General features: G+C 40.8%; 2 protein-coding genes across 5 annotated transcripts; one reads left to right on the forward strand and one right to left on the reverse strand.

The window, feature by feature from the left end:
• Positions 1-109,045: 109,045 nt before the first annotated feature.
• Positions 109,046-129,517, forward strand: B3GAT2 (beta-1,3-glucuronyltransferase 2; the record flags this gene model as incomplete). The annotated part of the gene is made up of 4 exons (XM_082047413.1): positions 109,046-109,603; positions 121,633-121,777; positions 128,418-128,566; positions 128,645-129,517. The coding sequence occupies 4 exons, from the start codon at positions 109,046-109,048 to the stop codon at positions 128,729-128,731; spliced, it is 939 nt and encodes a 312-aa protein (XP_081903539.1). The 3' UTR covers positions 128,732-129,517.
• SMAP1 (small ArfGAP 1) lies at positions 129,247-222,078 on the reverse strand. 4 transcript variants are annotated; one of them, XM_082047410.1, is made up of 11 exons: positions 221,822-222,078; positions 195,686-195,819; positions 194,926-195,011; positions 191,288-191,363; positions 175,482-175,559; positions 171,843-171,923; positions 149,011-149,089; positions 138,220-138,347; positions 133,787-133,955; positions 132,616-132,944; positions 129,247-130,218 (listed from the first exon to the last, which is right to left on the reverse strand). In XM_082047410.1, the coding sequence occupies exons 1-11, from the start codon at positions 221,937-221,939 to the stop codon at positions 130,084-130,086; spliced, it is 1,413 nt and encodes a 470-aa protein (XP_081903536.1). In that variant the 5' UTR covers positions 221,940-222,078; the 3' UTR covers positions 129,247-130,083. The 4 variants fall into 4 exon arrangements, with proteins under 4 accessions (XP_081903536.1, XP_081903535.1, XP_081903538.1 ...); XM_082047409.1 differs by having other exon boundaries at positions 149,011-149,095; XM_082047412.1 differs by lacking the exon at positions 175,482-175,559.
• Between the last annotated feature and the right edge of the window lie 7,873 nt (positions 222,079-229,951).

Here is a 229,951-nt window from a genome sequence, read left to right on the forward strand (position 1 = left end):
TGATCATTGACTGTAGTACTGAAACAACAGAGAAATACATGCTATAAAACATGAAATAAAAATTAGCATTTGATTCTAGTAGATTATTTAGATTGCTATATTTCCTGAATCTTTTCTTCATCTTTGAAAGACAAGTTTGTTTTTTGTTAATGGAAAAATACTGGTTCTGTGTTCTGGGATTCACTCCAGAGCTGAAAAAACTAGTATTTGTAGTACATCAATTTACAAAACCTGCTAGTTAAGATGAAGAAAAATGTAGCAAGACATTGAATACCAGAGAACATGAAGTCCCTGGCTGAAAAGCCCACAAAAATGTACCTTATGTCTGGCTTTCACTGAGTGCAATGCCTCAAAAGGGAAAGGGCAGTCACAGGGAGCAGCGCTGGCTCTTCTGTCCTCAGCTAGAAGAAAAGGGTAATAAAAGCAACAGCAGAGAGGAATCCAAAGATCCAGAACTGGCATTAACAAGATATTCCTCTAGAAAAGCCTGCACTGGTGTCAGAAATGTCTTCAGCACTGAGGGCTACTCTGTAACTACAATCTTAAGAGGACACTGAGAAGGAGACCAACTCATGTATCTGTCTCATGTATTGTGGTGAAGATAAATCAAGAAGCAAAGGAGGAAACTCTGCTGTTTCTGCCAGCAGTGAGGTGTGAGCTGACCATGCATCTATTGAAAAGGAAGAGTTCACCTAGAGAAACAACAGAGGGACAGAAGACACAGCCTTTGTGAAACACGCTAATTTCTCCAAATAGCCCCAGGGCAAAGCAGATGTGTGCCTGGGACAGTCCCACTCCGGAGTGCCCTGTCCTGCTCCCCAGGAACGGGGTTTGCCTCTGAAAAGTGTCTGTGCGGCTGTGAAGGCAAGAGGAGAATAGTGGATCCCGAGCAAGGTTCAGACAGGTTGAGCCACCCAAAAGCAACTGCCTGCATCTTAGAAGACTTGAAAACCATAGTGGGAGAGAAATGAAGTGTGTTCCTCACATTGGTACGTATTCTGCATCCCTTTCTCAAGGTGGTGGAAGAGCTCTGACAGAGCAGGAGTGCTGGCGGGGGGGGAAACATTGTAGAGGCAATGTGTTTTCAAACCTCTCTTCTTCCTTTATCAAGTGATAGTGCTCTTCTACTTCAAGAGAAAGGACTGGGATTTTTTCAGCCTGTCATTGACTTAATCCATTTTACCATGTTTTGTGTCCCTGGTGAAGTGTCATTGTAGCTGAAAAAAATAGAAGACCTGGAAGCATTACCTCAAGATGCAAATCCCAGCTGTGCTTGCTGGGCATGGACACCTCCTGCTCTGAACGCCTCGTGTGTGCACCAGGATCTGCCCCTCCCAAGGGCTTTACCTGAATAAGGCTGTGTAATACTAAAGAAGTTCCCCTATGATGAGTTTTCCTGAGGGCATTTTGTACAAATCTGTAAATTCATTCACTGTGTGTTGCATTCGGTGCCATTAAGATTTGAAGTATTCAGGGGAAAAAAACATCCTGTTTTGGAAATACCAGCACATACAGACAAGATGAACATAAAGGGAATGGCAGCATCTTCCGTTTTTTTTCCCTAGTCAGACATGCTCACCCATAGCAGCAACTGCCACAGCAGCTCAGATATCCCCAGGCCCAAGTCCTAACTGGTGACAGGCTTCAGAGGATGAACTGGGCAGACTGGTGGTGGCAGCCAGCTGTGCTGGGCTTCCCAAAGGTGTCTCAGTCCTCAGCCTCGGTACTCTGGCCTCACTGTATGTGTGTCATGATGCCACAGGAGACTCAGCATTTAAATGGAGGGTTTTTATGGGTCCTCAGCAGGTCTTGATACAAAATTTTTCAATTCAAAATTGTGGTTAGAAATCATTAATTCAGGTCCCTGACACCGAAATTCATATAAAAATCTATATTTCACAGCAGAAAGTACATTCTTTGTTCCTGAAATAATATAAGAGTTGTAATAAGAGTTGTATTTTTTTTTAATGTAACTGTTGAGCAGACAAATGGAAATATGACCATTATATAGAACAAAGTATGTCATAAAGAGATCAAATTCTTCATCTTCTTGGCAGCAAAATTGTATTTAATCATTTAGCTCTTTTCTCCTTGTCCCGGCATGTCCAGAAGAAATCAATCTTGTGATCAACATGCCACAGGAATCTCATTTTTTAATTTATCTCTCTAAGGGATTCTCTTTTGATCCTTCTGATCAGACAAGAACAATTACTGTGCCTCGAAGCTCTCCCCTGCCTCCGGTCTCCAATTAGTCACATCTGATAACATTTTTTCAATGTAAAAATAAGGTCATCTCTTCAACTGCTTATGTCTAAATCAGGAGACACTATGATAACTCATTCACAAAACATGACTTCACTCTTCCCAGCCAGCCTGCAGCCTCCTGCATTTGGGTTTTCAATCTTATCACCTTTCAAAAATCTTTGTCTGGGCCACCACTGATTAGATTTTTGTTTGCTTGAGATACCTCCTGGTGTTTTGAGAAGTACACAGGCTAAGCCAAACACTTGTTTCAGTTCACTAAATAACCCTCTGATCAGTGGGATACTGACACATCCAAAATTGAGCCTGTACTTAAGTGCTGTGAATCCAGAACTTTCTCCTCCACACTTTTCCAGTTTGTTTTCTTCTTTTTAAACTTTGAACTGTGTCGTGGGATTTTTCTTCAACTGTCATTTCAATTCTGTCATGGAGAGAGGTCACAGTCTTCACAGTTCGTTGGCTTTCTTGTCTGATTTCAGTGAGGCCTCGAAGGCAGCAGCTTCTCCTCTACATTTGTTCAAGACGAAAAGCCACGTTGCGCATGGTGGCACTCGAGCTTACTGTTGAAGCACTCCCCTCCCCACTGGTGTGTCTTCTTCCTTTAGGCAAGCACCAGCAAAGCTTGCCAACCGTTCAAACCGAAAGTGTGTGTGCTGGATGTGACAAAAATACAGTGTTTTAAATCTCCACAGACTCCTAAAGCACTGGCCTGTTATCTACAGCCATGTGGATGGCCTGTCACATGGAAAACCCCTAATGAAAAAGAGATTTTTGTTTTAAAGAAAAGATATTTTTGTTAAGTGTTTTGACAAATTGTAGAAAAATGGATGAAAGTGCCATAACCTACTACATTTACCTTAGCTCCAGGCCTGGAAAATTGCCTTTGCTTTTGGCAATGAAGTGTTCCCCTGGTTTGCCTGTTTCCACAAATACCTGGAAAGCTCTCTTTTGCCTCAGGTTCCCCATCACTTCACCACAGTACTCCCTGGCTGGAGCAGACGGTTGAGGCTCAGAGCATTGCCAGACTCTGGGTGTCCATCAACAAAACAGTAGGAATTAGAGAGTTATAGAATCATACAATATCTCAAATTGGAAGGGATCCATAAGGATCATAGAGTCCAACTCTGATGTACATATAAGCAATTTGCCATAATAAATACAGTATCTAAAATAGAAAACTTCAAAATAATGAAATGCGTAAGTTCCTGTTTCCTTTCTTTTTACTAGTAAAGACATGAAATCCTGTAGAGATTAGAAAGGAGGATTATTTTTGTGACCTATATCTGTATTTCTCATTTGTCTTCTGTAATTTCCTTTTAATAGACTGGGCAGTTTCATTCATCATTATGCAAAAGCACACAGTGATCAACAAATGAAGAACTAGTTAATTGATACATTGCACAGACTAATTGGGGATGGGATTCCTGGTAGTACCTGGCATCTTCCCTGACTGCGTGCTATGTGACATTTAGGTAAATATCGATGATTTCTGCATTCTTAGTTCAAATGCTCCCTTGACTTTACAGATAGTGTGTAAAAGTTCTGTTGTCAAGGTTCTCCACAGGATTAAATATTTGAAATAATAAAATTTTCTGTGGTGGGAAAAGAAGTCTCCAGACACTAGTCCTGGATTTCCAGAGTTCCAGCAGTCAGTTAAGGACAGGAGCCTCTCCAACCCTCCCCAGATTCCTAATAAATGTCCATTATGCATATACAGCTTAGCTCTTTGCTGGACACCCTCGAATGATGAGTTTGATGCGTTGGACAGATGGTCAGTGCTTCCTCAGCAAGCCCACCACATGAAGGAGACCTCAGGCTTACTCTGCAAATATTATGCTTGTTATTTGAGCGGTAGGTACGTGGCAGGTCAGGTACACCCTCGCAACTGCACACTCCATGGGCATGTTCATAAACTTTTGTCTAGGAAATCTAGGACAGAAATATGGCAGGTGTGTAATATAGCTATATGTAATATAAGTAGCATTTTAAAAAGCAACTAAGTAAACAGCATAAGGTCCATATTCAAGAATCAGTTATGCATTCAAGAGTCTGTTTCATCAAATATAAGATTTAGTGTACTTTTCCCCACAGTGGTTAATTGTTTTTTGTTTCGAGTTTTACAGTATTTATGGCTGTGAGGTCCCTGAGTTTGCTACTGGTTTGACAGTCACAGAAATATTACTTAATGGCTTCACCAAGCATGTACAAGGTCACATCAAGGCATCATTTTTTAAGCAGGAGCCCTATAGAAAACAGCTGAACAATAGTGGTGCTAATGGCTCTAAATGTGATTGTATCAATATGTTATTTCACTGGATCTAGAAATCAACGTTATTTTAAAAAAATCATAGCAACCATAAGGACATAGCCAGTCTGAGAGTGCTATCTACTGAATAGTTGGTGACCAATTTTCCAGTCCTCCTGCTTAAATTAATGAATATTTAAAGGGGAGACTAATTTGATTTTCCTAAAACCTGCCCAGTTTCATTAACACAGCAGGGAAAAACACAAAATATGTCTTTGAATACTTTGTTCTTCAGGAAAAGCTATTCTACCTCTGATGTGTGGAAGATTAAAAGAAACTAGTGATTAAAATAATATTAACACAGTTTGTCTCAGTCCTGTTATTTCCCAGTCATCAGCCCTGGCAAGTGAAAGATGGTTAAATTCCTGTTTTTTAATGAGGCTTTTCAGAGAATAACATACATGCTTTGTTGGAAGGCTGCTTTTCACAAAGCAGCGACAACCACTTGGAGGGGAGGGTGACTCCAACATGACAAAAGTGTGGTGTGGGCTAGGATGTCTCCCAGGTATAGCGACACTGTATTAAAGCCATTCTGAATGTCAACAAGTTTTGCTGTGCACCAAGATTGTAAATGATACAAAAGAAGTCACTTATCTGAGTAGAACAAAGACTATCAGAAAATTTTTTCTATTTTTTTTTTTCCTAGATGAATTCGTTTACCTTTTCAACAGATTTTAAATCTTTCGTAAAATACTTCAAGGGGGCATAGCACAGTGTGTGACTTGTAATCAGCCTGAAAAGAGTGACAGAAAGCTGGCTCATTTGGTCTCTCTCAATGCTTTCCTTTATCCTAGTCTGTCTGTTCACAGCTTAAATCACTGGAAATTTGAGCATTTAACTCTTAAAGCAGCTAGCAGAAAAAAGCACAAAGGAAGCTGAGCAAAATATTTGAAGCAAATTCTAGATTCAGAAGCAAATTAAGAACATGACTCTCTTGCCTAAACCAATTATTGTACATGTAGAACCTTTTCTGTTGTTGAACCAGCTGACAAGTGCATGTATAGCTTTAACATGAAAAAAATACCATCCTTAGTTTACCATGCAGGAAGCAACTAATAGAGTAAAAGCAAAATTGGAAGAAAAAAAAAAAAAAAGAGAGTATCTATTAGCTGCCTAACAGCAGAAACAAAGAAGGATCTTGGTGTGGAGCTCTAGCAATAAGTGCCAGAGTGTCTACAGCTGGTACCTATCAACCAGTTTGTAACTGCATGTGGTGGTCAGACATGTCCCTCACCCAGCTTTGGGTCCCTAAGGGGGTATCTGCACAAGAAAGTAGCCTTCTGTGATTTGTCTTCTTACATTCTGCCTAAATAAATAGATGTGTATATTTTAAATCTTACTCTCAAGCTCTTGAGATGGGCATCATCTTTTTGTTACGTGTTGGTGCAATACCTGCCTGCGCTTTCTGGGAGAAATGAATGGCATAGAGGAACAGAGAATACCTGAAAAATGTGAAGTCTGGAAATATTTGGAAAGATGAGAATATCTCTCCATATCAGAGCCCTTTTTCTGACCCTGGGACGCCTGCATTTTGCATCTCTCTGTTCCATCTGGAATTTCAAGCAGACACTTCCCTAGGGATATTTTCCTTGTCACTGCTGTTTCTCTGTTATTTCTTTAAAATAGAAACATAATTTCATTTTTAAGAAACATATGCTGAAGCCACTAATAGTCTTTCTAATACCACTTTGTCAATATTAAATATAACTCTCATGCTCCACAGCCAGAGTACAGAACAAGGGGGATAGGATATTGGCTGATAATATTATTCAACATCTCCAAATCTCCACTTACATAACCTGAAAATCTCTGTACTGTAACTATAAAGTTTCAATATATAACTTGCACTGTACATTGCTGTTGGTTGAAACAGTCTAAGACAGTACTTCCAAAAACTAAGAACTTCAAAATCACTAACATTAATAAATGGCTTAATGAAAGGCTTGTCCTCTGGAAATCTGAACGGATGCCAGTGGAAGTAGAATTAGAACCCACATTTGCACAGGGAGCAGGTGTCAAGCTGTATTACAAACACAGGTTATAGGTCTTTCATCCTGTTTTGCTCAGCAAGGAAAAATTTTGCTTCTTAGGTCGTGCGGGTGACACTGCCAAACACAACTGGACACAAGGGACTTGTACACCCTTCATGGGACTGTCTCTGTTCTTGAGTCATTAGCAGGCCCGTGGAACAGCTTGAGCCTCTGTCAAACACCACATTCTCAGGCAGATTCCCAATGGGCACCCTAGGCAAGGTCATCCTGCTTTGTGAGGAAAGAGCATTTTTTAGAGAACAGCCCATATTGTTTACTAGCACTGACATAGTCATGAAACCCAAGGTCAAAGTAGAGCAATTGCTGTCCCACACAGACATGAGTGCAGAATAGCTGGGTAGGTTAAATGATGGGCAGTAGGGCTGTTTCCACTTACAGGACTCAACGATCTGGCTGATAGTAGTGATTTTTCCTATATATCACAACAGAAGCTGCGATGGCTCTCTTTGGCCATTATACTCTTCCCAGGGCATATGGAGCCACTTAGAATCCACAAGAAATTATGTCATGCCGACAAAGAGACTGCTCTTTCCCAGCATAATTTTAAAATAAAATCAGGTAGTTTGTCCCAAACCAGATTGATCTGCCATGTAACTGAAAAGGGAGAATTCTCCCAGGAATGGGTCAGGACTGCTCAGCGCATCTTTCAGCCACCTCTTACATGGGGGTGGAAGCAGGGGACTGAGGCAGCAGAAACAGTGGTGCTTGTGGTATGAAGACCTGAAATAGCGTCAGCTATTTCCAGCGTGACTTTGTGTCTATCCTGTCAGACATTTCCAAGAAGTGCAGTGTCTGTTATATTTCCAAGTCCTAAAAAAAATTGAAGCCAATATTAAACTGTGGATTAAACCTCTGTAGCTCAGACATCTAGGTATTAATTCAATTGGCAGTTTATGTAAACAATAGTATTTCTGACTCTGTTAAAAAAGACACAGTGAAATTCAGTTTCAGTTAATTTCTACAGCAGTAGCTTTCCAATGAACAGCGAAACACTCCCTCAGTGGCAAATCTGATTTCAAAACACAAGCTGTTTTCTTAAAAATTATTCAGTAAGATGCTGAAAGGAGCTATTGTCAAAAGGTTATACTACAAAACTGTCCTCTGTCTGGCAAATAAAAATCAGATACATATCAACCTTTCTATTGCTCCAGCAGAGATGGTTTATCTGAGTAGTATTAATCCTTCCAGTGAGGAGAAAACTGTTTTTGAAAATAATGTAAAATGCTCCAGCAATGTTCTTTCAAGCTTTTACAATGTCACCGCTGAGTGTGATGATGTCCAACAAAGATATCTGAGAATGCTGATTTAAGAAGTGGCATTTCTGCACTTTTTTGTTACATTTCTTCCGTCAAAATGAGCTTCAGTTTGGTGTGGTAATGCAGGAGCTTTTTCAGCATCACACATAATTTAAAAGGAGCCACAGTTCTGCAAACCAACTTATTTGTGCACAAAGCATATTTCAATAGCAGCAGCTTCTAGTATTTTCTGCTTAAACTGCTGGGATTATGTGAAAGAAGCTGGAGTTATGTCAGCAGCTGCTTTGTCTGGACAAGACTGTAACAGCTGCAATCTTGCTGTATGAAACTTTGGATTAAGAAAAGCCATCCTACCATAGTCATAATTCAAAGTGATCTGAGATTACTGCATCCCCTTCTCCATCCAACCTCTCTTACAAGTTTGTGATAGTTGTCCCTTTTGAAGTACTGTTCTTGTGTAAAACAAGCTTCAAATTCACTTGCTGAAGTGTGTTTCTTTCCTTCTTTCTCCTTGGAAGTACAGCAATATGGGATGTTAAACCACTTGCAAAGAGTGTAGAACAGCCATGCTGTTTTACTTTGTAATCTCCCCAAAAGTGGGACATCACTGATAATTTTATTGACAGCACCCTAGGTCCTGGTATTTAATGCACTTCTAGGGCCCACACCAGCATGAAGTGTTGCTAAATGTAAACGACAATGAGAAGGACACAGCAGTAAGGGAATCTTGATGGAGTTGTCTGATAAACTGATCTTCTTCACACAGTGTGCCATTTTAGGAACAACTGAATAAAAAATAAAATATACATTGAGAAGCTGGGAGTGCAGGGGCCTATTTATGGAACGTGTGAATGTATGCTGTAAATGTGCCTCTAAAAATGGATTTAGTGCTCATAGCAGAGGAGCAATTGAATATAAATTCCAAGTGGAAAAAGCTACTTCTGTTGACAGATGTATTACTAGTAGTAGTAAGGAATGAGTGGGAGGTGATACATTCTTCTCTGATTGGTATGTGAATTTGTACAGTTCTGTGGTGCTACACATCTCACCTAGCATTCATCATTTAAAATACATGCATATAGTTTAAACTAGACGTTCAGACATCCTGTGCATTCAGTTAGACACCTTCATGGGGCACCCAGCTCTTCCTAGGTGCCTGAATGGGTATGAGATAAATTGCCTCTTGGAACTGTCTGTATCTCTTTGTTGACTGGAGAGCCACAATTATTAATTTAGGCTAGGCATCTAGACAACTAAACATAGATGATTCGAATTCTGCTTTTAATATCCATGATTTTTCAAGGATGACAAAATAAAAAACGTGATAGAAAAAATATTTTGAAGCTACAGGAAGAGCCTTTCAGTGATACTCATAGGGAGCTCAATTAATTTAGTTGATCCAACAGACACTCAAGAGAAGACTTGATTATAGTGTAATTACCCGAGAGAAAAGATGAGGTACTATAAGATTCTTTACTGATGAGAAGGAGAAGACAGAAGGAATTGGTAGCTGGAACCTAGAGCCAGTCACATTCAGTTTGAAAGCAATCTGGGTGAATGATTTGGGAACAACGTCTGTGGAAAGGGTGGCTTGTCCATTTCTTGGCGCTTTCACGCTGGAACTTAACGATTTCCTGCAGTACATACTACAGTGAAATTCAAGGTACTGGGCTCAAACCAAGGTGAAGTGGATAGGACCCAGCCTGCCAGTCTGAGAACAGAACTAGTAGCATAAAAGTATGAACATGATCACGGGGAACAGTCCCTTTCCCTGGACTGGGTTATTGTCTTCTGCTGGCATTTAAAAGGATGATGGATCTAGCTGGTCTTCTTTTCAGCATCTGCTTATCTATTCTACTGCCTGATTAAATGTTCACAAGGTGGGAAAATCTCACCACTTTTTTTTGATGCTGAACACAAAACAATTATTATTAATAATAATAATAATAATAATAATAAAACAACTATTTGGGGACAGTTTAAGATTCTGAAAACAAGGCACTCTATCTGTAAAATATATTCCTTTTTGCTTTTTATTATTATTATTATTATCCATTATTGTGACAACCTTGAAGCACTCACCCCGTTCTTAGAAGAACAAAGGACCTTGTTATGCTTTAAATATCTGGGGTTTGTTACTTTGGGAGGAAGATATAGATGACACCTCATCTTATCTTTCCCAAAGTTTTATGGCCATGGAGGCAGACACCTTGGAAGATAAGGACAATTAACAGTGTTGCTGTACAGGTCTCATGGCCTAATTGGGATGACAGAGACGAATCATCTGTTGGACAACCAACTACCAGAAGAAACCACGAACCAACAGCTACCCCTGATGGGCAAGACAACTCACTTCTGGTCAATACCATGAACTTTCCCCTAGTTTGAAGACCCCAGACCCATTTCCAGAAGAGTCTTCCTAATGAGCATGAAGAGGGAGCAGAGGGAGGAGACGAACCGCCTTCTCCTATCTCGCATGTAAATGAACTGGGTTATAAAACAACCTCACGTATGATACGGGTGGGCGGTGTGTAAATCTTCAACACGTCCCCCCTCCTCTAGAGGTTGCCGTGGGACCGATGTACCTGTGGAGTGGTGATATCTTACTCTCCCTCTCTGTCTCTCTCTCTCTTTCTGATATCTTAGTTGTCCTCTTCTCTCTCTCTCTTCCTTTTTCTTAAACATTCTTTATAAGTAATACCATTGTAAGTTCTGCTGCTAAAGTCTTGTTAAGTTTTGCATTACAGTTTACTAATTGTTGCCAATCCACCATTTTTAGAAGGGTTTTTGCTGTCAATGTGTTGATAAGTTTTGTGGTACTATAACATACCTTTGCCAAGTCACTGATTGCTGTAATTTGTATACTACCACGTACTTTTAGTAAATTCATAATTGGACCCCCGGAGTGATTGTCTGTCATTTACTTCGTATTGCCGTGCAGAATTACCCGGAGTTAACTCACACCTGACCTCATCTGTTGAGTCAGGGCACGTGTTGCGTTCAGAGTTAACTCATCCCTCATCCCATCTGTTGGGATGGGACAATTATGAAGTGGCAGTTTAGTACTTCATATGGACTACCAGCATCTTTCAAAATCACAGTTGAATCACAGCATATTTTTTTCTTTCCTTTGAAATCATAACTTTGAATTTGACCTAGACCAGCAAAACAAAAATATTTTCTGCCCATCTGAATGTCATTTGGGGTGGGATCCATCAATCCAAATTCAGGTGCTTGCAATATAGGTATCTGCATATAAATAAGGCATGTAAGATCCAGTTTACCTGAGATGGGTTCTGTTTCTTCTGCTGAACCATCCAGGACTTCTGGACAGGCAGCTTATCTGTGCTGAAGCTATTTAAACTTAGTTGAGATTAATGCTGTGCTGGTGTTCCCTCCTTCAGCATTTTTATGCTCTAACTCCAGTCTCAAAGCAACTTGCTGCTTACTTTAGAATACCAATTAACAACCTTTACAAAGCAATTACAAATTGAATGAGTGTTGCGATGAGTGAACTTTTCTCTGGTGAGGCAGCTCCTTCCTGGTAAGTTCTTTCTTGGATAGTGTGGAGGATGGCTAGAGTGCTGCTATCTGCAATATACTTGTTATGTGAATAAGAGCCACAGCCTATAAAGCTGTCAATCTGGTGGTTTTTCTGCCAACAGAAAACTCATCTTGAGGAAAGAGAGGAGGAAAGGGCATCACAAAGAAGTAAATAGTATCCTTCTGTATTAGTAGCTTATGTTTATCTAGGGAGTGTTTGTGATCCCAAGATACTTCAAACAGTGTATCTGAAATGTTAAGTGAATAAGATGTTGCAAGGAACAAACTATTGCTTTATGTCAGTGAGGACCGAAAGCTGCAGAAGCTTACAAGTTGGCTCCTTTCACTGAAAATGTCAACAGCAGCAGAGTTTCAGGCTAATTCCAGCAACAGAGCTGACACAGGACCTGACGGGTGTCACAATTGCCCTTGGTCTTTCTGTTGCTCTGCTTCTGAAGGAACTTTCAATTTGTCAGTGTCTAAGGTATGCGTATTGAGGACTCCAACTTTTAGAGATTAGAGAGAGAGAAATTTCCTATGTTAAGTGTATTAAATTACTCTGCTTCATTGAAGGATGAAGCATACTGTAGAAAGGAGTGGTTATCACACAGGCCCTGTGGGTTTAGGGCATTGGGAGAATAAATGGAACAATTTATTGCAGTGTACTTTAGAACACTTTCAAAGAATCATTTTCATAATTTGAAATTACTTTGGTTCTGGCAGAGCTTATCCAACGATTGACAGAAATTAAAAACAAGTAATTTTTAAAATCTGAAAGTGTTTGGGCACTGATAGAAGAGATGAACGAACATCAAACTGCTGCATTTCACACAGAGGCATTATGGAGAAGTAAAGACTAGATTTTGGACCAAGATATTGATTCTGTGACTCCTCTTTCATTCTTGCAGCTTCCTTGAACATACTACTGAGGTTTTTGGCCTAATGGCCAAAATGGGTAATGGAGACACCAAAACATAGTTTGGTAGGGCAACAAAGTATCTCAGAAGGTGGGGCACATTTCTGTTTTTGAATATTGAACGCACAGTAACTCACCACTGCCTTGAGATCTGTGTCATCGCTTAGACCTGCGTAGTAAATATGAAATGTAGCTTCACTGGGAGGGTAATGTTAAGCATCCTTTTTACAAGTAAATGAAGCCCTGTATTTGGCCTTGGCTCCATTAATTAAACTCTCCTCACTGTTTTGCTGCCAAGCCTTTAAGCATTTCTTAGTTGCTTTAACAGCATAGCTACATCCCCTGCTGTCAGCATGCCATCCTTTCCTTTGCTCCTGTCTTCAGCAAGGGTCCTTCTTCCATACTCACTGCATAGATAAGACTTCTTTTACAAGGTCTGTGCTTTACTACTGCCAGAATAAATCCTGATCCAGATTCACCAAAGGTCTGTGATTATACCTGGGGGTTGACAAACAGCACTGAGAATCTTGGCTGAAGGTACCCTGCCTTGCTGGGTCACTACCTGAAGGAAATCCCACACCCTCGACTGTCTCAAAACCAGTTTTCAAGAATTGCTTTTCAAAATTAATTCCTTAACATGGAAGGAGCTTCGTCCCAGGACCCAGAGCCACAGCTCTTCAGTCCTCAGTGCAGATTTCCTGTGGGCTCCCCCTTAGTCCTACCCCAGATCCAGAGTGAGATCCATCCATCTGTATGAAATTTCTGATTGGAAGTCACTCACAAAAAAAATTCACAGAACTTCTGGGAAATTTCCGTCTTCAGTTCTTTAAAAATCATGCCTCAATAGATGAATATGATTCACCTGCTTTATTTTCCAAGCTATTGGGTAGGTCCTACACACCTCAAATGAACATGTAAGGACAGAGATCCTGCCAAGAAGAGCTCAAATCCTTACTTGGCATGATACAGTGAGTGATGACAATTATGAGATAAAAGGGTGGAGGAGATGGGAAGGGCAAGAGCAGCTGCTAAGACAGTTGTTTGGCAGCATGTGGAAAGGGCTTTTCCACAGCAATTTGGAAGACCTGAAAGCACTGACAAAACAGTTTTGGGCAGCACGACAGACGGCGCTAGGTGCGTAGGAGAGGGGGATAATAGGAGACAGCAAGGCTGACTGATGATAGTGGGAAGATGAAAAGAGCTGAGGAAACAGAGTTAAACTCAAATTGTTTAGAAAAACAGTACTGACATCCAGGTCTGCTATGTGAATTGAGCCCTACAACCAGGACCAATATGAGGCAGTAGCAGAAACCACAACATTTTTGCACAGCTGGATGTACAGCTTCATACTACTCTCCTGTGCTCCCTTTTCTAGCACTTGTATAGATTATTGCCTTCTTTGTTTCTGTTTTTACTAACCACATTTCAAAAGTTTGAGTAGGAATTGAAACAAAAATACTGGAATTTATAAAACTTTACTCCTTGATTATAAATTACAAATCCTAGCCTAAAATAAAATACATAAGAAGAATGATGAGCAGCCTTCTGCTTTACTTTTACTATTTAACATCTGCCATTTTTTCCTCTTACTATGTGAGAAAAACTCTCTCTGTCTCCTTATGGTGTGTGTTACAAGTAAGATATCTGTAGGGACAGCTAAAAGGAGAGAGAGCCCCATACAAAGAGAGGTGCTGTATAAACACAGGGTCAGAAACATTCCCAGTAGCAAAGAGGTCATAAAAAAGAAATTGGGAGACACATGGCTAAGAAATTAACCCTCTGTTGGGCTTGGGATACAGGAAGAATAGGACGACATGTCTGCTGCATCCACCATGGCCTGGTCATCTGCCATGGGTTTGGGCAAGGTGTGTACAGCAACTCTGGCAACTTCAACGGGCTTGTTCTCTACACTTTTTCTTCCCATTAAATGTGGATCATGTGAAAAGATCCAAACTCACATGTGTCTGCTTGTCAGCTTCTGCAACTTTCTCCAAGGGTTATGTGTGGGGTAAGCAAAAAGTCTCAATTAAAACAGGCACCCTGTTTATTCCTCTCAGAGTAGCTCCATGCATTTTGCAGGGTTAATCTGCACCATTCAGCTACAAGAAAATGTAGCACAGGCAAATGCTGGGCAGGCTAATTTGGTATTGTCCATCAGGGATAGAGAAGAGAAAGCATCGTCTTTCTTCCTTGTTCAGCAGGGACTCGGCTGAGGCAACAGCAGCAAGATTGACAGCGTGCAGCTAAATAATCAATGTTGGAACAAAGGTATCTCCGGAGACAAAACTTCTTATCTGAATTATATCTATACCTGTACAGGAGTAAAAAACCATGGGATTTCCTTTAGTACATCCCTCTGGAAATGTGAAGGAGGCCTGTGGGCAGCTCCTGTGCTCCCCTCGAGGTTGGCCACCAGCAAGCAGCAATAAACTGCTTCCCTGATAGTTGTGTGTTGAGAACTGTAGGAACTTTTCATGGAAAAAAGGGCATGGGAATGGCCCTCAACAGAGGAGGGTGTGAAATGTTGGACAAGGCTGGTGCATGGGAACAGGTGTTTCCATCCATGTTGGTGTGGAGGGAGGAGGTGGCCGAGATGGGCAGCTCCACCTCAGCCAGGGCCCAACTCACTCACTGGGCTCCATGTTTCTCTTATTTCACTTCATCCAAAGGTTTGCAACTGCTGCATCCCAGCTGAGGTACCACAGTTGCCAGCATTTAAAAGTGAATACTAGCCCACACTTCTGTATTAAAGAAGGTACTGGCATCACTACTACTTTTGATGATGATGTCAAAAAAAGCTGCATCTTAACATGACCATCAATGATTGATTTTCTTCTTTAAATTTTGCTTTTATTACAAATACATGCAAAATATTTATGGGAGATAATGCAATGTCAGCAAATGTTGAGTAAGGGCAACTTTAAAGGTAGTGCGATAAAACAGTTGTTCCTTACCTCCCATTACTATTGAGCAATATATTTCAGTATGCACAGCCTTTTAAAAAATTACTGTTCCTGGGAAGTTATGATAGGCTAATAATTTTGCATCTCTTTACAGTTATTACTTCTTTTAAATATGTCACTTGATAACAAGTGATTGGACATAGTTGAACAAATTATGCATTCCTGAACAGAAACCAACAAGACAATTTTTTTTCATAAAGAAGACACCACTAAGACTATACTCTGGACTACCTTCAAGGTATAATTTTAGTTGTCCTAAATAATTGTGTTTTATTGACATTTGGTTAGTTAGGATGTTATTTTCTGGTGTATGCTGTAGCACTAAATTAAATTTGCCTAGGATTTTAAAATTATATTGGCTACAGCTTTCATCTGCAAGAAAAGGTCAAACCTTACTATGTTGAGCAACTACTAGAAGAAATTGTCACTGGGGCTATAGTTGTAATAGAAAGCTCACAAAACAGTATCTACACACTAGAGAGATTAGAGAGGTTTAGGAGCTCATTGTGTGGCTGAGAAGAACAAACATCAGCTCCTTTCCATAACCCCTTCAGTCTTCTCCTCTCATTAAACCCTCTCCAAATCTGTTTGCTAGGCAAATTCTCCATTCAGGGCTCCCTGAATCCTCTAATCCCTAATCACCAGAGAAAGGACTTACAAGCACAACAGCTTGTCCAGCTAACTTTTTTCAACTCTATCAGTTTCTCTAATGATGTAGACCTTTCCTTATAAATTGTGCTTCACTTAATCATAGTGGTTGGAAATCCCTGCTTGCATTACCATTTACATGCAAAATCACTGGAAGAAAAAGCACAGGGATTAGTCTCAAGAATAAGGCATAATGTGCCTTGGAAATTGTTCACAACTGTTTATCCAGTGACCAGAGCAGCTCTGTAAAAAGGCAAAATTAAAGAAATTAAAGTAATTTAAAATAAATCAGCTGTACATGAGCTTTGCCAAAGTTCTTGTGGTTTATATTTATTGATGTGTTTGATAATGCATGGTTGTGTTTTGATATGACTTGATTAGTTCTAAGCCTTCAACAACGTTAGGAGATCAATCTGTCATTTGGCCCTAGTGGTAAAAAATCCTCTTGAGATCTGACAGTGATTCTCTCACATGGAATAGAGCTTCACTTTCCTGGGGAATGGCGTGCAAGATGACAGGAAACCTTGTGGAACTAAAGTAGCGCTAAAAACATACCATCTGTTACGAAGATGTGTCAGATCTGCTGTATTGCGCACCTGGGAGCAGCGATGTGATGCTGCAGCCTCCCAGCATCTCCCCTTTGCTGCCTTTTCAGGGTTAGTTTTGACTCCTGCACCTCAACATTTCAGAGCACATTTCTCCTGCCTGCAGCCTTTGGCATGTGTAGCAGGCCCATCCCAGCTGGCCACTGGTCTCTAAATCCTAATCTTGGTGCCCATTTAAAGAGAATCACACTTGCCAAAAGTCCACCTGAAACCTTTTCCTTTTACAACATCTTGGAAAGCATGATTTAAACAGGATTATTTGGTGTAACTCCAATACTTCCACATAAGGACAGACCAGCTCTCAGTTCAAGATATCACATGCAAAGACACATATGACTTCTGCCCCAGCTCCTAGCAGCAACCAATGTACTTGAGTCTTCAGAAGCTAAAACCATCAGGCATCACTACCTCTCCTGACAGAAAATCAGACTGGTATCTTAAATTCAGTGACACATTTGATTATCTGCAGCTCTTTATGGTATTCACTGGCATTTGACTGTCATGGCAGCATGAGCTTTCCTGCATCACTAAGTGTCTGTGTGTTTGGTTGTGGTGGTATGACTCCAGGCTACCTTTCCAGCCTTCTAAACGACAGCTTTAGATCCCACTTGTGCTACTTGGAGACTATTTTACTCCCTGAAATATCCAGCTGCATTAGATGCTCTTTGCTTAAGGCCATGCTCCACCAGAGCATGCCGCAGGACAGCCTGCTGGCTCACAGCACGTCCCCTCTCAGGGGACACCAAGCTCCACACCAGGCTGTGTGTTTCTCTCCTCTATGAAAGTTGTCTACTCTTGTGAACAGCTCTACACAGAACCTAGTCGGTGCAATTTTGTTTTTAAAAACACATCCAAATGCCAACCCTTTAAACATAATATAGCATAGCTTCAGTATCGCTTGGTCTCCTAAAGGTCAGCTGTCTGACATTATTTAAAGTACCTTGACAAGTATGAAAGGATGATCATACTTGGAACAATTCACTTGGAAATGAACTACCAAAATATGCTTGGCCTTAGGACCACTGTACAGTCATGTATCTGTCTGTTTGCCCCAGGTACTGCTTTGCTCACTGTTAAGATTGTGGTTGTGGGATGTCACATCCTGGAAACTTTTTATTAAGGAATAATAGGAAAACTGCAATCAACTTTATTTCTTTTTGTCTGGAAACAGTCCTGTTTGCTACTGTTAATTTTGCCTTCTTTCCTTATTCTGCAACATAATCAATGTTACTGCTGTTCTTCTTTAGTATTGTTTTAGATGTGATGGCAACTAACACCTCAGCTGGGAACAAGGTTCCCTTGAAATTGGAAAGACAGCCGATATATGGGGAGACATAATCTGTTCCCCAAAGAGTTTAAAAGAGAATTCAAAACAAGTTGTAATAATGAAAGACCAGATGCAAACGCACGCAGTGATTATGAGATGAATAATTATGATGCTGTGGTCACATAAAACACAGGTCTGTGGTTCCAAAGAATTGTTAAGTCTGATTCTCTAAGCATAAGAAAACCTCAAGAATATCAGCTTCAACATGTCTTGCCTGTTAATGGATGACTGATTTCTTGGAGGCTACAGATGTAGGCTGCCGAGGCAGTGATGTCTCGAGGAGGGTATTAAACAGGATCATGGTCTCACCACAGAGTGTGTGCAGGATGTATGAATAGCAATGTACAAAGAAGATTACAGTCTTTTGTGAGTGAGGCAGAGAAGGGAAACTTCAAAGCTGGTAACATGACAATGAAAGGCAGAAGGGCAACATGTTCTGAAACGAAGTCAGAAAAGTAGGACAAGGTGAAAATATGATTAACCTTGGTCGTGAGATGTAACATCCCAGCTTCAGCAGCAGCAAGGATGAACTTGTGAAGAGAGAGCTGGGCTGCTGACTTGAGAGCACATTGTTTTTTCTATCATATTTCGATAGTTTGAAAGGAGTAATACAGACAAAAGGAATCAAAAGGCTTGGCTGCTGTGGGAAGATGAGTTTTGTTTTTCCTCAGTTAATCCCATGATTAGATATCCGAGGGGACATGCCAAAGACTGGCCAAATTTCTGAGCTCAGTGAAAGTGGGAAAGTGAAGAGACAGTTTTAAATTGCAGTGAGCTGCAGAGAGAAAAGACTAAACCAGTTTCAACTGGAAAGCCAAAGTTCTAGTTAATCATGGAAAGATTAAAGGAGGACAATATTTCAGAAAGAAAATTTAGTTAATTTGCATAGAAAGCATCTAATATCACAATGATCAAAGTGGAGCACAAAGACAGAAAATTTTTGCGAGGATACCAACCTTCCAGGTAGACTAATGTTTTAATAGGTCTTACTAATGCTTAATTACAGCTAGGTCCTTATTAAGGAACTCAAGAAAAGTGTTCTGTGATTCTTTACAAAGGAACAATATAATTATTGTGAATCAACTCAGCATCTTCATCTTTCTCTCGTGCTACAAAGGGACTCAAAAGTTACACAATTGAAAGGAGAAGGTATTGTTCCAGAAACCAAAGCTAGATAAAATGCAGGACAAGTTTAATGTAAGGCTACAATTAAATGAATAAAAACCTTGTAATATAAAAAGCTTTGATGATGGGAATGAAGGAATCAGAGATTTGCAGGATTGTAACATGTAATTATTGCTAATAACCTAGTTTTAATGTAGCACTTTTCAATTTAAAGGCTCCCAAAATGTCTTGGAGACTATTGTGAAGAGGTGCTTTTAAGAGTTTAATTTTGAGCTTTTTACAGTCGGACAAAGTAGTAACAGTACTTGCAAAATTGCCATGGTGAGTAGAAGGGAAATCAATGGCCATTCAGAGAACACAGTGCAATTTTGCTCAGCCTTAACTGCAACCCCCTTATCTCACATCTCCCGATTGCTTCAGCTTCACTACTTTTCCTTACCCTCTCCCACTCTTGAGTCACCAGTCAGTGCCTTTGCCTTCAGTGTTACTCTTTCATTGTTTCTCATGTCATTTTTCATGGCCCATTCCTGTCAAAACCCAAGCCTAACACAGCTCTAATATGACTTTTGCTTCCTCATAGAGCCTGTCGTCTTAGTTCATTCCTACATTTTGCATCACCTTTGCCCAGCAAGCGTGTAAATGCAAGGGGACAAGGCAGCCCTCTGCTCCATGCTGAGCAAAACCCTGGGACGGGGCTGGTTCATCGCCGGTTGATCCAGAGCACACCACAGCGCTTCTGATTAACACAGCCTGGCTGCCATTGCACTGACAAACTCAATGGCAAGTGGAAAATGCATTAAATTAAGGGTATCTTTATACGAGGAACCTGCTGTTAAGTAATCTCGTCTGGGAGGAACACAATCCAGCTCCATGCCAACAATATGTAGAAGTGATTAATTATTTTAGGACAAAAAGTGAAGAACAGCAGCTTTATTTCCTGAACGTGTTACTCAATGCAGAAAAATTGCCCAAGATGAAACTTGTCTTGTTTTTTCTGGCTAATACCTCTCCCTCAAACTTCTCTGAAGTGCCCTGTATACAGCTGATCAAGACTCACATCTCTCTCTGAAAGACCACATTTACAAAAGCACTGTGTCCCAGTCACAGAGCACTGCTAAGTGCCAGGCTTACGGAGAAAGACCAGGAAAGTTCTGTTTTTCTAGTTTTTCCTTACAGTCACTTTTCTCTCCTTATGACAAACACTGCTCAGGAGCCATTTCTGATGTATTTCATACACTAAAAGTGTTCAGGATACTATTGAATTTCTGTTATTGAGGCTAACAGAAACATATTTTTAAAATAGTTACATTTTCCTGTGCTGCTATGCTACAGGACAGACATATTCTAGTGGATTTTGAGACATACAGCTTTAATGAACATGTCCTTAATTGTCAGTGGTGCAATGAATCCAAAGCCCAAAGATCAAATTTGTTTTCTCCAAAGTGGGAAATGATGTGCCAAGGAAAATCAGCTCAGCATAACACTGCCACCTGAGATTGGTTCTGGACGTGAAAATGCTACCACATTTCACAACATGTGGTCCTGATAAAGCACTGTATATTTTTTTAGTCTGGTTGTCGATTCCAACTCTGTAACTTCTATTATCAAATCCCTTAAATATCCTCTGCAGTTCATATTTCTGCACCACCTTAATAAGATAAGATTCAAACAAAATGCAATTGAAAACCAAATAAAACAGATAGATTGTGTATTAACAAAAATATAGTGGAAATGCCTCCTTATAGCGTTTTTTTACAAACCTCTATTTATGTCGGAAAGTTGGAAACTTTTTATCTTTACATTTCTCCATTATTTAGTAAACTGAAGTGTGGCTTCAATGCTGCATGAAATACAAATTCTGAGCTAAGCTGTCATTCATTGCCGCCCCAAAATTAAATTGACATTTTGGATAATATTCTGTGGCATGTAGTGTTAAAACATAGGACCCGCTCTGCTGAGAATCACTGATTTCAATGGAAATTGAGGGCATTCCAACTCACTATGAACCTCCACTTCTTGCTATCATATCCTTGTTTATACCAGCCCATCAAACCCTGTGTCAACTCAGACTGGAGTCAAAATCAAACATGAAAAGAAAACAACAAAAATGAATAGAACACGCTGATGCTGAAGTTAATTTAAATTTCAAAATAAAACTTCTTGCCAGCTGAGCTCTGTGCAATGTTTGAGTGGGAAAGTAAGGATAGAAAAGAAGTGTGTGGTAGACTGAGGTAGACTGATGGTTTTGGGAATCAGAAGTTTAGGGTTACTTGACTGAACCGGGCGTGGACATCTTGTCTGACCACAAGTAAGTCTTTTTAATTTTCCTTACTGTAAAATTCTACAAAATGTCAGGTGGATGGGAAGGTTACGTGATGCTGCAGTGCATTCCCACATCCTTCTGTAAGTGGGAGAAAGTGCAGAAATTTTATATAAAAATATGAAGACAGCTATTTGAAGAAAGTCCTCCACAAGTTCAATGTCTTTTGACCTTATGCAACCCATGAAGTCGTACTCTTGAATAAAGGGACAGAAGACATGAACACCTTGATGGCAAAGACCCTGCAGAGCTGAGAAAGAAAGTTCCCTTTAACCAGTCACAGATTTCTAGAGGTGCAGATGGAGAGGAAGACTGAGGTAAGGGTTGTAATGTCTCTATTAGCACTTTCTGGTTTGTTGTGAAATCTGTGTTGTTTGATGTGCTTGTATTTGCAGAGCTCCTCCACTTGATTTTGGGGCTGCATCTGCCTCTTCTTTTAATGACACAGACAAGTGAAGACAGAAGATCAGAACTCTGCGGATGGTGTGAATGGCTATGTCTGGGGAGGCGTGGAAGAATAAGTGTTTGCATAACTGGAAGATAATGTTCTGCTCCACATCATTTATCAGAGAAATCGGAGACCAAAGTCATGGGCAGGAAGAATAAATATGGAGCTCTTGTGCTAGGTATGATTTCAACAATATCACTTCAATTATAAAAGCCATATAAACAGCAGGAGAATCACAAGGGCAGCAGTAAAAGCAGATGCCTTCACATGAGTCCTGATTTAGCAGTTCTGGCATTTTTATAGAGGATGCTTCATCTTTGTCATTGCTATGGGAATAAAGGAAAGGGGAAATAATAAAAGCCTCATGAATTTCCTCTGATTAATCCCCTATATCTTCTCTTGTCTATTAACAAAAATTCAAAAATAACTGCTAGACATAACAGTCTGACAACACAAGGGAATGATCAGGGGAATTTTATATCCTCATTAGCCAATTGCAGAAAACACAATTTCTCTGATACTGCCTCCAGATCAGTCCTTTTACAAACAGCTTAAACCAGCAGCAATACTGTGCAGAACTTGAGGCTAGAGAGCACTACATTGTTAGAACGGCCTCCTGTATAACCAGGCTGAACGCTTTCTCCCCACTGCCCTTTACAATGAGCCCAATAGCTCATTTGGAAGACAGTGACTTTCCTAAATGCCCTCAGACCTGATGTGAATACGAGAGAGAGAAAAATGGCCACTGCGGATTTTTAGCAATGGCCAAGCACACTCATCATTAAGAATCTGTGTCTTGTTTCCCATTTAAATTTGTCTGCTTGGTTCCTGGAATCACTTTCCCAGAATGGTTGAAGACATAGTCCCCAGTATTTTTCTCCTATTAAGGAATGTAAACTTTGCAGTTAATTTGCCTCTCAAGCTCCCTTTTGATACACTACACAGAGTGACCTTTTGAAGAATTAGGTCAAGCAATGGGAATAGTGACACAAAGCTCAGCGTAGTAACTAGAGTGTAAAAATACTGAAAATCTCCTCACCTAGGAGCATTTACTCCCAATCTCAGATCATTTCTGTGAAACTTTTATGCACATTCAAAGTTGTTCCAAAATATGTTACTATTAAAAATACATGGAATAGTTCTGTACCAGGCTCACCTGTCCCTGGGTAGAAGCATCAGTTTCCCCATAATTGGTGTCCTCTCTTACTACTGTAAAAATCTGCATTTTTCTTCACGGTGGCCTCCATTCACTTTTTCACTCTTTATAATCCCAAATGGTTTTAAGGAGACAGTGATCTGCCAATAAATACCCATTCTCTTGGTTTCTGTTGCTGTATATTAGGATATATTGGCTGTGTGAAAATATTTTCTGTATGAATGGGCTAGCATATTGAATTATTCAGATGTCTCAAAAGACTGTCTAGCTTCCATCAATACTTACCACTCTACCAGTATCCTCCAAGGTTTCTGCCAAGAATGAGCTCAGGATTGTTTCCAGATCTTGCAGAATGTTTGCAGGTGATTCCCCTCTGAAAATTAGTATTTAAAATTTGACTGCTAAGCAACACCTAATCCATTCTAAGATGTATTTTACTGATACAACACTCTGTATATCTTTTATCATCATGGTGTCTGTTACTAAGGACTCTATTTGTATACAGTTAGGTGGTTATCTTTAAATATGTAAACTCATCAAAAAAGGAAATTATCTGTGTTTGACTGGATCTGTTTTCCATGTTTTACCTGTATTAATTATGCTGTCAGCTTTTAATTCATTAACAAATGAATCCTGTACAGCTTTCAGATTTATGTCAGACACAGCCCACATATAATAGCCTGGATCATTCTGCTCACAATATCAATATTAGCACAATATTAGTGTTCTTCCAGTCTGCAGGAATTTTCACAGCATATCAAGGCAAACACACAACAATGTGCCAAAAATCACCAGATTTTGCTCAACCCTGCAGCTGATTCCAAGTATGCGGAGTTTTTGTGGATGTCATTGCAACTCTCTAAGTTGCTGAAAATGTTATGACTAAACTGTTATAAAATCTTCTCTTTCCAGGAAAAGTGCACAGTGTTTCTGTGTATTCAAGAGTGCAATTATCCTATGTCTGAGCTGTCATTCTAAAGCCATATTACTTTCCAGCAGTGTAACACAGAGAACTACGAAGTCTTGCACTGCTATCTACATTTTTTCCCCTCTGTGCAATGTCTAATTCCCAGAACCAGTTTTGTGGTTTCATTAAATCCTTTAGTGCTTTCAGGAGAATTCCAGGTCAAGGCTCATCAGGTGAGCAATTGGTAGACATACTTGATAATGACTTACATTCAAAATGAAAAAAACAAAAAACAAAAGCCATCACCGATAAAATATGTTCCAATTTAATTAGAGCCTTTTTTTTTAGGCAACAATTTGTGGTGCCAGTACTAACTCACCTCCCTTCTTCTCCCTGAAACAACCTACTGGATATAAGAATAAGAAGGGAAGAAGAAATGGAAAAAATAAGGGAGTAATCATCAAGATTCTGTTTGGAGGTTTTTTTGTTTGTTTGTGTTTTGTTGTTGGGCTATTTTTTTAGGAAGAATCAGTAACTGAGAAATTTGGGGGATTCTGATGGAAATACTGCAAAAATAAAATGCTCCCTTTTGAGAATTTGTTACCAGAATCTAAAAATGTAGCATTTTCACCAACAATGTGCAAAAAAATATATATTTCATGAATTCAAAAATCTTTTATTGATTTTCAAAAGCCATCAGAGATTATTGCAACCCTCTAGTCTGACTTTCTACAATATAGAGAGGACTTCCTAGAATATCATAGAATCACAGAATGGTTTGGGTTGGAAGGGACTTTAAAGATCATCTAGTTCCAACCCTCCTGACCTGGGCAGGGACACCTTCCACTAGACCAGGTTGCTCAAAGCCCCATCCAGCTGGGCCTTGAACACTGCCAGGGGTGGGCCACCCACAGCTTCCCTGGGCAACCTGTTCCAGTGCCTCACCACCCTCATTGCAAAAAACTTCTTCCTTATGTCTAATCTAAATCTACCCTCTTTTGGTTTCAAACCATTGCCCCTTGTCCTGTCACTATATGGTGTTGTAGAAAGTCGCTCTATGGCTTTCTTGTAGGTCCCTTTAGGTACTGGAAGGCTGCTATAAGGTCACTCCAGAGCCTTCTCTTAACCACAACTGTCTCAGCCTGTCCTCATAGGAGAGGTGTTCCAGCCCTCTGATCATCTTTGGGGCCCTTCTCTGGACCCTTTCCAATAGGTCCATGTCCCTCACCTCCAGGTGAGGTCTCACAAGAGCAGAGTAGAGGGGGAGAATCACTTCCCTCAGCCTGCTGGTCATGCTTCTTTTGATGCAGCCCAGGACATGTTTGGCTTTCTGGGCTGCAAGTGCACATTGCTGGGTCATGTTGAGTTTCTTATCAACAAACACCCCAAGTCCTTCTCCTCGGGGCTACTCTCAATCCATTCTCTGCCCAGCCTGTATTTGTGCTTGGGATTGCCCTGACCCATGTGCTGGACCTTGCACTTGGATTTGTTGAACTTCATGAGGTTTGTATGGGCCCACTTCTTGAACCTGTCAAGGTCCCTCTGGATGATGTCCCTTCCCTCCAGTATGTCAACCACACCACATAGCTTGATGTCATCTTGGTGTGCACTCATTCCCACTGTCCATGTCACCAACAAAGATGTTAAACAGCATCAGTCCCAGTACTGACCCTTGAGGAATGCCACTCATCATTGGTCTCTACTTGGACACTGAGCTGTTGACTACAACTCTTTGAGTGTGACCATCCCGTCAATTCCTTATCCATTGAGTGGTCCATCTGTTGAATTCATGTCTCTTCAGTTTAGAGACAAGGATGTCATGCAAGACACTGTCAAATGCTTTGCACAAGTCCAGGTGGACGGATGTTACTGTTCCTTGCTTCTCTCCACCTGGTTGGTAAAGATCAAATTTTTAGAACTAAACATCTAGTGAGGTTCTAACTTCCCTGTGTGATATTTCAGGTTTAATTATCTTCCCTTCTAAAGCTTCCAGTTTATTTCTTGTGTGAATTTCTTCTACCCTAACTTTCAGCTGTGTTTTTGTATGATTCTAAAGATGCCCCATTAGAAAGGCTTTCTTCCCTTTGTAGGTATTTCAGAACTGAAAACAGACTTTCTCTTAACCTTCTCTTTGATAATCTAAATGTATTGATATTTTGAGTGTCTAGCTACAAGGCATATCTTTCAATCCTTTTATCATTCTCAGGGCTTTCTCCCTGAGTTACATCCAATTTCTCAGTGTTTCTCTTGACATATAGGTACCTAAGAGAAATTGCACCCCTCGTAAATGTATTTTTTCTACTTTTGCTTGGTATTCCTTTTTTTCTGTACCCAAAATGTATATTGGTACCACACTTCTGGACATGGCCTACAGTCAACTTACTATCAACTAAAACCCATTTTTCAGAACCTGTGTGGCTTCCTCATATAAATCTCACAGTGTTACATTCCTTTTATGCTGAAATATAGCTTCTACTTGCACACAGCAATACACATATAGGTTATTTTTGCTCTTCTCTGTAAGCAATCCAGATCTCTAACTATTGTCCTTTTTGATTTTTGTTTATGTATCAAGACTATATATTTGTGTCAGCTGAGTACTTTATCAGCAATAAGGGCATATTTTCTTCTAGATCATTGATAAAAAGTTAAGCTGAACAGGGCCAAGACCTGAGTCCTACTAGGTCCTCACTAAAGAGATACTTATTCATGCTAGTTTAATAATGTTAATAATGTATCAAGATCATTGTTTCTTTTGTTCCTGCTGTGTTTTAAAAATATCTGTCTTGTGCCCTTACTTCAACTGGTTACTGATTGATCTCTGTTTGATTTTCCTTTTCTTGCCAATTTTTGGGAATTCTTATTTCTTATTCATATCACTTCCTATCCAGTTGCCCTATTCTCTGACCATGTGCACATGTGTGTGCACAATAATTGCTTGCACATATTTCTAGGCTAATTTCTAATACCATATCCTTCTGGTTTTCAGTGTAGCTTTTTCTGGGACTAGTAAACAATCACAAATATCTCCCCGTTACCTTGCACATTCCGCTCACAGTTTCTGTTCTGGATAATGTGCCTCACAATCACATTGTGCAGTCCAACTACAACACCATTAATAAGCCCAAAAGAAAAGAAACAATATCATAGTGGAGGTGAAAGACAGGTTTGAAAAGGGAAAGGAACAGATCTTCTAGAGTGAGTAAGAAAGCCTTTCAGTTACAATAAAGTGAGCAGCTTGCCACTGTAAAGAGGAAGAGCAAGAGGGAGAGCAAGAGTTGACAAGAGTTGTCGCAAGGCACATGACTTGTTAAGGAAAGCTCCAATCATACCTGGAAATAAATAATAATTTAAATAAAATTTTAATTAATTAATTGATTGATTGATTGTTTGATTAATGCCCCCCCAATGATGAACATACCATCCCTTGAAAAGTGGGAAAGGGCTTAGTACCTGAAATCGGACCTAATCAGTTAAAAGCATGTTCGAGACCCCTAAAGCATAGCTGTATGCTTTTCGGACTCTGAGTAACATCAAAATACCATGGATGTCAACTCATTCTAAGAGAGGCTCAGTTAATTAACAAAAATGGTCTGAAGTAGTTTTAGACCAGCTTATATCAGCCTGAAGTACCATAGAAAATTATGTGTACAAATTAGCCAAGCTGTTTTTTCTTCAGAGCTGAGCCCACATCACGAGCATTTTGCTGCCATGCATGGTAGCACACCTGCAGCAGAAAGGTGCTTTGAGCACAGGGATGGTCAAAATGTCAGGTGGTAGAAGACTTTTGCCTGATGTATGGATTTAGGTCAGATGTCTGACATACAGGTCTATGTACCCAGCTTGAGACTGTGCTGGCTGTAAAACCTGAGATGGTCACTTCGCAATCAGAACACATATATTAATATACACCAGTAAATGCTTGAGACAAATTATGAAGGGGTGTAACAAGGATAATAATGAGCGTTGCAAATAGCCAAGAGCCTTGACACGGCTGTGCTTTATTATACTGAGAGAGCTTTCTAACGAGGATGAAGTGGGCATCATTTAATCAGCTCAATTTTTCTTATCAAGCAGATTATCCCATTGGGACAAACCTACTTGCATGGTTTAATAAAGCACATTATAGAGGAGAATTATATTCAATGATGTTGCAACCTATAAATTAAGATGAAAAATGAGGTTAAACTTTGGAGAGAATACTTGGTAAAACTTCATAATTTACTCCATCTACCATTAAAACCTTAGATTTACTGGTTTTGATTAAGCATTCTAGCTGTTCCCCAGTCCCATCCTTTGTCTGTCTTAAGGCCATGACAGCAAGATCTGCAGTCTACAAAGAGACATCGTCAGTGCACAGGGTAAGATATAAAAAGAATGTATTATCTTGTCTCTTGCTTATTACAGGGTTAATGAAATTCCATTAAGAAGAAAACGAACATGTTCCCATATACCTGCAAAAAATCCCACAGTGTAAAAAGGAAATGGGAAGGGAACAAATCTGTTCCTGTGGCATAAAGAAAAGCTACTTAGAGTTGTAGGACTTGAAGAGGAATGGAAGACACTTTGCATTTTGAAGTCCTCAGCATCTCACAGGGTTGCACTGAAGCAAAGATGTTACTATAAAATATGAATTGCTTTGAAGATAGATGAGCCAGGTCTCACTATACATATAAACAAAAGAAAGACGGTTGTGTTCTAGTTCAACCCCAGAGGAAATAGATACATAATTTTCTTTTAATACTGTGCACAGTTTTAAGTTGCTTGATCTCTAAAATGATACTCTGGGATTGGGAGGGGTTCAGGGAAGAGTATTACAAAGGATCAAATCTGGGGAAGGCTCCCACAGTTTTGGCTGAAGGAACAAGCAGACCAAGATCATCCCTCTGAGAAGATACAAATAAAAAGATGGGGAAACAATCTGGATGTAACAAATCAGGATGGCACAAAGGGGGTGAAGAAGAAGCAACTATTTCTTCCAATGCAAGAAATACAGCTAACTGGAACTTGGTGTAAAACAGAACTAGATGTTCATGTAGTGATGGTGGGATAATTGCTGCCAGTGGGAGGTGTAACTTCAAAATCTTTTCATGTTTAAGGAGGGGCTGGGCAAACACCTGTGGAGGAGAAAGGTCCATTTGGATCACCCAATACAGGAAACACATCAGGCTCAGAAAATTCTCTAAGTTGAAAATAGTTGGGAACCAGGAGATTACTCAAGATATCAAATCCTCCTCTGCTGTCCCCTGGCATTCTGGCATTCACTCATAGCTGGAGACAGGTTAATGGGCAAGTTGAGCCCTGGATCTCTACCATGAACAGTCCTTCTGATTTTTTGTTCAAGTAGATAAACTCACTGATTTAAAATTGAAAGACGACTCCTGATTAAAAAAAAAAAAAAAGAAAAAAAGAAAAAAAGCAAACCCCCAACCCAAAACCCAAAAAACTCTAAGGCAGCCATTCATTTCCCCTCATTAACTATATTATTAGGGACCCTGATACTTGTCTTCCTTTTCCAAGACATGCAGCCTTTCTTTGATCACCTGTATCATAATGAACCTTTGCACTTGAAGGAGAAAAAAAAAAGCTCTCCACTGGAAGGAAAAGAAATTTAAGAAATCTTTTTGAAAGATATAGTGCACCTGGACCCTGATCTTTAACAGCGTTTTCAGCGTTTTCACATGGATCATCATAATCAGCAGGAAGAAAATGAAGAAGCCTTGTTTCCTAATCTATTGTGGGTTGCTGAATTTTAGAGAAAAGTAAAGGATCCCAGCACAAGTTGTCACCTGAAACAGCCTTAATACAGGAATATCCTTTAATGCACTAGCCAAAGAGATATTTAGGAAAAGGCAGCAGTTCCAAAAAGGGATATTCAGTAGTAACAAGTCCTTTTTTATTCTTTCTTGTCATCTTCAGCAATATTCCACATTTTCCCAATCTCCTTTCATTGCTTTAGAGGACAGTAACTTGGGATTTCAGGAGTGCTCTTCAGTTTTCTCTGCCAATGACCAGAGTATGCTACATAGAAGGTGACCATCTACTAGTTTCACTCAGTGCTTAAGAGTAATGGACAGATTATCACTATTTTTTCCTACTTTAGTTATGAAAAACTGGATTCCAATTACTGCAACATCTTTGAATTAAACAAAATGTGCATACTTTAAAAATGTTATGTCCCTATAGCTGTGAGACTCAGCTAGGCTTTTCTGAGACCAGAGGTATGAGGAAAAGCACCAAATACGCTTCATAAGCTGTTATGTGGAGGTTCGGTGAGACTCAAGTTGTCCCTGCTGCACAATTCATGTCCCCAGGCCTACCAGGGAGCATCAGGAGCTGCTGTCGGTGGGATCCAGCTCACAGCAGCCCCAGGGAGACATGAGGCACTGGACAGGAGGAGCAGGAACCACCGGGGAGCTCAGGGTGCTGCTACCTCGCTTGCCTTCAGCCTCCCTTGTGTGCCATCCTCCCTCAGCTGCCCCCCTGCCCTGCAGACAGGGGCAGCCAGAGGAGAGCAGCAGACTCCCAGATGTACACCTGATGCAAACAGAGAGAGGAAGGAAAGATGTTATCTTCTTCTTTCCTGGAATGAAACAACACCTGATACCTCATTGTGGAAACCTTTGCTTAAACTTCTTACAACGCATTTACATGGTTTCAGGCAAAAAGTCTGCAGTGCAGTGAATCTGGGGATGGCATGAAGTAAAAGGAATTTAGTATCAAAGGGCTGCATGGCCCCCTGCATGGCACAAAGGAAGGAGAGGGCTTTTGCCAGGCTTTCTCACAGACAGGGAAGGTGTCCTGGCATTGCTGTAGGGCTGGGGGGAGCAGGGAGGAAACGCAGCCATTGCTGCACCTATACACGCACGCATATTTTCTTGCAGAGTACAGCTCTCACCACCTTCCGCTGGAAAGGGATTAACATTTTGTTGCTTGAAATGTTTATAAATAAAATACAATAGTCTTGATGGAAACTGCAGGTTCACTTTGTTGTAGAGTAGTTAGAGTTTTGCTTTAAGCAGGTGAGAAAAGGCGGCGTGTCCTTGCATGACCTCATTAAAATGAAGATGCCAGAAACTGGAAGAGCATTTGGTGAAGAGCAGGTCCGAGTTACCATTTTAAGTCTCCACTCTGTGCTTGGGAGGGCAACAAGGGAAATCGAGTTCCAGATAGGGCTTGAATAGGGGATGTGGTGAATAATCCTGCAATATCCCAGGTATAACTGGGAAAAGAGAAGACTGAAAGGGGACAACAAAACTCACAGCAAGAGTACCCTTCAGTTCCAGCATCTGCACAAAACCACACAGCATCAATAAGGATGAGCAAATGGATAATAGGATCGAAGGATTATTTTGAGTCTTACAAAAAATGAGTAAGAAAAGAATGGAAGCCTGGACAATATTAAAGAACACATTTGAGTCTCCCAGAGTATCAGAACTGTACAGTCAATATTAATCTATTGAACTGGCCATAGGAGTAACATTAGTTGATAGAAACCCTGTCACAGTCTCCTCAGTTTCTAAAGAAAATCTATACTAAAGCATGTAGTAAATGGATTTAGTGATATAAGATAGCCTCTGATAAAGCTGCTATATCTTGGCTCTCCAGTATGTGTTATGCTGCTGTAACTATACTTGCTGCAGCAGTATTCTCCTTAGGGCAAACCCTCCTGGGGAAGCTGTGAGGAGGTTCTGTGTCAATAGCAGAAATGATGTTATTTTTGCTTCACTGTAGGATCGTCTAGGTGTTTGCACCTGTTAAATAGAAATTAATTCTCCTAGGGAGAAAAGTAAGACTTGAATAGAACAGGGAAACTTTTCTGAAGCTGTCTACCCTGTAGTTGTTGAGATCATAGACATGGATCATAACCTAAACATTTTGAAAATCTGATGATGTCTTTTCTGTGTTCATGATAAACAAAAACTTTAGACCTGAAGTTCACCAGCAACAACCAATACTTACTACAGAGTGGTAAATCACTGCACAATCATTACAAATTACCTAAATGATGCCATTTAGGCACTAGTTTGAGAAGAAATCAGTGCATAGCTACATGTGCAAAGTGAGGCAACATCAAGATGGTTGTGCTTAAGAGGTGACAGCTTTGCAATATATAATGAAAGACTGTAGCCTATTTCTCTCGGTGAAATACCTCTGTTTTGCAGTTCTGTGCTAAGATATCTCACCCCTAGGGAGCTGAGCATGACTGGGTTCATGCATCCTCCAGCACCACTACCTCGCTTCTTCATCAGTAACAAGAAGGCACAGCTGGGACAGGTGAGTTTACAGCTCAGCCATACTGACCTGTGGGTGCTGTCTGAGCCTTTGAGGACTGTTAACACACGCCACAGGTTTGTACATCTCCGGGATCCTTAGTTTCTGAGTGAGACAGTGTCTATTCTAGACTGATAGAGAAGAGAATTGAGTTCTGTGCCCAGCCTATGCTGTGTATGTAGGTGTAGTTGAAGAATCAGGTTGGCAGTTCACAGTAGGTAGAAGGATAGAGAAAGAGCAGAATGTAGGTTGTCTGCAGTTTTCTGAGTGTATGGTTTGATATTTAGAGCTAAAAATGTATAAGGGATGTGACAGAGAGCGAAAATTATACCTAGACGTAAAAGACACTCTTTTTCTCTATCCCTGAGTAATTACATTCCCTACATGAGTAGCAGCAATAATAGCACTTCCTTAATAAACATGGGACCTGTGAATGTGAATTCATTAAAAAGTCTGAGGTAGACATGTATTGGTGAAATGACCTGCTCTTGAGGTACTTTAGACAGGAGTATTTGGAGGGAGAACTTGTTGAAAATGTGCACAACCACATAAAAGAAATGTCAGAGGACAGAGAATGACAGATGTGGTTTCTATCTTCAGAAAGGGAGTAAAGGAAGCCCTTGAGAATTTTGGAGAAGTCAGCATCATTTCAGTACTTGAGAAGGTCCTGGAACAAATTATTATGTGTTCGGTTTACAAGCACCTTGAGAATAATAAGGAGATAAGAAACCGCCACCATGGATTTGTGAACAAATCACGACAAACCTCTCTGATTTTCCCTCTAGATAGGCCTGCTGGATAAGAGAAGAACAGTCACTGTGACTTCTTCAGTAGGGCTTTTGACACAGTCCTGTGTAATATTCTCCAACATTTCATAGCACAGTGGGAGATGGCCTGGTTGAAATTGCTTGAAAAAATATAGCCAGAATGATTCACATTCTTATCAATGCTCTCTATCAAACCAGACAAGCATTTTATATGGGCTCCCGCAGGGGACTATCTTGGGCCAGTCCTATTCAATAATTTCATTAGCAGTTCAAATGATGGAATAGCATGTATACTAATTTGCTGATGACACCAAGCTGGGAGGGGTTGCAAGCTCTGTGGAGGATAAGTTTAGAATTTAAAACGATCTTGACAAATTGGAGAAATGGCCTGAAATCAATAACATGAAATGAAATAAAGACAAGTACAAAGTACTGCACTTAGGAAGGAAAAAATCAAATGCACAAATATAAGCTTGGGGATGTCGAGAGAGATAGATCTGGGATTGCTCTGCAGAAAAGGATATGGGATTACAATAAACCACCATTTTAACATAAATCAAAAGCAGCTCAAAAAGAAAAATGTCATGAGATGTATTGGCAGGAATGTCAGATAAGATATGGGGGTTAATAATTTAGCTATTCAGTGCTGCTGGAATATTGTGTCCAGCTTTAGTTCCCTCCTTTCAGAACACAGGGTCCACAGAAAAAAAACAAGAATGTAACAATTCAGACACACTGACACTGAAGGAGAGGTTCAAACATACGGTTTATTTTCTTTAGACAAGTGAAAGATAGAGGGGATATAACAATGATCTTAAAATAAAAAACAAATTAACAAAAAGATGACTTTTAATTGGACAGTGGTTAACTATGTTTCTTGTCTGTTAAAAAGTTGGCGATATAGTTAAATTTGCAGTGATCCAAAATTATATGTCAGTAAGCATTCTCCAGTTCTCAGGATGTAAGACACTGGAAAAAACTTTAAGGAAAATCTGTACAACACCTTCGCTGTGGGTGTAAGAAGAAGTTTGGCATGTCTCAGGGGTGGTGTAAAAATACTTGATTCTGCTGTAAAGCAGGGGTTTGGCTTAAAGGTTGTCTTCAAGTTTTTTCAGTCTTGCAATTGTATGATTTTTTATAAGTTTTTTCTGATAGTCTGACTACATTTTTAAAGTGTTACTGCATATTCTTTCATCCTGAATAATTCTTTTCCAAACAGATACATCGCTACCATGTTTCCAACAAAAGATGCTTTGATTTAGAGTTCTCACAGAAGACAGTGTCGGACATCCTGTTGACTCTAACTGTTGTCCCAGAATGGGGTTTTCAGGAGACAGGTTCAAAATGTCTTTGCTTTAGTACCTGTGAAAGGCTGGGATTTAAGCTCTCTTCAGAAAATATGCTATGTGATCCCTGCTACCTGTCTCCTGCTGGAGACCAGATACTCGTATTTGTATCAAACAAAGCTGGGTTGAGCTAACGCCTGTTAGAACTGCTAATGGTACATTATATTATTTTAAAAGAGCTACAGACTGTTTATCTGGTGCTGTTAACTGGTTGTATTTCATTTGCTAACCTCATCAAGTAAAAAAAAAAAGTCATATTTAAGTCATATTTTTTCATTACACCAACTCCCCAGGTTATTTGCTTGCTCCAGGCTAATCCTGTTAGACCTGCACCTTGGCAGAGGCACTTTTGGCAAGGCAAAGCCCAGAGACAGGACAAAACTCTGTTTGTCCTGCCAAGCACGGTCTTGGCTGAGATTACAAGGTTATTAAAAAATGTATAAGCAGCCAGCAAAGTGCAAATGTTCATTGCACAGTTTTGCAGATAATTGGCTTGCTAATAATGTTGTCCCTGACATAGAGGGGACTCGGATCACATACAATATCCAGAACAATAGTAGGAGACCCCACAGGACTCCCATGCTGTAACAGGGCATCAAATCTTATCTGCGGCAATATCTAAAATTCAAAAGATAATGTGGGTGATTCCAGCAAAAAAATCCAGGCAAACCAAGTAATTCGGTGAGTACCAACAAACCATCTTGTAACACATCAAGTAAAACTTATCTGCAAAGAGTGCAGATTTTTCATCTATGTGCATTCAGAAGAATAAAACTTGTCCTCTCACAAATGCATTTTCTCCACCAGAAAGTGGCTTGCAGTAACTACCTCTCCTGACACTTTCCTGCCCTCCGGAGATGAGTGCAGCCTTGTGCCTGCCTCATCACTGAGCGCACCTCTGCATCTGGCAACCAAGGGTAGCAATGCTCAGGAATTTCCCAGGAGTCAGCAGACTTCTACCTGGAATCTGCCATAACTGTGCTAATATACATGGACTTGAAAGGCTTGCAAACCTTTTTTCAGCACTTTTTCTAAGCCACATTTCCCTGGGAGATATCTGCACAAGCAACCACCGCTTTGCTACATTTCAGACAGGCCTTTGGGCAACCTGAAATCCCATTTCAGTCAAGGGGCTTTTGGCTGTAGAACATGCCCTCTCCCTCTCTGCATTGCCAGAAAAAAAATATGTGATAATCCTCTGGGTATGCAGCCTGGTCTGTCTTCTTGTGGCTGAAGCTGATAGCTGAAGGTTTGGGTTTAATCTTTACCAGCTCACTGTATGTACATATGTATATCACTGTGTGCACCTTTGTACCTTGCTCAGAAGATCTTACGCCTTCTCCCATTTATTTAGCTTATGAAATTAGTAACTCTGAAAGTTTTGTAAGAGAACAATGTAGATCCATTGTAGTGCTTTGGACAGTGAGACTGCAGCCAGTTTGAAAGGAGATGGCAGGGCTGTGTTCCCCTGGGGTGCCCTGCAGCTCTCCAGGCCCAGGGATGCTCTGGAAACCTGCTCGTATGACCAGCACAAGCGTGTTACTGGTTGGGTGTGCTGAAGTCGGTGTTTCAGAAAATCCAATCTGCCCGTGTTTGTCATTCAGCAGAAATACAAACCTGTACAGCCCTTTTTCTTTATATTTCTATGTCAGCATTCAGGAAAGCCCACAGCAATTTGTTTGGCTTGTTGGTTTGTGGACAGCCCCATGAGGTTTATCGGTGACATGGCTACACGGGCAGCATGAGGCACTGACTGTGAAGAGGTGAGTTTGTGTGTCCAGCTGTTTCCCAAAACATCAAAGGCCTTCTGTAAAATGTAAAAATGCTCAGAGGATGGATGGATGGATGGATGGATGGATGGATGGATGGATGGATGGATGAATGGATGGTACGACAGCAGCCTAACCGTGTGTACAGACCTAGCTACATCCTTGCTAAGAACCCCTTGAGGATTTATCAACCTTATCAAGTTCTTGTAAATGAATGACTTGCTTTATTTTTTTAACCAGATGGCTGAGACTATTAGTGAACCAGTTTATGGTGTGTGTTTGACAGGCAGGATTCAGTTCTCTCCGGGGGCTGAGGCTGCTAAGAAAAATCCTTTTTTTTTTTTTCTTAATCTAATACTTCTCCTGATGCACAGTTCCTTATTAATCACTCTAATTATATATTTTAGAGTAGCCAAAGACTGCTTTGTTAGCCTCCTAGATATGGTGCATTGTAGGTATTGCCTGGCAAAGAAGCCATCCCTGTGTTACTCTGAGCTCTGCGAGTAGAAAGAATAATGATTCTTATAAATGACTTAATTATTTTGATTACTTCTGGTTATCGTGTGGCAGTATAACAGCTTTACAGATTTCAATATTTCTTTCAGAACATTAAATGTCACCTTATCCAATTCCATGTTTATTTTTCCTCTTCCTTTAAAATACAATAGAAGTATCATAACAGCATTTCTTCATCCAGATTTTCTGAATATTTCTCCAGTCACTCATGGAGTCAAAACCAGATGTGGGAGAACTATCCTGTTCTGGTTTTAACCTGAAAAGTTATAAACAGAGAGACAGAGACCATATAGCCAATCTTCTATTTAGAAAAAGGCTTTAAGCAGAAAAAACTCCACGGATAGGAGTTATATTACCCAGAAAATAGTTTGAATGAATGAAGTGATATCCTTTCAGGATGACACAAGATCATAAAAGAAAAACAAAAGATTATGTAGAATTCCCAAAGAATCTAACATCATTGCCAAAAAGGCCCCATATTGAAAGATGAAACTCTGTGTAAGAAAGATAGTTGCTGTTAAATTAACTGATAGAAATGCAAGACAGAAGGCCACATCTACCTCAGTACTCTGGTACTCTAAATCAAATAAATCATAAGACAGAACACGGACATCACCACGGGTATCTCATTGAAAAAGTTTCAACAGGAAATAAGAAAGCAGATCAAATTAGTGTTAAGCTGTATTAAGAAGATGACAAAGAACGGTACCAAATCAAAAGACCAAATACTTCTGCTGCAGGTCACTGAAGCCTCATTAACTAAGCTAGAAGGAAGTCTCTAGGATGCATAATTTCAAATATTACAGCTAAAAAGTTACAGTTGAAACTGGAGAAAAGGATAATAAAAAAAAAAGGCATAGGATACATTCTCCCACGTGAGGAGATTTTGTAAAAGTTAGGACAGACAAATGAGCAAGCACATAACACAGAGAATAGGATAACAACTGAAGTCTACTACAGATACTTCAAACTTAAGAAAACCAGCCACCCTTGTAGAAATCAGAAAATCCTCAAAGACAGTTCGTTTCCACGAATTATACAATTATCATGTGGAATTCACTGCCACGAGCCGCTCTTGAAAGCTCAGCAAGGGTTGGATACTGCTGTGAGGAGCACAGCAAGTGGCGTTCACTGCTCTCCGATGCACTGCCACACGATGGGGAGAGGCTCTGCTGTGGTACCACAGTCTCTCACACATCACAGCCGCCAGCAGCCTTAATGAGATTAACTGCTGCTGCATTAGCCGGGATGAAACATGCACGAGACACAGATGCCTTCCTGATTTCCACGGCTTGCCTTGCAGTGAAGGACAGAATTCCTCTACGCACAGCGTAATGCCTAGCATCCTTGTTAGAGATACAAAGCTTGAAATCAAACATGCTTTGCCAAAACAGTTTGCTGCTCACCATCACTGGAGGCAGAAACTGTATACAATTGGTCTGATTTGGTATAGTTAAACTCCTCGGGTTTCTGCCAGCATAGTTGTCATTTACTCCTCTGGGAGGAGATGGGAATATGTAACCACTTAGTCATTGCATATTCTCTTTGAAATTTTTTTTTCTTCTAATATTCAGATTGCTGAAGCCTGGTGTGAATTTTAAATTAAGGAACTAGTGGGGAGAATGCATTTCTTTTTGTTAATGGCTTTTTCTTTTAAGCCACATTATTATTCAGTTGCCATGGTTTATCTGATTTTGTAAAGTACCCAGGGAGATATGAAAATGATTGGGCACTTAGAAGTATACTGATAGACAGACATAGCATATTTCTGAAGGGTAGAATATTAACATTTTCCATATTAGTGACCACCCACTGCCTTGGTCAGCTAAAATCAGGATCCTTTTTCCCTTATGTATTGAGTATATTAGAAAATTGACTGCCAAGATAAGTTATTTTCTACAATAAAGCTATTTACCGTTAAAATTCCTCCTTAATCAGAAGAGGACAGATACCCTGCAGAACTACTCCTTCTCTAGAAACAAATAAATATTTTTAAAGTAAAGAGCAAATTTTAGTTTCAAACGTAAGCTTCCTAGTGCTTACTCATTTGTGTTGCTCTTGCTTTAAAAGCTGCTGTGTGGTAACTCTCCTGTACTCTTTAGTAAAGCATATGTGTGGTAAAGCTCTGTGCACTTCATTTCCCACAGCCATCTCCAGAGCCCATTGGTCCACTGCAATCTCAACATCTTATTTACAAGTCCTCTGCTGTGGGGGAAAAAAAACTTAAAAGAAGATGTTTGTATTTCAATGTGTCGATGTCTGTAGCACCCCAAATTGAGCATGCTGTACCCCGAACAGCTTGCTCTGGCAAGAGTGCCATCTCCAAACACAGATCTTCCTGCACCATGTTGTAGGAGAAACGTTCTCAGCAGCCTTTTCTGCTACCATTTCGCATTGGTCTTAGAGGCACTGAGATTTTCTGGACTATCATCAAATGTTGTTAAATGCACTACAATAACACAAACTAGCGCAAATTAGGACACGTGCCTGGAAGATGTTGTACCAGGCTCTGGCTAGATGTGCAAGCTGAAAGGCAGCTCGTTTAACAAGCTCAATTCTCCATCTGGCCTTTTGCCTACATATTTTGAAGAATTTTTACCTTCCCAAAATGTTCCTTATGTCAAGCTCTTGACACACACATTTGTGTCCCATGCATCCAACCGGCTCCTTTGCTGGGCAGATTCTTATCATGATGGATAACATGATCATTTCTGAAGCAAAAATGGGATCCAGCCCTGCACACATTTATTGCCAGGTGTGGGAGTGCCACTGCAGAGTGAGCTTGCTCCGGTCAGCGTATGAGCACCACACTTCTGGTCTCACCATTTACTTGGCCTAGCTTTAAGCACTTAAATTTTGCTTCAGTCTCAGAGGAATAACCTGCATGGTTAAGTCAAAAGCTTGTATTTTAGAGCATTATTGCTCATGGCAGTTGGCTCAAAGTCTTGCAGGATCGGGCTGTGCAGGTGAGCAGAAATGGGTGTAGCAGGGAGGCTGCGCTGCATCCCAGGATTCTGAATGAGAGCATTGCTTCAGCCTGCACACAAAGTCGAAACAGTTTTGTTTTGTAAGTGATAAAAATCACATAATTCCAAAATACTTATATTTAGTACAAAAACTGCATACTCAGGTAACCACTAACTGGCAGGCTACCTAATACTGATCTCTGTGTTTTTATAGGAGGGGGTGTATGCTTATAGGAGTATGCATGTATGCATATAGGAGTTTTATAATTATTTTCACCTATCTAACCCCATTTGAATAGAAGACTTACAGGAACCGACTGTGGGGGTGTCTTTCATGTTATTCTGTAAAAGTATTAGGATGATCTGGTACTTTTTACTATGATTTACTTCCTAGAAACTGAAACCACATAATGCACTTCTTATGCCTTTCAGCTTTAGTCACTAAGATTAACCTAAAAGCAAAGGCAAGTGATTATAAATGTAGTAATATGATGCATTGTAATCCATAAGAGAAAAATAGTTTACAAAAATCTCTGATAATATATTTTCTACTTCAAGTCTAATATATTAAAATTTGTTCGCTCTTTTGTTTGTAATTTGTGGCTTCCTAGATTCTAATTACTTTTGGCTCAGTGAGGTATCCAGTTCAGACAAAAACTCTTTCTCTGAATCCATCTTGTAGCAGGAGCAATATGGTCTATAATATTGTACAGGCACAGAACTCTTAGGCATCCGTGGCCTTGTGGAAGCCCATGTTCACCGTTGCAGGAGGAATTTCAGAGCTCATGACCTCCTCACCTTCCAAATGGTTCAAGAGAGACTGCAAAGACACAGGTGGTGCTTTTGGTTAGACTTGGAAGATGATCCAAGCTTTTGCCAATAGACCAAAAATCTACATTGTTCTTGTTCATGCAGAATTTAAAATAATAGCATTCTTGGAATCTGTGGTGCATTTCAGGCTCACATCCTTTCTCAGCCAAGTCAATTAAAATAGGTACTGCTGCACTGGAAAGAACTTAAAGAAAGGCAACAAAGAATTATAATTACAAAGTAGATCCATAGCCTCCAGAGTAAAATAAAATAAACTTAATACGTGACATGCAGAACGAGCACAGGAAAGCAGATGCAGAGAGGCACCATAAGGTATGCAGAAGGTAACATCAAAAAAAGGAGCAGGAATTGATTTGGGTAGCCAGAGTCAAGCCTTTTAAAAATAACTTGTTTTGTTAAATCCTGGGATTGTTAGGGATGGAATTATTTAAGCAGCTAACCAAGGGAATGCTTTTCCAAGGAACCTTGGTGAGGCACTGCAACCAGGTGTTCCAAGCACGATCAGGTAAAACACAAAAGCTAAATACAATGTTATAGTGACAGAGACACACAACATTCTGAAGTACTGGAAGAAGGTTGATTACATGAATGAAGTTAACAGAGGATCAGAGAGTTTACCTTAGAAATGGAAGCTTAAAAAGCCAAATAATGGATACTGTAAGGAAGCAAAAAAATATAATCTCAGCTGTTTACTGGTTTCTAGGGACATAACCTACTGTACAGAGTTTAATTAGGGATTTAGGATAAAGTGACATTCTGAGGCATCAACTTGAGTGCTTTGCTTCTGCTGGCACCTACGACATAACCTCATTAGAAGCCGTATCAACCTACATCCTTTAAGCACCTAGTTCTCAGGCTGACCGCCCCGCTCAACTCTTTAGTGTAATCCAAAAGAACTGTGCTCAAAGGTAAATGCTTGAAGATGAGGATGGGCACATTTGGGCCATGTGTAAGATCAGCAGCACCACAAGGCTGAAGAGGAGCCCCATGAGATGTATCTCCACCCATGCACAGATCTTCAAGCAACACCTATGGAGCTTCCCCCAGGCATGACGTGAGCTTCTGGGCATCTTATCCAGGGCAGCCAATCTGCAAAAGCCCAAAAGCCAAGCAGATAGTTGGCCAAAAGGGAAGTGCCTGAAGAGAGGAGTGTGCGTGTACTTAAGAGTAGTCTCCAACCTGGATTCACAGCCCAGACTCCTGTGCTGGTTGCCTGAAACAGGCCTTCAATTCAAGAGCAGCTGAAAGAGGGAGGGGAAATGGTTGTGTCAAAGGAGTACCAGCGTGTGAAGAGACTGAGAGAATGGGAAAGAGGAAACAGGAGAGAGCGAGAAGAAAAATGAATCAACATCAATCTGTAGGTTAAGGGGTAGGAAAACTACCTGGAAACACAACATTTCTGTCCTCACTTAAATGAATACCTAGCATAAAATACATTACAGCAGGAGCTGGCGTTCGGGTGAGTGTCCTAGCCACTGCATTACAGAGTTATTCCTGCTCTTTGCCTCAAGGAGTATCTCCTTTTCCCACAAGCATTTCTGTGAACATCCAGGAGCAGACAACAATAATCTCCAGGGACTTTGCAGAAGAACATTCACTGCTCACTTCAGTTGCTTAAGCATAAACATCTAGTGCCTTAAGCTTTTCCTCACCTGCTCCTTTGGAGTACAGATCTCCCATAAGTCTTGTGGTACATCTGCTGCCTGCGTGCTGATGTCCTGAAGATACCTGAGAGGGGTCAGGCCACCAAAATTTGCATCTCATCTCCAGCAGCTGCTGGGAGCTGACACCAGTCCTCCTGTAGACACTTGCCTCAGTGTAAGTGTATGTAGGTGTCTCTAAAGCCAAATCCCACCCTTCACCAGCAAAAGGTATTGGTCCCTGCCAGGTTTTGGTAGCAGCCAAATGGACTATTTTAGGACATACTTTTGGCTGGCTACACAGATGGTTTGGTCTGGCACATTTCTACCTCTATGTTGACATACATCTAGAGCACTAGACTGTACACAACCCAGGAGAGTGGGCCATATAGCCCTGGATAGGAGGTGACAGACAACATTGTCCTAGGGGATGCAGCAGAGGAGTGTATCCTGGTACCACTCTGAAGGTTTACCCATATCTGACTGTGAGGTTCTGGGCTCAAGAGAGCCCAAGGGCAAATTAATGGGTTGCTCAAACAAGGAGGGCACTTTTTTTCTGTAAGCTTTCCCCAAGGAAGTGGAAAGAAATGCATCTTTTTGTTCCTGTGTCAACCAAAGCTATCCAGAAGAATGACTCTACTATCAAAACCATCACATTTAATTGAACAGCACTTGTTTTTTCCAGTGATGTTCTTGTCTCTTGATTGTAGCCTAGGGAAGATTCCTGCTACTGTTTGCTCTCCAGTCCCGAGACTGATCTTAGCAACCACGTAACCCTCCCATTACCTGCATGTCAACACTACAACAAACATATCTTATTAAAATACTATTATGGACTCTTAGTGACTTTCAAAAATTAGGTCATTTCCAGATCAATGCAGCTATGTTTACTTCATTTCAGAGATTGATTTTGGTGCTTTAGGAGAATAAGCAAATGACTGATAGTAGTTGACTCTCTTTGGCATTGCAGCATTGAGCAGTCTGACTGTAGGATAAACAAGTAAATCTCAGCATCTTTTAAATTTAATTTCTAATCAGTCTTAGGGCAAAATTTTTACTCCCAAGCTGCAAATGACATTTTACTTCTGGTACCATTCTTATATATGCTGAGAACTCCCACTGATATACAGAAGAGACAATATTAGAATTAAGAGCTACACTACAGATCTGAGAAATAGTATTACTCTTATGATGCCCCTACAAGCTGTGAAATGGCTCTGTAAGAAAGTGACATACAGAATTCAGGTTTACTGTTGTTCAGCAACTTCCATAAGATATGTGCTCCGGTTACAAGGAAAAAATGTTCCAGTTACCAATCCCGTGGGCTCAGACTGTGTTCTATGGTTCAAGTTGCCATCTTTCCTTCTCATGTGCCATCACTAGTGATAAAGCACCAAGAGTCATTTCAGTCCTCAGAGTCACTTGTGTAACATTTGTTATCCTGCAGCCCAGATGCAAAAATGTTAAGATTCAGTATATGATTCAGTTGATGATGCTTTACAATGAAAAGCATCCATCTAATATTCCATCATAGTGCTGGCTTTTCTGGGAAAACAGGACCAAAATTATTTTTAAAAAATGCAGTTTTGCTGCTACAGGAAGCACTGATGACCCTAATATACAGCCTGTGTATAGGGGAAAGCATGGTATTGTATACAGTTGCTTTTCAGAGCAGTATAAGGCTAGTAGCTGTCAAGTTGTTTACAGAATCACAGAACCACAGGATGTTTGGGGTTGGAAGGGACCTCTGGGAATCATCTGGAGTAGGTTCACCCAGAGCAGATCACACAGGAATGCGTCTAGGCGGGTCTTGAATGTCTCCAGAGAAGGAGACTCCATGCTTCTGGGCAGCCTGTTCCAGTGCTCTGGCACCCTCAAAGTAACGAAGTTTTCCCTCATATTCAGATGGAACCTCCTGTGCTTCAGTCTGTGCCCATTGCCTCTCATCTTATCATTGGGCACCACTGAAAGGAGTCTGGTCCCATCCCCTTGACAGCCACCCTTGAAATATTACAAACATTGATGAGATCCCCTCTCAGCCTTCTCTTCTCCAGGCTGAACAGACCCAGCTCTCTCTGTCTTTCAGAAGAAGAAAGGTGCTCCAGATCCCTAATCATCTTAGTAGTTCTCCACTGGACTTTCTTCAGTAATTCCTTGTCCTTAAACTGGGAAGCCCAGAATGGGACACTTGTTTTATCATTCTCCTTGGCTATGGCATGTGCCCATTATAGATAGTTGCCCTCATCCTGTGGGTCAGCTGTAGGGAGAGCCCCTGGCTTTTGCATAGGGAGCCCCAGCTGCCCACGGGGAGCCAGGCAGGCCCTGCTGGCATTGGGCATGTGGCCACATCTTGGTGAGGAGCATCCCCACATGCAGAGGCATCCTGTTGCCTTTCTGATCTACCATGCAGTGCTAAGAGGCGTCTCCTGCAGACATTTATCCAACGGAAATGAGGCTTTTCACCTGACCTGTCCTCATTATTATTATTGTTGTTTATTTTGGCATACGATACCTGAAGGTACAAAACATTTTTAGTCAGAAAAAATAGGGTTTTATGGCATTCTGAATAGCTTCCCATAAAAAAAATTAATTTCCCAGAAGACATAAAAGTCCTGAACTCCTCGTAAATCACCCCAAGACACTTTTGTTACGAAGTAATTGAAAATCCAGAGCCTCTTAACCTTCTCTTAGCCTTATTTTTCATCACTTCTCCTACAGATGAAAAAAGTCTTACTTGTGCTAGAATATCATATTTAATACATTATCCTATATGCCCTTGCTGGACCTCAATGCTCACTTTCCAGTACTTTCCAAGGCAATACAATTTATGCTTTCTTTAAATCTCTTCCAGCACTAGTTTTTTTTTTTTAATAAACCACAGTCAGCTTTAGGAAGTCCAAGTTTACCAGAAGTGATTCAATAGCTATTCGATTGCCTTGGGCTTCTTCAAACAGCACTTGAAAGGGAGGATGTGGTGAGACTGATAATGGGATATGGTGTCTTTTACTTCCAAGCTGCCACCTTGCAACGAATGCTCTTGAGGTCACTGTGATTGGAAAAACTATATGAGATGTGCTTGTAGCCACCTTCATTTTCTTATGGCCCATTGCTTACTGCAAAACTGCCTGCCACTGTAAATGGGCAAAGTTATGCTGCAGCCTGAGCAAGGGGCAGCAGGTGAAGATGAGAAGGGCAACACGTGCAGCCTGTTGTAGGACTTGTGACAGTGTATATGAAAATACCCTTTGTTTTGATTGTCTCTTTATTATCACCCAAAGAGTTGAAAAGTAAACTGAAACATATTCCTACAAAGGTAGGAATAGTAAAGAGATTCTCAAATTTATTGTGTTTTCAAAATGTTAATGGTTTGCAAGGCAATCTCACTACTTTAGGAGACTGTCATTGTTTCCAAACATTTAAACTTAATATGGGAGGAGAAATGTCTTAAGACCCTTTTGTTTTAAGAATGGTACCTCTAGCCCAGGTGACTATTGACATTGGAAAAGCATTAGCAAAGCAGTGCAGAGGAGTTGTGCTGAACAGCTTGAGCCATAGGAGCTCTGTGAGACATTCACGCTGCTCCCAAAGCCCCAAACCAATCTGATGAAATATCTGATGCTTTGAGGGTCCTGGGATATGAAAGACAACTCTCACTGTGCCTGCCCATGAAAGGACAAACTACTTCTGTGTCACAAAGAGGATGCAGAGACTTCTTGGACCATCTATAGGTCTACAGGTCCCACCTTTGTGACAAGGCAGAGCTTATTTTCCAGCTCTGCCAATGTAACACCTTCAATAAACCAATCCAGCGTGGCAGACATGAACCTTCCGAAAGCTGATGTGGAATTTAAGGGAGGCAAGGGGCAAACTGCAACTTGAAAGTGCCTACAGGTTAGAAATTTGCCTCATTTGATGCTTTCATTAGAAGCATCGCATTTCAACCCAATCTCTTCACCTGGTAATGTTCTTCCTATCCAGTAGCACCACCGATTATTTCCAGGATGGCGGGAATACATGGCAGGAGAACTCAGCCCAGCCAAGGAAGCTGTGTTATGTTAGTCCCAAGGGCTTAGCATCAAGTGAACTGACCTTAATAGCAATATTCTGCTGCCCCCCAGGGGAAGGAAGGAACATGTATGGATGGGCCCCTAGTGACCTGTGCCACTTCACCCCCAGCTCTGGAGCTGAAGTTCTGCTCCAGGGCTTGTTTTCTTCAGCCTCTGTGCCTCTGGGAAGTGATGTTTAAAACGGCACTGTTTAAAGGACAGAGCCAGAGGTTGTGAAAGCAATGGGTGCTGCAAGACTCTTTGTTGCCATTTCACACAATGAAATACTGAGTGATGATTGCTTACCTGGTTGTGCGGCAAGAAAGGCAAGGTAATGCATATGTATGAGAAATCCAACTGTTTGCAGAAACAGCAGTACTAATGTCAATAGGCACAAGAATAACCTTCCGTTGCCAAATAACATACATTATTTAGCAACAATACATATGCATAAATAATAATGCGCACTGAGTATATGTGTGCCTTCTTTCGCTTCTGAAAAATATTTGTTAGTGGTACAAAAAAAATGTTGTTCATGAAAATACACAAGGCTAATATGCTATGCAATTGTCTTAACATTTACATAAAAATATGATCTTCAAAATGATAGATCTACCCCACTTAGGATCACACTAAATTAATGGCTTCTGAAGGCCACCATAGATGTCATGGAAACTGGGGCTTCCGTGGCTCTCCAAAAGAAAACTATTGCCCCACAAATTCCTCCTGTCAGCCCATCCAGGCTTTTCCTCTGTATTTAGGCACATCACATGTTGTCCAGTCCAGTGTTGAATGATTCTGAAAAATTACTTATCTCAGTTTGATTTATTCCTCAATAATCTGCTTCTTTACCATAAGTAGAGATCACCATTTGGATCTACCATTTGCATTTGCCCATGCTGATTTATATTGGATCGTGTTCTTATTCTGCTGCCAAAAGACTGAGAGCTCACTTATGGGAACACATGAAGAGTGAGAAGGTGATATCAAGCCCCTCATGTTCTTCAGTCCCTCCAAGTTAAGAGCTGAAGCAAATGGTAATGCAAGTCAGAAAAAAAAGGTACCACATGACCCTCAGAAGCAATCACAAGAACAAGCACTCATGTTTCAAGAGATTACTCTCCCTCTACAGAGAAATAACTACATTAACCCATGTTAGGTAGGCTATTTTGCTATTTCTCCAGGTTTCCTACCTGAAAACTAGAAGTATCCATAAAAAGTAACAGAAATATGAAACAAACCTGACCAAATCAGTGCTCACTGAACAATTCCTGTGGAAATGGAAGATGTGGAAACTGCATTGTTTTTATTGCAGGTAAGAAATGACACTCAATGTTAAGACTTCAAACCCAGGCCTTCAAGGTTAGGGTGTATGTATGCATCAGAGGGGGAATTAAGAGCTGGACAATTTTCATCTGAGCATTTCTTGGTGTTTCTGCCATCCCTGTTTATCTCAGACATGAGTACCCCCAGGGAGTGTTCTGGTGGGTACCACAGCCGGTGTGAGTGTCCTTCACCCCTTGGGCAGCTCGGCAGCACCCCCGGCAGGCAGGGCATGGAGGCATGGGGGCAGCACCCCCTGCCCACTACAGCAGGATCTCCAGAGGGTTTAGTTGCTGGGGTCTGGTGAGTTTTCCCTGAGAATTTGTGTACAGAGCTTTCCATCGTGTCTGACACTTGGTCCAAATTCAAGGAAGCCTTCACAGGGACAAAAAATTGTATATCCCCAGCATCAGTGAAATCAGTTGCCGGAACACAAGTTTCTGCTTGAAAGCATAAAATAATTTGTCAAGGAACTAGTTAGGAACATTTGTTTACTTTTCCTAGCTTTTATATGAGCTTACTCTTGGAAAGAGCTGAATTCTATCAACTCTTTTAGAAAAAAAAAAAAAAAGTAGAGTGGGGTAGATGGCTGGCATGGAAAATGTCAAATCCAGCTGATTGGAGGAAGGTAAGAGCAGGTCCTTTAGTGATCAGAGGTGGCCTGGGGTTCCCTTTGTTGCAGGATTTGCCTTCACTCATTGCCCATGTGTGTTGACACACAACCCTTTTCTCTGCTTGGATCTGTTTCCAGGGTTGAAGTGAGGTGACCCCAAGCTATGGACCTGCCGTACAAGAGGCTCCCCACCTTGACACAGCCCATACAGGTTCCTGCTGGTAACAGAAACCCCCCAGGAACCTCCTCCTGGTACATGGGTTTGTTGAACCTATCGAGCCAATCTTGTCTTTAAATCTTTTGTGAACATGTTATTCAAAAGACACCATCTGCATAGAAGTGTAGCTGTCTGTCCTACCTGGGCTTGGGAAATATTGTCTTTCTGGTGTATCAAAATCATTCTTGTCACTCCCATTAAGACAATCTCTGTCTAGCCTGTCTTCTCCAATGTAGTGTTCTTCAGATCAGAAGGATATATATTATGTATGCATTGAATTAGAGGTTAAAGCCACATCGACGATGGTGATTATTTGTCCTTATCCTGTATTTCTAGGAGATGTGCAGGACTGCACAGTTTCAACACACTTGGATAAGGTCTATTAAAAGTTTTCCTTTATGCTAAGAGGATTTGAAAACTCTGCAGCCTAAGCAAGAAGGCTTCCTAACAAGCTTATTTCATATTATGTACACTTGGTTGTATCCTAAACTGACTGTAATTTGTTAAGATATGGTACACAAAGAAATTAAACTATAAACTTTAAAGCATTCATCAATTTCAATTTGATTTGTTTAAAAAAGCTAAATTATGGGTTAACTCAGAAGGTAATAGAATTCAGAAAGAGAGTACTTATGATACAAGGAGTCCCTTCATACATTAATTTTCATTTTTGGTGAGATGAAGTTTGAAATTAGATTCAGATTGCAAATTATAGCTTTGTATGGGCTCCCTATTGCTAGCTCGTGAAATACTTAGATTCCTGAGGATGAAGCAATTTTCCTTCCCATAATAGACTGCAAAAGCCTTATTTCCCACTGGCAGAATAATAGGTCTGCAGCTTGAACTGAGAGCAAGCCATGCTTTTGCTCCTTGACTTGGTCACCAACAGGGATACATTAAACTAAAATACATAACTGAAGAAGAAATCGTGTCATAAGGTGGGTTTCATTTTAATTCAAAGCTTATATCTGTCCTGTTCTTTTCACTTCCCCGTTGCAACTGACACTGTAGCCTGAATTCTGTGCAGGAGGCTGCCCATCACTTAATGCCATACATGTACCTTATTTACCTTTCCCCATACACTGCTGACTTCTTGTTTTGTACCAGTTTTCAGGCTACACGAGGCACACAGATGGGTGGAGGAGAATAAAGGTATTTGTCTCTTTGCATAAACTGATGGACTCATTTAGCAGAAAAGATCCATTACATTTAGGGAAGGCAGAAGGAGTAATGTTTATGGCAAGCAAGCAGATGTGTGATGCCCTGTAAGCCTGGAGGTAACACACTAAGTTTGTTAATTGTCTTCCTGCTGTGTCCTAAGCATCCATGGTGGTATTCATGCGTTATCATTGCCTTTCTTGCAGCGGCAGGGAGGGAGGCTTAGTGGACCTGCACCTCAGCAGGTGCTGGCAAGTGTTGGTCAGAACTGGGTCTTTCATTGGGCAGAGGTTCACGAGCTGAAATCATGACCAGCCAAAGCTTAAATACCAAACAAAACTGCTCTGTCGTCTCCTGCAGCTCAAAGCAAAATGAGTGCTGTGTGGGTACATAAATAAAAATGAACTAAGAAAAGTTCCCAGAAGAAGAAGAATGGAGCAGATTTTGAAATAATATGTGGTGAAATTCTACAGAAATGTAGAAAACTGCTGGAGAAGGTTTGAGTTCGGTGTCTAGTGCAGTAAAAGGCTACAGTTCTGACTTTTGCAGGTTCTGAGGCATTTTCTGGTTTTAATAGCATGCAATTAACTCTGACTGATAATGAAATTGTGTTACTGCATAAAAATGAGGAATAGTGGCAAAATGAAGCAAGTGTCAGGTGTGCTTCCAGAGTACAAAACAGACTTTGCAACTGATCACATCTTCCAGTTTTAGAGGTTTCTATTTCTAAGCAGAGACCAGATTGAGACTGGGAAAAGGAACAACAGATTTAGAGAGAAGTTCCAGCAAGACCCGGGATTAATCCTCATCAAAACAAACTTAGAATTATCTAAGCAAACTGGTATGAAGCCTATGGAATATGACTAGCTCTTTGACAGTCAAGAGTCAGACATGTTAACAAAAGCTATGCAAAAACCTGAAGCTGGAGCCTTCAAAAAACAGTGTCAGAAGCTACACGTGCTTCAGCAAACATCACAAGCTATGACAAGGTCTGACCTTTGGAAAATAATGCAAGGATTATGGTGGAGGATATTGCTCAGTGAGTATTTACAGAGAGCCTCTATAAGGGTACACACACTGCATGAACAAAAACACACCAGCAATTTCACTGGAAATCTTTGTATAATAGACACCATGCAGGGAGATGAAGCCTGAAAGTAAACAGTTTTTATTCGTTTTTAAAAGAGCAGAGGTGAATAAACCAACATGGTGCTAAGAGCAGTGATAGTAATGCTAAAAGAAGAAATACAGGGAATAGAAAGCAAATGGCTAAAGTTTTAGGATGGAAGGTGAGAAATCTAGCATCTCTGAAGTGGGATGGGAACTTCGGGAAAAAACAAACAAACAAGCAAACAAATGAAAAAACAAACCAAACAAACAAACAAAACCAAAACCCAACAAACAGTTGGAAATAGGCTTAAATGAAGAGGAAACGTCTGCATTCTTAAGCTGGAAAATTGTCCATCATTTAGTCTCATTAAGAGCATGCACTCATTTGCGAAACTGGGAACTGGAGACATAATTAGACAGTGTAGAGATATATGCCGGGGAGAAAAGAGCTGCTAGCAGAGTACAGGATGGCGCTGGAAGGAATGTCTGCCCTGTGATTCCTGTCTTTAAAAACATTCTTCTCATGTAAGGCAAAAGTAAGAAAAGAGAATGTTTTTGTTATTCTGGAGATCTTAGAGAAAAAGAATCAGAAATGCAATACTGAATATATGTAAAAAGACATAATTCTTCATTGAGGTATGGTTTCAGAAGGATATAAATCAATATGTAAACAAAACTCCTCCTCCAGCTGTAAAGCTTGCACACCTGAAAGAAATGGCTGATATTTGTCTATGCTTCATGAATCAGGAAGGTGGCATTTTCTCACTGGGCTTCCTAACTGGACTGGCAGTGAAAGCAGATGTGTCTCCAGCACCTCTTGCTGCCTGTCTGTGGACAAACTGAACCAAACCACTAGTAAAAGCAGTGAGTGGAGCCCAGAAGCAATTTTGCTGACCAAGGGCTAGAGATAGTTGCTTACATACAAACACTGGGAGAAATTTGAGATGCCTTAGGGCATCTGAGCTGTCTGCATGAGGCTGGGCCAGAGTAACACAGGCTTTATGGTGACAGTGAACTGACTATGCAAGTAGATCCCAAATGGTATTTAACAATTGTGCAGGCAACTATACCAAGCCCTTAAATGTCCCACTGTGTACTTAGACCATTACCGCGCCTGTGAACACATTCATGCAAACGTCTGCACTCAGATGTCGTAGCCTTGAATTATATTCTGCCCTTGGAGTCCTATCTACAACATATGTTGGAGAAAAGGAGACACAGTAAGGTGTATGTGTAGCTCATAGGAAGTTCAAGACCATATCTATTAGGATGCCTTTATAGGCCAGAGAAAGTACCATGGTTTCTCAGAGTGGTGACGCAGGTGTGGGCACCCAGCCTAACTCAGATCCTGGTGGCTGCCAGTGTGCAGACATGGGATGACTCTGATCTGCAGCTTCTCATGGAAAGTTCAAGAAGCTGATGGAAGTGTTCTGAATTGGAAAGCAAAAAAACCATTGTACACAGATGCCTCCATGCAGAATATTTGTACAGATCTCTTGCAGTTGTGAGGTTAAAAAGGAAGACTGGTGATTAATGTGCTGTGGGTTTTAGCAAAAATAGGCTGTTTGCAGACTCAAGAAGAGAAGGAGGCCTTGGCTTTGTTCAGTGACTGTAAATTTTCATGTCTTTATTTATGGGAGCTGTGTGCTCACTGAAACTCATCATAAACAGTTAGTGTCAGTGCCAAAACGAGACCAACAGCAGCGCAAGCTCTGAGGAAACAGAGATTCATTTTTTCAGGGCTAAGATACTGGTGGCTGCATGTCTCCCCATCTCAAAAAGGTGAACTAGAAATTGCATGAAGGTGGACAGCAAGGTACTGAGTGACTCCTGCAAGAGCAGCAGTTAAATAGGCAAGAACTCAGAATCATGGACAAGATGAGGACTTCAGTGGAAGATGATCATTCATAGAACCAGAATAATTTCAGTTGGAAGGGATCACTGAAGGTCACCAAATCCAACCCCTTGCTCAAAGCAGGTCCAAACAGACAAAGTTGCTCAGGGACTTTCCCAGCTACTGGGTTTCCCCAAAAATAAGACCTACCCCAAAAATAAGCCCTAGCATGATTTTTCAGTATTTTTGAGGTTGCTCAAAATAGAAGCCCTACTCCAAAAATAAGCCGTAGTTAACAGTTAATTTAAAAAGTCAATTTACATAATGTCTAGGCAGCTATACATGTAAAAAAGCAAGTATCTTTTGGAGCAAAAAAATGTATAAATGTATGTCTTGTTTTTGGGGAAACAGGGTAGGTTTTGAAATCTCCAAGGATGGAGATTCTGGCACTTCACTAGGCAATATGCTCCTGTGTTTGACCACCCTCATAATGAACATTCCATGTTTCAGCCTGTGTCCATTGCCTCCTGACTTACTATCATGAACTCTCAAGAAGACTCTGTTTCTGTCTTTTCTACCCTTCCACCAGGTTTGAAGAGATCCCTCATGAGCCTTCTCTTCTCCAGGCTGAATAGCCCCAGGTCTCACAGCCTTTCTTCATGTCACAGAAGCTCCAGCCCCTTAATCATCTTAGTGGCCCTTTGCTGGACTCTATCTGGTACGTCTATGTCTCTCTTCTACTGGGCAGCCCAGAACTGGACTCAGCACTCCAAATATGGCCTCACCAGTGCTGAGTAGAGGGGAAGGATCGCCTCCATTGACCTGGTGGCTAACTATTGGTTAAAGCATTCAAGGTTGCTGCATCCATTATTGCACTTGATGCAAGACCTAGAGGGCAACACTGCAATGGTCATGCAGCTGCATTAAAGCAAGTGGAAGGAAGTTCTTCTTCACAAAGTACAAAACTTAACTATGGGGCTAAGTCTATTTTAGAAGCCAAAACTATACATTCATTTAAAAAAGGATTAGATGGATTTGTTAACACAGGCCTGTTGTGGCCTATTAAACATGCTAATTCAGACACAATCTCCAGTTCAGAATGCCGCTAGGCTGCCAGCTGCTGGAATCTGGGAGAGCATGCCAAGGGCAAGGAGCACATCTCCCTTCTACCTTTTTTCTTTGTAATTGCTATATTTCATTGTCCTTGCTGACTTGCTGTGGAAGGATGAGCTAACGTCTAGCCTGAAAACAGTAAGATCTCATTGAATTGGAGAATAATAAACCTCAAGTGTATCAGCAAGGGTCAGAGGTTCAGTGGGAAGTGACAGGAGGGGAGCACTGAATGAAGAATGTTTGACAGCACCACCACCCCTTGGAGGTGTTCAGTGATGCTTTCCTAAAGGCATGAAAATACAGGGCCACAAAAATAGCTCTAGGGTTGACAGGTACAGATTGTATCTTTTTGCTTCTCTTTGTCACAGAGGTACCCAAAACCAGAGCAGTCAGACAAAAAGCTCAAAGCAAACTTTATTTTAATTAGAACAGCTTAGCAGAAAAACCAAACTAGAAACAAGGTCTATCAAAATCACTCAGCACTCCGACAACATTATAACTACAGATTCAGGATAGCATTTCGGAACTAATTACTACACAGAGAACACACACAGGACACCAGGAATCCCTAAAGCTCCAGATGATGATTGAAGGCATGCATTCACCCGCTCACAAAGGAGGACTCTCAAGGATACCCAGAATACCTAATCTCTCACCAATAAGGCCAGGGTGTTCAAGGACAGTCCAGAAAACACAATTGCTCACCAAATGGTGGGGCACTTAACCTCAAAGGGTTTCCTTAGGCCAAGTTCCTATCCTAAGGGGAGAGACCCCGATGGAAGACCTACTGCTCCGAGGGCACCATCTCAAAATGGGGTCTCCAGTGGCCTCTGTTTATAACCTTATGTCAAAATCTGATCTGTGGTCATGTACGGTCAGTGGTCCAGAAGCTTCTCTCAGCTGAGGTGTTTCATTGGCCAAGGGCTCTGTTGGCTGAGCAGGGGGTCTTGCCTTGCCTGTCCCCCAATCAGAGGGGTGTACGTGACTACAGCCAGTGTGTGGGGTTCGGTCACAGTGGTGGGGAGTGTCGTGTCCCTGCCACACTCCCTATGGCTGACTCCATAGGGCTTTAAAAACGGTGTGACGGGAAGGGTGCAGCCAGGTTCTGGAGAAACTGCAGCTCAGTGCATTTATCTATGCTAAGATATTCTTCATGTCACTGAAGGATGTATAGTGAGGGGCCCTCTAAACCACACTGTGAAAAAATATCCCTGCACACCTTCGCAAAGTGTGCTGATGGAGGCAGAAGGGTGGGCTGGCTGGTGGCTGCTCTACCTGCCCAGGGTAGGCAAATTCTTACACAATTGGAATAAAAATTAGCAAGGATTTGGGGAAGGCAGGCACACTTAACAGGAATGCAGTGGAGCAAAGACTCAAGCAAAATGATGTTCACATCCATCAGATTAAAAAAAAAACAACAAACAAACACCCCCACAAAACAAAACAAACAAACAAACCAAAGGACACAAGCAAACAAAACCACAACAATAAAAACAACAAAAACACACAACTGTCTGGTCCCAGCCAAAACGTGGATTGCTGATCGCCAGAGCTGTTGCAGGATGGGACCGCAGAGGGTGATTAAGGCTCTTAGCAGGTGGCTGGGATGGCATATTCCCAGGCTGTTTATCAATGTAAAGAGAAGCCTCCAAAAGGAGACAGAATTTTGTTTGAAGGGAAATGTAAAGGTATTATTAAATAATTTTTAAGGAAAATATGAAAGTCATTGTTGCTGTGTTTTATATTGGACTCAAATGAACATCAATATGGATGGAGTTGCTTAAGTTTATTGCATGTGCCAAAGAAAGGAGGTCAAGACAGGTATAAAATCTGGACAGGTCACACAGGAAAAAAATCAACTCCTTTGTGAAAAGTGCATTTACTTGTGCTTCTGGAAAAATACAGCCTGATTGTCCGAGAACTGCTTGCCCCTCTTTCTGCTAGGGCTGAGATACCTGACAAAGTACTAGCTGTATGGCCCACAGGTCAGGGGCAAGAAGCCTGGATTTATGGCAATTTTTAGAACTATCAAGAAAACCATTTTATTCCCATTCATCTCTCCACCAAAACGATGTGCTGCAGAGCTGCTGTGTGAACTGGGCATCACAGTCAGCAGCAGCCTCACTGTGGCGTATGACGCTGCTGATCAAGCTGATGCATATTGTGGAAAAATAGTTGATATGCCTTATTCAGCCCCCAGGGGGAAAAAAATAAGAGGTATGAAATGAGACAGTTTGTTACAAGTAGCTCACAAATCCTCTTCAGGCTGGTGCAGACAACAAATGTTTAACTCAATCCGCAAAAATAACAATACCAATTGCTGCCCTGCTACCACACAGAGGGGAAGGACAATTTCTAAGCAGGACTTCAGGAAAATTTATAACATAATTTTTTAGTCCCTCAAAAGCATGGGAGAAAGAATAACATTGTGTGTTTAAAAATGGAAAAGATAGAGCCTTATTGAAAGGTACTTGAAGTACTTTTGCATGTTCTTCCTCCTGCAGAAAGGAAACCACAAATATGCAAGCCTTCTTGCTTATTATAATCTGCTTCACATGGCTTTTCTTTTTTGATTGCTCATAAATTACTTCTCTCTGTGTTAGTCAGTTTGTCCCGTTTTATTTACATCTACTTCACCGCCTCTCGTTTTAATGTGCCAGTGATTCTCAGCCTGAAAGGGAGAAGGCACAATTCACAGAACTGAACCCAAATATGCAGCCATTCCTCCCTGAATGTCAGGCTTGTGCTGAGGTATCGTGTCTTGGATCCCAAGCAGGAGCACAGTGCCGGTCACCTCACAGGAGAGGGGATGCCAGGGCTGCAGAGTCAGGGTTTTCTTCAAGGATAAGCACCAAGATGCTACCCAGAGTCCTGGAAGCTTTCTCTCTTGCCCCAGCTTAATCTGCATTTCAGCTCCAGGCCAGCTCTCTTTATACCCACAGCAGACCTCTACAGAACTGAAAACCAGATTAAACTGCTGCAAACAGCCTTCAGGAGCCAAGCTAGTTTTTTTAAAGGCTTTCTGAAGTATCTCTACATTACAATGCACACTGTACTGTAGATATAATTTAAGTATAACTCTCTTTATTTACATATATCCCTGATCTTGAGAAGAAAAAGCCAGAAGGCATGCAAGGCAATTCTTCTTGCAGGAGTTTTACCAAAAAGCAAATCCCTATTTCCCAGGGGTCAACTTTGCCTCAGGGACTGATGCAAATCAACACCTCAGGCAGAGAGGAAACTATTTTGCTGCTCATGCAATTCCCCCTCTCTCTAAGCTGATTCTGCATAAAACCATCACATAACTTGAAACGCATGAGCTTAAGAACAATAACTTGAAGACTGTGTTTAACATAGCAAGCGTATGATGCCTACCATAATAATATATTTATTCATGAGCTATCTAATAACTGAGGAAGCCTATTTTACCATAATGCTCAGATACAGAAAAACAAACACTCTTTGTAGTTTTGCACTGTTTTTCTTGCTTTGGTATATTGATAATGCTAATGACCACAGTTAATGCCTTCTTTTGCTAATCACAGAAAATCCCTTCTTTGATAATATTGTGCTGTGACAGAATGATAAGAATTAGAGCTGTGCGCCAGAGAACCATCTTCTTCCACAGAGCGACTTTGAACTGCCAAGCCAGAACATCAGAGAAATGCGATGTCACTGCTGCCAGCTGCAGCCCCAGGCAGTGGGTACTCAGGCTCTGCGAGGGAAACCAGGAGCAGCTAAAACTGTGGAGAAAGGAACAACAGAGGGTCATAACCAGACCCACCGGCAACATGGGTTTGGAGTACCTATGTGTGTGCATGCTGCTCAGGGCAAGGGGAAAATGTAATATGATTGCAGCAATTATGCTAAAAAAACCCACACTATTTCTCTTTCCGTCCATGTGATAATTTGTCCCTTTTTGAATAAGATGCTTAAATGCAGTAATACCTGTCTGGACAGTTTTTGGGAGGACAGTGGAATGTTTTTGTTCATCTGAAACCCACGTAAGAATGGGCCAGACACAGTATGTTATCACCCCATAAAATTATCACTGAGGGAAATTCTACAGTTTATTATGCATTTAATTTTTACATTGTCAGCTTCTTTCCCAGAAATTTTTGGCTTTACCTTAACTCCCCAGGGATAAAAGCCATTTTGCCCCTACTCTCAATGGGAGCAAGTCCAAAACCTTTTAAAATATCCTCACCTGCTGGAGCAAGCATTCCTCTCATATCAATGTGCATCGTGCACTGAGATTTGCTTTCAGAGATGTAGGAGGAAAAATCTGTGTGATCTATGGGTATAAGCTGCACTGTAGGAGCAGAGAGACAAGAACAGATTAGACTGGTGTACTCGAACACCTTCCCAAAGTATAACTTTTCTTCTGTGCCGGCAGTGAATGAGCAGAATTATCCATTTGCTTTCCCAACAGACAGGAGCACCTCAGGTAGAGGTATAGTACAAATATGCCCCTCGGGAGACTGATGCTGTGTTTTCTGATGCCCCGTCAGCTTGCTGCTTTCCCTTGATTTATTTGAGCACTGGTGTGTGTCTATCTACAGGGTGCATATTTAGAGAAAGTGAGAGTGTCTACTCAATTACTACAGATAGACACCCAGGAGTGAGATTTGGCTGCTTGGAGATATGCTTTCTGCTTACTCCTGAGCATCAGTTTGGATGACAATCTCTTGAAGTCATGGTCCAAAAGAAGTCACAGATGATTCATATGATTTGAATCTTATCCTTGATTTCGAGTGCCTGTATGTCTTATTCCATATCTAATTAGCCTTGCAAAATCCCAGTTTGTAAACACTAATTAGAAGCACGCAAGGTTAAGCGTTCATGTAAATCCTCCTCTGCATCTTTGGGTGTGTCAAGTGCTACAGAGAAACAAATCTGACACTGGAAAAATGCTGGGAAGTTTTGCCCATGCAACTTGAAAATTTGAGCCTGTACGTGAGAAGAAAAAAGGTGCTGTGTTAAAGCTGGTTTAGAATAGGAGTCAGGAAGAGTTACAAATAGGCTGAAAACTGCAGATAGAAAAGGCAGTAAATTGATAGTAAACCCACAATTTTTACACCTTATTATTAGCAGTGGTAGTATAATGCAGAGATAAATGAAATAAAAATTGTTAGTGAAGTGGCCAGCTCAGGGGACTGATAATAAGACTGTATTTTGAGCTTAGTGTCTCTTGCCAGCAAGTCACTGATTCTGAAAATGCCAGACTGAGAAACAGCAAAGATCACCACTGTCTGATGCAGAATTGGTTTACTGATTCAGTCTGGTGTTTCACATCCAGCATGGGCCCTGTTGTTTGTTGGCTCCATTAAAAGGCCAAAGGCTCAATGGATGGAAAATGGAAACTGCACCTCCCCGGAGAAACACTTGCCTGAACAGCTATGAAATAGACTGCTGAGGCTTAAGGGGCAAATTTTCCTGTTTTCTACATGTACTAAATGTAATTCTAAATATACAGTTGGCATTTATAGTGCTGTAAGTAACTAAGGACACAGCAGGAACTAATCATTGTGAACTGGAAGACATTAAATTTAAACTCATAATACTTTTAAACATCAGGTTGATGAATTCTAGCTCAAAATACAAGGAAAATAAATGGTTGATTCTCCAGTTCTTGATATCGAGGCATAAGGGAAAATACCTTCTGAAAAGGATGTTCATCCAAGTTATTTGCTTTATGTTATCAGCTTTCTTCAGTGGTATCTAAGTAATACTGAGCTGCATTATAAAGGACATCTGCCTACTGGCATAGGCAGACTGCCTCTTAATGGTGAAAAATGCATGATAGTAAGGAAACTTCAGTTCCTAAAGTATCATCTAAGCAGAGAAAGGGAACATCCTTCAATTACTACTGCATTATGCAGAAATTATTATGCAGAAAATAACTGAAGAACTACCTGTGGCAGTGACTTGTTAAAAGCTTGGGGAGGTGCAATAATTTCACTTAAGTTTCTATTAAGACAGAATCAAAACTCAATTTAACGTAGCCCTCCTTCTTATCAGGACTTCAGTCAGGTTCTTCTGTGGCAGATAAAGCCCTAATATTCTTTCATCAAACATAAAATTATTCTTTGGTGTTAATTCCATGCTGCCTTCCACATCACCTTGTCTATCCTTTCTGTAAGTTCTGCTTTTCAGTGTTTCTAAGTCTGTCATTTTCTTGGCTGTGTTATGCTTTTGCAATACCAATGACACAGTACTCCTCCTGCAAGAGATATGCCTCCAATTCATCAGTCTTATTATAGATGCTTTCAGCAACATTTTTTTTGTGACAGATATTTCGCGTTTCTTTTCTTTCTCCTACTGTTCTCCTTTCTCTACCATTGCCCCTTGCAACCTATGCTTACAGTTCAGATCTTTATGGGCCTAGCTCTGATACCACTTTACACTGGACAATTTTTCACTAGAAAATAGACTCTTGATTTACAGTGGGGTAAATAAAACATGACCTCAGGCCTTTTGTCTTGAGAATTTTACCTTTCGCATCGTTAGCACTTAAAAATGTTACTGGGTGATTTCTGTTGATACATTCAGCTGAGATGCAACACTCCCTCCTCCCCGCAGGCCTCCCACATTAAAAATAGAAAAATAAAAAAGATACATTGCCTTATCTTTCTATGATAATAGAAGAAGTAGAAGAAGGGGTTTTAAATGCCTTCAGAGCATTAAAAAAGGTGTTTGTCATCTCAAGTGATAGAAAGGACTTAGTCACCATAAAATCTACTAACCATAAACCACACAAACTTCACACACATTTTGTGTTATTAGTATTACAAAGCATTTCTATAGTGCCATACATCTCCACAGCCACTTCTTCCAAGCAGATAAAGCACATTCCCTTCCTCAGAGAGCCTGCAATTTAAATAAGTCAAGACAAATATTGTATGTGATAATAATAGAGGACAAAAGTTCAGGGGGAATTGATGTGTGGAGACAGCTGATAAGGAGAAGAGTGGAAAGGGAAATGATTGAAGATTGCTGTTTGGGATCCTTTCAAAACTAGGGAAAAAGAATCTTGGCACACTACAAAGTCCATGGCAATAAATGCAGTAGTGGTAAGACCTCAGTTGCATTTATACTTTGGAAGAAAAGTGCTGCCCAGCCAAAATGTCTCTTTCTGGTCTGTCCAGATGAATTACACATAAAGCAAGTCTGGATTAATTATACATAAAGTGGGCATTGGCTAAGCTTCCTTCCATGACTTGCTTCAGATGGCATAAGACAAAGCACAGCTATTTGGGTATGCATCCTCAGGGCATTTACCTAAAGTCATATGGGTTTTTCAGAGACTCAGAATAACTACTTAAGTGTCTCAGATGAAGCAAAACTAATGAACATATCTAAAGTTTGTAGGTATAGACCCATCTATAAATGTGTGATCCTTATATCAGCACATGCTTTAAAAAGAGGTTTTGTGGGGCACATAATTGGCAACATGGATTGGGAAACAAAAACAAGGTAAGCACAAGAGAAAGAGGAAACATGCAGTTAAGTTGAATATTCAGAAACAAACAGGAAAGGATAATTTAAGAAACATCAATACATACATAATTTGAGAAACATTGTCTGAAAGTGCACATTTCACTTTAAAAAAAGACTTCTAATGATGAAAACCAGAGGGACAGAGGAGGAAACAGAAGATGTCAAATACTAGCATTTAATTAGGCCTGCTTAAGAGAAGTGAGGGCTAATATTTAGGTCCAGATCCTTTAAGTTTATGATTTTTTGCATAATCTTATTATGCACATAGTAAGAACTATGCATAAAATACACAAGAAGAACTAGCCAGATACTCCAAAATATATTACCTGTCTCCCTCCACAAGCACAGAGCATTGCGATGTCCACCTTCTTGATGAGCCGAGCCAGTTGTTTGAAGTGCTGATCTTTTTCTAGAAAATTCTGTTTAATCTCAGCATGCCACTAGAGAAAAGGTGTCAGCAGAAACTCCAGCTAAAGAAACGAAATGGTTTCCCCTTAGATTGGACACAGAGCTTTCAAAACTGCTGGGAAACAGTATTCCTCAAAACAGCAGGCATGACAAATGGGAACTAAGATCTGAGTTTAATTCATTCACCTCCTTTTAAATAACATGTCCGTGAACAGAAGTTGAAAAAAAGAATGAGTTCAGAATGGATTTGTTTCAAAACTGGAGACACAAATAAATCTCACATTCATTAAATATGTTGTTCCTGTTGGAGATGAAGTGGCAGCTAAATGTTGAAATGTAATAATTGCATTTGACAGAGATGCAGTTCATCACCGTTTTCTACTTTAAAGAAAGACTTCCCTCCAACTCAGATTGCAACCCAGCAGTAGTTATTTGGGGTCTTCCCAATTTCTAAAGCTTTTTGAAATTGTTTTCAACATCACAATGCATTCAATTCTTAATGTGACCCTCCAGTTCATGCTTGCTTCTTTACATGTCTAACCATACCTGAGAGAAAAAAACCTGCACGTGATGACTGAATCCATGGCAAACATGGACATGAACTTCTGGTTTCAATTCCTATATTAAGGGGTTCTTAGACATTTTATTTATACCAGCCTCTTCTGCAAGGCAGAAGCTTTTTCTCCTAACAGAGACTGTCTCTGCACTATCCCCTGCTTTCAGCTGAGTGTTGCAATCAGTAGGTTGCAGAGTTCTGATTTCTTTCTCTGGCCCAGAGCCTGAACTGAGTTTTGGGAAAATGCACTAACTTAAACAGAGATTTTTGGAGCTCACATGATCTTTTAAAACTCTAATTTCAAGTGTCCCCCTGACTATGCACTTGATTTTAAGTATGTGAGTAGTCTCGTGTAGCTGACCCTAGATGAAATGTAATTTGATCACCTGTAAATAACTTTTCCTTTATTTGTACTTCCTGTTTGCTTACTCTGGAATTACTTTGGGAGGAAAACAAGAGATGCCCCCACTCCAGGAATGTGGAAAAGATCTATAGTGTTGTGTATAAAATTCAAGAAGGCATAACATCTAGGGCAATAATGCACACAAGAGGGGATATCAATATAGAATCATAGAATCATAGAATAGTTTGGGTTGGAAGGGACCTTCAAAGGTCATCTAGTCCAACCCCGCTAGTCCAAAGGTCATCTAGTCCAACCCAACTAGGTCAGGTTGCTCAGAGCCCTGTCCAGCCTGGCCTGGAATGTCTCCAGAAAGGGACATCTACCACCTCTCTGGGCAACCTGGGCCAGTGTTTCACCACCCTCATTGTAAAACTTGTATTCCTTATGCCTGTCCTGAATCTCCTCTCTTTTAGTTTGAGCTTCTGGTACTGGCAATGACTCCTGGGGTTCAGTCTCACCAGTCTGCAGACAGAGACAGCTTCCACCTACAAATTTCCCAGTGGTGCAATAGTCACTGTTTCATTTTCTACCTTGGCAGGAGATGAGTTTTTAACAAGAAGTTCATGTTCCCTTCCTAGGAGGAGCCAGTGAGGAGGCCTCCCATCTGATTTCTCTGTATCAAATCACTCAGGTTGTTTCCATGCCAAAATGCTGTCCTTGTACTCCTTAACAGGAGATAGCTGAAGTAGCACTTTTGCCACTGGAGTTGTCACTAGCAAAATATTTCTACAGCAGAATTCTGTATTTTCTCAACAATTATTTAAAACTTCTTTTGAGCTTTATCACATACGAACCCTATAATGTTAAAAATCTAGTCAGGCAATTTCTCTCTGCTTCCAGTGCAATCTGGTAACCCAAATGCGTTGTTTACAGTTATTTCTAGTGAACATACAGTATCTTGTCAGCCTTCTGTCGATGTTGCTGCTGTGGTTCATTGTTAATTAACCCCTTATATAGCACGAGGTTTTAGCACTCTTCTTGCTAATATTCTCAGCCGTTTCAGCCTGACTCCTGCTCACACTGGCTGGATTTAAGTGTGCTGCAGCAGAGATTGAGCAGTGTAAAAGTGCTGCCGGCAGGCTGGAGGGGGCCTTTGGGATGAGGGGAGCTTTCACAGAATCACAGAATGTTAGTGATTGGAAGGGATCTTGAAAGATCCAGTCCAATCCCCCAGCCAGAGCAGGAACACCTAGATGAGGTTACACAGGGTGGTGTCCAGGTGGGCTTTGAATGTCTCCAGAGAAGGAGACTCCACAACCCCCCTGGGCAGCCTGGTCCAGTCTTCTGTTACCCTCACTGAGAAGAAGTTTCCTCTCATATTTAAAGGGAACCTCCTGTGTTCCAGTTTGGAACCACTGTCCCTTGTCCTATCATTGGTTGTCACTGAGAAGAGCCTGGCTCCATCCTCGTGACACTCACCCTTTATATATTTATAAACATTAATGAGGTCACCCCTCAGTCTCCTCCAAGCTAAAGAGACCCAGCTCCCTCAGCCTTTCCTCATAAGGGAGATGCTCCACTACCTTAATCATCTTTGTTGCCCTGCGCTGGACTCTCTCCAGCAGTTCCCTGTCCTTCTTGAACTGAGGGTCCCAGAACTGGACACAATATTCCAGATGTGGTCTCACCAGGGCAGAGTAGAGGGGAAGGAGAACCTCTCTCGACCTACTAACCACCCCCCTTCTAAATACACCCCAGGATGCCATTGGCCTTCTTGGCCAGAAGGACACAGTACTGGCTCATGGTCATCCTGCTGTCCACCAGGACCCCCAGGTCCCTTTCCCCTACGCTGCTCTCTAATGGATCATTCCCCAATTTATACTGGAACCTGGGGTTGCTCCTGCCCAGGTGCAAGACTCTACACTTGCTCTTGTTATACTTCATTAAATTTTTCCCCGTCCAACTCTCCAGCCTGTCCAGGTCTCGGTGGATGGCAGCACAGCCTTCTGGCGTATCAGCCACTCCTCCCAGCTCTCAGTGTCATCAGCAAACTTGCTGACAGTGCACTCTAGTCCCTCAGCCAAGTCATTGATTAATATATTGAAATACTGGTCCCAGTACTGACCCCTGAGGCACTCCACTAGATACAGGCCTCCAACTGGACTCTGCCACATTGACCATGACTCTCTGGCTTCTTTCCTTCAGCCAGTTCACAGTCCACATCACTACCTGATCGTTCAGACCACACTTCCTCAGTTTAGCAGCAAGGATGCTGTGGGAGACTTGTCAAATGCTTTACTTTAAAGCCAGTTCCACACTATTGGCAGACCCTTGGTGCCCGCCATGGTCCAGAGCAGCAACTGCTGCTCACACGAAATCACAGAATCACAGAATGTTAGGGATTTTGGTGCCCACCGTGGTCCAGAGCAGCTCCCGCTGCTTCCAGCTTCTCTTCTGAAGGAGTTAGCTTGGGTTTTCCTGGAGTAAATGCTGTAGAGAACAAAACAGGCTACCCACCTATGGCTGAACATCAATTGCCCCCCTAATGTTACGCCTTGGCTCATTTTGTGTCTGTACCCTCGCTATCTGCCTTCTTTTTCACACCTCTCCCTTGTATTAACACTCCTTTTAGCTAATGCTAGATTTTTTAATAGATGTTCTCACCTATGTCCACGTATTTTGTTGCCCTTAAGGAGAAAAAGGGAGTCAATGCAGAGCTGAAGGAAGTCATGGGCCCTTCCAAACAACAACATGACTCTGGAGGCAACTGAAACAAATAGCACATCCTTTACTTATGGCAGAAGATTCAAATTGCCTTCCTGTCGATTTATACAAAGCAAATTTGATGGATTAATTTCAGAAGTCAGAAGCAGAAAACATTTATGGATGTATAGAAATGATTGATGATGCTGCAAGCACTCTCTCCTGGCTTTGCTCCATTGTTTGGCTTAGAAAATGCTTTTGACAAAGCAGAACTACTGTCTGCGAGCAACTTTCATCATGGGTGATCAACTTCAACAGGAAATATAAGGGCCAGATTAAAAATATGGGAAAATAAAGTATAGTCATACACTTATGAAATACATGGTCATTGTGAAGCTGCCCCCTTCATTTTGGCAATCAAGTTCTATTCAGACCATTAATGGATTACAAGCTGGCTGTGCTATGTACAAGCTGTAAAGTCCTTGTCTATACTGCACAGTGCTCTCAAGAAAAAAAACCCCACAAATGTCTAATGTGCACTTCCCTTTCCTGTAAGCCTAACCAGATCAGACCAAACACTTTGATGAAGTATTAAGGGAGGAAAAGCCATTCTGCTGTGTCTGCTGTTTGCCATTCTGCAGACCGCTGTTGGAAGGTGGTAGAAGCTCTGTCTGGGAACAGACAGTGACAAATGAAAGCCACCAATGTCTGGTCACAGAAGCTAGTGCAATTACGATACAGCCATTACTAGACAGATGGGTCCCTTCTTGCAGTTCTTCCATTTGCAGGCTACTCTCTGCATCTCTACATGTCCACAAAATGGACTTCACAGAAACACAATCTTGGTTTTTGAGTCATTTGAAAGAGTCACTTCTACACATGGTAAAGACTCTCAGCATACACATGCATTCAATTTTACATTATGGACCTTGACTTCCACATAAATTTGAGAAGAAACTTCTCAGTGAGGGTAACAGAACACTGCAACAGGCTGCCCAGGGGGGCTGTAGAGTCTCCTTCTCTGCAGACATTCAAAACCCACCTGGACACCTTCCTGTGTAACCTCATCTAGGTGTTCCTGCTCCAGCGGGGGGATTGGACCAGAGGATCTTTCGAGGTCCCTTCCAATCCCTTACATTCTGTGATTCTGTGATTCTGTGATACTCATTCCTTACGACACAACTTCTAAATATCATAAGCAAAATTTTATTATAATAAGCATATGCTCTTTCATTATCCATATGTTGTTACATATGCTAGTACTTCCCCTTTCCTCTATCAGCTTTAGTGTGTCCCAATCCAATTAGTCCATGCCATTTGTCTGTGTTTTGGAGTATCATGAAGATCAATATTACGGCATCATATGTTAAAATGTTATTTCTTGTTGCTTAAAAAGTCCAAATCAAAATAGACTTCACAATCCACCTAGGAGTCTGGCTGTATAATGTAAGTGATAAATTATTCACCTTTATTTTATGGAATTTCTTGCAATGTAATTACATGAAAATCTCAAATTGTATTTGTAAGTGATAGAGTGATTAAGATTTTAAATATCTCATTTACTTGCTGGTGGTAATCTTTTCATGAATATATGAGAAAAGGTTATTGGTTTGTGAATTCTGTCTGAATGAACAATATTCACAGAATTTAAAAAATAGCTATATAGCTACTTTTTCTCCCCAGAATTTTTATCTCCAGATGCACAGAAATAGAGTTTTGATTCCAGAACATGCTCTGCATTTAGATAATAATGAAGCATAAGATAATAATAGCACACAAGCTCTGGCTGAAGTGTAATTCCAGCTCTTCTCCAGTTCTGGTAGGCACATGATTTCCATACACGAAATTAATGACTGCAGGAGCCATAAAGGAAATTCTTACCGGTACACCCTGTTACAGTGCTACGACCTACAACTCTTGAACTTTAATTCATTTTTCAGGCATGTTACATTTAGGCCCCTATCTAGCAGTGTCGTCCATGGCAGCCTGTCTACACGTTAGCCTGTTCTGCAGTGTTCTCTGAATGCAGTACATGACCATCACTATCACTGCCTTAGCATTTCAGCACTGCCTTTGCCAGCTTTAGGACAAAGTCAGCTTTGCAGAAAAGGACTAGGGGTGCCTGGTGGACACCAAGCTGAATAGCAATGTGCCCTTGCTGCAAAGAAGGCTAACGGTATCCTGGACTGCTTTAGCAGGAGTGCTGCCTGCAGGTCGAGGGAGGTGATCCTTCCCCTCTGTTCTGCACTGGTGAGGCCACACCTGGAGTGGCGTGTACAGTTCTGGTCTGCCCAGTAGAAGAGAGACATGGACATACTGGAGAGAGTCCAATAAAGGGCCACTAACGTGATTAAGGGACTGGAGCATCTCTCCTATGAGGAAGGGATGAGAGAGCTGGGGCTGTTCAGCCTGGAGAAGGCTCATAGCAGGATCTCATAAATGTACACAAATAGCTGGAGAAAGGGTGTAAAGAGGTTGGAGGCAGGCTCTTTTTCAGTAATGTCCAGTGAGGGACTAACTGAAATACATGAGATGTCATCTGAACATCAGGAGGACTTTTTCACTGTGGTCGTGACTGATCATTAACACAGGTTCCCCAGGGAAGTTGTGGAGTCTCCATCCTTGAAGATACTCAAAAGTCATCTGGACACACTCCTGGGCAACGGCACTAGATGGCCCTGCTTGAGCAGGGGGCTGGACCCTCAACTATTCTGTGTTTCTGTGAATCCAGCAGTGCTTTTAGGCATCCATGAACTGTGATATTCTGGACGCTGTTAATGGTGTGAATCCAGGAGATCTGATTCTCATTACTTGTTTGCTTTTGCACTGTTTATCCTTACATCTTTAGAGCTCTTACCACTTTCTCAACCAGCTTGTTGACCACACTCTCTAAAGCAGTTTATCAAAGAGAATATATTGTGATAGTGTCAGATGGCACTAATGCAACATTATTTCCTCACAAAGAATACGATAAATTCTGTTTCTCTGAGCTCTAAAGTAATGCATGGAATGCTCTGTCAATTAGTGCTCACCCCCTGACATTTTATCTCTTGTTTTCCCTAGATTTTTGCGTAGAACTTTCCTTGCCACGCTGATACTGCTGCTTTCTCCCTGAGTGCCTCTGCTCTTCCTACAGCTTCTTGCAAAGACACAAAGACCTTTAAAAAATGTACCCAGATAAACACCTTCTCCACCATTTTGCTCTGCATACACCTTTGGTTTGGATGGTAGCACAGACCTGTCTCTAAAGTAGAGACTGCTGTTATTTTAGCTACCTTCTCCACATTGGCATGTCAAAGTTCTGTGAAGTGTGTCAGAGTGGATATGTGCCTCCAACTTGATCCAGAGATGTATAAGAGATCTAATCCATCGTGTAGCAAAGTCTGACAAACTGCACAGACTAGATCAGTTTGTGTTCTACAGTGCTGAATTTTTCTATTACCGGGGAAATGTGATATTGAATTGAAGTTCTTCCTCATCTCTTATTTTCTGCTTTGCTTGATTTATGGATTAGAAAAAAAAAAAAAAAAGCACAGATATGTTTTGATAGATACCCCTTCTCATAGGGGTTTTATACTTCAGAGTGCTATCATGCAAGCAAGGAGTTTCCTAGAAGAAGACTTTCTGATGAAATATGGAGACCATTCTGTTAGAAATGAGGGGTGTGTTTCTGCTCTAGTGACAGTGATGCCAATCAGGACTTTGAAGCTGACAGAATAATAATGGCTAAAACCAATGAAAGACTGAAAACCCATGAATTATCTCAGATTAATTTTAGGATGAAAATTTCAACTTGCTGCAGTGAATCTTGCAATCAATACAGGAAACCCCAGTACTTTCTTACCATTCCAGATCTCCAAACAAGAGATAAGAGACAATAGATGAACAATAGCTAAGGTTTTCTGAGGTGATAGGGTTGCAGTAGTCTTCGGGATGAGACCCATGGTGCAGTTTTATTCCTTCCCAAGCTCAGATACTGTTGAGCAGCAATGGGCTGAACTGCCCCACACCTGGGCTTCACCCAGGCATGGAGCTGGCTGTCCCCATAGCTTGGTCCTAACCCAGCCTCAGCTCCCTGCAGCACCATCCACCCCACCCGAAACACATCAGCATCCTACCAGATTCTCTGATTTAGGATCTTTAACCCCACCTCTGTTAAGAACTGGATAACAAAAATAGTTGGTTTTACAACCAGCACTTATCTTATTTCCCAAGACTCTGAAAGATTGCTGCTTTTCATGCACTGAGAAACATTTACTGGGATGATTACAGCAGAGTCAATTATTTGATTTAGGATAGGTGTTGCCATCAAATAAATAATAACATGCTCATCCTCTTTTCTCTTTAACCATCCCTTCTTTTTGGAAAATCACAATAGTTCTGCTGAGGCATTTCAGGAAGACCAGGTCTCCTTGACAAATGTTGCAGTAGTTATGCGGTGCCTCCAAGATATCAGGTTTCCAGGGAGGGATAAGTTCAGTGAGCCTGCCTGCAGTATTGCCCAGGACCTGTGCCAGAAGAAGATTGTGTTTCCACACAGACCTTCCTCTTACTTCCCAAGCCTTACATTTCTATCACAAATGGAGCTGAATTCACCCCAAAAAATGAATTTACCATTTGTCATACAAGAAGATTACAAGGATTAAGTAAATCAGTATCAGCCACAAAGTGACCTGGACAGCTGTTTGTAGGAGAAGAAAATCCAATATTATTGTTAACGGCAAAAGGTTCTTTATCTCACTATTTTAAATAAAATTCAAAGTAAGCAAAGTTGATAACGCAATATGGTCTTTCACTCGAATAGTGTTTCTGAGCAAGCATTTGCTACTGCTTTTTTACCCAAGGCATTTAGTCTGTTTTCTGCTTGCAAATTATTCATCAACAAGCTTTGCTCTTAAAATATGGTGGTTTTGTTGTTCCAGAACAGTTTTACGAACAGTTTTCAGTTTCTTGAGTTCTCAGTTTAGGATGTTTGCTATTCAGTTTTCATCCAGAGCCCACCATAATTTTGATTCCCTGACCAGAGTAGAAATACAGCCTGACAGCCAACTTCCTATAAAATAAACATATGTGCTACTTATTTTTTCATCTTCTTCTGCTTCCCTTTCATATTTTCTTATCTCATTTCATTTTCAGCAGCTTTTCCCCCTAATTTTCTTTTTAAGTTCATCTTTTTCTTTCTGCTTGCCCCTTTTTCATTCCATCTTCCACCAGTCTCCCATCCACCATTTTATTGAGTCTCATACAAGTTTAGAAAAATGTGTCTTCTACAAATTTTCAAACAAGTTTTCCAAACCTGTATGAGATTGTTTTCAGAGCAGAGAAGGTTTCCCTAGTCAAACACCTTTTCTCTGGAGACTGCCACAAGATCAGAGTTACTAAGAAAATTGAGAAAGCACCAAATTATAGTTTCAGACCCAGGAGTGCTGCATACAAATGTGCCTTATTTTAGAGAATGTAATAAACTTTTATCAGCAGCTGAAATCTGAGGATATATATTTATTTGTTGCCTATGGCCGAGTAAATGTGTTTAGTACATGAAAATTCTCCTAGCAGGAAGAGCTCACGTGAACATATTACTAAGAAAAATACTTAGGCAGTTTTCTGAAAACCATTGAGAGGAGGTTGTCAGAGAGCAGAGGTCCTGCTGAGGACCTCAAAACCCCCCAGTATGATATTAATGGTTCTGATGAACAGTCCTTTCCACCCATCTGGCTAATGTATCTGAAGTCAATAATGAGTAACACTGCATGAGTTGCAAACAATAATTTATTAAGGCATATATGTTATGGGAAAAGCAAGCAATGATCAGCTTTACTTTCTGATCAATTAACAGCACTCAGAAAAGCAGAACTCAAATTATTCTGCAACCCCAAATGAACTGATCTAGTCATTAGGAAGTCTGTGGTGCTGCTTCATGCAAGCAGCTGTTCATTTTATCATATTTACTTTTACAAATTACTGTTATCATCCTGCAACCTTAGCTTTATGACTCTTTGGAAACTACCCAAGGTTTTATTTTTAAGGACTCTATATGCAATTTAGTCTACTTCAAGAGAGAATATTGGAAATTTTGAATGAATTGGAATTGCAGTAGGAAATGTTTTAACAGCTATTTGCAAGTAATAAAAATACATTGTAAGCTCCCACAGACGGCATTTTCTAATCAGGGACTTTGGTCCCACATGGCAGGCAAACCTCTGTGATTAGGAGATGCTGACATCTGCTCCCTTTCAAGCAGCCTGAGATCCACACCTCAAAATGGCCCACAGAAAGCAGTTCCCAAGACAAAACAACCTTTCACTGCACACATTGCCATTGCCTTCATGCTATCATCATTTGTTTAACCCACAGAGCTGCTGCTCCCCTGCTTGCCTTTCCAGGAGCCTGAGTAACCCATTGTCAGATGACAATCATCATGGGTCACAGGAGACAACGTGGCATTCTGCTTCCCAGAAGAACAGGAGTAGAGCCTTTGGGATGGAATGTGCTAGAAGTAGGAAGAAGATAATGTATTAAAAATAACTTCTTTACTTACTACAGTAGTGCCTAAAAGCCTGGAAAATGGGATCATGCTGTGTAGTTGACCAGTGCCACCAATGTCCTGCCCCAGCTGGAGAAGTCCAGACCAGCACTGGAAAATGAGCTACAGCACAAGACAAATCCTGCTTTCCTTCTAGGACTGCTTCTCTTCCTCTTATTCTCACTTTTATCATTACTATCATTGTTATTTTAAGAAAGCAAACTGGAAGGGAAGAAGGAAAATGAAAGGGCAGGTGGAAAGGGATATAAAAGGTGATTCAAGTGAAAAGGGAAAGAAGAGAACCAGGGCCGAGGGAAGAGCCTGCTGGAACTCTGCATGTCTCCCTCCCCTTCGGTGAAATTTAACTTTCAGGCACTCCAGGATCCTTTCTTTCCTTTCCTATGTGCAGGTGGCTTTTCAAGATGGATTGCTTGGCATTCACCAGTTTTCCTCCCCAGACTCTTCATTTGGCAGCATATGCTGCAGCTACTAATATGTGTAGCCCAGGAAAAAAAAATTCAGCTGCAGAAAAGTAGCTTGTAATTCAATTATATTGTAGAAACACACAAACTTTGGGGAAAGAAACCGCAGTGCCCTGTGTGTGTCTGTCATCCTCTGGTGACAAGGGATCTTGACTTAAGTTACAGGCAGCAGCAAAAGCAGGAGGGACTTCACCTGGGCTGCCATGTAACTAATAGCAAGGCACAAGGCAGTGCACTTGTTTTACTAGATACATTTTCATCCTGAAAAAAAAGTCATTGTTTTTCTCTGGTTGGGCAGCAAAAGTGTGCCTGCTAACACATGCTCTACTACAGATGAGGTTAGTTCAATATTATCTTCATTTTGTATGTGTGAAGCATTGGCTGCTGAAAAGACAAAAAACTCTGTGGGTCTGGTGTTACCTTTGGCTGAAATGCTGGACCAACATGCACTTTATCAAAACAGACCAAGGGAAGAAGTCCATCTGTCTGAGCCTGGGAGAGAAATTTAGTCTTTAATATGGGTCTTTTCTAAATTATTTATTCCCATTTAGATAATATAAGGTTTCCATAGTCACTGGCTGGCTGTGATTTCTAAAGCACCGCTTGCTGCAGGGATCCTCATTCACTACCTTATTTCCAGTTTTCTTGATTTCCCTTTGTATAAAGGGATTTAATGGCAGAGAGTTGTTGACCAAATTTGCATTTCCATCCTCCTCATGCCTGGCTACAGGGCACTGCATCTCTTCCAAATGGCTCTGCTGTCACGTCCTTGGCCTCCGCCTGCACAGGACTGCCTTGCACTCCTAGGGGTGATCTTTTGTTTCATTTCCCTTAATGGTTTTTATACAATATGGAGTTATGCCAAGATCAAAACACACATAGCAGCTTGTCCCTGTTGCTTATATGCCTCACAGCCATACACGTGTCTAGCAGTGACCCAAGCTGCAAGCTACTTACAAAAACTGGGCATCACATGTCCAAGACGTGTATGTAAAAATTTCTTTTAATCTTCCTCTTCTCTGGTTATGCAATTAAGAGCAGCAGTTGTGTTTTAAAGACTGAGAGGTGCTTGTATTGCTCTGAATGTGGCCTCCATACACTGTAGCATGACTGCCCTAAAGTCTTTATTTACTTCCTCAGCCATTTAGAGTCAATGGTGGTTTTACAGACCGCTAGTAATTATCTCTTCGGTTGTTGAATGCCAGAAATATGTTTAGTGCTTTGCTGGACACCTGAACCACAGCCCTTCAAGAAGAAAACCTCCTCCAAGGAGCACAGCACCCACCACTCAAGGCTCGGCACTGCAGAGCTCAGCCAGGACTGCACTCACCCTGAACACAAATCATCATGCCCAGCAGCTTCTCATTCCCCCTACAAGCGTCTCAGGCTGAAGTTCAAGTGACATTCATTATGAAGTTCTACCTAAATGAAGTATCTCGGGGAGGGGCAGGTTGCTCGAGTAGGCAGCAGGAAGAGCAGGACAGGAGAGGACCTGCACTGCTCTCCCCTCTACCCAGGCGAGGGACCCTGGGATACTCCAGGTCCAGGCTGCCCACAGCCTGGGCCAAACCTTAGCAGAAACCTCAGTTTCAAATGGAGATAAGTAAAAGAAGATAACGAAGTGGTGACTCCAAGATGGTTTGTTTTATCTGTGTACAACACTGAGGCAGCTTTGGCAAGCCTGCTCACAGGGACAAGCCAGAAAAGTGCCTGGGTTAAAAACCTGGCTCCTAGTGCAATGGCTGGCGGAAGACTTTCTGACCTAAGCAGCAAAATGACAGCACAGACACAACTATATTGATAAGTGCTGTGACAGAGCCACAGCTTGGCCTCAATTTTGATACCTATACCTTGTTCTTATCAAGCCAAAGCCACCCCCCCCCCCCCCCCCCCCCATCATTCATTAGAACAGAATTTAAAAGACTTCATATTTTTAACAGAGAAAACTTGAAGGGTTGTATCTAAACTTTCAAAGGAAAAATGCTGAGGCAGGACAGTGTGAGAAATAAAATTCTGTTTGGATAAAACATCCTTGCAATTGTGTGTTACATGCTGGTCATGCAGGAAGAACCAGTTTCACAGAGCCCACACCTTACTACCTTCTTCACCTCTACATAGGTTAAAGACCATTTTAAAGGTTGTATCACCCTGCATTTTTAATAAAAGGGAATTATCCTCCCAGGTTGCGGGTTCTCCAGGCAAGCAATAATACATCTTCCTTGGAAACAAGGGCCATCACACCACAGTGTTGCTGACATGGCATTTTCCAACTACACAAAAAGACCCGTGTGGGAGAGACTTGGCCCTCAAAGCTATAATCTAGAAAATGTATTGTCCTTCCAGGGTTTGATAAAAGAGGTGCAAGGACAGATTTGCCTGGACCAATGCTAAGCAATGGGCTTGAAGGGGGGGAAGTTCACACATACATGTACCTACATTTTTTGAGAACCACCAGAACTGCCCATTTCCACTTTCAGCTCGTGTATCATTCACTCAGCACTCACTTTGCCACATTCACTGTAATATCACACAGTTGGAAAATTTTCAAGCCTTGCCAGGAGAAAGTAATAAAAAAAGGTATTTTTCAGCTGCTTAGTTGGGTTACTTGATCATTTTTGCTCACAAATCCTGATGGGTCTGGACCTCCTATGTGATCACGTATAACCATGGCTAGAGAGCTGGCTGAAGAAAGAATAAGTCCTAGAAATTAGCTCCTTCCCTGATCAGTCTCTGATTTGTATCAAAGGAGATATTTGCTTTTCCCAGTAATACATTAATTCTCAATTGTTTCACAGTGCATACAGCAAAATCTTTGTAAAATGTTTTACTATTAAATCCTTTGCTGCTATTTGTGGCTCTGCTGTTATTCAAAGGGTTTTTCAAGGCTCTGGCTCACATCTCTATATACCGCTTCTTATAATGGCCAGCACCGTGGGAATCAAAGACTCTATTATACCAATAGATGGTACCTGTCACTTTGTAACATGCTTTTTATGGCAGGATATTTATTTTTCAAAGATGTGTTCCTCCCGCTGTAATCCTACATGTTCCTCCTTTACACTTGCAATGTGCCAAGCTTTAAAGCAGAGGACAAAGCAGATGAAAATAGGAGCCTTTCCACCCACCCAGCCCATTTCTTTTCAGATAGTGAGAAATTAAAACACAGGGCTTTGTGGATGAATTGCTGTCAGAGTCATTTGATAACTAGGATCCCAGTAGAAGCTTTTATAACAACATTAATAAAGATGCGCTAGCACTAAGATCCCTGCGTGCCGCATACCAATAACACCAGTTAGAATTATTGCCTTCAGATAATGAATCACAATTTTTTTAGGAGACAAAAAATTATTAAATCTGTCTCCCCTTCCCACCTCCCCAGGATTCAATAACAGGAGGGTTTTTTTTTAAAAAAAAAAGCTGCTCAGAAGCACAATCCTGCTGCATCTCTGCCTGCCTGATGGTTGCATCTTCCACGTTCTGTGGTGCAGTTATTCACTTAGAAGGGGCAAACGGCTACCTCTCCATACTTTGACATCTGTTTTCTGCTTCATTAAATACTGGGACAGGTTTTGTTAGCCACCAGCAGCGGTGTGGGCCAGGGCTGGAGAGAGGAGCCAGAGCCAGAAAAATGCAGCATCTTTTCAACCTAAAGGACAGGCAGAAGAAGGGGTGTCTGGAGCACAGTGCAACACATCCACCACTGCACCCCCAAGACATGAGAAGCCAAATAAGAACTGTGGCAGTCCTGAGGTGACTCTGCCCTGCAGAGCAAGGCCAGACATGCACAGCACGTGGGGGTCTCTGATCACCGCCTCCCTCCTCCTCCACGGCTCCAAGCCACTGCAGTTGGTATTGGGCTAACCAACCTTTAGGGCTGCCAAAGGAGCTGACTCTGTGCTGGGGAGGTCCAGCAGTGAGGAGGAGGGATTTCCAGGTCGGGATCTTATACCCAGCTCCAGGATATTTTTGTTGGCCTTGTTCTGGGATGCCTGATACACCGGGATGTGCCCCACAGAAAGCACAAGTGCTACCTGCAGCATGGGGACACAGCAGAGGACATTGGTGCCAGACTAACGTAGCACAGGAGGAGGGATGCTGGGCGCTTGTCTCAGAGGGATAAACAGCAGCTGGGTTGTGAATAAACAAGATGAAACCAATTTTGCTGCTCCTTCAATTCCCACAGCAAGCAGAACTCCAATGAAAGAGGAGCAGGATGGCTGAGTTTTAAGCAATTATAACAGCCTGGATCTGGTGTTACAGACAAGCAGCATTGACTCTTCTGGGACATGAGACTCTCTATCTGTTCCTAGCTTTAAGCAGTCCCAGTCAGAGGAATATAAGACTGGAAAGGAACTCCAGAGCCTTTAATACCAGTCACTTGCCAAATATTTCATGAGCTGACCAAATTGTTTTAATGATCACTAGGTTTTGTACCACCACTATGCTATTCTGGATTCTCAGTACACTGATAATGAAAAACCCTTTATGGCCAAATATATTCCCAGTTGTTTTTATATGAATTATATTCTTTGACTTAAATAACTTTTCTTCTCCTCTTTCCCCACCATTTAGTGTCATGATGTGTTTGCAGCGGACAATTACATCTCTTTTGAGCTTTGGAAAGACTGAGGGAGCCAATCTTCTCTGTTTTCCCCTCCCACATCCATCCCACAGGCTGGGAGGTCTGCAGCTCCTCCATCTTTCATGCATGGGGGTGCCACCACCACACACAGTACTCCAGACGAGGTCTCAGCACTGTCTTCTGCAAACCCGCCTGAACACTACTTTTCGCTCCGCTGGAAACATGTCATCAGGGATATCCTCAGCCTGGATTTGCCTTTCACGGTTGGATCACACTGATGACAATATTCATCCTGACTAGCTCAGTGACCCAGTGCTTTCTACCCACTTACAGCTGATGAATTCCCAGTTTTTAGTGCAAATTCTTCACATTAGTCTTTAAATTATCTTCCCCTTAATTCTGCTGAAGTTTACCGCATTTTCTGCCTCTTTGAGATAGTCGCTTTTTGTGCCTGATATCTTCATCTTCTGCCATATTGACGATGTCTCCTACCTTCATGTCACTAGGAAATTTCAAAAGGACCCTCTTACTATTAACTTCAAGGATTGTTTACCAAAGTCTATCCCAACTTAATATTTCTATATTACACATTTTCCCATGTCAGTTGATAATTTACTTAAATAGGTTTCTATTTTTTTTAAGGAGACTGTCAATATTTTATTCTGTTCCTTAAACAGTGAAGATTGCTTTATATCTGAGACTAACTTATATTTAGGTCAATATGTCAGTTGTTTAGGCTCCTTGTTCTCAGTATTAGCACTTTCCTTCTCTGCACTGTCCATCCCCCCATCTTCGGTACTTCCTTTACAGATTGTCATATTGTTGTTTATTTGATTTTTCTCTTTTTTTATATTAGATCTCCAGGCATGGAAGTTAAAGAAATCTCTCTCATCCTTCTCCCTTCTTTTCCAAGTTGGAATTCTAATCATTGTTTATGTCAGTTTCAAGCCAAGAGGCATAGTGCCCCAGCAGACAAACAGCCTTCTGGTTTTGCAGTGATGCACAAAATCAACGACTCAGAACATTTGTGTGAGTGAAAGACATGAAAATGCACCCAAGTGGTGTATTTTTTAGAAAAATCAGGGTACATATCGTAGGAAAATTCTGAAATCTGTACCATTTCCCTGTGTACCACTGTGAACACAACCACAACACAATATTTCATTTGCCTATGGATTCAAGTGACTCTTGATCCTGGAGAGGCTTTTATGCAATATCATACAAGGGAGTTTGGGGTGATGCAACAAGAAAGAAGCAGTATTTATGATGTTTATGCAATCCCAAAAAAGCCTTTGTATTGTCAAGGTAGAGGAGCAAGACCCCTGTGAAAGTCTGGGATTGCCCATCTGTCAGTTGTGGGGCTGGCACAGGCTGCCAGCACCAGCTGAAATGGGGGCGAAGGTGGGTGGCAAAGAGGGGGAGCTGGTCTGGGGTGACAGCACCAAGTTCTGCACACCTGCACATGCCCAGCACCAAGAGGTCCTGGCCAAACCTAGTGGGTGGAGGCAAAGTAGTGCCTCTTACTCCATTATTTTGCATGAGTAACTCATGTTATCCCACCACTGTGCCTGTTAAGAGAAGAAAAATAATATGGGAAAGACCCAACAGCTACAGACACAACTGCTGTTTGTTTGCATATACAGCCACTGTTATTCTTCAGCTGACAAATTTGATTTGCGGCCTTTAATATGTTCGAAGTAATGCTCTTGCTAATTGTAGTCATGCTATTGATTTTCATAAAGGCATTTTACTCCATATGAATCCATTGCTTTTAAGCCAATTAATCATGCATCACTAACTTAACTGCAATGGTGGGTTTAATGTGAATATTCAAGTAGTACTTCACTTCAGGGTTTGTCAACAGCTACCATCTGAAGACAATTTCAAAGCCTTAAGAAACTGCTTAATCCAGTTACCGGATGCTCACCAGTTCGTAAGACCCTGCCCCAGCTGCCTCATATATTTTATGCAGAACAAAATCTTCTAATTAAGTAGATGAAAGAAACAAATTAACATACCACCTAGGGGACTGAACATACATGATTATTAAGCATTACAAAAAAATTCAAAAGGCAAGCCCAGCTCAAAAAGCAGATTAAAACTGAGCTAAGTGGGGGAGCAAACCTTCATTACACTGCAACAGGGAAATGAGAGTTCAGGCAGACCTATTGCAGTGACTGACACTGCCGGGATGTGCTGGAAGTAAGGTATAAGATTCTTGAAGCAGCTGTGTGTGCTCTTTAAGTTTCTCGGTCCATTTTTGTTTCCCTTTTCAGGATGCTATTGGGGGAATTTCTCAAAGAGGCCCTGCACAATTTGCTGTGGATGCAGTGATCCTCTCCACCCAGCAGGCACCAAGACTCCACATCCCACCCCCACTTCTGTTTGCCGTTGTCCTTGTTAGAAACTAAAACCTTGTTTTTCAGTCTGAGTCCACTAGGGACACAGGGCAAAGCTGTGTTTCCTTGACCTTCCACAAAGTCTCAGCAGCCCTCCTGTCCTGCTCTATGTCTAAGGACTTCTACTGCTTCAGCAACATTTGCTATTGCACCAATGGTAGTCAAGTCAACTGCACTATCACACCAACACACATCCTCCCCCAGGCCATATGCATAGGCTATATGTCTGGGGAACAGAGACAGGATGGACAGAGCCAGAGCACTGATTGCATCCAACCACCTCAACCATAGGCATAGTTATAGAAGTGCTAGTTAGCAACTGCTTCAGGATAAGGACCATAGGAAAGAGGTATTTTAATACCAGGTTTAACATGACAAACTTAATGACAGAAGTGACAGAGCTACTGTGGTTGGTCCATAGCACATTCCCTTACCTCCAGCTTTCCTTGCCTGCCTGCAGAAACAGTTATCTTCATGAAGAATTTTTCCAGCTTCTTCCAAAGCAAATGCAAGTCTTTCTCTGACATCAAAAGAGGTGTTTGGTTTTCAATAGGCAACAGTCACATTAGATATATGCTCTTGCATACAGCAACTTAAACACGGAGAGGCAAGTCACATCAATATCAGCAGCATAGCCAGAACCAGATAGTTAGTCCACGCAAGACTGGGCTCATCTGATCACAAGTCTGAGAGCAGAGATCTTAAACAAACTTAGCAAAAGAGAAGACTAGGGTGTGCAGTTCAGATCATATTAGACTGAGTTGATTTGTTTGTGCAGCCTTGGAGTAATTTTTGAAGAAAAACTAATTAAATATGTGAAGGCAGATGGAAGATTAATGTAACATACCTGTCAGATGAGCCTAGTGTATTTCTCGCAAACTGTAATTGATATTTTAACCATTCTTATTATGCATTACTAAGACTAAAATCTAATTTATCTAGACATCCATGAAACATCTGCTATACAGCCATACAGGAAATTATTTTGTTTGGAGAAGAATGAGTACAAGCCATGTAGAGTGAGTAAGGACACTTGAAGGGAAAATGTCAACAGGACGGGCTGGAAGAGATGGTACAAAGCTGAAACAGGGTCATGAGCAAATTTTCTCAAGACTGGATGTGGTTTAGTATTAGCAATATTAATAGTGCAAAATGTGGATGAGCAGTAATGAAATTTGCCAAGAATACCATCCTCAGTATGGGGAAGACTGGCTCTCATGCAAGGAGAGATGGTCCTGAGGACAGGAGCAATCCCAACAGAGTACTGTAACACATAAGGCCATGCACTTCAGCAATAATAATAAAAAAATGCACTGTAATCCAGGAGTTCCTCAACTGGCAACAAACACTAAAAATAATGTGTGGATATATGTGTGTGTGCACATGTGTACTTTTGTAAATGTTTGTGTTTCTACACATACACAAGCACTTGTGTGTGTTTGCAGATGTCTTCAAGCCTTCCAGCCATGACAAAGGCAAGTAAAATGTTGTGGTGACTCTGACAAAACCAGGGGTGTCATTGGCATCTCATACAGTTCTAGTCACTTATGTACAAGAAAGTCGAATTTTGAACTGACTAGACATAGGAAAGAACTTTTAGGATGAGCAGAGCTATTTTCTGTGTTTAGTGGAGAGGACTAGGACAGCTTGATTTGTTGAGCTGAGCAAGATTCTCAGGAAAGACAAGGCTCCTTTACATCAGGGTGAAAAATCCAGGAAAGCAAAAGCTGTTCAGATAAAATACAATAACGACACAACAAAAAAAACCCAAAAAATCGCACAAACCAGACAGGAAAAAAAAGTGAGGTTGAAAATCAGGAGGTGGTTTCTGGCCACCGGAGCCAGCAAAAGCCACAAAGTTAGGTCAAGGCAGTCTTAGGCGGGATTTGTGACCCAGTGTGCTGGGGGAACAGAAGATGCAAAAATCCTTTGTGGACTTGTACACAAAGGAAAGTCAGAGGTTCAGCAGCCCAGTGCAGATGATTCAGTAGTGAGCTATAGCTTGTAATGTTTGGGTGAAGGGTGCCTCATTCTGTTGTGACATCAAGACCAACTTCAAGTGAGCCCAATCCCATTGCAAGCATCTCATGCAGCTTACCCATAACTCAGCATATTAAAATACATCACAGAAAGAAATATTTTGCCTAAGGCCTTTAATAAAGCTTTTAAATATGCTGTCTTGAGTTTTGTTGCTTCCTATTTGAAATAGACAAATAAATAATCAGTACATCAATTATTTTTATCTATATTATGGCCGAAATGTAAAATGTATCTGGCAAGTACCCGTGTTTATTAATTTCTGTTTGATGTCTAAAAGATAATTAGGTAATTAATAACAATTATGGTTATTATTTAACAATTATATTGAAGGAAAATCTTGAGGCCTCCACAGCAAACATTACACAAAAACCATGCAGATATAAAGGAAGCATTCTGCTGCAAAGGACACTACAGTCTTCCTCAACATAAAAGGTGAAAAATAGTGAGGGTAACTACAATTAGGGTAACTTACCCAATTTTTTATGTGTGTGGATAACAATACGACATCCCTATTGTATTTGAGGCACACTGAGTCCATGAACCTGTGGCTATGAGACATAAATGCTTATGTCCATTTTTTTTGGTAGCGTTTGTCCTAGAACTGTAAACTCTTCTTTCAGACCACCCTTCTTGGACAGAAAGAGGTAAGACACATTTGTACAGAAATAACTAAGAATCATTCATTAACATTGATTGTGTCTAACATTTCTGTAGTGAACATGGCTGACCTAATTCTGTTAGCAATTATTATTTATTATAAACCTAGAACTATTTCTGCATGATTGGTGAAGATACTCCAGGTTTACATCCAAGAATGAGAACAGAACCAGAACAACTATTTACAACAGAAAATAATTAAATGAAGCCTATTTCCTTCATATTGGTTATCCATGAATGGATTTAAACGTCACCGTTTTACCTTTGTTCAAAATGCCCCAGTGATTTCAGTAGACCTGTTTCAGCACAAGGAATTCTGACAGACAACAGGTGGTGATTCACCTCCTTCATGAGGTGACTAGACACCAAACAAAGACAATATTCTCCTGCAAGCACAAAAGAAAATGGCACCTTTTAAATGCAGCAGGAGGGTCTATGAAGTCTTTATACCAATACAAGTGTGAGCACAGTCTCACACAGCTATTTTACTGTTTCTTCTTAAATTACCAACATTTTTTAAAGCAGATATTCACAGAAAGGCAGTTAAAAGCTTTTTACATTAGGAAACTTTTTTCACTTGAATGAGTAAACACACTTTGATGTATATATTTATATAGAGAGATTTATATATAAATGTGTGTGTGTGTGTATTCGATATTTTCTCAGTGTGAGTAGAGATGCTGACTCAATGGAGTCAATTAAGTCCATTTTTCCTGAGAGGTAGCTTGTGGCTCCTCTACAGCCAGTAACAATGTTATGCTCTGAAGTGCTGTTACAATTACAGCACCGAAGATATGTCATGACAACAAAAGTTAAGATTTTGTATATATTTATGAAATTCTGCTTAGCTCTGTGGGTAGTAACATCCTCAGGTACAGAAGAAAATGTCTTCAATGCATTAATATTGATAATATTCTTTGTGTCTTAGAATTATAAATGCAGGGTGTTAAAAAGATTCTGAAGTACTAGGAAGTGATATGTTGCTTCAAAGATAAACCTCCCGGGATAAATCCCAAATGTCAGCTTTAAAAAGCTTCACATAGTGCATAAACATAAGAGCAGGAGGACGGCATGGAGTGAGGTAGATAAGTTGCAGTGTAGCTTTGCAAATACAACTCTCATCTAAACTTTTATTGATTTATTTGGACTTTACATTTTGCATCTTTCAAAGGGTAGAAGAAGCTGACATGAGCCTCAGTTCTGCCTGGTTTCATCTATGAAACTGGAGATGTCAGTGCACAGGAATTATAAGAAGGGATTCAAAAGAGATTGCTTTAGATTCTTACTTTGTCTTTTGTTGGTTTTGGTTGTCTTTGGGGTTGGTTTGTTGTTGTTGTTGGGGGGGGGGGAAAGGGATTGTTTGTTAGTTTGTTCTCCTAAAGGGCAATTCAGTACTCTGTGAGCTATAGAACACTAAACACCTACAGCCATGCCGACCTTCTCACATTTGAAAACACCACCATTGATACTTATTTTATCTATGCTTCCCTGTTTTACTGATGTTCAAGCTTTGCCACAGAGCCACCAGAGAGAAGCACCGCAGCTGGCTAAATTCACACCACTTAAAATTATTCAGAGGAAAAAAAAAAAAAAAAAAAAGGAGAGAAATGTGCCCCCAAATTGCTGATTCTTTTTCCATGTCCTGGTCAAACACAAACAGCTGCAAACTGAGAGTCACAACATTATCGGTCACTATTATACAATAGCAGGAGGTGTTGAGTTTAGTTCCAGTGCAGCCCCAAGGATGCTCGCTTGACAGCACCTGAAGGGTGATGGCAAAAGGTCCTCTGTCACCCCGCTGCCATCGGGAACACTCTCAGTTGCTTTTGGACACTGACTGAGACCAAAGGGCTGAAACTTCTAAGAAAGAAGAAAAAAAAAAAAAGAAAAAACAAAAAGTCAAGCTGGAGGGGGACCAACAGAGATGGGAAAGTAGCAGAGGAAAAAAAGCATTTCAGGGAAATGTCACAGATAGAGAAGGAGTCACACAAAAGGAGAATGCTGTCTTGAAAACATGGTTGAGAAAAAATATATAAAAAGAGAAAGGAGTGCAGAAATATTAGGTCAAAACCAAATAAGCATATCTAGAAATACAAAATACTACAGTCTAGACAGATAGAACACCAGTACTAGGGACAGAGAAAAAGCAATGGAACCCCCAGTTTTCCAGGAAGCCGTATTAAGAGAGGATCTTAAACTTATATAGCCTTGCAGGCCCAGGGCTATGGAATCAGCCACCAGTAAATTCTGACCTTTGTAGCTGTTTTGTAAACTCTTCCAAAGGTTTTATTCTGAGGAAGTCACCTGGGCACGGGCAGCAATAGAAGGAACCACAGGAACACATCCCCAGCTGAGATGCCCCACAGCCCCTCAGCTCAGTGGCTTTATGGGACATCCAAAACTGCCTGAAAGGGTGATTCCCCAAAGCTGGTAGCACTAATGAGGAACATGACTAGCCTGATTAAACAATAACTGGGGAATGATGAAGAGACTGGTGGGAGATGACTTGGAGCAGCAGAAGGAGAAGCAGTGACCCTGCTTGGGCAGCACCAGGCACCCCCTGCAGCACCCCCAGCAGCGCCCCCGTGGGGCATGGCAGCAGCTGGCACCCAGACAGGGACACACAGCATAGGAGTGGCTTCGGGGGACACCCCTCCTCAGGGTGTCTTAGCAGGGTGCCAGCAGCAGCAGGGGTGCACACACTGCAGGAGCACCCACATCTCTACAGGAGGGTCTGCACGCAAGGCACCTGCACCCACACCCAGGGCATGGACTGTGTAATCCATGCTGCTGGGGTGGGGGTCTTAAATGTTTGGACTATCAAAGCATGCTTAGAAATCTGCAGGCATTTACTAACATTTTGTACATGTCTAGTACTGTGGTTTGTCTGATGTGTTGCTGATTTCAGTCCTGAGCATGCAATTCACTGATTGCAGGTTAAATATGTGCTGCTAATAAATCAATAAATTCCTTTAATCCCAGTTTGATTTAAATCATGTGAGCTGACCAGCTTTTCCTTGCAGTAGGGCTGCACATGCCAGTGATGCTCTATGAAGCCAGGACTGTGTTCTCCATAGTGGCAGCAGTAATAGTGACACTGGGGACACTGTCTTCCACAAGCAGCTTTAGCACCTAACCTACCTTCCAATGTTCTCCTGATGGTGATCACCAGGGTAAAGCCACACACTGTGCTCTTCGTGTTGGGGTCCAGAGGAATTCTTTCATAGCTCCAGCTTCAAAGAAATGTTTTATTCCCCTTTTCAGTTGCCTGTAATGGTTATGCAGTACTGGATTATTTCAGATAAAAGTTTCAATGGTGAGTAAATGAACTTGTCATTCTTAATGACAGCTGTGAGAGCTCGTGTCTTTGCTACTGTCATTGTGTTGCTGGACCGTGACAGAAGAAACAACCACAATCTGACCAGTTAGAGAAATGCAGTGAAATGCAGAATAACACTGACTATGTGCATATTGAAAAGGTACCTAAAATAGACCCAAGCCAACCTTCACTCTCTGCTGACTGCTGGGCAGTTAAAATTCAGATCCAAATCACAGCATCTTCTAATTTGATACTAAAAAGTATGAAAGAACATTGGCCTGTTCCTACTACGCAGCATTATACACTGCTGATGCTGATGTGCTCCTGGGTAAATGTCAGCATAAGCTCTGCGTTATGGATATATTTCAATGATGTGCTTGAGTATATTACTCTGGGATTTTAGGACAAAGGCTACAAAATAATTTCAGGTCTCAGAATGTTCCATTTCTGGGCAAGCATCACAAAAAGGACCCAAATCCCAGCAGCTGGTGATAAAAATCTCCATTATAGACCTAGATAAAATAAATAAGAAAACATCTATGGTCTAGATCAGCACACATCTGCCTGGGGGAACCATCACAAATGATCTATATGTAGAAGAAAAATGATCAGAGACCTATATTACACTGACTACCTTCTGAATATTTCCACCGCTTAAAAAAAAAAAGAAGGTTGCTTTGCTGACTGAATTCTGACTGAGGAAAATGATGTATTTCTCAGGTCCATGAATTGACTGGAAACCAACCTACATTAGCTGAAAATATGTCTTTATGTGGAACTGAATAGTATGCCACATCTTTGATTCTGCTTCCTAATGCAACAGTGAATTTGCCCTAATTTTTTCATTATAAACACAAAATGTACCCTCACATGTTCTGCAAATTGGGAGCTGCTCTATTTGACCAGTGACCCCAGAATACCCCATATCTCCCGCTGCAGATCGACTTGCTCCTTTGGGCCAGAGGTGCTCCTGCTGGCACTTTACAGCTTGTCGCTTGCCGACTGCAATGTCTGACTTATTCTGTGGACACAGTAGCTGGAAAATCAATAGTTGTTTGCTGATTAATAACTGATTTTCCACTGACCAAAACGCCGCATTGGCCCAGCTGTAGCAGACAGCGCAGGTCACACACAGCTACAGCTCCACTTTTAATGTGCCAGATCTGAAAACTCCCACTATTATTTTATTTATTTTAGATTTTCTTTTTATTTTAATTTATTGTATTTTATTTCATATTATTATTTTATTTTATTATATTTTATTTTATTATATTTTATTTTATTATATTTTATTTTATTTTATTTTATTTTATTTTATTTTATTTTATTTTATTTTATTTTATTAGTTTATTTTATTAGTTTAGTTTAGTTTAGTTCAGTTTAGTTTAGTTTCCTTTGTTTTACTTTGTTTTGTTTTAATTATCCTCCCGTTCCGCAGAGCCCCTCCCGCGGCAGCAGGAGGCGGGGGGCGCAGGACGCGGGCAGCCCCCTGGACGCCCGGCCCCTCCATTGGCCGCCAGGTGGCGCTGCAGCCCGCCCCTTGCGCCGCCCGCGGGGCCCCGCGCAGCGCAACCTCCGCCCGCCCCGTCCCGCAGCGGGGCCGTGGGCGCCCACGGGGGGCAGGAATGCCCCCACTCTTCTCCCCATCCTTTTCACCCCCAGGCCTGGTGCAGACGCGGGAAGGGACCGTCGGGCTGCCACAGGACCCCGTAGTGACGCTTGGCTGAGGCTGGTTAAGCACTCAAGCAGCAGGGGCAGCTGTGTCGTCAGTTAGTGCCAGTTAGTGTCCTGCTCTAAGAAAATTGTTTAAATACATGTTGTTCACATCTTCATAATGGGCTCCACAGTTTGCTTGCAGGTAGGTTTTTCTCTTGGACCATTTTATTTATGTTCCCATCTGCTTCATCTCACTGTAGGGGTGAGGAAGGGGGTTTTGATAACAAGCAGCAGGACTGTTATCATAGAATCACAGAACAGTTTGGGTTGGAAGGGACCTTCAAAGCTCATCTAGTTCAACCCCCCTGCAATGAGCAGGGACATCTTCAACTAGATCAGGTTGCTCAGAGCGCCGTCCAGCCTGGCCTTGAATGTTTCCAGGGATGGGGCATGGACCACCTCTCTGGGCAACCTGGGCCAGTGTTTCACCACCCTCATTCTACAAAATTTCTTCCTCATGTCTACTCTGACTCTCCCCTCCTTTAATTCAAAGCTATTACCCCTTGTCCTATCTGAATATGTCAGGCATCCTGGAGAAGTTAAGGACAGTGGATGGAGTGGTGGATAACGCTGAAGACCTCAAACCAGGCAATATGGGCTCTGGTGTCTCATTGCACCATCTGTGAAGTGGGAACTGATACTTATTTTTCATCATGGGAGCACCACAAGTTCTGCAAGGATGATCCAGCTCTGCAAAAACACAGCAGGCTGCTCCTGCACCGAAAGTAACCCAAAAACTGCCACGTTTTGCAAATCTCTGTGGCAGAATTTTGTTAGTATTGCTTTTGGAAAAGCCTGCCCCTGCTAGCAGAGCCAGGCACACGTATGTTGAAGGCTGCATGCATGACTGCTCGTCTCCCGGTCAGCCTCTGCCCATGTCTTCATTCAAATGTCGGCCCCGCTCCAGGGCATCTGGCCAAGAGCGCTGCCATGATGGACAGCCAGAGCAAACGGTTCACAAGGGTTAAAGCCAAGATTGTTAGACTATCTAATCAAATCTTTATGTCTTACAAGCCCTTAAATTGACTCACGGTCTCTTCTCCTGAACCTTCTATATGTGCCTTGCTAAAGCGTGTCTTCTTGCAGGGTATCCAGCATGGAAGACCAGAAATGGAGAGTTCACCACCCACTTCTGCTGTATCAACAGACTATTTGGATTCGCTGTTTCAGACATGCTTCATTTCCCATTTGATTTTGTTCCATTTTATCTACTAGTCTGTGGTTCTTATCGTACCTTTCTCCAGTAGTTTAAAGAGCTCTTTAGCACCTAGATTTTTCACCTCAAGCAAATATTTGTAACTGTAACCAAGGCAGCTCAGGGTCTTTCTCATAACCCCACCAGCAAGAAGGCTTGTCCTTTGCTGCAAGGCAATCCCTCTGAGCTTTGCTTCAACTTCATGAAGCTTTCTGCACTGCTTACAATTTTTCAGCAAATGAATGTGACCGCCCTTACTTCTTACAGATGAACAGCGTTTGTGTGTAGCACATCAAATGAAAATGTGCAGCGTGATGTAAAATCAAAGGTCCTGATTCTCATTCACATTAGCGACCTTTAACTAACTCCAGCAAATTACATTTTGTTTATATCTTATGTACGGCTCCCCTAAAATGCCAGTGTTGGAAAGGGGCCAGACTGTAAATAAGGAGTTGATTCTCAATTATTTTTATTGACTTAATACTCACCCCCTGACCAGTCCATTAGGGTTACTGCACTTTTGCTTCTTTTGGACTGTTAGAAGTACACACTGACGAGTGCTCATCACTCAAGTGCATGCATCCTGGTATTGTATAGTGGATTACAAAGATTTATTTCCATCTTAATTTATTTAGTGAGGGCAGAGGTGCAGTTCCCGAGGAGGCTACTGCTCTATGTTAGGCCTGAGATGGGAGATCTGACTGACTTCTCTCCAGCTCTACCTTGGCATAACTTCATTCACTCCTTCAGTGGATACACATGCCTGATTTATGTCAGCATTAATAAAATAAGAATCAGGTCTGCTGCTTGTGCCCTAAATTTCCATTACCCCAGACCAGCTCCCTGAGACATCCCTACTTCTGCATTCAGAAATTTCTTTTGTTCTGTTTCAATACACCATTAGTAACAGCTAAATAGGGGGGCTGAAAAGGCGATAAATACATCTGCATTTCTAAGCATGGCTGATGCTTTCCTTCCTTAAAATTACTTACATAGGGCATCTACTTGCATGAGTCATTAATTCCCCTTTTACAGAGGCTGCCCCCATTATTTTTATGCTTTGTCCTTGATGTTTGCTTACATTGTCCCTGTTTTCCATGTCAGAGAGCACAAGGTGCTGTACCCCATTAAGGATGACTAATATGTGGACAGAGAGAAAAAAAGAGGGAGATTAAACCAGAAAGAAATGCATACTAAAAACATTGCAGCGTGCTTAACAGAAAAACCCTGCTGCTCACATGAAAGCAATCTGGGAAAGGAGACTATTAGAAAGCAAATGCACACGACTGAGGTGGAAATACAATTAAACCACCAGAGTAAAATAACAGAAAATGTAGTAGAGAGGTTAATAATAAACTCCAGTCATGAAAGCACGAAGTGTAGAAGGGAAATTACACTGCCAGTCATCATCTCTTTGTTAGGGAACTCATTAAAACCAGAGCAGTACCACTTCTTACACTGGAAAATTTGGATGGGCAAGAGCAGGTTCCTGCCAGAAAGAGAGCTCCCTGTGGGCACAGAAGAGGGACGATCCCACTGCAGATGCTAATGCAATATTTTCATTAATTGGTTTATGCGCTTACTGTGCGTGTGCATCACAAACGCAGCTTATTGCTCACTACTGCTCCCTTGGCTTCCTTTTATCTCATTCTGCCGCACCTACCTGGCAATCTAAAGCCCATATTTCAATTTCATGACAGGACAATCTGTAGCAAAATCTTCGCTCCTCTCTGCTTCAGTCATCCTGGCTTTTCTTATCCTTGCTTCACCAGTACTCGGCTCTCTTCACGCTGTCTGTCCTTCCAGCTCCATGCTTTACACTCCCAAATTCCCTCCTTAAGTTCCTCTTTCACTTTCTCCTGCCTCTGCCTTTACTTAGAAGCAAACCCGCTGCCCTTGGCTCTCAGTGCAGCTGGCTCATGGTGTGTCAGGGGATGGGGATGTAAAAAGACTGGAGAAATCAAGGAACCTTGTGGTGAGAAGGAGACAAGGGATGGGGGGTGTGCATAAGTGTGGCTGCCTGTATAATTTTAACCCAGTAAAAAGGGCTATAACAGTGAAAGAAAAATCGTGATGAAAACAACACACTTACAAACACATTTCAGGTTTGTTTTTTATTGAAAGTGAAAGCTCTGTCAATACAATTTGCTGAGACTCAGAGACCTTTAAATAATTAGAATAACTTTTCTGCATCTAATCAGAAAAGTGCAAGGGTTGCCAAAATAGATGTCGTTTCCTTATGTTCCTCTGTGGGTATATTATAAGCACACACTCAAACATGCATTTGTATTGGGAGCTTGTAATTCTTAGCTGTAATTTTCAGCTGTAATTCTCCAACTAGAGAAACTAAAGGATACCAGTGCAAAATTTCACAAGAATTTTTTTTGTTAATTCTTTTCTGTTATGAAGGTTGTGGGTTTTTTGTTTGTTTGGTTGTTTTTTTTAATTAATTATATAGTTACAGTACGAAGTTAAAAGTCACCTTGACATTGCTTTAAACACAAATGTTAAGCACTGAGGGAGGTTTGCAAAGACGCAGTTAGGGCTGGGTGCACCATTCCCAAGGACCTTCAAAGTCCTTTAAAATCTTCTTCAAATCTGCCAAGAGTGCCTCTGTTTTAATAAAAGAGTAGGAGGCCCTAACTTTCTACGAATTTTCTAGATATAGAAGCCTACTTCCTCTATATTTATTTACTGTACTATTCTGTACTTTTAGAAGGTGAATACTTTGAAAGAGGGTTTCTATTTGTCTAAAATACATACATGTTTCTGTATGAATGGAACACTCCACTCAGCGTGAAAATGGTAACTTCAACACATTGATGGTGGGATTGAGTGCCCTCTCAGCAAGTTTGCAGATGACACCAAGTTGAGTGATGCAGTTGATTTGCTGCAGGGAAGGGAAGCCATCCGGAGGGACCTTGACAGGCTTGAGGAGTGGGCCCATGTGAACCTCATGAGGTTCAATAAGGCCAAGTGCAAGGTCCCAGCACCTGGATCAGAGCAATCCCCAGAGTGAGAGCAGTCCAGCAGAGAAGGACTTGAAGGTGCTCAGCAGTGAAGAGCTGGACATGAGTCAGCAATGTGCACTTGCAGCCCAGAAGGTCAATCATTATCCTGGGCTGCATCAGAAGGAGAGTGGCCAGCAGGTGGAGGGAGGTGATTCTGTCCCTCTACTCTGCTCTGGCAAGACCCCACCTAGAGTCCTGTGTCCAGCTCTGAAGCCCTCAGCACAGGAAAGACCTGGACACGTTGGAGAGGGTCCAGAGGAGGCCACCAGGATGATTAGAGGGCTGAAACAGCTCTGCCGTGAGGACAGGCTGAGAGAGTTGGGGTTGTTCAGCCTGGAGAAGAGAAGGCTCTAGGGAGACCTTATTAAGGCCTTTCAATACACAAAGGGAGCTTGTAAGAGAGAGAGACTATTACCAAGGCTTGTAGTGACAGGACAAGGGGCAATGGTTTGAAAGCAAAAGAGGGTAGATTTAGATTGGACATAAGGAAGAAGTTTTTTACAACAAGGGTAATGAGACACTGGAACAGGTTGCCCAGAGAGGCTGTGGAAGTGGAAGTGTTCAAGGTCAGGTTTGGCGGGGCTTTGAGCAACCTGGTCTAGCAAAAGATGTCTTTGCCCATGGTAGGGTAGTTAAACTAGAAGATCTTTGAGCGTCTCTTGAAGCCAAACCTTTATGTGAACACCAGATGTGTAACATTCTCTCCCTGCTTGCCTCTCCTATCCCAAGAAAGGAAAGACAAGCTGAGTATAAGGAAGGCAGCTGAAGCTGTCTCCTCTCAGTGCTCACAGCCCCATCCCTGACCAGGCTGCCTGGGGAGACCAGCCCTGCACACCCCACCAGCACCCCAGCCCCAGCAGAGCAGGCCTGGAGAGGCCTCCAAGGGGAAGAGAAACAAGCAGAGTCAAGGGAAAAGTCAGGAAGAAATATTTATGAGAGCAAAACTGGCTAGTGTTTCATGGTGTCTTGTTTTCCTTGTGGGGGATACTTCAGAAGGAGGGCCAAGGGTGAGCAGCGGTTTAATTTCCAAGAACTGCCTTTTGCTCCAGCTGTTTGTTTGACTTGCCACTGGCAGGATTTGGGCTTGCTTGCTGTTTTCTCATTTGATTTTTGCTAGCTCACCATGCCCTGGGGGAGCCTCAGAGAGCTGCTTCCCTCTCCCCTGCCCTTATTGCTGCTGCTCTCTGTTTTTCTGCAAATCATTTTCTCTGCTGCTGCTGCTGCTGCTATGGGTTTTCACATTTCAAGTTTCTTTCTAAGGTGTGCAAGGCTGTGGTGGCCCCCAATACAAGGTCCTGGCAGCAAAATTTGTATTAGCCAAAGGTGGACAAGACAAATTGTAATTAATACTTAAAGTCATCACCACCTGGCTTATAGCAGTGTGGTGGTAAAGCCAGACTTTTAATCCTCAGAGTATCATAGGGCTCTGATGTGGAGCTGATCTCACTGAGCCCGCTCATAGCGTATGTGGGTGCCATCAGGCTCTGTGGACCACAGGGGTACTGATGCTGGCAGTGGGCCCTGTGGCCAGTAGGGTTGTCACCTCCATCCTCCACTGTGCTCCTGGCTAGCCTGGCCCCTCAAAAGGCTGTTCAGAGAGGGGTGGGCAGGGATGTGAAGGGGCACAGTGCAAGAGGATACCTCTTCCTGACAGGCTGTGGGCATGTGGGATGGAACCCAGAAGTACTGGAACCCTTGGTTCATAAACTGACAGAAAAAAAAAAAAAAAAAAGAAGGCTGGAGAAAGCAGGCTCCATATTTTATTTAATATCCTTGCAATTACTGAATGCCTCACTTAGAAAGAGAGAAATGCAGGATCAGCACTTCCACAGCCTGGGGTGGCTTCAAGATGAGAGCACCAGGTGACATTAAATCCCTTTTTTCTCTCTCTCTGGTCCTGTCATTCCTGCCCTTGCTGCCGTCCATCCGCTGGCATCGCTTCAGTCAGTGTATAGAAATCACAATCTTGTTCTTTATCTCTGGTGTGACTGGCACATATCCTCACAGAGAGGACATGTTTCTGGAAGGTGACAAATGCGGGCTTAAGCCACCTCAGCTGGGTTTGGGCTGAAGGTAATTGCTGAGCTACACAGTCAAGCAGAGCTCAAGGCAAAATGATCTGGTGAACGCTGGAGCAGACACAAAGGGACGTGTCCCCAGTTTAGGTGTCTGAGGAGGGTGCTGCAGCTGAATAGAAAGGTTTGGGAGTGGTGCTGGGTCATAAAATTGGGCTGAAGATAATCCAGCCTTTCATAAGCTCTAGTCTTAACAGTGGATGGTAAAATGGGAAGAATCTCCGGTGTGCTTGCTGACTGGTGGTACAGTGGTATAGCCTCTGCATTTAATTCTCCTCCAGTTAAGCTTAAGCTTGAGGATAAACACTTGAAAACACGTAAACAAGAAGTGACAGAATCCAGACCTTAAACACCTACCCCCAATAGCCTAAAAGGAAGCTTTTAATAAAGGAGGAAATAATCCTCTGACAGGAAATAAACCTTAGGGGAAAGAAAAAAAAAAAAAAAAGGTGAAAGCTGAATATATGCTGAGATTCAGGGGAGGCAGAAGAGGGTATTCCTTTGGGATTGGAATGGGATCCAGAAATCATACTTAAAAAAAAAGGCAAAAAGCCAAAAAAACACAACCACCTTCAAACCTCCTCCCCAAACTGTGGAAGTATTTTGCAGTCCCTGAACACCTTCAGCTTCCCTCTCTTGCAGTGGGTGAGGTTCTTACTATATGGCCTTCTTTGCTATGAAATTTAAATTACTTATAAATTGCTTTCCTAACAGTGGCTGGCACCTTGGATTTCAGTCAAAGTCACTGGTGATGTGTCCAGGTTTCCTGGAAATGCATTCAGAAAGACTTCTATTGATTTAGACCTTCACGCAGATCTATTATTCCCAGGAAAATTCTCCAGGGGATGAAGTTTGTTTTTTCAGACCGTGTTGGTGCCAAACCATCTTGTAGCACCAATCAGACAGGGCACTTGACAAAAGGAGTTTGGGGAAGACAGAGATATTTCATTTGATAGAGAAAATAACGTAAGAAAATTCTATTACTCTGGATTTTTAACTTGTTTTTATTCATCCTGGTTTCACCTCACCCCTAGACCTTGTTCTGGTGTGAGGCTGCGATGAGTAACTGAGCCTGACTATGACACACGGTAGAGCTGTGAATTATTTTGGCTCCAGCCTTGCAATGAACTGTGCAGGTGTAGAAGTCTCCATTGCTGAGTTAATGAATCCATGGAAGGTGACCCTTGTGCAAGCTGATGCAGGGAGCCTGGAAGTTACCTCTGAGGGTCCCTGGTGTTGGAGGAAAGAGCAGAGCTATGAGGAGCTACAGGGGACTGAAGTCCTGCAGAGGAGGGAGCTCTTTGCCAGCTTCTCCTGGGGTTTGGGGAGAAGAAATCAGGCTTGCCTGGGACCCATTTACCCTTTATTTGTAAGACTGGTAGACCTGCTCCTGGTAATGACGCAGATACATTCTAAATTTGGCATTAATAAAATTCTATTGTCCCTTTACGCTCTGCCTTAAACAAGAGCACTGAACACAACCCTGTTTTGAACAGGTTTGATAACGAGACTTCAGGCAAACAAAGATGAGAAATTGCAAAGGAAAAAGCTTCTCCTTGGGAAGGTGTCCCTCGGGCAGGGCTGTGTGTTTTTCTGAGTGCTCTGCACCTGGGCATCACCAGTGATGAAGCAAGAGGTGGCACAGCTGGACTCAGCACTGCAGCTGTGCCTGAAGAGCCCATCTTTGTCCAGAGCTCACCGGAGGCAAGAGGCGAGACATGCAAAGCCCTGCAAAACCTTGGGGGTTGTCTTTGATTTTGTGTTGTTGGTTTTTTTGTTATTGTTGTTGTTTATTTTTTTTTCCTGTGACGGGGGAAGAGTTGCTCATCGAGGGAATGCACATAAAGCAATGGGGTCTCCCAGGTTTCTGGGCTGGACCCTGAGTGCTGGTTTGATTATTCAGGGGGCACCACTTAGGTAATGTAACTCCATGAAAATTTTGCAAAGAGTTCCTGTAAAAAGGAACATCACTCTGCCCTATATTTACTCTACCTAATCTTTGTTTTTTGAAATAGGAGACTGGACAAACTTTACTTGTTTTTTGTTCTCATTTATTATTTTACTCATTCTTTATATCACTTTAGTGTCTGCTTCTTTGTTGTTGTTGTTTTCTCCCAGTTGAAATATTAAGAAAACAGGCAAGCAAGTTTTATTTCCAGAAAGCTATAAGCAATTGAAGAAAAGGTTTTAATAATGAAAATGCCTGTTTTATTGCATAGCTGTCCAGAGCAGCAATATCTAGAAGGTATATAAAAGCATGTACCTCCCTATTGAGAAGAAAAGGTCTGCTTATCACACACACACACAAGCCTGTTTAGCATTGAAGGAATTTTCTTAGTTTTTTTTTAAGAGCTTAGAAACCTCTCATGCTTCCTTTGGTTTTCTACCTCCGTGCTATAGTCACTTATTGTCTCTGAAATCAGATTATGAATTGTTCATGACTGGAGCTTCTTTAGGTGCAAGCAGTGCTGCAAAACATTCATCCTGGTGCATTCTGTGTGATTAGCTGTTCCCTGCAAAGAGGTAGTGCACAAACAAGGATGAATGCCTTTATTTATCCTGTAGTTGTATGAATTACACAATAGGAATGTTCTACCGAAAGGTTTGGACAAGCAGTGGCTGATGCTCTGACCCTGTTAGAGTTGGTGGCAAAGCTACCACCAAGCTACCAAACAGTGAAAATTTCATTTAGAAATTGTAACAACCCTTTAACACCTGGCCTGATATTGTGAACGTGTGAATTTGCATCAGCCTGTATGTGAGTAAAAGGAGCACACCCAGGATATCAGGTGATGTTTTGCATCTATCACAGAAAAACACTCTGGCATAAGAAGGAGTAGCTGTGTTAAAAAAATATTCCTGCATTAAAAAAAGGTAGAAACGTAAATTTGACATCAGTCACAGGAAGCTGGAAGAACAAGAGGAATTTGAAAAAATAAGGATGATCATTGCTACGTGATGCATCCAAGTACAGATATGAACTAGCTTTCAAAAGTATCTTTGTCTTATGTTCTGCCTGGGCAAACTTCATTCATGCACACTATAAATATTGGTAGAGGTGAAGGCACTGAGTTATGAGAAGAGAAAGGACTAGCAAACCTAGCTCTTAAGGCAATAGATAATTTAACACTTAATCCTTTAAAGGATTCTGAGAAAGAGAAATGATTCAGACTTCACAATAAATAATGATCTATAAAGGACTGAGCTTCTCATGGAATGACTTTGGTGCCTGTGCCTCTGTCTCTACATTTTAATCTAGACAGCAACTGCTATAATAGTGAAGTGAATATATTTGCTGTATGGAGCTCAGCATGGAATTTGAAATGACCATGCTATGCTTGGTCCACAGGGGTTTATTTATTGCGTTGTCGGTGAGGTTTTCTGAAAAGTCTACCCCAAATATGCATAACATTCTAAAAGCAATATGCATGACCTTCCACGAACTTCCCATGTTTCCTTTATTAATCACCAAAAAGTTATTTTTGACCAGATATTTCATGCAATTAATTTCAAAAAGAGCACAGGAACAGAGGATGGACTATCTAGACAAGCTGGATGTATTCATGTCAGCTGGCTTTGAGGAAATTTCTCCAAGAGTATTTTAGAACTTACTCTGAGCAATCTCTGAACTGTTAATTTAACATTTCTGAAGACTGCAGGTGGACAGGGAGTCCTAGTGGCTGGAAAAATGCAAACAAAATCCATCTTAAGGGAAAGACTAGGAAGAAATCTATGCGACATACCATGATGGATGAGTTAATAGTCTCACTGAACAGTCACTTAATAACAAACAAAGCAGACAATATACAGCATTGTTAAGGGCAAATCACATTATTCCAGTCTAACAGAATTCCTTAACATGGTTAGAAACCTAGGAAAACCATGAGGAAACACAGACAGTGTTGGTCTCTTCTCCCAAGTAGCAAGTGATAGGACAAGAGGAAATGGCCTCAAGTTGCACCAGGGGAGGTTTAGATTGGACATTAGGAAAAATTTCCTCATGGAAAGGGTTGTCAGGCATTGGAACAGGCTGCCCAGGGAAGCGGTGGAGTGACCATCCCTTGAGCTGTTTAAGAGACTCATAGATGTAGTTCTTAGGGACATGGTTTAGTGCCAGAGTTATGCAGTGCCAGGTTATGGTTGGACTCGATGATCTTGAGGGTCTTTTTCAAACAAAATTATTCTATCATTCTATATTGACCGTACCACAACTTTTGACAGTCTCACACAATGTTCTCACAATGGGGTTGAATGAAAAGACCTAGAAAATAATTGAGGTGGATGTACAACTGGTTGTGAACTGCTATTTGAGTTTATCATTCAGTGGCTTACTTAAATGCAATGATACAAGATATGAGGCCCTGAAGAAGTTTGCCCTGATCTGTTTTATTCTGCTGCAGAAAAGGATACAGAAGATGACAATGTATTGCAATTGCAAGCACAAAATATAGCACTGTTGCAAGACATTCAAATGCCCTTCTGGGATGCATTAACAGGTATAAAATATGGGAAGTGGTTCTTTTACTCGGCTTGACACTAGTGACCTCAACTGGAAAACTGTGTCCATTTTTGGGCTGGGTATTTTTAGAAGAATGTAGGTCTATTAATCATGCAGCTCAGAGGTGAGCAATAGGAATAGTAAGAAATATGACTTCTTGAGAATGGCTGAAAGAATTGAGTCTGTCTTTTCTAGAAAGAAAACAAAGATGATGTGAGTTTTCACATGCACAGAATATGTACTCTTCCTCCAAAATCAGTAGGAAAACATGTAATCTCAGCTGCTGAGAGCAAAGGTAATTTAGATTAGACTGTCCTTTTAATCAAAAGGACAACTGAGCATTGGTTACTGTAGGCACTGTTGGCATCCTCTACACTGAAAGATTTTGAGAGCAGCTGAGGATGGTGTAAATCTATTCAATTTTGCCTCAAGGATGGCAATAGACTAAATCAGGGCTGCTTGTCCTGCCAGCCATCCATAGATTGCTCAGCCTGCTGACAGAAAGAAGCTTGACCTGGGTGAGATGTTTGGGGGTGGCAGCCTCTGTCTGGCTCCCAGCTTTACAGGAAGATCTCTTATATGGCGGGTGCATGTCAGCTTCTCCAACCAGAGAAGGACCAGAGCAATTCAGAGAGGACAGTGGTTGGGAACCAACAGTTGCCAGGGCAGTTTTTCTGCTCAGAGCTCATTCTCTGCTCTGAGGATTACCTTGAAAATGGGAGAGCCAGGTATAGGTTGTGTGAAATACAAGCGTGGCAGCAGTATACACCCAAATATGCAACAGAAGGAGATGACAGAGCAGCTGTTCCTGGACTCAAGATGTCCATACTGAGGTCCTGGGACACCTGGTGGTCCGTGAGTCTGGGGCTCAGTGATCCATAACTGGAGTACAGAATCATGATGCAGTTATTTCCCATGAAAAGTGTGCCAATAAAGTTGGATGGTAGCCTGGGAAATATTGTGAACTTGGGCACACATCCACTGGTTGAAAATGTGTGGAGATCATTAGATGAAATGACCTCTTGAGGTCATTTTCAACCTCACACTGCAGAGATTTCTGTGAAATAGTGGAATAATTTCATTCCTCTTTGGAATAACAACAGGACTAAAAACGGAAGAACAAATAACAGATAAAAAATGGTATAGTCCCTGTATCTGCCACTAACAGAGCAAGTTCATGAGGCTTTTCTCTTTATGCTAGCCATAATAGAACATCAATGCAGATTTGGAAGAGCTGGTGTGTTAAACTATGCCATTTGAGAATTATACAATATCTCATCTTCAGTGAAAACTTCTGGAAAATAGCTAAACTGTGTTAAGCTAGATTACCTGAGAATTACAAATAGAGTAATTTGAGAGGAAGGTTGTGACAGGTAAAACTACTTGCCTTTTCTTTCCACAAAGAATGAGATGCCTTATTCTTCACAAATGCTAAATTGGTCAAGGATTTCTGAAAGAATAATATTCCTTAAAACAAAATGATAAACCAAAATCCTTCAAGTTCCACCTGCTAGGGAAGAAAAGAAATGAAAGTTTCTGCATATCACTGATATGTATTGAATTTCCAGCTGTAGGGCAAGAAATCTCCTGTGGAAAGACCTAATTTTCATCCTTCACATCTGTGAAAGACGTGGTATCATTACACTGGCACGTTGTGTTGGAAAGGGGCATATTTTCACTTTGGATCTGCTACTTGTGCTTATCAGAGAAGACCCCCAGCATACAAATGCCTGGCACAGCCCCTTTCTCTGAAGCAGGGGACTGGGAGCTGGACTAGATAATCTTTCAGGTCACTTCCAATCCAAACAATTCAATGATTCTACAATTCTACGATATGACAATATGCCCCAAGAGCCATCTGAAGTTGCAGTCCTCCGTGCAAGCCCCTGCAGAGCACAGCAGGGCTGGCTGATCCCTAATGCAAGATGGCACGTTCATCCAGCCCTAATTATTAAATTGTGGTACGTGCTACCATGTTTCGGTATCCAGCCCTCACCCTTAAAAAGAAATCTGAGTGTTTGAACATGGTGAATAGGAGTATAAGCTGTTTACATAATCACTGTTTACATTCTGTTAGAGGTGACAAAATCATCACAAAAAAATTGTCAGTGTTGATAAAGAGCATATCAGTAAATAGCAGATTAAGCAGGACACTGAGAGCCTTACAGCCCAATTATACATAATTTGCCATGGACATGGTTTGAGAAAGAAATTCACACAATGACTTAGAGAAAATTGCTTAGCTTGGCTACATCCTTATTAACCAAACAACAGTGCCTGAGGGCAAATTGTCCTTGAAAAATAACTCCTCGGAATAATAGTGTGTCCTCATCCTTTGCCTTGTGATGAAGAAGAGCCCTTTCCTCCCATTGCCCATCCTGTCTAAGGTATGAGACATGCCCTCTCTTCCTTGGAGAACCAGGGTCTACACTTCTACTCTGTTGCAGGTCTTCACCAGCTCATTTTTTCAGATCTATGCAGCTGCTTCTTCCTACCTTACAGCCAGGGTGCTGTGGATTTGGGAGGCTGTGATACCTCTCCCATCCCTGGTCTGCTGTTTTATCCGATGAGCACTTCTGCATCCTGCCCAAAGTCTTATTCCCATCTTTTCCTACACTCATGTGTCGACTGAAAGCACAAAGGCAAACCAAATCGCCAGAGAACTGAATGTATGAGCCTTCAAGCAGTCTAAGCAAAGTGTCTCTGCTGCTGTATTTTATGCCAGCTGTTTATGAAAAATGTGCTTTTTGTTCCACCACACCTTTAGCAATGATCCCGTGGGGCATTTTGTTGGTCATATTTCAGAGTGACAGTCAGCTTACCACAAGTTTTCAAAATTAGAATGCATCAAGAATGGTGACTTGTCCATTGTTTTCAGGTAATGAAAAAGGGATTTCAGAAACTTTTATAATTCCGTCAAAATAACATGAATAGTAAGGACAGGCTGTCAAAAATAACAGCCTAAGAAATACTGAGGTGCAATGTCTTGTCTCATGGCTCAATCTTTCCTAAGAAGATGATCTATGATCTATTGCCTGTTGGAGTTTAAAATTAATCATGAGAGAACAGGCTAGAATAGGAAAACAATGATTAAAGGAATATTGGGATGAGCAGGAATTACTGAAATTCCCATGTCTGTGACAAAACCTCAGAAATCTCTGTATTTTGTGAGTTCATGAGGAATGGGAAAAATGCTCAAGAACAAGAACAGTCATATTGCCACCTTTAGAAAGTAGGGAGTAGTATTATGTACAGAAAACCTGGCTAGGGAACAGTACCATAGAAAAGGACCTATAAGAGATAAAATGAATGGAACAGTTCCATGTATCATAGGCAAATCATTGGTGGTAAATACTGTTATTCACATGGCACTGTTAAGATCTCGATCAGAACAATATTTCTTGGAGTCTATGCTTTAAGAAATATAGACATAAGGATAAGAACCTTAATTATGAATTAAAAAAAAAAATTCTAGAAAAAAAATGCTTTTTGTAGAAAAGCAGAGATGAGTGGGTGGTGTTGCTGTCAGCTGTGTAGAAGGTTGCTATCAACAGGAAAGTGTTCAGTTATTCTCCACTTGCACCAAGACAGTAACCTGTGAACATATAGTAATAGTAAGGCTTATGTTAAACATCAGGAGAACTTTCTTACCATTGGGACAGGGGGGAAGATGGCTGGATTATGATCACAGGAAGATCAGAAAAATGTCTCCTGGCTTGAGGTCAGCAGTTGGACTACGTGAACTTTTGTGCCTGGCATTTCTACAATTTGTTTCTTCCTTGCACATACCTTAATTTTTAAAGCAAGTTTGTGCCACATTCAAATTCCAGCTGCAAGCTCTCTGTTTTGTTGGCCATACGCTTTCGAGCACAGAGAAGTGTGCTGTGCTTGACAAGCTGGAAAGCTCCAGGGACATCCTGCTGGAACAATGCAGAGAAGAAATACAGAGAAAGGGAGTGAAGAGAGAAGGAGGAATATATTAGCTCTGCAGCTCGGTGGCAGTGTTACAAACACCACCAACATAGATTCAGTTCCTCAGTGCCATTGAGCCAGCTAATCACGGGCTGAGTTTGCAAGCTTAGCACAAGGGTACTGTGTAACATGTATATTTATGATATCATGACCACTGCTAAGGTTTAATGAGAATTTCAGTGTGGGAGGAAACACCATGAGCAGATGGAAAGGCAGCAGTAACCCACAGACATATTGACGAGCATGCGGGCCAACTGGGTGCTGACCAAGCCCAGCTGTCCCTCTCTCTGGTCTAGTCTATTTCAGAGACAAAAAAAGAGGCAGTTTCGAGTAACACTCCTAGTGCATGAGTTTTTGGTTGGTGTTGATACAGCATGACCCTTTTTCCACTGCCTGTCTTATCCATAACGAAAATGTAATCTTCATTGCCTTTGAAGTACCACATTTGCAGACTGCACTGGGATGCAGCAAATTCTGCTTTCTTTGTGGTAATGGATCTGTACAGGCAAGCCTGTCTCAATGAGAAAAATGTTAGCCTAGGTAGGATACAGTTTGAAAAGGTGCCTGCTCTCTCCTAGCCATGATAAATCCTCAGCTGTTCTAGGACTGTAATGTTACTGGACAGAGACCACACCTTCATACTTGCCTTTTCACATTGCCTGCCTTAAGTCTCCCAAAATCATATACAATTATTGGATACAACACATATAATAGTATATCCCAAATATCCCAAATTTGGCCAGCTAGTCCCCCAGTCTCCCTGGAGGTTTGGGGAGGCAGGTATATACTCAAGGTCTTCAAAGTGATCTGCCAGTCCCTGTCTGCTCAGACCCTAACGTTCCATAAACCACTCGTCATCTCAGAGATGCACTCTGAACACCAATTTTCAAAATACATCTTCATAAAAAATAGAGCCAGTGTCAGACAGTTATTTCCATACAGCAAAGGCCAAGCCAGAAGTAAAATATTGTATCCTGAAATCAAGACCCCAGCCAAGACCAAGACTCTTTCCTGTCTCCTGGTTCACAAGGTGTCAGCCAGCTGCCTTGCAAGGCAGTTTGCAAGCCCTGTCATACAATACCCGTTTACCATGGTGATTGCCAGCTGTCTCAGTGTCCCTGCTGTCAGCCCAGGTGGGGTTTTAGCCAGTGAGACAGAGGATAATAGATTCACACAGGGCTGATTTAGTTTTCAGGTAGGGCGAAGCGTGCTTGCAGAGACGTTTGCTTGCATTCAGTAATGCTGGTTTAAGTCCACATCTGGTCAGAATAACACAATTTATTCTGTCAACAAGGCCTCATGTAGGTCTGAAGGATAAAGGCGTGGAAGGTTTCTTTGTGATTTCAGAGGAAACTGAAGCAGAACCTTTGACTTCTCAAGGACAAACAAAATTCATCAACTTGAGGCTCTTACAAAAAAATAGCAACATGATAAAAGAAAACATTTTCTTTATGTGGAATAACTCTGGAGAATAACCTGGAATTGTTCCTCTTCTGGGGAGATTTCAGTAAGTTGCTGTTTCAGACCTGAAGAAAAGCTTGTATGTCTGAAAATTTATCTGCTTGGATTTTTTTTTACTGTATCATGTAGTCTACTAGATGATACTAAGTCTCCTTACAAGCTCACATGACATATGCTAGGACACTGGTGCTGTAACAACATTACCTCATTAATATAACATTGCATTACAAACAAAACATGGAATAAAACATTCAGCCCTCCTTGTCTCAGGACCAAGGGTCAAGTAGCCTTTTCAGCTATTTAGCTTTTAACTTTCATTTCTTCATACCCTGGGCCTGCTAAAATATAAGGAAACTGACCAAGTACCAGGACTCAGGGAGACCTCAGGGCCTTCTGAAACCAGTTATATGAATACAGGGGAGTGGCAGCCAAACAGCCTTAGGATGATCTTCTTCATAGTATCTGAACAGGTAGACTTAAAAGAAGACAGAAGGTGCAAAGGCTGAATCACAAGATGAGTGCTCAAAGAGACAACTTCAAGGTTCAACAGACTACAACAAGGTTCAACAATCTTAATTGTAGTGCTTCTGATCCTTGAATGCCCAAGTTTGTGTTTCTGCTAATATTCTTGTAACATGGGGGGATTCTGTGTGTGCACGGCTTGCTAGACTGCAAAGCAAATAAGCACTTTTCTGTCTGTGTAGTTAAGTTACCTCTGAAGTTTATATCCAGAGATGACATCTGCTCTGCCCCACCAACCTTTGCCACTTGAGCAAATGCTGTAGCTGTGAGATGTCTCCTGAAAGGTGGCTCAGCACCAGCAAGGTACTCACTGGCACTGGTTTCGGAGGTGTTTGCAGGCAGCAGATGTTTGGCGAGAGCATTGATTTCCATGCATACCCACACCTGGAGAACCTCCCCTAAGCAGGTTCTTCGCACGTCCATTTCCCACCTCTTCCAGTCTTCATCACCAAAGCCCATCACACAGAGGGATAATTGAATCTTTTCTGCATTCAGGATTCAGCTCTGCATTTCAAACTTTTTTTGCCTTATATATGACACATTTATTTTCAATTAAAACCATGGGGGTTTTTTGTGATGGTTTCCATCAAGCTATGCATAGCCCTGTTCACCCTGCATGTCCCACTCGCACTGTCACACCATGTCACACCTGCCTCACCCTGCTCTGTCCCTGTATGGTGTTTCAGAGCTCTGGGAAGCAGGTGTGACACTTTGCTCGTACCATCTCCCTGTGACTGACCACAGAGGTTCAAATGGGCATTTGCAGCTCTTCTTTCCAGGAATCTGTCACTGGTTGCTATAGTGATAAACAAGTTGGCTTATTAGGAAAAGGAACAAAGCGGTAGAGAAAATTATTTCAAAATGGCCTATGTGCATACATAAACATGCAATCTTGGTCTTCATTGTCAGTTCAGGCAGCTGGTTTCTTGTTTCTGGAACAGAACAGACCCTGTATACATTATTTTAGCAAGCCCAGCCTGGTCTTCACTGCCTGTCTTTTCTGACACACAGCGTCCTGCGGCAAGTACGGGGCCTTCACTTCTGAGTTGGATTATTGCATTTCCTGGGGGCTTCCACAGCTGGATAGTGTAGGAAAATGTGCTCTCTTAGAGAAAGTGCTAGGTGATCTAATGAGGCTGAAATAAGTCTAAAGAAGCAGAAGAGGACAGAAAGAATTATGCTTTTGATGCGTCCTGTGCTGCTGCTTCCTTTTCCTCTCTTTGCCACTCACTGATGCCAAGATACTTTTGTTGCAGACACTTAGGGTGGCAGTCTGTGCCTGTCAGATGGCAGAACATTACTTTCTCTGTGGGACGCCTGGCTTAGGCATTGGTCTTTTAGGCCTTTGCTAATGTGCAATAAACCTGTTCTCATTTAAATCCCTAGATACACAGTGGTTCCACTGAGATGAGGTTCATGCCCTTGAATGTGCAGTAGACACGGATGTTCTCTGACACTCCTGTGAGATGCTCTTTTTCTGGCTGATCACACATTTTGATTGACTGAGGGATACCAAAATGTTTACATTCAGACACTAGAAATTACATTGCATATATTTAATTTAGACAGGCAGGCTAGTAGTTTGCCTGCTATGGTTTGAGTCACCTGGTATTTGGTTTTAACTATCACAGAAACGAGGCTGATGAGCTACCTTTGCATGCCAGAGCTGATCACCCACCTTCAGTGATCACCATGAAGAGGTCCAAAGAAATGAACCATCCTTGGGTTTAATCTATTCAATTACAGCCATGTGAAATAGGAACTATTTCTCTGCAGTGTTTTATCCACTAATTAAAAATAATTGCACATTTGTATATGTTTATCCAACTGGTTTTGCTTCTGCTTCCCACAGGACTGTAATGGTTCTATCGGTCACAGAACCTACAAAACAATCCATTTTAAACAGCTTTATTTCCAATGCCATCTATAACTCCAAGCATTATCTGAAAAAGAACAGTCTGTAATGTCTTACCTAGCTTGAGCAAATCCTGGTGTTCAGAAATGGAGGGAAAATTCAAAAGGACCAAGCAAAAGGCTTGGCCAGCTTGTCCCTCAGCAGCATGCCCAGCAGAGAGGCTGGGTGACAGCACAAGCCCTTAGACGGAGGATGGGTGACCCCGAGTAGTGAGTGGGAGAAAAGTAAAAAGAACTGAGTTATTTTAGAGAAAGTGGAACAGTACATCCGTGGCACAGCTATAGGAACTCTTATGCCATGCCTATCCTTTTCTACAGATGTTGGAAAGAGTGAAACCAGTGAAAAAGGAAGAAACTGGGGCATGCAATTGCTGGCTAGCATTACAGTTTCTTACAAACTGCATCCAGTCGGTGCAAGGCCAAGAGTCTGCAGTGTGCTCCAATGTGAGAGCCTGTAGAGAATGTTTGCAGGGATGAGATTTCTTTTGTATGCACGTGTACATGCACACTTGCACACACACACTGCTTTCTAGCACTGTGTCAAGCATGCAACTGAAATGGAGGTAGGTTTCTTAAAAAAACAAATGAAAAATCAGGTGCCAAGTCCTGACACATCTCTGACAAAAATCTTCGGAGAATGGGGGCAGCAATCAGCCATACCATAATAGATGAGCCAAGCAATAAACTACTGCAAACAAACAATTCTGGACCAGATCCCGAAGTGAAATGCCTGCCCACACAGCCTGATACAACCCAGAATATTCACTGTGCTGCATATTGTGTATGAAACCATAGGCACAGCCTGAGTCACACAATGATTGGTGTCATCCATCACAAGTTAGAAATTCGTCCTTTGTTTTAGAGTTGCACCTGAGGCCTCAAATCAAATGTGACAATTTCTATAATAACCAGTGCTAAGGTGTTTAGCAGAAAAAAACTGTCTCTGTAGACAGTTTGTCCCTACAAATTGAGTGGTTATTTGATGGGGTTCCTCCAATTTCCAAAGGAAGAATGTTTTGCTTTGCTTATCAAGAAACAACAGTTTAATAAATAACATTTGACTTGTATGTCGTGCCTTCATTATCTTTTACTTTTTCCATCTAAGATAACCTGTACCTAAAGCTAGCAGAAAGTGACGCTGCATTATTTGATATTGCACCAGATGTACTCGACTCACGACCTCCGAGTCTGTTCTGTGGCACGTGAAAATGGTTCTGGGGTAAAAATATAGCCACTGCAATTTGTTATCAAACAGCCAAGTGTCTCATATCGTTACATCACAGATCTTGTGTATAGTTAGGAGCAGTAAATACGACACTAGCAAGTGTACAGAAACACACAGTTACCAGCTTTCAGGAACGCAATTAAAGAGATGGAAGAACACCAAAGAGTTCATGGGGATGCCTCCTGGTGCTAAGTCAGCATTTGTGCTGCTTCCTAAACTCCTGCCATTACATTTAGCTATTCTTATTGCTGCCTTTATTAAGGTCTTATAGCCATAAACTATTAAGTATTCTCTCTAGGATACAACACACGAGTCTACTACAGAAAATGTTTTTGTATGAAAAATGAAGATAAAAATGTTATTTTTATTGTAATATTTTTAACTGTGAAGAATGTCAGTTAAACATATCCATTTGTAACCCTTAGTTTCTAGATTCTGTCCCAATAGGTTTTTAGGGTCCTGATGTGTTATCATGTGATATCTAGAAGTGACTGACTCTGAATTAACTTTTCTGAATGACTCTTGACTTTCAAAGGAGAACAAGCAATACCTTATTTGTATGTTGCTTTCATACATATGTTTGCATTATTTGAATGAATTATCTCTGTAAATAGGATTGTACTGTAAATGAGAAAACAATGGTATGTTCAGTCATTGGAGGGAGACGGTGTTTAGATGATTGTCCTCTAGATAAACTGCATCAGCACAACATGGGAAACTGCAATTTCATGTCCGAGATGTCTTTGATCTTGATATATCGAACTACTTATGCTCACTGCATTCCTCCATATTATTTCATTAATCACATAACAACCTTTCCACTCCTCCACTAAACATGCTAACTCTAATTGTTTCTCTGCTACACAGATGTTTCCTCATTTAGATGTTCAGTGCCTGGTCATGTGTCACCCTCACTTTCACATGGATTTCAGCTCCTATTACATCACTCCAACATTCTTTCTGTGTGTGAGCCCTCTGGGTTAATATGTCCTGCTGAATAACAAATTGATTGCTGGATAGATATGAATGATAGATATACATGCTGTCCGCATTATCTGCATCTGTTATACACATGCAAATGTGAAGGATGCATAGGAAACAGAAAGGAAAGCAGCTGTTTCAGCCAAGGAGGCTGGTATGAAGACATGACTGATTTCTTCAACCCACACTATTGCCTCCGATAAGTCAACGTATCAATGATGAATCACTCAATTTCTGATCTCAAATAGTCCACAAGTCAGGGAGGCCACCATTTAATCTATACAAGGTTAAATGTTTTAATCAGAAAATTAAGGAGAATTCAGTAATTTGCACGCACTAATGCTGTGGCACCGTGTTTTTCTGCCACATGAAGTTTTAAAAGCATATTTCAAGCTGTGTTTAGTTATGACAGCACTGAGTGCTGAAAAATGCATTGGAAACTTGCCTGGTAGGGAAGGATTCATAAGGTTTCAGATTGTGCACTTCGTGCGCGTTGCTGCACCTGATGAATGCCTTTTCCTCAAAGTAAAGATAGGTGGGTTATTATGAAATTCTCATATACAAATACTTTTTTAAAAGGAGCTCTCAAGTCCGCCCGATGCACAGGGGAGCAGCACGGCAGACCACGGGGGGAAGCGGCCCAGGCCAGCGCGGGCAGACCGGGCACCGCGCTGTGCTGCCTCCCTCGGGGGCAGGGGACGGGAGGGCGACAGAGGTGCAAACCGAGGGGACCCGCGCGAAACGGCCGCCTCATTTACAACTTCTTACTTCTGCAGAGCTCAAAAATATTCCTCCGTTAACAAAAAAAAAAAAAAAAAAACCACAACAGAAATGAAGCGAGCGGTCGCGCGCCGCTACCAGAGGTGAGTACTCGGGCATGATCCCCTTCGTCTCCCCCAGCACAGCACAGCACAGCCCGGCCCGGCCCGGCCCGTCGGCGCTGCCCCGGGGAAGGCGTCCCGACCGCCGGCCGAAGTTGGCCCCGCCGCGGTGCCGGCCGCACCGCGGAGGGAAAGGAGCCCACGCCGCCGCCAGCCGGGCCCTTCGCCGCCCCCCGAGGGCGCCGAGCGCGGAGCTCCGCGGGCCGCCCCCTTCCCGCGGCACCCGGGGGCGGCAGCCGGAGCGGGGCGGGGCGCGAGCCCCCTCGGCCCCCGCCCGCGGGGACCCTCCCTCCTGCCTCCCCGCCCGCCCTCCCCTCCCCGCCCCCGCGCACCGCCAGAGCCGCCCGGGGAAGCGGAGGAGCAGGAGCGTTTCCCCAGAGCCCCCCGCCGAGCCCCGGCCGCGACGGCGCGGCGCCCCCGGCCCAGCGCGGCGATGCTGAGGGAGAAGGAAGAGGAGGACGAGGGGAGGCGGCCGCTTGCGGAGTAGAGGCGGGAGCGGGGCCGGGCACGTGCCCTGCTGGGCTGCCGCGGGGCGCCCCGACCCGACCCGACCCGACCCTTGGGCGGTCCCCGTGCCCGCAGGACGGAACGCCAGCCGCCCCGCGGAGGAGCGCGGGCGGGGGAAGGGGCAGCCCCGCCGCTGCCCGAGGCCATGCGCTGAGCGCCGCCGCGCCCGTCCATGGGGCGGCGCTGAGGGGCGGCGCGGCGGGAGGGCGCCGGGGGCAGGATGAAGTCCCTGCTCTTCAGCCGCTTCCTCCTGCTGCTGCCCTGGGTGCTCATCGTCATCATCGTGCTGGACATCGACAGCAGCCGGGCGCCCCTGCCCGCCCTGGCTCCCCGCGGCGGGGGCGGCAGCGGGGGCGGTAGCGGGGGGGCCCGGCCGGCGGCGGCGCGGGCGCCCCCCCAGCGGCGGCCCGAGGCGGCGCTGCCCACCATCTATGCCATCACGCCCACCTACAGCCGCCCGGTGCAGAAGGCCGAGCTCACCCGCCTGGCCAACACGTTCCGGCAGGTGTCGCGGCTGCACTGGATCCTGGTGGAGGACGCGGCGGCGCGCAGCGAGCTGGTGAGCCGCTTCGTGGCGGGCGCCGGCCTGCCCTGCACGCACCTGCACGTCCCCACGCCGCGCCGCTACAAGCGGCCGGGGCTGCCCCGCGCCACCGAGCAGCGCAACGCCGGCCTGGCCTGGCTGCGGCAGCGGCACCAGCACCTGCCGCCCCCCCAGCCCGGGGTGCTCTTCTTCGCCGACGACGACAACACCTACAGTCTGGAGCTCTTCCAGGAGGTGCGTGCGGGGCGGGGGGCGCGCCGGTCCCGGCTCCCCTCGGACGCCCGTCGCTGCCCGTCCCGCCTCGCTGCGCGGGCTGTGCCCGTCCCCGCTCTGGCAGCCCCTCACCCAAACCCCGGGCACGGCTGAGCCAGCCCCGCTCCGCTGCCCGCCCTTCACCCCGGCTCCCCGGCGCTGCCTGTGTGCGACCACCCCCTCTCTCGATGGTAACAGCTTCTCGTCCCTCCTTTCCACGCTTCCCTCAACTTTTTGCTGCTGTTTTCTCGTTTTCCTGCTGAGCGAGGCCAAATTTAGGGTTTGTATAAGGGACCCTGTGTTTTTGTTAAAACTGGGATGAAAAGCGCTCTTTGATGTTTATTTTTTTTTCAGACTGCCTCTCTGTCCCTGTCGGGCAAGCTTGCATCAAGAGCCGCCATCCTTCACAGTTTTTTCTTGGCGGGAATAATTCACCCAGAGCTGTCTCCTTCACGTGGAGTTGCCCAGTCTTTTTGAAGCCTTTCACTCTTAAAAGCAGCAAATCGTTTGTATAATCACTAAACACCCTTTCAGGAGTCTCTTTTGTGAAGAGACGTGGGGTTTTTGTCTTTATTGCAGCCCCTTGGTGAAACACTTTGCTCCTTTTCGGTGGGAATTGGCAAATACTTGGGAGAGAGGGTGTCCAGCTTGCCTTCGGGGTTCCCTCTGGCAGGAAGAAGTGATGTTTTAATAAGTGGGCGTAAAACACCAGAAGAAAGGTCGTGTACATCTTCTGTGACAGCTGGAAGAGTAACCTTGGCAGAGAGACGAGGGAGGGAAACGGAAGAGTAGATTGGCAGCGGGTAGGGAACGTACAGGGCTTCAAACAAATTGTGGTCCACGACTTCTGTTGGCAGACAGTGCAGTACTCAGTGGTGCGCGCCCATATTCTGCAGTTTGGAAGCACTGTGCTTCCTCGGATGCTTTACAGCCAGTAGGTTAAAATGCGCATGGTACGCAGAAATGTGGAGCACGTGAAATTCTCCAGAGCAACTTGTTTTAGAAATGCTTATGTTCGTCTGTGTTTAGATTCGTAATGCATCCCTTTCCATTTCCAGGCTGGGCAGGTGCAGGGTCCCTGTTCCACAGCAGGGATGCTCCACTTCCTTTGCCTGTTTGGCATTCAGCATTGAAGCCGCTAATTTGAAGACCTTTGCCTGGAGGCTAAACCTTTGTTGTAATTGATTTTCTTAAAATCTCAGGGCTGTGCTTAGTGCATTACAATGCAGACTAATTCCACCTACCGATGTTTGATGTGATGGGAGTGTCCACCCCTGTTGGGGGATATAAAGCTAATTTGGTTCAATTTAAGGGAGTCTGTAAATCGATACAGAAAATACACTTTGCCAGTATGAGTGGTGTGGGACAAAAGATATTTGGAGACGAATCGACTTGTTTTTTTTGAAGAACAAACATTTAGGGCAAGCTAAAGGAACAGCACTGGCAGGTGTATCCCTTGAGTCACTGGAAGGGAGTTGAGTCTGATTTATTCTTTTATAATTTCCCGTATTATTCTTCTAATTGCTGTGAACGATGAAATAAAAGAGGTACAAATTACCTTTCTAATCAGCTAGGAAATGCAGGAAAGCAAGGGTTTAAATCTCTCTGATGGATTAACCTTGAAAATTGCAAGCACAACAGGCAGTCTGTGTTTCCTTTTGCTAACAAGAACGGAAATCCTGGGTGTGCAGCTCCGCAGTCCTAAGGCTTCTCTTTGACCAGGGTTCAGCTGCTGGGGAAGAAGTGTTTGTTCTGAGCCCAGTGTTCACAGGCAAACATATGCATGAGTGAGTTTTCCCTGTGAAAAGTGGTGGTTGGAAAGCTCTGTTACAGGAGCTAAGAAACAGCTTTTGCTTCTGTTACGAGTGCAGGTTCCCGTGGCTGGTTCTGGGGTCACCAGCGCTGTGTGCACAGGGTCTGGGTCGGCACTGGTAGCAGCACGGGGAATGCCTCACTGGCCTGGCAAAGTTAACCCAAGTCCTTTGGTAGACTTTGCCAACGGGATGTGCTTTTACAAGGAGTGGGAGGTTGTGTGTGGAGAGAGCCTGTAGTCTTGTTTTCAGTCGAGGCACTGCTTGAGTTTGTTGGGTTTTTTGGTTGGTTGTTTTTATTTATTTATTTTTTTTCTTGTTAAAAAAAAACCCCAAACTTCTGTCTTTATGGATTCTGACTTGACAGCTCTGTAGTAAATCCTGATCTCTCCTTCAGGAATTGATTGATTTATGAGGGTAAAACATGCTCATCTTCTCCAAGCATGAAGAGAACAACTTCAGAATGTGTTGCGCACAGATGAAATGTGGTAGTAATTCGTGTCAGGAAAGTGTCAGTAACAACAGCTGAGAGGGAGTTTTTTTCAGTTTGTTACCCTGCCAGGAACAATTGTCCAGAGCTGCAGTCGCATAATCCCAAGGGAGGTCTGATAAACTGTAGTCTGCTCACTGGGGAGGGTAGTGTACATGCAGAGGGACAAGACAGGAGCCCTCAGTTCTGGTCCTAAAACCATCCTGTGCTGGCTGGGTGACCTTCAGCATGTCACTGACATGAGCTCCAGGGGCATGTGGGTCCCGAACTGCCAGCAGCAATGTCTGCCAGCATCTGCCTACAAGCAGTTATGCACATTTGTGGGTTTGTAAAATAGTAGGTGTGTCTTCTTTGTAGTGGCTTTCTGCCGAGTCAAAGTTGGTTTCAGTAACAGCAGGGAGGGCTTGGGGTGAGGACACCCAGTGCTAGTTAGAACCATAAAACCAGTATGAAAGAAGCATTGGTGTTAGGGGTGCGTCTCACCCAGATGTGGAGAAAGCAGTCCTAGGGAGCAGAAGGCGTGCCAGGGAGCTGCACATCAGTGAAGGATTATGTTTAAGGCAGCTCCTTTGCTGTGGGTTTCCCCAGTGCCCTTAGAAGAAGACAGAGCCTTTTTAACAAAGCAAAATCAGCAAAGCCTTTACCGTGAGTATAGACCGTGAGGGCATGATCAAAAAGGAGTGGGCTTTGACATGAGGTGCCATGGGATACTTCTGAGAGCTTTTGATGGGGAAATTCTAATCTCTGTCCAAAGTACTTCTGTCTGGCACTTACAGGAATGAGTACCTTATAATTGATATGGAGTGAGCTGGGCCCAACAGACCTGGGCAAAATGTATTTCATGGAAATCAGGAAACAACTCAAACAGCTTACTGTAGTGTTTTGCTGGAAAATGTCACCATCTGGACTAAATCTGGAACCCTCTGGTGCTGTTTATAATTGTCCTTATTTTTTTTTTTTTCCCTAAGGCATAGGATGGTATGTGGATGTATAGCATAGTTTTTGATTGGCAAAGCTATGTCCTTACAGTCAAACTGTGCAGGGTCTGGGCAGGTTTAGCTGTTTGTAGAATAAGATGGGGAGCCTGGTTTGTCTTTCTGCTGCTACAGTGTACTCAGCATTGGCTCAGCTGAGCATTTTGTTAGGAAAGGCTCACCTTCCCTGGAAAGGCTTCAGGGAAAGGACCAATTGGTTCAGTGATTGTGAAGTTCTTTAAAGTACTAAATGGAGCTGAAGCAATGATGAAATATTTCCAGGAGTGGATGTGTGACCTTTTAGTTATTTGCAGCTCTTACTGCTTGAGAATATAATGGTGGACAGGTGAAAAAATCATGCTTTAATGCTGGTGGCTCTGGCATATTGTGTTTTGTTACTTACTATTTTGGGATCCAGATATCAACCAATTTTATATTGTTTTCTGCTCAGGTATTATCTGTTCACCTGGAGGTGTCCATCTGCACCTCTCCTTCAAAAACAACAGTCCACTTTTTGAAAATATCTTTTATCAGTTGAACATCAGCCTGCATAGATAACAAGGCCGCTGAGAGGCCTGAAATCCCAGCCACTGTGTTTTATATGCCTTGCAGATGTTTCTACATGAATCATCGTAACTTCTATTTTTTACTATAAGCTGTTCTTTTTGTAGTGACTCTGTTATAGTTTCTCTTGTGTTTGTGCTCCATCTTACTCCTGAATGCAAGTTATTGTAGTATTGTGACTGATGCCTAGCAACTGCCAGTTCTATACTTTCAGACTTCCAGAAAGAAAACCTTAGATAAAGCTGGCACTCCACCTTCACAGAAGGATTTTAAAAACAAGATTAGCCTAAGTGCTGGAAACTGAAGATAGACATAGCTAAGTTCCACTTCCCTTAACTCTTTACATCCTTCGCATATTTCTACATCTCAGTCATTTTCTCTCTGCCCTTTCTGTATTTTGAGTAGTTGGCCAAAGGCCACTTCATCTTTGGTCCATGAATGGTCATGTATGCAAGTTGGTGAAATTAGTGTTGGAGATCCCGTCTACTGTTGTTGATTGTGCAGACTCCTCTGAAACCTTTGAGGGTGAGGTGTGAGCTGTCTCAGGAGCACAGAGACCAGGATAAAGGTCTTCTGCTTGCGTGAGCTTGCTGCATTGAGAAATGTGTGGATTTTTAGAGATTCCTGCCTGGGTTCTATCTGTCACCTTTGCTTATGTTTTGCTCAGACACCTGAACTGAGATGTATGTGAAAAACCTGGAGTACTGCGTCCAGTTCTGGGCTTCGCCAGTTTAAGAAGGATAAGAAATTCCTGGAAGAGCCCAGCAGTGGGCTACAAAGATGATTATGGGTCTGGAGCACCTTTCTTATGTGGATTGACTGAGAGAACTGAGTCTGTTCACACTAGAAAGAGAAGGCTGAGAGGGGATCTCATCAATGTTTATAAATATCTCAAGGGTGGGTGTCAAGAAGATGGGATCAGACTCCTTTTAGTAGTGCCCAAAGATAGCATGATGAGCAACAGGCACAGACTGAAGCACAGGAGGTTCCATCTGAATATGAGGAAAAAATTTACTTTGAGGGTGCCAGAGCACTGAAACAGGCTGCCCAGAGAGGTTGTGGTGTCTCCTTCTCTGGAGACATTCAAAACCCGCCTGGACACATTCCTGTGTGATCTGCTCTAGATGAACCTGCTTTAGCAGGTGGGTTGGACTAGATGATCTCCAGAGGGCCCTTCCAACCCCAACCATTCTGTGATTCTGTGAAATTAAAATGCTCATATCTAAAATTATGATCTCCCTTACTGCCACGCCATGTCCTTTAGTCATTGATGCCTAAAATTTCTTAGCAACGCTTGCTGGGTGCCTCAAGCAGGCGCGTGTGGCATGTTCCACTGCCTTGTCCGAGGATGAGCTGAGGATTCGCAGGCTGGGCCTCCTTAGGGGAACCCATGCTGTAAGGTTAAATCTGAATACAGCCTTGCAGCACGGAGCTTGAAGTAAATCACAGCGCTGGCATTTCTAAGGAAAAAAAAAACAAACATCTAAACCTTTTATTTAATAGCTTAGTAGTTAGCCCTGTTGCCCACTGAGTTGGGGACCAGAATGCCCCAACTATGATGGCTGAAGCTGGGAGGCAGGTGGGAGGAGAGAGAGGTCAACCCCTTCTCCTGAAGCTGATGTAGTCTTTGCAGGTAACTCAAGGTTCATGGAGCCACAGAGAGGTAAGAGTGATCACTGAAGAGGACAGTCAGCTAGATTGCTCTTTGCAGGAGTAAGTTAAACATCAAATTAAACAAAAAATCCCTGATATTTTGAAAGTATGCTGTTGCTTATGTAGTGGCCTAAATTGCCCAGGTAGGATCATCTTCAAATCAGCCAGGTGGGAGCAAACATTCATGAAGAACAGGGGGGAAAATATGAAACATTTTGTCTTGGCTTATGGATGTGAGCTTCTCATTGAAAGTTGGGGCTGTCCAACTCTGGTAATTTTTGTCATGGCACTGTAGAGCAGAGGGCAAATTGTGTGAATGAATCAGGCTGAAAACATTTTCTTACGCCCCTGTCCTTCACTCTCCCAGAAGGTATGAATGAAGGTAGCAGATATTCTAATGGCTGTTAATAGTTTGTAGTCCATCCCCCCCTCCCCAATCCTTATTATTAAAAATGGAACAAAAATACTTGCAGGCATTGCATGTCACACAGGCTTCAGTTTTCCCATGATCATCTTTGTAAAATATTGTGAGAGCAACTCAGAAAAGACATTACAGAATAAGTAAATATTTAGTATTTATTCCAACTTTGACTAGGGAAGGCTTAGTGCTCCTTTGATAACTTTTACATAACTGTCCTAATCTTTATACACTGCATTAAGCTAACTTCTGTGTATATTTTAATGGATATATTTATGCAAAAGATTTCAAAGTAATAAAAGTGAATCTGTTTATCTGTGAAAACATGGAGATCTCTTGGAGCTGGTTGGAAAAATGAAATTTTTGCTATAGTCTTAAAAATAACATTTGGTAGCCTAGACAGAGTTAAGTATTAGCTGGCTGTCATTAGTTATTTTCTTCATAATAAAAGATCTAAATATGAGTTAGCAGTGCATTAAATACCTTTCTAGTATATAAATGATTTAAGAATACATGACAGATTTTAAATGCATGCTGACATTCCCCTTGCACATAGACGTGTAATACCTGTGCTAAAGAGGCTGGATTAGGAAGACTGGTAGAGGAAACAGTGAAGGATCTTAAAAATGAGATGAAACAGTAACCAAAAAATAAGGGGAGGAGGGGGGCAAATTGAAACAGATTTATCCAAGTGGGGGACTTTGCAAAGTCCCGAGCACTGTCTGTTTCAGCACTTTGACAGCATTGTTCTTCCTTGTGAAACTGATGCTGTTACTATGAAATAAATTACAGAGTGGTCAGCAGCTCTTCAGAGGTACAGTGCGCACCACCTAGCAGAATAACAGAAAGTAGGATGAGAAAAATAATGAGTATGTGGAAGGGCCAAAAGGAAACATGAATAGCAAATGTTTTGGAAGTCTTCCCAATCTGGAGAAACTGGCTCCTAGCAGCTTTAGTTAAATATAGTACAGTTTTCTCCTGTAGGGAAGCAATATTGACATTTGTGCCCGAGGATGGTGGTGTAATTTAGAAGCATTAGTCATTGTATCCAATATGTAAAATGTTGCTTGAGAGAAGGGGGGATTAATCTGTCCTCTCTCTGAAGTGTAGATTGGGTATGAATCTGCAGAGGGTGTTTAAATCAGATGTTTGGAAAAAAAGCTTTCTAGTAGTGAGGAGAGTGAAGAACTAAACCAGATCACCCATAAGAGTTGTGGAGCAAGGTAGATCAAGGACTGACTTTTTATCTGTAGACCCTTTCTACAAGTTTTCTCATGGAGAGATACCCTTTACAGTAAGTTTGCTGACAACAAACTTGCTTTTTGAAGTTACTATCCCGTAAGCATCACAGTCCCTGAGCCCCAAAACTCCCTGGCACAGATTTTGTATGACTCGGTACCTCCTTTGAAGTGATAGTAAGTGGTGGCAGACGCTCCATTTAACACCTAAGTAAACAGGCACAGCATCGTTGCAGCCGAGCTATCCTCCTGTCCTGTAGTGCAGTCACGTAAGGTTTGTTGAAGCAAAATTTGACTTTAAATGACCTGTGAGTAATGCAGGATGCCTGAGAACTGGCAGGGAACCTGGCTGTGCTTGTCCTTTAACCCATAACATTTTCCCCTCTGGACGAGTTGTAGTGAAGCAGCTCTAGATCCTGTCTTTGGTAATGGTAATGTGGAGTTTTGTGTATAAATCTGAGTCTCACTGGAAGGGGGAGGGCGAACCTGGACAATAACCTGTAGCCTGACCAGTACAGATCACAAATTACACAGGGGTTGAAAGAGAGAACAAGGGAAGAAGAAAAGCTTTCTACATGCAGTAGCCAGGTTTGCAGTTGTTGAGAGCTTTGAATCCCAAATAGAAACACATCAACGTCAGGCTGCAAAAACAGTAGGATGGTGGTTCCAGCCTGGAAGCCTTTTCACTGTAGGAAGCATGGCCACGTTTCCTTCTGTCTGTCACTTGCCTTCATTCCCCTTGGGCTTTTATATTTTGTTACTGGCTTGGTATCTTCCCTATCCATCAGTCTGGCGCATCCCATTAAGCAGCTTTTCTTGATTAACTAATGAGATGCTATTTTTGGCAATGCTTTTACAACTATCTTCTAGTGCTCAGCTACATTTTCCTGCATTTTCACATGTTATTCTTTCGTGATTCCTCTATTACTTTGGTGTTTACTGTTATAAGCCCATCACCTCACTGGGATTTCTTTGGTCTGTTGGTACTCCTCTGTCCCGCCATTTCCTTGCCTGTTCCTTCCTGATTGTTGCCCCCCACCCTGCTTTGTTTGGCTTTGTTTTACCATCTTAGAGAGTCCAGCACATCACTCTCCTCCTGTGGCCAAGACCCTCTTCCAAATAATCAAAAAGTAAATAGAGGACAAAAGCATTTCCAGGGGGAGATCCGTTCTACCTTAAGATAGCTCTCTAAGCCAGGCAGGATGAATCACATCAGTAGGTTCCTACCTCTGTTCATTAACTACAGAAGTCTCACTAGGACAGGCCAGATGCCTGACTTACAGAGCTAAGTGTCAGTGAGATGAATACCATTCATTTAAGCGACTAGAACTTAAAACGATGAGTATTAAGACAGCATGTGCTATATTGCACCTGAAAATGACAGATGATAGAAGAGTAATTTAGGAAGCTGTTTCCAAGTTATAGGATTTTGGCAGTTGTTTAACCCACAGCAATAAAGCTGTTCAGAATTAACATGTTTTTGAATCACCTTTTTGTGTCCCAGTGATTAGCAGCATCAAATTCCAGATGCAAGTTGGCCTTTTAATCCAAATAATAGCTTTCTCCCCATCATATATAAATACAGCCTTAGCACATCAGTATATTAACTGCAGTAATACTGTTCTCAGAAGATTAAAAGAAATATTCCTACTTTCATCTGCCTAGCATATCTTGAGGCTGTGAGGTATTTCAGAATTAGCATAAATACCGGTCTAGATGTGCTCTTTCAGTTTTTACTTAAAGGGATTGCTGTATTCTTGACACCTGCTTATTTCATTCTCCAAAATGTAACCTGTGAGAATAAAGAAAGTAACCCAAGGACAAAATAAAGAGATCTGTAAAGGTTTATTTATTTCCTTCTGGTGTGTGGTGGCTTTACTGACTTAACTCACAGGCGCTGAGATGGACCCAAGACTGTAATAATTAGAACACCTTGGTTCATTTCGGGCTGCTTTCAGGAGGTCAGTAAGATACTTTTCATTGACAAGATTCTTCCTACACATGGTGTGTGGTAAGTATTAATGAAAATCAGTGTGGGTGAGGAGGCTCATTTTGCAGCACAGCTGCCCAGATGTTTACGGTGAGAAAGGCGGGTTGTGGGCTCACCTGGCTCCTGTGTCCGGAGCGTGTCTGTCCTTCTGCAGCAGTTTGTGTTGGCCCTGGGTACAGGCAGCTGGCACAGGGCAGCTACGATGCTGTCAGTCAGTACACTAGTAATTTGTTCAGGTATCCGTACCCTCCAGAAGGTGTTAAGGGCAACACAAAGAACTTAGTGGGCATCTGTGTTCCTCCTGGGGTTAATACTGGTGTCTGGGTGCATGTGGCTTGATCATGCCATTGCAAACCTATTGGAGACTTGCCTGTGTAGACAGGCCCAATAGGATGGTGCCTTTTGTCCATGTCTGATGTGTTTGGATGTTAGTTTAAATACACTGTTAGAAAATTTTGTGAAATGGATGTATCATCAAAATGAGAGCTAAAAAGCTCTTCATGAGAAGGTTTGACTGACTTCCCCATCCAAATAGCTAATTGCTAACTCTGCATTTCCTAAAGGAAGGAGTGGGAGAGATTGGAAAACTAATCCTAAGCAGGGAGAACAGTTACAGACAAACACATTTAACAACAACCTGTAGAGAGATTCATGGCAGTCTCTCACTGGCAGTTAAATAGTCAATGATTTGGATAGAATCCTTATCACAAATTCCTCTGTTGCCAACTGCATACATACCCTGTTCTTCTGCAGTATGGGCTGCTGCTACCGAGTGAAATGGCCTGACCTGCTGCACCAGTTATTAGGGTGGAACTGAGAAAATTTTGCTAAACAATTTCAAAGTTACACAAAGAACTGGAGCGAGAGAAGGTGCATGCCTCTTCTGTGTATACAGACTTATTTGTGGATTTTTAAATGTGTCTTCTATGGCTTCACTGTGTGAGACTTCTCCTAAGAATCTGCTGATGTTTCTAGCTTAGAAATGTGAACCAGAGTGATGAGAGGTCTGTTTTTTCTGGTGCATCTCCTGGGAGTCTAGATGATATGCATGATAAGTCTTTCACCTTGGCAGAAAGAGAGGGAACTGTTTAATATTTAACCAAGGTTGTCTTTTACTTGAACATCTATTGATAGGGGACTGCAGTTACAAATATGTAAAACTGTGTTTGTTTTTGCTAAGAGGAGTGCTTGGAAGGAGAAAGGGATAACCTTTCCCTAAGGAATAGGCCTCAGCTACAACAGAAGACAAGAGATTGTTTTAAAAATTGATCAAATTAAGCCCACGTTCCACTGAAATAGTTTAATACTTGCTTAAAGAGGACCATATTGAAGCACAGTAGTTAAAACGGTGGCTTTTGAATCGGCGTGGTCAAATTGTGCAAGTTGCCATGTCTGTGCTTATCTTCTCCAGTTCTCACACCAGACTGCCAGGGATTTTCCCATGGGGGGCAGCACATCAGGTTCGTGTCATGTTATCTCCTTTTTACTGAAGAAAATAGTCTACTAACCAATGAATTGAATTCACCGACTCCCAGTCATTCACGCTTTGTGCTACAGAAAGAGTAATTTTTTTACTTTCTGTAGACTCCTATAGATAGGTTAGATAAGGACCGTGTTTCCAGAATTACATTTAGTTACCTTTACACCATTGGGAAAAACTCCTGTTGCTGATGGCAAACCAGCAGAAGTGCCATGCCCAACCTGCTTTCTGTGCTTCTCGGAAACTTGTAAGAGCTTTTTGAGAGAACATGTACAAGCTGGAAAGGCTAAGCCCAAACTTAATCTTTTTTGGTGAGCCTTTAATAGACGTGAGCTCCATCTGTTGTACAAATCTGGTACGTTGCAGGTAGGGCAAGAGTTGTGTGTCACAATTTCCTGTAGTCAGTGTATTTGTTGCCAGTCTCAAACTAATTGTACTTAATGAAGTGTGCGTTTATTAATCATCCTTATTATAATATTCTCTCTCGCTGGGCTTGTACAATACCTGAGCAATCTATAGAAATAAGTCTACTGCAAGAATGCTATAGTCTTGCAGATAAAAACAATCATCTACTACACCTTTGAAAACCCAAACAAACAAGACAACAAATACTGCTTTTTCATGGCTTTTAGAATTGTTGTTATAGGAAATAATATGAAAAGGATATTTTCAGTAGAATTGAAGTAGAGAGAGGTTTCACAGAAAATAAGTGGGCACATGCAGCTTTCAAATGCTTCCTCTGTTGGGCTGAAGTCTGTAAGCTGGAGCTGCTGTTAAATACCTGGTCTTGATGATGACTGTGCAGGCTTTCACAGTTTCACAGTATGTTTGGGATTGGAAGGGACCTCAAAAGGTCATCTAGTCCAATCCCCCTGCCAGAGCAGGAACGCCTAGGTGAGGTCGCACAGGAGCATGTCCAGGCGGGTTTTGAATGTCTCCAGGGAAGGAGAGTCCACAACCCCCTTGGGCAGCCTGTTCCAGTGCTCTGTTACCCTCACTGAGAAGAAGTTTCTTCTCAAATTTAAGTGGAACCCATCACCCCTTGTCCTATCATTGTTTGCCACCGAGAAGAGCCTGGCTCCATCCTCGTGGCACTCACCCTTTATATATTTATAAACATTAATGAGGTCACCCCTCAGTCTCCTCTTCTCCAAACTAGAGAGACCCAGCTCCCTCAGCCTTTCTTCATACCTCTCCTTAATCATCTTCGTTGCCCTACGCTGGACCCTCTCCAGCAGTTCCCTGTCCTTCTTGAACTGAGGGGCCCAGAACTGGACACAATATTCTAGATGGGGTCTTACAATATTCTAGATGGGGTTTCCACCAGCACTTAACAAACGATCCCTCTGGGAAGCCCCCCGTGCAGTCACGCCGTGTCTGCTGCCTCTTGCAGATGCGCACGACCCGCAAGGTGTCTGTGTGGCCCGTGGGGCTGGTCGGAGGACGACGGTATGAGCGCCCAGTCGTGGAAAACGGCAAAGTCGTGGGCTGGTACACAGGGTGGAGAGCTGACAGGCCCTTTGCCATCGACATGGCAGGTAAGCACCACCTTTCGTGATACACAAACTTTTCTCGTAACCGTTCTTACTTTTTTTTATGATGGGACAGAAGCAGGTGTCTCAGCGTAAGCAGCTCCTGAAACTTCTGAAGTGCAGCTGCTGTTACGGAGCCCTTCAGCACTGAATATCCTGGAAGTCTTAGCTTGCACGGCTCATCTAATTAAGCTGCTTCTTGGCAATCTCCAAACTTACTTTCAGTTGTTTTTAATTTTATGAGGCAACTTGGCTTTTATGTTGTATAAATTGTTTGTCTGAAACAAGTTAATTGTAAATTAATCCATCCAGTTAATTTTTGCAAGGAGCTCGTGCCTTTCATTGTGTCATCAGTCTGTGCCAGGTGGTATAAATACAGACCCTTCTTAGACCTCATATCATAAAATGCTATTTTATGATGAAATTATTCATTTTTTATTGGTTATTTGGAATGACAGTGGTAACTGTAGATGGATATAGTTTGAAACACTGGGCTTAGGGGAGAAATTGCTGACAGCCATGGACTAGTAGATGAAGGCAGAAAAATTTCAGAATGGATTTAATCAATCTTCTGCTGTGAAGTTAGCACACCACGTAGCTCTGTCTTGCTGTCAGTCCACGCTTAGACAATCTTTTGTACATATTCAGAACTGCCACTTGGGTCACCTGTGTGTAGAAGTCTGAGTTTTGATGTAGTAGCAGCTGGTTTCCCAGCAAATGATACGATATTTGCACTTAAGCATCTTCTGTATTCAGGAAGGAGAGGGAATGGGGACACTAGGAATACAAGGGCAAGAGCAGGTAGAAATAGCCAGCTGTTTTCTGATACCCTTACGATTTGGGAGAGGGAGACAGACAGTGCCTTCTCTTCTCAGTAGAATATTTTTATGTGGATTGAAATGTTTGATGAAAAATATGTACAGTACTTACAGTACAATTAGTTAAAAAGAGCAAAAGAGAACTAATAGTTGTTAACACCTCAAAGACAGAAACATTAATGGGTGAATTTTTCTGCTGTGTAGAAGCATTTCAATACCATCGCTTAGCATAAAAATAAATATTTGAATGTCCAGGAAGAAGAAAGGGAGAGCTAGATATGTCAATCCCTAAACCCCTGCAGCCTGTTGAGGACTGCAGCTGTGCTTTTTAACACTCTCTGCCTGTGGATTTATAGATACATATTGATACTACGCTGTAGAAGTGGTTACTTAAGGGCATTATAAAGGCGACGGCATGGTCCATAATTCATTAGCAGCAGGCAAAAAGCCATTACACAACAAGGGCCAAGGGACTAACGCCAGCATGAAGAGACACATGGAAAGCTCTTAAGTTATTGTTGACACTTGGCAGTCGCTGGCTGAAACACTGGGGTGAGGGAAAAGCAGCTCCATGGGGAGCGTTACCTGCTCGTGCTTTTACTGAAGTCACGGGAGAGAGAGGGTTGTCGAGACAAAGATACGAGAGTGTAGGAAGTGATTGCGGATCCACAACAAGGAGTTAGTTACTACTTTGTGTGAGAACCTTTGTTAGTTTTAAAAAATAACCGAAGAAATTAAATTGCATTTTTAATTTCAGCGAGGAGAGAAATGAATGCTGTGTTGGCTGGTAAAAAATTAAGTTTGCATCTTCATTCCCCTCAGGAATATGGTGGAAGGGCACAGAAAAACAACACAGGACCGGTAAATCCAGTAGTGCATAGGTGTTTGAACAGGTGCAGGATGAGGTGTTAACACGCAGTTTTCCACCCTTGTCCACACCAAATCCCCAACAGACCCACGGGGACTTGCAGGGCTTGCTGACAAACCCAGGTCCATGCTGTAGTATATTACTGGTGTTCCTCCTGCTGGCACCAAATATACAAGCAACTTAGCTTATGCCTAAGTTGCACATAGAGAAGATCAAGGATCTCTTTGGAAAATATTGCCATGAAAAACATAGGTGCATACATTAAACTGCTCAGCTGTTTATAATTAATGTTCTGATTCCCAAGGCACTGGTAAGGAGGTTCTTTGTTTTACAGAACTATCTTTTTGTAGTGATTTTCACAAGAATTCGATCCTGAGGCTCGGTGTGAAAGGAATGACCATTTAAAAGGTTTGGGACCACTGATTTAACTTGTAGCTGTTCAGAGGAAGAGCATCCTTGCTTTTAAGCACATGAACTTATTCTAGACTTCAAAATACAGGGCCAAATTCAAATCTACTGCAGGTGGAGACAGGTCCTGCTAATTTCATTGGGATCAGCTCAAAGTCCCTTGCTGGTCAGCTTTCCTAGATTCTTCTTTGAAATGCACTCACACAGGGCAATAACATTAGATCAGCAAACATGGGTTATTTGTTTTGAGAAGTTTGTGGTTGGTGCTGCTGTTCTCTAATGCTAAATTACATTCAGAAGGCAGAGTAGGTGTTTCCTGTGTTGCTTCTTGTCTGCCAACCAACACACCGTATGAATTTGTTCTGGAGTTAATTTTAAGTTCTGCTTCAGTTTTAACTGTAGGTGGGTTTTAAGTTTGACACAGAATTCCTTACCCTCCGGGAAGAAAAGCAAGAGAGAATTAGGTGGTTTTGGCCACCCATGAGAACGAGTTACATCATGATTCTCTTAATGTCAAGATCATTAAAGGAAAACAGTCATGTACCTTACAGTAGCACTCCAGGAGCTACTTGAGTCAGAGATGAATCCATGCCTGTGAATCACTGGGGAAGCAGATTTTGGAACTGAGGTTCAAAGCTCATCTGCTGTGCCCTCAGTTCCTCTGCTAGGGCCTGAGCAGCCACCTTTTTATTTGGATTTTGCTGTAGTTGTGAGATCTTGAGTACATTTCATCTTCCTTATGGTTCCCTGAGAAAAAAAGGTAGTCTATTAATGACACTGCAAAACATGGCATATTTGTCTGAATCTGAAAGAGCCAGTGCTGGAAGTCACAAGTACAAACCAAAAAGTTTGAGTGGCTATGGCAGACACCACACTCACAAAAAAAAACCAACCAAAACCTAAACCACCCCTTTATTAAAGGGTAACAACTATTGTAAATGTTGAGTTAAAAACGAGAGCCTCTTTCGTGGTGAATTAACTGTTAGCAGATGCCTTTATTGTGAACTATCAAAACTCCTGGTTGAGCCTCTCTGCCTTATTGGAACCAAAGTAACAGGTCACAGGGAGAAGACAACTTGAAAGCAGCAGACCCCAAGCCACAGCATGTTCAATAAGCTAAAGGTGGTACCTTGAACTGTGTGGAAACCAGTGTATCCGTTCCAACATCAGCACTGAGCAGTAGCATTTGCACGATCTGGAAATGATAAACACTCTCAGTCTCTAGCTTGCCTTCAGCTACTGCCCTGTCTACAGCATTCAGGAAGCAAAGGCATTAATCATGGCAACAAAATCTTTAAAGACTGGCTCAGTTTAATGGGATGAAGAAGAATGGTTTTTCCTTTTAACAGAAGCCATTGATCTAACACAAGTCAAGGTGTGAATTAACAGAAACAACTTTGATTGAAAGAGGCACAGATGTAATCTTTGCCATGTCTCCCAGCTATCTCATTCTCCAACAAATTAATTCTTATGTAGGTGGCTCTTCAGCCAATTATATTTAATTTACAGCCTTGCATTAAGCACAAAAAAAAAACCCCTAAACACCTCTTCACACTCCAGCTATGAAATTGTCCTGTGGCATTTCACATGAACTTAAGCCCAATATGACCATGTAGGAAAAACAATCAAGTAAAAGAATTGTATGCACGTAGCACTGTTCTGTTGTGCTATACTAGAGACAGTAATCCCAGATTAAGCCCCGTTTGGGGATACAATTCAAAGTAACAGTGGTTTTTCACCTATTACCACCGGATCGTTATCTACTGAGGTAAATGACCAGTGCCAGTCTGGTCAAAACCTGGGCCATCTCTTCTCTTTTTGATGCCAAAACGATCCATGATAAAAAGTCAGCTGCACGTTCTTACTAGAAAATGTTTTTTCCTCAAATTCATCTGAATTCTTATCTACATAAATACAAAATGTCACATGCGGGATTAAAGCAGTTCTAAAGTAGAGATGAGGAACTACAGAGCCAGGAGAGAAATCTCCTTGAATTATTTAATCGTTTCAAGTTGCTGCTTTATTTATTGGATTTTTTTAAGAAACAGAGACTACATGACCACTGATGAAGGAAACAGACCTCAGGCCAGTCAGTGCACAGTAGTCCATGTCCTTGAACACTCCGTTTAATAATTTGACTCTTATTTGATGCCTGAAAACATGGTGGATTTTTGATAGCACCCTAAAATGGTGGTTTGCAAGGGCAGGTTACAGGCAGGGGGCACGGCACAGCTGGAGATCGTGCACAGAAGAAATCCATCCTCAGAACTGGATCCAGTTTCCTCAGCAGAGGAGCAAGTGTTGTACAAAGAGAACCCAGCAGAAATGAACATATGAGTAAGTCTAGGCTATGGGGCCAGGGAGCCAAGCTGAGACACACAAAGATGCGCAGTAAAAATACGCCTCTTCTGCTTAAAATGGATTCCTTCTCCACTCTAAAAACTAGGACACTACACTGATTTTAGTGTTTATTTCATTTTCTTCTCCATGGATGACCAGCTTAAGCCTTAAAAATTACACTTAAAATCTTTTTTAAAAGAAACACAGCTCATACAACTGATGAAGGCTCCAACAATACTTTCCCTTGCAAAGTGAACATTTTTTTGTGCTCAAAATATCAAGCACCCTGAAACCCAGTTGCACCAAAAATTTATATTGTTTGTTTGAATTCAGAAAAAAACCCTTACCAGTTGTACTGAAGTGAACCAGGCCGACTTGCTCATCAGCGATGCGGCTGCGGGCACCTTTCAGGGTGCAGAAGGGGCTGTGCGCACCGCAATTGGCTCTGGCTGAGGGGTTTGAACGCTCACCCTCGGCTCCTCACAAGCGCTCACACTTGGCCATGGGCAGCGCTGGGACCGAGCCCACCTTGTGCTCTCGTGGAGGAAGCAGCAAGGCCTGCAGGCTGCTGAAGGCAAACCCCTACCTGGGAAGAAGAGTCCAAACTGCAGTCTTTTACCCTGGACCCGCCTGCATAAGCCCAGCCTAAGCCCAGCCGCTGCAGCAGAGAACAGCGGGATCCCAGCATTGCTGCTGGTGGGTGGCGCAGCCTGTGGAGCAGGAGCTGCAGAGCTTCACGCTGCGCACAGAGTGAGGTCAAGCGCACACCTCCTGCAGGTCTTCTACTCACTAGAGCGCTTTGCAAGGTGTGGATAAGCCCTTTCCATCTAGACACCTTTATCTTAAGCAGGATAGAATGTTTAAAGTTAAACATGTTTTCTTCAGCTGTGTCTGTCAGTGAACTGGGAACCTCAATTTACATTCAACCCATAGTCTTCAGGTGCAGTGTCCAAATCTTTATTAAAAAAAAAAAAAAGTTATTTCCTGGTGCCTTCCTGTGCTTTGCTACAAATAAGAGCACAATAGTTAAGGTGAAAGTGGTTTCAGTGTGTCTTCTTTACATGTGATGCAGTAATTACTTCCTCATTTGTTCCACAAAAACCACAGATACTTTCAAGGAAAACACAGTAGCAAGATAATTCTAGTATAAAGATTTATGTTCCGTTAGAGAAAGTTATACAAATTTAAAAACGAGAAATTTTTAATACTAGCTTTAGAAATAAATGTTCTTGAAGTTTTCCAGAACAGATGTCAAAACTACAAAAAATACTGTGAGTGCTGCTGTTAGAAAGGGACAGCTGGAGCCACTTGGAACTGATGAAAAAAGGATTTCTGTGACAGGCTTGGCAATTGGACGCAAGGAGTTAGAAATGTCATTTTTCTTTACAAGTGTATCAGTCAAGTTTTGAGTCATACTTAAAAGACGCACATATGCGACTGAGCCTTGCTGAGTGAAAACCGGAGAGTTCTCTAAATAATGGCAAATTGGAGATTAACGCGAGCTGCTTCAGAGAGGGCGGGTTTGAACAAACTAGTGATTTCAGAGTTTGTGACCTCCCTTTGAGGGACCCAATACATGTTACCAGAGGAATGCGTTGTAGAGACAGAGGCACCGTGCACGGAGCAGCTGCAGCGTGTCCTGCAGCCACCGCTGATGAAAATGGTTCACGGGCCCACAATAACTACATCGTGTACAAGGCAAAACATTAATATGACTTGTCTTTCATCAACAATAATATCAAAACTCTCTAAAGGCTGAAAATCTCTAAAGACTGCAGTTGTTATGTCTAAACACACTGTAACCTTTTTTCTGACTTTCACCTTTGAGCCTCGAAGTGTTTGTACAGTATAAATTTCATACATTTTATTTTACTTAAAATTCAGTTTTATTTCTTAATTAGAAGTAGAAAGGAAGGACAGTCTGAGATCTTGGCAATACCTGATTTTTCAGGCAAAAAAGCATATATTCTCTACATGATGGGAAATGGATTAAACTATGTTGAAAATATGGTGCAATTAAAAAAATGTGATTGCCTCTTCAGGGCAAAACAAAACCATGCAGGATCTACAAGCCTACCAAATACTGCCTATCCATACAATCAAATTTACACCTTTTTAAAAAGAACATGGGAGATTTCTAGGTTTAAGTGTAACCTGCACAAAAATGTGAAGCCTAAAGGTTTTTCTTAACATTTTCCCCCCTCTCTCCAAGGATTTGCTGTGAGTCTTCAGGTGATTCTGTCACATCCAAAAGCCGTATTCAAGCGTCGTGGTTCTCAACCAGGAATGCAAGAATCTGATTTTCTGAAACAGATAACAACAGTGGAGGAACTGGAACCCAAAGCAAACAACTGCACGAAGGTACTGATTCCACACTCACTAAAACACCTTCCTGTCAGCTCTGTAGGTGACTGTACTAACACAAATGTTGTTTTATAGGTTCTTGTTTGGCACACACGAACAGAAAAAGTTAATCTAGCTAATGAGCCAAAATACCATCTGGACACAGTCAATATTGAGGTATGATGTGGAAACACAGCTCCAGAGGAAGGACAGTACGATGGATGTGTCCAAAGGCATTCAAGTTCAGCCAGTGAAATAGTCTGCTTCTGCACCAGGCCTTTCCATAGGCATCTGCTGGACTTCTGTGGAAACAAAAGAAAGTTGTCAGACACTCTAATAAGCAAATCAAGTGGGTGTGCTTTGTTCTAACTTGTTTGCATGCATTTCTGACCTCCTGTTTTAATAAACTGACACTTACCTTTGTTTTAAAGCTGTTTCCACATAGTAAAAACAATCAAGAGAAACATGGCTGCAATGGAGTATCTTCAAAAATCATCATTTATGTATATACTTTTTGTATTTATCCAGCTTAATGGTGTATTTATAAACTGCTTTTAAATCAGGAACGGTTGATCTAAATATTCGCATAAATGGATCCTCCAAACTGAACATGTTTTCGTTCATTAAAAATAGACTTCTTGAAGAAATAGTGGTCAAATAGGTCATACAATAATGAAATAAAAACCCACAATCATTCATGGATTTATCCTTTTAATATAGGGAAATAACATTTCATCATTACGAGGCACCATAAAATGTAAACACAATCACTGTCATAAACCTGGATATCTCTGCAAGGAAAAATATATCTGTTCGCACTGAGTTACCTGGTATACATATTGTGCCACTAGTTTTCAGCATTAATACTGTGTACGTGCCTCGTGAGCCACATCGGATACTTTATCACAGGAAACTCAAATGGATCAAATGCTCATTTTTAAAAGAATAAACTATTGATTTGTAGAACTACAGCAACATCCAGGTTTATCTTTCTTTCGATAACCATATTCCCGGTTATGCACACCATAATAACGTCACAGTGAAATGTATGATGAAACAAAATTTGTTTGATACACTAGAAAACAGTGATACATTTACATTTATTTATATATGATTAAACATTTGTTCATACAGTACCTTCTACAGGATTACTGGGTAATTTGTGGGAATCAGGGTTCATATTTTTGGATATTACTAACATGATAGCTACATCCCTTATATGAAAACATTTGATCTAGAATTTTGAGGGAAAAAAATCAGTACGTGGTTAAGCAGCTTCTTAAATATATGGTCTATGAAATCATATGCATTGTATGAAAACGCTGCCAATGATGTATAAATGTATTCTGGATCTGCTTTTCACTACATCAAATTTAAATCAATATAGACCACAACACGGTCAGTCAGTTATATTCTTAATCTGAACAGCTGGGGAAAAAGAAAAAGAATATGTACATGGAAGGAACAGCGAAAGTAAATGCATTTGCACAAGGAATGTTGGGTGGCTGTTCTGGGCGAGGCTCCTATTGCAGCTTTCATTTCCACAGCTGTGTGCTGAGCGTCTGACCAGAGGAGCTGCCCGTCCAGCCCGCTGCTGTGCTGGGGGGCTGCCCAAAGCCCATGGCCGTGCTGGAGCTGCTGAGGTTCATCCCAGCCATTTGCTGGTTCATCTGCGAAGGGTACACACGAGCACAGTTAGCACCGCTAGCCAAAAAGCAGTCACGCTTCCCAAAGCAGCAACCCAGTTAAAGGATGTATCCCTCCAATTAATATTTCTCATTAAATAAAAATATTGACTCATTATAAGCTTCTAAGCATTTTTCAAGAGAACAGCTTTTCTGGGAGCAGTTGCTGTTCAGGTGATCACGGTTACACATCAGCTGTAGGGCTGTACATGCCAAGTCTGTATAAACCCTCCATGAGTGAATTCACAGAGCATGTGACGAGGGAGTCCAGTGTGTCTCAGCTGATAAGAGCTTGCTTTTGGAGTTTCAAAGCTCACCGACAAAATCGCGGCAACTGCGATACAGAAACACCAAAGCAAGTAACGCAGCCTTGTCCACATTGGCAACTCCAGATGGTTTTTGTTCCAGCAATGTTTCTTTGAAGACCTCAAAGTCTTGGATACACAAGCTTTTATAGCAATTGCCCATTTAGGTGGCAATCAACAAAGAATGAGGCAGATTTATAAACTTGAGTATTACCTAAATCTAACCATTCTTTGCTAAAGAATCTACTCAAGATACAACAATTTCTTAAAAACAAGTGAAATCATTCACATGAAGACAATAATCTAGTTAAAGGTAGGAAAGAGCTCAAAATTAAGCACATTCACTTTAGGGATGGTGCAAAAATACTTCTACTCTCTACAAAGACTACCTAACCACTGTAATTTTCAGTCTTCCATTTAAAAATGTTCTTCAGGTTACTCTCCCTCACCTTCTAAAAAATCAGTACTTATTGACAAGCCAAAACCATAGCTGTATAGACAGAGTAAAGATGTCCCCTCTCAGGAGTCTCAGGGCAAAAGAGCATTTGCAGCAATTAATAGTTGGAACTGATGAAGAGGGATGTTGGATAAGAACATTAGATTCAAGTTAGAGACAGCATTAGGTAAAAATCAGAGTTCACCTAAACATGAGCAAACAATAGTGAGTTGCAAAAGAAACTGAAACACTGGTGAAAAAAAATGTTAAGTAAATTGCAGACTAATATTTCAGGGTAAAATTCAGCACTGTGTGCTTTCACGTGTGCATATGCAAGAACAATCCATCACTGAACATGGAAGTTCAAAAAAGCTGACTAAAACATGCTTTACCTAGTTGTAAATCTCTTTTGGAGTGGAATTCTCAAGCAGCAGCCTACAGCAAGCATGCTGTTCTGGTGAGGAGAGCAAGCTCTCCCCCCTGCAGCTGGAGCCAGAGATTAATCAGGGCCTCCTGACAAACCATGGAAGGAATGTCACGTACTGATAAGATCTGATTTACCACACGTTAAGAGCTTGTCCTAGGAGCCAACTTTTCATATTTATGCGATAAAATGCATGATTTTAATTTCAAAGCTGATATGGCTCTTTTTCAAGTTAGATACCTAAAAAAGACTGCTGGCAGTAAATGCACAGATTTTTTTTTGTTTGACATTTTGAAATTCTCACCTTTTAAAAATTACTTTCAAAGCAGCATGACAGCCAGTATTTGCAAACAGGGGCTATTTTATGCGTTTAAGAAATGCTGCTTACTTTCATAAATGTTCACACTGCAGGACTGAGTAGAACAGTAAAAATTAATATAATCAAATCTAAACAAGTCACTAAGGTTCACTTCCTGAATTACTACAGTAAGCAGCATGTAATTATCATACTGTTCTTATAATTAAGAAAATATTATGAAAAAAATAGTTGCTATTGTCCATACTGAATGCCAAGGGAATCGTTTAGGTTTGATCCGCCCCACCAAATACCCTCTCAAATGCCTGATTTCAAGATGTTTCATTGGATAATGTATAAATAGAGCAGTAAGTGTGCACTAGCACTTTTAGAGAACCTTTTAAACATATTTAAAAAAAAATTTTAAAATAGCATGGAAATGCTACAGATAAATAATGAATTAGCCTCAGCAAATTATCTACAGAAGAATGTTGGAGTGCAAAGCACTGCACATTCCACTGAAATTTATCTTGAGGTCTGTAAATTGAAGTATTAATTGTTAATGGCTATCCTCAAACAATTAAATTCTCCTTTTAGTTATCAGCCTGTGTTTACATTTCAGTGTTTTGTAAGCAGAGCTAAGCCAGCTTTTTACCTGCATATTTCAGATGCTGGGATGAGGGTAGCTACAGAAGCAGAAAACTGAGTTTGGTCTACCTTGCCAAAATTTATTCTCTGCTTCTGTATTAGTTATCATTAATTTAACTAGTCACTGCTTTTTTCCATGTGCATCTGAGCAGCTCACAGTTCAGCAGTGTGAAACTTGGCTACAGTGCAACTTCCCTCCCACAGCCCAACATTTTGCAGCTGAAAAGCACCATCTTTTCTAAAGTGCTCGGGTCTGGTGATAGCGAGTCTTTACCTGAGAGAGGTTCCATTGAGCTTGTTGGTTTTGTTGCAATCCAAACTTATTTTGTGGTGTGACCATCTGTCCCACCATTCCACCTTGAGGTCCAACAACATTTTGAGGAAGTCCCATCACACCAGTTTGTGTCGTACCAGTAAATCCATTGGGCATTCCCATTCCCACCATCACGCCTGTGCTCTGTCCCATGACTGGCACCGATTGTCCCATCATGTTTCCCATCATCCCAGCTGCTGCAGGCACAGGAACTCCCATGGCTGGAAAGCCTTGAAAATGAGTTGATGGTTGTGTGGTAAATGGCATAGAAGACGACCCCATGAACATACCTGTACCAGAGAAGGGGAGACTTCAGAAAAAGCTTTCCGTGATTTTCTTCCCCATCCCCATAAGTTAGAAGTGGAATAAATAATTTTAAAGGCTAACTTTGTCCAATTGGACGTCAGTGCTGCTAATTTAGTTTCTGGTCTAAGGAAGAAGTTGCTTAAAACCTATCAGATTGGATATTAGGAAACATTTCTTCCCAGAAAGGGTTGTCAGGCATTGGAACAGGCTGCCCAGGGAAGTGGTGGAGTCACCATCCCTTGAGGTGTTTAAGAGACTCATAGATGAGGTTCTTAGGGACACGGCTTAGTGCCAGAGTTAGGTTATGGTTGGATTCAATGATCTTAAGGGTCTCTTCCACCTGAAATGATTCTATGAAAAGGAAGGGACTCACCAGCAAGGATTAACTGCCAGTTCTGCAAATCCCTGTGGTGAACCGGAATCTCTTAATCACTGTATTGGAGGTCTTTGTTTTCATACAAACATAGCTAAATTATGAAGATATGACAGCACTGTAGCGATCCTGGCAGCCTGCTGTTTGCACAGCAGAGACTCAAAACCATAAATGATGAATTAGATGGCAAAAGCTGAATTCACAAATCTTTCAGTAAATTGTATACTTGATAATTTGAACAGCTATAAATAAAAATCACATACTGTTTTTTTTTCTTTAGCTTCTGTATTATGTTTCAGTAATTTTCTCATTTTTATAAATTGTAAAAATAAAAATCTTAGTTTGAATATAGGTAGCGGGGTTACCCAACCTTAGTCTTATATGGGCAGGAGATTACTGTTCTAGGTAAAGCTTAAAATAGGATTGCACAGAAACCTTTACAAAATGATTTACCTGGAGCATTTTGCTGCTGCATGGTTCCTGTGCCGTACAGTGATAAGATGGAGTCTTTGGAGAGTTGTTTCTTTGTCGACTCTTCGGATTTTGTTGTTTGCTCAGTGAACAGATCAAGATCCCCGGATGCTGTGGACAAGGTGGCAGCTGTTGGTTTAGTGGAAGTGCTCTGGGAAATAAAGGTCAAGACAGACTACTGAATGAAAACGGCAAAAGAGGTTAGGTTAAATATTTACTGCACATCCTCCCTCCTGAACCAAATAAAACCCAATTCATTTACAGAAATTAACTTTAAGCAAATGAGGATCTAAAAAGATCTGGTATGACCCAAGACAAAAAAGCAGTGCATATGATATAGACAGAGGACCAGACCAGACAGAGGTTACAAAATAAGAAAAACTAAATTCCTGACCAGCTGCAGGGCAAACACATACAGATTATTCATTCCTGTTGCTCCTACATTTTTCATCAGTTAGAAACATAAATCACAAGCTGTAGTTAGATTATGAAAAATAATTAGGAAATCAATAAGGAGATTACAATTTACATCTCATTAATCCTCTCATAGGCAGAACAGATTAGAGCTAAAACTACTATTACAACTCAGAGGAACAGTATTTTAGAGAAAAGGCAAAAGTAAAATTTCAGTTGATCTACTTACAGTAATAAAATTTCTAAAATACATTGTTTATAATTGGCGTAGAGTTCTTGAGCATATTTAATTTCTTGAGAAAGTATTATTATCTATAACTTACTGTAGACTACAACTGAAAAACTAAAATTCATGCAGTCTGTCAGGCCTGTTTACTGCTCTTGCACCAAAATGTTTTGTAAACAAATGACATCCAGGTGTCTTTCAGTGCTGTTATTTTGCTGCTCGCACACACAGTTCCATATGGGAGTTTGCTTGGCAATTCACTGCTATCTTGTTGTATTTCTTAAAACACACAACTCATCCTATTACCAGTGGGAACTTTTAATGCAAATCGATGGTATATGCATTGAAGAAGAGCCAGGATTGGAATGCATACCTAAAATATGGCCTTGTTTTAGTCCAGCTAAACGATCCCCAACTGCTCAGCATCCACCTGCCCGATCCCACAGCACACACAAGTTTCAACTTTATCCTACCCTGAAGGAAAATCCTCCTTGTGCTGCCACCATGAAGGGACCAGATCTGCAACCAGGTCCCTCTGTTCACTGTCACTGTGTACCCACATTTATCAGATGGACAAGAAGCCACCACAACATATTCTCCCTTAAAGAAACAACCTCCAAGCTTGTCCTGGTTTTGCCGGCAGGCTGCTGACTGGGCCCCGACACACGGCTTTGTACAAATGCCACAACACAAACATTCAATAAGCAGCTTCAGAAAACACATCTGACTCTCGAAGTGCTGAAAAGCTCTCAAAATCTAAAAAGCTCAGTGTTATAAGCTGGAGGAAAAAAAAAGAAAACAACCTACAAAACAATTCTGGTACAACTAAATTGCCCAGAAAGTATCAGGAGAAAGGAGTGCAGATTCACATGGTTGATGGTGAAAAATCTCCAAACCTGCTGTAGAAAGGGAAGAGAAAAAGAACAAGAAGTGGAAACTATGTGGCAAGTGAATACCCTGCATTTATACCACAGCCAATTTGGGCCAAGGTCACTCGACCTTAGGCAGCAAGGAAGGGCAGGGTGCAGAGGGAAAGCAGACAGAAAACGACCAGGAATTGTTCAACTCCAGTGAAACCTTCTCTCTGGCCAATGTACAAGCAAACTATCCATTTCCTTCTTAAGTATTTAAAAAGCTACTGCCTCTTGCTTATTACTGACAAAAATTTCTGACTACAAAGCAAAATCGAAGGGGTTTTTTTAATGGGTAGTAGGAAGTCCTCTCCATTTGGGACAATTCTTTGCCACTGTTGCATAACCAGTCTTTGAAAATGCCAGAGTCAGACTTAATACATTCAGGGAAAAGCCCATCCTAAATAGCAGTATTTCTTTGACTGTATATATACCCAGGAAGTCCGATTATTGTATTATTCCATATTAACACAGTCCTCCCACCATGCACCCGCCTAAACCAGCCCCTGCATGACAGAAGAGCAGAAGACCTGAAGGACTGTTTATCTGTTATGTTTATGTCATGAGATTAAATGTTCCTTTAATGTCTCTTCATTCAGTTTGGTTTTGGAAGATTTGAGAGGAGCCAAAGCACTGAACAAGCACTCCCCGAAGTGTTCACCATCTCAATAAATGGAAGGTAATGCAAAATACTTGGCAAGAAAACAGCAGGTGGCATTCAAGTAAAAAACAAACAAACCCCAAAACAAACATTGACATGATTTTCACATATCTAACATTCTCACACTATCCAAGACTTTTAAGAAAGGCTATACATGGTGCTCTCAGTCATTATAATCATTGAGGGGTGGACTAGATGACCTTTAAAGGTCCCTTCCAACCCAAACTATTCAATGGTTCTACACCAATATGAAACGCCCATCAGGAGGTCAGGGAACATGCTGCTGAGCAGTTTCATGATGTCAGTGTAACAGCATTTTTCAGAGCTACTGGAAGCTATCTCCAATATGCTTCATGTTTAAACATAAATAATTTTTGTCACTGATAGCTCATGTGATTACCTGTGAAAGGTAATACCTACCCAAAGGAAGTTTTCACTGTGAAATAATGGTCAGAAGTGTCGGGACCACAAATACGGTTGCTGAGTCCATCACTTCACACTTCCCATCTGACTACACAAATAGCATGTGGCTGACAAGAAGTTTAGATTAACACATGAGACTAAAAATAAGTGCTTTCATTTTGGCTTTTAATTCCTAAAAGAGTGCAAACCAGCAGATAAATATCATGACAACCTCAATATTTTAAGTTGGTCTGACAGCTGTAGCAGTCCAGATGGCGTTTGCCCATTGTTCCTGTCACTGGGCACCGCTGGAAGGAGCCTGGCTCCGTCATCTCGGTGCCCTCCCTTCAGGTGTTTATGTACATCAGTGAGATCCCCCTGAGACTCCTGGCTGAACAGCCCCAGCTCTGTCAGCTTGTCCTCACAGGAGAGATGCTCCAGTCCCTTCATCATCTTAGTGGCCTTCTGTTGGAGTCTCTCCAGTATGTCCCTGTCTCTCTTGTAATGGGGAGCCCAGAACTGGACACAGCACCCCAGTGATCGAGGTGAGGCTGACTGGCCTGTAGTTCCCTTGGTCCTCCTTCTAGTCCTACCTGAAGATAGGAGTGACATTTGCTTCCCTCTAGTCCTCAGGCACCTCTCCCAATCACCACAATCGTTCAAAGATGGGGAGGTTATCTGAGTGCTCCTCCAAAGCCTCCCTTCTCAGAAGCCAGTTTGGGTGGATGTCAAGAGGATGGGACCAGACTCCTTTCAGTGGTGCCCAACAACAGGATGAGGGGCAACGAGCACAGACTGAAGCACGGGAGGTTCCATCTGAATATGTGGAAAAACTTCTTTACTTTGACAGTGCCAGAGCACTGGAACAGGCTGCCCAGAGACGTTGTGGAGTCTCCTTCTCTGGGGACATTCAAAACTGGCAGGACACATTCCCGTGCCATCTGCTCTAGGTGAAGGTTGGACTAGATGATCTCCAGAGGTCACTTCCAACCCTAACTGTTCTGTAAGGAGGTGCATTCTGATGTCCACCAGCTATGTTTAGCACCAACACCTTGTTCTTTGAGGCTGAAAGCTCAGGAGCTGCAGCTTTCAGCTTTCAGCAGTTTTCTTTGTGCGTCGCAAAGCTGCCTTTCTCAGCTACAACAGGCTTGGCAATAGGGCATCTTCCAAACTATCATGGCTGTAAGAGAGGGAGTGGGCCAGGTGCAGGGGTTATGCTACCCTTCCTTGAGGAAAGACAGACATACAAGTTGTAAGATGAGACAGAAGATGGATTAGCCTGGGAAGCAATACTAGTTTTTCTTGACATCCATTCCTGATTTTGAGTATGAAGCTTGAGACCCCACATTTTTAGAAGCTCTAAGAAGCATCTGCTGTAGCCTTTCCTAAACATCAGCATCATATAGTAATAAGAGGTCCTTAAAAAGTATGTCTTAAAGGCCAGTAACATGAGAACATCAAGTAAAAATATATTCAGCAATACCTATTAAAAAACAGAACAAGACAAAAGAATGTAAATTTAAAAGAAAACATGAATACTATCACCAGGGTAAGACAGAATCCAGCCTAGCTGGATAACATGAGGGAATCAAAAGGGAAGACCACATTATTTCCTAGTTCTACATCCAAACAGCATGGAATCTTGATGAGGTAAGAAAAATAGAACCATTACAGCTAAAGAGTCTCCAGTCACGAGTTTTGAGAAGTACGCATTCCTTCTGTATGAATGAACAATTCCCTGAAGGAAAATATGCACGTGTATGCACATATTTACACACACACACAAATGAATTAATTTTACCTGCGCAGGAGGTACGGCAGCTGCCGGTAAAGGATTAGAGATCATTGGACCGAAGATATCCAGGTCATCATTCAGCGCGGTGACAGCAGCAGTGCCTCCGTTCGTAATGGAAGCTTCAGCTGGACCATCTTAAAAAGACAACAGAATCACATTTAAAGTGAAAATGGTTAATATTTTAACAGCATGAGAATACTTAAAGCTGCCCATTCCCTCCTACCCATCAAAGCTGTATTCAATTTCTGAGAGAAGACATTTTGCAGACTGCGATATTGTTTAGATTTTGTAAGAACTTCTTTCCCTACAAAGATGGTATACTAGCGTGCTTCAGAAAAAACAAACAACCGCCTCCAAACAAAACACTTAAAAGATTTCCCTAAGGACAACCATGCCAACTTATCAGTACACATTATTCATTTTTCAAGTGGCTTTTTCAAGAACACCAACATTTTCTGTGAGAATTTATAAACAGATGAGAATTTAAACTGAGAAGACCCAAATTTACACTGAGAAGGCCCAAACTTTGTAGCCATGTATCACACAAAATGCACTGATCTTTGTTCTCAAATTAAAATTTGTATTTTAGAATACATAAAGTTATTCTTGGTTTGCTAATGTACTCAAGGGTACATAATTAAACTTCCCCCTTTTTCAAAAGCCCTTTGCACTGACTTTATTCTGTAGCTCCACAGGTCCTGGGCTCGTGACCCATAAGAACCCACGGCTCTCGCTTCGTACAGTTCACCTTCTGCAGCCCTGCTGCTTGTAACCATTTTAACACAGGAATATATTTCGTAATCTAAGTGAATGGGAATACGTGCAGACTAAAAAAAGGCTGAAGAATTATACTTTTAAGGAGAATTGGAAGAAAATACTTTAAAAGATGTAGGGACAAAAGCATCACAAAATGTGCTTAAGGAATTGAGTGACCATTTCTCACTTGCTTTTAAGTTGACCAAGAACGCGTGGAAAAAAATGGCTAATTAGTTTTATTCCTAAGCTTATCACAAATGGGTTGCCATTACATAGAGCTTGACAAATACAAAGCTGAGTATGGATTCTGATGAACACTATGATCACTGCACAGTGTTAACGGCAAATTTAAGAAAGCTTTTTTTAGGCAAAATAAAAAAGTTAAGTTTCAATGTATCAAATACTCTCTGGACAAGTCAGACTTTTCTGGCAGAATAAACTAGCCAAATTAAGGCAAGATTCTCTCTCCGACAGAAATATTGCCATGACAACTGGCATAGCATTACCCGAGGATAAATATTCTAAAACCATTGGATTACAGTACACTGAAAAAACTACTACTAAAACATATAAAAATCTCTACTTCCTTTTACTTGCATGTAGTGTATCCACTGATCTCATTACTCAGAAGGAGTTTCTGTAAAGCAAATATTAACTTACCTAGCATCTTAATTAAAGGATCTTTAATTTTTTTTGAAGTCACACAAACACTCATAGGTAGCTAACTTCAAATACATACATCAGAAACTTCAGACATACATTACAAGCTAAAATATTCCAAATTTAAAATACCACAGAACACTTTAAAAAGCATCAAGGACATTAAAAAATATTTACTATATATTGAAGAAAGCCAGTCACTTCCTCCTAAGTGAGGAAGTTATCTTACAGTGTCCTACACCCATGACAGTTATCCTCCTGTGTGAAAAGATCCATTTCAACAGGAGAGGTTAATCACTGGAACATCAGCAATAGCAGCTTAGTGCTAACACAAGCAACACATGCCTTACTGCCACAGAGAAACATGAAAGGCTGAAAGCAGATGTGAGGTTTAGGCTTATTAAAGTTTCTAGAACTCTAATGAGGACAGGGAAGTGGTACAATTAGTAAAGAGCACAGTCAATATACCTAATTTAATTAAATCAAATCGTAGGAAGCTTCCACCAATTATTTAAAATAATACTGTTCCATCTCTCACATAATTGCAATATTCTTTCCCATCTGCTAAGGAACAATTGCAGTATTCTTCTAAGACAAGAGATGTAATGGAGTTTACTACTTGGAAAGAAGTTCTTTTGCTCTCTTCTACCTTTCTATTTAAGAACACAAATAACTAGCAGACCATAGCAAGACCAGTCACCCTGCATGTACAATATTGTAATTTTTCATTATTTTGTTCTGTCACATGCAAACTCAGTGCAGTTCTGGGAGCTGGAGACTAACTTTCCCAATAGCCCAGGACATTGACAGGATAAAACAAGGTATCAGAAACTGTACGAAGCACCAGTCCCTTCACCAGCCTGGAAATCACTTGACTGAGGAGACCATCACAGGAGACCTGACAAGATTTTTGGCCATTAACTCATCCAAGAAGGCACTGCATTCTGAAACAATCCATTCCGAAGATCACCGCTCATTTCTGTCTGCCTTCAAACTATGATGGAAGGCGGCCCTGCTTTGGCTGCCTTGCATGAAAGTACTTTTTATTTTAAAGACTGTTACCACTGTATATGTGAAAACTTGACACAGAAGTAATGAATGTCAAAATCCAACAATGTGGAACAGTCAGCAGTTAGCGCCACCCATGCATATGCAGCTTGTCTTACTGCAGGGATGCTAGCCTTTGTGCCTTAATACAAATAGACGATGTGGCACAGCTATAGCTGCTATAGAAACCACAACTTTGAACTGACTCTGGTATATGTAAAATCCCCAGCATATTTTTAAAGCACTTACTGAACCTTTTTCATACAGGGAATTATGAAACAACCAAGCAGAAGGGTGCAGGTTTGCAATTCTTTGGGAGCTCTGTGCTTGCTTTCCTTACTACTTCAGATGCACAAATTATTTTATACCCTAATTTAGTAGCAAACATAAACAATAGCTTAGTATTTGCTAATTCTCAAATCTACTCCATGTCAATGGGAAACTGACATCAAATTCTGCATGGAGCAACAGCAAACAGACCCAATAACGAGGACGAAAATACCTTGGCGGAGGGATGTGAGAAGGAAAAGTGAGTAGCATTCGCAAGAAACTGAACCTCAGCAAGTATTTATTACCCAAAATTGTGACAAGTTTGTGATGATAAGTGCTGTCTGCAAGAACTAATAAAGACCCAAGAAGTCCACAAAAGCAAAATGACCATGGGAATGGCTTGGCAATATTAGATCTTCTACGCTGAGTAAATAGTGAGTAGCTTGAACAATGACCACAGGAGTGAAGTAGCCACCTCAGCCAATTTTATTACTATGTCATGATTTGACCAGTGGGAGGATTGCCATTCCAACAGTTCTTAAAAGCAAAGTTACAAACTCATCTGTGGTTATGACAAAGCTATTTAAATCTTGGCTGTGAAGGTCTCCTCCTTCCCTTATTTTTGTTCCGATGAATGGAAGTCAGCAGACAGCAAAATGACCACATGTATGATCTGACCCACTGTTCCATCCACACCAGTGCTTTAAGATGGGTGTAAATAAATACACTGGTAAATTAAGTAACAAGCTTCTTTTGAGGTCATTCTGCAGACAGGCAGTTCCAACATCTCCCCAAAGGTTCACTGTTTCAGATAAATTTAGGAATGAACAGTGCATAATTTTCATGCAAAAGGATTGTCTAGAATTAATAATTTAATGATCTCATTTTCTCAGTGAGGCACATGTATTAATAAAAATCTCTCGTCACATTCCAAAGTGGTTCAGTTTCCCTGAATGAAAAAAAGTTTAACATATGAGACTGAAAATTTAAACATAATAATTTACTAAAACAGGCATTTCACATATTTACAATATTCATGAGGGAACACATTTGCAAGAACATAGTATTTTTCAAGTGTTTAATATGCTGCTTATAAATTAATACTATGAAAACCAGGTTTTTGCTAGATCCCTTCTGTAAGAGCATTATTTGATAATGTACATACCTTTCATCTCTTACTGAATTTTACATTAAAAATAAATATTTTCCTGTCTGCATGAGTGCAGAAACCAGACATTTTGAATTACTGTTTACGAGGCAGTCTAAAGCCCGTATGAATAGTGTTAACAGGTGGATCCTGTCTTACTGATTCTCAAAAATGTAATGGTTGGAATATTCGTATCTATTAAAAAGCAACTCTGAAAGCATGTTTCTCCCATGAAACAAAAAGATTTCATAAAGAACTAAACTTCAGAATACAGAAGAAACCTAACAGTGTTTTCACTCCAGTTTATCACTTGTAGAAATATTAGTATCTTCATTTAAATATATATGTGCATGCAGGAATACAAATATTTCTATTTCAGCATAACAGTTCACACTTTATACACAGAGATTACAGATAATCTGAACTTCAATGGACCAGGTCATGGATTAGGAAGCAGTTCTTCCCTTCCTTCCTCATTTTCAATTATTTCTGTAGTAGAATAAAGATACTCCAGCAGAGTTCTGAGTTCTACATTATTCTAAGTATATTACTTTTCATTCAGCTTGTGCTTAAACTTAACACTGATTAGAAGAGGCGGCATGTATTTGACAGAAGGAAACATGGCTGTAGTCTTTCCATGGAACAGGTGAAAATCAGATTAAGTTATATAGGCCTGTCTGAATATTTTGAGAAATGTATAGCTTCAACCATCACAGAATTACTTTGAAACGGCTAACTTGTCCTTCCATCACTTCTCTGGAGGACAGATCCATCGCTAGGTATGAAGTGTCAGGTGTGGCAGAAGCTGTTGCGGTGAGAGCACAGCCCAGGCAGAGCGTCAGAGAAGGTAATGTGGGGAGTCAATAGCTGCTGTTCTTCATTGTTGCTCCTGCCTGCGGTCCCAAAACTGCTCTTAGAATTTATGACAGAATATCTGACTGCTGTCTGCTATACTGTCCAAAGCAGATGCTGCTTCTAATGTCAGATTAGGAAATCTTGCTTAAATTTGACAGCAGAAACAAAAGCTATTTAGCAGGATGTATTTAGTGAGTGAGGGGTCCCAGTGATGTTAGCCTTTGCAGTGCTTTTCTGTATATATTTTATTAGTGCCTGATATCATGGTTTCCAATTCAGTGCTGCCGTTTGTTATGAAAGCTTTCATATATACCATTAATCCATGGTATGTTTATCTGCACCAGCAATGAGAATGGCCATGAGAAGAGCTTCACAGGGACAGCAAGAAAAGGAAAGAGCAAGGGAGATCTGCTCTTAAACTTTGCATTATGTTTCTGAAACTCATTTTCTATCCGGTAAACTATTTACAAGAACTTCTAAGCGCTGCCATGTATTTTTATATATACAATCATTTATGACAGCCATACCAAGACTTGCAATAGAGGGAGAATATGCATATTATTATTTATTACACCAAATTACTAGAAAGGCAGAACTGAGAGAAATAGTTCAATACTTAAAAAAAAAAAACAACCTGGGGCAAAGATATAAACAAGGCTTGTCTGTCCAAAATGACTGTGGAATTTTTTTACTGCATTAGTAAAATTTTATTTATTGCTAAAACCTTTGCAGAATTGACAAAGTATTCACAGGAAGGCCATTTTTATATAATACTTCTAAAAACAAAATGTGGAAAGCCAGAAAGCTAACAATGCTGTATGCCTCAAGTGGTTGTAAATGTTTTCAGTTTGAGTAGATACATTGCTTACCTAAGCATAATCTTAACATAGCAGCAATACTATAAATGCTAACATGTTTACAAGCTCAAGAAGTGGGCCCATGAGAACCTCAGGAGGTTCAGCAAGGCCAACTACAACGTCCTGCACCTGGGTCAGGGCAGCCCTTGGTATCAGTACAAGCTGGGGGATGAAGGGATTGAGAGTAGCCCTGCTGAGAAGGACTTGGGGGTACTGGTGGATGAAAGGTTGGACATGAGCCGGCAATGTGTGCTTGCAGCCCAGAAGGTCAATCGTATCTTAGGCTGCATCAGAAGGAGTGTGGCCAGCAGATGGAGGGAGGTGATTCTGCCCCTTTGCTCTGGTGAGACCCCACACCTGGAGTCCTGCATCCAGCTCTGGAGCCCTCAGTACAGGAAAGACATGGACCTGTTGGAGAGGGGCCAGAGGAGGCCACAAAAACGATCAGAGGGCTGAAACAGCTCTGCTGCAAGGACAGGCTGAGAGAGTTGGGGTTGTTCAGCCTGGAGAAGAGAACAGTCTGGGAAGACCTTATTGAGGCCTTTCAGTACTTAAAAAGGGCCTGTAAGAAGGAAGGTGACAGACTTCTTAGTAGGGCCTGTAGTGACAGGACAAGGGGTAATGGTTTTAAACTAAAGGAGGGGAGATTCAGGCTAGATAGGAGGAAGAAATTTTTTACAGTGAAGGTGGTGAAACACTGAACAAGTTGCTCAGAGAGATGGCAGATACACCATCCCTGGAAACATTCAAGGCCAGGCTGGACGGGGCTCTGAGCAACCTGATCTGGTTGAAGGTGTCCCTGCTCATGGCAGGGGGGTTGGACTGGATGACCTTTGAAGGTCCCTTCCAACCCAAACTATTCTGTGATTCTGAGTCTACGATCTGTGCGTCCATATATGATATTTATGTACTTATAAATGTATCTTTATTATTTCTTCAATGCAGCTTTCCAACTGACAACCAACTATGCTGCTTTGATACTTACCAAAGAGTACCGGCAAAACTACAGCGTGTTTCAAAGCAGTATATTTCATGATGGCAACCACATAGAATTACATGAAAATTTACAAACAGTTTAATGAGTTATGGAGCTGTAATAATTTGAAATTCTATGCCCTGCCCTTCCAAGTGGTAAGAGTTTCATTCATGGGCAGTTCATGGTTGCAGACATGTAGGGATTTCAAATTGGGTCCATCTTTTTGAAACATCCTGTACATTTCTCAGTTATGCAACATTCAGCTACAATTCACACCATGATTCAGCTCTCAAAACTTCACAGAATTCCTTCAGAGAATATTTCCCCCACACAAGCAGATACACAGCTTTCAGTGTATCATAATTCACATCCGGTCATGCCGGATGAACGCCCCACACATCACATTCAGTTAATACCAACAACATAATAAATTTCTATTCTTCTAGTCATTCATTGTAACTTATCACAATGGTTAGTGGAGAACGTGCAATTGTCTGTTTTATGAAGGGCACATCTAAACATGTTAAATGATGCAGAATATGTAAAATGCACTTTCCTTTTTTCTGGTAATATAGTTTAATATTTTTTTCTGTGAGTTTGTATGTTGAAATAATTTCTACATGCCATAGCCTAAAAAGCAGAATGATCCAAAATTGCCTGTGTAATATTCCAAGAAAAGATTCCCACTATCGTACACAGCTATCATACAATTTTTTACAAGTATTTTAAAAAACTGTATTTACACCAATCTGGCGTAAGTGGAGACATCTACCTTATAAGACAAAACTCCAAAAAGGAGCATGGAGTGCCAGCTTAACATCAGATATGAAAATACAGCACAGCTGAAGAAATACAGTTTACACACTGTGACTTTTGAACTGAAAAATGTTTCCTATAACTCTATTAAAATTAATTTTATAAAATCCCATATTATTGATTTTAGCATGAATTTTAAGTGCCCATTTTTTTCAATAGGGCACTCTTGCAGAGTAGATAAGATCCAACTAATTTTAGAGAGCATTAAAAATCAGCTTCAGTTTTAGCGCAAAGAAACAGGCTGTGATTTCTTAGGGCTTTGGAAGAGAATGAAGAAATTTGGGGTTGCACAGCAAGAACATGAACACTATTGCTTGTCTAGAATCTAAGATTATTTGGCTTGTACATGTCCATTTCCTCACCTTTCTGTGTGTGTTGAACTAAAATCTACTCTGAAACAAAAGGCCAAGAGCCACAAATGTTTATGTAGCTGGGTTGTTAAGAAGTGAATATACAAATGGTATCTCAATAATAAACCCCCCGAACAAGAACTCAAGGGAACCACATGAATCTATTTAAAAAGCCTCAGAAGAAACAGAAACAGGATAGTACAGTCATTGAGGATATTATGCCTCCTTTGCTATTACAAGATTTAAAGATACAATCTGCCTACACTTATTACCTTGAGAATTTTGCAACTTGTAAAGAAAAATAAAAAACAATTTATTTTTAGAAAACTATCTTTTCTAGCTACGATTGCCACTGGGTAACTCCTATCTCACAGGATGTTTACCTTCTCATGAGACCACTATTAAAACCCAGTTGAGATAAAAAGAGCAATGATCCAAAGGTTAACTCCATACCCAAAGCTAGCACTGAGGCTTACTCAAGAAAATAGTTTGCAAGAGGCTGCGCTGCTTTGAAAGCCAAAATTATTCTAGCATGAGTTGTAATCCATTAAAATTAATTCCTATGCTATCACAAGCAATTCTGATCTGCCCTAGTAAAAGTTACTACTGTTCTTCATTTGCAGAAATGAAGACCTAAGAGAATGAATCCTAATTGTCCAGTCAGTAAGAAGAGCGAGCTGTGCAATCATATCAATTTTAATAGTGTTTGATATGACATATCAAACATTTTAATCAGCAGTGCACTGCTGCGGCAACAAAGGCAAATGGGATTCTGGGCCGTGTCCGCAGGGACATCACTTGCTGAGACAGACGTGATCACACGCTGCTCAGCACTTGCCAGGCTGTGCCTGGAGTCCGTGCGTGGTTCTGGTGCCCACAATGCAAGAAAGATGCGGACAGACTGAGGAGAGTCCAAAGGAGGGCCACAAAGGTGGTCAGAGGGTTGAAGAACATGCCCTGTTGGGCAAGACTGAAGGAGTGAGGTCTTTTCTCCCTGGAGAAGGCTCGGGGGGATCTCATCACAGTCTGCCAGTGGTTAAAGGGCAGCTATTATACAAAGGGACCAAGGTTCTCTCTTCACAAGGAACCACATGGAGAAGACAAGGGGCAGCAGGTACAAGTTGCACCAGTAGAGGTTTCATCTCCATATTTTTTACAGTGAGATCAATCACTGGAAGGACCTCCTCGTGGATGTGGTGGGGCCCCCATCACTGGAGGTTTTCAAGCTGCAATCGGACAGGATGCTGGATGACCTCACATGGGCTCCCTTGCCCACAGGCTGGACCAGATGATCTTTCCAGGTCCCTTCCAACCTGGGCTATTCTATGGTTTCATAATATATTGGGTTGAAAACTTTCTTTTAACACTATGTAATACTCTTTCTTTAAATACCATCAGAAGTAGTCTACTGCAGGCATTAATTAAAAGACAACTCTCCAAATGAAATATGCAGGTCTACTCTCATTAATACGTATCTCACTTGCAGCTCAGTGGTTTCCAAGTGCTACTACCTCATTACGCTGCCTTTCAATTTGTTATTTAAAAGATCTTTAAACACTCCCTCCTGTAAAATTATGGGTTTTTTAACAAACAGATTACAAACTTTGCCCTTTGTATGTCTCACAAAAGCAGCACAGCTGTTGAGCACTAATTATAAGACTCTTTCTTTTGCATTTAACATCTGAAGTTACCCTAAGTAATCCAAGTCATTATAGGATCATAAAACAGTGTTACCAAGACTCTTTTCAAATCATGCCTAAAAGGACACAGAAGCCTAGCAATCTCAAAATCACATATTGATTAAATTTTAGTTCTTAATTAAGTTGTTGGTTTGGCAAAGGAAAATAAAGGAGAATCAGCTTTCCATCAACTCTAATTACCGTGGTTTTTTTTTCTAATAGGTTCATTCTACATGCATAATCTAACTTCTACTGTGTTAATGAGATTTGCTTGCCTATGGTAGCAGATGACTTGAAACAAGATATAGACCACAACACATACATAACTAGTACAAACATAGTATTTTGCAGCTATTCTACATCCAGAGGGAAAATAACGTGCATTTTGTATGATAGTGTGAATTTTAAAACAGAGAAGCCATTTATTGTTTTGTTGCAACATTATTCATACCTTAAACCCCAAAATTTTTAAAAATAAACAAAACATTTTTCTACAAAGTTAAAAAAAATTACATTTAAGACTAAGCAGCCTCCTCCAATATTCTGTAAAAAGTATGTGGAAATTTAAGAATAACTATTATATTAATATACATTAATATATACTCTTAATATCCACTCTCAACACTTAGAAAATTTTCCTAACACTGAACAATAAAAGACAAGAATCATTATTGTAATATATAATTATTCCAGTTCCATTTTAAGAGTCTACCCAATGAAAAAACACACAGTAACACTACATAAAAGACAGATTTTATAACTATGGCCTTCAACAAGCAGAGAAAAAGAAATAAAAAACTCAACAGTATAGCCAGACAGTACAAATAAAATTATTTGGGTCCAAACCAGTTTATTTACAAGACAAATACACAGTTACCTGCCAGTCAGAAAACAAAAAGGTATAGTAGATTAAAATGAATGATGGTCACAATCAGTACACAACACTGAAATGCCCAATGTATTAAGTTTAAAAACGTACTAGTCAGCTGCAGTCAGACAGTTTACTGTTCTTTTAACTATATAGCAATTTTATGATATAAGTTACTTTACAGTTATACAATTCAGATGAGCTCAGCATTTTCATTAAAAAGTACATTTGTTCCATAAACATTGAAATACCATAATCCACAAGCCCTTTGAAGATCACTTTGATAACTTCTCCTTCCCACAGGAGCTCATTACTCTCCTTAGCAAAACACAAGTATTGATATACCCAGATCCCTATGGCATTTTCCTTTATAGTTTCAAATCCATAGACTCAGTCTTATAGTTTGCAAATTCATTCAACTATCAGTAAGCACAGAGAAAATAAAAGTATGTCTATTAAAATACAGAATGATGTATCTGTGGTCAACTGAAAAACAATTAATTTTTTATTGCTTACCCAGTCCTAAAAGGTCGATAGTGGGTTCTGATGACTTTTTTGGACTGGCTTTAGCTTCTGATTGCTGATCCTCTTTCTTCTGTGGCTTTAAAGGAAAAAAACAAAACAAAACACAAGTGACCTTTCTGAAAAAGATAGAGTGCTTAAAAAATTCTCATTAAAGATGCTGCTCCAGTATCAGAAGTAGAACCCCTTTTCTGTATTTGTAATGAAATAAGTTGCAGTTATGGTCATAATGGACATGGCACAGGACTGTAAAATTTATCCTTATACCTTCACTTGTATGTAATACATTTTTAAATAAATCTAAGTTCCAGAACAGGTTAAAAATAAACTGAAATCTTAAACTGAACCACTGCATACCATGCACTAGGCAAAAGTTGTCCATAATTTGGTTTATTGACTAATTTGAGCACCCAAACTATACAGTTTTGTAGCATTAATGGGAAAGATCTTCCAAGTTTTTAAAAGCTTAAATTTAAAAATTAGAAGCAGACTAATTATATTATTTAGGCTTCCTGAAAAGAGCATGTACAGAACATGCAGACTTTATAGATGCTAAGCAGCAATGGAAATGATCTGTGTTCGTGATCACTGTTCCAGTGGTCCACCACCCTCTGGGTGAAGAACCTTCTCCTAACGTCCAGCCTCAGAGATGCAATGAACTGAACTCCATCTCCACAGCTACAGGGAACAAGTATCTTCCCACTCAGAATGGTCCTTGCCAGCTCTCCCAGAAATACTTGCTTCCTCTTGCCAAAAATCCTTGTACCTTGTTCAAGACCAAAATTGTCTGGGAAACTCCCTGCTGGAAAAATATTCCACGGATTCCTGATTCTATATTGTGCTACAACTTTCATCTTTAAGTATGTGATCTGAAGAAAAGCACACTGATTCCAAACGCTACTCTATATTGCAGAAAAAAATGCCTTATATTTGATATGAGAAGGAAGTATAGTTTTTGCAAGTAAATTTTTGCATATCAAGAATTTCTTACAAGTGACTGTTCAAAAGATAGTTTTCTACAACTGACCATATGTGGCAGAATGCAAATCCCCCTCTCTCCCCCTCCCTCCTTCAGTAGGCGCCACTGAGCCGCTGGGCACCTGCGGCCAGTGTGGGGGATGTTTGGAGGCTTCAGGGGCACCCACAGCCAGTGTGGGGGTGCAGAGAAGCTTCTAGAATGCCTACAGTCAGATCTGATCAGCCAATAAAACCAGGATTCTCGTCGAGACTCCGCCCATTGTTGCGGGTCTCTCGGAGCACGAGCAAGTTGCTGCCGCCGAGAGCCCCCCGCTCCCCGACACTGAGACTCCGCTTGCCTTGCCGCCACGGGTGTAAGTACGTGGATCTCTTTAAAATAATCCCGCACCGTGTTCAGGCAAGCATGTATTCGTCTCGGACTCAGGGCCGGCTCTGGCATTGTTTTGAGTGAAGCCACGTGCATGCACACTGTGGACCGCCTGTTGTATTAGTTGCTGCCCCTTAATAATTTTCCTCAACTGATACCCGAACCTTTATTTAAGTCACTTTGGAGTGCTAAAACCCTGTTTCTCACCAGTTTAATAAAAGTTGTTTTGGACCCTATTGTCCCTTAAACTAACCTCGGGCTGCCTCCGTGACACCATACCTCAGCAAATGCGCCATAAAACTTAAACTATTATTACAAACACCAATCAGAATTAACAGTGAGTATTTCAGCACAGAATTTATTATACAATTTTGCACATTTGGTTCTCTCCAACTCAGTAAGGAACACCACGGGTCACAGAAGCTGTAAACAGAAGCATTTCTGACATATTGCTTGATTTCATGAAACTTTTTTTTTGCTTAAACAGCTTAACAATTCTGAATATAGAACAACTTATTTAAACTGAAAAGCAAAACTGTTAGAATTATATTAAACGTGCAAGTTTTCATTACTCCAGATTAGATTTATGATAAGTACCTGAAAGCACAAGTTTGAAATAAATTAAGCTTGACATGTTTGGTTTAGAATGCAAACTTTTCACAGAAACCAAAACACTTTTGCGTACATCAGTAAGAACTAACCAGCTAGAGTTCAAATAGCACTCTGTTTTATTTAGTATTATTACAGTAGCAAATTAATCTCATTACCTAAAATAAAAATTTGAAAATATAGTAGGAATAACCTACTTAGGTACTCTGCTTTGTCAAATGAACATTTTCAATAATTATTAAATGCAGACTTCTGTTTCATCATTCTCTAAATAGGGGAGGCAATGAAGATAAGTATAAAAATATGAATTTCTATTAAAATAAGATACTTTAAGGTACCCTTTTCCAATATCATTACTATAATTCTTGATCAGCAGTTTCTTTCCCATTTTGCTCCCTTGCCAGTACTTCAGAGCTAGTTACTTTAAAAAAGACTGCAAAATTATTTTCAGGCTTGTTAGTACAGCAAGTATTTCTAGATGTTAATACTGCATTCATTTCCTTGATGGAGATCTTCTCCTTAAAGCACTATTCAATAGCTCCTTTACAGCTACAGAGTTTTTACCAACACAGTAATCTTCAGTCTGAAAAATGAAAAAAAGCTATTAGTCACCTACCAATTTACCAGTACTTGGTCTCTGTAATAGCAGTCAATATTCAGCAGCTATATGGAACAAAACCAACCTTCCCCTTGCCCTTAATTTTACCTGCAACGCGATATTGTTCCGCCCATTCTCTCACCATAACAAACACCAGCTGCTGGAATTTCCTACCCTCCTGTCTGAGACTTCAAACAATTTTAAAATTCAGTATGCCTTTATTTCTGGCTAAGATGTCGCATGCCACATATGAAGGTTTTTCTGCAAATTCAGAAGGCACTTGGTTCAGTGCCTAAGGTCTGACATAATTCAGAGATGGACAGGGACTTCTCAAAAGTCACCTACACTTAGGCATAAATTAAACAAGGCTGGCACTAATGAGACGAGTTAGAACAAGAAACTTGTGTGCACACAACTACTCCTAATTAAAAAGTACCTAAAAGAGCCCCCTTTACCACACTGTTTCTTACAACAGTCTTGTTCTCTCTTTGGGCCCACAAATCTTGGGCTACCTGGCTGTACTGTGGTTCACTTGAAGAAGGTGCAATAAAAAGCAATGCTCTCCTAATGTTCTCTGCAGCAGAGAACACACCAGATTTCTGGGGCTGCAGCAGAGGAGCTCCAGAGCTCCCTTCCAGCCCATATAATTCTGGCACAAACAAGGTGCTGAAACTTTCGGAAAAGAACAAAAAGGGAAGTCATACTGGAGCCACTTGAAATTTTTATTGCAAATCATAAAGACATACGTGATGCTTTATTTCTTTTTAGTAGTTTTGCTCCAACAGGACTCATACATGACTAAGCTTTATGTAGAATGGTCTTTTGAGATGTTAAAGCTAAATATTGCATATGGTGAGCACAGAAGTGTGCAACGGGAAAAAAAACACATAACGAGGCAGTGAATATTTAATTCAGTGCTTCACTTTATCTAAAAATTACTGCATTTTGTAGCAGTGCAATACAGCATGACAAATGCTTGGGAATCCTGCTGCACTAAGATTCATCTCAGTTTCTATTACTAGTCTGCTTGACTCCTGCAGCAATTATTTTTCACTGCTGACACCAGTACTAGATAAACTATTCTTTGCCAAACCCTCTGGAAAAAGGCTGCATAAAAATAGGGGACTAAACAATACCAAATTAACTAAAAATAGCATTAAAAATCTGCTATATAAAAAGCGCAGTGGAAGGGAACAGGTACACAAATTTGTGCACTGTTTTTCAAGTGGAGCCTTCGAGGTTATTGGGGCTACTATTTTTTACAATATTCAAGGTTAGCTTAGCAACATATACGGTTTTACTAAGTGAAGTATGTGATCATAGCAATTCCTAGATACATTTACTTCGGGTTGTATATTAACAGATTCAAAACTATTTTTATGGTACTAGAACCTTCTTCTGAAACACTGTCCTTGCAAACAGCACAGCATCAACACATCTTTGATATATACAGACCTTCTCATTTTTCACAGTTGCCATCAATGGCCACTACACTATACTTCAAGGTTGTTCTCACCTTGGAGTATCTATTGAAACCAAGCAACATCCTCTGCCTTAAATTATTCAGGGATTATTGAAAATAGTTTATGTGCAAATATCATTGAATTAAAAGCCAAAATAAGCTTCAGGTTGAGGGCAGTGACCCTTCCCCTCTGCTCAGTACTGGTGAGGCCACACCTGCAGTGCTGTAATCCAGTTCTGGGCTCCCCAGTAGACAAGAGACCCAAACATACTGGAGAGAGTCCAACAAAGGGCCACTAAGATGATTCATGTACTGGAGCATCTCTGATACGGGCTGAGAGATCTGACACTGTTCAGCCTGGAGAAAAGAAGTTTCAGCGAGGTCACACCAATGTATACAGATATATGAAGCAGAAGCTGGAGCCAGGCTCTTTCCAGTGGTGCCCAGTGACAGGACGGGGGCAATGGGCACAAACTGAAACACAGGAGGCTCCCTCTGGACACCAGGAAACACTTTCACTATGAGGGTGACTGAGCACTGGCATGGGCTGCCCACAGAGGCTGTGGAGTCTCCATCCTTGGACATACTCAGAAGCAGTCTGGACAGGAGCTCAGGCAACCTGTTCTAAGTGACACTGCTTACGCAGAGAGTTGGACACCACGATGTCCAGAATTCCCTCCCAACCCCAACCATTCTGCGATTCTGTGATTCTCTCAAGTGACAGAGCACACAGGAATTGTCAGCTATTTTATTCACTCCTGGCAGCTGTTTTTGCCGAGGCTGAAGGCCTTTCATGCTTTCAGGTACCCTAAGTAATAATCTCTTAATTTTCTCAGTGGAAGGGGCTAAAAGCAACCTTCCATGGAATACTGTGGTTTCTCAGAGCCTCATCCATCTTTCTGGTGTGATGCCTAACACACAGGAACTGTTTCAGGATTGGTTTTGGAGAAACGAGCACTTTCCTTTGCAAGGTGATCATTCCTCCTGACTGGATTTTGTCTCATCTGTATCCACCACAGCCTGCTCCTGAAGCTCTGAGAGATCATTTTACCAGCAGCTCTTCAGATTGCTTCAGCAATTAAGTGCAAGTATCTTCTGCAGGAATATTATGCAATATTCATATTCCATACTTAATAAAGTTAAACTCGGAAAAATAATCAAGTTCTGCTGCAGGAGAGATAACAGTTGCTATGAGGATCCCCTGAGAGGCGTATCATGCTGACAGTATGGGAAGGTGAGTGCGCAACAGGAATCAAGAAAGAAGGGCCTAAGGTCAAGGCTAGATTTTTTCTTCTGTTGTCTGACTGGAATTTCTATTTTTATTCTTCTGAAAAGACTGTGTGGTACATAGAAGACTAAGACAAATGCTACTCCTTCATAAAATATCTGAATTTTGACTTAATACTTAGAAGGTAGACTAAATGTTAAAATATTAATTACATGGATAACATTTTCCCAGGACCTGTATTTATGACATTTTACTAAAAGTATATAAAAGTATGTGGCTGTGCACTAAAAATTGATAAAGCTGCTATAATGGAAACAATTCCCTCTAAGTTTCTGCTCTGATTCAGTTATCTTTTTAGTATTCAGTGATGACTGACTCCCAAATCAAGCTATACCTAAATCCTCCCGGCTGTACATCTACAATACAATAAAAACATATTATGACAACATGACACTAAAACCTTATCCATAAGTAGCCCTTCGGTAACAACATAAATCAACTTTCAGTATCTACAGAGCAGATATTTAAAAAATAGTTAGGAAATCCCCATAACATCACATCTAGCAAAACAAACAGCTGAGAAATTATGTCTACGGATTATTAGAACCAACTCTTTCCTATTTAAATAAAATGGTAATGCAGAAATAAATATTTGGATCTTCACTTAATTTCCACACACTTTCTCTGGCAGTCAACTGGCTTCAAATTTGTGGACACAACTACGTACGCTGATAATCTGATGCATCTTCACAGTGCAACTTTGTCAACTTTAATGTTTTGCGCTAAGAAACCATCACAAACAGAATTCAAAAGCAGAGAACTGTGGAGATCAGGCCATCTGTAATTTATTACAATTTTAAAGCAAGCAAGTGCATAAGCCTGCTTCAATAATTGTATGTAATGTAATTTTCTTAGATTGGCACTGAACTGATGCCTTCATCAATGGAAGCTGCACCAGTCAGTCTGCTTGTAATTCATAGAGGTACTGACTATGATTTAATCAATCTTGTTCACTTTCCTATCATTTGGAAATGGTAGGATCAATCACTTATTAATCTTGTTCATTTTCCTACCATTTAATCTCAAAGATTTAGAAGTTCATCAGGCTCTGGTGGGTACAATTTTTTAAAACTCAAAACTTGGAAAAATTTTTTTTGCTCAAATTCTGATTACATCCTTACAAGATCAAAAGAATATAATTGTAGAAAACTTCCCATTTTACCTAACATTAGAGTTTTCTGTTCCATCATGAAGGAGAAACTCGTAATTCAGCAACCTACATTTAATGTTGCATTGCTGTTTCTTCTGTTATTCTTTGTTTCCACTAATTTTGTTTAACAATAAAAGTTATCTGAGATTTAATTTAAAAAATAGGGTAAGAACACTAGTTTAAGCCAGGAAAATAAAATATCTCCACTAGGTCCCAATTTAAAAAACAAAGCTCAGCTTTATACAAACCAATATTAGTTTTTATTGAACTCTCACAATGTATTGCTCTCCATTCTTGTTCAATCTAATTTATGTGAAACACTTTTCTTGAGTTAGTTGAAACAAAATTACTCTATTCATACATCCAGTTCTAGGGTTCATTTTACAGATTCGTTTCTCTCATGTAACTCTAAAGCAAATTTTCTAGTAAATAAGGACATTTCTGTGATAAGGACAAGAGAATTGAAATCTACCTTATACCACATACTTTGCAAACTAATTACCTGTATGGGTCTGCCTGGGATGGAGTCAACTTCCTTCATAGCAGCCAGTATGGTGCTACATTTTCCATTTGTGGCTAAAACTGTGTGGGTAACACACCAATGTTTTGGCTGTTGCTGAGCAGTGCTGGCACAGCCTCAAGGCTTTTCCTTTTTCCCTGCTCTGCCCCCAGAGCGAGGAGGCTGGGGGTGAGTAACAAGTTGGGAGGGGAACCAGCTGGGATAGCTGACCTGAACAGACTGATGGGATACTCCATACCGTATGATGTTGTGCCTTTGGAACATATCCCATCAACACATGCAATACTGATATAACACTTCTGATAACCCTATCATTTCAGTTTTGCTACCTTTATGCAATCATATTTCTATCAGCCTTCGTTTTGCTAGTTAAAACAAGCCAACCTCTAAGCACCTCTTGTTTAATAAACTCAGGAACTATACACGCACACACATACATATGCACATATAGCAAGCTATACTTCATCATTGTTGGTCCATCTTCTTCATACCACCTTCTCTTCCCTTTCTCTAGCATTCTATAGACTGTGCCAAGCAGATACAAGGAGCACATTAGTCAAGTGAATCAACCTATTTATGGAACTCACCCTACAAATGACAGTGATTCCCAAGTTCTGTTTTCCCATTGAAGCTTAGCGTACACAAGCCTCAAAGCCCTGACTCTGAGCATTAAAGTCTTGCCGTAGACTTATCCAAAGGTAAACTCCCACTCCCTGGAACAGGCAGCTATGTTTTCTCCCAGAGACTTCGTCAGCAAGTCTGCAGGAGACGGGAGTGTGAAGAACGTGCAAGTAACACCTGAAGCACAAGTTGCAGACTGCAGGAAGTCCAGTGTCTCATCAGATTTTGTTCAGCCAGCTATTTTTGCAGATAATCATTACGTGAGTAATTCACTCTGCCTCAGACAAAAGAAAAATAATGAAAGCATTGCCAAGTCAATCTTCGTCCTTCCTCTGTACAAAGATTACAGTACAGCATGTATGACGTTGTCTACAGGGGATAGATATCTCATCGGCAAAACATAAAGGAGGGTCAGTACCACTATGGCCAACAGTCGCACATCTATTAAATTCACATACATAAAAAGATTCTGTGAGGTCTGTTGCTGACGTTACCGATGCTCCTTTTCTGTGAAACACCACTTTGTCTCTTCCCAACTCTGAGCACTGCGCCCATACATGTCTGGTGACTAGGTGTAGAACATGGGTAGGGGAAGACCAAGAGGGAAGTGGAAAGATTTACACCAAGTTGCTTGGTTGACAAAACAGACAACATACACAAGGTCTTGTGATAAGTGCTAGACTTTGGTGGAGAAAAAAATAAGAATATTCAGATCTAGCAGCAACTACGTTGCTCAGCAGTTAACCCCATTCTCTCTTTTTAATTATTATTGTGGCAAAATAGGAAAATAATCCAAGTTTTTAAAGTGATTAAGGACACTGCAGAACATTTTTTAATATGACCATACACTCCAGAGCCTATTGTCAGTCTAAACTCTACATTTATGGGCCATTCTTCTGCACATCCCTGTTCACCAGGTTATTCTCCTTGGACAGAGGCAGCTGATGACACTTTGACCTGGAAATGACGACAAAACAAATTCGTTTGGCAAGGCCTGGTTCAAAAGTGCCAGCACAGAGTGAAAATACTGTGGCTATTTTTCATTGTAAATGAGTGACTTGAGGAAAAAAGAATAATGTTAGGTAATTCAAGCTTCCATTTTCTGCTTCTGTAACCTTATGCCAATTATCTTCATATGCAAATTGTAAGGGTTTAAAAGTTCAAGAGACATACAACACCCAATAGAAATGTAAATCCCCCAAAATACTTTAAAATGAGTGGAACTTTAGCTGAATTCACTACTACAAGATATTCGTGTAACTATTTAGCAGGTTTCAAGACCAGCATTTAGGATTAACATTGAGTTTATTCTCATTTACATTACGTGAGAGCATTAGAAGGGATATCACATCTAACCACATGACTAATAGCTCTGAAGTAGAAAAACTCCCAAGTCAGAGCAGTCATAAGTTACTACGGTAAATATCTCTCCTACTCTGAAGCAAGATCAGTTACTGTCAAAAATCTGCTCCATCAGCTGTCTAGTACAGCTATCTGCTTCTATTTTCATACTTACATACTACACACAAAAATACTTCTCTGCACATTTTCCTCAGTTTTCTACTTCAATAAAAAAATCACATAAATCTAGAACGCAGTCTGTTTCACAACCATCAGACCTACTAATGCATTTCTTATTTCTTTACCCTACCTTAACTACAAGAAGCTTTAAGAAAGCTGAAGATCCATTAAATAATTTAGTGAAAAGTTCTACCTTACTTAAATGTAATTCCCAGTTTACTCACGAGAGCTCATAGATTCTTCTATGGTTACTGAATAGACATTTTCCTTGGCTCTTATTAGCCAGGAATTGTATGCCTTGTGCATTAAGCAATTGGATTCCTTCCCTCTTCATTACCTGCTTGCAATAAAAGTTGCAAGACAGCATAAACATTTGAGAATTCCCATATGAGAAAACAATGTTAGTAATTTACTATAAGCTTGCAATTGGTTTGTAGATATGATTTTTCCTGACAGCTTATATACAAGTTAGTTTAGTCTGTATCTATTTAAAGCATTGCTCATGTAGGTATTCTAGAATTTTTAAAGAACATTTTATAGCTTTTGTATCTGACATGTAAATAAGTTTAAATGAATTCTTTCATAATATTGAACTTAAATCATGCTAAAGCTGAAACGTGTTGGTCTGTTTATCCTCCTATAAGATACCAGCATACTATTCTATACTACAGTGGTATCATTATAAAGTTGTAGACTACAGCAACTCTGCAATCAAACTCTGATGCATTCCTAATCAAGAGAAAAAACTGCATGTTAACAAAAAAAAAAAACCTGCCACATTTATTTATAAAACTAGAATTACCTCAAACAAACAGCTAATCCAAGGGGAAAATGTAAGTTTATTATTTAAGAGTCTATTGTGATAATTTCAATGAATCACTCTCAGACAATGAACTACTCACACTGACTTGGATAAGCTAATTTAGAGCACTTATACCAAACAAACCAACAAAAGTGAATTGCCTTTTTGTTGTTGTTAAATAGGATTCTGTACACTTTGAGGTAGTCCTTGATTTACATGACCACTTTAAAAACTTAGGTACATGGATTTCATTAGATTTTCACAGTTAGGGCAAAGTACTTGTATAAGATTATGTACAATGTGTTATGTCTTCAGTCATTTGAATTAAAAACTTAATGGCAGAACTAATAGAGAGCTCATGCCATTAATATGATTTTACCTGGGTCTAGGCTAATATGCTAATAATATCTCTGGAAAGTGGATTAGGACTATTCCTTTGCTATTACCTATTGAGCAGCCAGTACTATAATTTTATTTTAACTGAATTTAAAGTGTTAGCTCAGGTCTCATTTGCTTTAGTCAATGTATTCTAAGGCGGCTTAAAACCTTTCATGTCCCATACTTCACTAAATCAGGCTAGCTCCTTTCTAGTATATGAATCAGACATTCTCAGAGGCCCTTTCACCTTGCTCAAAACAAGGTATGCAACTGCAGAGGCATAATTTCCTAAAATGACTTTGTCCTTTTTATACTTACTGCTGAGACTATGGCAAAATAGCAAAGATTACGTTTTCCCCTTTAAATTGTCTTATATTCATGTATTAAATCTATATAATAATCATATTTGAAATACTGATTGCATGCATTAATTTTGAAATATATTATGTTCTTTAAGCTGACAAGTTCAGAAGAAGGTCTAAAATAAAGAGGGCAAGCTCTTTCTCCTAAGTTGAGCAGTTGAAGAAAAGAGCCAAAAGACTGCAAGATGATTGCCAAGTAACAATCACAACAAGGAGCAGGAACCTGAAACCGAGCCAGGGATGGCGAGACTGCAGAAGAACAGGCACAGTCTGGGTGCAGAGATCTCAAAGTTTTCTAGGGATTCTGGGGCAAGAATTTGAGCAGAGTTTGCTGCAGCTCTACATCTCTGAAACGACTATGTTTAAGCCCAGAAGAAAGGACCTGTTTACAAGGACACAAAAGGCAAAGGGAAAAGCTGTTTATCAACCCTTTTCCTATTTAGTATTATCTTGTCATGGAACTTGATGTAGATAAATCCCAAGCATTCTGGTTTTAATCCAAGAAAATCCATTTTTAAAATCTTTTAGAAGAAAACATTAGGAAGTAGAATATCTAGGCAGATCCATCTCAAAGCTGTAGCTGATCCAGTGTCCCATTACAACATCTATAAATCGTGTTACGGACAGAGTGTTTTAATGTACTTCAGTTTGCAAGCTGTGAAATGCAATAAACATGGCTTGTATTTTTATAAGCTATTTTAAATACATCTTCAAGTTTTAGAACTACATATTATGGTTATATGAACTCAGCTTACATATTTCTATACCATTTCTATTGAGCTCATTAGCCTGAGCAAGATTACAATAATGCAGCAATATAAGTTCCAGTTCGTCATTAAACTGTTTTCTTTTACAACTTTCCTTCTAAAAACCTTTCAAGTTATACATAATATAACATCAGTGTACCCAATCAGAACGAAGGGCTATGTATTTCTAATTCCCTCTTCATACGTCTCCAGACAAGAAGGAGCTGTTGCAGACACGGCAACTGACTGAGCTCAGAATGAAAAAAAAAATCCAATACAAACACTATTTGCCACTCCTGTTTGTGAAGGTATGGTTTGTATTCTTTTCCTTAACTATAACAAAAGTGCTTTTTTGCTGAAAAATGCCTTTAGCATGAAACTTAAGCTAATCCAGTATCAAGACCCTACACCCTTAGGCAGTCATCGACTCAGACCTTGGGTCTTTCCAGATGCCAACATCCTGCTCACTGGCTAATCCAGCACAAAATGTGCTGGCTGGTGCACATGTGTGTGAGCAGCATGTGGGTGTCTCCAGTGGCTGATGGTCTTAGACAAGCTGCCTTTGCAATAGAGGCTGCTCTTTCCAGTTGCTGACCCTCAGGTTCCTCAGACCTTCTGTCTCTCTCTAGTGGCTGACACTGACCTCTGAGCCTACTTGTCTGGCAGTCCAACTTGAAGTTTGCTAGTGTTCACACACAGAAAAGACAACACACTTGCACACAACAGGGTTGCAAATATAATTTGGTAAGAATACAGGGCAGCCTGCAGTGATCAAGTGCTGGGCTCAGATGAACATACTGCCCAGCAACCTGCATATACATGACTGGCCCTTTTTAGCCCTTTCCTCCACCCCAATCTACCTTGATCCCTCCATTCCCCTGCTTTTGGTCTGTCACCTCAACATCCCAAAACAAGCTTCATAAAATATTCTCTGCTCTGTCCCTTTTCTCTCTGCATCCCACAGTAAGTTCTATACCCTGGCATGCAATCACCCCTACTCACCTAGGGCTCCTGGGAGAGAATCTCTTTCCGTGACCCAACTCACCTCTCTCCATCAATGGACCTAGAAAAGCAGATCACTGTGCTCTGTCTTCACTCATTACATTCCTCCCATTTTCCTCCCTATTGTTGTTCCTCTGATTCTTGCAGTCTTCATGTTTTAGTTACAGTCTTACGGCATCACAATGAATGTTGTTTCATATAAACCACTTCTGAATTAGGGCTTTTCCTAACACTTGCATCTTTTCTATCATTATGGAAAGCAGTACAATACAAACACCTTACAAGTCAAAGCATACTATGTCTATAGAGATGCATTCTTAAAAAGCCTCTCAATTAGTTCCATGGAAATTCAGTCCTGTCAATGATGGCTAATCAGACTGAAGTAACCGCATAGGTTAATTATTCTTACTTCTATATCAACTTGTTTCTTTCTTTTGCTGCTACAGAAGTTAGGAACAAATTGGTACGCACTTTATTATCTTCATACACAAGTACATAATTCTGTTTAACAAATGCAGAACTTAATACGAGAGAACTGCTTAAATAAATACTTATGCATCATTAGCTGTTCATGTCTACAGCCATTAGCTGTATTAGTTTCTTCTGCCAGTCAGGCTTTTTCCTCAGTTTTGCTCTCAAAGTTAACCACTTTGAAACAATTGTTGTAGAAGCTAATCAATTTTAACATTTCACAAGCAATACTAAAATGGATTTCCCTTTACTCTAATGAAGTCCATTTTCTTCATCTTCACCCTCCATATAATCAATCTTTTAACAACAACTATCAAAAAGCATTCTAGCCACATTCCAGTCTAGCAGTCTTCCTCTCATCCAGAAACAGTAAATGTAAGGATTGCAGAAACTTTAGATTCACAGCTTCAAAGATCCTGAAGTTTTCAACTGACCCTTCAAAGTGACATTGCAAGGGCTTTGACTTGCTTATTCAGGCATCCATTTTGGCATTTATGCGGAGATTTGACCAAACCAATTTCTTTTACGCCACTAATGTCTGTGTTTAAACAAAGGAAAAGGATACACTGATATCTCCTTACAATTTAAAGTGAAGATTAAGTATGTAACACAAAATAATCTGTAGGTTATCTTGAGCAGAAGTTACCCATGTTACTACACAGTGTAAAATACACTCTCTACCTAGCAGACAAGCCTGCAGGAACTTACTCTGACATGAAGTACAATATCCTCCAAGCTAAGACATACTGTAGGTGAGACAGTTTGTTTGTTTTGAGTGTGGGGGTTTGTTTGTTTGCTTGTTTTGCAATAGTTACATTGACAACTAGTATGGTGACCAACCTCAGAACTGCCTCCCTTTTATAGCTGCAAGTGCCAGTTTTATAAAAGAAAAATTGCAAGTAGAACAAAGAAAAGCTCATTCAGCTGCAACCCTTTTTTCAACAGGAGGTAATTGATTGCAGACAGCTTAAAAGTGTTGATTGATATATAGGCAATTTAGCATTAAAGAGATGCTAGTTATTTGAACAAATAAGTAACTGGTGACTTCATTTTCTACCATACTTATCAAGTCACAACTTCTTCTAGAGCAAGAAACTTGTCCATTTCCATCAAATTGTGTTAAGAGATCCTGCCTTTACCACAGCTACCGTACTGTCTTCCAAATAACTTTGAATTAATTTTGTGGAAACATAATGACATAACACGGTGAATGCCAGCTCCATAAAGTTTTCTGTACAACTATTCTAATGCCATGAGCAACTATTAAAATGTAACAAATTCAACAGTCCAAATAATCACTCTTATTCCTTTAATAAATGGCCATGAAATCAATACTTAGGTGAACTTTCAATTTAAACTGAAAGACACTGAAACTTGCATGACAGTGTTTGGAAATTCATTGAAACCTCTCAACTTTTTTTTTAATTTAAACAATTTTAAACTCATGTTGGAGCTTTTAATATTGTCAGTGGCATCTAAAATTATTTTTTATGGAAAACAGAGTTACCATCTTTATTCTTAAGTAAGATTTGCACATCTTGCAGTGCCTCCCTTTACCGCACTGCCCTTGTCTTGATGGCCACACACTGGAGAGAGACCTTTCCCCCAAGGAGTTCAAGCACGTTCTGCTTACACACAGTAAAATGAAACAGAACACACATAAAGACACTTGATTGCTTTGCTCATGCTCTAATACTTGCATTATTTCAGGAAAACAAAGGAAGCCTATTTCTCAAAACAAGATAATATTATTGAGTGACATTATTTAAATTAAATGTCTTTTTCCTGTTATCAACTTCATCTCATTCAATTCTTACCCTTCTTTATATTCAGTTCCATGAATCAATACCACTTCTGTAAAAATGTCATGCTTTTTGTTCTTGCATACTTGATTGATTGTACACAATCTCCTAACTAGTACTATAATTTTTATAGAACTTTTTAGATGAGATTTTATACTCTCAATCATGCATGCTCCTGTGGTTTCAAATGTCTCAGAATGAATAAATCTTGGTCATATACATGTTTTTGTCTAAAGAAAGCATCCATCCATGAATAAGGCTGATTTAGTTCATGTTTATTTAAATGTGCCCACTTTTTTTTGTTCAATATACACATAAATATATGTAGAAGTTGCCTTACTAATTGTCTCAAATCATCAGGAAAAAAGGTGAAACTTATCACAAGCAAGCAGCAAAAACCTGAAAATGCCATCTGTTAATAAGTATTATCAACTGAAAACCACGTGCAGTTTTAGGTTTTGAACCTGCATGGAGCAAAAAGACAGCGGAGGATCTATTAAAACTAAGCACGCTTAACAATACCTTTTTGTTTGGCAAGTTAAACAGAGGCCAATTTAACCAAAACAGCCCAAGCCCAAGCTTGCTCTCATAAAGATTTCCCATTTCTATAGAATTAAAAAAAAAAAAATTACATGAAAATACTGTTCTGAGTTGAGAGGTTGAGAGGATCAAGCTGATACTGAGAACACACACTGTGCTGAGGAAAAAAAACATTATACCCTTCCTGTAGGTCAACTCCTCTTCAAAAAGTAAAAAGACAAATACCTTTCTTCCCATCTGACAAAAAAGGGTTTTCTTTCAGTGACTTCTACCCACAATATCTATTTCTTACTTTCTTTGTCTACAACTCCCAATATGTAATAAGAGCCATGACAGATTAATTTCATTAAATAAGGGCATTTTTCAAGGCAATCCTCAAACATAAGGAGTCCTTTGTTACCTGCAAAGACAATGAATCACACAGTTTTAGGGAGAATCTAATTTGATTTGCCTTCCTCCAGATTAGCATAAGAAGCAGCCAAAGAACCCAAAATAACCTGTTCTCTTCCATAAGACTGAAGAGGTATGATTAGAAATGTAAAACCAGGCTGGGACAGATCCATGCAGACTAAAATGCAAACTAAGAGAACAAGTGAGCTTTCAAACATTTCACCCTCTGTGGGGGTAGGAGGCAGGGAAACAGGTTGTCCTAAGCCTTAGCACCTACTCTTAAATCCTGAGCTTTAACTCATATCTACTTAGTCTGAATTTATTAAAGCAAGGCGTAAGTATAAATAAGACTATGTATTCAACTGGAGGGCAAAACATATTTCTATTTACTGTTCCTCTGATAAATCCTTGATTGTTTATATATTAGCATTTAAATTTATATTTAAAAAAAATTATATGAAGAACATACATTAAAAAATGAAATAACTCAGAAGGGCAAATAAAGTTTCCCTAGACTTCTAAACACATTAGCTAGTCAAGTGATACAGCAAATATATCAACAATATGGTATCAAAATAATGAAAACATTTAAAATATTTAGAATGTAGTTCTATACTTAAATTATCATTCAGGTCAATATTTGTAGAGTAAACTTATTCCTACAGCTTAAAAGTAAACACCTAGGTATATTCCTTCCACCAAAATTTTGCAGGTTTTCATTCTTCTACACATTCTCAGAATGCTACACTAGAGCACTACTTGCTCCAACTCATTTCTCCTGATACAAAACAACTAGGATGGTAATTTGGAATACTTTGATTAAGTAAAAAATATCCCCAAAGAACAAATAAGGACCAATAGTTTCTCTTGTCTCACTTGCCCATACAGGTTGGTTTTTGCGGGAGTTTCAGCTTTCAGGGGAAAATAAACACACACACCACTGCAATAAGCTGCATTAAGTAAAAAAGCTGGTAATATGATTTGCTCTCACTTTTCTTTGAGGGGTTCTCTAGCATTTTTAAAATGCAAATAAACCAACGCCCGTACCTCAGTAATGTGGCCGGGCTGGTGCTGGGGGTACCAGCTGACTGAGAGGCAGCAGCTCACTGTTGATGCTGAGTTTAAGCTGGCAACTTAGCCCTCAGTTTGGGGAAGAAAAACAGCATTTGATATACTGCCACTGAAAGATAATGATAACTGACCCATTCCCGTCACTTAAATCAACTTTATACACAAACAAGAGCCAATTTCAAACTCAAAATGCAATATAATAAACCAAACTATACTCACAGTGTCAAACGGTACTTCAGTTAATCATGTTTAACTGCTGCAATCCCTCAGAAACATTAATCATCCTGACATGTTCAGAAGAATGAAAAAAAGCCTAACTCTGAAGTCAGTATTAGTCTGCAAAAGCACAAATATTCTAATAGTTTGTGAAAAAATATAGTTTGCTCTTTATATACTAACCATTTAACTTTACTGTCCCAATACAACACAATCTTTTCTCCAAACAGCTTACTTTCAATAAATTAGATGTGGTTTCATAGTAACTATGGCCCTCAACGTGCAATATTTCACACAGAAACCATCACAAGATTTTAATGAAAGTCTTCAACTGATGCGAAACTCTAAACTAAACACCACAGAAAGCTACACAGTGCTGAACCCAAACACTTGCAAAGCATTCAGTGCCATGGCCTTAGCTGAACTTTCTGATTTTGGATATCAGAAATACTTTTCAAGTTTCCTATGAGCGACTTTCCAAATCACTTCTGGCTTAATTCTGGACTGCTAGCACTGATGTCTATCAGGTTTTCTTCATTTAAAAATTAAACAATCTAAAAAGTTGAACCCTACAAAAAATCTGAACATTCAGGCATATCAATTTTCTCACCCTTTACTTTGAGAGCACTCCAAAGCCTCAAGACATCATACCAAGTTATGACCTTTTTGTGCAAATCAGTTCTGCAGATGGACATCAAAAGGTATGTTTTAGAAAAACGTAGACTTGTCCTAGTTGCTCCGAAAATTCAAATTCAGCTCAATCCAAGTTGTCTGTTCTAAATAGCACAATGCAAGTGCCTTTACTAAACGAATTATTATCCCTTAGATCATTTGAGTATAAGCTGGGGAACAGAACAATCTATTAGAGAGCAGCATATGGGAACGGGACTTGGGGGTCCTGGTGGACAGCAGGATGACCATGAGCCAGCACTGTGCCCTTGTAGCCAAGTAGGCCAAATGGCATCCTGGGCTGTATTAGAAGGGGGGTGGTTAGCAGGTCGAGAGAGGTTCTCCTTCCCCTTTACTCTGCCCTGGTGAGACCACACCTGGAATATTGTGTCCAGTTCTGGGCCCCTCAGTTCAAGAAGGACAGGGAACTGCTGGAGAGAGTCCCGCGCAGGGCAACAAAGGTGATCAAGGGAGTGGAGCACCTCCCTTATGAGGAAAGGCTAAGGGAGCTGGGTCTCTTTAGCTTGGAGAAGACTGAGGGGTGACCTCATTAACGTTTATAAATATGTAAAGGGTGAGTGTCAGGAGGATGGAGCCAGGCTCTTCTCAGTGACAACCAATGACAGGACAAGGGGCAATGGGTACAAACTGGAACACAAGAGGTTCCACTTAAATATGACAAGAAACTTCTTCACAGTGAGGGTGACAGAGCACTGGAACAGGCTGCCCAGGGAGGTTGTGGAGTCTCCTTCTCTGGAGACATTCAAAACCCACCTGGACACATTCCTGTGTAACCTCATCTAGGTGTTCCTGCTCTGGCTGGGGGATTGGACTAGATGATCTTTCAAGGTCCCTTCCAATCCCTATCATTCTGTAATTTGAACATTTGCAAAACCAGACTTCTGCAGTCCATTCTCTGGTTTATCCTTGGGATTCATGATCTGCCCCAGTCACACACTGGCCATGGCCTGACCATGTCCCTCCTAGTCCTCATCCCTTGGCCCGAATGACCAGACTGCACCCCATCTCCTTCCCTCCTGTGCTTCCCGGCAGTGGGAAACATGTCCCTAGTGGATGGGGCACACACGGATCCTGCTCTCCTGGAGTGCTCCTCTGTGCTACCAGCAGAAACTCTACATAAAATGACCACACAGTTTAAATTTTATTTCAGAAAACTATGAGGCTTTGGTAGCTCCCCCCCAGAGCAATGGCATGTGCAGGCTACATATTCTTTTTAAAGTCATCAAATGACTGTAAACTGAGCACACAAGGACGAAGAAAAGTCCTACTCAGTAGACATACTGAAATAAAATGGAGTTCAGTGTTTCACTCTCTTCCTGAATGGAGAACACATTCAGTCAGCTTAGGCAGAAAAGGAAGGAATAAAAAATTATGGCTGATTTGGGAAATGTCACCAAACTCAGCTGTGTAAAAGAGTAATTTATATGAAAGGAAAGCTCCTCAGCAGCTGATGAAAGGGTGAGCAGGATGAATTTTTAAAAAAATGTCTATTAAAAGCCTACCTGTTTTTTCTCACCTACCAATTAAATATTTTCATTTGTTACCATTAACATAAGGCTGGTGGTCAAACTACTAACTTTCTTTCCTCTCCACTACTGAAATGGGCTCTTAAAGTATCAGATCTATTTTTTTAGCCAATTCAAAATCTCTTAATCTTAATTGTGTGTACAAAACATCTAAAACTTGCTTTCATTGCATGACAGTCTGCCTTGTGCTATTGTTCTTGCTATTGGCCCATAAGAAGCATTAAGAAGCATGTGATTAGCTCCATTTGATTATTTATTCTTGCAATTCAACACATTTTTGTATTGCTCAAGTTGGTATTTCTGTTGCTTGTAAACAAGCCGGGCTTTGACGAGACATCTCAGCTCCATATAACCTGGTCTCAGTTTCCATGTCAAGAAGAACTGTATAATAATTGTTCCAGCAGTTTCCTGCATTTTTTTTTTTCTTTTTCTCCAAAGTAACTGTAAGGATGAGGTTATTTTAAGCATGAACACTAAGGAAACGAGGTCTGTCATTGTGGAAATGGGACAGGGGGAGGGGGAAGAAAGGGAAAAAGGACCCTCGGTAAGTTACATGAGTTTCTCAACTTTCTTCAATTAGACTGAAAAAAACATTACATCTTCCAGTAGCTTGGAAATGTCACTTATTTTATTCAGAATTCTGCAGATGTGATGTGGAACATCATGTTGTTGGCTGCTTCCAATAAAACACTGATCACTGGACCAGACTCAATCTGTAGCTGACAAAATAAGATCTTGTTATATTACAACTTCACCAGTAATTTTGCCACAGAATGTAGAACGGCCCAGAAAAAGTCACAAAAAAGTATTCTTGCTATTCATTGTTCTGCAGTAGATCTCTCTGATCTTAGAGGAAATTCTGCTCTACATCCTCAATCACTGTCCCTAACTCAAACATACATAAAAAACATGCCCCCACAAAAACAACATTAAGAACATGAGGATTCTTACTGAAAAGCTGTTTCAATAAGAAGGCCCACTATTTTTAAATCAGTTAAAAGATGATTTTTTGCTCTTTTTAGTTATCAAAGCATGCTAATCAGCCAAGTATCTTATATGCCATAATTACCTGGCACATTAATGTAATACTGGAATTATGCAGTTTACTAAATCCATGCTACAAGCTTTCAGCAATGTTTAAAAATGCAACAGAAATCATGCTAGACATTCAGCTCGTTAAAGGTGAGAAAGGCTCTTATGCAGATGCAGGAGCAGATTAGTCAGATATATGAAGCAAAGATCAGAATGCGAGAATTGAATGTCAACATTTTAATATTTTAGGATGCATATTATTGTTTTAAGAGCTAAGATATAAAAAAAAAGAGACATCAGGAACCTGCAGGAGTACATGACACTTGTAAAGAGATTTGAATTTTTCTATAGCTTCAACTTTTTAACACTTTAAAGCCTGTAATTTTTTCCATCCTTATTGATTCTTCTACAGGATGGCTAAAACACTGCTTGAATTACCTTAGTCAAGATCAGTCTCAAAATTGTGGTAGAACCATCAACTGCTTGGTCAGGTGTTTTGAATTCATTAACTTCCCAAGCCTGCAATATCTAGACTGGAGATAAACCACACCTGCAACAAAGGCGACCACTGACTTCACATCCAAGGTATCCAAATAATTCTCACATTCTGTTTTTCCTTCTCCAGGAAGCTGAGAACTGGGATATACAACCATCTCCCATTTGATGTGGTTGCTGAAAACACGACACTATGGTCAAGATACTAGCATTCCACTATTGATCTCCTATAGATAGTCCTATAGACAGTCTCTAAAAGTGTATTACTATTAGTCAAACTAAGAGAATATTAATGTTTATCAGCTCCCTGAAGCAGAATCACACTACAAAAGCAGCAGTGTGTTTATTATTCTATATATAAAAATAAAACCTTTTGGTCCTCTACCTCACCAGTACCTTCCAATGGAAATTCAAGGTTTTCATATAGGTCTCTTTCCTTTGGATTCTAGAAAGTGACTGCAATTTGAATTATGTAAAGCTTACAGGTTGTATCTAAAAATAGGTTTTTTTGAATGATCCTTATAATCCTTGAAAAGCCTAAGCTTAAAGAAGCTCTTAAATTAAAAAGATGACACACAGATGAGTTCCATTTGAGCAATCAATGCTGACACATTAATAATGAAATAAAATATGCTGCAGTATTTCTAACATTTTACAGCTGTTACAACAGCACTATTATCTAATGCAGATATATTTACCAAATTCCACATTTTGTAGTACAGGCATTTAAAATCAAAATGACTTCTTTTTACTTTCTTAATAATTAACTGGTAATCTAAAGACATTTCAAATGTAAATTTAATCAGTTGCATGTGAATTCAGTTTTATTTCAAGTCCCAGGATAGTCTTTCAGCTCTAACTTCGCACTGTCATCTTTCTTCCTCACCCAAGCAAGTATTCCCAGCCATGCAGCAAGGATCAGGCATCCTGGCAAAGGGAAACCATCTACCCCCCCCAGACAAATATAAAAAACTAGAGCTTTGGGTTTTAGAAAGTTAAGATTTCCAAACCATGGCAATGTTTTTAGCCTTTATAACTAAAGTATACTGTTATAAGGACCAGAATAAAACATTTAATATGATTGGATGCCCTTGTAAAGCTCCAATAATAAAAAAAGTAATTTTTACTGTCATCCATAAATATGCTTTAACCTCCTACCATACGAATAAGGATATCCTTTTCCACTAGCTCAGTGAAGCTATGCAAACTGTCATAACAAAGTTTGCTTCTGCACTGTCTTCCAAAACTGCTTTCCAATTTCAGAAAAACAGATATTTGTATTGGGGAGGGGCATTTTTCCTCTCCAAGTGTGCACATATTTTTGTATCTTGTTTTATTATGCAAAATAAAATACTTGTATTTGAAAAATGAACTAGAAATACATCTTCAATGAGAACGTATGAATACACAACATTTTTCATCATTGTAACACAGCACTATTAAGGAATAAACTGACAGATGGAGACTCCAATGCATTCTGTGAACTACACTGCAGATCAGTACACACTAATGGATTCACATTATCTGAGAGAGGACATCTGTCTTAGAAGAAATTATTGCATTTCATACTTAAATTACCCATTCTGGTTTTGTTTAATATTAACTCTATGCGGAAGTGTACATGATTTAATTGTACCTACATTGCTAAGGCTGCTCATTATGCTTAAATATAGCTGTGTAAAGCACCTTAACTGGTTTGTCTGTCATGCTTTGTGACATGATCTAGTTGAATCTTTTCAGGTTATCTAGACTGAAGTTATTAATTCAGTTCTAGAAATTATCCACTTACATTGAGAATGGATCTGTTTATGAAAAGAGCATTAAGTGACCATACAGTGCTGAATAAAAGGGAAAATCTTCTGTGCAAGTATAGTAATAGTACATCTTTAAAACCTTGATTATTTGAGTTTAGATCTTAACAAATCTTAACTCACCTCCTCCCCCAAACACATTCCTCAACACATTTGGTCAACCAAACTCTGTATGCACAAGTAAACCATTTATGTGGATTATCCTGATTACTATTCACACACACGCGCGCATATTTATACATGCACAAATATATACACACGCACATATGCACCTACATATATACACACACCAAAAACTTCATTTTTTCCAAATGCTTGTACATGTGTAATACATAAAATTTTTAAATAACCAGAAAAGATAAGATAAACTATTCCTACCTTCTCAACTGCTAATTGTTTTGATGGTTTTTCTGATTCTCTCTCTTTCTTTTTCTCTTCTTTCTTTTTTTCTTTTTCCTTCTGAAAAAAAAAAAAAAAAACACAACAGGTGGGCATTTTGCTAGTACTTAATAACAAAGCGTTTGCAGACATATTGAATGTCCACAGTCATACAGAATATAGAGATCTTCAGCTACTACCTTTTAATTCAGTTTATGCCTGTATCTGTTCTGCTTCCACAAGTGACTCATTTTGCTCAAATGGAACTACTAAAAATATTTTAACTCAGAGAATTCAATAAATTCTCAAATATAGTGCCACTAAAAATAGTGTAACTCTGACAATTCAATAAATTCACTATATTACCTGCTCATCTGCATTTCTTATAAGCAGAAGGAAAAAAAAAAAAGTGCTGCTTCTCTAAGTTCATCAGATCTGAAAAGAAGAAAACATCTCCAAGTACTCCAATTAAATCTGATAACCTCTGTCATTAGGATGGATGTCAGTCTCTTTGACCAAATAACTATAGGAGGGTAATTTGCATGCAGTTTTCTGCAGAGAGTCACTAATTTTTAAAAGTTAACCTAGTAGTCTTGAAAAAAACAAACACTGCTGAATGTAGAAAGTTGATTTGGACCATATGACAGACCTGATGATTCATAAGACATTAAATTGTTCCAGAAAGACAAAACAAAGAGATCCCTTTAGCTGAATGCATCATAGCATCATTACAGAAGTACTAAGTATAGTACTAGTGAGGGTACTTGAACATTAAAATGCACGGAACAGGCATTTACCGTGGCTAATAAAGGAGATGAGACAGTAGCTCCTAAATGTTCTTTCAGTCATTAGACTTGGATCCCTCTGTTCAAAGCCTCAAAACAGCTTTTTTCCACATAACACTATCTTTTAGCAAGTTTCCCAATATTAGGAGGAAGGTTGGGAGGTTAGACTGAGAGTTAGATAACTGTCCATGCAGCTCCAGTATTAAAAAATAAAACAGCTTACTAGGCTACAGGTTTCTGCCAATAAGGATTTTTTTTCCCCTTTTTAACATCCAATATACATAATTTTAAAATCCGTGTAACACGATCTTTGATTAAAATAGCTCTGACATTAAGATGAAGCGGTTTTGTGTGCAGGTTTTTTTTTATTTTTGGCGGGGCCGGGGGGGACTGGACTGGGCATGGGGAGACACAAGTTACACATTCTTCACAACTTCAAATAGTCAATTTTCAAAACTTTCACCATATTTATCAGATGGAGTGGTGTTTGTCAATTGAGGTTACTCAAGTCCCAACTAACCCCTGTGAATTTTTTCATCGGGTGTTAACCTGAACACTGGGGTCCTGGAAAGCGAGACTATCATACCAAGCGTCTGCTTAAGTGTGGCGGTCACTTGAGCAACAGGAAGCAGTGACCACAGCCATGAAACTGCAGTTAAGGACAATTTGGAATGTCTGTTTTGAAGAAAAGAAACAGAGACCAACTTAGATCTTAGTGAACACTGGAACAAGAAAATGAGTATAGTAGTCCAAACCAGAGGTGCAGCCAACACCATATCACACCTGTGGCAGTGCCAGGTGTTCAAGAAATGGTCTGTGTGACTAGGACACCACGGTGTTTTATTTTGAGGCCATCGTAATCACCTGAGATTTGCAGACTTACTGAACTACGATTACAACCGCATGGCCATGCCTTTCCAACGAAGCTTGGCCTTCTCACATTACTGTGTGTGTCACTGATCTTCCTACCAACCTGTATTCTAAAGATTCCCAAAATCCTGTGACCACAACCCTGTACTGCACACGAATATTCTGCCAGAGCAATAACCTTTCCAAAAGTCATTCATTTCTTGTTCCCACTCCAACTTTCCCAAGCTGAATAATTTAAATTATTTAACCTCTTCTCCTGTAGAAGCTTTTCTACATCTTAGGCCACTGCGAGTTGTTTCCTCCTGGGAAAGGTTGCTGGAAGTCTCATTAACAGCACACTTACTTTTTAAACACAATACCTTAACTTTACTTGAATATGTTTCAGTGAAAGGAGAGCTAAAGCTTTTGCATATGATCATTTACAGGATGTCCTCATTTCCAGTTTGACTTCAACAATTATTTAAAATGTTTTCTTACAGAAACCTCACTTCTAGAGGAAAAAAGTATCTAGAAACTTCTATTCTTCAGGACTTCAAGAACACGGAGGGATTGCAGTAAGTTTCATATGGTGAACTCTCCACAAAGGTGACCAAATATAAATAAAAATGTCCTTAACAAATACTTGAGAGCTTCATAGTGAATATGTGAAGACTTGAACTGTTCACCAGCGTTTCTGCCTATACACCTCAAAAAGCCTACAGGAACTCCCTTGATTCCCAGTGACTTTATTTTCATTCACTTCATTGTCATTGTGGACTTGAAAACCCGTAAGTCCTTCATCTTCACACTTCACAATTTCAATATGCGAGCTTTCTGCTTCAGCTCCATTAGAGAAAAATTAATTAAGACTAAATAAAAACATTTCTCAGATGCTGTCCTCATGCCAGAATTTCAACTTAAGAGTTTCATTACTTGCAAAAGCAGTCAAAAAGCAATATGAAGAAAATAAAATTAAACTCATACTGGTTTTAAAATTCTACGCAAAAATTATTCATCTTTTTTCTCCAAGGTTCATTTTTAGCAGCATGGCATACTAGCTAGAGATAAACTTTCAAATTTGAATGCATCGAGCGAGATGTGTGAGAAAGCAAAGGCAAGCTTCATTCCAAGTGGCTGCCGCTCTTCCTGGTATAACTTAAAAACCATGTCAAATCCAGCAAGGCTTGTGGTCTAGTCCATGGCACTGTCATTTAAATTTTAATTAATGTTTAAATATAGCTGAACTAAAAATAATTTATAACATCTGTCCATGTTTTCTCTATTTAGAAGAAAAGACAGGGTTTATGTTTAGATTGTAAGTTATTTCACATACTGTATACAGCCTCAATTTAGAGTGAAATATCCAAGTGTCTAACATTGAGCATTCACATTCTGAAAAGTGTATTCCATTATTATTGCAAATTGTGACATTTAATAAAGTTCATACAAATGATGCCTCACCTACTTGGCTTTGTGTTGTTTGTCAAAGGCCCATCTAAATAGTAAATGTAAGGTCAGGACATACACACATATCCCAGCTAGAAGGGATATTAAAACCAGTATGAGTTAACAGAAGTGTCACTGAATTAATTCTATACTGATCTCCAAGGATACTGAACTAGATGGTTAGAACAGTACTGATTATTTAGATTCTGAAACAACCAAGTAATATTAAAAAAAATACCAAAAGTTATTGCTGAGGAGAGAGGACAATGGCACTCATGCCCATTAGCTGGGAATGAAACGGTGTTTCCACAGTTTTGTGACATTAAATCAGAGCAGAACTGGAATTTTCACATATCACAATCACATATGTGCTTTGTCTCACTCTATTGTTTTTTTTTCATGCATCTAGTCCAGGAAGCAAGGAGAGATGGACTTCAAATGCCCAAAGTAATACCAGCAACTCAAATTGTCTAGTTAGCTCAGTGAAATTACTCTATATAAATGTAAACATTTGTGCAAAGCAGTAACCTGACAAGAGCTACACCCAAAACCAATATACCTCTGCTTTGCTCTTCTCAGCAGCGGCTTGCAGAGAAGGAGAGGATGCCAAAGGCTGAGCAGCATCAGAAGAGGAGATCTGTGCAAAACAGGAAAGAAATGAGGAAGAAAATAAGCAAGAAGAGCTGGGAGGGGAGTGAGCAGAGACAGCTAAGAGACGTGATTTTCACTCTTTTTTTTTCAAAAATTTTGGGGGTGGAGAAAAAAAATACAACATAACAAAAAAAAAAGAGAGAGAGAGGAGAAAAAGTATTTCCTTTTTTTTTTTTTTAAATCAATATGATTTTAAAAGAAAATCTGTCAGGTAGGAATGAGTGACCTATAATGAAATTCACTAGAACAGAATATAAGAAAATCAACCTGGATAAGATCATATCACAGGCCTAAGAAAAATAATTAGGTTTCCTCCATTGTTCAATTTTACCCAGTGTGACTATTGAAATATTAATGTCCTGAAGCACGAAGGCACACCATCCCAGAGGAGGGGGAGAGAGGAGAGTGCCTTTGTTCTTGTTCACTGTAACAGAATATTTTTATTAAGAGGAATGCAGAATAACTCTGAAGGTTACACATTAATTAAAGTTCTAATTAACTCTTCTCCAAGAGCACTCTGACTGAGTAAAAAACTAAAGGTTAATATAAAGCTACATCCTAGCAATAGGATGGCAGACCTTCCAGACAGGTGATACTTCTTTTCTAGGAATCAGTATGTAAAATGGCAATTAGCAACACTAGACTTCCAGAATGATCCAAAAGGTATGTGCTATATATGCAACAGATGCAGTTTACTCAAGAAAATAGGATTTCTCTAAATGTATTTTCATACATCTTCCTATCCTATTTCTTTACGCATAGTTGATCACTTTAATGGAAACATTATCTTTCTATTTCCTTACTAGAAAAACACAACTGAAATACATTTACCAAACATGTAGAAGATCCTCAGAGTAACAGCGCTCACACTTCGATGTTTTCTATCACCTCTACTATCTACAAGGAAAACTTAAAAATGAACGATGCTATTACAGAGCAGGTCATTATGTTGGATCAAATTAACCAATTTAGATGACATGTTTTTACTTAGTTTAAAAAAAAAACAACAGCTTGCACTAAAAGGTAACTGAAAGCTAAAAAAACCAAACCAAACCTGCCGTGTGGTCTAAATACCCCATATTTCTTACAGAAAAAAACAGTACTATAGCTTATATAGCTGGAATATTAATAGCATAGATAGTATTTTTACAAACTCAGAACCAGTGCTTATCCTGGAAGATGGTGTAGAGCTTCAGGAAAGATACTTTAAAAGTTTATTTTAAAATCAAATTTTACCTGCAGAAATATGAAACAGAATCCTCACTTTTAAATTTACTGTTTTAAAATGCCCAGGTTATTAGAAGAGTTATGGATACATCTGCTGCAATGAATCAGTTTCTCAAACTGTAGCATTCTGTTGCTATAGGAACACAAGGTTCCTGTTTATTTCAATTACACTACATTGTAATCAAATAAAGATGTCAGAAAAAGGATTGGATAACTACATATATTAAACTATGAGCTCTAACACTTAGTTCCTTACTAAGATTTCAATTAAATGTAAATGTGTGCTAATGACACATCTTAGGTATACTTTCAAGTTTCTAAAATGAGATTTTTTTGTTTCATTCTTTTGTATGCTTCATATTGTAAGAGAATTTCAGCTTGATAGGTGTCTCACAGGTGAACAGCACATAACAGCTACTCATCACGCAGAAGCAGGTAAGCAGAATTTCATTTGGAGGTTCAGGGAAGAATCAGCACTATAGATGTTTGCATCACATTTCCATCCTTCCATAATAGTCCTCCTCAATCCGCGTATCTTCTTCATAAATTAAGAGATTATCTGACCTATGACAAGGTAATCCTATGAAGGCTTGAAAGTAATTATTCTAGTTTTGCAAATCAAGTATTGGAGAAGCGTCATGCACGCCGTAAGCAGGGGACAGAATGAAAAGCAGTTGCCATCTAATCTGGGGTATGGAACGGGACGTACAAGTTGAGACATGCCCGAGTGTAATGTTTAAAGATAAACAGAAGCACTACTTTCACTTCAGGCTAAAAAACAGCACCTGAAAGCACACTTCACATATGCAAATATTGAACTAAGCAAGAGTACAAAAGGCATACGACTGAAGATAATCTTTAAGAGCAGACACACTACAATGTATGAAGAACTGATTAAGTTTATGTAACTAAAGCAATAGCATGAGTTGGGGCTACCAAACAGCTTTATCACCACTGCATTGTGTTAAATTTTTCATTTACCATGTGGCGCCAGATATGGAAATCTGAATGAAAAAATCCAATCAAGTCACACTGAGTGGCTGGATGAAGTTAAACATAAAACCGGAATAAAACCAGATTAAAACTGGAGCTGGTACAGCCCATTGTAGCAAGTGGTTAAGCAGTCAGAGAACAGCAAGAGCTGATCAGGGTATCGGCGAAGCCTGAAGAGATACTTGCCCTTGGGACAGGCCAAAGCTGAGGGGACAGACGGAATTTTCACTAACATCCAATTCATTCTTATGGATGCTAATGCCTTCTTCAAGCGTGAAGAGAAACCAAACACCATAGTCATCAAGTGCTTGGTTTTAAGGAGACTTTAAAACACTCATTCTTAACTCAAACCAACTCACATGCAATATTTTAACAAACCAGCGAAGTTGCTTGATATTCTGAGATCTCAGTAAAACCCCACAGGTTTTGTTCTCACTTGTAACTGCCCCCAACTCTTACTTTGAAAGGTTGTGGTATGGTCGCAGTTGCAAACTGCAGCACACTTCACAGATGCAATACATAGCAAAAAACTCAAAAAATATTTATTCTCATTAGCATAAATCATCCCTAAACAACTTCAATGCTGTTCTGAGGAGTTCATTGCCAATATCCCTGTATGCCATTCAAAGCTAGTACTAATACCTTCTATGTCCTGTTTGCAGTGCAGATGTATCATAAGCTATGGGGGATATCAGATATGGAACAGATGAAATACCGATAAGGAACAGTGGCTGACGACAAGTTGTGTGTTCCTGGCTTATAGTTCCAGTAAACCTTTGTTTTTGAAACTACTGCAGTGCTAAAGCAGCTCACAGAGCTGTTCCTGTTTGTAGTCAAAAGAGATTCACTAGTTTGCTTGGAATGGCAACTGAGAAAGCATCTCTCGGTGACCTATTTCCACATTCGTGGCCAGCAGTGGGAGCGCTGAGGTTAGACTAACCCCAGGTCAAACCACTCACCCGTGACACATAGAGGCATCTCACTCCAGAGTAAGTCCTGGTGAACCCGCCTTTAATTAGTTGAAAGCCATAAATGCACTTTAAATATTTATAGCAGAACCCTGATCACCACTCAGGATCGCCAAGTAAGGTTGCAATAATAACTTCAAAAATGTTTTTTAGGAGACTGAGATCACTGAAATGCAGCACTATGTCATCCCACATCAAAGTAACATATGGGTTTTCTATTGGGTATTTATCAGCCTTTATAAATAATTAATTGTTTCTATAAGCCTGATCAGAAGCATCAGTAAAAGAAGATCACTCCACGCTTGGGTCCAAGTTAGAGTACCTGAAAATAGTGTTGTTTACAAGCAGACATCCCCTCTTTAGAGTAGGAAAAAACAATCTGGTTTGCAAAAAATTGCTACACCACAGCAATAATTGGCTTCTGTTATCACTTTTCTAATTTGGCAATTTTAATCCAATTGTTACATTCCAGTGGAAACAAAGAGAAAAAAGCTAAAGTATCAGTTTCTAGAAAAGCTGGGCAATTATGAAGTTTGAAGAGCAGACAGCAGGAAAGGTAGACAATATCTTTGTTTAATTTAGATCCAATGGAAAAAGACATTTGAGCAAAAGAGTAAGATTTGTCGTCACAACTACTAAAGACAAGTGACCAAAACCTTCCCACTTTTGGCTACATGTGTAAACCAGTAAGTTCATCTACATTTCTACATCAAAATCTAAAAAGTAATTTCCAGCCATCTTCCAGAATTCAATTAAAGAAGCACACACTGATCTGCTCTGATAACATACGTTAGCACTATGTTCTGGAAAATCACCAACTAAGATGGCCTTGATTATTGGCACTTCATAGTACCAGACAAAAATGATGGCAACGCCTGCAACCAACTTTAGATGCTGCTAGAAAAAGAATAAAGTCCATGTGCTTGTGTGCATTAAGAATGTGTCACAAACTGACAACTAGCATCAGAATATTTCATTTAATTCTTAATTTAAGAGTCGATGGGTCTTTTGTTTAAAAAGTTAATTGAGAATTACCTAAAATAGGGAATGAAGGCTAACAGCTGTTCCTTAAGTTTCCACATTTATACTCATATGTCCACAAAATTTCGATCGCATTTCAGACCAAAGGACTGGTAATCATTTCATTTTAGCAATTCCTTCTATTCTTTGTGTTTTGGAACTCCCTTTTAGAAAGCTGATAAAATAAAAATAACCATTTTGCACAATGAAACTCAATACTGTCTTTAAAGCATCATGAACACTCAGTGCTGAGCAAGAAAATACATACACTTGCAATTGTACCATAAGATTTCATTTGCACCTATGCTCTGTGAGAAACTCTTTGGGTCACAAAAATCATAAGATCAGAATGAAAGGATCTGCAGATTTACAATATTTCTCCAGTTCCCTGTCCTCTTACATGGCAATGTGTTACCTGTCCCTATTTTGTCCATTCAAAACTTCTATACTATTAAGTTATAACTTAGTAGTGCACTATCCAAACACATACTATGTCAACAGTTCACATTAAAGCATCAAAACAAACACTATTTGGCCTCATGGCTGTGATATAGTCTATGCACCAGGCTACAATTTCAAGTGAAAAAGGTAAGCTTAAGGAAGCACTAAATCTATCAGAAAGCATAACATACGAAACCTAAGAAGGATTTTACTTTAGTCCACTTTGTACTAACATATTTCTGACGGTAGATAACAGTTGTACAAACACAGTCATTAAGGTCTATGTAATAAATAAAGTTTTAATCAAATTTTATTTGTAGTTTTTACTAAATCCTGTTCCTGATGCAATGCATGTTGTTATTCAGCCTTTTATTAAAAAGAGTTCAAGTTAAAGCATTGGAAACCTGTATTAAGTTTCAATTTAAACATGAAATTTAGGGTGCTATCACTTAGAAGATTCAAGAGATTAAAAGTGATTGTGTTACCAAACTATGACAATATAGTCAGGAAATCAGCAGCTGAACCAAATACAAAGGTGCCCTCGAGTGGCCGTTTTATATGCACACAATAGAGGGAGATACCCTAATAAGAAGACAACTACTCTACACTCATTTTACAGGTTTTAAGTTCAGCTACAATACATGTTTTTCTCATTTCCTTTTGACCTTATTACCATACATCTCCAACAAATTATGACAAGACTAAAATTAGTATCCTATTTTAAATCAGCAGAAATTACAGACTATTAGATGCATATAAACACAAAACCAATTGCTTACTATTTTTTGAAAGAGACTTCTTATCAAAATACAGAAAGGAGTATAAGGAGTAAAGGAGTATACTAATGCACTATTAATAACCTTCATCTAGGAATTTCTGCAGAAGTTCTTTAGGCTAAATGGTAAGACTTTTTTAAAAGTTACTAAATTTTCTCCCTTATTCAGTGCTCTAACTGCTGGATACCACATAAAAAGGTTGAGCATCCCATGTTTCACAAAACACAGCAGTAGCTGGCTTCTCAAAAAAGCCTGTACTGCTCTTCTGTCAGTGTTCTGAACATGCTCACCACTCCTCCATCCCTTCCATATCTCGTTCCAGGAATATGGTGAAGCTTCTGCACAAGCTGGCTGTAGTTCTGGACATGTGCAGAGCTCTAGACGTTCATAAAATTTACATCAAGTAGAGATGCAATTAGTGTTGTGGGAAATACAGATATATTTAATAGTATTAGACTTGAGCGCAAAATATTTTTCCAACTCTGACCAAGACCATCCATACCTATTGTTGCCCACATTTTTTTTAGTTTATTTAGCTTCTCCTTCCTCTTGAGATACTATGGAGAGTCACCATGGCTTAATTAAAGGTTGACACAGGATAAACAAAACAGATGTTTTTAACATCTTATTGGAGTGTTCTTCATTTCCCCTGTCCAACCTAATAGGTGTCTTCTCTATTTGTTCCAGAGAAAACTGTCTTTAATGAGAGCTTCCCAACACTTCAGAACAATTACTTTTACATTTTCATGATTCATGTTAAACTAGCAACACAGTCACTGCAGATTTCAGCTTTGGAAGAAAGTTTGCTTACACGGACATTGTAACTCATAGCTGGGCAGCCCAGCTGTGTGAGCTGCTCCTTGAATGAGTACTTATGGAAGTGGGGAAAGCAAGACCCTGCACATGAGAGTAGCCTGAAAATCCACACCCTGGCTTCTGTAACTCATTCATTTAACCTTTGTTGGGCAAAGCCCAGCTCAAGGGCAGTACTAGTGGTACATCCAGGCACTGATGCTGGGGCCAACTATTTAACTTCTTCATCTACACCCACCCAATGGACAGAGTACATCATCAGCAAGGTTGCAGATGATACAAAATGAGGAGGAGCGGTTGATACACCGGATAGTTGTGCTGCCATTCAGAACACCTTTGACAGGCTGGGTCAACAAGAACCACATGAAGTTCAAAGGGAAGTGCCAAGTCCTGCACCTGGGGAGGAATAACCCCATTAACCAGGGCAGACTGGGTGTCAAATAGCTGGAAGGCAGATTTGCAGAAGAGGACCTGGAGGTCCTGGTGGACGAGTTGGACATGAGCTAGCAAGGTGACCAGTTCCAGGCTCACAGGTACAAGAGAGACTTGCAGAGAGACAGACTGAAGCAAGTCCATCAAATGGACACTAAGGTGATTAAACGATTAGAGCACCTTTCAGATATGGAGAGGCTTAGTCAGTTGAGATTGTTTAGACTAGCGGAGGAGAGAAAGACTGTGGTATTGAGAAACAGGACCAAGAGACATTGAATGTAAATTGAAACATTGGAAATTCCATTGAAACACGAGAATAAACTTCCCCTCTTATAGGGGCAGTTCAATACTGGAAAAAGTTACCCAGAGAGAAGCTGTGGAGTCCCCAGCCCTGGAGATATTAAAATCCCAATTTGACACAGCTCTAAGCAACCTATTCTAGTTGACCTCACTTTGACTAGGGGAATTGGATGATCTCCAAAGGTCCCTTCCAGCCTAAGCTATTCTGCGATCCTATAATTCGACCAATTCTAACAGCACCAACTTGCAAAATAAATTTATCCCACTTTCGCTATCCCTGCCCACAAGTCATAATTCATGTATGGTACTTCAGTGCTTTCTAATGACGCCCATCTTCATTAGCATATTTCAAAAGTACTTCATGCCACTTGATTCACAAATTCCTCATAAACCACTAGAAAAACTAATATGCTTCTTACAATATTGGGAGAGGTAACCGGTAACATGTCTCCAAGCCAATGACTGAATGCTTCTCAATTGTAGCTACTATAAACTTACTGTTCACATACCCCATCATATCCCAATCTACCCCTCTTAAGGTGCCCACGTGACATATTTTAGTGCAGTACATGTATTATGGATTTGATCTCCTTTAAGATAACTTTCTGGAAAATGTGCCACCAGAGTCTCTAAACTCACATCACATTTTATCCAGTTGCCTAAGTTTATACTTCTTAAATTATACACAATGTCTTAGGAAAGCATGGAAAACATAGACCCATTATCCTTTTCCTTCCATGAACTTAGAGTTATATGAAACTTCTGCTCCATACATAATTTACACCCTTTCGTAAATATAGAAACTTTGTTTACTATTCTCTAAACGCTGGCAGGACATGATAATATATTCACACTCCGTGTAGTGGAAATAGATTGTGCCTGTTCATAATTTTTGAGACTGAACATATCCAGAGTCCGCTTAAGCTTATTTACCATCCAACCTGAATAAGGCAATTTCCATATGCATTCCGAGAAACTGTGCACCTTATTCTCCTATGTATTTACTTTTATTAAGGGCTGCAGAAATTGTTTGTGATAGTACCAATATAGGTATTCTTTATCAACACCCAACACAGCAACCTCACTGCTTCTCCTCATTACTTGTAAGGCATAGGTATCATTGTACAAGATGCAAAAATAAACAAAAGTTTAAGAAATATTGTCTTTTTACAGCTTTTATTTTACATCAAATAAGATGTGCCAAGTTTTTTAAAAATTCAGAAAATATGATTGATTCAAACTTGATTTCCTGAACCTCTTTGCCACTTTCATATGCTTTTAACTCAGCAGCATGTAGATTCAGTCAAATTAAATTATTTGGACTGGGTACCAGAAACCCCTTCATTAGCGCAGTGCTGTGTCACAAAGAATCCCACCTGTTGCCGTTACTCAAGGATGTATTTTAGGCACATTTTAGCCTTTCTGGAACCTCGGTTCTACAAATCACACATTCCTCTTGGCTTATTGGTAAACTGTGTAATAATCTATTTTAAAGCTTACTTCCCCTGATCAGCAATTCTGGGAGATTGTTACTAATTCCCAAAAACCTAAAATAAGCTATTTCTCTTGGCCACTACATCTAAGATCATGAGCCTCATTAACAAATGTCTTTCCCCCTCACCAGTTGCATAGCTTTGATTACAAGTATTTGGGACTCAATATAGAGATCATCAGTCTAGATGAATACTCTGTTCAGAAATTACTTTCATAAAAACAAACACCCCAAAGTATGTGGAGATGCAGAGCACCAGTTCTGGAGCCACTGGTCTTGTCATACTTCTGCCTTATTTCCAGACTGAACAAATGACTTCTGCTGAAGCTGAGCTACGTTGGCCTTTGAGCACTTCACCCTGTCACATACATGCACAATGTTGAATTATTCTGTTTGTGACCAAAAACCAAGCAACATCTCTCATTCAAGCACAGAAAGCCAGTCAATGCATTTTTATCAGCTCTGTTCAGACTTTACCAAGCCAAGGGCTCTGCCTTTTCATGCTGCCTTCCCTTCAACAACAGCAAATTCCACCCACTGTTGTCACCTCAGACTATCATTTCAGGTACTGGTGATAAACCTGTCAAAGGATGGGCAGAAAATAGGAATAGTAAGTAGAGAGGTAGCCTTGGGATCAGCTAAATTCTTTAACAATGACAAGAAAGATGATATATGCATATTTTCTCTCTTAAACAACAGGATTTCTGTTTTTTAGAACTCATTACTAATTCTGAAGTGAAGAGATACAAAACTGATAAGTTGTTACACTCTCACATTCCTATACAACTGGGAACTGTCTTCACATCAGTTGAGCAGACAATGCCATTTCTAAAGATGTGAGTACGGAGAGGAAGCGATGCAGTCTTACTCTTCAGGTTTGATTATTGCAGTCAGTAATATGGGTAAATCTCATCTCTGAACAAATTCATCTAAACTAGAAAGTGATCTCTCCAGCAACCATCCATTTTCAGTTCTGGATTCAACTGCTATGTTTTAGGATTGGTTAGGTTATCAATGGAAAGCAACAAGGCCAAAAAGTGAACTTGTCAAATAACTGCTTTGTCATGATAGTCACAAGTATCAGTTAACACTTGAAATTTGCTCTCTCTCACTGGAAAACACAGTCTGCTCGTGAGCCTTTCTTGTGATAATCTGAATAGATTCCTGAGAACACTTCTCATCCTGCATTGAAACCAAGCTGTACATCATCCATATTCAGTTTCAATTGAGTATTTCAAAATAATTAAAAGTTATGATAATCCAACTAAGATGACAATTAGCCCTGAATACACCATGTCATTTCTTCAGCCTGTAACAGAATTTATGTTTATGAACTGCAAACATTCAATTTTCATTTCATTAAACATCTCTTACAGCTGCTGGGGATGTCAGAAAATCTACTGTAAACATTGTTTTCCCAATACAAGTAACAAATTCCATAAGAACTGGGAGAAGAACCTGTCCCAAAAGTCAAGAATAGCTAGATCTGCCCTGTTTTCCACGAAAATATCACCACAGGAAATTAAGTGGGGAAAAAAAAAAAAATCCTTAATATAAATGCACAGGCTGCAGACAGAAGTCTTACCAACTCAAGTTTCTCTTTTCTGGCTCACCATCACTGTCACCATCCATGGTTTTCTTGGAAGTAGTAGAAAGTGGTGTGAGGAAATAAGAGTATACCAAGTTATCCAGAAAATTACCGATATATCCCAGACAAAAAATAAGGTAAAAAAAAAATAGAAACAAGAGAGTAACTGGAATTGTGCTAAGACTTGGTGAGAAGAACACAGGAGAAAAGCCTAAACAGGGAAAAAGTGGAAAAAAAATACAAAAAGGGAAGCAAGTTAAGGCAGACAGCTGCCTAACCTGTACAGTGTTTTCCCATTTGGGAGTTCCTTTTGTATACCCACATTCAGAATTTTCTGCTGCGATAAGGAGTCTCTCTAAAATAGTAAGGCACTTTATCCTGCTAAAAAATCACGATAGCTTTATATTTCGTTCTCTTGGAATATGTCTTGTGTCTCCAACAAGATTCATATTTGCTTCACTTACATTTAGTGCAACAATTCTGAAGAAGACCTTCAAGTCATTTATTGAAGCATACAAGTTCAGATTCCTGGGGAAAAGTGTTTGTGTAATTGTAAGCTGTGCTCTTCTAAGAGTGCTCCAGGAGACAGTAAACTAAAGGAGCACTGAGAGTTTAATGCGAGCCCAAAGCAAACAAAAGATTTAATAAGCAACAGGCATAAGGACTAAGATTGTTAGAGGAGAAATTGCTTTGCATGCTTTACCCTTCAGTTCTAGGACTGTTGTGTACAAAAAAAAACCTACAATGAATATAAAAGGACTTGCCTATGCTTGAAAGTGATAATCAGGTGCAAGTCTGAAGTGGAATGATATTCCTGAGCAGTTTCATGTCAGCACCCACCTGAAGGAGAGTTTTAACATTCCAAATTACTTCACACCACTTGACCTATGGTAACTGTCTATAGTGAGTTACAGAAGTGATGCAAGCTCTCATTTGTGTGGTACAAGCTTTAAGGGACAAATCCAGTCAAGCAGCACAGCACATTACAAAGTAAATTGCTTGTGTTACTGTATCTTAGATGCACTGTGTTTATAAAGACACTCTAATCATTTTACTACTAGGTGAAGTCTGTTCTATTGGATTCAATGCTATACTTTGTATCAATCACAGCTCATGGATGCCTAAAAATCGAGAAGGGGGTTCGGCAGAAGAGTATAGTACAGGAATACAGTATTATGCTGAGGATATTTAAAATAAGTTGACTTGCTAAGAGCTACTGTCACTCCTAAGCTGATTATTCAAAGAGTGAAAAAAAAGTTCCTGCTTTTAACAACACCAGACCATGTGTTATTCACAGAACAAATGTATATATATTCCCAAGTAACATCCTGTCAGCCTCTAGTATTTTTACTTTTTAAATGTAAGCATTCATAAAAAGCATAAAAAAACATGAAGTCCTGATTGTTACAAAATTACATCGTACCAAAGCAAAAAGGAAGGCAGTTGCCATATCAAGAGCAGTTGGTCTTTAGAAGTCTCGACAAACCAAGGTCTCACCACAATAGGACTATGAGCTACTTTCTGAGAAATTTGATCTTTTATACCAGTGTGACTCTTGTTAATGTTAGGAGAGAATGATGATAGACGCTGTCTTGAGAAATACTACTTCTTACTCTGCCATGAGCTACACTGCTTAAACAGAATATACTTTCATAATAGGATACATTTGCCAAAACACAGTAAGTACCATACAGTTGTCTTCACAGTTTTAGTTATAATATCACAACCCTGCAACTCTATCTAAATATTTACAGATCATTTCAACTCTAAGAGTTTTCTGAAGAGCTGACATGCATCTGAAGGTGCTTCCATGGGGTACAAAAAAAAAAAAAAATCAGTTTGCCTCCTTGGGTAGGCTAATTTATTCAAAATTCTCTTCTTTACATTGATCAGAATAAAACCTAAAAATAAATACTGCCACTTTAACAGCAGCCAAACAGAAAAATTTTCAAAAAATTACAACAGTGCAGTGCTCTTGAAATAAAGCATTTCAACAATTGCATTGATAAGCATTTTTCTAAAACTTTTTCTTCTTGTCTTACAACGTTGTAAAGAAAATGCATATGTAACTGTTAAAAAAGTTTCTAATGATTAGAAAATGGTTTCTGTTCCAAGGAAGTTCTAAAAAAAGTATAAATATGCAAAACAAAAAAAACAACTGAAAGCCACCCATAAAACTCATCCATGTTAACATGTTCCTTTAAATGTCAGATTGATTTTAACTTTATTATCAGTGTTAGTAAAAAATAATTAATACATCATTTCCCTGATATTTTTTTCCCAGGTTTCCTCTCCCAGTTCCATTGCTTATTCTGAACTGGAGCTCCTGTTTTTTGTTTCACCTCCAGTACGTGTGAAAGTACAGCTGTGAAAAGAAGGGACAAGCACAGCCTGAACTCTGATAAATTTCCTACCTCCATCTCCCAACCTGACCCTGAGCAGCACAGTTTGCCTACCTGGGGCTACCATTACTGCTACATTCCGGAAGGTTTTTCTCAAGGCTAAAGCCTAAGATTGTGGTTAAGAATTAGGCCTGATACCAGAATCTTTCCGAGTACCAAACAACACAAAACCACAGATAACCAACCAAAAACATGCCACTGTTCCAGGGCGTCAGTCTCTCAGGTCTTTCTAGAAACAAGTCACAAACCTGCACTGAGTCTGAGCAAGAACACAAGAGAGTAACTATTAACTGATAACCCACTTTTAACAGTTGAGTAAACGGTGCTACTCATTTAGTCCTGAGCACCGATACAGAACCAGCATTTCACATTTTCCCAACAAAAATGGATCAGAAAACTCCGAGATCTATGCTTCAATAGACTTCAATTATTTTTTTAAGTCAGGCTGCTTTCAATCAGCATTAGATTTTTCTAATGTATATTTGATTTCTACTTAAATGCATTATTCTATTTAAAATGTAACTAACAAATAAAACTGCAGATGCCTTTTTTTTCTGTAGCTTTACCCTACATTGCTTTTCAGTGAACTGCGGAAAAAAAAAAAATCATATTTGCTTATTTTTAGTCTGCATGTTTGATGGCACCACTGGCTCTGCACTCGCCAATTCTGCTGTTAGAGTGTGTGTCTCTAAAAACCAAACTCAGTAAGATGAAATTCAGTCAGAACACAAAACACCTCATGTAATTAACAATTATAAACAATCATTTCGCAATAAAAGAGAAGAGACACGAATCCGGAGCACCACAGAACAAAGAACCGAACTTTGACGTGTACTCCTGGGCTCCACCAGACAGAATACATTAACACCAACACAGATGTTGTACTTGAAAAGCTTATGATCTTGCCAAAATTAAGCTAAGAGAAATATTGTACTGCATGTTTTAAGAGAACCTATTCAAAACAACTTACATTCTACAGGAAGACTCTACCACAAGAAACCTGTCACAGCCAAGTAAATCCAGAAAAGCCACTTACATTTTTAAATACCGCTTCAGTGAAATCGCTGGTTAAGGAAAGTGACCCTTAGGGCACAGCAAGCCTGTTTCTGCACTCCTATATTACTTGCTCAGACCCAGAAGGGACTCATTTTACAAAATGACAACATGTATATACATCTCCAACTTAAACTGGTCCTAATCCAAGAAGAAGGCATTGCTATTTCAAAGGCGGTAACAAAAAGTAAGTGTTCTAAAAGCTCACATCACCCCAACAAGTGGGGTAAAGAAATTTTCCAGAAGAAAAGAACTTGCCATGACATAGCACAGACACCCCACTTTAACAGTTCACAAGACTATTACTCATTAAAGTATCATGCTAGCAAGTGCTTCCATCCTACCAAAATACTTGGCAGAGTGCTGCAGGTTCCAAACAGGAATCTCCTCCTTCCTCCACAGCTGCCCATCAGTTCCCACCTCCTGGAAGGGTGGACAGAGGGAAGGTATCTAGGATGTCATGAGGACTGCAAAAAGGAAGCTTTAGAAACCATCACCACCCCTTGCATGGGGATGCAGAAACACATACCTCTGCAGAACTCCCTTCCTCACCTCATTCTTCTCAAACTCCCCATGTACCTCCCTGTGCTGGAAGCATAGGCAACTTCCCCTCTTCCCTGTCAATCCCAGACCCATGCAAAAGCTGATCACTGAATACCAGTCACACCACCACAGGCGCATGTGCACTGGGCTGGGACCAGAGCCAAGGAGGGTAAGCAGTATAAGCGTCAGACTAGGGCTACAGGTGCTATAATACAGTGGTTCGGTCAACTTAGTATTGTGTACTTTTATGATTTTGCTATGACTGATTTCAGATTGTCTACCTTCAGCCTGGTGTTTGATGGCCTTGAAGAAATGCAGGTGAATTTGAATGTGCATGAGTCATCTGTTGCTAAAATATTTCATAATCAGATTTTGTTCTTATGTCAGGGAGATTGTGCCATTTACATGAGTTAGTGAAAGAAAAGCCTAGGTAGGAAGAAATAAAATGGTGTTCCCTACTCAGCAGTAACATGCATCTCTTCAGGTTGTCTGGATTCCATCCCTACTGCTATGAGAAGTAAAGTGATTCATATTAGCCTGCAATATGCTAAGCAAAATCCAATTACTCCTTCAAACATATTAAGGCAGCAGTGGACTACTACATTAGACACCTTGGTTTTCTGTTTAGAAAGAGCTTTGGAGTATTTTGAACTTTTTAAAGAAGTATATTTTTAAACAATTCTTCCTATTTTCTACTTTGGAATCAAAGTAAGGAAGGGTAACTGACAGTGTAATTCAAATCACTATTTGTATTTTACCTCTTAAGCAAATCCATTTTCTCTCTACTTCAGCAATGCTTAATGAAATACACTGCTCTGGTTTCCAGGTTTGGGGATTTTTTATCCTTCTAAAATTAAACTATTGGTCAAATATCCACTGTCTCAGAGAGCAGAGGCAGCATAAACTCCCTCCTTTTCTGTCCACCTTCGCATGCATTTCCCTGTCAAAGTTTACTGCCTAGTCAGATGGAGTAGTAAGTTACATGTTAGACCATATTTGAACAAGGTAGGTATAGAGGAGCGAGTGTTTAAGCATACATATACCTATATAAATACAGGCTGTGAACTTCAGTAAAGGCTGACATTCTCAAAACTGCTTTGCCAGAAAAGCACTCACCTACTTACCAAAGTGACCATACAGATACATTATCAAATACCTGGTTTGCCACATTGCCTGTGTCTGCTTTAACAGTGCACCTTGCTCCAAGAAATAGTCTAGAATTCAACAGAGCCATAAGGCTCACAGAAGAGGGGCCCAAAACACCCCAGGATTTCTCACTAAGGTATTACAGAGAATGAGGGAGGACAAAATCACCAGGAACAGTAATTCTATCTTATTCCTGGAACGTGGAAAAAGATATTCAAAAAGGACTCAAAGTCTACGGTTGAAGAACTACTCATCACTGAAAAACACAATATAAGGAGTCAGAAGCAAGCTATTTGTTGGATCATAATGCTTTGCTGTTATAAATTTAATACACAATCTATGTTGAGCTTACAGAACACAGAAATAGCTTTCAAGAGATACAAAAGGAGGAATTTAGCTCTGTATGAAGAAGTTTTCAACTGTGAAAGACATTTTCATATATGCAAAGTTTTCTACATTTCTCTTCTGCAACTTTCAAAAAAGAAAAGTGACAGAATTCTTGGTGAAACTGTTTACTTACATTGAAGGCGTTAATTGCATTTTTATCATAATACTTCTTTTTTTCGTACTTATCCCTGATGAAAAATTCCACAGCTCTGCAAGTAGCTTGTTTAAGGAAAAATATGCATTCAGATAAATAGCAACATTAACCTAAAAAGCTGACAGGTTATTAAAATTAAAGAATTGCACCAGATTCTTGCTCCATCTCATTTTGTAGTTTTAAAACAACAGAACAAACTGCTCTACACAGTACAGTCGCTATTGCAGTGTCCAAAAGGAGCTGCTTTTTACTACAGAAAATTAATCAGTCTAATCTCTCAGTAAACAATATGAGAAAGATATACTCAAAGTAACACAGTGTTCCTGCAAATACTTGAACAAAGGTACTTGCATACGGTAAATAAAGTATAGTTTACCACCATAACTTGGGAAAAAACGCATTCTCTTCTGATAAGAGGTGAAATGTATATACCTGGTCTCTGATTTGCACAAATTATATCATTAATCAAGAGCTGATCATAAACAGTTCTCTGAGATCAATAAGTTCTCCATGAAAGTCCCCTACTATAGCAAGAGAAAGGGAAAAAAAACCTAAAACATCAGTGAAAAAAAATATTGAAGCACAGGTGGAAATAGCAGCAAACAGACTGATGTAGAAGACCAGAACTGACAACTCACTAGCTCAACCATAAATGGACAAGTAGTTGTTTTGCTCAATTATTCTCTCAGCTTCACAAAGGAACTCATCCAAAGCAGTGTGAATACTTCACCTTTAGTAAAGCTGATTCTCTGGTAGAATAAATTTTAACTAATTCATTCATCAATGTGATTATCCATTCAAAAATTCAAATTGCCACTGTGGAAGTTCATAGCAATTTTTCCCTCAATGGATGGAAAGATACCTTAGCTCCAAGTAACAGCTCTTAAGATTAACACTAAACTCAGAGCTCTCAGTTCCTTCATTCTGTGCATCAAATTATATCGTCAACAACCACATTTAGTTTCAAATTGTATGCAAGAGTCACCTGAAGACACCGCTTCATAAAAGCTGTAAAAACAAAAGTATTCTTTTGTACCTCTTTCCAAATATATCTACATTCTAAAGGGCACCTTGAGCACGGACAGCTATCTTAGTACTAATATTGCATTATTCTTTACACACACCAAAGGACTGTCATTTTGCCAAAAAATCAATGTATATTATCAAATTACAGAATAATGGAACTTGTGCAATATGGAACTCGTGCAATATGGAACTCCCGCAATATGGAACTCCCACAACTTTCCAAATTTAGCTAAGACTAAACAGGACTCCCTCAGTTTATTTTCAACTTGCAGTACAAATTACTGCATTATATAATCTCAGTGGGAGGAGACAGAGAAAGGGAGTTTTCTTCCATGTTTTGGGGCTGTTACTGGACAACTGTATTAAATTAGAACTAATTAAGAAGTAAACAGAAAATATGAAAAACTTGTTATAAAATACCTTTAAACAACTTATTTGTTCTTCAAATAAAGTCTTAACTTATTTGCAAAAATTCACATTTTCAGATGGACATTTATTTTGTCAAGTGTTCTATTACGTTTTGGCTGCTTCGGTTTGGGTGTTAGATATTTTAGTTCTTTTGCATAAATATTTCCCTATTTTTAGCAGTTTCATAGAATGTACACTTGATATTTCAAACAATTAGAAAGTTCCAGTTCAAAAGTTATTAACACAGAATCATAAGTATTTACATTTCATAGGGTTTAATTTTTCAGGATGCTATTACACTAGGGTATTAAGTTGCGTATTTTGAAAAAATATGCACTTTAGTTGCTATCCCACTTCAATATGTGTGAACTTTTCAGACCACATCTACGTTTCTTTAGATCAGTAAACTTCAGCATTCTTGTTAACAAAATAACTTAAAGCAATCTCAACAGAGGTTTTAAGTGGTGAGTAAAATGAAGAGACCAAAAAAAATTATTTAATCTACCCTCAGAAAAAAAAAAAAGAAAACAATTTTCAAACACAAAGCTAAAGCTGACATACAAAAAACCACCACAATGATACCGGTAAGACACAATGCTGGTTTTGTAGTGATACAAAGAGGAAAAGCAAAAAAGCCCATAACACAACAGCTTGTCATGAATGCCAAGTGGGTAAGTAACTGCCAAAGTTATGGAGGAACTGACAAATAAAATAGAAAAAGCTGGCATCTTCTCTCCTGGCACTCTATTTTTAATAAAGAGAACACATGCAATAAAACATATTCAGTTGACCAGGTCCACTACTTAGAAACTGACAACTGTTCAAAAGGCTATAGAGTTACTTCAAGGTATACAGTGTCAACAAAATTATTTTTCTGAAAGTCTAAAAATGAGACTTTAGGCCTGATCTGACAAGAGAAGCTTAAAGCATGATTGCTTCTCCTGCAATAGCACCAGGGAATTCAAGTTATCTGCAGTAAAAACAAAATATACATCTTCAAGACCTACTTTTGAGTAAGCTTTAGTCAAAGTATTTCAGGCTCATGGCTGAAATAAAGTTCTAGAATATTACGGCTGGAATACTGCAGTGCTATCTGGTTCCAGTGACTTTTTCTCATGCGTATGTATGTTTCATTTAAAACCTACTGGAATATGAAGAAACATTATCTGTTTTGCTCAAGTGCATTTTATTATGAGTCTAACCCTTCCAAAAAAAAAAAAAAGTCTGCGCATAGCATATGGAGCATAGTACCCAATAAACAGAAGAACTAAAATCACTTTTTGATATAGAAGGAGAAAATTCAGATCCAGTTATGACTAAGTCCACTTATCAGCCTCTGTTGCCTGTATCATCATCAGGCTAAGAGAGCTAAGGAAGAATTCAGCTCACTTAACAGTAGGTGTTCAGGGTCTCATTATAGTGAAAAAGTTCCAGTAAGATCAGGTGAAGCAAATCCTACCTGTGGAGAAACACCACTAAATCAGGAGATAATACAAATCTAAATTAATGCCATTACACATTATCCTAATGATTCAAAAAAGGTATTTTTTGAAGAAAGCTATTTATTGGCAGTAGGAAATTTTTCTTTCAACCCTCCCCTTCCAGGTATATGGTGATGACCACACATCAACACAAGTAAGTGGTGGCTGTCAGAGAGGTTTGGTTTATTTTGATATTTCCATCCTAGTCATCTGTCCTCGCACACTTCATAGAATGCATACACTTCAACTCAAAAAAAATGACAGAATAATTAATCTAGAGGAAGAGATCCATACTTCACTTGAGTAAGACCCAATGGCTTATTTTACTTTACCATTCAGCTCATTATTTCCTGTTCAAATGCTTCAAACTTCAGCTGGCAGTTACTCGAGATAAAGACAAAATATTCAAGAGCTCTCCAGTATCACTCTAACTTCCTACATATAGGGAATTTATCAAGTCATCTCTTCTGAAAGCAAAAATAAATGGGGCTTGCCAGATCTCATTACAAAGTAGATTTGCTATAACTGAAGCAATTTAAACCTTTTCTGAACCATTCCCAACTTCTACTGTCATTTCTTATACAACAATATCAATGAAATAAATAAGGTGAGCTGCCAAACACAGCAGTTCCTTGAAGCAGTTATAACATCTAAATTGCATTAGAAGTCATTTCAATGTGAAAGCTAAAACAAAAAGGATACTGATCTGTTTGAGGTCTTCGGAAGTTCTCTGGTAGATTAGCTTCGTAGAGTAGCCTTGCTTTAGTATTTCCCATTTCCTGCATGCACTAAGGAGAAGCGGTAGAAAACAGTTAGATTGCGTCCTTCAATACTTTAAATCCTGGAACAGTCAGAATGCTGTTGGTGTGCTTAAATGACACTGCAGGTTTTTAACTTGGAGACCTCTATTGCCACACTTGTTGGGAGATGCTCCCGGGGCACGGGAGGGCTGCCTGCCAAGACTTGCTGGACAAAAGCTGACAACACGGGTGCTGTTTACAGCGTAAACCAACCCACCCAGGGAAAGATAAGCTTTCATCTGATGGCTCTTCAGACCAGGAGAAACAGGAGTAAGAAAACTTGTTTGGCAGTAGAAATAGGCTTCAGTCTGGAACATACCTAGAGAAGTCAGTACTTGGTATACCTAAAGAATGTAATGAAGAATCAGACAAATGTGCGAATGCAGTATACCGCACTGTCCCCTACTGCAAAGGAAGAGGCTTACAACATATTTTTCTACAGATACAACAAAGCAGCAGCTTTCAGAGTCTCCACAGCAAGGTACAATACATCTAAAAATAATACAGAAAAGAACTTAAATTCATTACAGTAGAAACATAACACATTAAGAACTACTTCAGTTGTAAAACATTTAAGTTGAGGCATCATGAAAAACTCAAATAATTTCAAAAGGACTCCTGGCATTTCCTCCAAATTGAAAATGTAGTTTAAGATATCTTACCTGTATTTGCTCTGGTGTCCACTGGTCCAAGTTGACAGACTTGACCCTTGATATATGGACCCCAAGATTTCGATGTATTCCAGCACATCTGATGCAAATAAAAACACCGGTGTTCCAAGAGGCCCATCTTGGACCTGAGGAGAATGGAGAAAAAAATCAGTTATTTTTAAAATTCCATATACTGTGAAGATTTTCTTTGGCATAATTCTATACTGACAACAGGAATAAACGAGTCTGAATAACGACTCACAGCTGTTTCTCTAGGATAACTAGTTACTTCTAACAATCTCCATTGTTAGCAATTTTATTTACTGCTTACTACTTTTAAGGAATGTCACACAGCATTTAAGTTATAATAAGGAAAGCCAAAACTACACATAAACAAAGAAAAAAAAAGTACAAAAAGGCTTTCTTCACTGCTTCCCATCGAGAGCTGGGCCTCAGCACACACAACACTTGCTTTGCAAGACACCACCATAAGAATGTCCCTTCTTCCTCCTCCTTTCCTTGAGCATTTATTGCTGAATACAACATCATATGGTATGGAATGATCAGAGTCAGCAGCTGTCCCAGCTGTGTCTCCTCCCAATTTCCTGCTCACCCACCCCTAGCCTACCCATCTATGGGGTGTAGAACAGTACAAAGAAAAGACCTGATAATATCCACACACTATCAGCGTGTTCAGCAATAGCCAAAACAAGGAAGCAGGAGAAATCCTCTTGGCTAGACTCCGTTCTTTTGAACTGCTATTCAAAAATCCCAAGACATATTCCCAGCTCCCCCAGATTTGTTGCAAGAAGTCTTCCTCTTACTAGTGGAAATACTGGCTCTACTTTGGGTAGCCACCTTGCCTCTAATTTGTCTTGTTCAAGATCTCAAGAAGTCAGACCATCTGACATCCATTGTTTGACCTTTAAGACTAAAATGATAAAGATGACTGGCTGTTTTCAAAGTGCGTGCCACCATCATAAAATTAGATTTCAGGGGTCAAGAGATCTAACAGTTATTCATTAAAACTAATACATTATTTCCCACATGGAACTTATATGTTAAAACTTTTACTTGTCAGGTAAGAATGAACAGTTGTTTGCAATGTGTGTCTAAAATAGTCCAACAAGCAACCTGTTGACCTGCTTCCCCTCCCCCCAGATAAAACAAAATGCTCACCCTGTTCTTACAGACTGTGTAGATCTATAGTACGGGAAGATTCCACTTACTACTTTAAGTTTTAATGCTCCAGGATAGAGTTTTGCAGGCCATTTGCTACAAGATCTTTATCAAGTTTCAGCTAAAATAGCACACCAGAAGACCCTTAATCAAACCACCTCCTTAGCCACTCCATTGTTGACAAAGTCTCTCAGCTTCTACAATGCAGCCATGACGGTTCAGAAACTAAAAGGTAAGGCAAGGTCTTGCGTGCCCAACAGCTTCTCCAGTTTTTCTCCCAAACTATAACTCACAGGTGTACCTTCTCAAGAGGGAAACCAGCTTTGATCAGGTTACTATAGGGACAGGAAGTATTTATCTGTAGTATCCATATGCTGTCCACATTTTTATCCTGCAGAGTGTTCTCACAGCCACTATCAACTTTTTACCACAACAGAGTTTGTACAACTACACATCACAAGTTTCCTGTTCTTCAGGTTGTTCCTCAGCTACAATGTCGCAGATAGGCAGGTTCTCCATTAATGACACAAGACTGGAATGAGGGCTTGACATGACTGAAGTCTGTCTTCATAAATGAAGAGGGAGATCATTAACTTTGTAGTTTAATATTTTAACTTAAAATATTGTTAACAGAAAGAAAGATCATAACACTACTTATGAATTAGGTGGTTTTCTCCTGGAAAAGAACAGTTTCATATTTTCCCAGAAGCTCGGATTGCATTAATTTGTACTTCTTTCTGAAATAACTTAGGGAAATCACATCTATATTTAAGCACTACGGTAACAAACCTGAGGCCAGACAAAAATGTTCACAAGCAATCCCTGAATTTATTTCAGATTAATGACAATATGCAATATTAAACATTTCAAATGAAAAATGTTTTAGTTAACGCAAATCAATTACAGCCACAGTTAAGCAGAAGGCAAAAGCAGTTACAAAATAATATTTTCTGTGTAGGCATCAAATCAGCTGTGCTTGACTTAATCAAACAGTCAATTAAAGCTTAGTCTTAAACCTTCCTGTGTGAGAAATGTTTAACAGTAATTTGGACTGATTCAACAAACAATTTACAGTTATCTCAATTCTGTATGAAGTCAGGATCCTTATTTCTGTACACAGGAAATACTTTGCACTTAATAGAAGAATTTGCAGATTTCTTTTAATTGGGTCATTAAAGATACATCTGTTTTTCCTCAGCAAAATTTGCAAAAGCAACCTAATTTATTTGCTGCATATATTTTGCTAGCCAAATAAGAAAACAGACTTTTGGCTTCAGAAATGAAGACTGGATGTTAAGAATCTTGCTGACTGCTATTTTATGCTACTTAAAACACTTTTACACGTCAGTAGTGTTATCTTACCTATCAAGAACTGCATTATACAGTGCAACTTCAATCAGCCAATATTAACATGAAATACTGTTTGATGTGCTTTAATACAATCATAGTTTTATTATTTTGAAAGCCATTTGAATACAAGCTTTTTACTAGAACAGCTGAGCTTCACTTCAGCAGCTTGCTGCACCACGATCAGTGCACCACACCAATATTAAAATACATGTCAAGTGATTTCTCCAGTCATTTAAGATACAGATAACTGCTTAAACAGAACTTTAGTAAAAGATGAAAGAGGCCAAAAATAATTCAAGGAAAAAAGCTGTAAGACTTGTGACCAATGTTTAAACTATGCTATATAGTACAATAGTATGAAGTCCCTGAAACATCGGATGAACCATGGAATAAACTTCAGCAACCCAAAGACAAATCGCTGCTTCCAAGATGAAAATCTAATTTATCTTTTTTTTCTTCAATCTAAATTTTTCTCTCTTTTCTCTGTTTGTCTACTGATTTCGCTTACATGTTCGTTTCAGTTCTTAATAGGTAGATAGGTAAGGTCAGCTGTGAAGGTGTGTGCTATTTTCCGGAGAAATTACCAAGACAAGATTTTGAATGCATAAGGTCATTCTTGTGAACATCTGCCAACCTTCCTCAGGATGGTCTGACATTAACAATTTAAGCAACCTTTAAAATAACTTAGCTGGAATAAAAACCCACAAGCTCTCTTGTGCATATTTAGTCTTACTGGCAACCGTGATTCAGTTGCCTTCATAAAAAGCAGTGATTAAGTTTTTATTTGAAATTTAAACACAGCACAAGAAGCCAACTTCTTGTGAGAGCTAAACGGAAGGATGGATTTGAGCTGTCATACAGCTTCACACAAACTGATTTGGAATTGTGGCTATTACACATTAGACAGAGGGCACCCAAGCGACACTTCCCACCGTACTGGACCTGCCTAGGATGGAGTTCCCTTTCCTCCTAGCAACCCATACAGAGCTGTGCTTTGGATTTGCAGCTAAAACAGTGTTGCTGTTAAGACTAAAGCCTTGGCTGCTGCTGGGCAGTGCCTGCCCGGAGCCAAGACTTTCTGTTCAACCCCCACCCAGTAGGCAGGTGGTGGGCAAGAGCCTGGGAGGGGACACAGTCAGGGACAGCACACCTCAGCTGAGCAAAGGGACATCCCAAACCACATGACATTGTGCTCAGCGACAAAAACTGGGGGAAAGAAGGAGGAGGAAGAGGGTACATTTGTGTTTATGGCATTTGCTTTCCCAAACAACCCTTACACGTGCTGACGGCTGCTTCCCAGGACATAGCTGGACACCTGCCTGCGGATGGAAAGCGGTAAATGAATTTCTCTTTTGGTTTCACTTGCAGGAGCAGTTTTTGCTTTCCTTATTACACTGTCATGATCTCGAGTCACAAGTCTTTCCACCTTCCTTCTGTTTTCTCCCCAGTCCACCAAAGAGGGGAGCACACCAGAGGCAGAGTGGGTGTTTGGCTGCTCACTGGGGTCAACCCACCACACCTGCTACATTAGTTCACATTCAGGAACCGTGTATCAAGTTTTGAATAGAAACTAGAATTTAATTAGATGCGCAGAAACAGCACAAATTGTTAAATACTTAAGAGTATTTAAATTGTCTTTTATTAGATCCCATTGAGACCCTAAGAATGAAAGGAATATGTAGCCACAAGACACACATTTCCTGGTATGTTTTTAAGCTTTTAGAATTGCTAGGTAACTTGTGAATTTCAGAAACAACCTGAAGAGAGTTTTTTCCAGTCACAGTAGACTTCCATGCCAGTATAGTTATTGTACATAACAAACATTCTCCCTACTTGCAGAAATATCTACAGCTACCAAAAAAAACGAGAACATTTCAAAAACTGACTTCAGCTGTTTAAAACTTAAGCAATAAAAAGCTTGAAAGTAATTTACATAATTTTAGAGACAAGTCTTCCCATAAGTCAATTTCAAGACAATTTTTAAATTGCTGAAAAAGTTGTCCATCTTAACATGATGTTATTTTACTCTAAAATGCACTGCAAAGTGTGAATGTTGTGAAAAAGGCATCATTTTTACATATTCTCCAGTGAGGTGAAAACTTTTCTCCCAACATATTTCCATTTTTTTCCACTTATTCCCCAAACTTGCCCCTCTTCAAGATATCATTTTTATAAGATATTTCTCTTCCGTATCATTTAAACTGGACTAGTACTAGTGCATAATGTGTGTGCATACACTTCTATACATCCCTTTCCTCTCCATCCCCATAACTCATTCGGTTAGGCTATATGTTCTACTCCATTATATTAGAAAGCTGTTTGAAGTAGATGCAATAAACATTCACAGCACTGCTGATCCACCTTGCTAATGTGCTTATAGCTGATACAACTGACTTTTCCAAAGGAAATACAAGACAAAGCAGGTCAGTTTTTAGAAGTCCAAGGTTAAAGGTTTATTCCAAACTGCTCGAGTTTTATTTTGCATCAGCAGATGCATAGTACTCTATCAGGTACAAAACAAGGCTTACATGATACTGCTCATTTAAGATGCTGAGGAAAAAGTACTTTTATCTGTATTACAAAATATGAAAGCCTCATATACTAACTGTATATGAATCCGAGCAGTCAATACAGTGTGAAACACTGCTTTAGTCTCCGTTTGATTAGTTTGTATAAAAATCCTTTAACTGCTTTAAACATCTCAGTCAACACTCCATCCTCTACTCAGCTTCTACCTGCAGTAAGAAATTAGGGAGAAAGGTTATACACTACCAGACAGGGCTGGGCAGGAGTACCTGTCACACAAACATGTTAAAAATAAATAAATAAATAAAAGGCATTCGAGACCAGAACAAACTCAAAAGAAGCAAAAGGAAACAAAAGTACTGGGATATGACAGAATTGGGAGTTGTCCACAAAGGAGCAAGTATAAGGCTATTGCAGATATAAGATTATTACAAAGTAGGAGAACAATGATGGTTGCATCCCCTACCACAATAGTTCAGAATTTCCACCCCTCGATCAGTCCACTACCATCTGTTTAGCTTACTGTAACTGCAGGTTAATATTGAAACACTTCTTTTGTTGCGACATTGGTGCTGCCCACTCTTACTAAACATCTCAATTTACAGAGAGCAAACAGAGGTCAGAATTGGGGTAAAAAGAGCGAGCACACAGCCTTTCAATTTTGGATTTGCTGTCAAAGGGAAGGGTGACTATTTTACATCTCAGCAAACTGCTCTGAACCTTTTACACTACGTGCATAAAGCCTATTAGCCAGGAGACTAATAAGTTTGAGACAAAGTTTTAAATGAAGAAAGCTTCTCAGGACTAAATTTAAATAAGGTTTGCATTACAGAGGTACATAAAAACAAAATTAGTCTTCACTCTACATTCCTGCAGTTACCAATTAGCAATTCTACAAAGAAGGGAGCCAAGTATTACATACAACAGAATACCAAGTGCTTTGCATCTCAATATAGCCTGCAGCAAACTTATCTTGGGCCAACATCTTCAAAGACTTCTGACAGACTACAATTCTTCCTTTCACTCAGCTGCACCCTGCCTGTCCTTTGACCATAAAGCAAAGTGAAGTTACTTCAATTCTCTTCTGTTTCTCCAAATTCTGTTTCTGGTTGACAGACTTTATTTGTCAAATAACTGGCTCCATCTTGTGGAAAACACAATTAACTACAAGAAAATCTACGTGTCTCTTCTGACTCATCCTAAATGCTTGCTAGCCAGTTCCTAAAAACTACAATTTTTTTGTCCAAAGACTTACTAAAAGCCTCAGTGGCTGCATCAGTACAAGAATGTCCATGCAGTGCCTGCTGTCTCTGCATTACTCTCCCACACAAGTCATATTGCACAAGTGTTCTGCTACTCAATATTTCAACCAGGTTACCAATGAATATTTTCCAGAAACGTCTGTAATTTCTCCGAACTGAGGTAAAGATCATTAACAGAAGACAAGCACTCATATGTCAGATATGGAGAAGAGAAGGAAAACAAGTAAGCAGCAGTTTCAGTTTGTGTAATTCAACACAAGAAGAACTCAGTAACAAAAACTAGTCCCTCCTCCAGTGGGTACCCAGGGAAGAACAAAAGAACAAGGCAGAACTACAGTGATTCCTCCAAGTTCCTCTCATCAAAACATAACACACTAGAGACAGTGATTACATCAAGGTAAAACTAAAATACTCAAAAGCAATACATTTTCAGTCTAATCCTGCTGCTTCAAAGACTATCGCATACTAACTTAATTGGAGGCTGCTTAGCTCTCCCCTCAAGAAGTAGAATCGCATCCACCATCTCCAACCATTTTTGATTCACAGACTTTCAGACTGTCCAAAAAAAAAAAAAATCCAACAAGAAAACACACCCCTCAACACAAAAATCTTTATCGCAATCTTAATTATGTCCAGTGAATCAGACTTTGTGGATTAAAGAACAAATCTTAGAATAAAAAATCTCGCAGATCTTATGTAAAGATTGTGAAGCAAAGGAAACTACAAGAACCACAGTACAAGAACCTTTTTTTCCTCAAAATGTTCTTCAAGGTCCTTGAACCTTTAGTCTTTTGAGACTACTGATACAGGACTATTTACCCATCACTTGATCCACTGAATTAGTTTCTGATTAAGCAGAACAAATAGCCTGAAGCACATTCTTGTGTCACATCTAGTTCCCCACAGTAAGCTTGATTTCTTTTCCATTACAGCAGAAGAGGCTTCCTTGCTTTATCTCCATATCCAAAGACTAGGAAAACCATGCAAATACAGTCTTTACCTGCTTTTCAGATGTCAAATAACTATGCAGCAAAATTCGGTTTTATATAAGCAAACCTAACAGAAGGCGCAGCTTAAACATACCTCTAGTTTTCAGAAGTCTCTTACAGCTGCCTTAGTAAGCCTGTGTTTTGATAATCATGGCCAGAACCTGAGACCTTAAAATTTTCCACATTAAAAAAAAGTGTGTGGGGAGTTCAAATGAGAGGGGCTGTTTTAGCAGTTTTAAATAAAATCAAACTCAAACCCATAAAGTTGCACGGAGGGCAGGTAATTCAAACAACTGAACACACTGTTCCAGAGTCCAGCTTGATAACAGCTGAGATTTGTGTGGTTCAATGTGTATCGCATGAATAGGGGAAAGACAAGCCTTAAGCATCACTTGGCTATTTTTAGCCAGTGTCTGGTAAATGGTATAGAGTTTCAGGGACAGAATTCCTCCAAGTTTGTCTTTTCTATCTGGATAACCATTTTCAATTGAAGTCACCAACAATCCATTAAGCTCAGTCCTATTCGTAACTCCGAAGAGGCCACGTAGAAGTATTCTGAATGAAACTCTTCCCCTGCACAACCCGTCTCACCTCTACAAGTCAGAGAAATAAGTATTGACCAGTTTCAGTTATTCCTTCAGCTCACTGATCCATTTGCTTCAATAGCATCAATAATTGCTGGAAGTGTTTCAAAGGAATTGCGAGAGCATCCTTATTTCAACGGCTGTGTAAAGCCTTAACTAGAAAGGAAGTGCAGTGACATCAATGTTCTTTCAGTTCTATGTTTAAGCCACAAAATTAAGTGGCCAGATTGAGAACTACTTTAATTCTGAAATACATTTAAGTCATATAACATTTCAAACACCAAAAGCCTTATACAGGAAGCAAAATTAGAAAAAAAAATGCTGTTTGCAAATCGGAGGACTGGTCAATCACAGCTATTAGAGGTAACAGGTAACATCAATTTATTCTTAAGATGAAGAGGCTTTTTTCTTGTCTAATAGCTATTTGGCACAAGCAATCTTGTAAAGTGACAAAGAGAAAGAATTAAAGTTTTTTGGCCTTATTGACAAACAGCCAGTTATTAAAAATCTGAGTTTTGACTGAATAGGGTTGTGAAAAGATAAGTTTGTTTTTCCAAACTAAAAAAAAAATCATTTTATCAAACATTAGGTGATGATGACATGATGCAAATGCTAAGTTGTTAAATAAATAAAACACAATAGTTAGAGTTCACTGTGAAGATACATACAAATATTGTTGATCACTCTTCATGTAAAGTAACATTAAGAGAAAAAGGAGATCAAGAATGGCATTTGGGCATTTGTTCCCCCAAATGTCAGCAAGTCCTCCTATTAATCTTATTTCACAGAATCACAGAATGGTGGGGATTGGAATGGACCTCGAAAGATCATCCAGTCCAATCCTCCTGCCAGAGCAGGAACACTTAGATGAGGTTACACAGGAAGGCATCCAGGCAGGTTTTGAATGTCTCCAGAGAAGGAGACTCCACTATACGATTAAACAGAATACCTTCCACATTATCATTAAAACACTGATTTTTTTTTTTAATGCAAACATCAGTTTAACTCAGTGTTTTGCATGTAAACTTCCTTTAAAACAATTTTCCAAAGTTTGTATTCCTGACTTGGAAGTATTTCACACCACAGATTTCCTGAACCATCTTAACACTGCCCAGGCAAGTGGGATCATAACCCAGTACTGACCTGTCAGAGAGCAGCTCCTGATCCTTGGCTGGCAACCATGCCTGCCACCTTCAGGCTTGGTTACCCAGGGCGTATGTATATGTATATTTTTGTGCATAGTATATGCAAGAATACATGGGACACAGAATACATATATTGCCACAACACCCCTACCAGCCTTGCAGGACACCAGCCCACTACAGCACGCCCTTTGGAAAGCAAAGTCACTGCCCTAAGAATCACAAATGTCAGAGGTGCCAACCCTGGCGCATTCAATAAGCTAACAACTTCAGAAATCACATTTCAATTTGGCTAAGGAGTAGTGCTCTAATTTTATCCTGCCTGTTCTCTCATAAAGAGAAAGACTGCTTGTGTCAGAGTTCAAGCTGCAAGAATAAGGTATGCAAGCTATCATCTCCTGCTAGCAGCATTTGGTACTTTCTAAAAAAGACAAGGTTATATAGCACATTACAGCATTAGTAGGAAGCTTCTGGAGCTGATCTTGACTGCCATTTTTCCCTTGTCAGCAAGGACTGCTAAAAAGCTCACTGTTTTAAGTGTACAATTTATATTTCTTTTATATGCAGAAATAAAAGGAAAACTGGCAAACAGTGAGGTCTTACAAAATGTTTTTGTAAGTTGCAAGCTAAGCATCAAGTAAAAGCATCACTAATAAGAAAAAAATAAAGTGTAAATCTACGCTACTTTGTTGGGATGTAGCAAGAGCCCCCATGCATAGCCAGGCACAGGATAAAGGTTATACAAGCATCTGCTGCAAAAAAAAAAATCTTCATCCAGCAATTAAAGTTCTTCCTTTAAAGATGTTAAAAACATCAGACATAAGATTTGTTTGCAAGACGGGTTTATAATTTAGCCTGTTTGCCATAAACAAGAATGAAAGGTTACCTTTCTCTACCAGAGAGAAATTATCTAGTAATTGCATAAATCAGCTTCCCTTTAACATTTTTGCTCAAATACAGCTGAAGAGACTCTTAAGTAAACACTAGCCAAACCATACATCCTCCGTGCAGCCCTCAGTGACTCTGGAGATGCTCTCCTTCATACATTCTGTTTTACAAAACAGGCAAATGCACCTCCACAACATCTCCCACATTAATCTATATTTGAAAAAGATGCAAAGAGAAACCAGAGATCCAAGTCTGTAGACAAGAAACAGAGCATCAAAGTTCAGGCTCTGGACTGTAGAAATACACTGAAAACACCTGTAAAGGCTAGCCAGTTAGTTTCTTACGCCAGTCTCCTCTATCATACTGTTTTGTGCTGGGACAGAGCTGATTTTCTTCATAGCAGCCCATATGGCACTGCTTTCGATCCGTGACCAAAACAGTGCTGATAATACACCAGTGTTTTAGTTATTACTCAGCAGTGCTTGCACAGCATCTAGGTCTTTTCTGCTTCTCAGACTGCCCGGCCACTGAGGAGGCTGGGGGTGCACAAGTGGGGAGGGGGTGCAGCCCAGAGAGCTGACCCCAACTGATCAAAGGGATATTCCACACCATGTGAATCATGCTCAGTATATAAAATTGAAGGAAAAAGGAGGAAGGGGGGAACATTCAGAGTGATGGCGTTTGTCTTCTCAAGGAACTCTTACAGATGATGGAGCCTGGCTTTCCTAGAGGTGGCTGAACACCTACCTGACGATGGGAGGTAGTGGATTAATTCTTTGTTTTGCTTTGCTTGCACATATGGCTTTTGCTTTACCTACTAAACTGTCTTCATCTCAACCCATGAACTTTCTCACTTTCACCCTTCCAATTCTCCCATGCATTGGCAGGGGAGGTCAAAGCAAGCAGCTGTGTGGGGTTTAGCTGCTTACTGGGATTAACCCACAACCTCCACATTCACTGCAGAGACCTATTCACCTACTTTCCTCCCCTATATACTGTTCTTCCTCACTTCCTCTGTGGGTTAAATAGACCAGACTAAGCAGATTTTAAGCCCTTACCTACAGAAAGCTTATCTGCCCACCCCCAAACACTAATATATCACAGCCCTCTGGCACAGGAATGGCCTAACATGCAAATGCAACTCTATTATTGGATGATCCCAGAGTTTTACTGTAACAATATTCTTAATCTTCAGAGTAGCACCTTCTGTGGACCTCAGGGTATAAGCTGAAGACCATGGGAAAGAACGGGCTGAAGAGGACAGGCAGAATCAAGTCTTCCCTCCACTTTAGATTCCAGTAGCATGAACACAAATCCTCCCCACAAATCCCCAGGCCTCACATACCAGACCAGCTGTACCCCAACACCATATTCTCCCAAAGTCTCAGCAAACAGCTCAGACTTTGGACTGCTTCAATACCCATCCCAGTAGCTGGGTTTGGGCAAATCCCCAAAAAGTGCATGCTCTGTGAGGTGTTTAACACCTGCTCTTTAAAACATACAGCTATTGTATCTCTTCAGTCAGTGAATCAAAACTATAAAATAATTTAGGTTTGAATGGACCTCTCAAGATCATTTAGGCTAACTTGATGCTCCAATCAGATCTAATTAGACCAGGCTGCTCAGGGCTTTGTTCATTTGTCTTGAACACCTCTAATTTATGTTCCACCACCTCTGTGAGGAAAACTTGGTCCAGTATTTGATCACTTCACACTCTAAAAAAAAGGAAATAACTTCTACATGTCCAATCAGAACGCATCATGCCACAAAAGGCTTAAATGTGCTTTGCATTTTTCTAAAGGCATCTGCTTGCTTCCTGAAACTATGCTGGTCTCCTCTGAGATTATACTAAATTAAATATAATTCAAGTTAACACAATTAAGCAGTCCAGCATGACAGACCATCATCAACACTCAGACATGAGCTACATGTGACTGAGAAAGGAAGAACACATTTACTTTTAGGTAGTGTTCTTCAGAGCTATTTTAACTAGATTTGTGTTGGAGAAAAAAAACAAAAAAAAACAAAAAACAAAAAACTTACTCTTCATTTTTTACAAAGTTATTTTTCCAAAATTATTGCTGCTATCTGTAGTTATAAGAAAAGATGTTGCAGCTGTAAAATATTTTTCCCCAAAATATCATGCGCTTCTGAGGATAGGAAGAGAAATTGAATACAATACCAAAGTATTCAGCTGCACTTAGTCTGGAATACAGAATTAGGAGTAAGTGTTCAGGGTGAAATTAAGGTTGATTGAGAAGTGTCAAGTCTCAAAATGTACTCCTAAAATGTTGCAGGTGATCTTGAATCTGTTGTATTTTTTTTAAAGTCTCATTTGAGACCAAATGCTTAACAGAATCTTTTCTGCTGTAAAAACATATTTTTAGAATAACCTTTTTAAACAGGAATTCCATGAATAGCCAAACTCCATGAAAAGTGCAGTGGACAAGACAAGCGTGGAGGGGCATTTACCACCACTTCCTTCCGTGGCTTCTTGCTGTGGGCTGCAGAACACGCAGAAGAGTGAACCAGTGCTTCAAAATCTTTATTAAGGAGAACAATAGCTACTTTTTACTTCAAACACACAAGAAATCCTCAGCAGCTGTGGTTGGTTAACACTGGCTGGCCACCACATGCCCACCAAGGGGGGAGAAAATAAGATTAAAAAAAAAAAATCATAGTTCAAGATAAAAGCAGTTTAATAAAGAAAACCAAAGGCTGTATGCAGAAGCAAAAGAAAAACATTTATTCTCTACTTCCTACCAGCAAGCAATGTCCACTTCCCAGGAAACAGGGCCTCAGTACCCATAGTGGCTGCTCTGCAACCTTTTAATAATGAATGCTTCCCCCCCGCTTCTCTTAGCTTTTATTGCTGAGCACAACATAATAGGGTACGGAATAGCCCTTTGGTTAGTTTGGGTCAGCTGTCCTGGCTCTGTCCCCTCCCAGTCTCTTGCCTACTGCCAGCCTTGGGGGGAGGCTGGAGCGCCAGCCTTGAGGCTGGGCCAGCACTGCTCAGCAACAGCCAACAGGGCTGTGTTATCAACACCCTTCTAGCTACAAAGCACAGCAGTATGAGCGCTGCTATGGGCAAAGTTCGAGTTAACCCCATCCCAGCCAGACCCAACACAGCAGTTCACTGTATTTAAAGTTGAGAATAACCCACCTAGGTATCACTTGGCAATGAGAACGAATACCAAAAAGCTTACACTCGGTGTGCTATTGGTGTCTCTCTGTTTAACCACTGCTTAGGAGGGGAGCTCAAATGCACAAGCACATTTCTGCTGAAGATATAAAGGGTGAATATTGCCATGTTTGAAGGGATGTTTTGCCATCATCTACAGGTAACAGGCAACTGAATATATACCCCCTCATATACATACCCTAATGGGTTCCTATACTTAAAAGCATCGTTACTTAGTGATACACCAGTTGCTTCTAGGAATTGTTGTGAATGACAAATTTAAACCCAAGTGATTTAAACACACATTACAAAGAGCTTTTTTGAAATGATCAATCAATTCCAATTGCCACTTACTGCCATGTTTGGAATCCACCAAGAACAGTAGGTTACACACAATGAATCGCTTCCATCTTCTTTTGTAGAAATCCCTAGAGGATTACTGCTGCCTTTAATCCTGCTAGTGAAGCCTTGTACTATGAAGCTTTATCCATTTTCATTCAAGTACTTCAGTAAAATTACATTATAGATTCTTGCTCTCTCCTCCTTAAAAAGGACGTAGTACACAAGAAGAGTATGGCAATCAATAGCCAAACATAGAATACCAGAGCCCTTAGCCATGCAAGAGGGACAGTTCCCTGCTTTTCATCAATTTATCAATTTTCTTACACAAAATCAGAGCCAGGCAAAGCTTTGAGAAACAGACTGCTCTTTTACCAAATCACAGCTGCAAAGTTAGTTGCTTGGCAACGTTGCCTCCAAGTACCACACTCTGACAGAAACTGAGCTACAAAATCTTTACCTCTTCTTCCTCCATGGTCTACAAGAAGTAGATACCTTTCCCCAACAGATACAGGGTGCTACTGACAGCCTTGGTTTAACAATACAGGCAGCACGTTGACCTGTGCAGTTTTCACTTCCCCCATAAAAGTTATCACCATCTTCATAAGCTACAGAATTAGTGCTCGCTATATCCACATGCACCACAGACTTGCAGCACTAGGATGTTCTCTGAACCTCCAAGATCATCTTCCTCTTCAGATGGTGCCCGCAGAACACAACAGCATCTGGCTCCTCTGGTCAGAGGAACACAGATCAACTCATAAGTATTTTGGACAGTCTGGAAACAAAAAAGGAACTCGGGTTCTCTTGACTGAGTCAAGTTTCATAGCACCAAGCAGAAACTCCTTGACAGTATGTACTGAGACATAAAAGTTTCACCTACTGGAAGGCAACAAGTGATCAAGACAAGAGAGCAGAAGATAAATAAATTAGCATTGTACCATATAATCAGAGTCTGCTGTAAACAAAGATGAATACGGAATAGGTATCCATTCAAATCTAAGTTTGTCAAATTTTCATTGAGAAATTAAAGCATTTTTCAGTGAATGGCTTTTTGTGAAGCCATTCAACAGAAAAATGTAAAGAGAATAATATTGCTCAAGCTGTCAAACCATTAATCAGGTAAGAGGTCAAAATGGCAGGAGAACATAAATCTGTAGTAGTTTCTGCTTTGCCTCAGTCTTCCAGGGAAGATAATTTTTAGTCACAATACAGAGTTCCAACGAGTAGTTTTAAGATCTAGAGTTTTCTGACACCAGAGACTCTAGTTCTAAGCAACTTTCTACAAGCTCTAGTAGGCAGCTTAAATTGTGAAGTATTCTCCTAGCTAGACTGAAATAGCATTTCAGTCAAACAGAAGACATCAGTAACCTTTCTACATAGCCTCTCAATTCCCACTTGCCCCAAATGGCAAGACTTGGTCCTTTTTACCTCTGGATGCACAAAACACAGCAAGATTTCTGTATCAGCTGTTTCAGAAAACATCAAGATGCTACTACAGTCTGTATTTACTGCTGTTTAATCACTTTCCTTTCTCATAAAGGACCTCAACTTTATGAAAAGAATCTACTTTTAATCTTTGTAGGCAGATGCTTGTACTGGGCAGGGGAGGAACTTAAATGGTATCTGCCATGGGACTCCATACCAGCTTGTAAGTGATGCAGCAGCTGAATTGGATCTGAAGTAGCTCAGATTGGAAGGGACCCCTGAAGATCATCTAGTCCAATTCCCCCTGCTCAGAGCAAACTACAGCAGGTTGCTCAGGGCTGTTCCCAGTCAGGTTTTGCTTGTCTCCAGGGACGGAGACTCCATGGCCTTTCCAGGTAATCTACTTCAATATGGAACCTCTCCTAAAGTAAAAAAAAAAGTTTATTATGCTTCAGTAGAACTTCTTATGTTTCAATTTGTGTTGATTGCCTCTTGGTCCTATCACTGGGTATCACAGACAAGTCTGCCTCCACCATCTTCGCTCTCTTGTCACCGGGTAATTGTACACATTGGTAAGATCTCCCCAGTACCCTTCTCTAGGCTAAACAATCCCAGCTCTCTCAGTCTCTCCTCGCATGTCAGGCACAGTAACCTCCTCCTCTTGCTGTCACTTTGCTGGACTTGCTCCAGTTTGTCCATGTTTCTTTGTAATGTGGAGCCCAGAACTGGACACAGCACTACAGATACCGTCTCACCAGTGCTGAGGAAAGCAGAAGGATCACCTCCCTCCAGCCACTGACAATGCTTTGTCTGAAATTCAGTCCAATATGTTGTTGGCCTTCTTTGTGACAAGGGTGTATGTACTGGCTTATGACCAATTTGTGACCCACAGGACCTCCAGCATCTCTTCTGCATCCCCAGCACCTCACCTCCTCCCTTTGGATTTCTCTTTGTGGAACTTCATGCAGTTCCTGTTGGTCCATTTCTTCAGTCTGTCCATTTCTTTTTTGCTCTGAGTAGCAGCATATCCATCTGGTTCAACCACCATTCCTCCCAGTTTTGCATCACATCAAGCTTGCCAACACTGCAGTCTGTCCTGTCACACGGGTCATTGAAGAAGATGTTGAACAGTGCTGGCCCCAGTATCAACCCCTGTGGTACACCAATAGTGACTGGCCTCCAGCTCAACTTTAGGCTGCTGATCACAACTCCAAGCCTGGCATTTCAGCCATTTTCAGTCCACCTCACCACCTCTTTATCCAGACTGCACTTCATCAGGTTATCAATGAGGAAGTCACATGACAGTTTCAAAAGCCTCACTGAAGTCAAGACAAAAAAAAAATCCAGTCATCTGGGTTAGTCACTGTAGAAGGCTATCAGACTGGTTACGCACGATATCACCTTCATTAATCCACACTGACTATTCCTCATCGCTTTTTTCTTCATATGTTTGCAGGATTATTTGCTCTGTCACCTTCCCAGGGACTAGGGCAAAGTTGACTGGCCTGTGGTCCCCTAGATGTTCCTTCTTGCCATTTTCAAGAGACAGGAATCACATTTGCTTTCTTCCAGTCCTCAACGCCCTCCCTTAGTCACCATGACCTTACAGTTATTAAGAGTGGTCTCAAAATGACATTGGCCAGCTGTGTCTGCCCTCACAGGTACATCCCATTAGGGCCCAAAGATTCCTGTACATCCAGTTTCTGTAAGCACTCCAAAACCTGATCCTCTTCTGCTACTGAGAAGAAGCCTTCCTTGCCTGGAATTACTGAATGCAAGTCTTACTAGTAAAGACCAAAGTGAAGAAGGCATTGAATGCCTCAGCCTTTTCCACATCCCTTATGACCAGGTCCCCTGCCGCATTCTGCAGCAGGCCCACATTATTTCCAGTCTTCTTTTTGCTGCTAACTATCTTTAAAAGCCCTTCTTGCTGCCATTCCTATATACTTTATCAGATTTGACTCCACGTGCACATCGTTCTTCCTACCTAGAAACATCCCTGTGTGCTTGGACAGTGTCCCCATGTTCCTCCCAGACCAGCTGTCTCTGCTTCCACCTCTTTCTTACATGCTTCCTTTTTATGCCTGAGTTTTGTCAGGAGCACCTTGTTCATTTCAGCAGAATCTCTGTTGCCTTTATGCAATTTCCTATTCATCAGGATGTCCCAGACTAGAGCTTAAAGAAGTTATCAACCAGCTCTTCTAGAGCTCTCTGTTCTTCAGAAATGAAGAATGAAGCACCTGTTCTTCCCAAATGATTCCTCCAAGCAGATCCCCAAACAGAAGAAAAAAAAACAAAACAAAACAACAATCTTCTCTCCTGAAGGTCATAGTTGTGATCCTACTCTTTGCTTTGTCCTCTCCTCTTAACATCCCGATCTCTTCCATCTCATGGTCACTGCAGCCAAAACTACTCCTAACCTTTATATCCTCAATCTGTCCTTCCTTGTTTGCAACAGATCCATCTCAGTCTCTTCCTTCTTACTTAACCACTCGTATTGAGACACAGCCACTAACTCATGCCAGAAGCCTCCTAGATTATTTGTTCCCTGCTGTGCTGTCCAGCAAATATTGGGGTGGTTCCAAGTCCAGCATTTGCACCAAGGCCTGTGAATGTTAGGCTTGAGTTAGGCCTCATTACTACTTCTTTCCTGATCATGTTGTCTGAAGTAGACACCCACAGCATCACTCATAATGGTCTGTCCTCTAATCCTGACCCATGAGCTCCCAGCTGGTCTGCTACCCATCTCTAGGCAAAGCTGCATGCAGCCCCACTGCTTTCACAAAAAAATGGCAGTTCCCTCTTATCACCATCCCAGCCTGTCCTTCCTAAAGCACCTTACCTACTCATTGCAGTCCATCCCTTGCAGCTGTGTAAGCCATCCCCCTCTGTGATGCCAATAAAATCATAGATCAGTCTTAACTCATTCTTACTCTTGCATAATACCTGAAAACACTTTGCTGTTGACAGTACAGTGAAGATGGATTCAATTAGTCATGAGTTCAACAGCGCTACTCTTCAAGAACCTCAAAAATAGAATGAGTTATCACTAAACAATTTTACCTGTTCACAAGGCAAAGTCAAGTCTCAGGGAATCCAGCAGTGGCCATAAGAGAACAATACAAAGCATCTGAGTTCATAACGTAAAGCTGAATCATGCTCAAACTAACCTTAGTGAACCAGTCTAGGACAATGTGGCATCTGAGCTAAATTAACTGCTGACTACTCCCCGAGTAATGGCTAATAACTGACTCTGTAACCCATGCTTCCTAGAGGATTTAAAAGGGACCCACCCCTCCAGGAAAAGGTACCACCCTAAAAGTCTACTTATCACATACATAATTGCTTCCTCTGTATTGTTGATAAGGACTTCTTAAGGCTGCAGAACAGCTGCTCTTTCTTTGACAGCATTCGGACCAAAGAGGGCAGATTCAAAAGACAGCATGAGTTTCAGTTCCACAAAAACAGATTTAGGAACAAAGCAAGGATCAACAGCTGGTATCAATAGCATCCTGCATTGGCATAATTTCCAGGTCACTAAAGAGTGGCAGAACCACAACTTGGGTACCACTTGGAGTGACACACCAGTAGTCCCTGACCAAAAGAACTAGGGTGTTCTGCACTTCAAAAGGCAGGAACTTGGTCTCATCAATACCAATAATCACTTTTCAGGAAGTATCTCACCTTCATGGTCCACACAAAGGAAACTGCTTAAATTGCCAAGGTCTATACTTCAGAATGTAGGGCAGCAAACTAAGGACATAAGGATTTCTGTATGTTATACCTCAGAGAACCTAAAAAGTTACAGCACAATAAAAAAAAAAAAAAATCCAAGGTCCCACAAATACTTTGGTTTAGTAGTCACAGAAACATTTAGGTTGAAAAGGACCTCCAGAGGTCATCTAGCCTAGCCTCCTGTCAAAGCAATGCTAACATCAAAGCTACATCATGCCACTTTGTCTCTCTCCCAATCAAGTTTGGTTAAGTCCTAAAGAATGGAGATAGCACCCACAAATACCATTTTAAGGGCTTTGCTGAAAAGCCTTCAGGCTGTGCACACAATTTCAACAGCAGGAACATGTACTTGCTAACAACACGGTTCTATTACAAGCTAAACAGATTTTCTGTGACTTATTTCAGAATATTTTTCTGCACTCTAAGAGTCAGGAGATGGAAACAAATCAGTTTCTTACAGGCAGAAAACACACCACAAGGGTCACCCAATACTGCAACACCTCACCCACTTACAAGTTTTAAGCTAAAGCTGCCATGCTCCTCACAACAAGAGAGGTGTCTTCTGAAGAGCTCTTTTCTTGGGTGAGACAATTAACTGCAGCTCCCACGGCTGCAATAGTAACTAATTCCTAAAAAAGTTCCAGTCTCATGCAACCAGTGCCAGTATTAGGTAAAAGGGTATAGAACAAAAACAGAGCAATGGGGTAGTTTCATTTAGTAGCAGGGAATCAGGAAAAAAGTCCTGGTGGTAATACTGTAAGGAGAGAACAAAGGAAGTTTCTAGTCCCTTAAGGTCCTTGAAGTTGCTACTTTTCACAAAGACGCCAGGAAAATAACAGGGTAAGTACCAGATGATTGCTAAGATTTCTAGTGATACAGTTCCTTACTATTATTACAGGTCAAGACACATCACTCCAGTTACTAAACTTCAGCAAGACTCACCCTGAATCAAAACAGTTTGTCTTCATCATTCCTTGAAGAAGGATATTGGAAAGCCTCACTGGACAGCTAGAGGCCTCCAGTTGTTGTATCTGTCAATTCATATTCTCATCTGTTACACTCATATGATCTTTACCAATCTGATCACATGGCAGCAATACCAATTTTGCAACAGAATCACATAGAAAAGTACTAGCAACTTGAGCCAAGTAACCTGAAGTCACATCAGACATTTGCAGTTATATTCACTGGCACAAGATATCCATAGAGGAGTAATGAGCCACTGATTGGTTACTCTGTTTGAACTCAAGCATCAGGCCAGAAGTTGCACCTGGGCTGATGTGTGGAACTGGCCTCCAAGATATTCCAGCTGTGTTCCATTTCCCCTGGTGCCCTACTTCAGCAGTTTTTCCACCCTAGGTGGAAGACAGAGAAGGTCTTCACCTGAGGAGGTACAGCAGCCAGTGACTTGGCCTAGAGCAAGCTAATACTGATGATGAGCTGTCCCAAAGCTTTCTTACGCTGACAGTCAGATGCAAAAGCTGAAGCCTCGCACAGGCTGTAAGAATTATCCATTTGCTTTAGGTTAATTCCTGAGGAAGAAGTACACTAGGTTTTGCTTCTCCTCTACTGCTAAGAGACTTTGTGTTTGAGATTGACAAATTGTTAGTGAAGTTAAATGTTGGTTTACTTGAAGCCAAAATGGTAATAACTGGTTCTGTGTGAATTTCAGTACTGCAATCTTACCTGTTCAGTCTTTACCCACACTCCTGAGAGCCTGTACCTGCTACTCTTCAGACAGAGACAAGACCAAGTCTTCAGTTATATATAGATACCCAAGGACTGTATGGTACAACTATAAATACTGAAAAGTATTTTCATTAATGTTATAGTCAAAGTAAACCAATTTTAATCTGGTTGAACAGGCAGCAGTGTCAATGTGACTCTTTGTACTAGGATTCACATGAGATCATTTAAGCGGGCTTCAAGCACTACTAGGCATGAAATAAATGAACATATATGTATAAAACAAAAAAATCCACACCAACAAACCACACAGAACACCTCCTCTGATACAGAAATTTATTCACCTTTTCTGAAGGCCCAAGACATCTGCAATTTTCTGTACAAAGGTCTGCAAGCTTCCAATTATGTTATTTTAACTTTGTTACAGTTAAAAAAAAAATTCTAAAGCAGTTGACAACTCAGGTAATTGCCTTTTTGACAGAGAGATGAATTTACAAAGCAGACTTCAGTAGTCAATCAATTTGTACTAAAGCCAACATCCAAATGCAAGCATAACAAACAGAAAAGTTACCTTAGAGAACATTCACATTGGTTTCAGACATACCTCTTTTGTTTAAACAGCATTAGGAACAGTAATCAGAGCCTTACGGTCCACATTTGCAGAGATGGTCACACTAGACCAAGGCTGGTTGACTTCAGTTTACTTCACACGCCTACTTGCTTGGATGGCTACTCCTTTCATACTGCTCAACATCTTGCCCCCTTTTTTAAGAAGGAGCATCTATCTCCTTTTGTGCTTCATTGCACATCATCAACTTTCATGTACTTGATTCAGTGTTTAATATCAGCACCCAAGTAATAACAGCCTTGCTGCCAAGCAATAACACAAGCCTAGGAGACTTCTAGCATGTTATAAGTAGATACTAAGCACATAGAAATGGCAGGTTATAGCCCCTATAGTCAAAGGGTTGCTGACAGAAGATAACCATTTTTTATTTTGGCTCCATTTGACATATCTCCAAGAGATGTTATTGTTTAAAAGACTCAAATATCAGCATTGGAACAACAATAAACATGCATTTAGTCTCCCCCTACAGTGAAAGAAGAAAAAAAAAATCATGTGCTTTACAAAAGCTTTCAGCATAGTCTACACACAGGACAGATGTACAGATCTGTAACTATTTTTCTCTCCTAGATTGTTCAAATTCCTGCTAGATTTACCTAGTTCCATACACAAAAGGAGCACAAAGGAATTTCAGTTGCTTATTTCTTTCAGAAATTCAGGATGACTTAACTTACTGCCAACATGCCTCACTATATCCTAAAATATTAGAAACAGTAGTATAACTACTTCCCCATAGTATAACATTGGGAAGACATCCACTGCCTTCTGGATATAGCTGTTCAGATAGGGATGGAAAGAACAGCCAGCACAGACAAGCTCTGCTCTGTCTAACGTCATCCCAACCTCCTCATTCTTTCAAAAATCTCAGTGGTTGCAAAGACAGTTCCAGAACCTTTGATTTTTAGGCTTGTTCCCCAGAGGCGTCATCTAGTCTTCCTAGCAGCTGTAAGACTTAGTTGGAAGGTGACAAATGGCAACTATGGCATGGCCATACAGCAAGTAGTTTTCAACATGTTTTACCAGTGACAGATTCATAGCAGCTATTTCAACAGTTAAAAGGCAAATACAGAATAAAATGCACTTCCAGAAACTGTTGCCAGAGTCAGCAATCCTAATTATTGCTTAATGCTTATGCTGGCAGATGTGTCCGCAGCTGTAATCTCCAACTTCCAAAAGACTTGCAAAACAAAGCTGTTCAATGTATTTGCACACCTCAAACTTGAATAAGTAGGCCAGAAACCAAAGGAAGGTTTTGTTCTTGATACAAGACCACTATTAATGATAGCAAGACTATTTTAAAGATGACCAACAGGCAGCTTTTTAAATTCTTACATGTGATAATTTAGGAAAAGTGCATGCTTGAAACTTCCTCACAAGCAATGCAGATAGTGATCACATACCAAGAGCAAGGAGAGCTAATTCAGTAATTTAGGAGTGAATGAGCAGTAGGACAGCAGCAAGTTCTGATGGTCTTTTTGATGTGAGAAGTAAAAGCCAGCAGAGAAGCCTTAATGATATAAAGGAAGAGTTCAACAGTGGCAATGAGCTTTGCATGAATACGTAAATACAAATATAAATATCCTTGTGACCTTAAAAAGTTTGTAAGATTTTAAGTGATATCTAGCTACCTAAGAATTCCCAAAGGCTCAAAGAATAACAGTTAAAACAGATACACAAGCACAGTCTGCAGAATTTCAACGTCCCTTGGATTAGACTATCTGAACGCCTTAGATAAATATAATATCTAAGGCTTAAGAGAGACTGTAACACCTATGGTGAGAGGAAGAAATTAGTGATGAAAGCCTCTTAACTAAAGCTAAGAACCCATGCTGAATTGCCAGCTATCTGAAAGACCACACTGAAAAAAATGGTTCTAAGTATTGCCAGAATAAGACCCACAATACAACCACAACTCAGTTAACAAAACCAGAGTTAATCACAACGATTACCCAACGATGTTACCCAACACTTAGATAAACAGGAAGAAAGCAAAAAACAGAACTCAGAGGATCCTATTGAACAGCAGAAAGGAGGATGACAAACAAAGGAGAAAAGCTCATACAAAAGAAGTAACAGAAGCTGAAGCAGACAGTATTTCAAATTAAAAAAGAATCTATTACATTAACAAAAGGAAAAGTATGCATTCTGAACTAGGACTGACACCAGAGAAGTCCTAAATATTTTCATAGAATATTTTGGGTTGGAAGGGACCTTCAAAGGTCATCCAGTCCAACCCCCCTGCAATGAGCAGGGACATCTTCAGCTAGATCAGGTTGCTCAGAGCCCCATCCAGCCTGGCCTGGAACATTTCCAGGGATGGGGCACCTACCATCTCTCTGAGCAACTTGTTCAGCGTTTTACCACCTTCATTGTAAAACATTTCTTCCTTATGTCTAGTCTGAATATCCCCTCCTTTAGTTTAAAACCATTATTCCTTGTCCTATCCTACCAGGCCCTACTAAAAAGACTGCCCCCATCTTTCTTATAGGCCCCTTATAAGCACTGAAAGGCCGCAATACAGTCTCCTCAGAGCTTTTAATGCATCGTTTCAAGTTCATGTCCACAGAACCCTGGATGAAGGGAATCTCCAGTGGAACTGGCAATAGGAGACTCCAGACTAATGCCAATGACCAGAGGTGAAAGGGATGCTGTCAGAGATGCAAGAGGTGGCGCCTGTCATGGGCTCAGGAAAGCCACGCAGACAGCTCACAGACACCGGTTAGCCAATAGAGCCCTGTTAAAAACTGCTGCCTCAGACAACCATTCCAGACACCAGCACATCATTAGCACCCAACCACCAAGGATTAAGTGGGAAACACATTAGGAAAAAATATCCAGCTGCATCTGAAAGAAGTATCCTTCACTTTCCCTCTTCTCATGGTCAACAAGAAGTTTCATCAGACTGATATAACAAGGAAGAGTTCAAGAGTGGCATCACATGCTCATGGTAAGCTTGATTTTCAGCTAAATGATTGATCATGTTTTTTCTTCTGAGCCACATGTTTTCTTGAAGTATACAGAGTCTAGACTTCAGGGTACAGCAGAGGCACATCAACATTGTTCACACAACTCTGCTTCCTAGAAGTAAACCTCCTAAACTTAAGGAAAGAAACCTACAGTGTCCATATATGACCATTTCTCAGTCAAGTACCTCTAGAACAGCTGAAACTGAAGTTTATCATTCCACACTCTCTCCCCCTCCCCAACTAAAAGAAAACCATATACTCAACTACAGGAGTACAGGCAATGGCAGATGGCACTACAAAGCTAATATCGTGGGAGATTTAAAATAAGAATTATTTAAAATAAGAACTGCCAGGAGAGGATAAGGCGAGTGCAAATTAAGCTTGAAGGAAAAAAAGATAATAAAAACCACACACGATTCCCTCAATATTGTACGCTCACATTGCGTCACACAGTATTTTCATGTTGGCTTTCCCGGGGGATAAGGTGAAAGCAAGCCATGCATACGGAGAGATGGCAAGGGAGAAGGGGGCTGAGCAAAAGAAAAACCAGAGAAGCCTTTGGAATTGCAGTCAGATTTTCGTAAGGTAGCTAAGTAAAATAATTTACTGGAAAGATGGAAACTGAATTACAGGCACTAGCAGAAGACACCTAATCAGGAGACTAATAGGTTCTCCAAATCCAGAACACAAGAACCCCGAAACTCAAGATACATCAAAGCTTGGACTTATGAAAGAAAGCTTGTGACAGAAGAGAGGTATGAGAGCAACAAAGCAAAGAATAGTGGATAAAGATACTCAATGACACAAATATAACGAGGAAGCTGAAAGTGTCAGCACTGCCAAACCGAAGTGACAAAAGTTACCAAGCACTAAGGACCACAGAGATTTACAAACAATACTGTGTCCAGGTGATGGTTAGAAAGAGGGAACTCGGAAGATTGGACCAATATTAGTTGGAGAATTCCAGACTCTTATTGTGAACAAGCCAGCTCCGAGGCCTACGCTACAAAACAACATCAGCAAGCAACTCAGAGTAGCATTCAGCATGGAAATCTCAAGGACCAGTAATGCACAAAACATACAAGCACGATTTTTCCAGAAAAACGCCAGTTACGGTGACTCTTTTACATAGTAACCAGAAGCCTAGGAGCAAGAAGAGCTGTGCTGGAAAACTATTGAGAAGAGTTACTTGTAAAATACAAGATCTCTTATCTTTAGTGTAATCTATATTATATATATGTTTATTATACTAGAAGTCTTATTTCTGATGTATCAGATACCAGCACGGTGCAAGGCACTGCACAGTTTACATCCATGATGAAAAGGCAACTTGTACAGATTGGAAAGGCAAATTGCAAACACAGTGCCACTGCTGGTTGCTCAGGCTTGCTCACCATACTTAACCTCCATCTGAGGTGGAAAAGGGCTCAACAAGGCAATTCTGGAGCTAATCATACACCGCAAACAGCTTCCTGTTATTCAGGAAGTGTACTTTAAATGACTTACTGTGCAATCATCTTATTTAGGCTAATATCTTGTTGAATGGACTCAATGAAAGAGGGATATGCTGCATTTTTCTATTTGCAAGCCACAGAACCCAAGGTAAATACAAAGGCAAACCTATATCTACTTCTGCATAGAATAAAACCATTAGACTAAAGACAAGTAAGATTTGACAGCACTATAATCTTTAACATTTCATTCACCACCAAAGCCAGATCTGTTAATACATTAGACACAGACACCTCGACTCCAAGAGCCTGGCATTTACATGACTGAGTCTACACTGAAGGGCATTGTTCGGGGCACTCAGCATTCAGCTCACCCCACATCCAGCCCCAGGACCCCCCCCGAGGCCCAGAGCCCCGGCGGCTCTGAGCGATGCAGCGCAGGGAGACGCGGCACTGGAACTTCAGGGCAGCGCTAGGCCGGCGACGGCATGAAACCCCAGCTGGGGGCTCCGCACTTCGGGATAACGGGCCTACAGCCGGATGGAGAAGCCGAGACGGGCTCACAACGAAATCAGAGGCTATCTGCCCTCCATCGCCGGCTCCCCGCCGGGCCCCGTGTCGGGAGGTGGCCGGTCACCGCCGCCCCTGCGGACGTGGAGCGGGGCGGGGCCCCTCCCCGCCGGCCCCCGCCCCGAGGGGGGCCCCGCCGCGGCAGGCCCGGGCGGGCGGACACACGGAGGCCCCGCCGGGAGCGCCTCACCTGGGCCGGCCCGCCCGCCCCCCCCGCGCCCCGCGGCCGCCCGTCCCGCCGTACCCTTGGCCTCGCAGTCCGCGCAATACTTGTTGTCCTCCTCCCGCAGCAGCTTGGCCAGGATGGCCTGGTGCTGCTCGTTCTGCTTCTGCGCCTTCTCCCGGCAGGAGCGGGTGGCCATGGCGGGGCTGGCGCTGAGCCGGGCTCGGCACCGCTGGGGACGGGACCGGACGGGACGCGCCGCTCCGGCCCTGGCGCAGCCACGGGAACCGGCCGCCGCGAGCGCCGACTTCCTCAACCGGAACTACTTGCGGCCGCAGACGCATCCGCCCGCTCGTTCATTCCCCTCGCGCGCGCGTGCACACTCCCACCCCGGCCACGGCAGCCCTGCGCCGGGAGTGAAAAATAGTCCGCCGGGTCCTAACGCCGCGCTGACACGCCGCGCCTCCCCCCGGGGCTTTCCGAACAGGGGCGGCGACGCGACGCTTCGCCATGACTTGACTTTAGAAGGGCATAGAGAGGCGCCTGGGCGTAAGGGTCACCTCGCGTTAACAGGTAATATCCATCCGCCGCCGGGGTGACCCCGCCCTCCAGGTAGCGCCCGGGGGGAGGGCGGCGCTCGGCGCGAGCCGCCACACCTGTGCGGGGGGGCGGGGCCGCCTGGGGGAGGAACGCCCCGCCCCGCCCGCTGGTGGTGCCGCCCCGCGAGGCGGGAGCGCGGGTCGCGCGTCCTCGCCCCGCCCCACCGGGACCTCCCGGAGAGCGGGTTCCGCCCGGGTCGGGCTCCTCAGGGCGCGGCGGCGGGAGCGCGGCTGCCCGCGGTGCGGCCGGACGGCCGGGTCTCAGCGGCTCGCGTGTGGCAGGTGGATCTGCGCCTGCCGCTGTTTCAAGCCGTTGTTGGGACTGCGGGGTGTCCAGGAGCCTGTGCCTCTCCAGGTGGCAACTCACAAGTGGTAAATACCCCAAAGCACACAGCAGAGTGATCTGCCAGTGTCGGTCATATGATGTTGTCATAGAATCATAGAATTGTTTTGGTTGGAAGAGACCCTCTGGATCATCCAGTCCAAACATAACCTAACTCTGGCCCTAAACCATGTCCCAAAGAACCTCCCCTAAACACCTTTTAAACACCTCCAGGGATGGTGACTCCACCACTTTCCTGGGCAGCCTGTTCTAATGCCTGACAACCCTTTCGGTGAAGAATTTTTACCTAATATCCAATCTAAACCTCCCCTGGCGCAACTTGAGGCCGTTTCCTCTTGTCCTATCACTTACTACTTGGGAGACCAACACCCTCCATGCTGCAGCCTCCTTTCCTGGGTTCTTGGGGCAGGCGTCTCTCTCTCCAGGCTGGCACTGAGGGCAAATAAACCTGTTACAGCCTCTTGATCGAACGGACACTGCCATAGTGTTAATTTGCCCTCTGAGCTTTCTCCACGAGTAGGTGTTTCTGTCCGTAAAAAAAGCATTATGGGCAGCAGAGACCTTGTGACAAGGAGACTGGTGCTTTTTCACGCCCGCTGAGGTGGTGTGAGGCTCTGAGGAAGGCAGAGATGGATCCCAGGGCTGCTCTGTGAGCCGGACCCAAAGGCTCTGCAGAAGGTGTAGTCCAGGCTGATTTTCTGCAACCAAGGCTGTGCACCTCTGCGCTTTCCTCATCTTAAGTACCATGTCTCTAGTCTCCTCTTCCTCCATTTTGTGTTATGTCCCTTTGCTGGGTACTCTGGTGAGGCTGTTCACCAGTAACATCGTTTTTGTCAGCTCAGTTCTAACTTGCTTTATTTTTTTCCTCTAATCCAACCCTTCTGGAAGGAGCTGAAGCCTATATATAGCCTATAAAATACTTGAGTGAGGCAGATGGAAATTCAGGTCTTTTCTCCCTCAGACATTAAATTACTGAATCATTCTCTGTATCTTTCTTTTTCTCAGATCCAATGGTGAGCTAATTATCCCCTAAGTCTGGAAGAGTTACAAGAGAAAGAACTGACAATACTGCACATCAGGTTAATTAGTAGTTAAGCTAGCACCCAGCATGGGAGAATGTGTCTAGACCTCCCTCAAATAAAGTAGGGAGTTAAGATCTGCCCATCTGCTGTGAGAATGTCCTGGCCAGTTAGTTACTGGGCATGAGGTTGCAAAATGAGGATGTGGTATTGATGCATAATTCCAAAAGATGGTTTAGTATCGTTCTTGGAGACAGGCATTAAGGGTTAAAACTAATAATACAGAATAGTACAACAGAGTCGAGCTCCAGCTGCATTACTACAATGCCTAAATCCAAAGACTTGCTGCACCAGAAGCAGTGTAAGCAAACATAAATGTAGCCTGATACACTAGCCATACTTGGCTAGGGACTAAGTTACTGGGGCACAATAGTCCTGGCTGCCTAAACATGATATTAAACAGGACTGACTTCTAGTGGAATACTCTGCCTACAAGCATACATTTTTTTTTCCTTTTCTAGCCCAAAGTGTCTGTAATTATTGGATCTTTTTTAGAGAAAACCAGCTTCAGCTAGAAGGGTAGCAACACCTCTTCTCCTTGCCATTGTCTCAGGGCTCTGGGGAACAGAATGCTTTTCAGAAAGGTCAGAGCTGTGGGTAGCATCTCCTGAGAGACAAAAGGAGAATGAACTTGCCCCTCACATGCTAGGTAAGCTCCTCCTGGGTTCTGGTATCAAGGGACTGTGTCAGCGGCGCTGCCGTCTTAAAATAGTTGTTGCTTTTGTATTTGTGACAGACCTGACCTGTACATTACATATAGTCTGAAGCACTCTACCATATTGCCAGAAGGTATCAAATAGCTTTTAGCAATCAGATTAATTTAATGTGTATAAATTTCTCTGATCCTAAAATGAATATTATGATACTTGCCCTGAAAAGTGGCTATTGATCCAGTTTCTGTGCTTGAAAAAACATACAGAAGTGCAGAGTAAGTGTATTGCTCTGTGTGTGCTTTGGTCTTTAGTGCCTTAAAACTAGATGCACTGATTGCATATTTCCCAGGTCTAACTCTTGCTTTGTGTGCATGCTTGGGTGGATTGATGTGGGATATCCTCTTCTAACCATTGAGTGTGAAGGTGGGCTGCTTGTGTTCAGCTCTGAAATCTATCCTTTCCTTCAAAGTCCTTATCCATGCAAAGTCCTGTCCATGTAAAGTAGTAGAAATATGCTTCACTATGGGGCCGAGATGATTGGGTTATTAATATTTTAATAGATAGTGCTTTGAAAACAGCATGCTGTAAATGCATTATTAGGTATTTCCCTGAGAGCTCACATGAATCTAAGGAAGACAAAAATGAATCCCTTCTGTGCCTTTGCTGCTTTTTCTGGATCCTAAGGAGAGGCAGAGTGTTGTAGATGTTAAGTTATTGCCTGAAGCATTTTTCATAGGTGAAAAAAAAAAAGGAAGAAAAGATCTCTTTCAGGATACAGTATGATTTATAGAATGAGTTATGGTGTGCCCGCAACATGGAGTGAGTTATGGTGTGCCCGCAACATGGAGTGAGTTATGGAGCAGAGAGGCCAGAGATGTCACCACCTAAGGCTTCTTCAGTAGAAGAAGGTACACAGTTGTTGTGCTGAGCCTGTCAGCTTAGTGCCCTTTGCTTCACCTTTCATTAAACCCTGCAGAGCACTATAAAATTGAGTTTTGGAATTGTTTAAGTACATACTCACGTGTTTCAAGAATTATATCTTCAGAGTTGAGTGAGTTTCATATGGCTAACTGAATTTTCTCTAAAGTAACTTAAATACTGGAGTTCTGCAGTTTCCAGTGCTAGAGATTGTGTTGCGTTTAGTAAAAACACAGATTTACCCAGCATGAAAAAAAACCTCTCCCTAGCTGTCCCTACATGTCATCCTGTGGCTATTCCACTGTTTGGCAGGGATACCTATAGATAACTTGTGAAGTTCATCTTGTCTTATGATCTGATAGCTGAAATTCACTGAATCTAGACACCTGCCTTATTCAGAAGTCATCCCATAAAGCAGCTTTAAATAGTATTTGCTAATCAGAACAGTATTAGCATAAATTTGACTTAATGGAGAGAATGTATCAGGTGCAAAGTTATTAACTGAATTGAAACCAGGTGTTAAAATAGCTGTGTTTTTTTAATTCCTCATCCTCAAATACCGAAGTCCGTAAATAAATAGGGTTCAGGTTAGAGTTGTTGAGTGTGAGAATTTCTGATGCATAAGAAACCTTGGTGCTTCAGATATTTTCATGGTCTTAAGAAAAAGAAATTTTATGTATATCACAGTATCACAGTATGTTTGGGATTGGAAGGGACCTCAAAAGATCATCCAGTCCAATCCCCCTGCTGGAGCAGGAACGCCCAGGTGAGGTCACACAGGAACATGTCCAGGCGGGTTTTGAATGTCTCCAGAGAAGGAGATTCCACAACCTCCCTGGGCAGCCTGTTCCCATGTTCTGTCACCCTCACTGAGAAGACGTTTTTTCTCAAATTTAAGTGGAACCTCTTGTGTTCCAGCTTGATCCCATTACCCCTTGTCCTATCATTGTTTGCCACCAAGAAGAGCCTGGCTCCATCCTTGTGGCACTCACCCTTGATATATTTATAAACATTAATAAGGTCACCCCTCGGTCTCCTCTTCTCCAAACTAGAGAGACGCAGCTCCCTCAGCCTTTCCTCATAAGGGAGGTGCTCCACTCCCTTAATCATCTTTGTTGGCCTGCGCTGGACCCTCTCCAGCAGTTCCCTGTCCTTCTTGAACTGATGGGCCCAGAACTGGACACAATATTCCAGATGTGGTCTCACCAGGGCGGAGTAGAGGGTATATGTATATATGTATATATATAACATCCTTGGAAATGGACATTTCAGTAATGTTTCTGAAACTCAGCTCTTCAAAGCTGGCTTCTCTAGGCTGCAGAGTCTGGGTGGCCCTTGGGCTCAGGTAACACAGCACCTGCAGTCCTTGGCTGGCAGAACCTGAAAAGTTAACCTTAATCACTGTGTTTCAGCAAATACTTTAGATGGAATTTCTATCACAGACTGAAAATCTTGAGCTATGAGCCAATCACCCTGTCTACCCTTGATAGCCAGTGGAGAGAAACAGACAATCCTGAAGGTGGTTTGTCTTGTTTGCTGACGGGTGTCTGACTGGGGCGAGCTGATTTACCATCTGGAAGGGTCTCTGATAAAAGGACGTGAACCACGTTCTGGATCATTTGTGTCTTCTCATTGACTATAAAGGGTAGAGAGAGTAACTGCCTTGTACCCAAGTGTACAAAAGTTATACATTTAAGAAATTAATTCCCAGCTTTGTTTTTAATTAACGAGAATTTTTAGCAATGTGCTTTTGTGTAGGAAAATTCCTGCCCAGCTCTAGTTCTGATATCTTCAATCAGAAAAACCACAACCACCACCAACAACAACCAAAAACAATCAAACAAAAAACAACCAACCAACCAAACAAACAATACCAAAACAACACACAAAAAACCCAAACCAAAACAAACCAAACCTGGAAGTCTGGTCGATAACTATTGTGTGCTTCCCCCAGCAGTGGCCTGAGTCGTGTGTTCTTACAGTTTGAGCACTCACTGCCTGGCCCATGAAGCAAATGTTATAGTGTCACTCCTGAGACAGTTTAAATGCACAAAAGGAGCAAGATTTATAGGTGAGGCTGCATTTTTAATGACTTCTAGTTTCTCTACTGCAACTTGACTGGAGAGATGAGATATTAGAGGTAGTACATTTTTCTTCCAGTTTGTTGGATCTTCCTTTACTTCTATGCATAGACTGAGCACCTGGTATTAGATGAATTATTGACATTATGACATCCCAGATAGTGCAGTCTAATTTCTATAGGTGCTAAGCATTTGAAATAACACTGAAATAAAAAGATTGTGTTGTGTTTGCACTTCTGAAAATTAAGACAGAAATTCTTAAAACTGGAAAAGCATCTCCATCTTTTATGAAGTGGCATCATCTTAGTGAAATTCCGTCACATGGTGACGCTTCACCAACAGTATTGTTTTCTTGAGAGTTATTAGTAAATCTGCACTGTAATTGTAAATACAAATGAGTACCTGGGAGGTAACTATAAATTAAGTAGATGGATGCAAATGACTAAATACATTTCAATGAGCTTTGCTGTCAGTCATAATTGTGTAAGCTCAGAAAAAAAAATACCATGCTGTAGAGCTAATAAGTATATATATAATTATGTGTTAAACTACTGCATGTATTTGGCCACTATATTCTAGTGTGGATTATAGTGTAGGATCGTGTAGGTGTAGAATATAAGGAAATGGAAGCTCCATATGGTTCTGATGAAAGCGTGGAAGAGATCTTAAAAATTAAATGCTTTGCACTTTCCAAGCTCATGGTGTATTTTCAGCTATTTAAGGCTCTGTGTGTGTTTCAGCTTGAGTCTTTTCATTTCAATTTATCTCATTCTAAGATTGGGCTTTTTGAACAGAGAGACTGTTGGATGGAACTTTGTGAGTCATGCATTTGGCTCACGTAGGCTTTGAGGATAAGAATACCAGCCGTAGATAGCAGTAGTCCTTGATATCTAGCCAAGAAGAAGAGCAATGATCAGATGTAGAATCAGCTGCAAAATCATAAGTTTGAAAGATTAGGGAGAAATACGGAAAGAAAATACAAAGAGGGACAGATGAGCTCCATAGTTGTTACTGTTTCACGTGCTACTGTGTAAAAGGCAGTCTTTGAATCCTAAAAAAAGTTTTGTTGATTGGGTAAATGATGGGATAGACACTAAAGCTAGGACAGTTTTTGATCTTGGCTTCATATGGAACAAATCTTGATTTTAGCTCCTCAACAATAGGAACTGTGATTCATGTAGCCCATTCTTTCGCCCCAATGACATCATGAACTTGCAGAAAGTGCAGGTTAAGGACTAGCTGATCAACCGCGAGCTTCAGACTGTTGCAGACAAAAGAGGATCTATATGTACATAGTTTTTGAGATGTTTTTTCCTCTGAAACACTATGTTTTTCCTTCTCTTTTCTGTAGTTCTGTTTAAATAGTAGTGTAAATAAAAGTTTGCATCTTTTCAATGCCCCTTATGATGAGATACAAGTAATAATTGCATGTTAGATTTTACCTGCTTGAAAGTCTGCACTGATCCTGCCAATGCTGCCTATTTTTGTCTTAGTAGAACCTTCCTCAGACGAGTGGAAATGTTGAGGAGAAACATTTTAAACACTTTCATTTTACTTTTTTTTCGGCAAGCTAATTTCACCCTGGGGGAGCTGGAGGGGGTGGGGTCATAGCAAATCATACTGGCTTCCGAGTTTCTCTGAAGTCCAGAGATGCTGAAGAAGGATCATTTCTACTTCAAAAGCTGGATATTTTTAGTGAGCAGGGAGTCTTTTATCAATAAAAGAATGTCCATAGCACTCACAAGCTGAGCTCATATCTGCAGGAAAACATGTTTCTCCTCAGCTACTGGATACTCAAGCAATGAGAAAAGTGATTTGCTGTAATAAAAAAAAAGAAAAATCTCTTTCTTCAGCCCTTCTGTGATTGATCACTCGAGGAGAAGCATGCTTGGATGTCTTCACAGTGCAGTGGCTAAAAAAGTCTGGTTGGCTGCCTCTCGAGGCACAAAGTCAGTAATGGTTGCTGTGATGTGTTCCTTGCTTTGTGTACAAAACTTGCAGCTATAGCGCACAGCAAGTGTGATGTCAGGAGAACACGAGCGTGAGCTCCAAGAATTTGCAGCCCTTGAAGAGCTGCTGGGCCCTACCCGGTGTGTGCAAGAGGACGGGACCTCTGGAGAGGCCTCTGGCTGGGTTCCTTCCAGCTCGCTGGCTTGCTTCGACCTTTGACTGCCCTGCCTTAGGCTGGTTCTGGAATTCCCGCCAGATCAGATCAGGCGTTCACGGAATAGGGAGGTTTTTGTGGAAACCCCCTTGTAACCACATTGCTTTTCAACGAGAGTTTTTCTCTCCATACGGCATCTATGTAGGTCCTTTGCCCCTCGGCTGTTTCCCTGTTGTGCTGGATGGCATTTGTCACTCCTCACCTGGCATGTTTGTCTTTACTGAGATGGGCCCAGATAGATATCTCATGTAATAAAAAAGAAAAATTAACATTGCAAAGTCTGTGCTTTTATTACTACAGCATCTTTGATATAAAAGTCCTGCACAGAATCCTAGTACAGTAAAGCAACAGAGATTTTTATAAAAGCAATATTA

The sequence above is a fragment of the Streptopelia decaocto genome (genome assembly GCF_964273445.1).
Source record: "Streptopelia decaocto genome assembly, chromosome: 3".
Taxonomy (NCBI): domain Eukaryota; kingdom Metazoa; phylum Chordata; class Aves; order Columbiformes; family Columbidae; genus Streptopelia; species Streptopelia decaocto.

What these genes read in the sequence shown, in the direction of transcription:
- SMAP1 (XM_082047409.1), bottom strand. Translation starts at nt 221,939, where the DNA reads ATGGCCACCCGCTCCTGCCGGGAGAAGGCGCAGAAGCAGAACGAGCAG. An exon ending in ATGCAATTAACGCCTTCAAT is followed by an intron (nt 175,560 to 191,287) that starts GTAAGTAAACAG and finishes TGTTTTGCACAG; the next exon opens with ATCTCCTCTTCTGATGCTGC. An exon ending in CTGAGAAGAGCAAAGCAGAG is followed by an intron (nt 171,924 to 175,481) that starts GTATATTGGTTT and finishes TTTTTTTTTCAG; the next exon opens with AAGGAAAAAGAAAAAAAGAA.